General features: G+C 46.6%; 8 protein-coding genes and 1 pseudogene across 8 annotated transcripts; 2 read left to right on the top strand and 7 right to left on the bottom strand.

The window, feature by feature from the left end:
- Positions 1-16,561: 16,561 nt before the first annotated feature.
- Positions 16,562-18,923, top strand: LOC128841456 (myb/SANT-like DNA-binding domain-containing protein 2). The gene is made up of 2 exons (XM_054036477.1): positions 16,562-17,221; positions 18,380-18,923. Exons 1-2 carry the CDS (start codon positions 16,696-16,698, stop codon positions 18,871-18,873), a joined length of 1,020 nt encoding a protein of 339 aa, XP_053892452.1. The 5' UTR covers positions 16,562-16,695; the 3' UTR covers positions 18,874-18,923.
- A 38,894-nt stretch (positions 18,924-57,817) lies between these two features.
- Positions 57,818-284,139, bottom strand: LOC128841919 (protocadherin gamma-B5-like). The gene is made up of 5 exons (XM_054037440.1): positions 281,615-284,139; positions 277,803-280,240; positions 97,658-97,716; positions 73,747-73,835; positions 57,818-60,707 (listed from the first exon to the last, which is right to left on the bottom strand). The coding sequence occupies exons 1-5, from the start codon at positions 284,037-284,039 to the stop codon at positions 60,481-60,483; spliced, it is 5,238 nt and encodes a 1,745-aa protein (XP_053893415.1). The 5' UTR covers positions 284,040-284,139; the 3' UTR covers positions 57,818-60,480.
- On the top strand, positions 77,454-80,150 carry LOC128841814 (SRRM2 protein homolog rsr-2-like). Its single transcript, XM_054037250.1, has 2 exons — positions 77,454-78,132; positions 79,319-80,150. The coding sequence occupies exons 1-2, from the start codon at positions 77,733-77,735 to the stop codon at positions 79,840-79,842; spliced, it is 924 nt and encodes a 307-aa protein (XP_053893225.1). The 5' UTR covers positions 77,454-77,732; the 3' UTR covers positions 79,843-80,150.
- LOC128841802 (protocadherin gamma-B5-like) lies at positions 150,447-170,021 on the bottom strand. Its single transcript, XM_054037235.1, is given in 3 exon segments — positions 150,447-150,606; positions 167,350-169,895; positions 169,898-170,021. Coding segments are annotated over 3 exon segments (2,676 nt in total). The 3' UTR covers positions 150,447-150,600.
- LOC128841807 (protocadherin gamma-A4-like) lies at positions 162,594-165,288 on the bottom strand. The gene has a single exon (XM_054037245.1). The coding sequence runs from the start codon at positions 165,021-165,023 to the stop codon at positions 162,594-162,596; it is 2,430 nt and encodes an 809-aa protein (XP_053893220.1). The 5' UTR covers positions 165,024-165,288.
- On the bottom strand, positions 172,158-174,708 carry LOC128841806 (protocadherin gamma-A10-like). The gene has a single exon (XM_054037244.1). It carries the CDS (start codon positions 174,588-174,590, stop codon positions 172,158-172,160), a length of 2,433 nt encoding a protein of 810 aa, XP_053893219.1. The 5' UTR covers positions 174,591-174,708.
- Positions 206,276-213,228, bottom strand: LOC128841810 (protocadherin gamma-A12-like; annotated as a pseudogene).
- LOC128841808 (protocadherin gamma-A5-like) lies at positions 256,827-259,404 on the bottom strand. The gene has a single exon (XM_054037247.1). It carries the CDS (start codon positions 259,254-259,256, stop codon positions 256,827-256,829), a length of 2,430 nt encoding a protein of 809 aa, XP_053893222.1. The 5' UTR covers positions 259,257-259,404.
- LOC128841809 (protocadherin gamma-A12-like) lies at positions 272,842-275,750 on the bottom strand. The gene has a single exon (XM_054037248.1). The coding sequence runs from the start codon at positions 275,266-275,268 to the stop codon at positions 272,842-272,844; it is 2,427 nt and encodes an 808-aa protein (XP_053893223.1). The 5' UTR covers positions 275,269-275,750.
- Positions 284,140-288,358: the final 4,219 nt, after the last annotated feature.

Genomic DNA, 288,358 nt, shown 5'->3' with positions numbered 1-288,358 from the left:
AGGGCCCTGACCTCTGAACCGCCGTATACGGTCTTCCATAAGGACAAGGTTCAGCTCCGCCCTCACCCCGCCTTTTTGCCGAAGGTTGTCTCGGCTTTTCACATGGATCAGGATATTTTCCTCCTGATCCTCTGTCCTAAGCCCCATTCCTCCAATGAGGAACGCCGCCTGCACATGTTAGACGTGTGCAGAGCGCTGGCCTTTTATCTGGACAGAACCAGGCCATTTAGGAAGTCTCCACAGCTGTTCATTGCTTCGGCCGAGTGCATGAGGGGACGACCAGTGTCCACCCAGCGGATCTCCCGCTGGATCACCTCATGCATTTGCACCTGTTACGACCTGGCAGGGATTCCCCTGCCTCCTATTGTGAAGGCTCATTTGATGAGAGCCCAGGCCCCGTCTGCAGCCTATGTGGCTCATGTCCCTATTCAGGACATCCGTAGGGCTGCTACGTGGTCCTCTGTCCACACCTTCTCATCGCAGTATGCGATCATCTCCCAAGCAAGGGATGATGCCAGGTTTGGTAGGGCGGTGCTCCGCCCGGGTAACCCTTAAAACTTTAGTCTTAAACTCCTACCTGCCTCCATCAGGTATAGCTTGGAGTCACCTATAGTGGAATACACATGAGCAATCACTCGAAGAAGAAAGGACAGTTACCTGTTCCATAACTGGCATTCTTTGAGATGTGTTGCTCAGGTGTATTCCACGTCCCACCCTCCTTCCCCTCTGTCGGAGTTGTCTGGCAAGAAGGAACTGAGGGTGGGGAGAGCACGCAGCCCCCTTTATGGCGCGATATACTGGCGCCACTCCAGGGGTCGCAGCAGTGCTCCCCCACTACGGATACTGCTAAGGGAAAAACTTCCGGCACCGATGCACGTGGCGAGCACGCACACCTATAGTGGAATACACCTGAGCAACACATCTCTAAGAATGCTGGTTACGGAACAGGTAACTGTCCTTTCTCAAGGGCTTCTAGTTCTCTCTGTAGCAAGGAACTGTTTTTAAAAAGTGATTTTGCAAGTTACTTTTGCCCTTTATGCTCCAGTTTCACGTGTCTCTGCTCAATCCTAGAGCCTCCAAGTCTAAGGCTGTCCAGTTTTGTATTGACAATAGCACTGTGCTCAGCATTCTACAAACATAAGATAGTCTATGCCCCAGAGAGCTTTCAGTCTGAGTGAGACAGACAAAAGGATTCAGCACCCATGCAGAGGGCTAGTTGGTAACATTGTTAGTTCCATTATTTCTTTTTCACTCTGCAGGGAGAAGATGGGGTTTGAGGTGGGCTTTTTGTTTAATCCCTTTCCGTATGAGGGGCCAAAATAACAGAGCTTCTGGAATCCCTGTTCTCAGCCAGCATAGCAGATGGCTGCTGCCCACACTCCTCTGCCTGGAGGGATTTTGAGCTCTTCTGCTCACCCCCACAGACTGGAGCAGGCTGGGTCCTGTTTCTCCCCTTGGGGGAATAGGCAATTTGTGTATTAGATTAGATTTGGCACCACTAGAAATGAGCTAATATTTCTATCAAGCACTAGAAGACCCACAGGCCTCACGTTCCAAGCTTCTCTGGGCACCAGCACCATGTGAACTTTCTTCAATGTTTTCTTTCAAAAAAGAACTAGATAAGTCCATGGAGGATAGGTCCTTCAATGGCTATTAGCCAGGATGGGAAGGGATGGTGACCCTAGTCTCTGTTTGCCAGAAGCTGGGAATGGGTGACAGGGGATAGATTACTTGATGATTACCTGTTCTGTTCATTCTGTCTGGGGCACCTGGCATTGGCCACTGTCGGAAGACAGGATACTGGGCTAGATGGACCTTTGGTCTGACCTGGTATGGCTGTTCTTATGAACGGCAAATGATAATAGGCCTCATTGACACTCTTGTGCATGGGGAATGTAGGACTATTTATGCTAATATACAGGCTTCAGTGGGTGAGCACTTTGCCCTCTAGAGGTTGACACAGATAAAAGCCTTACTGCTAATGCTGCCTAGGGGTATGTCTCCACACCAATGCAAGGCAGGCTCAAGCCTAACCCCCCTTGTGTCCACACACCAATTGTGCTAATCTGTGGCTCAGGCCCAGGGTCCCAGGATCCTACAGGACTGGAGAGTCTGAGCCCATGTTAAGCTGGGACCTAAGATCTGAGCCCAATTGCTTTCCTGTGTGCACATGGCTCCAGTTTGACTTGGGTCATGGAAGTCCTCCAGATGTATCCCAGAATTCCTGGCAGCAGAGGAGCAGCACCGCAGGCAGCCAGTGAAGCATCTGGAAGCACAATTACTGCCAGGCCGAGCACGCTCCCTGTTCCTGTTCCTCTTGCCGCGGCAGCAGTTTCTGGTTCGGCTCCTTCCCACTGCTTCCCAGAGCAGGGAGCAAGGCTGACAGGTGGGAAGTGGGGGGGTCATCCCTCCCCCAGCTGTGCTGATCTGGGAGCTCTGCCACTCCCCTTCCTGCAGAGCAGCCGCTTGGTCTCTGCTCTGCTCTCTGGCCCTTGCTCCCAGTCCCCACCCCTGCCCTCCCTGGGGCTGCGTGTTCAGGGATTCCAAGGGGTCAGGGCGGCAAGTGGGAGCCAGCCCCAAAAACTTCTTTGCAGCCTCCTGCAGTGGTAGCTTCAACTCCTCCTCACTGCAGGGAAGATTTGGGCCTGTCTCCCACTCACCACCCTGACAGTGTACTCAGCCCAGGCGCCCCTCAACACACAGCCCTGGGGGAGGGAGGGGAGGTGGACAGTGGACCCACCAGCTTCCCTCCAGGGAGTGGGAGCACCAGGGCTCTTGGCTCAGTACAGCTGGAGGAAGGATGACCTCCAACATCCTGGCCGCTCCCCCTCCCTGCAGGGTAGCCCCTTGGTAGCCTGCTCTGCACTGTCAGGCCAGCAAGTGGGAGCCAGCCCCCAAAACTCCCTGCAACTCCCCTAGGATCCCTTATCTCTGCCTCCCAGGGTGAGGCTGGGGCAGGGATAAGGGATCCCTGGGGGGTTCGGAGTACCCTGCACCGCAAGCCCTCAGAATGCCCCTCATTGAAACCTGCATTTTGTGTCAAACTTCAAAACAGCCAAAAATAAACCAACCAGACAAAAACCCATTCCCTGAACATCTCATGTTACAAATTAAGATTTGCCAAGTTTCATTTGAATAGTTTGATGGCCCTGGAGCCCTAATTATCCTCAGAACAGGGGCACGTGGGTATTTTCGTGCCCGTGTGACTCAGCCTGGAGGTGGAGAGCCCAGTTCTCAGGTTAGCTGGTAATTCGGTATAAAGCCTTCTCACACCTCAGCCTCCAAGAGAGCTAATTATGCAGTTTGTACTCGTGTGCTCCTTATGGGCACCCGAATCCCACCATCACAGGTAGGAAACAAGGTGGGCAGTAATTTTCCCACAGTGCAAAACATGCATAGGGCAGGAGTGCTGAGGGGCAGTGCTAGGCACTTTGGGATGGGGATACTTTGATTCAAGTCTGTGCTCTGCAGTGTGGACACCAGAGCCCTAGGTTTGAGCACAGGCCAGAAAATCCTTAACTTAGGGTTAAAATGCAGTGTAGATACTCGAGCCCAGGGTTCCCTGATGGGTTAGCTGACTGGAGTCCCACGAACCTTGGGAATACAAAAAAAAGAACAGGAGTACTTGTGGCACCTTAGAGACTAACAAATTTATTAGAGCATAAGCTTTCGTGGACTACAGCCCACTTCTTCGGATGCATATAGAATGGAACATATATTGAGGAGATATATATACACACATACAGAGAGCATAAACAGGTGGGAGTTGTCTTACTAACTCTGAGAGGCCAATTAATTAAGAGAAAAAAAAAAAAAAAAAAAAAAAAAAAACTTTTGAAGTGATAATCAAGCTAGCCGAGTACAGACAGTGTGATAAGAAGTGTGAGAATACTTACAAGGGGAGATAGTCAACGTTTGTAATGGCTCAGCCATTCCCAGTCCTTATTCAAACCGGAGTTAATTGTGTCTAGTTTGCATATCAATTCTAGCTCTGCAGTCTCTCTTTGGAGTCTGTTTTTGAAGTTTTTCTGTTGTAATATAGCCACCCGCAGGTCTGTCACTGAATGACCAGACAGGTTAAAGTGTTCTCCCACTGGTTTTTGAGTATTTTGATTCCTGATGTCAGATTTGTGTCCATTAATTCTTTTGCGTAGAGACTGTCCGGTTTGGCCAATGTACATGGCAGAGGGGCATTGCTGGCACATGATGGCATAGATCACATTGGTAGATGTGCAGGTGAACGAGCCCCTGATGGTATGGCTGATGTGATTAGGTCCTATGATGATGTCACTTGAATAGATATGTGGACAGAGTTGGCATCGGGGTTTGTTACAAGGATAGGTTCCTGGGTTAGTGGTTTTGTTCAGTGATGTGTGGTTGCTGGTGAGTATTTGCTTTAGGTTGGGGGGTTGTCTGTAAGCGAGGACAGGTCTGTCTCCCAAGATCTGTGAGAGTAAAGGATCATCTTTCAGGATAGGTTGTAGATCTCTGATGATGCGCTGGAGAGGTTTTAGTTGGGGGCTGAAGGTGACAGCTAATGGTGTTCTGTTATTTTCTTTGTTGGGCCTGTCTTGTAGGAGGTGACTTCTGGGTACTCGTCTGGCTCTGTCAATCTGTTTTTTCACTTCAGCAGGTGGGTATTGTAGTTTTAAGAATGCTTGATAGAGATCTTGTAGGTGCTTGTCTCTATCCGAGGGATTGGAGCAAATGCGGTTATATCTTAGAGCTTGGCTGTAGACAATGGATCGTGTGGTGTGTCCTGGATGGAAGCTGGAGGCATGTAGGTAAGTGTAGCGGTCAGTAGGTTTCCGGTATAGGGTGGTATTGATGTGACCATCGCTTATTAGCACAGTAGTGTCCAGGAAATGGACCGCTTGTGTGGATTGATCTAGGCTGAGGTTGATGGTGGGATGGAAATTATTGAAATCATGGTGAAATTCCTCAAGGGTTTCTTTTCCATGGGTCCAGATGATGAAGATGTCATCAATGTAGCGCAAGTAGAGTAGGGGCGTTAGGGGACGAGAGCTAAGGAAGCGTTGTTCTAAGTCAGCCATAAAAATGTTGGCATATTGTGGGGCCATGCGGGTACCCATAGCAGTGCCGCTGACTTGAAGGTATATATTGTCCCCAAATGTGAAATAGTTGTGGGTGAGGACAAAATCACAAAGTTCAGCCACCAGGTTAGCTGTGACATTATCAGGGATACTGTTCCTGATAGCTTGTAGTCCATCTTTGTGTGGAATATTGGTGTAGAGGGCTTCTACGTCCTGGTAGGCATATGCTAAGAGAGGCTGTAAAGTCTTTCTGTAGCCAAACAGCTCCCACTCCACCCCTGATGCTATATGTGCAGTTTGGCTGCTGGCCACCATATTTCTGTTTAGATATATGCAAAGCACAGACCTGTTAAAACATGGGCACAGCCCATGCAGTTGGAGTCATATGTTCAAGGTTTCTAGCCTATCACAATTGATACAGGCACAAGGATGTGCTTCAAAGATGCCATCTATAGCTGGGCCTGCAATTTTGTATGGAGGGGTTGCAAAATTTCATGCCCAAATGCAGGGTTTGGGCCGAGGCATCTTTGAATAGGTGTCCCTGAGCGGAGTCCTGATCTCCACATTTGAATATCCAGCCTGCTGCCGACTCTGTGCTGCACAGAGGATTGAACTAAGGGGCCCAATTGCTTGTGCACAAGCTCTTTTCTATAGAAACTGAGTTGAGCTGTCAAAGGTGAAACCCAGGCAGCCATTCAACGTAGCTTAAGGGAAGTGGTGTAATGTCCAGTTTAAGTGCTCTAGAAATGTGAGCTCCTTTTATGCTGTTGGCTGAGAATTTCAAGACTTCCCCTGAACTGTGCAGCAGTAAAATGCTCCTTCTCCCTTCTCCATACATTTGCTATTTGCTTCTTACAGGCTGCTATGCCACAGCTGTGATCTGATGCCTGAAGGGTGTAGCCAAATGAGCCCTACATGGTGCTCAGAGAATTCAATCAGATATGATTACAACCTGACCTTACAGAGAATCAGTGAGCCCCAGAGTATGCAGCTCATAGTTACTAGGCTTGGAGACCCAAGCGTATGAGCTCCCAGATGCTCTCTGAGAACCCTCTTGCAGTCTCTGCAGCCCTGAAGATGGGGAAACCCCAGACAGCTCCCACAGAAGAAGAAGCCAGGGGGCTGACAGCACCTGCTGCTTGGATACAAAGATAAAGAATCCCTTTCCCGGAACACACCCCAGTGAGAGAGAACCTGGTGCAGCAGCTCCTGGCTCCTCTCCAGTTACAAGTGAACAATCTAAGCCATTAAAGCTGGAATCTGGGCCCCAATTTAGGGATGCACGGTGGGGCCCTTGCTGGGTTTAGCACCTCAGCAGCTGAGGAGGGTATTTTGAGGGTGGCTAATTATGGTGGAAGATTGTATGACAAAACTACTCAAATTACTGTTATGTAGAGTAAGTGGTCCAAAAGCACATGGTGCCAGACTGCCCAAATATAAGTGGGGCTGCAGCCTTTTCCTGATTAATCCTTTGCCTTATTGAGTGGGTAGCTGAGTATTTCAGTCACGTTTCAGGCTCCCCTTCAACCAGAGTCAAGTTCCTTTTAGGCAGGTGCCAGGTGGCTGAGAGCTCTCAAATGCAGGTGTTCTGTGGGGTCACCCGAGGCCCAAATATCGGAGAGTCTGGCAGGCCTGCTGGCCGATCCTGTGTGGTGGGCTTGATGCTTGGGCACGACTTTGGAGGGTTTTGTCATGGTTCAAGGCTGACTGCACCTTTGCCCCTCCTTAGGCTTGGAGTGCAACACCCTCTCTCCCGCCCAGGTATGAGGCCTCCTGCCTTCCCCTGTCCAGGTGATACTCACTCAAACCAGGTCCCAGAGTGCAGAGCCTTTTGTACCAACCAGGACTCCTCAGCAGGCCTGGCGGGGGGGATCATGCCCTCCTTATCTCCCCTTTGGGTTGACCCGTGTGCTTGTCCAGTGCCATAAAACAGCCTTTCCGAAGTATTGTTTGATCCTGACAGAAGGGTCACCGCTTACCAGGAGCAAAGGGTTTGTAACTGAACCCATGGTCTGCACTTCTAACTGCCTCACCAACACTTAGGTTGGCCTTACTTATGCAGCCACCCCTCCTTCTGGGGACCGCAGTTTAGACTGTTTCCTAGAACTCCCTGTAAGTCCGTCTCCCTGGCTTCAGAGGCCAACCTTTTATCAGTCCCAAAGTTCTTTGGCTGCACATATCTCTTCAGTCTGGAGGTGGAGGTGAAGGAGAGGTTTCCAAGCCGTTAGTTCTCTAATTGTCCTTTAATGAAGGGTGCATGGCTCTCAGAAGCATTGGGTCACCTTCTGGCTTGCACCCTAAACCCTGGTTGAATTAGCCCTAAGTCACACAGCAAACACTATCATCATCACACACACAGCTGTACACAACATGAACACAATGCTACAGGCATCTTCCACGTCCTTCACCAGCTTGTGTGGGACTGAGGTGCAGGGCCGACTCCAGCATTTCTGGCGCCCCAAGCAAAAAAAAAAAAAAAAAAAGCCGCGATCGGCGGCGGCAGTTCAGCGGCAGGTCCTTTGCTCCTAGAGGGAGTGAGGGACCTGCCGCCCCTGAATTGCCGCAGGTGCCGCCCCTCTCCCTTGGCCGCCCCAAGAACCTGCTTGTTAAGCTGGTGCCTGGAGCCGGCCCTGCTGAGGTGGTGTGTAGCCCTCTTTTGCCTGGGTACACTGCAGCCCCCTGGCGCAGGAGACGTGATAGGAGTGGGAAAACCTGGTCAGCCCATTCTGTCTGACCCAGCCCTCTGGGTCCCACTGGGAGCCAGCATGCTGCTGGTCCTCTTCATCCCCACTTCCTTCTGTTTCAGCACATCTTCTCCAACACCCCCTGCTGAGTGTTATTTTGGCACTCACTTCTTCTCCCTTTGATCTTCCCCCTGAGTGTTGCAGATGTCTTCCCTTTGCAGGAAACAAACAGCTCAGCTGGTGCGTCCTGTCCCCTCAGTGTTCCCTTGGTTTTAATTCCAACTTTTTTTTTTTACCTGAACATAAACAGGAGGTGTGGGCTGCACAGGTTAGCACCTTACCCAAGCCATGAGTGAGACGCTGTCAGATGAGATTACTCAGCAGCGCTGAGGCAAAATCTTGCTGCTGGGTTACAATGAATGAAGAAAGTTACAGCAGTAATGTCTAGAGCTGATCCCACGAGATGGCAATTACAAGATAATTTTAAAGTGAGGAAAGCAGAGACCTGCCCTACTTTGACTCCTCTCATTCAGGTAGAACAATCATACACAGCTATAGAATGTCACCTTCAAAGTACTTCCCAAAATTAGCTCACTAATAACCAGTTACTAATTGAACAGTGTAAATGTCTCTGTGTCAGCTGTCTCACCCTGGAGAGGGGGTGTGCGAAATGAGCTCTTCAGACCCTCAGTCTCCTGCCGCGAAGGCTGCTTACACCCGACGGGAGTGCGCAGGGCAATTGCCCCTCGAGTTTTGTCTCCAGTCTTGATCAAGGTTCTTTTTGTACTGGTGAAACAGGAGAAGCAGGGAAGAGCTAAGAAAACAATCCTCAACTTCCTGACTCCTAAAATAGATCCACTGACTTCCCTGTCAAAATGACTGAATCCAGCTACGGCCAGGTGGTTCCTCTGCCAAAAGAAACATCCCAGCTGCTGAGGGATGTTTTTGTGACCAGCGAGAGCCAAGTGACAGAATAGCTTTGTGTTTATTGTGTGTTGTGAATTCTTGGCTCCTTTGTGCCATGAGTCAAGGCCAGGCCTATGACATGGTTTATGTTGCAACTGACAGGATCAGGGGAAGGGAATAAATCTCACTGTGAAATGCAGCACAGAACTGCAGCAATTGTCCCAGGCTTAAGCAAGCTGCTCTGGGATATCAATATTTTATGGTCCAGCATGAAATCGCCTGTGAATAATAATCAGCTGCTGTGTACCTCTGCTCACTTGCTGCAAGGGGGCTGTTATTTCTGCAGGGATTATCAGAAGCATCAAATCTTTTGTCATGAGAAAAACAGGGGACTTTCGGGCCCCACGTCCCGTGAAAGATGCTAGGAGAGTCCCCAGTGCAACTCAAAAGAACTAAGGCTAAGATGGTTCACAGTGAGCTGAGGAAGGGAGACCCCATTGTGCCTTGTGGGAGGGACAGGGGGGCATCTACAAGAGGAACCTTGCTCCTGCAGGGACTTCTAGGTCACTACAAGGAGCCACCAGTGTGACCGGCACAGACGGGAGCCAGCCACGCACAGGGCACCCCCAGGTCTGCCCAGGAGCTGAGCTTGCTCCCTGAGAGAGAAGCCCTGACAACACCCCATTGAGCTGGGCTAGTGCCAGGTCGCTGTCCTCTTACTGCCTCACTCACTAACCTGATCACCTCCCCCTCCTGGACACTCACTTTCATCCCTCACTGGAGGGTCCAGGGCCTGTGGCCCTGAACCCCCCTTCGGCCCTAGGAGGAGATTGGATCTCTTTCCCAGCACTATACGGCTGGTGTGATGATGCTGGCAAGGCAATGTGGAAGCTTGTGCTGCTTTTGCTGCGTCTCTGCTGTTGGTTGTGGCCCTAAAAGAAGGTTTCTTGTAGCTGGGGGTGCACAGTGGGTAGCAGCGAGCTTCTTTGCTACTCCCTGCCCCCTTTGAATCTGCTACGAAAAGGGCCAGCCATCTGCCCCTGGAAGGCTTGGGAAGCGACAGTGAACAGTGGGGTCCCCCAAGACTGTCAGGTAAGACATGGGGAGTGTGGGCTGGGGAGGTGCAACCTCACTGAGATCTCTGGCTGGTAGAGGGGTTGTCTGGGCTAGTTGGGAGTGTCCAGGTGAGGGAAACAGAGGTCTGGGCCTGTTGGGGGGAAGCATGCTGTCTGCTGGAAAGTGAAGAGATCTGAGTCTGTTTGGGCAGGGGGATGAAATTCACTGGTTTTGTTATGAGAGCAGGTGAGTTTTGCCAGGTTCATTGATGTTTTTGGGTTCAAAGAAACTTGAAGTTCAAGGGCTGCAAAGCAGGCACTGGGGACCTGACACCAGGGGCTGTCTGAGTCAGGGCCAGCTCCAGGGTTTTTGCCGCCCCAAGCGGCGCAAAAAAAAAAAGCCGCGATCGCGATCTGCGGCGACAATTCGGCGGGAGGTCCTTCGCTCCGAGCGGGAGTGAGGGGCTGTCTGCCAAATTGCCGCTGAATAGCTGGATGTGCCGCCAGTCTCTGGAGTGGCCGCCCCAAGCACCTGCTTGGCAAGCTGGTCACTGGAGCCGGCCCTGGTCTGAGCCCAAGGTGTGCGTGTGCGTGTGTGTGCGCATGTGTACAAGAGAATGTGCTGCGGCAGAGGAGAGACCTCAGAGAGGACATCAAAGAAGGAGCAGGTGGGATCAGAGGCTAGTGGGAAGAGGAAATGAGAGAGAGAGAGAGAGAGAGGCCCAGAGGATGAAGAGACCGTGGAGGGTGGGGGGGAAAAGAAAGTTCCACAAGACAAGGGTGGGGGAACCAAGGGTTTTCAGCCAAGGAATTGGGCCTGGCCCATCCATCCCCAGAGATGATGGAGGGAAGATTGAGCCCATCATCTGCCACAAAAGACAATAGAGGTTGGAGTGGGCCCCAGTCCTCCACCCTCCTCAAGATGACACCATCAGATAGAAGGACAAAGGCTGTAGGGCTTGTTGGAGATGGGAGGAGCTAAAGAGACTGGAGGAGACCTTGGCAGGTTTGCAGCGATCAGATACCTATGCAAACCAGGGAACGCTGCTTTGTGCCAGACTGAACAGCTGGAGGTTCTCCATGATGTGTAGATCTTTGTACTGTTGGTTCTGGTCTGATGCTCCTCTGATCATGTGTCTCGGTACTACTAGCTGGGGACGGAGGTGTCACCTGCTCTTGTATGGATTTCTGTAATGTACCTGGACCCTGAATTCTGATTTCTGTCAGGCTGGTTAAATTTGTAGGTGGTCTTAGACAGGACAGTGAAGCTCATATAATGTATGGAGTGAGGAGTGAGCATTAGGGGCTCGAGGGGCCAGATTAGCAGTGACGTAAATTAAATTTATAATTTGGTTCACTGCACGCGCTGAATAACATGAGGAAAGCTAATGCTGTTTGCATGTCTTACTGTCACTCCCCTGGCAAGCTGAGAAGTAGAGTGTGACTTTATTTTAGAGTGAAAAAATGAATCTTTCCCCTTGAGTCACAGGGGAATTGGGGAAAAGTGTGAAACGTTTTGCATGACATTGGGCTGGACTGGGAACCCACAGAGACTCACTGGGTCTACTGGGGGAGGAAATGCCAGGACTGTTGGGGGGGTGGGGGGGTCACAAGCTAGCCTGTGGGCAGGGAATCCAGAACCAAATAACCGGGGCTTTGGATGCTGAGAAGCAAAAACATGCCCAGTGAAATTCATAAAAAGAAAGCCCAAGCCACCTTCTTGTTTTTCATCTGTGATAAATTGTCCCTCCAGGTAAATTCCTCCTCGCAACACACACACCCCTTCCCTCATCACACACACCCATCTACCCAACATACACACACACACATACACACACACACACACAGGACCAGATCCTCAGCTGGTGTAAATCCATGTAGCTCTGCTGAAATCAATAGCCCTACGCTGCTTTACATCACTGCTAATCTGGGCCCTCGAGCCCCTAATGCTCACTCCTCACTCCATACATTATATGAGCTTCACTGTCCTGTCTAAGACCACCTACAAAGATAGGGCTACATAAGCTGCCTTGCATCTACCTGGTTGTGCATGTGTCTGTGCTTAGATCTGTCCCACACTGATGGCAGTGCCTTGTTACAGTGATGCAGTAACACCCTCCCCAAGCAGCGTTGAGCTGTAGTCTTTGCACTGAGGTCAACGTAGCGCGAGTGCAGACACTGCGTTACTTATGTCAACCCTAACAAGCCTCCAGCATCTGTTCCACAATGCCTGACACTAACTGCTGTGGTCACAATTGTGAACTCTCCTGTCCAGGGGTCCCAGAGACTTTAATGTACTGGGAAGTTCAGAGAAGCCTTTTCCTGCGTGTCCAGCTTGGTGAGCTGCCCATGCTGGCTACACACTCCAGACACACTCTGGCCTGGCATAGATAGGAGACATTGGATCTCCTGGGCCTGTGGGGAGAAGGGGCTGTGCAAGCCCAGCTACAGACCAGCTGTAGAAACGTAGACACCTGCGAGCAGATAGCACGGGAGATGCAGCAGAAGGGGTACAACAGGGCCCAGAAGCAGGGCCACGTGAAAGTGAAGGAACTGCATCAGTTGGCCAGGGAGGCAAACAGTCAATCCAGGGCCAAGCCCCAGGCCTGCTGCTTTTACAAACAGCTGTATGCCATGCTTGGTGGAGACCCTGCTACCACCCCACAGACCAGAGGGGACACCTCTGAGGCGCCTGAGTCACAGGCCCTGTAGTGAACAACGAGGACAAGGAGGAGGTGGAGAAGGAAGAGGAGGCTGGGAGACATGCAACCATGGGGGTCCAGCTATGCCACAAGCCAGGACCTGTTTGTGACTCCACTGCAGTCCCAGCAGTCGAGCACTGGAGAGCCCGATGCAGGGGAAGGAATCTCGGGTAAGTGTGTAATTTGTTATTTCCCATGACAGTGATGACTGGTGGCACCCCCAACTACGCAGGACACAGATGCCAACTTTTCATTAATGTACTCGTACAGAAGAGGCACCATGCTGAATGGTAGCATTGCTTTTTGCTTTTCATTCCTCTGCGGAGTTAGGTCATGCGAAGCAGTTTGGTTTTGTATGCAGGGATGTCCCGTGAATCGTCCTGAGAGATCTCGATTAAATTTTCATGGAGGTGCCTTGCAGTCCTCTCCTGAAGGTTTCTAGGGATGGCAGCCTTATTGCTTGCCCATGCAAGTCAGCGATAACTTCGGCCAGCACCATTGCAGTACACAGGCCAGCAGCATACGGGCCGAGCCTGGCTATCCAGTTTGAATGAGGGGGTTTGGTTGCTCTAGAACTGTTTGGGGATGAATTAGTTTTGTTTTCTGTTTCCTTGTTTTAGCAAAAGTCTCAAGCAGCTCTCAATACACTTTGCACAGAGCGAGCCAGACTCCACCGTACACACAAAGGTATCAGCTAGCAAGATGCAGCCACTCAGCATGGCCAGCCAGCCAATCCAAACTACTCTTCCAAGCCCTTGTCCCATCCTCACTGTTCCTCCCAGCCTCTCCTCTCCTCCAAGCCCAACTATATCTCCTTCCCCCCGCCCACATGTCCAGTCTCCTATACCCTCCCCAGCCCCAAGTTCTCTCTAATCTCTAGAATATCCTGTGTTTATCCTTGCTGTCATTGATACTTCCTGCTACCAAACTTCTTTGTCTCATCCTTTCCCTCTCTTCCCCTCTGATTAGTCCTCCTTCTCCCTCTTAATGCTTTCAAATCCCATCTCTGGGCTTGCTCAGTCTCACTTTTATGTAGCAGGAGCCCCTCCTTCTGTATTAATATTAGGGCAGATTATAAAGTGTCTCACCCTAAAGAGTGCGTTTTGCTCTTTGAATTTCAAAATTTCACTGTGTATAGTTTTTCCTTTGTTCAGATGGCCCTGGCTTGTCTGCTCTGCTCTCCACCTAACACTCTCTCTCTCTTATCTTTAAAAAAAGAAGAACAGGAGTACTTGTGGCACCTTAGAGACTAACAAATTTATTAGAGCATAAGCTTTCGTGGACTACAGCCCACTTCTTCTTTTTGTGGATACAGACTAACACGGCTGTTACTCTGAAACTTCTCTTATCTTTGTTGTTGCTTGGCCAGTGAATCACTTTAGCCAAAAATATTTAGCAAGCCTTAACTGAGCAGTTATGACTATGATGCAACAGCTTTTGTATCTTTCTGCAGCCCTCGTTCCAGTTGGCCCCAGGGAGCGAGTTCATTGTTCTGGGACACTCTGCCATGCAGCTGTTCTAGCGGTGGAATGTATTTGTGTGTGTGTGTGTGATTGTCATTGTTGCATAAGGTAATTTCTGTTTTATGGGAGATGAAGTGGACGGGAGGATGGGCCGTCTCTCCCTGTTCTGTAGCTGGGACAATGCAAGAGGAAATGTTTACCTCATTTTGCCTGGAGTTACAGATTAGTGTCTCATGTTTTCTGTTTGTCTCTCCATTCCCAGGTTCTGATGAGTGACTCTGCATTTAGTCAGGATCTCGCTCTTTCTCTGTTGTGATTCACACAGATGAATCCCTCTTTCTAGCAACCAGTACCACACCTCTGCAATAGACTTTTATTACTGCATCACTTTCAGGCAGCACCCTGTACTGATTTGGGCAATTAATTGCTATCACCTTGAACAAGTGATGCCCTAGCTTTTTCCTGTAGCTTTAGTCTTTGTATCACAGGCAGCTGCAAAGTTTCCCATCAGCAGGATTTTCACTGGTTTCCTGTTAGGATCCTTAAACTGATCCAGTGTTTTTATTCCCTTAGCTAATTTAGTGACCAAAAGGCCCCAAAGTTCACAACTCATTTCTATGTCTTCACTAAAAATGAGAAGTGTTTGTTTACATCAATATAGCAAGCTATCAACATCTCAATATAATATCCTTGTGGAGACAAGACAAAGGTAGATTTTACACTGGTATGTAGCTACCTGAGGACAACCTTATTCCCCTCACCTGATGTTGACCTCGACTAGCTACTTCAAGGTAAAAACTGTCTGCGTCTTGTCTTCACTAGGATTCCACATTCAGATAGCGAACAGTGTAAAAACACACCTTTTTTGCAGTAAAGGTGTGTCAAAAAGTAACTTGGCCCTGCAGCTGATCCTCCTGTGACTCTATTTAAATTAGGATGAGTTGTGACAATGTACTCTGCCAGAGCCTCCCTTCTATACCTCCCCCAGAACAGGTTCCTCCCTCAGCACTATGCTGGGCTGTGGGGATGGGTTCCACCTCAAGGGAAGAGTGCTGCCTATTGGAGCACCAAGCCAATAAGTCCTGACCAGCTCACCGCCTATGTTGCTATAGCTGTAGCTTTGCCAAACAAGCTCTCCGAGCTGAGGTGTGCTGCTCCTCGCACATACAGCAACATCACCACCCAGAGCAGACTGTTCCCACCCCTTCTCTCTTCCCTGCCATTCCCTTCCATCACCTGCACCAGAATCGGGTATTGGCTATGTGTAAGCGGGGGAATGGTCCCGCTGTTGTGTGGAACTTTCCTGGCTTATACACTATCCCGGTGAAATGAGCTAGCGAAAGGATCTGAGTCCTCGCTCCCACTTCCTTTACCCAGAGACCTGCCTGACCTCAACACTCCCCTTCAACTCTCCTGTGTGGCAGAGTCCTCGTAACCCCAACAAGGCAGGGCCCAGGATTCCTGGGAGACTCGACCCCCAACCTTGTCGTGGTCACTTAGGGCAGGGGCTAGGATGTCCCCACTCTGGGGTGCTTTCTCTGCACTGGATACTTCCCTGACCCACTGATCATTACATACAGTTCAAAGCAAAAACAATTTATTAAGCAGCAACCGATTTAAAAGATAAGGAAAAAAAGGGGAACGGTTAAAGGAAAACACATCACCCCACTCTGTGGCACGGGGACACCACAACCAGCCGTGGCTGGAATGTCAGGGCAGTTCACAGTCTGCTCCTCACAAGTCCCAGGCCTCCTTCTCATGCCCTGGCTGTGCTGCAGGGATGCTGTGGGTCAGACACTTGCTCTGGCGGTGGCCACAAGCCCTCAGGCTCTAGGTGGCAGGACCCTTCTTCCCAGCATCAGCCCCCTTCCCCCACCCGTGGTGGTGATGACCCCCCCCCCCCCCAAGTCTGGCCTGCAAGACCTCTTGGCTGGGGGCGTCTCCCTGTGCTGGGCCCGCTGCCCAGGGTCCACCCTCGTTCTCCCCAGCTGCTCACCGCACCTGGCTCTGGACAGCTCCAGCTCCACTCTGCCTCCGCTCCCTGGGCTGCTTCTCTGGCCCCTCTGGCTCTGATTGCTGCAGTTCTCCTCCCAGCACAGGTCTGCTCTCTGGGCTGCTTCTGTGGCTCTGCTCCCAGCACTGACCTGCTCCCTGGGCTGCATCGCTGGTCATCACAGCTCTGCTCCCCAGCTCAGCTCAGGCCCCTTCTCTCTCCTTAGCTCAGCCCCACTCTGTCCCAGGCAATTGATTTCAGCTCACCCGGAAGACGTGGTGGGCTGGTCTCCTGACTCCCTGATTAGTCTGCCCATCCTGTCAATCAGGCTGACCTGGAACATTGGCCTCTCCCCATTGCCCCTGGGGACTGTCAGTCTCAGGGTCCTGATTGCCAATTGAACCTTCCCCTTTTAGTACTGGGAGCTAGCCAACCAAAAACCCCACCACTGAGTTTTAGGCCTGGTCTACACTACGACTTTAATTCGGATTTATCAGCTTTAATTCGAATTAACCCGTAACCGTCCACACAACGACGCCATTTAATTCGATGTAAAGGGCCCTTTAAATCGATTTCTGTACTCCACCCCAACGAGCGGAGTAGCGCCAAAATCGATTTTAGCAATTCGAATTAGGGTTAGTGTGGCCGCAATTCGATGGTATTGGCCTCCGGGAGCTATCCCACAGTGCATCATTGTGACCGCTCTGGACAGCAATCCGAACTCGGATGCACTGGCCAGGTAGACAGGAAAAGCCCCGCGAACATTTGAACTTCATTTCCTGTTTGCCCAGCGTGGAGAGCACAGGTGACCACAGATACCTCATCAGCACAGGTAACCATGCAGGCTGATAATCGAAAAAGAGCACCAGCATGGACCGTGAGGGAGGTACTGGATCTGATTGCTGTATGGGGAGAGGATTCAGTGCTTGCAGAACTTCGTTCTAAAAGACGAAATGCAAAAACTTTTGAAAAAATTTCCAAGGGCATGATGGAGAGAGGCCACAATAGGGACTCTGAGCAGTGCCGCGTGAAGGTCAAGGAGCTCAGACAAGCCTATCAAAAAACAAAGGAGGCAAACGGTCGCTCCGGGTCAGAGCCGCGGACATGCCGCTACTACGCCGAGCTGCATGCAATTCTAGGGGGGGCTGCCACCACTACCCCACCTTTGTTCGTGGATTCTGGGTCGGGGATAGTCTCGACGCCTGAGGATTCTGCCGATGGGGTAGAGGAGGAGGAGGAGGATGAGCTTGCAGAGAGCACACAGCACTCCATTCTCCCCAACAGCCAGGATCTTTTTATCACCCTGACTGAAGTACCCTCCCAAGCCAGTACCCAAGACTCTGACCCCATGGAAGGGACCTCAGGTGAGTTTACCTTTTAAAATATAAAACTTGTTTTAAAAGCAAACGGTTTTTAATGATTACTTTGCCTGACTTTGCATTCGCGGTCAGTTCAGCTACTGGAAAAGTCTGTAGCTACTGGAAAAGTCTGTTAACGTGTCTGGGGATGGAGCGGAAATCCTCCAGGGACATCTCCATGAAGCTCTCCTGGAGGTACTCCGAAAGCCTTGCCAGAAGGTTTCTGGGCAGTGCATCCTTATTCCCTCCTCCATGGTAGGACACTTGACCACGCCATGCTTGCAGCAAGTAATCTGGTATCATTGCCTGACAAAGCCTGGCAGCGTATGGTCCCGGTGTTTGCTGGCATTCAAGCAACATCCGTTCTTTATCTTGTTGTGTAATCCTCAGGAGAGTGATATCACTCCTGGTAACCTGGTTGAAATACGGGAACTTAATTAAGGGGACAGAGGTGGCCGTTCCTACTGGGCTGTTTGCCTGTGGCGGAAAATAAATCCTTCCCTGCAGTTAGCCAAGCGCAGATGGGAAATTGGCCCTGAAGTTTTCCGCGTTTGGCTAGCAGGGATCTTCCCTGTTACCAGCCACGCGGTGGGGGGAGGGTACCGTGATCATCCCAGAGAATTCATGGCGAGGGGGGGGGTCGGCGGCGGGGGGGGGGTAGTTTGGTGCCTGCAGGGATCTTCCCTGATACCAGCCATGCGGTGGGGGGAGGGGTACCGTGATCATCCCAGAGAATTCATGGCGGGGGGGGGGGGTTAGTTTGTTTTCTGGTGCTGCTGAATGTTAACAGAAAAACCGCAGCACTCTACTTGCCTGAAGGGGCCCAGACAAGCCCCCCCACACTGCCCCCCCCCCAACTGGCTGAGATTGGCCAGGCTTCTGCAGCACTCTACAGGCTATGCTTGGTATGTGGGAAAGGAGGGTGCAGAAGCTGTAAAACAATGGCTTACCATGGCCACATGCAAGCCGAATTCTGTTGCCCAGACCTGTGATCTCTAGCAGCAAAGCCACAAGCACTCAGCATTAAGAGGCAAAATGCGACCTTGCACAGAAATCACATGTGCTATGTAATGTGAACAGTGTTGGTCACCGTGAAAGAGTATAAGCATTGTTCTGCAAAATGTAGCTTTTAAAACAATTCTCTCTTTTTTCCCCTCCCTACAGCAGCTGCAAATTCCTCAAGCCTCCCTCCTCCATCCCGAAGGTTATCACAGATAAAGCGTCGTAAGAAGAAGACGCGGGAGGACATGTTTTCTGAAATTATGCAATCCAGCAGGAGTGACAGAGCTCATCTGAATGAGTGGAAGGAAACAGTTTCAAAGTATAGGAAAGAAGTCAGTGAACGTGAGGAGAGGAGGGACCAACGTGAGGAGAGGAGGGACCAACGTGAGGAGAGGAGAGATGATCGAGATGAGAGATGGCGGCAGGAAGACCAGAGGATGAAGGATGCAACGCTGGGGCTGCTCCGGCGTCTGGTGGAGGTTCAGGAACGGCTGCTGGAAAACAGACTGCCGCTTCAGCCCCTGTTCCACCCTCCCCCCTCCCCATGTTCCGTATCCTCCTCACCCAGACGTGTAAGAACGCGGGGGGGGAGGCTCCGTACACCTTCCCATTCCACCCCAGTAGACAGCCCAAGCAAAAGGCTGTCATTTTTTTAACCTTTTCTTTGTGGCTTTTTCCTTCCCAGCAATCCTCCTCCCAAATACCACCCGGGTTCCCTCCCTCTTTTTCTAATCTATTAATAAAGAATAAATGATTTTTAATGATAGTGACTTTATTTGGTTTGAAAGAAAGCTGGGGGAAGGGGCAGGGTGGGTTCCTTACAGAAAATCAGTCAGTAAAGGGGGAGGGTTTTCATGAAGGAGAAACAAACAGATATTTCACACGGTAGCCTGGCCAGCCATGAAACTGGTTTTCAAAGCTTCTCTGATGCACAGCGCTTCATGGTGTGATCTTCTAATCGCCCTGGTGTCTGGCTGCGCGTAATCAGCAGCCAGGCGATTTGCCTCAGCCTCCCACCCCGCCATAAAGGTCTCCCCCTTACTTTCACAGAGATTGTGGAGCACACAGCAAGCAGAAATAACAATGGGGAGATTTCTTTGGCTGAGGTCAGAGCGAGTCAATAATGAACGCCAGCGACCTTTTAAACGGCCAAATGCACATTCTACCACCATTCTGCACTTGCTTAGCCTGTAGTTAAACAGCTCCTGACTCCTGTCCAGGCTGCCTGTGTATGGCTTCATAAGCCATGGCATTAAGGGGTAGGCTGGGTCCCCAAGAATAACTATGGGCATTTCAACATCCCCAACGGTTATTTTCTGGTCCGGAAAGTAAGTCCCTTGCTGCAGCCCTTTAAACAGAGTAGTGTTCCTGAAGACGCGAGCGTCATGAACCCTTCCCGCCCAGCCCGCGTTGATGTTGGTGAAACGTCCCTTGTGATCCACAAGTGCTTGCAGCACCATTGAAAAGTACCCCTTGCGGTTTATGTACTCGGTGGCTTGGTGCTCCGGTGCCAAGATAGGGATATGGGTTCCGTCTATTGCCCCACCACAGTTAGGGAATCCCATTGCAGCAAAACCATCTACTATAGCCTGCACATTTCCCAGAGTCACTAACTTTCGTAGCAGCACCTGAGTGATTGCTTTGGCTACTTGCATCACAGCAGCCCCCACCGTAGATTTGCCCACTCCAAATTGATTCCCGACTGACCGGTAGCTGTCTGGCGTTGCAAGCTTCCACAGGGCTATCGCCACGCGCTTCTCAACTGTGAGGGCTGCTCTCATCTTGGTATTCTGGCGTTTCAGGGCAGGAGACAGCAAGTCACAAAGTTCCATGAAAGTGCCCTTACGCATGCGAAAGTTCCGCAGCCACTGGGAATCGTCCCAGACCTGCAACACTATGCGGTCCCACCAGTCTGTGCTTGTTTCCCTTGCCCAGAATCGGCGTTCCATGGATAGAATCTGCCCCATTAACAACATGATCTCCAAAGCACCGGGGCCTGTGGTTTCACTGAATTCTGTGTCCGTGTCCGTGTCCATGTCCTCATCATGCTTGTCGCTGCGCTGCCGCCGCCGCTGCCTCCTCGCCTCGTTTTTCTGGTCCTGGCTGAGCATAAACTCCACGAGAACGCGCGAGGTGTTTGCAATATTCATGAGTGCTGTCTTGACCTCAGCGGGCTCCATGCTTGCCGTGGTATGGAGTCTGCAGTGTTCACTCACCCAGGAAAAAAGGCGCGAAAATGGTTGTCTGCCGTCCGTTGCTTTCATGCAGGGAGGGAGGGAGGGAGGAAGTGAGGCTGTACCCAGAACCACCTGCGACGATGTTTTTTGTCCCATCAGGCACTGGGATCTTAACCCACAATCCCAATGGGCGCGGGAGACTGCGGGAACTATGGGATAGCTATGGAATTGCTACCCACAGTGCAACAGTGCAGAAATCGACGCTAGCCCCGGTACTTGGACGCACACCACCGAATTACTGTGCTAGTGTGGCCGCACTCATTTCGACTTTATACAACCTGTTTCTCAAATCCGAATTATCTAAATTCGGATTAATCCCGTAGTGTAGACATACCCTTAGTAAGGGGACAACAGTCCCCTTACATATGGCGGAGGCAAAGAGGACAGACTCTTAGCGCTGTCTGCAGAGAAGGCATGTCCTCAGCTCCCCCCCGTCCCTTAAATTCCCTGCATTAACTCTGCTCCTGCATCTTCCCCTGACCCTGCAGTCGACTCTTTCCAGAATCAACCTTTTGCCTCCCTCCCACCACAGCACCACCTAGTGGCCTCAACAAACCCCACAGGAGCTGCCTAATATGGAGAGATTCATAGCTTCTAAAACAAAAGGAACCATTGTGTTCATCTAGTCCGACCTCCTGCATCACACGGGACATATAACTGCCCCCAAATAATAACTGTTGGCACTAGAGCAGATCCTTTAAAGAACATCCAAGCTTGATTAAAACCTTTCAGAATTAGCCACTATCCTAGGGCTAGATCCACAAAGGGATTTAGTTCCCTAGTTGCCACTTTAGGCACCTAAAGCCAATATTTAGGCAATATTGACAACCTCAGAACTCCCACTCAGATGCACCTAATGCTGTAGGTGCCTAAATTGTCACCAGTGGCCATGTGCAAAACCACCTATAGCCTAGCAAAACCACCCTAGCTCACATCCATGCCCTGGTGGCTTTCTCAAATTAGGCATTTCCTCTGCCTAGCTTTCCTGTGGGCATCAATCCAGCAGATGTTCTCAGAGCATGCTTTGCACAAAAGACAGTCAGAGGCAACCAGACTGGGATGGTGTGTGTGACCCAGACTAGCCAACAGCCCAGTGATTAGCCTGAGTTAGAACAGGGATTTGAATCCATGTCTCTCACAACTAAGTATAGGGAAAAGCTCTTGAGCTTAGCCCACAATCACCCTAATGGCCATGCTGGGATGAACAGGACCAAAGACCATTTGGGGAAGTCATTTCACTGGGAGGGAATGGACAAAGACGTTTCTACCTTCTACGATCTTGTGAAATGTGCCAGAGGGTGGGATCAAGCCCAAGTCCACAACACCACGAGGAACTAGTGTCTCCAGCATCAAGGGAGTAGTTCCAGGCAGAGCAAGAAGTGGATGAAAGCCTCAAGGGAGCTTGGACGGTAGCACGGAGTGACCCACTGCCTCTCAGCTCTTCTAATAGGTCCAGGTTTGTTGTAGAAGGAGAACTCTTATACAAGGAAACCCTTTCTGGTGGGCACAAGGAGGACTGGCATCCTGAGAGACAGTTGGTACAGGACCAAGGACCATTTGGGGGAAGTCATTCCACTGGGAGCGGATGAGGAAGGACGTTTCTACCTATGTCCGATCTTGTGAGGTGTGCCAGAGGGTGGGAAAGCCCCAAGACCAGGTCAAGGCCCCTCTCCATAGTTGAGGTTCCATTTCAGCATGTAGCTGTGGATATTCTGGGTCCTTTCCCCTAGAAGACACTCAGAGAGAAGCTGTACATACTGACTTTCATAGCTTTTGCCACCCGATGGCTAGAAGTAGTAGCTCTAAGCAATACCAGGGCTAAAAGCGTAAGCCAGGCATTAACAGACATTTTTGCCAGGGTAGGTTGGCCCTCCGACATCCTTACGGATTCGGGAACTAACTTCCTGGCAGGGACCATGAAACGTCTTTGGGAAGCTCATGGGGTGAACCATTTGGTTGCTACCCTTTACCACCATCAAACGAATAGCCTAGTGGAGAAGTTTAATGGGACTTTGGGGGCCATAATACGTAAATTTGTGAATGAGCACTCCAATGATTGGGACCTAGTGTTGCAGCAGTTTGCTCTTTGTCTACAGGGCTGTACCACATCCCAGTCTGGGATTTTCACCCTTAACTTCGTGGCCATAAACGAATTCAAAGAGGCCATTACAATTGGTGAAGCAGCAATGGGAGGGGGTTACATCTCCTCCAGGAACTAACATTTTGGACTTTGTAACCAACCTGCAAAGCACCCTCAAAAACTCTCTAGCCCTTGCTCGAGAAAACTTACAGGATGCTCAACAAAAGCAAAAGACCTGGTATGATAAACATGCCAGAAAGCATTCCTTCTGAGTAGGTGACCAAGTCATGGTCCTGAAAGTGATCCAGGCCAATAAGATGGAAGTGTCATGGGAGGGGCCATTTATGTTCCAAGAGCGCTTGGGAGCCATTAATTACCTCATAGCATTCCCAGATCCTACCCTAAAACCTAAAGTATACCATGTTAATTCTCTAAAGCCCTTTTTATTCCTGAGAAATCAAAGTTCTCCAGTTTACAGCTCAGGAAAGAGATGACCCTGAGTGGCCTGAAGGAGTCTACTATGAAGAAAAAAGCAATGATGGTGTAGAAGAGGTGAGCCTTTCCATAACCTTTGGGCGTAAGCAGTGATAGCAAATCCAGGAGCTGTACATCAGCTTTGTGCCAATGTTTTCTGCAACCCCAGGATGGACAGAACGGGCATACCACTCCATTAACACAGGTGATGCTCGCCCAATTAGAGCCCAACCCTACCGGATGGCTCCTCAAGCCAAAACCACAATAGAAAAGGAGATCTAGGACCTGCTACAGATGGGTGTAATCTGAGAGTGCATGGGCCTCTCCATTGGTTCTGGTTCCCAAACCAGATGGGGAAATCCGATTTTTGCGTGGACTACTGTAAGCTAAATGCTGTAGCTTGTCCAGAAAACTGTGTCCTTTTAAAATCCTGAGGTGTGTGCTTCTGGTTCAAAATGATCTCACCGCTCTGCCACCATGTCAAGGCTGATTCCACACTCTAGCACTTCGAGTGCAGAGGGTGGGGGCCTGCAAGGATTTTAAAAATTAATACTGGCCACTACAGGCTGGTATTAAACTCCCAAGGTCACAGCTTCTCTCTGACCTTGGATGGGTAGATGCTGCCATCACCCAAGTGCAATCCCCCTCCCCCTTTTTAGAACCCAGGAAGGAACACAGGAATTCCTTCCTGTGGGGTACCCTCAAGCCCTTTCATCCGCTTCCCGGGAACAGCTGAGAAAAAAAAAAACAAAGGAAATCAGCTGTTGCCACCAGCTAATTAAACAACCTATGCACAAACCTCCTGTTTTTGTAACTGTGAAGCTGAGTCCAGAGGGGAGTCCTCTGTGTTTTAAATCTTTGTATTACCCTGTAAAGTTACCTTCCATCCTGATTTTGCAGGTGTGATTCTTTTACTTTTTTTTTTTAATAATAAAGTTCTTCTTTTAAGAACCTGATTGATTTTAGTGTCCTAAAGATAAAGGGTCTGGTCTGTACTCCCATTTATAAGGCAATTATTTGGTATATTATTCTCAAGCCTCCCCAGAAAAGGGGCTGAAGGGGCTTGGGGGATATTTTGGGGGGATAGGAACCCCAAGTGACCCTCCCCTGAATTTTTGTGTAAATCACTTGGTGGTGGCAGCAATACCGTCCAAGAACAAGGAAAGGAATTTGTGTCTTGGGGAAGTTTTTAACCTAAGCTGGTGGAATATAAACTTAGGAGGTCTTTCATGCGGTTCCCCACATCTGTACCCCAGAGTTCAGAGTGGGGGAGGAACCCTGACAAGAGCTCTGAATAGGCAGGCAGAGGGACTCTGGACTTCTGTTCAGGGTTAAGTCTGGTCACAGTGGCAGTGAGTTTGGTACATTTTTCACTGGAATAGGAGGCACGTGATCCATAATTTATGCACAGTCTGCAGGAAGCTCTTTCAGTAACATTATGGGTATGTGCCAGCTGCTGAGTAATAACTGTCATGGCCCACAAGGAAAAGGCTATAGAGAGAAGCTGACACAGGAGTCTCTTTTACTTGCAACGGGGACACCAGACTCCCAGAATAATGGAGACACCATCTCGTTCCCAAGAGAAGAAATCAGTATCACTGAAAAGGGTAATGTCAATAGGCAACATTGCTCTCGTAACAACATGCATTCTGTTGTGAGCAGACTGAGGAAGGGATGGCCAAGTCGCCCTCTACCCTTTAAGGCCTCATTTCTTAGGATGGGACATAACACTCTGCAAGACATTTGACAAAGCACTGGGCAATGCTGGTTCCCCAAGTGTCTGAAACACACCCTGGGCATGGATTGCAGGTGACACTAAGAGTCTGGTTTCCTGACTTCCCTAGTTTTCCTTTGTAGCACAAGTGTTTTAAAAGTCCCACTGTGGCATACCCATTTACTTGCATGAGCATTTAGGGCTGTTGAAAACCAATATCTCTTTGCATGTCTGTAGAGCCTTTCGTTCAGCGATCTGAAGTGCTTTACTAATACAAATTTAGTATCCCTCACAACCACTCTGGATGGACAGTTAGCAGTGAGAAAGCAAGGCATGGAGGAGTACAAGACTAGAGTCACAAAGGGATGTTGGCACCTGCCTCTTTCAGCACCCAAGTCCAACATTTAGATGCCACTGTCATTCTCAAAACCTCTGCTCAGCTGCTGCCAAGTTTCTGCGGGTGGGCATGTGCAAAGCAAGTTCGGATGCTGCCCCACAGCTAATGAGCTGCTCTGAGCCCTTGCTCACACTAGGTGAGATTTCCAAACCAGGTGTTCCCTTGCCTAGCTTACCTGCAGGGCTTGACTCAATAGGAGTGCTCAGGTCACAACTAAACCAGCACAAAAGACAGTTGGGGTGAGCAGGTTGGGAATTTTTCTGGCTGGAAGGCCTGTGTGTCAGAATACCCAGCGTGTGGGAGATCCAGATCTGAATCACCATAAATCACCCAGGTTTGAATCACCATGCTGCCTGATTTGGAGCAAGGGCTTCAAATGAGGTTTCCCGTATGTGAGGTGAGTGCCTTGGCCACCAGGCTATTGGCTATTCTGGTGTGGGGACTTTCTCAATCTCCCCTGCTGGAGCTATTCCGCTTTGTATGAATAACCAGATAGCTACTGGAACAGGGTTTAGTTTCCCACATCCCAGGGGAGTGCCCTTGCCACTGGGCTAGAGAGGGACTCACCCACTGAGTATTTAAGTATTTATACAAAATGGAACAGCTCCACACTTCAGGAGAGGCTGAGAATCCTGAGCAGAGATCCATTCCGCTCTCTGGTCTGTCAGGCAGGTGCCTAGGGCCTAGATCAGATGAATTAGGAGCCAAAGTACCTTTGTGGATCTATGCCTTTAAGCTCCACCCTCTTCCTCTCTATTTCACTTCTGGCTAGTTTAGATGTTTCCTGACCCAGCTGGCTGGCTCTGAGAATCCCTTTGAATGAATTTGCATAAAACCAAGGATATGAACCCAGGTCTCCCATATCCCAGGTGGGCACCCCAGCCACCGGGATGGACAGACACATGCATGCACACGTGCACACACACAATTTGTCAAAAGGTACAGGTGCTGTTCTGCTCTTCCACCTCTGTGTCCTACAGCCAGCGTTCCTGCTGTGGGGGTCTATCAGGTCGTAGGCACGCTTACCAGCATGGCCCAATCCTGAAGGCATGCCCTGAGCACACCTACAGGATCAGGTCCCATTGCCGAGATAGGCAGAGGAATGCCTGCTTTGAGAATCCTGCTTCAGGACAGGTAAGTGGGGAACATGGAGACCTGGGAGATAGGTCGGAAACGAGAGGGAGTGTGGGCTATATTGGCAGAGAGAAAGGAGGGTCAGGACAAAACTGGGAGGAAAGATCAAACCAGTATCTTAGATGCCTATATACAAATGCGAGAAGTATGGGGAATAAGCAGGAAGAACTGGAAGTGCTAATAAATAAATACAACTATGACATTGTTGGCATCACTGAAACTTGGTGGGATAATACACATGATTGGAATGTTGGTGTGGATGGGTACAGCTTGCTCAGGAAGAATAGACAGGGGAAAAAGGGAGGAGGTGTTGCCTTATATATTAAAAATGTACACACTTGGACTGAGGTAGAGATGGACATAGGAGACGGAAGTGTTGAGAGTCTCTGGGTTAGGCTAAAAGGGGTAAAAAACAAGGGAGATGTCATGCTAGGAGTCTACTACAGGCCACCTAACCAGGTGGAAGAGGTGGATGAGGCTTTTTTTAAGCAACTAACAAAATCATCCAAAGCCCAAGATTTGGTGGTGATGGGGGACTTCAACTATCCGGATATATGTTGGGAAAATAACACAGCGGGGCACAGACTATCCAACAAATTCTTGGACTGCATTGCAGACAACTTTTTATTTCAGAAGGTTGAAAAATCTACTAGGGGGAAAGCTGTTCTAGACTTGATTTTAACAAATAGGGAGGAACTCGTTGAGAATTTGAAAGTAGAAGGCAGCCTGGGTGAAAGTGATCATGAAATCATAGAGTTTGCAATTCTAAGGAAGGGTAGAAGGGAGAACAGCAAAATCGAGACAATGGATTTCAGGAAGGCAGATTTTGGTAAGCTCAGAGAGCTGATAGGTAAGGTCCCATGGGAATCAAGACTGAGGGGAAAAACAACTGAAGAGAGTTGGCAGTTTTTCAAAGGGACACTATTAAGGGCCCAAAAGCAAGCTATTCCACTGGTTAGGAAAGATAGAAAATGTGGCAAAAGACCACCTTGGCTTAACCACGAGATCTTGCATGATCTAAAAAATAAAAAGGAGTCATATAAAAAATGGAAACTAGGACAGATTACAAAGGATGAATATAGGCAAACAACACAGGAATGCAGGGGCAAGATTAGAAAGGCAAAGGCACAAAATGAGCTCAAACTAACTACAGGAATAAAGGGAAACAAGAAGACTTTTTATCAATACATTAGAAGCAAGAGGAAGACCAAAGACAGGGTAGGCCCACTGCTTAGTGAAGAGGGAGAAACAGTATCAGGAAACTTGGAAATGGCAGAGATGCTTAATGACTTCTTTGTTTCGGTCTTCACCGAGAAGTCTGAAGAAATGCCTAACATAGTGAATGCTAATGGGAAGGGGGTAGGTTTAGCAGATAAAATAAAAAAAAGAACAAGTTAAAAATCACTTAGAAAAGTTAGCTGCCTGCAAGTCACCAGGGCCTGATGAAATGCATCCTAGAATACTCAAGGAGCTAATAGAGGAGATATCTGAGCCTCTAGCTATTATCTTTGGAAAATCATGGGAGACGGGAGAGATTCCAGAAGACTGGAAGAGGGCAAATATAGTGCCCATCTATAAAAAGGGAAATAAAAACAACCCAGGAAACTACAGACCAGTTAGTTTAACTTCTGTGCCAGGGAAAATAATGGAGCAAGTAATTAAGGAAATCATCTGCAAACACTTGGAAGGTGGTAAGGTGATAGGGAACAGCCAGCATGGATTTGTGAAGAACAAATCATGTCAAACCAATCTGATAGCTTTCTTTGATAGGATAACGAGCCTTGTGGATAAGGGTGAAGCTGTGGATGTGGTATACCTAGACTTTAGTAAGGCATTTGATACGGTCTCGCATGATATTCTTATCGATAAACTAGGCAAATACAATTTAGATGGGGCTACTATAAGGTGGGTGCATAACTGGCTCGATAACCGTACTCAGAGAGTTGTTATTAATGGTTCCCAATCCTGCTGGAAAGGTATAACGAGTGGGGTACCGCAGGGGTCTGTTTTGGGACCGGCTCTGTTCAATATCTTCATCAACGACTTAGATATTGGCATAGAAAGTACGCTTATTAAGTTTGCGGATGATACCAAACTGGGAGGGATTGCAACTGCTTTGGAGGACAGGGTCATAATTCAAAATGATCTGGACAAATTGGAGAAATGGTCTGAGTTAAACAGGATGAAGTTTAACAAAGACAAATGCAAAGTGCCCCACTTAGGAAGAAAAAATCAGTTTCACACATACAGAATGGGAAGAGACTGTCTAGGAAGGAGTACGGCAGAAAGGGATCTAGGGGTTATAGTGGACCACAAGCTAAATATGAGTCAACAGTGTGATGCTGTTGCAAAAAAAGCAAACATGATTCTGGAATGTATGAACAGGTGTGTTGTGAGCAAGACATGAGAAGTCATTCTTCCGCTCTGCTCTGCTCGGATTAGGCCTCAGCTGGAGTATTGTGTCCAGTTCTGGGCACCGCATTTTAAAAAAGATGTGGAGAAATTGGAAAGGGTCCAGAGAAGAGCAACAAGAATGATTAAAGGTCTTGAGAACATGACCTATGAAGGAAGGCTGAAAGAATTGGGTTTGTTTAGTTTGGAAAAGAGAAGACTGAGAGGGGACATGATAGCAGTTTTCAGGTATTTAAAAGGGTGTCATAAGGAGGAGGGAGAAAACTTGTTCACCTTAGCCTCTAAGGATAGAACAAGAAGCAATGGGTTTAAACTGCAGCAAGGAAGGTGTAGGTTGGACATTAGGAAAAAGTTCCTAACTGTCAGGGTGGTTAAACACTGGAATAAATTGCCTAGGGAGGTTGTGGAATCTCCATCTCTGGAGATATTTAAGAATAGGTTAGATAAATGTCTACCAGGGATGGTCTAGACAGTATTTGGTCCTGCCATGTGGGCAGGGGACTGGACTCGATGACCTCTCGAAGTCCCTTCCAGTCCTAGAATCTATGAATCTAGGACCACTGGGGCTTCAGCTTGTCCTTGGGCTCTGAGCAGCTTGTTGGCTGTATAGTGGCATCAAGACTCAGGTGGCTTTGCAAATGCCGACCGGAGGAAACGGAGGTGCCTACGGGATCAGGGAGATGCTGAAGAGTTGTTTGAGAAAGTTAGTGGTGCCTAAATGCTGACCTTTGGCACCTAAAGGGGCAGTTAGGTGCCTAAATACCTTTGTGAATCTATGCCACTGTGAGTCAATGCTCGGTGCAGGAGTCCAGGTCTCAGGTTGTAACCATTAGATCACCTCTTCTCTCTAATATATCACTGATGTGCAATAACATCACACATCGCCCCTCTCCTACCCATGCTCCCTCTCCCATAGCAGAGGATATGCTTTGAACCTGGGCGGTGGATACAGTGACTATTGAAAATAACACTGGGGGACACTTATTTTGTACCCTTCTATAGAGTTAAAAATTTAGCTAGTAACTAGGAGGATAGTTCTGAGTTCACTACCTGAAAGTTTAGGAGAGGCCTAGTCATGCTGAGCTAAGAAATGGAGCCTTCTGGACCAGTACACTTTGGAAGGAATGCCCACAGAAATCACCACTCTTCAACTCAAGTGCCTTTCTGGCATGATATCTGACAATGATATTGTGTATCCAGATGTGAAACCAGGCTGGTGTCTCCTGTAGTCAGCTGGGTCCTATACCAGGGTGGAGCCCAGCTACTCACTGGGGATCAGGGAAGTCACAGGAGGAATTAGTTTTATTGCTGCAGATTTAGGGCACAGCTTGGAAGCTGTACTTAATGGAGATGCTGTCCGATATTCACTCTTATTGCTGTCTTTGGGTGCAGGGACTGGACCCAGAGGGTACAGCTCTAGGAAGGTGTCTTGTCTGGTATTACAATCATAGTTTGAAGCTGGGCCCCTCAGACTTCACTGTCAGAGAGAAACATTGGCTGGGTAACAACCTGGGACCAAAATTGGGCCGGTTCTGTTCCTGAGACAAAGCAGGAGGCAGCTGAGGGTCCCACACCACTCCCACCATGGCTGCCTCCTCCGCTCTGGTAGTGGGACCAGAAAGAGAGGAAACAAATCTCTGCCAGACTCAGACCCAGACCCCCTCTATTCTTACAATGCTCTTCCAGCAGCAGAGCCTCCGCTTGGCGCCCTCTCCTGCCTGGAGCCCTGCAAACAATAAGACTGGCCCTGGGTTAAAAGCTCCTCTCCTTATGGTATAACATGGTCTGGTTGGAAGGGTTTTATTGCAATTCTCTAACCATAAGATCCAAACATTTTCCTCTCCCCTCTTTTTCTGTCTCTGTCTCTGTCTCTCTCTCTCTCTCTCTCCTCCATGCCTGGTCTGCCTCTCTCTCTTCTCCTCTTTCCTGTTCACTCTCCATTATGTGTTCTCTCTTTGCAGCTATAATTTCATGGATTTGGCTGCAGCTGTTACATTGAGGCTGAGCGGATACAGATCTTCTCTAATTGAATCCGGGAGGCTCCACCAGTTTTCATGAGCAGCTCCAAAGCTGCCTGCAGAACACAGCCTTTGCTGTTGTGCTGAAATGCATGTGCAGATGGGAGGGGGATTTATTGGGACAATGCTGGATTTCTTTGGGAAATATTCAGGCGGGATATGGAGGTACAGTAGGGGCTCTTAGAAAAACAAGAAAAGCTTTGGCTGAGTCAGAGACACATCATCCCTGGCTTTGCATAATGTTAAGTAAATGCTTTCTGCCAGAGCTGGCACCAGGCATAAGCAGACTAAACAAATACTTAGGGCCAGGTCTGGCTCTACTGTTTTTGCCGCCCCAAGCAGCGCCGGGGCAGTCACTGTGCAGTTAGGGCAGCAGGCGTTTTTCCCCGGCGGTAGCAATTCGGCGGCAGCTTCTGTCTTCAGCCGGAAGACAGAAGCCGCCGAATTGCTGCTGCGAGCAGCTGAACATAGAAACTGCTGCAGAAACTTGCGTGAAGCCCTAACGGCACATGGACTGCCCCGGCGCTGCTTGGGGCAGCAAAAACACACGGACTGCTGCCCCTTGCAGATTGCCGCCCCAAGCACCTGCTTGGAATGCTGGTGCCTGGAGCCGGCCCTGCTTAGGGCCCCAAGCAACTCAAGGGGATCCCTATTTGCTTTTTATTATGTGTTGGGAGGGGAAACATATTCCTCCTTAGGGCCCCCAGTGGGCTAGCATTGCCTCTGCTAGCTGCTGCAGACTCTCAAACTGACCATAAAGGAACTGATAGTTAAATCAAGGGGGAAATCAAGCAGAAGGATTCCACCACTCACCCCTGTATTGGCCACACGTCACTTTGGAGATATAAACAGCACACGGGCGGGGGGGGGGGAGGGGGGGGCGAGAATTTCACTGGCAAAGGCACTGCATTGAGCCACTAACTGTTGCCCTGCTCTGCTCCACCCCCAAAGCCCCAGTCTAGGGGGTGTGCCAGGTTGATAGTGCATCTGCTTTGGCTATTAGTACTGCCAGCCATAGGCAGTACTAGGGAGGCTGCTATAACTTAGAGCAGCCATCATCACTGCCTAAATGACACTGGGTTTTTTTGGCCCCTGCAGCAGCCCAGAATCTGGATGGCCATGCCTGTGACGCTGCCCGGCTCTCCAGCCCCGCTAACGTGCTCAGCACTAAGGTGTCTCCAGGGGTGGTGAGTTTTATGGGCTCATAGTGCCCGGGCTCCAGCAAATTCAGGGCCTGGGGGGCCCAGCTCCACCAATATTCGGGGCTCTGGTCTCTCTCTCCCGACCCTGCCTGCTGCCCCCGTGTGCCTCCCCAGGAACGTCCCTGCCTGTGCTCTGGGCAGCAGGCGGCTGCCCTGCCACTCCATGCTGCGCTCCCTCACCAGCCGCTGCCACTGCTGGCTACAAGGGAGCAGTGCTAGGGGCAGGCTGAGGTGGCTGCTGTGCCTGTGGAGGGAGGAGGCATATGGCGTCTCCCCTTCCCCCAGCAGGTGACTCCGAGGTGACTCCGGAGGGGTAGGGGGGGACTTATCCTGGCTGGACCTCCAGAGCAGCAGCTTGGGGGGGCTTGGGTAAGTGTCGTGCTGGGGGGAGCTTGCTGCTGGCAGGGAGAGGGCTGGGGGGAGTCCTCCGCTCTGGCCCCCTGCCCCAGTCCCAGGGCAGCCTGCCTGCTGCGCCCCAAACTCCTCATCCCTGTCCCAGCCCCATGCCCTGCACCCCCTCCCGCACCCCAAAGCCCTGTCCCAGCCCAGAGCCCTCACCCAGCACCCAAACTTCCTCCCAGAGTCCACACCCCTCCTGCACCCAAACTCCCTTCTGCACCCCCTTCTGCACCCCAACTCTCTGTCCCAGCCCAGAGCCTGCACCCAGCACCCAAACCTCCTCCCACACCCAGCACCCCAAACCCCCTCCCACACCCCCTCCTGCACCCCAATCCCCTGTCCCAGCCCAGAGCCTGCACCCCTCCTGCACCCAAACTCTCTCCCAGACCCTGCACCCCAACCCCCCTCCTGCACCCAAACTCTCTCCCAGAGCCTGCACCCCACACCCCCTGCTGTACCCCAACCCCATGCCCCAGCCCAGAGCCTGCACCCAGCAACCAAACTCCATCCCAGAGCTCACACCCCAAACCACCTCCCACACCCAAACTCCCTCCCCCAGCCTTAGGCAGGTGTGTGTGTGTGTGTGTGTGTGTGTGCAGGGGGCAGGATTTGGACCTGTTCTGGGCACCACCCAAAATTATACAAACCTGGCATCCCTGGGTGTCTCCCTAGTTCTTGCATATAGGACTAGCTCTGAGAAGCAGTCACACACATACTTAACATTATGCATGTGAGTAGTCCCATTGAATGCACATGTTTGTTTGCAGGCTTAGGGCCATCCATTTAACCACAGCATGTTGTCCAAGGACACTCACATTAGCTGCCTTCCCTCTCCAATGTACTGTTCTTCGTAACTATAATCATCAGTTACAAGACTTAAGAAATTAAAGAGCAAATTTATTCTGATTTCTAACACTTCGTAACCATGGGCTAGAAATAATAATAAAGGCCTAGTAGGGGTGGCTAATACAGCAGAAATGGAACACGATGAACATTCTTCAGGAGGATAAATGTGTGCTCAGAGAAAGCAGGTCAAACTAACTCTCGGCATTCCCACGCAAAGAGTTCAGATAATGAGCAGCAACTTACGGGGGGAGGGGGAGGAATCTTACAACTCTGTAGTTATTAAATGAAACCACATGTTTGGAAGCCAAAACACTCAGTTAATGGGAAAGTTTTCCAAACACAAATATATCTGAGCGTTTTTCTTAAAGCTTCTTAGATCCTCAAGCTGCGGCCACCTTAAACGCCAGCGAGGAGACACATGGCCTTAGTTTGCATCAGGCCACATGGAGATTACTTGGGTCTGACTTGGCACCGTGCAGTCCAGCCTGCCTAAGGGGCAGTGCATAGCTGAGCTGCCCCGAGAGCCGGCGCAGTAACTGAATTGTGACTCTCTGTCTCTACTTCCCTCTTACCCCATGGGGAAGGGAAGCTGCTCCAGACATTTCCATGGTGCAATTTGTGATGTTGCATTCTATATGATTTTATGAAAATATGCTAATGAGTGTGACTATAATGTATCTGGAATTTGCTTCATGCAAAAGGTTTCTTGTAAGGTATCATTACAAAGATTATAATCTACTGAGTGTGGTCATCCTATTTGTATGTATGTATCACTCTTGTATCTGAAACTAGAAATATGAAACATAACTCTGAGGGCCTATTGTAATTATGCACAGTGTTGGCCATTAATGGTGGTTTGGAATCTTGATGGCTCCCATCAACCAGGACAATTGACTGTAGATGGCTCTGTTTGCTTGCAGGCCTTCCTGTGAGTCAGGCTGGGAGGAATGAAGGCTTGGAGTCTTACAGTGACATGTGATCATGTCACTTGAACTGGAATCCATCTTTAACCTGGTGCTTTTCCATTTAGAAGGAGAGGTGGGAACGCAGAGAGGGACAAAGGATTCCTGCCTTGTGCAAAGCTATATAAGGGCATGGAACAGAACAAAGGGGGCTGCAATCATGAAAAATCCCCTAGCTACCACCTGAGCTGGAACAAGGGCTGTACCGGGGAAAGGATTGTGCCCAGACTAGGAAGGCGTCCAGTCTGTGATAGAAGCTTATTGAGACATCTGAGGGTGAGATTTTATCTGTATTCAGTTTTCTTACTGTACTAGGCTTAGACTTGCGTGTTTTATTTTATTTTGCTTGGTAATTCATTTTGTTCTGTCTGTTATTACTTGGAAGCACTTAAATCCTACTTTTTGTATTTAATAAAATCACTTTTTACTTATTAATTAACCCAGAGTATGTATTAATACTTGCTGGGGGGGGGGGGGGGAAACAGCTGTGCATATCTCTCTATCAGTGTTATAGAGGGAGAACAATTTATGAGTTTATCCTGTATAAGCTTTATACAGGGTAAAACAGATTTATTTGGGGTTTGGACCCCATTGGGAACTGGGCATCTGGGTGTTGGAGACAGGAACACTTCTTAAGCTGTTTTCAGTTAAGCCTGCAGCTTTTGAGAGACGTAGTTCAGACCTGGGTCTGTGTTTGTAGCAGGCTAGCATGTCTGGCTCAACCAAGGCAAGGTTCTGAAATCCCAAGCTGCCAGGGAAAACGGGCTCAGGGGTAGTCTCAGCACATCAGTTGGCAGTCCCAAGGGGGTTTCTGTGATCCAGCTCGTCACAGTTTACTTCTGGTTCTGCCCCAGCACAGATATGTTTGAGCAGCTGGGGTGGGGGAGGGAGAAGAGATATGTGCACACAAGTGGTTTGAGCATGCAACTGTGTAAATGTGTTGTGACATTATATGATTTAAAATGACCAGGTAGAGCATTGTTGCTATATTTTTGTTATATAATTGCAACAAATCTTATACAAAGTGTGTCAAGTAAGCTGTCAATAGAAAAGTTATGATTTGTTAAATATGATTATGCTATTTGTATGTATGTATCATTTTTGTATCTGAAGTTATGAATATAAGTATGTACCTGTATTGCAAATGTTTACTCCTGTCGTAATACCAACAAGGTATTTAGACAGCACATTGTGAAGGAACTATTCAAGTTGAATGGTCCATCAAAGACGCCTATCTACACTTAATAGACTTTCCTATGAACCTTCTAATTAGAGTATGGGTAATGGCCTCTGCTATGACTAAGCAAAGCATGCATGGACATGACACTTGCCCATGTGGCTCCAAACCCCATCTTGTTACCTGCAATTTTCCACAAACTAGAACAAAGGGTTTCCCTTCACTTGGCAGAAGCTATAAAAGGCCCTGGAAACATCTCCATTTTGCCTCTTTCCTGCTCAAATCTCTGGACTATGGACCTATACTAATGGGAGCATTCTAACCAATGGACTGAAGTCATTCCAATGATTTGGAAGCAACCAGAGACTTAACAAGCCAGCAGTTTATTCTATCCCTTCTACAAGCCTGATTCAAGAACTTTGCAATTGTTGTATGTACTTGAGTCCTTTAACCAATTTTAACTTTCTTTCTTTCTTTCTTTAAATAAATCTTTAGATATTAGATACTAAAGGATTGGCAACAGCATGATTATTGGGTAAAATCTGAGTTATATACTGACCTGGGTGTGTGGCTGGTATCAGTAGAACCCTTTTGCTTGACGAAATTGGTTTTAAATAACCACTCATCATTAAGTCTAGTGTCTGGGTGTTGAATCCAGGACTGGAATGCCTAAGTAGGCTGCATTTCTGACTTCTTGTTAGCCAGTGTGGTGAGACAGAAGTTTACTTTTGTTGCTGGATTGGTATATCTCATGGAAGAATAACCACCAGTTTTGGGGTGTGTCTGCCCTTTTTTCCAGCAGCTTGTCCTGAATTTTGTCTTCTTAATTGTGACCCATGAAGGCACGGTAACATGTGTATGTACACATGATTTATTATAGGCATATGTGGTCACAGTATGTGTATACATATGGATGCAATGCTATGTGTGATGTGTGCACACAGGTAGTGTGTGTGTCTATGTATGTATCACAGCGTGTGTATGTGCATGCACAGCCACACTGAGGCTATGGAGGCTGAACTCCTTCCTCTGACATACTGAACAGAGCTGGGTCACGTTGGTAAGACAATGGGGAGGTCTGACTGCTGCACTTCCACACCAATGGTAAATCTTGCAGTATAATTTTCCTATGGATGTAAATGGAGGATTCCAGTTTCCAGGAATGTCAATGATATTGGTCCATTGCTAGGTGGGAATGGTAGAATTATCAATAATAATGCAGAAAAGGCAGAAGTGTTCTATTAATATTTCTGTTCTGTATTTGGGGGGAAAACAGATGTTATAGTCATAGCATATGATGATGATAACACCGTTCCCATTTCACTAATATCTCAGAAGGATGTTAAACAGCAGCTATTAAAGTTAGACATTTTTAAATCAGCAGGTCCAGATAACTTGCATCCAAGAGTTTTAAAAGAGCTGGCTGAGGAGCTTGCTGGACCAGTAATGTTGATTTTCAATAAGTCTTGGAACACTGAGGAAGTCCAGAAGACTGAAAGAAATCGAATGTTGTGCCAATATTTAAAAAGGGTAAACGGGATGACCCACTATCTGACATCAATCCTGGGCAAGATAATGGAGTGGCTGATACTATATTAATAAAGAATTAATGGAAAGCAATATTGTGATGCTGGCAGACCAGGTGTCAGCTCATGCCAAGATCCCCAGTCTCAACTGAACACTGATGAATAAACAGATGGTATCTGTCTGCCTCACCTGTGTGTTAGTATTGTTAAAATAGGTATTAGAATTATAAGAATGTGTTTAGTTTTCATTGAAGGGTGTGAGTTGCTGCATACATTAATCTCATTTTAGCATCTGTATCCTATACTATAAGGTAATATTTGAGCAGTTGTATCATGAACCTGTGTGACTGTGTAAATCACCACACAGGAGAGAGACATTAATAAGTGTGAAGGACTGATCTTCAACAGAGTGTTATGCCCATCCCAAAAGAAAAGGTCCATCTATACCAGATGAAATATTGTGGGACATTGCAACCGGAATTTTCCTGCATACCATCAACAAGAAGACAAAACAACTTTTGCTGTTCTGCTCTTCTCCCCACGAAGATGAGTCAGGCAAGTGGACTCCTCCTGTCAGCTGAGTTTGCAGCTTAGAGCAGCGGTTCTCAACTGGGGATCTGTGGCCACCTGGGTGTCCAGGAGCAGGTTTCAGAGGCTCCACCAAGTAGGGACGGCATTAGACTCGCTGGGTCTCAGGGCAGAAAGCTGAAGCACGGGTCCCACCATGCAGGGCTGAATCCTGAGCCCAAGCAACTTAGTTTTGCAGGGCTCCCTGTGGTGTGGGGCCACATGCAATTGCCCTCTTGCTACCCCCTAATGCCAGTCCTGGCTTTTATATGCAGAAAAACAATTGGTGTGTCACAGGTGGGCCGTGAAGTTTTTATAGCATGTTGGGGGGACTGGGACGCAGAAAGAAATAGGTTGAGAACCCCTGGCTTAGAGCACCCAGCAGGAGTGGGATAAAAACCCCAAACAAAATGAACTAGGGATCTCTCTGCTGGTTGGACTCTGGGTGCAAAGTGTTTCTAGGCATAAGTGAAAGATTCCCAGCTGCTTAGCCTGGGTTAGCGCTAAAGGACATAGAGAGCTTGTTGATAAGAGAAGCTTTTATTACCTTCTGAAACCTAAGATTGTAACTCATTTGTGTATATTTGTTTACCTGCTTTAACCATATAAATAACTCTCTGGTTTCTTTTTCCTATTTAATAAATCTTTATATAGTTTTTTACAGGAATGGCAACAAGTGCTGTCTTTGGTGTGAGATCTAAGGTGCAAGTAACCTGGGGATAAGTGACTGTTCCTTTGGGACTGGGAGTAACCTGAATATTGTTGTGATACTTGATGTAAGGGACCCGCTATCATAAAGGTAAGCTCACTTTGTACAGGGAGACTTTGGCAAACCAGTAAAGTGCCTAAAACCACTATGGCTTATTGTTAAAAAGCAACCTAGTCAGCAAGCTGTAAATTGGCCATTCAGCAAACTCAGCTTGACCAAGACAGGAGGGGAGGGGGTTTTGGGGTGCCACGAAGGGGCAGCTTGACCCCACATCCTTCCTGATAAGAATTGTGTTGAAGTTGCTGATACATGCATTTTAAAAGAGCAGGAATGTCTATTGGGGGTCTCAGATCTGCAGACTCTGGAAAAACCCACACCTGGTTAATCAATAATCAGAAGGAACCCCTTGCTTGAAAATGCATACTTAACAAGGTTTCTTTAAGGGACATGTCATTCTATTACTAGTTTATAAATAAGGGGAAAAAGCTTGAAATAGTTGGACTCTTTTGGGGACTCTTTTGGACTCTCCCTCTGGATGCCTCTTGCGGTCCCCACCGGCAGATGGAAGATTTGGCCACCAGAAGCCTGCCGCTGTGTCACTCAAAAGCCAAGCCACACTCAACTTTGGTAATTATCAAGGGTTAGGGGTGTTTTACTAATCTTATTGCGGACGTGTGTAAGTGCTTGAGACTAGTAAAATTTAGCTTTAAGTGATAGCACTCTTGTGTTGTCCTGTTTGTGCCAGCCATCTACCGGTTGGACGGCCGTATCTCCCCTGATTTATTTCCTGACACCTCCTTGCACAGAATAAAGTTACCAAGAGCTTTGGGTTGAAAGAACCCTGGGTAACAACTTGGGTGGCAAGATAGATCAGGGTACCCAAGGGGACTGTCTGTGATTCCATGGTAAGTCTGTTACAGTGCCTGAGGAGTTTACACTTGACAGTTCGTTGGTGAAATCTAAGTATAGAATTCACAACCAATTTGGGGTTTGTGCCCTGCTTCCTAACAGTCTGCCCTGAGGTTGGCACTCACACTCTTGAGTCACTGCAGGCAGCACTCCAAATATAGTGAATGCCAATCAACATGGTATTATGGAACACAGATACTGTCCAAATAATTTGATATTTTTATGAGATTACAAATTTGGTTGATAAAGATAATAGTGTTGATATAAGATACTTAGACTTCTGTAAGGGGTTTGACTTTGAATGGCATGACATTTTGATTTAAAAACTAGTATGATATAAAAGTAACATGGCACATATTGAATGGATTAAATGATATCTAACTGATAGGTCACAAAATTTAACTGTAAATAGGAAATCATCATCAAACTGGTGTGTTTCTAGTGGGGTGCTGCAGGAATTGGTTCTTGCCCCTATTCTATTTAACGTTTTTATCAATGACCTGGAAGAAAACATCAAATTTTCACTGATAAAGTTACAGATTACACAAAAATTGGGGAGGAGTGGGTAAATAATGAAGAAAGCAGGTCACTGATACAGAGCAATCTGGATTGCTTAGTAAAATGGGTGCAGGCAAACACTATGCATTTTAACATGGCTAAATGTATACATCTAGGAACAAAGAATGTAAGCCAAACTTACAGGATGGGGACTCTATTCTGGGAAGCAGTGACTCTGAAAAAGGGCTTGGGGTTCCTGGTGGATAATCAGCTAAACATGAGCTCCTAGTGTGATGCTGTGGCCAAAAGGGCTAATGTGATCCTTGGATGCATAAACAAGGGAATCTCGGGTAGGAGTAAAGAAGTTATTTTGCCTCTGTATTTGGCACTGTTGCAAACACTGCTGGAATACTGTGTCCAGTTTTAGTGTCTACAATTCAAGAAGGATGCTGATAAATTGGAGATGGTTCAGAGAAGAGCCATGAGAATGAGTAAAAGATTATAGTGATAGACTCAAAAAGCTCAGTCTATTTAGTTAAACAGACAGAAGGTAAAGGGATGACTTGATTTCAGTCCATAGGTACCTACATGGAACATACAAATATTTGATAATGTGCTCTTCAGTCTAGCTGAGAAAGATCTAACATGATCCAATGGCTGGAAGTTGAAGCTAGACAACTTCAGACTGGAAATAAGGAGTAAATTTTTAACTGTGAGAGTAATTAACCACTGGAACAATTTATCAAGGGTGGGGGAGGATTGTCCATCACTGACAATTTTAAAATCAAGATTGGGTGTTTTTCTAAAAGATCTGCTCTAGGGATTATTTTGAGGAAGTTCCTGGCCAGGAGGTCAGACTAGATGATCACAATGGGCCCTTCTGGCCGTGGACTCTATGAAGCTAACCCCTTTTACCAGCACTAAATTCATTTAAAATATGGGCTGGACAAGCTGAATTAATTATTACAGGGAGAAATGTGCTGCATTTTAGATACCTTCTCGTGACAGTGTTGTAGTCAGGGCACTGCTGTGAAGAAGCTCACGCTGCAGGATCTGACTTTGCTGAAATAAAAATTTATAGAGGTTAAAGCCAGAAGGGATAATTACTATGATAATTTAATCTGACCTCCTGCATAACACAGGCCATTGATTTCACCCTGTGATTCGTGCATCTTCCAAATATTTTAAGCCTTGTGAATCCAGTAACACTGTTTCAACTGAATCCTGTGGCAGTGAGTTCCACGGGATAATTCACTGCGGCTTTTTAAAGTCTTATATTTTAAACTTGTTGCCTCTTTAATGTAATTGGACATCTCCTTGTTCCTCGAATTATGAGATGGGTGAATAGGAGCACTCGTGACTGCTGGAACTTTCTTCTGCACAGAGGCAGCCTTTTGGAGCTGAGGCAGCTCCTGCAGTGATGGGTTCTGCTTATTTACAGGCTTTTGGTGCTGGCCTAGAGACAGATGGGCACAGAGCAGCAAAGCTAGAGGATCACCCCTAGGGCAGAGGTTCTCAACCAGGGAGTGCATCAAAGTTTCTAGGGGTCATGGGGAGTCTTCTAATAAATCAGTAATTAATGCCCCTCACTCAAATTTGGCTCAGGCACCCCATGATGGAGGAGCAACCAGAGCAAATCTGAGTGAATGGCATTGTGACACAGTGCTCGGTGTTGCAACACCACTCAGTCATGGCTCAGTGGGGGCAGTGTTGGAGGAGGATGGGGATCCATTTGGGTTGGGAATGGTCTCCCTGCTGCACTAGACCCACTTGCTGCCCTTGCTCTGTGCCAAGTGCCATTGCCTGCACTCAGCTCTGCTTGCACTGGCCTTGCGCTTTGTCCAGGTGCAGTTCCACCTCCAGTCACATGGGCCAGCCTGCTGAGCAGCAGCGGCTCCTGCACAACCTGAAGGACTGCAGGTGCCCAGCTACACCAGGGGATGGGCTTGGGTAGTGGGGCCAGGCGGGGGCTGGGGCTTATACCTGAGGTAGGGTTTGAGGCTGGGCAAGGAGAGCCTCAGAGGTGCCAGCCCCCCCCCCAGGGCCTCCAGGGGTGTCTGAGCTGGGGCTGGCTCTAGGGCTCAGGGGTTTGGGACCCCCCACCAGCACCCCATATTAGGGATTTAAGGAGGGGGGGGAATCCAGACCCTGCTGCCAACTCAACATCTACTCGGTTACAAAACAAGAGTTTGTCCTGCACCCCCACAAGCTGCCCACATGCACCTGCACCCCCACTTCTGTCTTGAGGGGCCCCCTAATCTGCATCTCTACCTTGAAGGTACCTCTATACACACCTGCCCCTCATGGGTGGGGGTATTTCAGCCTTGATGCCATCCCATGTGCCAGGCAATGTGCTTCTGGCTATTGTAAGGGGGTGGTGGTGGATCCAAGTTAAAAAAAAGTAAGAAGATGGGGCCTGATTCAGAAAAGGTTGAGAACCCCCGGCCTAGGGGCACCGCTTCCCCAGCCGCCCCCACCCCCATCAGGGACCTCTGGACACCAGGGCTGGCTCCAGGCACCAGCCTACCAAGCATGTGCTTGGGGCGGCACCTGGAGGGGGGCGGCGCTCAGGGTTGGGTTTTTTTGTTTTTGTTTTTAAACATACTGGGGCTGTTGGGGCGCCGGTGGCACTCCGGCCCGAGAGCGGGATCGCGACTGGGCTCGCCGCCCTCCCTGCGGCGCTCTGGCCGCCGGGGAGAGTGGAGCTGCAGCGGGGTCGCCGCCCTCCCCCGGCGCTCCAGCCAGCCAAGGAGAGCGGGCCCACCCTCCCCCTGGTGCTCCGGCCCCCGGAGAGCGGGCCCGCGGCCGGGCTCGCTGCCCTCCTGCCGGCGCTCTGGCTGGCCGGGGAGAGCGGGGCCGCGGCCGGGCTCGGCGTCATCCCCTGCCTCGCTCCCCACCGGGGGCGGGGGGGTGGTGGGAGGCTTTTTTGCCTGGGGCGGCAAAAAAGCCAGAGCCGGCCCTGCTGGACACCCCCCCCTCCATTGCCCCCAAGCTCTGGGGCTGCCAATTGCTTGGCCAGGAGAGAGAGCTGCCTGCACTACCCCTGCTGGGCTTGGAACTCTGCGGGGTTGCCCTTCTGGCGGCAGCAGCTGAGCGAAGTGGGAGAAGCATGGCGCTCTTAAATTGAGACACACCCCTGCTTGCTGTGCTCCCCTCCCACTTCGGATGGAAGCAGCAGGGGGAGGGAGCACCCCGAGGAGGAGAAAGGGCAGGGGAGTGCAGAGGAGCTAGGCTCAGGATTAGGGTGACCAGACAGCAAATGTGAAAAATTGGGACAGGGGATGGGGGGTAATGTAGGGTTACCATATTTTGTGCCTCCAAAAGGAGGACACTCCACGGGGCTCTGGCCCCGCCCCCTCCCCCGCCCTAACTCCGCCCCCTCCCCAAAGTCTCCGCCCCCTCCCCTGCTTCCCGCGAACATTTAATTCGCGGGAAGCCTGAGCAGGTAAGGGGGGGTGGGGGGGGAGGAGGTGTGGCCCAGGCTGGCCCCCCCGGCGGCTCCAGCCTGGGTCGGCTCGGGCCCTGGGGTGCCGGCCCCGGCCGACCACCCCCGGCCCACCCAGCACTGCCGGCCGGCCCCCGGCGGCCCAGCACACCCCCCCGGCTCCCGGCCCCGGCGGCCCAGCGCACCCCCCGGCTCCCGGCCCCGGCGGCCCAGCGCACCCCCCGGCTCCCGGCCCCGGCGGCCCAGCGCACCCCCCGGCTCCCGACCCCGCGGCCCAGCGCACCCCCCCGGCTCCCGGCCGCCCCGCGCACCCCCCCGGCTCCCGGCCCCGGCGGCCCCGCGCACCCCCCGGCTCCCGACCCCGCGGCCCCGCGCACCCCCCCAGCTCCCGGCCGCCCCGCGCACCCCCCCGGCTCCCGGCCCCGGCGGCCCCGCGCACCCCCCCCGGCTCCCGGCGGCCCCGCGCACCCCCCCGGCTCCCGACCCCGGCGGCCCCGCGCACCCCCCCGGCTCCTGACCCCGCGCACCCCCCCGGCGGCCCGGCCCCCCGCACCCCCCTGGCCCCGCGCACCCCCCCGGCGGCCCGGCCCCCCGGCCCAGCGCACCCCCCCGGCCCCGCGCACCCCCCCCCCGGCGGCCCAGCTCCCGGCCCGACCCCCCGGCTCCCGGCCCCGCGTCCCAGCGCACCCCCCCGGCGGCCCGACCCCGCGGCCCAGCTCACCCCCCCGGCGGCCCGACCCCGCGGCCCCGGCCCGGCACTGCGCCCCTGGATCCCGGCCCGGCCCCGCGACCCCGGCCCAGCCCTCCCTCCCGATTTTCCCGGACATGCCCGGCTTTTGGGGATTTCCCCCCGGACGGGGATTTGAGCCCCCAAAAGCCGGACATGTCCGGGAAAATCCGGACGTATGGTAACCCTAGGGTAATGGGAGCCTATATAAGAAAAAGACCCCAAAATTGGGACTGTCCCTATAAAATCGGGACATCTGGTCACCCTACTGGGGATGCAAAGGTCCCCCCACTTTAGGGCCAGCTCTCACATCGTACCCGCAGGTCTCTTAAATGACTGATAGGCGTTTGGGTGCCTGGTGAGCCAAGGAGAGCTCTCCTCCCTGGAGGCCCCCATCCCACTTCCCCTCTGCCCGCCATGAAGCCGTAACGCAGAGCTCAGGCTGAGAGCAGAGGGAGATTTCATGGTTTCCTGAAACCTGACCCACATCCACACACTGGCCAGCTACTGGCCTTGCCGCCAGAGACAGCCTCTTTGTTCCTACTCCCCATGGTTGGGGAGGGAGACATAGAATCATAGAAGATTAGGGTTGGAAGAGACCTCAGGAGGTCATCTAGTCTGCCCCCCTGCTCAAAGCAGGACCAACACCAACTAAATCATCCCAGCCAGGGTTTTGTCAAGCCGGGTCTTAAAAACCTCTAAGGATGGAGATTCCACCACTTTCCTAAGTAATCCATTCCAGTGCTTCACCACCCTCCTAGCGAAATAGTGTTTCCTAATATCCAACCTAGGCCTTCCCCAATGCAACTTGAGACCATTGCTCCTTGTTTTGTCATCTGCCACTACTGAGAACAGCCTAGCTCCATCCTCTTTGGAACCCCCCTTCAGGTAGTTGAAGGCTGCTATCAAATCCCCCCTCATTCTTCTCTTCTGCAGACTAAACAATCCCAGTTCCCTCAGCCTCTCCTCATAAGTCATGTGCCCCAGCCCCCTGATCATTTTCGTTGCCCTCCGCTAGACTCTCTCCAGTTTGTCCACATCCTTTCTGTAGTAGGGGGCCCAAAACTGGATGCAATACTCCAGATATGGCCTCACCAGTGCTGAATAGAGGGGAATAATCACTTCCCTCGATCTGCTGGCAATGCTCCAACTTATACAGCCCAAAATGCCATTAGCCTTCTTGGCAACAAGGGCATACTGCTGACTCATATCCAGCTTCCACTGTAACCCCTAGGTCCTTTTCTGCAGAACTGCTGCATAGCCACTCGGTCCCTAGTCTGTAGCAGTGAATGGGATTCTTACGTCCTAAGTGCAGGACTCTAGACTTGTCCTTGTTGAACCTCATCAGATTTCTTTTGGCCCAATCCTCTAACTTGTCTAGGTCCCTCTGTATCCTATCCCTACCTTCCAACGTATCTACCACTCCTCCCAGTTTAGTGTTATCTGCAAACTTGCTGAGGCTGCAATCCACGCCACCCTCCAGATCATTAATGAAGTTATTGAACAAAACCGGCCCCAGGACCAACCTTTGGGGCACTCCGCTTGATACTGGCTGCCAACTAGACATGCAGCCATTGATCACTATCCATTGAGCCCGATGATCTAGCCAGCTTTCTATCCACCTTATAGTCCATTCATCCAGCTCATACTTCTTTAACTTGCTGGCAAGAATACTGTGGGAGACCATATCAAAAGCTTTGCTAAAGTCTAGATATATCACATCCACTGCTTTCCCCATATCCACAGAGCCAGTTATCTCATCATAGAAAGCAATCATGTTGGTCAGGCATGACTTGCCCTTGATGAATCCATGTTGACTGTTCCTGATCACCTTCCTCTCCTCCAAGTGCTTCAAAATGGTTTCCTTGAGGACCTGCTCCATGATTTTTCCAGGGACTGAGGTGAGGCCTATAGTTCCCCAGGTTCTCCGTCTTCCCTTTTTTAAAGATGGGCACTATATTTGCCATATTTCGGGACAGACACGTGCGCGCACACACACTCCCCTTCTCCCATTTACTCCCCAACCAACACAGCACCATGATACAGAAAACCTCTACCCAACACACTCCAGGTTCACATTTCCCATTCCCCTGTGCACACTGCATGTCCTACGCACCTTTCCTATACCCACAACCCTGCCCAGTGCAGACCATTCACCCCTCTAAGCACATGTCTGCCATTCACTAGGACATGCACTCAGCTCTCCAAAACACCCTGCACACACCTCACTGCCCAGAATCCCCCCCCCCCAAGAAACATCAGATATAGGCACACCCCACATCACCCCAGCATGTGAAACCTGGGCCCTGGAGTGCTCAGAGTGGAAATGGAAATCCTTAAATATTACTCCTGGAGGAATTCTGCACCCACTTTGCATGCACAGAATTTATTTCTCCCACAGATTTCTTTGCTTCCCTGCAGAAAAATGACTTTCTGACAGGGAAGCAAAGGGAAGCCACAAGAGCGATTATATGACCCTCCCCAGTAGTATGTTTCAGGTGCTCAAGGCAACCTGCAGAGAGGTAAATCACTGTGGGGTAGGGGGCAGGACTGGAGAAGACCCAGCTGGTGGCTCCTACCCTGTGCCGGGCTCAGATGCTAGTCCCGGCTGGGCTGGAGAGGACTTCTTCCCCTACACAGCATCCAGGGCCATGTCAGACCCACCCCCAGATGTTTCCCCTGGCTGTAGGAAGCTCTGCAAACTCTCTTCACTTGCTGCGCTTCCTGCACCCATTGCTCCTCAGCTGTACAGGGAGTTGCTCCCCTATCTGCCCAACCCCCGTGCATCCAGACCCCCTCAGGCCCAGACCCTCCCACCAAGCCTCAGCCCCCCACCCAGAACTCCCCCCCCCCGACAAGCCCTACTCCCCCTGCCTCTGGACCACCCTGACAAGCCACCCGCACCCGGACCCCTATCCTACCAAGCCCCAATCAGCGCTGCACATGGATCCCCACCCCACTGAGCCCCACTCCTCCAGCATCTGGAACCACCCACTGAATCCCCCACACCCAGACCCCGCTGCCAAGTTCTATCCCACAGCCAGACACCCTCCCCTGTGCTGAGCCCCAACCACATTCACCTGGACCCCCCTGCACAGTCCCATTACTATTGCACCCAGAACCCCCTGTGCATCCAGATCCCCCACACACCTGGATCCCCCCACATTAAGCCCCTCCACACTTGCTGAGCCTGCCTGCCCACACCTGGTGCACCTGGCACAGAGGGGCAGGGCCCTGGTGTGTTTCTGGGGCAGGGCCTGTCCTTGCGATTTGTTAGGGTTGGGTGCAGCCTTGACCAAATAACATGTGCAGAATTTTAAAATATTGTGTACAGCATTTTTAAATTTTTGGTGCAGAATTTTTATTTTTTTGGCACAGAATGCCCTCAGGAGTAAAATATCACCCAGAGGTTACTTTAACACCTGAAGCTACCAGGGCAAAATCCATCCCGATCCAGGCCAGTACCTGCTTCTGGCTCCTTTCCAATCAAACAACTGGACCCAAATGCACATTCCAGTGGGAGCCCCAGACACTCCAGCCAGCAGGTTTATTTAGGGAGTGAATTCTCTACAGGCACTTGACTTTTGCTGTATGGAGTCAGGCTCATCAGATTTGCTGACTCTCAGAGCCACAGGAGAAGGCCTAGGGCCCAACCCGATTTCGGGGGAAGCTGAGATTAGTTTTACCTCACTAAATAGGAAAATAGGAGGAGGAGGGAGGGAGATACTGCTGACTCGTGGGCAATGAAGGGCACCAGTGAGGGCCAGTACCTTGGGCCAGGGGAATGCTGGAGGTCCCTAGGAGAGGAGGGGACATGGGAGAAACAGGGCCCGATGCTCATGGTCACACGCACATAAGCTACAATTCTGGGATCTCCAGCTCCCTAGGATCCGCCTTCATGTTCCTGGCCCCCGAGAGCCCAGCCCCATTGGAAGGAGGGTGCCAAGCCTTACAGGAGCAGGCGACCTTGTTGCATCTCCCTGCATCGTTTGCACCGGCTCCAACTCCCCACCCCGGGTCAGTCAGAGACAGGGGGGGTGCTGAAGATGGAAACCATCTATGTGGTGGTTGTTATTACTACTTTGCTCAGAGAGCGCAAGAGGCGGGAAGGGAAAGGGTTTGTAAGCCATGAAACCTGGAGCCCCTGGCTCTGGCCGCTCTGCTGCAGATCCCAGCAGGCAGACTGGCCAGTGTGGGAGGGAACTGCCTCCTCCTCCCCCAGCCACGGAGCTGATCGCTTCGCTTTTCATCGCCTCTCGGCAGAGCGCTGAGCTGGGAACCTGAAAAGCTTGAGTCACTGCCTCAGCCCGGCTGAACTGAAGCTGCGTGCGCGGGCGGGCACAGCTGCCCTTGGGCAGACCGGCTCCCTGCAGCCTCGCCAAGGTGCCCCCCCCTTGGAGCCTGGGAAACATGAGTCCGGCGGGTCCAGCCCCTTTGATTCCCCACACCACTGTTTCTCATTAGCAGCGGAAACGTTTAATCACCCCCCCCATGTGCGCAGCAGCGATCGTTTTGAACCTGCCCTCCTAATTCACTCCAGCTGGTTCCGTCCCGCCAAGCCAGGGTCCCCGGGAGGGGGCGGGGCAGCACAGAGCCGGGACAGGAGCACAGCAAAAATTTTCCAGAGTTTGTCTCCAGTGTCCCCGCCGCCCCCAGTCTGACCCGCCGCAGCCCCAGGGACTTTCCACGGTTCCCCGGGCAGTCTGGAGCCGATTAACCTGGTAGCCCCGCAGAACAAATCACCCGGCTCTGATCCCCCTGCCCGCCTCTGACCCTACTGTGCGGTTAAGAAAACAGGCCGGGCTTTGTGCCTGGCAGCGATGCCCGTAACCCAGCACCGGGGCAGCCCGACACCCCCCTCCCAGCAGCGAGTATCGCCCTCCGGCCCCGGGCCGAGATTTGCATCGGTGATTGTGTATACACAATTCAGCGCAGGTGCGTGCGGGGGGAGGGGCAGTGGGAGAAGTGCCCTGATGTCAGTGCAGAGCGTCTACGTGGAGGGAGGAGCACGTGTGTTCCTGCGAGGGTGGGGATGAAACTGTCTCAGTGTGTATATGGGGAGGGGGCGTGCCTGAGCCTGCTAGATGGGCTGGATGTGTGTGGCCGTGTGGACAGATAACAGCGTACATCTCTGGGGGCGATGTCTGGGGGGGAGGAGTATGAGCTGGGGTGCAGCCGTGCAGTGTCGGGGTGTGGTGTGCGCACCTGTGTGCTGGGGGGGGGGGGGGGGGGGGAGAGTGGAGAATTGGCCCATCTCCATGACTTCGAAAGTAGCAAGCCTGATCGCTGGCTCGCTGGAGGGCGGGGTGGTGTCTCGGCTGCTCCTGGAGTCTCTTCCCCGCTTTCCCTTTCAGCTAGCACACAAATACTGCAGACCCGCGCGGACTCCCGGTGTGACCCCCTTGCTCCCCAGGTCACAGTCTCTGGGCTTCCCTTCTACCCGCTCTCATTGCAGCGGTGCTCACAGAAGCTTTAAGAGCTAAACCAACCCTTGCACCAGCGGCGAAGGGGGCTGGGCGGGAGGAGCGGAGCCGAGCCGAGCCCCAGTTGGAGCATGCGAGGTGGAGGGCGGCTCTACCCGCATCCTCCCGCAGCGCCCCGCTCAGCAGGCCTGGGCTCCGGCACAGGGCGCTGTAGGGCGTAGCAGGCGGTGGGTCGGTCGCTCTGTTCCTGCCATTCACACCCCTCGTGCGCCTGAGTCACGCTGCTTCCAGGCACAGAGCGAGTCTGTGGGCGGCTTCCGAGCAGCCACTCGGCGCCGGCCGGCTGGCATGGCCCGGCCTCGCCCAGAGGGACCTAGGCTGTGCTGCGGTGGCTTCACTCTGCCCCGCGGAGTGCTTTGGCTTGTGCCTCTCACGTGCCCCAGGAGGCGCTGTATAGCCCCCGCCCCACAGCCCCATAACTGTCCAGCTGCCAACCCCTTCCAGCGGGGCGGGCAGGGGAGGGGGCGATTTACAGACACTCCTGCCGCAGTGATTCGTCCAAGCCCCTGGGAGTCGGTGGAGGAGTCGGGATTTCCTGACGTCGGACACACACAGAACGGGGACTCCTGGCGAGCACCCCTGGTAGAGGGCCAGGCCTCTCTCCTGGCGCCATCCTCCCTTCCCGGTCCGCCAGCAGCGCCAGGATTGGGATTGTGCCAGCTGTTGTCACAGTTTCCGGGCTTTAACCGTTCTCCCCGTCTGCAGCTCCTTTAGGCAGAGATGAGGGCTATACTTGCAAGGGGATTTACAGGTCTAATTGCCACTTTAGGTGCCTGAATCCAATGTTTAGATCATCAGCCCCCTGCTCAGGTGCTGCCTAACCTTGCGGAGCAGGATAGCACAGTGGTTTGAGCATTGGCCTGCTAAACCCTGGGTTGTGAGTTCAATCTTTGAGGGGGCCACTTAGGGATCTGGGGCAAAATCAGTACTTGGTCCTGCTAGTGAAGGCAGGGGGCTGGACTCAATGATCTTTCAAGGTCCTTGCCAATTCTAGGAGATAGGATATTTCCATTAATTTATTTTTTATTTAGGTGCCTAAATCCTCTAGGTGCCTTGGTTTGCACTTGTAAACTCCCCATGGTGCCTAAATTACTCTTGGTGGGTATGCCCAGAGCCACCTCCCTCCTGACAGCCGGTGCCTAGCTCATACCTAGGTCCTGGTGGGTTCCTCAAACAATTCCGCTGCCTGCCTCCCCTGCGAGGCCCAATCCACTCGGGTTCTCAGGGCACCTACCAGATGAGGCGCACAAAAGTGGCAGAGACCCTACCCCCCATTGTACCCAATAATCCAGTAGTTGGAGCTCTCACCCAGATTCCAATGCCCTGGGTCTAACGTAGAGTAGGGACTTAACCCCCGGCCTCCCACAAGAATTCACTAACCACCTACCTAAGGGGTATGCTGGGGCAGAGCTTTCTCTATCTCTCAGAGGAGTAGCCTGTTAGTCTGTATTCACAAAAACAAGAGTCCGGTGGCACCTTAAAGACCAAGATTTATTTGGGCATAACCTTTCGTGGGTAAAAAACCCACTTCTTCTCTATCTCTGTTGTTGAAGGTACTTGATAAAAATACTTAAATACTCCTTGGCAGGGACTTGGGTCCCAGAGGAGTGTCCTGGCCACTAGGTTATGCCCTGGATTCCGTTTGTGCGCTCTCTCCGACCCAATGAACACTTAAGTATTCTATACAAAGTTGAACAGCTTCCTCAGGAGAGCTTGGGAGAACACCGATTCCTAGATACGCCTTGGCCTGCTGGTTAGCGCGCTAGCCACTGAGCTATTGGGTATAAGAGGTGACACCATCTGTTTTTCCCGAGAATGGACAGAACCCTTCTCCTCATCTGGGCTCAAGGGCCCCCGCGCTGCCTGGCTGATAGATCTTAAGGGAATTCCCCTTTCATTCAGCAGCTCCGGGTGGGTAGGGACTGGGAGTGCTCGGGTCCTGGCAGACAAAAGCATCTTTGATCTAAATTGCACTGACCCGCCGTGGAAATGGCCCGTTTTTCAGCAGCTGGTGGGTGAGTTTAGCCGCGGGCTGTCACGAGTTTGCTGGCTCCCATGGTAGAGGCTGCGGGATGATCCCATCAGGAAAGTATGGACGCGCGCCGCGTTTTTCTTTTCAAGGAGAAATGTAACAGCATCCTCTCTGCGCTCCCCTCCCCCGTTGCCACTGGCACCCCCCGTCTCTCTCGTTCTGTGCATGGGCCCCCGCCTCCTGCAGGCAGAGAGAGCCATTCAGACTGGATGTGCTCCGCCCATCCCCCCTTTTCTGCATGGAGACAGAGGCCGTTGCTGCCTTCAGGGATTGCGGCATCTCCGTGGTTAATTCATGGCAGCTGCCCTCGCAGCTCCCCACGTGAGATGCAGGGAAGGCCCTGATCCGGAGCCTCATGTCTCAAACCCAAGTGCCGAGCGCGAATGGAACCTTGATATTTCCCTCCCCCGTTTGCTTTTCCTGTCACAGCCGAAGCGTTTTTATCAGAATCTCCCTTTTCTGCAGCGCCTCCACAGAGCCTCGCCCGCGCCTTAGGTTTGCAGCCAGCTGCTGAAATGTTCTCTCCGCAGGAATCCCAGGAACAAGCGTCGCCCTATGGACCTAGTGCTCGCATGTCCCCAAGGCTCCAGCTCGGTTCTGCTCTCCTGCGATCCCTGCCCTGCACGCGCACACTGACACAAAAACATAAGGTCCAACCAACAGAGACAGCCCCATTCTAGCGTTCGCTCTGCTTAGGGGGAGGGGAGGCGATAGCTCTGTCTCAGAGATGCCCAGTTTTTCTAAGCAGTCATTGGCACTGGAGAATGGAAGATTTTGTTGCTATGACAACGATGGTTTAAAAGCGAGAAGTGAAGAGAAATCTTTTCGCCACAAACAGCCCCTCTCACGGAGACAGTCTGGGCTCGGAACAAAGGTTCCAGAAATACTCGCTGGAGGGCTTCCAGCTCCGCTCCCAGTCACACATAGCTCGGCCTGGCAGCCACAGCCCATCGCACACGAAATATGTATTACTCGGAGTTCTCTGGGGTGCACACAATTTATGCTTCTCCCGGCCTCATGCCAGCAGCCTTTTAATGGGGCCGAAATAACTCTTTGAGCTGTAGAACCGCCTCCCACGCACAGTCCGGTTGCCCTCTGGCAAAGGAGAGGCGCCAGGGTACTGAGCTGAGCTGTCACCCACGGGCCCAGCTGTGATCGCAGGGAGCAATCAGGCATGTGCCCCCGTTGCTGAGGCCTGGGTTTTCTCACTCGGAATGTGCGGAAATCTGAAGGTGTGTATCCATGAGACACCTCGGAATAGCAACGCCGGCAAACCGCAGCTTCCCGATTGAGGTCACCTCGCCCCTGCAAGCTCCAAGGCAGGGTGATATTTCTGACTGTTTTTCTAACACTTCCCGTCTCCGCTTCCGCACTACCTGATTAAACCATGAGCTCAGCCTCTCTGCAGCACCTTCTCCTCTGCCTGGAGACACGGGATGCAGCAGCCTGCGCTCACTCGTCCTCATGTTTTTCCTGTTAACCAGTTACTGAGAATCCCTCTGTCCTGCTTCCTCTTCCAACCCCGCCACATCTGCTTAGTGTCCTACATTCCCTCCCGGCTTGTCTCAGCCGCAGCCAAAGAGGGGTGATGTGTTTTCCTTTTGCTGCCTTTGTGGTCATGGCCATTATCCGGCAATAACCTTCTCTGAGTCACACGATGTTTTTCTTTCCCTGGCCCTTAGGCAGAAGGCGCAGAGCCCTGTTTTACTTGGGCTGCTAAAGGCACTAGACCAAGAGGAGCGGAGTGTGAGGGGTCAGACAACAATAGCGGGGAAGGCAAAAGCGGTGGCCCTAAAATATAGTTTGAAGGGTTGCATGATCCTAGCGGCAGTTGCCAGACGAGATGGCTTACAGCTCTCAGCAGCAGGTGTGTGTAGCGCCTCAACCCTCCACCCCAGAGATCAGACATCTACCCGATATGTGCCATCGGTCCAGGCAGGTTACTGGATGGCTCGTTGACGATGTTCTACACCCATAAAGTCTGGCTGCTGTTCCTGGGTATCACAGACCCCCAGAGCCCCGATCCTAAAATAGCAGGCCTGTCTGCTTGTCCTGGGCGGGCCAACAATCCCGTGCCTGCCAAGCCAGACCCGGCTGCAGTTCAGGGGTCTCTACAGTGTGCCAAGATTTGGAGAGCGACAGGGGTTGTGCAAGTGTAAGATGTGATGATGTCTGTGTAGCATAATGTGTCTTGTTCCTGACGCGCGGCTGACTCCGGCTGCGGGAAGGCTGAGATCCTGCACAATTAAATAAGATGTCATTAGACAGCGCAGCACTGCCGGGATCGATAGGAAATTATGCAGATTAAACGGCAGGAGATTTTTAAACGGCACTTAAAGGGAGTAGAGCCGAGCTAGGCATTCAAGGCCGGTTAATGGAGCGAACACGTATCGACGTTCCATTTACTGCCCAGCCCCTGGGGAGCCGCACAAGGGGCAGGCTGCCTCAGCGAGCCCAGTGCGAGCCTGAAAGGGGAAGGGGCTGCGGGGCCAGTATCACAGCACCGGGGAGACCAGATGGCGGCAAAAGGCCTTGCCCAGCCCCGGACGGAATTCAGCGGGGAGAAAAGTCCCCAGCTCCAGACACCAGCCTGTTGAGTCCCCACGCCAGACTGCCCGCTGCCCCACAGACACGTGACAGGCCAGTAGATCCTCGCTGGACTCTGTTGAAGTGTGTGTCAGGGGGGGGGGGGAGGGGGGGTAATGCGGTGAGCTCTGACAATAAAATTGCAGCGTGCGTGAGATGGTTCTCTGGCTGTCCACAATCAGCTCCCTTGACCTTTAGCTGGGAGAAGCCAATGTCCCTGAGTCAGTGCAATTTAGAGCTCGTTATGAAGCAATCGCAAATCTGAGGCCAAAGCAGAGCGAGAGGGCAGGGCCCTAGAGCAGAGAAGCTATACAGGCGCAGCCGAGGAGAGAAGTGGGGATGGGCGACCCGTATAAACAGCTAAGGAAAGAAATCAGCGTGATCAAACCGAGCCTCTCCTTCCTGTCTAGTTGTAGCATTATCTGCATTTCGCAACAGCTTACACCATTCCTGCTGTGGCTGGGCAGAGCCAGGGCAGCCACGACACGATACCTGCAATGACCGTCACTATCGGCCACCTCCACCAGCCCAGTGCCCAAGGAGCCCAGCGCGCTGAGTACAAACCAGAATTCCTGAGAGCAGAAGGGCAGTCACCCTCAGGCACAGGAAAGGTGCTGCCAGCCGGGGCAAGACGGTGTACTTGAGATGGCAGAAGAGAAAGAGCCTGACATTCCTCGGGGGCTTCCTTTCTCCCCACAGCTAGTCAGTCAGAGATTCGCCCCCGTGGCCAGACCAGGCCCTAATTCTGGGAGCCCCCCCTCCGGCTAGGGGATAGGCTGTGAAAGGTGTCAGCCACCCAGGGGTGCTAACAGCCCATCCCACCCAGACGTTCTCAGAGGGCTTATGAGCTGGGGGGGGCAATTGGCCGGGGCCCCACGCCCCAGGGGCGCGACTGCGCTCGGAGCTTCAGAAATGTACAAGGCGGGGGAAGCGGGGGCACGTCTTAGTTTCCGCCGGGGAAAGGGGGGGGGTCTAATGCCGGCCCTGATCGCTTGTGAAATGTCCCTGGTGTGTTCTGAAGTTAGACACTATTACAGTCAGTGCCTTGGGGGCACAGGTGTGGGAGCGGGGGCCTGTGTCCCTCGTGTTACCTTTATTTCACCTACGGTGCCTTTGAGGGTAGATCCAGGCACCTGGGGGGCTTTGGTCCACAGCCTCTCAAGTACTTAGGCTCTTACAGGACAATGAAATAAATGGGAATTAGGTGCCCACATACTTTTGAGGATCTGGGTCTTTCAGCTTGAATCCAGCCCCCCCTCCCCCCCGTTTAACTGTGGCAGGGAGGGGTCTTCTGGGGACGAGCGCCCTTTTTAATGGTTACTGCCCCCGTTAGACTGGCACCAGCTCATTGCCACGGCTCAGACTCCGCAGACTCGCCTCTCACATTAATTCTGCTCTAGCTCAGCCATGAGTTATCGACCGAGTCCACCCGTCCCTGCAGCCCAGACACACTCACTCGCCTCTTTGCTTCAGGCTGGCGCCAGTGAGCAGCCGGAGCTTTGAGGCTCAGGTTCCCCTCCCCAGCCTCGGCTTCGCAGCTCACATCTGCAGCAAGCCACTCCGCTCTCCTCGTTGGCTGCCTCTGAGCGCTGCTGCCTAACCCGGGCCCTGGGTACCCCCTCCCCACACAAGCAGCCCCGGCAGGCAGCAGGAAACCGCTCCAATGTACGTGCTCCCGGGCGTTCAGCCTGCCCGAGCACAGCGGAGGCACAAGGGCAGGGCGTGGGACTCTTTCCTTGCACCCAAATGACCGGTTCACTCCGCGAGGGTTCCTGATGCACGGGTCGTTTCCCCCCACCCCACCCCACCCCCGCCTGATGTATAGGCCCCTGCGCCTTAGGGACAGAGGCGGGGAAGAGGTGAACCTGGGCACGCAGAAATCTACACCTCCGAAGGGCGCGTTCCAGGCTGAGTCCCCCAGCTAAAGGAAGGGGGGGGGAGGGGGAGTGCTGGCTCTGCAACTGATGGGGGGGAAGAGAATAGCACTGTCAGTGACTGGGAGGGGGGATCAGTGGGGCCTGTGATTGATGGGGGATGGGGAGTGCTGGGCCCCGCTGTGATTGGAGGGGGGAGAAGAGACCCCTGTTAGTGATGGAGGAAGGGGAGAGGCAAGCACCCTGCCAGTGACAGGGGAGGGAGAGCACTGGGACCTGTCAGAGATGGGGAAAGGCGAGCATGGGCCTTTCATTAACAGGGGACTGGGAGGGCTGGGTCCTGTCAGTGATGGGGGTGGGGGAGAGAAAATCACTCTGTGACTGAGAGGAAATGGAGGGGAGGGCTGGGTCCTTTCGGTGATGTGCGGGGGGAGAGAAAAGTACCCCATGACAGATGAGGAAGGGGATTAGGCTGGGCCCTGTCATGTCACTGTTGAGGGACGGAGGAGAAAAGGCCCCTGACAGTGATGGGGGTGGTGGGGAGAGGATGCTTTCAAGGATGGGTATAGGGAGGAGGGAGTACAGCTCCCTGCTAGTGATAGGGGATGGGGAGCGCTGATCCCTGTCAGAGATGGAGGAAAGTGAATACTGGGTCTTTCATTAACAGAGTAGGGGAGTGTTGAGCCCTCTCCAAGTTGGGGGAGCAGGAGTGTAGGGCTTTGTCAGTGATGAGGGGAGAACAGCACCCCATCAGTGATGGAGGAGGGGGAGGGCTGGGCTTTGCCACTGATGGGGGAGAGGGAGAGGAAACCACCCTGTGACTGATGAGGATGGGGAAGCCTGGGCCCTGTGACTAATGGGGGAGGGGGAGTGCTGACCCCTGTCAGAGATGGAGGAAGGTAAGTGCTGGCTGCTGGGTCTTTCATTACCTGGGGAGGGGAGCGCTGAGCCCTCTCAGTGTTGCGGGAGGGGAAGAGTTGGGTTTTGTCAGTGATGGGAGAGGGGGAGAACAACACCCTGTCAGTGATGGGGAGCGCTAGGCCCAGTCACTGATGGGGTTGTTGTGGTGGGAGAACATTGGGGCCTGTCAGTGATGATTGAGGGGGGTGCTGGAGCCTTGTCACTGACAGGTTGAGGTGGTGATGGAGGGCTGGTCCCTGTAACTGTTGGGGATTGGAGTGTTGGGGTGCTGTGCCCTGTCAGTAATGGGGGAGGGGAGTGGGGGATGTTGGTTCCTGTCAGTGATGTGGATAGGGGTGGTGGAGGAATCCTGGGCCATATCACTGACTGGGGAGGGGACTGGGGGAATGCTGAGCCCTGTCAGTGACGGGGGAGGGGGCTTAAGGAATGCTGTGCCCTGTCAGTGTGGGAGAGGGTTGGTGGAATAGCACTGGGCCTTTTCACTGCTGGTGGTAGAGGTGGTGGGGTAGCAATGGAAGCTGTCACGGATGACTGTGGGGTTGGTGGGGGAGCACTGGGCCCTGTTGAGAGGTGAAAGTAAGCCGATATGCCCCAGTACAGCATACCAGCAAGAGCCGGTGCGCCCTACCAGGGCGGCCTGATTTCCCCAGACGGCAATTAAAGGGCCTGGGGCTCCCAGCAGCGGCTGGAGCCCCAGGCACTTTAAATTGCCGCCAGAGCCTCGCTGCTGGAGCCCTGGGGTAGTGGCAGTGGGGCTCCGGGGGGTTATTTAAAGGGCCGGGGCTCTCGCTGCCTCTACTGCCCTGGGCCCTTTAAATAGCCGCCGGAGCCCTGCTGCCGCTACCCCAGGGTTCCCAGCTCTCTCCCAGCGCTCTGCCACGATTACACAGCCATGTTAAAACGGCAGCACTTTAATGTTGCCAGTGTAGACTAGCCCTAAGTTTGCAGTACTTAGAATGCTGTTACTCCCTTCACTCCATGGATTCCCCTCAGGGAGCTGTCTGCATCCCTCGTAGTCATGTTTTTCCAGGGGCCACAGAGGCCAGGAGACCAAGCACCAGTGCTCAAGGGATAATTCACAGTTTTCACTACATTACACGGGAATAAACCCTGCAGCATGAGCCTCTGTATCACTTTCTGAAGGTTGAATGATAATTTACTATACCCATTCTAGTCACCTAAGTCTGCTGCCTAGATACAGCAGTCACATAGAAAGTCATGCAGACAGGCAGGCAGGCAGGCAGATAGACTCTCTCAGGAACAACTTTACAATCAATTCAGAAGAAACCATTTTATTATTTTTTCCCAAAGAAAAAAAGCAATATAAATATTAGAGTATAAAACTTGCGTGTAGCACATTGAACATTGGTCTATATGGATATAAGAAGGATATAAGCATTTATATAATATATAAGTATAAGTCAATATTAGACACATTGAAAGGACAAGTGTGTTTCAGTTCACATACACTTAGAGCACAGATCACACAGAAAGAAGATAAAGAGAAATTGAAAATACTGATGTCCACAAGTTATTTACTGAGATAAAAATAACACACCACTAGTACAAAACACTCTCTACACTACCTCAGATTGCTGATTAAAAGGAAATATAAACACTACAATTCATCTACAGTACTTCTAGAAGGGTCACATAATAACTACATTAGTTTGTATAAGCCTTACTAACTGTGTAAACTGTTTCTAGTGCAGCCACCGCAGAGGGTGACTGGGATCAGTACAAAAATCATACACAGACAAGTTCTTCGCATAGACAAGTTCTGTTTCTCTAGACACAAGGAGATAGCAATTGGCTAACGAGGCATCAGTTAGTGCACAATGCTCTGGTGAATACTGCCGGAGGCTGGGCTGCGTCAGGCCAGGCAAGCACACTGGCTGCTTGGAGAAAGTTTAACCTGAGTGATCATAGAAGGCTGGATCTTCTCAGGTGAGTTATTCATTAGAAGTTAAAACAATCCTGGCATCGCTATCCCTGTATCTTTGTCCTTGCCTTCCCAGGTCCGTCCCACTTACTTTGATATGGGAAGCCAGCCCAGTGTAAAGGGCACCCCCCTTCTCTAGCTGAAGAGGGGCTTAAGGGTACAATACAGCCTTCCTCACTGACTAGGTGCTTGTGGGGACTCAATGCCAAGCTGACTTGATGCTAAGGGCACATTGCACACTCTCTCTTTGCTGTGTCTGGACCAACAGTGAGCAGAGTACATAGCTACAAAGGGTACATAGTGGAGAGACCCTACTTCCTGACAATCCTATTCTATCAATGTGGTAAAAATCCCAATACCAGTGGTACGAACAACAAGGCAAAGTCTTGTCCACATTTCTGACTAAACCCAGTGGATTTTGAGTCACATCTAATTGCTTGTGTACAGTTAGAGTCTGGGCTGGAATGAGTGTGTGGTCCGGCAGTATCCTTCACGGTATCAGAATCCTACCTCTTAGTCACCTGACTGACCTGGGCCTTCCTGTGAGCATTTCCAGAGAAGCTCTCAGGCTCACTGGCTTTGCAGTGAGTGGCATGTGCTCAGCTCCAGTTCTTGGTTCCCTTATCTGTGAGTATGGTCCCTTGGTCTCATCAAATCAACTGTCAGTTACTGAGTATCCAGTTCTGAAGGCCAATGAACAAAGGCTGTTCCTTGGCTGCTCTGCATAGACATGGAATGTGCAAATCTTATCACTGCTCTAGGCCAGAGCAATGACTCTTTATAACACATTGTGCCACTTATTACTGAACCCCACTCCCAGATAGACACTGCTTGGCCTGCACTGAGACTCACTTATCTGACAGTGTATTTACACCATGCTGTACATGCATGCAATGATGACTTCCCTAGATCTGGTGGAGTTAGCTGTCCTACTGTAGATGTGAGGTGAGTATTTTGCATGCAGTTCAATGTGCAGAAATGTGAAGCATTCAGTCTCTATTCCATACAAATAGATCAGAGTTTATTCTCTGATAATATCATTCCTTGGTATGGACTTAGTTATTTCATTGCTTTAAGGAGCTGCAGCTCCTTGTTCTCACAACAGGGGACTTAGACTTTCTTAACTTTAGTTCCAGGAAAACATTAACTGTACATATAAATATTTACTGCAAAGAATTGAGGAGATGAATTTGCTCTTTAGTGGCCTCTAAATCAATATGGGACAGGTTTTGTATAGCTCAATAATGCTAGTGGCATGCTCTGCACTTAGATCTTTTCCACTGCAGTTTGAATGCATTCCCTGTCTCTCAGACATCATGATTTTTGTTTCATATTTCAGGCCATCACTGGTCACACTTAAAAAAAAATGTTTAAAATGCATCTTAGCCTTATTCCCATAGGCTCATGCAGTGTAAACACTTATTTCATTTAGGATAATAGGTAAACAGGAACTGAAGCACTCCCTACCAACTTCGTAACTAGGAATCCATTTCAAGGTTACTCAGGGTCAGATTCACTAATGGAAAATTAAATATCAAAATCTGGAACATGGGTTCTAATCTGGGGAACTTTTTTTTTTAAATGATCTAAGGTATATAAATAAAAAAAAAATCCATGTTACAATTATTTACACTGGGCAAAGCCAAGTACAAGCCTCATGGCTTTCTTGGACCATTCTGGAGCAAACCAAATCCAAAGACATGTTTAAAAGGTTTTACATCCTTGCACATTAAATTACCCAAGTGATAGTATAAAATATTAGTTAGTATTAACAGGGCACTTGGTTTTTGTTTTGTTTTGTTTCCAATTATTTTTCATCATGAGGACTAATAGTAGGAGCCCCTACTCCTAGCTCTGATGATGACATACATTCGTTGTATTTCCTGCTTTTTCATCACAAAATTCACATTCATCCTCTATCCTAAGCTGTGATTTGGGGGAGTGCTGGAGGGGTCTGCCCTGTTGGTCTAAGCTGTTGATGGTCTGTCAATTCTACTTCTTCTCCTTCTTCCCAGACTTCTTCTTGTTTCCACCTGAAGAGCCTGAGCTCTTCCCATCTCGTTTACCTGAGGAGTTGGAGAGGGTTGCAGTGCTGCCGGGGATGTACACATTCTGCCTGTAGTCAGGGACGTGCTGCAGTGTGAACTGGGGGCCATACCTGGTACTGAGGCCCATAGTGCCGGCTCCTCCTCCCAATGTAGAGTTCCCATCAGCTGCTTCTGCACAGGGAACAGGAGGGAAGACCATTAATATCTACAAGGGTGAAATCTCAACTTATTATTAATTATTCCTATTACAGTAGAGGTTTCAGACATCAACCAAGATCTCGGGGCCTTTTGTGCCAGGCACTTCACAGATATATAGTGAGAGAAAGTCCCTGTCCCAAAGAGCTTGCAATATACATAGACAAGAAAGACAATGTCACATGGGGGTCAGTGGGAGAGTCAGGCAGTGAAGCCAGATCTCCTGAGTGCTAGTCCAGAGCTTCAATCACAAGATCATCCTTAGATTGTGCAAAACTGTAATGTTTCATAAGAGGATGAAGGGCAGATTAATATACCAAGAGGAGCAGATCTGTTCAAAGGCTCTTGGCAGAAAGGGGGCGATTACAACATGGGAACAGAATGGGAACACAAATGAATTACTACTGATGAGCCAATACACTGACAGTAAAATGAGTTTCTTTGGATAAACAGAGGTAACTTTCTAAACCAAAATATCAGAGCCTTCTATTACAGAAGGATAACTATTTATCAGAGCAGCACAAGACCTGCTGTCGCATGGGTGTCAGGAATAGAGCACAGAAGGCATACGGGGCAGCAGCAGCAGCTCCAGTAGTGCATATCTAAGAATGGGGAGCAGGGCACAGGGCCAGGGAGGTGGGAAAGCAGGAGAACTCCTATCAACAGTTAAAATCCTTACTTCCACCTCTCCAAAAAATCACTCTCAAAAGAGAGGGGGCAGAGGCAGGTCAGTTCCTGGAGTTGGAACAGTTATTTGGTGCTCCCTGATTAAATGAGGAGTGCAGCATCTGATCATCCCATCCCTATTTCTGTTCAGGACACGTTGCTGCTAGTAATGGTGCTGTCATTTACATGTTCAGGACAGTGCACTAGGAAGGTGATGGAAAGAAATCCTATGGGCTAATCTGATCTTATTGCTGAACTCTTAGGTTTGGAACACCTACCATTTGCCAGTCTGGTATTGGCACATCAGTCATTGTTGCATGGCTGCTCTAGACCCATCACTAGCTAGCCTCAAGGGGCTAGCATAGTCACATTTTGCTCCTTGCCTGACAAATTCAATACCTTTCACCTTGGTATACATCTGCCACCTAATATTCAAAATACTTTCCTTTCCCATCCAGAGAAACCAGAGCATTATAAAGGTATTTAAACCAACTACTCAAGCCATAACTATTATGCACTATGAAAATTCCATCACTGGGTAATGTCATATGTAGCAGTTCTTTCTAACCACTTTAACCCTGGCCCCAGAATTGCTGTAGCCTGGGTCTAATTTGGAGAGTAAAATATGTGGGGTAATAGGAAATTCCTATAATGCAGCAGCACTGACTGGTCTGGGGAAGTTGAGCATAATGTGATAAATACAGCTGCAATAGCTTCTGTCATGGTTCTGTGCTGCAATTCTAAGCTGGGGAGCAGAGCATAGGAGGGAGGTAGATAAGTAGAAGGATTCCTGTAGTGCTGATATTACAGGAGCAAAGCAGGGACTCCTCTCATGCTGTAATGCTGACTTGAGTAGAATGCAGGAGAGAGAGATGGAAGTAGGAAAAGGGGGAAGAACTTCTGTAATGCAGGCTGTGAATCACAGAGCACAGAGAGGACTTGGGGAAGCTGGGAATTCCTGTAATAGTTCAAGGAGTGGCTAACTCACAGGAGTCACCATGCGCATGGACACCGAAGTTACCTACCAGAAGTGATCTAGATCAGAGGTTCTCAAAGCGTGGCCCATGGACCATCATTTGTTTGTGGAATTTTTCCTGATTAGCCATGGAACATTCTGAGATCCATGTACTGGGGGACTGGGTATTTAGGAGGAAAGTTTTTTCTAACAAAATAGTCTGCAGAATGAAAAAAACTGGATAATCACTGATGCTGGTGACTCAAATGCCCCGCTGGAGAAGAACTCTGTTAGCTCAAGAACACCTTGGAGCAGTAAGGCAATCTGTACCCTTGCACTAGCTCCATCTTCCCCCTAGCTCAGGAATCACATGCAAGATGGACATATTTTATCAGTTTTTGGGGGAGAAACCAGCTAGGGATAGAATCAGCACAGGCACACCACTTCCCTGACTCTCTCCTGATTACTGCTGAAGTCACTGGGTTAATAATGGGTCTACAGCATCATCCAACCCAGTAGTATTAGGTGCTTATCCTTAAATAAATCATGCATGGGAGCTACCTGAATAGCTACTGACCTTGCATTCAATAGCACAGATCTGAGCTGGAGACTAGAGATCAGTGGGGGTGATAGAGCAAGACTGAGCACTATACGATTGTCCTGCCCAGAATTTTACCCTAATTGTTCTCCTTTCTTCTTTAATCTTTCTTTCAAATTGTATTTTTAACCTTCTTTTACTTTAAAATATTTGCCTTGCTTTTAAAAAAAATTGCACAAATGATCTGTGTTCTGCTACTGAAGATGATCAGCTGGTGATGGAGACCTTAATGCTGGCACCCAGCCAGCTCCCTCTTGGGGATCCCCTGCTCCCCTGTAACATGGTATCATAATAATGGGACATATTTGCACTGAACCAAATAGGGTCTTGTTTGTAGTATTCTAAACAACGGGTTTTCTTGTTGATTTTTAGCAGTAAAAGGAGAAGAGGCCTGAAGTGTCAGAGGAAAGCAGTGTAAGAGCCCAGGGGACAGTGCACAAGAACTGCTAGTGGAAGCTCACAAGGACTTTGTAAAATACAAAACCATACTGCAGGGAAATGTCATTTTGGACTCTGGTGTGAAATTGGTCAGGCTCTCTAGTGGTTTATGATTTCCCAGCTGGATTATATAGTCTCGGGATACTTGGCTACGTTTCTCTTTAGAACTGATTCCTGAAATCGGGTAGCATTGCTTTTAAGAGGCTGTATGGGGGCAGAAGGCATATACATGTTAATTACATTTATTGCTAATCCACAAAGATAACTATTTATTCCTTGGTTTTATAGTTCACTCCATGGAGAGTGTTTAAACATCTTCTACCTTCTCATTGTTTTAAAACATACTCAGAGACCTGTAATTGTTAATCTCAACAACAATTAATACACTAGTTTATTAACACATCCTTCAGGTGCTTCAAAGTGTTCATGGGTGAACTAAACACTTTAGACACAATCTCGGATTTGACTGCAGATGAGATAACTGCTTGCAGTTTGATTCTTATTTCATTCCACGCTGAGGGGGTGGGGAATTTTCTCTGTGCTGATTCACTTCATTTCAGCTGGAGACAGACTGGCTGGGGGAGGGGACTTTGCAGTTTTAAGTATGTGTTTTCTGTATCACTTTAAATAGAGCATTCACTGAGGACACAGCAATCTGTCTCCTCAGTCATCATATCATTGCTAGTGACCTACCAACCCACTTCTGTGTCATAATGTTACTAAGAGAAATCATCCCAGCTGCCTGTTGAAAATGTACAGTATTGCAGGCCTTGTGTACTCAGGGGCGGGGGAGGGGCTGCAATCAGGATGCAGAACAGGTTTCCTAGATGAAATAAACATCAGGAGTCAGCATGGTTTCCAGTGAGGAAAGTGTCTGTGAAGTTCACAGGCTGCCGGAGGAGCCAGTTTGCCCAGTTTAAGGCCTTGTCTACACTGTCACTTTACAACGCTGCAACTTTCTCACTAAGGGATGTGAAAAAACACCCCCTGAGCACTGCAAGTTTCAGCGCTGTAAAGTGGCAGTGTAGACAGTGCACCAGTGCTGGGACTCCCCTCGTGGGCAGGGCCGGCTTTAGGAAGTGCGGGGCCCAATTTGAACATTTTCTGCATCCCCGGCAGGGATGACTAAAAAAGAAAAACCATGTAAAAAAAAGCCTTTCATTTTTTAGCAACCGGTTCTCTATAAAAAGTTCTGATTTAAGGGATGTACCACAGTATGTATTTTTTGTACCAATTGGGTTACCATACATCCGTATTTTCCCGGATGACGATTTAAGAACCAAAAAGCCTGACATGTCTGGGAAAATACTGATGTATGTTAACCCTACCTAAAGTTCTTTTTTAAAAAGATGGGCCTGAACTAGAAATGAGTTCCATTTCACATGTGTGGGTCCCCGCCACGCCCTGGGGGTGTGGCGTGCACATGTGTGGGTCCCAGCTGCTCCCTGCCCCCCTCATTGAAGCAAAGGGGAACTGCAGGGCACCAGTGGACATGGGGCTGGCTAGCGGCAGGACATGGGGCTGGCTGGAGGCAGAACATGGGGCTGGCTGGAGGTAGGGTCTGGCTGCAGGCAGGGCAAGGGGTGCGGGTCTGGCTGGAGACAGGGATGTGTGGGGTGGGCTGGCTGGCTTCAGGCAGGGCCGCAGGGGGGGTACGGCATGGGTTGGCAGGGCTGGAGACAGAGGAGTGTGGGACTGGCTGGCTTCAGGCAGGGGGGTGCGGCAGGAGTTGGCTGGAGACAGGGCAGAGGGTGTGGGGCTGGCTACAGGCAGGGCAGGGGGTGCAGGGCTGGTGTGGGCAGGGGTGTGTGTGGGACTGGCTGGCTTCGGGCAGGGCCGCAGGGGTGTGTGGCAGGGGTTGTCTGGACACAGGGCAGGGGGTGCGGCAGGGGCTGGCTGTGGGCAGGGGGTGCGGGGCTGGCTGGAGACAGGGCAGGGGGTGCGGGTACAGCCCACCCTGTGCAGTAAGTGTCCCCTCCTCCTCCCTCCCCCACCGGGGTAGCAGTAGCAGCAACAGCAGCCCGGGGTTCGGGGGCTATTTAAAGGGCCTGGGGCTCCCCTGCTTCTACCGCCCCAGCCCTGTAAATAGCTGAGGGACCCCTGGGGAAGCGGCAGGGCTCCAGCGGTTATTTAAAGGACCGGGGAGGCAGCTGGAGCCCTGGCCCTTTAAATAGCCCCCAGAGCCCCCTGTTACCCCAGGGCTCTGGGGCTATTTAAAGGGCCCGGGGCGCCCCCGCTTCTACTGCCCCGGCCCTTTAAATAGCCGCGGGAGCCCTGGGGAAGCGGTGGGGCTCCAGTGGCTATTTAAAGGCCCGGGGCGGTAGAAGCAACGGGAGCCCCGGACTTTTTAAATAGCCCCCAGAGCCCTGCAGCCCTACCCCAGGGCTCCAGAAGTGGGGCTTTGGTGGCAATTTAAAGGGCCTGGGGCTCCATCCCCTGCTGGGAGCCCCAGGCCCTTTAAAGTGCCCCCTGGGGAAGCTGGGCCACCCCGGTACCGGGGCTTGGGCGCGGGGCCCTCTTAGGGGCGTGGCCCGATTCAGGGGAATTGGTTGAATTGGCCTAAAGCCGGCCCTGCTCGTGGGGGTAGTTTTTAGCTCTCCCAACGCTGGTGCCGCAACTACAAAGCCACGTTAAAGCGCAGCCGGGGCAGTGCTTTAACATTGCTAGTGAAGACATACCCTAAGAATCACCAGTGAGCTCAATGTGCTGTTTTTAGTTAACACAAAATTACAGGTGAACAGCAAGACAACAGATATGTTTAATTCAGCACTAAGCTGCTTTTCTGCAAGCAGAGTGTTTCAACTCCTATTGGCTGGTAACAAGTCTTAGAGTTTGTATTCAGTCATTTATCAATACAAATTCAAGTTTGTTGCAGGTCTGAATAACTTTGTACAGAGACATACATAATAGGCTGTCTATATAGCTTCAATGAGGAGTCCTTGTGGCACCTCAGAGACTAACAAATTTGGGCATAAGCCCAAATAAATTTGTTAGTCTCTGAGGTGCCACAGAGACTCCTTGTTATTTTTACTGATACAGACTAACACGGCAACCACTCTGAAACCTATATAGCTTCAGATTCCCTGACACTCCTGTAAGGTAACCTCCCTTTATACTGCCACTTACGGTAAATTGTCTGGAGGCTCTTATGGTCAAAGTAAGATGAGGAAAATAAATTAAATTATCCAGGATCTTAGTTTAGACAAAAATAACCAACTCATGTCTCTGTTTCTTTTACAAACTGAGCTCATCTCTGGCTAAGACAACAAGCTTTAGGGGGCTTATCACTTGAGCACTTGACATTGCGGCTGCTGTTGTGGCTTTCAGTAAACCAAATATAGAGACCTTTATTTAACAATGTATAGTGCAGCACAGAAAGCCATGCCTCAGCTTGCAGACAGGTGGTGTCTGAAAATCCAGGCAGGACTATCCTGTGCTTTATTTCACTTATTTTTCTACCACCACAATCAAAGCAGATTTTTCTTCCTCTACAAATTGCATCATATCAATTTAGATTTTATCCAAAACATTTTAAAGGGAGAGTCCCTAGAATTAGATGCCATCATGTGTCTAGCATTTAGTCCCTGCTTTAAAAATTATCTTGGGTATTCCTCAGTCTGCAAAAGGGTAAATCACTTCAGACTCTCAGAAGCCCTGACTTTTCGAACTGCTGAAGAGCTTTAGGCACTTCAGAGTGGGTGTGTAAATGGAAGCATTTTAACTGGCTAGCAAAGCTCAGGTGTCACAGCCCCAGGGGTCAGGGACTGATGGTTGGATTAGTCTGCCCTCACCCCCACTTAAACCTCCATATGCTAGAGAGAGAAAATACAAAAAGAAGGGATGAAATCTCTGAGGTGCTGTTATCATAGGCACTGACTCTGTGGGTGCTCTGAGGCTGGAGGAAAAAAATAGTGGGCGCTCAGCACACACCGGCAGCCCCATGATCAGCTCCTCCCCCTCCCTCCCAGCCCTCCCACCCACCACGATCAGCTGTTTAGCACTGTGCAGGAGGCACTGGGGGGGGAAAGGAGGAGTGGGGGCAGGAAGTGGCAGAGGGTGGGGGTGGGCATGGGATCAGAAGGAGGTGGGGCAGGGGCGGAGCAGGGGCAGGAAGAGGTGGGGGAGGGACAGTGTGGGAAGAAGCAGGACAGGGGTTTCGGGAAAAGGGTGGAGTGGGGCGGGGTCTGGGGTGAGCGGGGGTTGAGCACCCCTCGGGAACTGTGGAAGTAGGCGCCTCTGGCTCTTATTGTTAGAAAAGAGACTCTATAAAAAAACACCTTCTTCCTCAACAATGAGTTAGATCTGCTGCCTTTACTGACGGAAGGTGCGTGTTTATACCCTGCCCTCAGGGTAGCCCTGCAAAACCCACACAGTTAGGGAGAGTGAGCTGGTGGCTAGTCTGCCTGTCATCAATAGAATTGGAGGCAAGACAAAAATCTTCACATGGTGCTCCTGTTACAAGTGAATGATTAACAGAACGAATGTGGTCAATAGGCTACTGGACATCGATTTGTCGATCTCCCAGTATGATTACTGGGAAAGGAGTCCAGGAGAGCTGGCTGTATTTTAAAGAATCCTTATTGAAGTTGCAGGAACAAACCATCCAGATGTGTAGAAAGAATAGTAAATATGGCAGGCAACCAACTTGGCTTAACAGTGAAATCCTTGCTGATCTTAAACACAAAAAAGAAACTTACAAGAAGTAGAAGATTGGACAAATGACCAAGGAGGAGTATAAAAATATTGCTCAGGTATGCAGGAGTGAAATCAGGAAGGCCAAATCACACTTGGAGTTGCAGCTAGCAAGGGATGTTAAGAGTAACAAGAAGGGTTTCTTCAGGTATGTTAGCAACAAGAAGAAGGTCAAGGAAAGTGTGGGCCCCTTACTGAATGGGGGAGGCAACCTAGTAACAGAGGATGTGGAAAAAGCTAATGTACTCAATGATTTTTTTGCCTCTGTCTTCACAAACAAGGTCAGTTCCCAGACTACTGCACTGAGCAGCACCGTATGGGGAGGAGGCGACCAGCCCTCTGTGGAGAAAGAAGTGGTTCAGGATTATTTAGAAAAGCTGGATGAGCACAAGTCCCTGGGGCCAGATGCACTGCATCCGAGGGTGCTAAAGGAGTTGGCGGATGTGATTGCAGAGCCATTGGCCATTATCTTTGAAAACTCATGGCGATCGGGGGAGGTCCTGGATGACTGAAAAAAGGCTAATGTAGTGCCCATCTTTAAAAAAGCCAAGAAGGAGGATCCGGGGAACTACAGGCCAGTCAGCCTCACCTCAGTCCCTGGAAATATCATGAAGCAGGTCCTCAAGGAATCAATTCTGAAGCACTTAGAGGAGAGGAAAGTGATCAGGAACAGTCAGCATGGATTCACCAAGGGCAAGTCATGCCTGACTAACCTAATTGCCTTCTATGATGAGATAACTGGCTCTGTGGATGAGGGAAAAGCAGTTGACATGTTATTCCTTGACTTTAGCAAAGCTTTTGATATGGTCTCCCACAGTATTCTTGCCAGCAAGTTAAAGAAGTATGAGCTGGATGAATGGACTATAAGGTGGATAGAAAGCTTGCTAGATCATCGGGCTCAATGGATAGTGATCAATGGCTGCATGTCTAGTTGGCAGCCAGTATCAAGCGGAGTGCCCCAAAGGTTGGTCCTGGGGCCGGTTTTGTTCAATAACTTCATTAATGATCTGGAGGGTGGCGTGGATTGCACCCTCAGCAAGTTTGCAGATGACACTAAACTGGGAGGAGTGGTAGATACGTTGGAAGGTAGGGATAGGATACAGAGGGACCTAGACAAATTAGAGGATTGGGCCAAAAGAAATCTGATAAGGTTCAACAAGGACAAGTCCAGAGTCCTGCACTTAGGACGTAAGAATCCCATTCACTGCTACAGACTAGGGACCGAGTGGCTATGCAGCAGTTCTGCAGAAAAGGACCTAGGAGTTACAGTGGAAGCTGGATATGAGTCAACAGTGTGCCCTTGTTGCCAAGAGGCTAACAGCATTTTGGGCTGTATAAGTAGGGGCATTGCCAGCAGATTGAGGGATGTGATCATTCCCATCTATTTGGCATTGGTGAGGCCTCAACTGGATGTGGAAAAATTGGAAAGAGTCCAGCGGAGGGCAACAAAAATGATTAGGGGGCTGGAGCACATGACTTAGTCTGCAGAAGAGAAGAATGAGGGGGGATTTGATAGCTGCTTTCAACTACCTGAAGGGGGGGTTCCATTTCCAAAGAGGATGGATCTAGACTGTTCTCAGTGGTAGCAGATGACAGAACAAGGAGGTCTCAAAGTTGCAGTGGGGGGAGGGGTTAGGTTGGATATTAGGAAAAACTTTTTCACTAGGAGGGTGGTGAAGCACTGGAATGGGTAACTAGGGAGGTGGTTAGGGTTACCATATTTTGTGCCTCCCAAAGGAGGACACTCCACGGGGGCCCGGCCCCGCCCCCAGCCCCGCCCCAACTTCGCCCCCTCCCCAAAGTCTCCGCCCCTTCCCCTGCTTCCCGCGAACATTTGAGTCGCGGGAAGCCTGAAGCAGGTAAGGGGGAGTGTGGGGGGAGGAGGCGCGGTCTAGGCTGTCCCCGGCCCTGGGGTGCCGGCCCCGGCCCACCACCCCCGGCCCGGCCCCCGAGTCCCCGGCCCGGCTGGCGCCCCCGATCCCCCCGCCGGAGCCCCCGGCCCTGCCGACCCGACCGGCCCCGGCCCCGCCGGAGGCCCCGGCCTGGCCGACCCGACCCGACCCGACCGGCCCCGCCGGAGGCCCCGGCCCGGCCGACCCGACCCAACCCGACCCGGCCCCGCCGGAGGCCCCGGCCCGGCCGACCCGACCTGGCCCCGCCGGAGGCCCCGGCCCGGCTGACCCGACCCAACCCGGCCCCGCCGGAGGCCCCGGCCCGGCCGACCCGACCCAGCCCCGCCGGAGCCCCCGAGCGCCCAGCCCCGGAGCCCCCGGCCAGGCACCGCACCGCGGGCCCGGCCCGAGCCCCCGGCCCGATCCCCGAGCACCCGCACCGCCGGCCGGCATGTCCCGATTTTCCCGGACATGTCCGGCTTTTTGGGCTTTCCCCCCGGACGGGGATTTGGAGCCCAAAAAGCCGGACATGTCCGGGAAAATCCGGACGTATGGTAACCCTAGAGGTGGTGGAATCTCCTTCCTTAGAGGTTTTTAAGGTCAGGCTTGACAAAGCCCTGTCTGGGATGATTTAGTGGGGGATTGATCCTGCTTTGAGCAGGGGGTTGGACTAGATGACCTCCTGAGGTCCCTTCCAACCCTGATATTCTTTGATTCTATGATTAACAAACTGGCAAAATGAAAGGAGAAGAAGCAATAGCCTTGGTTCTGAACATAACTGGTTGTTAACTGAGTTCCAGTTGATGAAACTTTGGACAGGATTGCTGCCTGTCCCAGGGAGAAACCCATGAAAAGGGAGCAGAGGGGAAAGAGAACTCCAGGAGGCTGACCTTGCAAGTTCCTGAGCAGCCTCCCTTCAAGAAAAGAGAGGAGTTTAGGAGCTGTAGAATTTGCAGAGTGTGGTCTCCCAACCTGAAGTCCTGAGGATTCAAGGGGAAGGGAACCCAGAGCCATAAAGACATGAGCCATGCTCCAGGGATAGCTTCACCTCTGCATGGCTGGGCTGCACTGGAATGACTTCACCCCTGGAAGAAACCCTACTGCTATTAGCTGGGTCTCCCTGCAGCTGCTCCCTGGCAGCCTTGAACAGGACCCAGAGAGTCAATGCCACTGTTAACTGTACTAACTCCCAAACAGATTGGATCTGCAGGGCATGGTGCTGGAGAGCATAGCCAGTCTCCTGTTCTGTCTCTTCACACTCAGTGGAGGGGCATCTGTGATATCCCAGGCTGAAACAGGGGAAATGGTGCAGCAGTGGTATCACTGTCCCCCTTCTGGCTTGAATTTAAGTGGCTCTTGCATGGGCATGTGACAAACGGGGAGTACTAGAAGTCTTTCCCCCATCCAGCCCAGCACCTAAGCATATGAAGAATGATGCTGAAGTCAATGACACTACTAATGTGTTTAAGGATCAGCACATGGTTGTGCACTGTGCCGAACTGGATCAATATGGTAGCTGTGCAAGAGCCTCTCACAAGAGCAGTCCTGGTCTCTCTACACTCTGGTGAGAACAGAGACTTCTGTTCCCCATCCTCCCACAGCAAGATACAGAAAACGTGGCAGGGAGGATTGGGGAGGAGACAGTCACGGCCCTCTGCCCATCTTCCATTCTGCAGAGTGGAGCTGACTCATCAGGGAGAGCAATTTGCTACAGTCTAATGGATGGAACAGATTTCACACATCCCCAGGAGCACAGAAAAAACCCTGCAGAGGGGCATCACATCAGGGCAGGGCATCACCAATCTGGGCAGTGGCAAACAATGCCATGAACTAGCTTATCATGTGGGATGGGGAAGTTTTGCCAGAGAAAGGGTCTCTTCCTCACAGGTAAGTGTAAACTGATGCACAATTTAGAAAGAACCCATTCAGCTTTTAGATCCCAGGGATTGCAGGGCAGGCAAGTAGAAAAATAATAATGTTATTTGTAAAGTGAGGACATGTTAGCTGGAGTCACGGAGAAATGACAAACATATGGCCTCCATGGCTATTTTTACAGAGTCCATTTACAGAGTAGAACCACAATTTCACATTGTTTCCATTTAAAAAATATATATATATATAGGAAAGAAAACACTCTAATGTCCAAGATCTTTATCTCCTTAACTGGCTGTGGCAGCTGTTTGCATGGGCTGCTCAGAGTCTGCAGAGAGGCTTTCAGGGTGACAAAGTTCAGGCTAAAGCAGCTCTCCAAAGAAGAAATAGCAATTTGAAATCCTCACCACAGACTTTTTTCTGCCAATAGCAGAGAGAAAACATCCTAAGCATTTTTGTCAGTGTTTTATGGCTATGCTGTTTTTTCTATCTTTAAAATTTAGAGGGAACAAACTTAAAGGTATTTATAAACAAAGGCTCTATGTAAAACAGCTAGCCTCTTTATCTTGAATTCTGTATTCTAATGACTTGTCTATTATGATTCATTAACAAAAGTGCACCAGGATCACAGAGCTACAAATACTCTTCTGTATTTCCTGTCACTCTCACATAACAATAGATGGTAAAAGTTAAACAAAAAAAACCCCACACACAAACCACAATAATAATAATTGCAAATAAAGTATTTTAAAGCTGGTGAGGCAGATATTCAGTTATGCCTCAGCGCTCTCTTTTGCTGTCAGCACTAAAAATGTGTCTGCATTTTGCTACCAAAAATGAGCTAGCAGCTAGAATAATTCTTGGATGTGTGGGTACAGCCAGGTCGTTAAACATCTACCAAGTAATATTTGTGATCACAGTTTTTCATGGGTGCAAAATTGCCCCTGTAAAACAGGAGTTCTCTTCTTTAAAAATCTGTCCCTTTGTTCCAAAACCAAAAAACATCTCTTTTCTGCTACTAACACATGTTATTCCTTCCCTCATATGTGAGAATGGGGAAGAGGGGGACAGATTATCCCACATCTGTCTACTGCACCTTTCTCTGAATCCTCTGGTGCTGGTCACTGGTGGAGACAGGATACTGGAGTAGATGGGCCTTGGGATCCAGTACAGCAAATCCTATGTTTCCAGTACTGTTTCCATGTCCTATTCACAGCCAAGTCTCCCAACTTGCTCCTTTTCTCAAATTCACACCAAAATGGCATCCCCTCGCATGTACTGGTGTATCAAATCAGACATTGCATATTTGTTTCATTTTGGGATCAGACTTTCTATACAACTACACATATATATTTTTAAAAAGCGAGAGAGGCACTCCAAACACAGGCTCTTCTAGTCCATATCACCATATTATGAGCCAGATACCACTCTCTCAAGAAAGCAGGTACTGGAAAGTCTCAGCCTTTACCCTCCTGCCTTACTACACAACTGAATAACTATCTCACATCAACCGCAAGCCCTGCTCCATGTTAATAATTCCCCATTCATATCCTATTCATATCCTAACCTATTCATATAATGGGTGCTGAAACGAAGGGTGTGTGTGTGGTGCTGCTTGAAGTGGTTTCCATCGTATGCAGAGTTTACAGTTTGATTCAATGGCTCTCAGCACCCTCACTATACAGATTGTTCCGGCACCCCGGTTCATGTCTCTTTTGCATAGTAATACAAGTGCCAATGGTATTCTGATGGTATTTGCTTAAGAAGTACTTTAGGAAGCCACATCGTCCCGGCCAGTTGCTCTGAACCACTGATAATATTAAAATCCTATCTAATTACATGCACTTTAAATGTTACATCATTACAACTGATGCAATTATCTTGTACTTAAAGGAAACTGACCATTTGCTGATGCCAGAATCATGGCTTGAAGCATTTCTGTATCAAACTGGTTGTTTGGCCAAGCTCCACCTTCTTCTCCATTCTGGGAGCTAAGGAAAAGAAAATAAACAAAGAGTTACCAAAGGCTCAGCAGAGAGGGTGGGATTCTGTCAGATATTGCCTGTAGAAGTACCATGCTCTGTAGAGAAAGTTAATGCTATTGATTATTATAAGGTCACCCATTAAAGAAATATTCTAGAGATAAGACATTCCCCAAGGTCTCGATCTGTGTCTGGAGTTTTAAAGAACAATGATCATGAAGGGCCTGATTTTACAGGTATGTAGGTGCCTAACAATGTAGATAGCTGCTCAGTGAGGTTTTCACTAGGGCCCGGATCCACAGAGTAACTTAGGTGTTGCCATGCTCAGTTTCACAACACCTAACTTTGAGGTGCCAAGAGAATCACTAGAACAACCCTGTGAACCACAAAGTCTGATTTAGGCACCTAGGCTCCCTATACAACACATGGAGAGAGACAGGCAACTTAGAATGAGATCCACAAAAGCTAGAGCCCTGGCCTAACTTATAAATGTATGTCGGTATAACTATGTTGCTCAGGGTGTGGGAGTTCTCCTGTTGGTGAAGGTAGCATCTTCACTAAGCGCTACAGTGGTGCAGCTGCACTGGTGCAGCTGTGTTGCTGTAATGCTATAAACGTAGATAGGCTCTAAGTTGAGAGCTGCCTAAACTAGCCAATGGCAGATGCTGAAGAGAGGGATGTGTGCTAAGCCCCACCCCTCTAACAGAGATCGGTATCTAGATCCAGACTGCAGGGAGGCACCTAGCTATCCACAAATCCAGGGAAGACTCCTCCTAACTGTCATGTGGGGTCTGCTCAAAGGTCGCCTAACTCCACACACAAGAGCTGGGGAAGAAGAAGTGGCTACCTCATAACCTGTAGCTTGGTGGCTTGGGTATTCCCCCCAGAGATGGAAGACCACCAATTCAAGTCCCCCTCCGCGCCCCCCCCTGCCCTGTACCTGATAAGTAGGGCTGGTGGCAGGGGTGAAAGTAACTTAAAGGACTTACCAGTACTCCGGAGTCCTTAGAACGGGGCGGGGCCTCAACCGAAAGAGGCGGGGCCTTTAAATCCCCGGGCACTTTAAATCACCATCGGAGGGGGCTCCCGGCTGCTGCTACCACCCTGGGGCCCCAGCTTCTGGCGGAGCTTTAAAGGGCCCAGGGCTCCACTGCAGTAGTGGCAGCCGGGAGCCCCTGGCACTTTAAATCAACGCCAGAGCCCCGCCGCCACTACCCCAGGGCTCTAGCAGCAGGGCTCGAGTGGCGATTTAAAGGGCCACGGAAGGTAGTGGCAGTGGGAGCCCTGGGCCCTTTAAATTGCCACCCGAGGCCCTCTGCCAGAGCCCTGGGGTAGCAACAGCAGCCAGGGGCTAGAGCAGTGATTTAAAGAACCCGGGGTTCCGGCTGCCCCTACCGCCCCAGACCCTTTAAATCGTCCCCAGAGCCCTGCTGCTGGAGCCCTGGAAAGGCAGCAGCGGATCTCCAGCGCTATTTTAAGGGCCGGGGCGGTAGCGGCTACTGCAGCCCTGGACCCTTTAAATAGCCGCCGGAGCCCCACTGCCGCTACCCCAGGGCTCCGGGGATGATTTAAAGGGCCCAGGGCGGTAGCTGTGGCAGGAGCCCCAGGCCCTTTAAACCGGCGCTCGAGCCCCACTGCTGCTTCCCCAGGGCTCTGGCAGCAGGGCTCTGGCGGCAATTTAAAGGGCCCGGGGCTCCAGCCGCTGCTGAGAGCCCCAGGCCCTTTAAATTGCCGCCAGGGGAAGCCAATCCGCTCTGGTACTGTGCACCGGCTCTTGCTGGTACGCCGTACCGGGGCGTACTAGCTTACTTTCACCTCTGGCTGGTGGTTTCCAGAAAGTGCTGCTATTGCCACAGGTTTTTTCCAAAATTACTTTCATTTCTGGAATCCTTGATCAGAGGGTGAGCAAGGCACGCAGATCATGTGACTCTCCAGATTTCTGCCCAGAGACACCTAACTTACTCCCAGCGTGCAGGGCAGAGGCTGGGGCAAAGGTGATGTGTGGGCAAGGCATGTGTGGGGTCATGTGCCCCTCAGATTTCTACCCAGGAAGGTTGACAGGGCCAGGCCCCGGCTCCCCACCCTGGGGAGGGGGAAAGGCCTGCAGGGAGGCCCTGATTGATGGCCTGTGCCTGTGCCAGCTTCCCTGTCACCGTGACAGGGAGCAGGACACTGCCCCCCACCTGGAGGTCGCAGGTACCCCCTCCAGCAACCCCCGAAATACCTCCTCCCAGTATACACACACCCCTCCAGTACACCCATATAACTCTCCAGCACCCCTCAAATGCCCCCTCCCAGTACACATGCTCCTCCATCACTCCCCCAAATACCTCCTCCTAGTACACACACACACACAAATACCCCCTCCCAGTATACATCCCCCCTCCAGCATCCCCCAAATAACTCCTCCAGCACCCCCAAATATCCCCTCCCAGTACACACACACCCCTCCAGTACCCCACAAATAACTCCTCCAGCACCCTCAAATACCTCCTTCCAATACACACACCCCTCCAGTACCCCCCAATACCCTCTCCCAATACACACACACCCCTCCAGTATCTCCCAAATAACTCCTCCAGCACCCCCAATGCCCCTTCCCAGTACACACACACCCCTCCAACACCCCCCAAATAATTCCTCTAGAAACCCCCCTAATACTCCCTCCCAGTACACACACCTCTCCAGTACTCCCCCAAATAATTCCTCCAGCGCTCCCGCAAATACCCTCTCCCAGTATACGCACCCCCCTTCCAAAACTCCCTACTTTGTTTCTATAAATACATTGGACTATGTTTGGGTTAGTTTTTAACTGATGTTAGGCTATTAATGCAGTAGAAATCCGGCGTCCCTGGAGACACCTGACTCCTCCTCAGGATGTAGGGCAGAGGCTGGGGGCTGGCTCCTGTTGAGACTTGCTGCCAACTTCTCCCCTCCTCACACAGACTTGGGCTTGCCAAAACCACCATGGAGCTTCCCCTTGGTGGGCAGGGCACTTGGCAGCAGGATGCCAGGCTCCCTTGCCACGTTGCAGAGCGGACGACCCTCACACCTGCTCTCGGCAGTGTCCACAGTGCCTCTCCTCGCTCATCTCCCCAGCACACAGATGGCTCCTGTCCCCAGCACACAGCTGGCTTTAGCCCTCAGTGCCCAGTGTTTGTCCCCCACCCCACTGAACAGCTGGCTTTAGCCTTCAGTATTACAATGAAATACAATATTTTTATATTACTATAATGCATATCCAAAATTTCTGAAATATACAGCTTTGAAAATCTAAAATTACTGTGTTTTCATTGCTGAAAAACACTGGCTCTATTGATAAGGAGAAGGGATCTGACACCACTCAGGGGAGTGGTCTAATCTCTGGACTACAGAGGGAGGCCTGGTCTACACTACGACTTTAATTCGGATTTATCAGCTTTAATTCGAATTTACCCTGTAACCGTCCACACAACGACGCTATTTATTTCGATGTAAAGGGCCCTTTAAATCGATTTCTGTACTCCACCCCGACGAGTGGAGTAGCGCCAAAATCGATTTTAACATTTCGAATTAGGGATAGTGTGGCCGCAATTCGATGGTATTGGCCTCCGGGAGCTATCCCACAGTGCATCATTGTGACCGCTCTGGACAGCAATCTAAACTCGGATGCACTGGCCAGGTAGACAGGAAAAGCTCCGCGAACATTTGAATTTCATTTCCTGTTTGCCCAGCGTGGAGAGCACAGGTGACCACAGATAGCTCATCAGCACAGGTAACCATGCAGGCTGATAATCGAAAAAGAGCACCAGCATGGACCGTCAGGGAGGTACTGGATCTGATCGCTGTATGGGGAGAGGATTCAGTGCTTGCAGAACTTCGTTCTAAAAGACGAAATGCAAAAACTTTTGAAAAATCTCCAAGGGCATGATGGAGAGAGGCCACAATAGGGACTCTGAGCAGTGCCACGTGAAAGTCAAGGAGCTCAGACAAGCGTATCAAAAAACAAAGGAGGCAAACGGTCGCTCCGGGTCAGAGCCGCGGACATGCCGCTTCTACGCCGAGCTGCATGCAATTCTAGGGGGGGCTGCCACCACTACCCCACCTGTGATCGTGGATTCTGGGTCGGGGATAGTCTCATCAGCGACGCCTGAGGATTCTGCCGATGGGGGAGAGGAGGAGGATGAGGATGAGGATGAGCTTGCAGAGAGCACACAGCACTCCGTTCTCCCCAACAGCCAGGATCTTTTTCTCACCCTGACTGAAGTACCCTCCCAAGCCTCCCAAGCCAGTACCCAAGACTCTGACCCCATGGAAGGGACCTCAGGTGAGTTTACCTTTTAAAATATAAAACTTGTTGTAAAAGCAAACGGTTTTTAATGATTACTTTGCCCTGAGGACTTGGGATGCATTCGCGGTCAGTTCAGCTACTGGAAAAGTCTGTTAACGTGTCTGGGGATGGAGCGGAAATCCTCCAGGGACATCTCCATGAAGCTCTCCTGGAGGTACTCCGAAAGCCTTGCCAGAAGGTTTCTGGGCAGTGCATCCTTATTCCCTCCTCCATGGTAGGACACTTGACCACGCCATGCTTGCAGCAAGTAATCTGGTATCATTGCCTGACAAAGCCTGGCAGCGTATGGTCCCGGTGTTTGCTGGCGTTCAAGCAACATCCGTTCTTTATCTTGTTGTGTAATCCTCAGGAGAGTGATATCACTCCTGGTAACCTGGTTGAAATACGGGAACTTAATTAAGGGGACAGAGGTGGCCGTTCCTACTGGGCTGTTTGCCTGTGGCGGAAAATAAATCCTTCCCTGCAGTTAGCCAAGCGCAGATGGGAAATTGGCCCTGAGTTTTTCGCGTTTGGCTAGCAGGGATCTTCCCTGTTACCAACCACGCGGTGGGGGGGGTACCGTGATCATCCCAGAGAATTCATGGCGGGAGGGGGGCGGCGGCGGAGGGTGGTGGTGGTTAGTTTGGTGCCTGCAGGGATCTTCCCTGATACCAGCCATGCGGTGGGGGGGAGGGGTACAGCGATCATCCCAGAGAATTCATGGCGGGAGGGGGGCGGCGGCGGGGGGGGGGTGGTTAGTTTGGTGCCTGCAGGGATCTTCCCTGATACCAGCCACGCGGTGGGGGGGAGGGGTACAGCGATCATCCCAGAGAATTCATGGTGAGAGGGGGGGTGGTAGTTTGTTTTCTGCTGCTGCTGCTGAATGTTAACAGAAAAACCGCAGCACTCTACAGGCTATGCTTGGTATGTGGGAAAGGAGGGCGCAGAAGCTGTAAGACAATGGCTTACCATGGCCGCATGCAAGCCGAATTCTGTTGCCCAGACCTGTGATCTCTAGCAGCAAAGCCACAGGCACTCAGCATTAAGAGGCAAAATGCGACCTTGCACAGAAATCACATGTGCTATGTAATGTGAATAGTGTTGGTCACCGTGAAAGAGTATAAGCATTGTTCTGCAAAATGTAGCTTTTTAAACAATTCTCTCTTTTTTCCCCTCCCTACAGCAGCTGCAAATTCCTCAAGCCTCCCTCCTCCATCCCGAAGGTTATCACAGATAAGGCGTCGTAAGAAGAGAACGCGAGACGAGATGTTTTCTGAAATTATGGAATCCAGCCACAGTGACAGAGCTCATCTGAATGAGTGGAAGGAAACAGTTTCAAAGTATAGGAAAGAAGCCAGTGAACGTGAGGACAGGAGGGACCAATGTGAGGACATGAGGGACCAACGTGAGGACAGGAGGGACCAACGTGAGGAGAGGAGGGACCAACGTGAGGAGAGGAGAGACGCTCGAGATGAGAGGTGGCGGCAGGAAGACCAGAGGAGGCAGGATGCAACGCTGGGGCTGCTGCGTGAGCAAACAGACATGCTCCGGCATCTGGTGGAGCTTCAGGAACGGCTGCTGGAAAACAGACTGCCGCTTCAGCCCCTGTTCCACCCTCCCCCCTCCCCATGTTCCGTATCCTCCTCACCCAGACGTGTAAGAACACGGGGGGGAGGCTCCGTACACCTTCCCATTCCACCCCAGTAGACAGCCCAAGCAAAAGGCTGTCATTTTTTTAACCTTTTCTTTGTGGCTTTTTCCTTCCCAGCAATCCTCCTCCCAAATACCACCCGGGTTCCCTCCCTCTTTTTCTAATCTATTAATAAAGAATAAATGATTTTTAAATGATAGTGACTTTATTTGGTTTGAAAGAAAGCTGGGGGAAGGGGGAGGGTGGGTTCCTTACAGAAAATGAGTCAATAAAGGGGGCGGGTTTTCATGAAGGAGAAACAAACAGATATTTCACACTGTAGCCTGGCCAGTCATGAAACTGGTTTTTAAAGCTTCTCTGATGCACAGCGCTTCCTGGTGTGCTCTTCTAATCGCCCTGGTGTCTGGCTGCGCGTAATCAGCAGCCAGGCGATTTGCCTCAGCCTCCCACCCCGCCATAAAGGTCTCCCCCTTACTTTCACAGAGATTGTGGAGCACACAGCAAGCAGAAATAACAATGGGGAGATTTCTTTGGCTGAGGTCAGAGCAAGTCAATAGTGATCGCCAGCGACCTTTTAAACGGCCAAATGCACATTCTACCACCATTCTGCACTTGCTTAGCCTGTAGTTAAACAGCTCCTGACTCCTGTCCAGGCTGCCTGTGTACGGCTTCATGAGCCATGGCATTAAGGGGTAGGCGGGGTCCCCAAGAATAACTATTGGCATTTCAACATCCCCAACGGTTATTTTCTGGTCCGGAAAGTAAGTCCCTTGCTGCAGCCCTTTAAACAGAGTAGTGTTCCTGAAAACGCGAGCGTCATGAACCCTTCCCGCCCAGCCCGCGTTGATGTTAGTGAAACGTCCCTTGTGATCCACAAGTGCTTGCAGCACCATTGAAAAGTACCCCTTGCGGTTTATGTACTCGGTGGCTTGGTGCTCCGGTGCCAAGATAGGGATATGGGTTCCGTCTATCGCCCCACCACAGTTAGGGAATCCCATTGCAGCAAAACCATCCACTATAGCCTGCACATTTCCCAGAGTCACTAACTTTCGTAGCAGCACCTGAGTGATTGCTTTGGCTACTTGCATCACAGCAGCCCCCACCGTAGATTTGCCCACTCCAAATTGATTCCCAGGGTAGCTGTCTGGCGTTGCAAGCTTCCACAGGGCTATCGCCACGCGCTTCTCAACTGTGAGGGCTGCTCTCATCTTGGTATTCTGGCGTTTCAGGGCAGGGGACAGCAAGTCACAAAGTTCCATGAAAGTGCCCTTACGCATGCGAAAGTTCCGCAGCCACTGGGAATCGTCCCAGACCTGCAACACTATGCGGTCCCACCAGTCTGTGCTTGTTTCCCTTGCCCAGAATCGGCGTTCCATGGATAGAATCTGCCCCATTAACAACATGATCTCCAAAGCACCGGGGCCCGTGGTTTCACAGAATTCTGTATCCGTGTCCATGTCCATGTCCATGTCAATGTCCTCATCATGCTTGTCGCTGCGTTGCCACCGCCGCTGCCTCCTCGCCTCGTTTTTCTGGTCCTGGCTGAGCATAAACTCCACGAGAACGCGCGAGGTGTTTACAATGTTCATGACTGCTGTCTTGAGCTCAGCGGGCTCCATGCTTGCCGTGGTATGGAGTCTGCAGTGTTCACTCACCCAGGAAAAAAGGCGCGAAAATGGTTGTCTGCTGTCCGTTGCTTTCATGCAGGGAGGGAGGGAGGAGGTGAGGCTGTACCCAGAACCACCTGCGACAATGTTTTTTGTCCCATCAGGCACTGGGATCTTAACCCACAATCCCAATGGGCGCGGGAGACTGCGGGAACTATGGGATAGCTATGGGATAGCTACCCACAGTGCAACAGTGCAGAAATCGACGCTAGCCCCGGTACTTGGACGCACACCACCGAATTAATGTGCTTAGTGTGGCCGCATACATTTCGACTTTATACAACCTGTTTTTCAAATCCGAATTATATAAATTCGGATTAATCCCGTAGTGTAGACATACCCGGAGTCTCATTCTTTCTCTGGCCCAATTAACATTTAATTATACTGGAGCAACTTCAGCAGGAGAAACTGAGGAGACCCAAACCAGAATATCGCCATATTTGGGGTCGGGAAGGAATTTTCCTCCAGGGTAGATTGGCTGAGCCTCTGGAGGTTTTTCGCCTTCCTCCGCAGCATGGGGCAGGGATCACTAGCAGGAGGGTCTCAGCCGATTGAAGTCACTAAAACATAGGATTGGGGACTTCAACGGTAGAGTCCAGGGAAGGGTCTTGCGGCCTGCAGCATGCAGGGGGTCAGACCAGATGATCATAATGGTCCCTTCTGACCTTAATGTCTATGAGTCTATGAGTCTATAGTTCTTACTACAAACAAGCTCTGAACAAAGGACTGAATGACCCATCCAAGCTGTGGATGTACTCCAGAGACTTGACTTAAGCCAGCAGTTCATTCCATCACTGCTACAAGCCTGAACCAAGAACTTTGCCATTACTGTATGTAATTGATTCCTTTAACCAATTTTAATGCTCACCTTCTTTCTTTCTTTCTTTCTTTCTTTCTTTCTTTCTTTCTTTCAATAAACCTTTAGATTTTAGATACTAAAGGATTGGCACCGGCGTGATTTTTGGGTAAGATCTAAGTTATATATTGAACTGGGTGTGTGGCTGGTCCTTTGGGATCAGAAGAACCTATTATTTGATGAGACTGGTTGTAAAGAACCATTCATCTCTGAATCCAGTGTTTTTGGTGGTGATATAAGAACTGGAATGCCTGAGGAAACTGCCTTTATGTTTTCTTGTTAGCCTGTGTGGTGTACAGGAGTTTACTTTTGTGGCTGGTCTGGTATATCTTATAAAAGAATAACCACCAGTTTTGGGTTGTGTTTGCCCTATTTCTCAGCAGTTCATCCTGAATTTGGCATCCTCAGTTGTGACCCACTAAGGCACAGTTACAGGGCCTACCCTCAGATTTATGGATTGCACTGGGGTTTAGTTGGGAAATAGGCACCTGGATGTCCAGAGTGAGGAAGCACTGTGCATGCGCTGAGGCAGAAATATAGGTGCATAGGTACCACAACAACTTAGGCACCAAATGAGTTTGGTCGCTTACAGGTTAGATGACAGCCACATGGGTGCTTTGTGGCACCTAAAAATGGGATTTAGGTGTCTAAGAGTTAGATGCCTAAGCACCTTTGTGAATCTGGGCCTAGGTGCCTATGTCACATGGCACCCCCAGGCACCTATCTGCATCTTTAAGTGCCTAAATGCCTTTAAAAAAATTGGCATTATGGGCCCAATCCTGCAAACATATGTGCATGTAATTGAGGAAAATCACTTATATGCATCAATGTTTGCAAGACTGGGCCCTGCCTTCCCATCTGAAGGCTATGTAAGGTGAAGGTCTTTAGGTTGTTTCAGATAAGCTACACTATGTAACCCTATTCATGAGAAGGTTTCAGAGGACACCCAAAGCCTATGGTGGTGTTTCCCAAATGGCAGGTCCTTATCCACCAGTGGGTCGCGGGAAGGTTGTAGATGCGTTGCCATGTCCCGGGTTTGGCCCTGACCTAGTCATACATATACTTCTCCTGACCTGGTGGGGAGAGGAGGCCTAGGGATTGAGGGAGGGGCTGCTGGGCAAAACCTGAGTGGTGTTGAGACCACTGTGCCTGGTTGCAATGCCCAGAATGGGAAGCCAGGCCCAGCCCCATGGAACAGGCTACTGTGGGGTGAGTGCAGATCCAGCTCACTCTCCCTCTGCCCCCTGCTGCCCTGGGCTCTCCCCTCCACACCAGACCAGGTTTCGGATTGCAGTGTCGGGGCAGAGGGTGCATACATGTAAAGGTGAGTCACACACACACACACACACATACACACACAAAAGACAAAATGAGACAAAAATGCAGTTGGGGGGGGGTCACCTTAATAAAAAGTTTGGGAACCACTTGCCTATGGATTAACAGGGTTTTGGATTAAGTGGGGGTGGGAGGGGGAAGCCATCTGACCACTGCTGAAAAAGCACAGACCCGGAGCAGAGGGGAGATATACCACTCACTAGCTCTGCAGAACCTGAGAGGCAGGGAAGAAAATAAGATGCTACCACTATCTTCTTGTAGCAATAGGGTGAGAAAGTGAGAGGGGGCTAAAGGAGGATAGCCAGCATTTAAAATCTGGCTCCCCAACCCCAGGGATCAATGAAAACTGATGGATGGCTGTTAGCACTACAGACTGGTCAGTCAGCTTTGCAAATTTCAGGGGATACAACTGAATTTCAATTAACCAGGAGTTTTGTTTAAATGAAGCTGCAATCTATATTCTTAGATACAGTACAGCATGCTTCTCAGTGTTTGCCAGATGGCCAGCAGCTGTGTTTAACACTGTTTGCTCACTGACTTGCAATCATATTTCCCCCAAAGGGGTCCAATGAAATAATCCTAGAGCCCAAAAGATCTTCCTCATATTAAATTATTAGTTATTATTATTTATTTATGGTAGCAACTGGAGGCCCCAACCAACATCAAGGTCTCCTTATGTAGCCTGTGTACAGACACATAGCAACAAACAGCCCTTGCCTCAGAGACATCAGAGTCTGAATAAACAGCACAGACAAAGGAAGGATTATTATTCCCATTTTACAGATGGGATACTGAGGTACTGAGAGACTACAGGCCTGTGGGATTTAGGTGCCCAGGTACTTATCTGTATCTTTAGACACCTAAATTCCTTTGAAAATCTGGCCCTGAGTGACTTACCCAAGGTCACACACAAAGCCTGTGACACGGCCAGGAGTTGGACCATAATCTGCTGAGTTCAAGTCCAATGCCTTAACCATGACACCATCTTCCCCTTCCACACGGGCGGCGGATATAATAGGAGCCGCCACGGACCCGCCACAGAATGCCTGGGCCGTGGTGGCCCCACCTGTGCACCACCTCTTCCCCGAGGCCTCTACTGCCTGCCACTGCCTGGTGAGTCCCTCCTCTCCTCCATTTCACCCCCCTCTCTGGAGGTTCCCGCCACACTCTGCATCCATCCTCTCATCCACCCCACTCCCCCATGAGGTCCCCACCACCTGCCACTCCCTGCGTCTCTCCTCTCCTGCACACACCCACTCCCCCGAGGCCTCCCATCCCTCTCCCCGCCCACTGCATCCCTTCTCACCCCCCTCTCCCCAGAAGCTATCAGGGGCTCAGCTCTGGCCAGCAGCCTGGAGCTCGTGGCTCAGGCTGGCCGGCGGCCTAGAGTGGCTTGGGCCAGCAGCTTTGGGCAGCTTGGGCCAGTGCTCGGGCTGGCCGGTGGCCTGGGGTGGTTTGGGCTGGTGGTAGGGCAGGCCGGCAGCTCGGGCTGGCTAGCAGCCAAGGGCAGTTCTCAGGCTGGCTGGTAGCCCAGGGGTCAGGGCTGTTTGGCCAGGGCTCCTCCAGCCACGGGGGGGAAGGACTCGGGGCTCCAGCAGGTGGGGGAGGTGGAAGGGGTGGGATATGGGTGGAGCTTCTGGTGGAAGGGGCGGGGTAGGGGTAGCCTCCCTGAATGGGGGTTTCACCCACCATCCATGCCCTTCCATTTTCGATATTACTCCACTAATATCCCAGGCGGGATTGGCCATTGCAAACTATCTTCTGAGCAGTATGCAAACTATTGTGTAATTTGCAGAGGAAGCCCTAGTAGGAGGTATCCAGGGATATTGCTTTTGCAATATTTGCTGTCTAGTGAAATCTGGGGTATCCCAAAAGCTCATTATCCACATCAACCTATTGACTACAAGATGATGTGGTCTGTGTAAAGCAAGCCACAAGTGAGTTATGAGGGCCACCCTGAATTGTTACTAATATTTAGCTGTATTACAGTAGCATAGAGAGGCCCCAGACAGCATTAGGGCCCCATTGTGCTGGATACTGTACAGATACTTGGCAGGAGGCAATCCGTGCCTCAGAGATTTTACAATCTATGTAAAGACTGCACACCCCAGTTGTCACCTACCACCCCACATTGGAACCCATGCGGGTCATCATCAAACAACTACAACCCATAGTCAGTCCATCCCGAAAGAAATCTATCCTGAGTGATCCACCACTTCTGGCCTTCAAACAACTCCCCGACCTCTCCGAGATCATCATCACAAGAAAGCTTCCCACAGACCAGGGAACACCAATTCAAAGTAGCACCAGACTCTGACAGAACAAGAGAGGCAAACATATCTTCACTGCTACAATGATCAACACCCCCGCCCCAACACCCTAAAACACCTTTCAAGTTCCATGGGTCCTACACATGCCTATCACAACATGTGGTGTACCTTGTCCAGTGCAGTAACTCATAGACAACTCGTGCCTCCCCATACTGGGGGGGCACAATCTAAAGGGGAGGATACATGGCCACCCCATGTGTTTCCTCTGCCCAGTGACTCCCCCCTCCCCACCCCACCAAAGTTACCAGTGTGGGGGAATGGGATTTGTCCTTCTCTCCCTGTAACTTTCCCCCGGGACGAAGCCACTTCTGCCTGAGAGAGCCTGGCTGGGAGGGAGCAGTGGCCAGCTCCTTGCCTGGGCTCGGCTGCTGGGGGCAAGGACTGAGTGAGCTGGAGCCCCCCTCTCCCCCGCCCAGCATGCTCAGCCCTTGTCCCTGGGGGGAGGCACAGGGAGAGAAGGACAGAGCCCCTTTCCCTCCCCACCCCCAGCAGGCCAATCTGACCCCACATGCCCCCCATGTGTCACCTCTGCACTAAATACCCCAATAGCCACTATACGGGTGAAAGCAAACCATCACTACATTCTTGAATTAACTTGGACAGGAAAATTATAAAAGACAAAAACCCCACATCACCTGCGGGTGAACACTTTTCATAAAGCGATAACTCCATATCTGAGCTGTCAGTCCTCATTCTGAAAGGGCACCTGCACAACACTTTCAACAGATGAGCCTGGGAGCTTAAACTCATAAATTTGCTAGATGCTAAAAATCGTGGACAGAGTAGAGACCCTGGATTTCTGGCTTATTACAACAATCTGCAACCCACTAACAACCCCCTTCCCAAGCTGCTTTCCCTCCCCCTCCCCTTCCTTTCCTCCCTATGACTGGAGAGGTGTTAATGGGCCTCTTCACCTTGAATGGTCCCTTAAAATATGTATTAACTACTTATGCTAAACAATCTGTTTTACTTTGGATAGTTTCCCACAGCTGAAGAAGAGCTCTGTGTAAGCTTGAAAGCTTGTCTCTCTCACCAACAGAAGTTGGTCCAATAAAAGATATTACCTCCCCCAGCTTGTCTCTCTAAAATCACATAGGAACTCTATGGAAGAGGCAGGGATAGATTTCAATAATCCATGCTTCATTCAATTGCCTTACACATCCTTTCTCTTCCTGCAGTCTCTTAAACAGCTGCTGACTTCTGCAACAAATGAGGCAGGATCCTACAGACAACTGTCTCCTTCTCTATACAATCCTGAGTAATTCCCAGAGCACTCAATTCCAGGTTCTGGAGAGGGAGATCTCCAGTGGTCACAGGCCCTTCTGCCCCTTCCCCCCTGTCCAACATCTGACTCTTTCTGCGATGTCTCTTCAGTTTGTTCTTGTATTTGTCCTGTTGCTTCCCCACCATCAACTCCTTGGCTCAGTCCTCCTCCCTTTTCACTGACTTCTCATCCTTTTTCTTGTTTCCTTGCCCAACCAGTCCAACTCTCTGCCTTGGGGCTACCTCCAGTCCCAGTGCCCCCTTGGGCTCCTCATCCTAGTCTTTGCTCCAGGGTTCTTGTCCAGCTAGTCTGAGCTCCACCCAACCTAGCTCCTCATCTGATCTGTCTCACCCACCGCTTGCTCTGAGTTGCCCCACTCAACTGGTTCCTCAGATCCCAGTCTCCCTCCTCCCAGCTCCTTGGCAAGCTCAGTCTCCCCCTTTCCCCACTGGTTCTTCAGTCCCCCATCTCTCCTTCCTAGGTCCCAGTTTCTCTATCTTCCCCCACCTGACAGCTCTAAGTTCCAGTTCTCCTCTACGCACTCTCCTAGGCACTTTTGTCCCATCCTACTCCCAATCCCACCTCAGGACCAGCTCTTGTCCCTCTGCATTTGAGTCAGGTGGTTTCCTCCTCCATACTGCTTGGGCACAGCGGGAGGGGCTTTTAACGCTCACAGAAAACAGTCTCGTTGTTCTCTGTTCTTGTGCCTGGCCCCATAATGGCCCCTGGAATCTGGGAAGAACAATTGTAGGATTTGATAGCTGCTTTCAACTACCTGAAAGGGGGTTCCAAAGAGGATGGATCTAGACTGTTCTCAGTGGTACCAGATGACAGAACAAGGAGTAATGGTCTCAACTTGCAGTGTGGGAGGTTTAGGTTGGATATTAGGAAAAACTTTTTCACTAGGAGGGTGGTGAAGCACTGGAATGGGTTACCTAGGGAAGTGGTGGAATCTCCTTCCTTAGAGGTTTTTAAGGTCAGGCTTGACAAATCCCTGGCTGGGATGATTTAGTTGGGGATTGGTCCTGTTTTGAGCAGGGGGTTGGACTAGATGACCTCCTGAGGTCCCTTCCAATCCTGATATTCTATGATTCTATGATTCTAAGTCCTGCTCAGCCCGTATCCCCGAGCTGGAACATGCTCAGTGCAGATGGAATCTCCAGAGAATGTAACTGCCAAACTCTAACAAGTCTCTATTGAACTATGTGAACTGCCATTTTCAGGTGTTTAGAACTTCGCAGCTAAATTCGACCTAACCCTATAGTGTAGACCAGGGCTCAGCAATCTCCAGGAAACTCTCATGGAGATTCTGGACAATCTGCTGCTGCAGGTTCCACTACCATGATTCTGCACTTGCTCAGCCTATAGTTGTACTGCTCCTTACTACTGTCCAGGCTACCTGTGTATGGATTCATGAGCCATGGAAGCAAGGGGTGGCTGGTTCTCCAAGCATAACTATAGGCATTTCAATCCAGCAGTAATTTTCTGGTCTGGGGAGTAAGACCCTTCTTGCAGCTGCTCAAACAGCCTGGAGTTCCTAAAGATGCGAGCGTCATGCACCTTTCCTGGCCATCCCACGTTGATGTCGGTGAAACGTGCCTTGTGATCCACCAGTGCTTGCAGCACCATTGAGAAGTACCCCTTGTGGTTTATGTACTGGTTGGAAAGGTGGTCCGGTGCCAAGATAGGGATATGCGTTCCGTCTATCGCCCCACCACAGTTAGGGAACCCCATTGCAGCAAAGCAATCCACTGTGACCTGCACATTTCCCAAAGTCACTACCCTTGATAGCAGAACGTCAGAAATTGCACTGGCTACTTGAATTACAACAGTCCCCACAGTAGATTTGCCCACTCCAAATTGATTCCCGACTGACCAGTAGCAGTCAGGCATTGCAAGTTTCCACAGGGCTATCGCCACTTGCTTCTCAACTGTCAGGGCAGCTCTCATTTTGGCATTCCTGTGCTTCAGGGCGGGGGAAAGCAACTCACAGAGTTCCAGGAAAGTGGCCTTACGCATGCGAAACTTTCACAGCCACTGGGAATCATCTCATACCTGCAACACTATGCAGTCCCACCTGTCTGTGCTTGTTTGCTGGGCCCAAAATCGGCGTTCCACTGTATCAACCAGCCCCACTGCCACATCCCATGCTTTCAGGAAAGTCTGTGTCTATGTCCCCCTCACAATCATCCTCGTGCTGCCGTCTCTTAGCCCGGTTCTGCACATACTGCAGTATAATGCGTGCAACGGTAGTGGTGAGCTGAGCGGGCTCCATGCTTGCAGTGCTATGCGTCCCAGGAAAAAAGGAGTGAAATGATTGTCTGCAGTTGTTTTCATGGAGGGAGGGAGGGGAGACTGACAACATGTACCCAAAATTACCCGTGACAATGTTTTTGCCCCATCAGGCATTGGGAGCTTAACCCAGAATTCCAATGGGCAGCGGAGACTGTGGGAACTGTGGGATAGCTTCCCACAGTGCACTGCTCCATGAGTCGATGCTAGCCACGCTAGTGAGGATGCACTCTGCCGACTTAATGCGCTTAGGGGGGACATACACAATCAACTGTATAAAATCGATTTCTAAAAATCGACTTCCATAAAATTGACCTAAATTTCGTAGCCTAGACATACCCTGAGACATGAGGGAGTCAATCAACACCCTGTTCCACCGCTCAGACTAGGCATGTGGTGGTACGTGCATCATGCAGAGACAAGCCTGCTTTCTGCAACCCTCCTGCCCACAACAACTCACCTCAGCAAGTCCCAAAATCAAACCCACTTACCAGGGACCTCCTTTCATGTTTGCACTTCGCCAACATTCAACAGCTATGACTGGCTAGCCTCCTCCAGGGTAGAAAAGAGCTCCTGGCTGCATGCATCTCTGGCCTCAAAGTCATCTTCTGCCTCTGGGTCCCCCTCCACATCCTCATCCAAGATTTTCTCCTCCTGGCTTAGTCCACTCTCAACTGGCATGGGAGACACCAAAGTATCCACAGTGGTCTTCGCAGTGGAGGTGGGGTCGCCACTGAGTATCGCGTCCAGCTCTTTGTAGAACTGGCAGCTCTTGGATGCAGCACCAGAGCAGCGGTTTGCCTCCCGTGCCTTGTGGTAGGCATTCCGCAGCTCCTTTACTTTGAACCTGCACTGCAGTGTGTCTAGGTCATGGTCCCTTTCTGTCATGCATTGTGAAATCTGTCCGTAGGTGTCATAATTCCTATGGCTGGAATGCAGCTGGTACTGGACAGCCTCCTCTCCCCAAATGCTGATGAGGTCCAACAGCTCGGCATTGCTCCAAGCGGGGGATCGTCTGATGCGTGGAGCAGGCATGGTTACCTGGAAAGATGTGCTGAGACCACTGCACACATCACCGAGCAAACAGGAAGGGGACTTTCAAAATTCCAAAGGAATTTACGGGGTGGGGATGATGGTTGGTCACCTGAGGGCAGGGCAGTAGTGTTCAAACCGATGCCCAGAGAGGCAAGAATAGGCATTGTGGGACACCTCCAGGAGGCCAGTCGGAGCTCTGTAATACACTGGCCCTGCAGTGCTGTACCCCAGGCGCAGAAAGCTGTACGCCTCTCGGGGTGGTTTTTTTACAGCGCTGCAACTGCGCAGTTTCTGTGCACTAAGTGGCTTGGCAGTGTGTACACTTCAGGAGTTACAATGCAGAAAGCTGTTTTACTGTGCAAAAACTTGACAGAGTAGACAGGACCTAAACTGAAGCCAGAGATCCCCAGGGGCTGCCTCCTGGGTCTGCCCTGAAAGACATTTTGAATAGACAGCTCACTAAAACTCTGTCACTCTTAGGATTTAAATGGTAAATCATTTGTGTGTCTATGTTTGCTTGCTTTAACCTGTAAATAACTCTTATTTCTTTTTCCTAGTTAATAAACATTTAGATCATTTATTACAGGATTGGCTCCAGGCATTGTCTTTGGTCTAAAATCTATGGTACCAGTTGATCTGGAGGTAAGTGATGGTCTCTTGGGACTGGAAGCAACCTGAATGTGTTGTGATTTTTTGATGTAAGTGACTATTTATCCCTAAGTCCAGTTTGTCTGAGCAGCAAGATAGACTGGAGAGTCCAAGGGGACTGTCTGTGACTCCATGGTGAGACTGTTATAGTGATCCAGGAGTTCACAGTTGTTACTGGCTTGGTGAAGTATAATAATAGAACACACCATCGGTTTGGGGTGTCTGTTTTTGACAGTCTGCCCTGAAGTAGGCACTCATGGTTGTGAACCACTCCAGACAGTGTGACACGTCATGGGGCTTTAATTTTATTTAACAGAAAAAAAAAGAAAAAAGCCCTCTCTGTTGAGCATGTTGTCCAGTCTGCCAGTGCTGATCTGCTTAAGGTGGCAGTGTGCAAAGACTGTGCCCTCCTCCAACATCCGCTTTCCTGCTCCCAGCATAAGAACTGCTTCAATGGCAGCACTGTGCGCGCACAGCCCTGATCTCATCACAAAGGCTTTATGCATTGAATAACATGTGCAATATACAGTACGGGGCCTGCTTCCATTATAACACAAGCGCAGAGCACTCCAGTGCTCCTCGCACTGGGGGTAATGCCATGGTAGCGTTCTGTACATGCAGTACTGTGGAAGCAGTTCCTACACTAGTATAGTGTTAGGAATTAGGTACTATCTCTTCAAAGAGTTTGTGAGCCTTCTAGTATCCCTAACTATATTCTGTGTGTTTCAGAAGCCACCAGAACCCTGCCAGAGCACCAGTGTCTGTAACTAGGCCTTGAATGTTATCTGTAGTCAATAAACACAGTTATCTGGACCCACTGTGCCCATGTTATTCCTTCATAACATCTTTGTTGTGTAATGAGCAAATGACACAATGGCTGGGATGAGGGTAGAAGACAATGGAGGGGTGGGCATTGTCCAGAAAATGGCCACATGGACACTTTGCTAGGCAATGGGGAAGACAATATTAAAAAACAAACAAACACATTATGTCCCTGTCTCAGTCTCTCAGACAAATGATAAAGCTGTAACATTCGCCCTAAGCTAAGCAGCCCCTTTAGGTTTAATGGGGTCCAAAACCTCTTTGTGACTGTCCTAGGAAAAGTCAAGTACATTTATTATTAGTTATTATTATTACTGTGCCCACGAGCATCATTACACTAGATACTAATGCCATAATCTGCATTATGCAGCACTAGATTGTAATCATAGTGGGAGAGCACAGGCATGTAACTTCACTCTGATTACAGTTGCTTCCAAACATTAAACAACATTTAATAGGTTTTCAGATATTCAATTACATGTGCAAAGGATGTGTGTATTTGTGTGTCTAATGTGTCTAGTAGCAGAAATGGCCAAAGGACAAAAGAGACTGTAAGTCACTTTTACATTCTCCTGTTCTTTGGGCTGGCCTGATTCCTGACAGGAATAAGAGCAATCTTAAAGCTGCTTTATGTTATGAGTAGTGTAAGAGCCATCTTGGATCAGTTAGGTTAGCTACTTGGGTGTTTTGTATAACTAGAGTGGTGCAAAGCAGACAGCATCAGTGAATTGGGCCCAAAGATTATGAAAGCCCTATAATTGATAATTCACTTAAAAAAGCCAAGATGTGTGAAAATTCACATTAGACATTCTGCTAAGAACCTTAATTCTGAGTCAGACGATATCACTGTATGTGATCATAGCATGTCTCATATAAGTTTACAATGACTGTTTTAAAAGACTTAAAATAGTTTCACTTCAAATGAACAGTTGGGGTCCAGATCTGGATCTAAATCTTCCCCAGTTTTCAAGGGTTACAATCAGGTGTGATGGTTCAGCTCTAACTATAAGAGAAGGGCTGAAGGTGAGAAGTCTGTATCTTAGAACATAGCATAAGAGTGGCCATACTGGGTCAGACAAAAGGTCCATCTAGCCCAATATCCTGTCATCTGACAGTGGCCAATGCTAGGTGCCCCAGAGGGAATGGACGGAACAGGTAATCATCAGGTGTTCCATCCTCTGTCCACAGGCGCCAACTTCTACAGGCGCCGGTGGGTGCTCAACCCCCACTCTGCCCCCGGCCCCGCTCCAACTCCACCCCTGCCCTGCCCCCTCCTGCCCCCATTCTAACCCCTTCCCCAAAGTCCCCGCTCCAACTCCGCCCCCTCCCTGCCCCTATTCCGACTCCTTCCCCAAATCTCTGCCCCGGCCCTGCCTCTTCCCCTGAGCGTGCCACATTCCCGCTCCTCCCCCTCCCTCCTGGAGCTTGCTACAGCTGTTTGGCGGCGGGAAGCGCTGGGAGGTAGGCGGAGGAGTGGGGACGTGGAGCGCTCAGGGGAGGAGGTGGAGGAGTAGGTGAGGTGAAACACCCCGCTCCTCCGCTCCCCTCTAGTTTAGAGACACTGGGAGTTGGATGTAGAGCTCCAGGTCCTCTGTACTTTCACCAGAAACTATCACCAATAAATGTAACATATTTTAATGATCAAATTATTTACACATTACCCAAACTTTGTTGTTTTGTTTCTGATATTGCTGCACGGTTAAGATATATCTTTAAAGCACATCTTCTGCAATGTAATGGCCAAAATTCTGTCCTCTGTATACTTTAACTGACATATGCCACATGTGGTTTATTCATTATTTTTATTACATTGATAACCTACACTTCACTGTAACAGGCCAGCAGGGGTAGGGCAATCTCAGGGTGCAGGGACTCCTGAACAGTTGTCACTGACTATGAAGCTCAGTCTGGAACTCTGTCCTCTCTGTCCCAGAAGTACAACCACCTACTCGTCCTCAGAAAGACTCCCCTTGGTGTGCAGTTGACCACAGTGGAACAGGGGTGAATGTAGCCTGAAGCTGTTATTGGTGTGTGTAATGTGAATTTTCACACATTTTGATTTTTGCAAAGAGAATGGATGAAAGGCAAAGCTGTTGGTATCTATAGCTACATCACCTTAAAGGAATATTGGCAGACTTTTTAACCCTTATGATTTAATTAGTTGCAGTGTTCTTGATATAGAGTTTTATTCTGGTTACATTAGCCAGCAATCAACAAACTTTGTTTCTGTTTTGGAATATATATGTGTGTGTGTGTGTGTGTGTGTGTGTGTGTGAGAGAGAGAGAGAGACAGAGACAGAGACAGAGACAGAGACAGAGACAGAATGAGTGAGAGTGAGAGAATGCACGTGCATGGTTTTGCAAATCCCACCCACATACATATCATATTCACATAGCTGATGGTGTGGAGTGGTTGTCCTTTTTACTGAGGAGTGATGAATTCACAAGTGAGTTATGCAGGCCACATAAGTGCCAGGAACACTCTTGTGCCATACCACACTTTCATGTACTTTGTAAATGCCACATATTTTACAGAAAATGGTACAGCTAATAATGTTTCTGAGAGTATTAAAAAGTTTTATTGGGACTTTAAAAAAAAAAAAATTCTTCCACCTGCAAAGCCAGGCTCCGTTAGTACCAGGAATCCAATTATACAGAGTTCAGAGGGAGAGAATAAAACATAACTAATACCAGAAAACACCTCTAAAATAACCCCAATAGCTTTTCTATAGACTCAGTCAATCTCAGTCAATTCCAGGGCTAAAAGCAAGAGTTGTCCCATTGTGAAGTTCTGTTTCTCTCTCCTCACCATGTGGCATGGGGTTGACAGCCCAGGGTGCGAGGAGGCAATTGTAACATTGCTAGATCAATGACAGACTGAACAGGAGCAGTAATCTGTACGACACTCATTTGGCTTACTCCTAGTCTGTGGGTGAGGGCCCAATTTGGCAAACACTTAAACATGTGCTTAAACCCTAATGCTTTGCTGAACTCAGGCCCAGAAGAACAAGCAGAAGCAAATCAAAGCTCCCTCTAAAGAATAGTTCCTGCAGGCCATGCCAGGAGCTGATCCATTAGGCAAGTGGGTGAATGTGCAGGGGATAATCTTGGTATCTCTACACCTTGGTGACTTTTGCAGAATCAGCAAGTAGGGTCACTAGTACAGGGTGACTGGAGTCTCTTCTCTTTTCCAAGGGCAGAGTACTGCTTCCACTGTGTCATTGGCTCTACTGGCCCAGAAGCAAAGCAACCACCTGAAATCTCATTGTCACTTTCCCACTTAGCATCTTGTGTTACTCCTAGATTGTTGGTCTCATCATAAATTTTATTTTGAATATTTAAACATTGTAATCTCCAATCCAAGTTATTTGGGATGGGGAAGTGGGAGCTTGATTTGATTTTTTTTTAAATATAAATTGTGTTTGCAGTTAGTTGGTGTTTTATATTAAATTACATGTGCCTAGAGATTATGATGGATGCATTTTTAATAAATCCAAAAATAAATCATATTAAATTAACCAAGCTAGTCTCCTGATTAATTCTGAGTAACCAGATTCATCTCATAAATTCCAAGCCACATTACTTAGTGACAGGGCTGACTCTATAGCATGATTTCATGAATGATCCCACCTGGCTCTGTTCCCAGAAAGCAGCCCTCACTGCACACTCCTATTCACCCATGACTTGTCTCTCTCATATTTCAAATGGCCACATGGACACTTTGCTAGGCATATTTCAGGAGCCCATTGTGTACAAGTACTGTACAAACACAGAAAGCTGGTCCCCACCTCAAAGAGCCTACATTTTAAATGTAAGATGGCTACAGCTGCTTAGCCTATAATGTGTGTGTTCCTGTGTATGAAATCCACAGGCATATGTGAGGAGGGCTGGAGGTAGCTCAGAGAGCACTCCATTGGGAGGTGGGAGGGAGCAATCAGGTGTTGGATGTGTGCTGAGAGTGGAGGACCAAAAGGACCATATGTTCCATGTGTCTTTGATAGGCTCTCTCCTCAGCCTCAGTTTCCCTGATCAACAGGGAATCCACAAAAGTCCCTCAGTTTCCCTGATCCTACCTAGTACCTGTCCAATTTGCTAGCACCTGGGGAGACTCATATGCAGGAGTGAAAGCAGAAATAGGGACTTACCGGTATGGGGCTGGGTTGGGGCCGGCTCTGGCCCCCAGAAGGGGCAGGGCCTCGGGCAGAAGGGGTGGGGATGGGGGGTCAGAGCCAGCCCCAGCCTGCCCTGTACCGGTAACTGCCCTCCCCCTCCCCCGCCGGGGTAGCAGTGGTACTGGGGGCTCCGGCAGCAGTTTAAAGGGCCCAGGGCTTGGCCGCTGCTACGGCCCTGGGCTCTTTAAACCACTGCCGGAGCCCCCAGCTGCCACTGCTACCCCAGGGCTCCGGCAGCAGGGCTCCAGGGGCTATTTAAAGGGCCCGGGGCTCCCCTGCTTCTACCACCCCGACCCTTTAAATAACCCCTGGAGCACTGGGGTAGCAGTGGCAGGGCTCCGGCGGCTATTTAAAGGGCCCAGGGCAGTAGAGTCAGCGGGAGCCCCCGCCCTTTAAATAACCCCCAGAGTCTCGCTGCCGCTACCCCAGGGCTCCAGCAGCGGGGCTCTGGCGACAATTTAAATGGCCCAGGGCTCCAGCCGCTGCTGGGAGCCCCAGGCCCTTTAAATTGCTGCCTGGGGAAGCCGGGCCGCCCCGGTACGGCGCACTGACTCTTGCCGGTATGCCGTACCAGGGCGTACCAGCTTACTTTCACCTCTGCTCATATGCCAAATTTTGAAAATAATACTTTTACCTACTACTACTACTACTAACAACAAATAGCATGCTAGGGAGAGTTGAAAACTCAGGGGATTGCTACCATGATATGGAGACTTTTACCTATAAATCAGCAGTTTAATTCCAGCCCAGATTGACAGTAATCAAAATTTGACACCAATGTAAAATGTGTTGGAGGTTTCAGTGATTCCAAACTTGCACTGAAATAATTAAACCACCAAGTGAAAGTCTCTGTGTAAACACTTTTATTTTAGAATAAATGTGTCTGATTTTGATTTAACTTGAGCCATTTTTTACTGATTTAAGCAAAAGCAAACTACGGTACTCTAATTCCAAAATAGGAGTGTCCACATGTGCAGGCTTGCACTGAGAAACAAACGGTATGAATTCAAACCCATTGAGTTAGTTCAATGCAAGTTTGTGTGCAGACAAGGCCTCATTCCAGTTCCCAGTAGCCAAGTATAGGGAGTTAGACAGACGATGCTGCAAAGAACACCAGAAGAATTGGTACTAATATGACCTCTTTTTGGGTGTTTCAGCAGAGAAGCCAAGGACTAAATTGCCCACAAGATTAAACTCCCCTCTCTGGCCAGGAGTGTTCCCCTCCAGGTCAAGCCTGAGCTGCAGAGGCAGGGTTGGGGTGCGGGTGAGTCTGGGGGTGGAGGAATCTTGCCCTGCTTCCTAGGCTATATCTATTCTGTATATAAGCAGAGAAGCTCCATCTCCAGAGCCACCAATCTGGCACCTTCCGCCAGCACTGAAATCATGAAATCAACAAGAAAAATAAAAAAAGCCAGCATGTGTGCAGAGGAACAGAAAGTGACTCACTCACCCACTGGTTCCAGGTCTCTGGGCCTGAGAGAAACGCCAGTCCGGGTTAGGCTGTGCTTGCTACAAGGGAAACAGAAAAGTAATTTAATGCCTCTATTCTAGCCTTTGGAAATCAAAGCAAACTGATCCAGGATTATTGCAGCCTGGAAATCCATCCATGCTTAGGAGAAGCTAAAAATGTAGATGAAAGAGAATAATTTTAAAATTCAGTGGAGTAACCAGAAATATACCTCTCCATCCAGGTAAAACAAACAAACAAAGACACAAAACCACCAGATCCCCCTCCCTCTTGAATATTCCTGAATCAAGACAATTGCTAAAAAGCATGACAAAACAATTCAGTGAATAATCTTCCAGAATAAGCTAGGAAACCAAGCTGTGAAAGAAATGAAGCATGCTATGGACTGATAAGCGCATCAATTTAATCTAAAGAACTCTATAGTACCAGAAATAATTAGCTGAGGGAGAAGCAGAGTTAATTGATACTGAGAAAGATGTGTTTTAACGCCAGAAGCTGAAATGATATCAGAACTTCCTAATTTGTCCTTTCTCCCTTTCTAAAAATGCTTGCACAGTGTCTTGATTTCACATTCTATATTTTAATTAATCTTTTCCTGGATACTGTGTCCTTGGTGCATTACAGTATTTTTCTGTCTATGTAGAAAATAATTCACTTCCCACAACAAAATATATTATTTGTTTAGGAGACACAACAGACTATAGACATAACAGACCACTACTATGGAACTTGATTAGTGGGCCCTGTATCACTTTCCACCCACAGTTTTATTATCAGACAAGGGGCAGTTTGTAAATAAAGAAATATATGAAACAGCTCTATGTATTAAGTCTTTGTAAGGAGAGTTAAAAGGGAGAACTGTTTTCTGACTGAAATACAAGTACTTCCCAAAATCATAGACTTCTAGCTATCTTCTTAATTAACTCTGCAGTAATATCGTGCTGTCTTTAGCTCTGTAAAGATGTCTCCTGGGTTATCTTGGGAATGAGCAGTTTAGGCTTTATAAAGCAGAACAGGAGTATTCTGCTTGTATATACAATTACTAAGGAAAATGGAAGATAGATACAGCTGACCTAGTTTTTATTTATCAGAAGTTGTGATATTACTAATTTACCTATAGCTTTAATGATTATGGTAAAGAAAAGCCTCAGAATAACTACTGACTTCCCCACAAAGGAGTCCCATTGTCATCCAAGCTGTATCTATGCAAATTAAAAAGTATCTATCTTTGACTTCTTTTAAAAAATATTTACACACACACAACAATACATATATAGACACACATTTTGTAAATGAGGCCTTCTCTATTTATTTTCTGAAATGTTACTGTAATTGTCACTTTCAATTTTAGGACATACAGTTATTGACAAAAATAATTTTAGAGCTGGATCCCAAAATGATCAAACCTGGATGCCTAAATTTAGGCATTTATAGCCATGTATAGGCATCTAAATAAAAATAGCCTTATTTTCAACTGTCCTGAGTGCCCTCCGATCTCACTGAGTTCAGTGGGAGCTGCAGGTGCCAAGCACCTCTAAAACTGGGGCTACGTATTTATGCTTCCAAGTTTGAAAATTTTGGCTGGAGTTGTCATCGTGACGTGATCAGCATGTAGTACAATACATCACCAAGTGAAAAGTTTCTGCCACACACCTGCAAAATACTCAAAACAGATAAACTTTGTTTAGCAAAGTACTCAGTTCCAAGTCCAGCTTCAGAATAAAGTAGTAAGAGGTAAATTAAAAAAACTTCATATTTAACCTGAAAAAAAGCTGGAAAGCTTGCCTCTTTAGTTGGGCCAATAAAAGATATAACCTCACCCATTTTGTCTCTCTAATATCCTGGGACCAACACAGCTACAGTAACACTGCATATAACAACGCAATGTGTCACTTACAAAACTTAGAGTATGTAATCAAGGAATGGTCTAAGGAGAAGCTGCAGCTACCTGGGCCAGTCACTCTCAATTTAGGGCTCTGGTCCTGAAGTGTTAGATGCTATTCCCACCCAGGCATCCCACCTCCATTATGCAGAGCCCCGACTTTTCCCCCTCTTTCTTGCTGGACAGGTGAAGGTAATGAACTTTCCCCAGGAGGCCAAAGTGGATTGAAAGGCCTGAAGGAGAAGAGTGGATATTTATGAACAGCAGTGACTCTGAACAGAAAGGACAGCAGGACACACACACAGCTTACCCCATCGCAGGGACTCACTAAAGCACTGGCCACCTGATCAAAGGCAGCCATGCTCTCCCCGGTAGTGGAATGGCTGAAAGGTTTTATGAAGAGGAAATCCCCCTGATCAGACATTGGAGAGAAACAAGACTTGTAGTGTTGTGCCTGGGACACCAGCCCAGCTCCACCCACATCCAGATACTTGATGAAACCATCCGGATTCAACTGCCCAGCGAAGTTCGATGCAGACTTGCAGCCTGTCCTCCTACAACAGTGTGAGAGGGGCCAGCCTGCAGCTGTGGAGCCCGATTTGAGGCACCTGGTGCCTAGGACAGCCAGCATCACGCATGACACCAGGGAAATGGCTACCAGGGAGATGATGAGGTAGAGAGTGACGCTGGATGCTCTGGAAGGCAATTTGGGAAGGTCCAAGGCCTTGGCAAAGTCTTGTACAGCGTTCTCCTCGGGGGAGATGACTAGAGTCACTGAGGTGGACAGGGAGGGGGTCCCATTGTCCCTCACCTGGACCACCAGCCTGTAGGGCGCTCCTGACTCCCTAAGTGCCTCAGTTATTCGGATCTCTCCGGAGCGGAGCTCTACCCGGAAGGGACATGGCTCACTGGTCTCCTGGAGCTGGTAAGAGAGCCAGGCATTGTGGCCGCTGTCAGCATCCACCGCCACAATCTTGGTGACCAAGTAGCCGGGTTCTGCTGAGGAGGGTACTGTCTGTTGGAAGACGGAGCCCCTGGGGACGGGTGGGTACACAATGGTAGGCGCGTTATCGTTCTGATCCAGGACGAACAGGTGGAGCATGGCGGTGCTGCTCAGGGCAGGGGACCCAGCGTCCTGCACCTCCACGGGCACCTGGAACACTTTGTCCTGCTCATAGTCAAAAGCCCGTAAGGCGTAGATGGTGCCGTTCTCTGGGTTGATGTGGAGGTAGGCTGAGAGGGGCACATCCTGCATGCCAGTGTCCAGAATGGAGTAGGATAGCTTGGAGTTGGCGCCCACATCAGGGTCAGAGGCGGATACAGAGAACACGGAGGCCCCAGGAAGGGTGTTCTCCTGAATGTGGGACGTGTAGGAGGGGCTGGAGAACCTGGGCATGTTATCATTCACATCGGAGATCTGCAGGAAGATGGTTTGCTCGGTGGACCTTCGAGGGGACCCGGCGTCTGTAGCCATAACAGTGATGTTGTATCCAGCAGCCTTCTCTCGATCCAGTGGCCCAGTGGTGACCAGTGAGTAATGCCCTTTGAAGGAGCTCACCAGTTTAAAAGGAAGATCATTGCTTATCTGCAGATGGACGTGTCCATTTTCCCCAGAGTCACTGTCCTTGGCACCAAATAGCGCTATCACAGTCCCCAGGGGCGCATCTTCCTGCACCGGGCTGGACAGGGAGGTCAGCACAATGTCTGGGCTGTTATCGTTCACGTCCACCAGTTCCACCCGGAGGCTGCAGTGCCCCTCCATTGCGGGGGAGCCCTTGTCTCTGGCTCGAACAGTGATCTCGTAAGCACTGGAGTCCTCGTAATCCAGCGGGGCTTTGGTTGTGATCTGCCCTGTCTGGGGGTCCAGGCTGAACAGCCTGAGGAATGTATCGGGGGCATTATTGCTGGTTTTGAACGAATATTCAACCTCCCCATTCAGGCCTTCGTCCAAGTCAGTGACGTTCAGCTGTGTAACCAGCGTCCCTGACGGGACGTTTTCTTCCAGAAACACTTTGGAAATCGGCGGATCACACACAGGGGGGTTGTCGTTGGCATCCAGGACATGAACTGTGATCCTGGCAGTGCCTGATCTCACCGGGTCCCCACCATCAAGAGCTGTTAGGGTTAAGTGATGGGCCGCCACTTTCTCTCTATCCAGGGCTTTCTCCAGCACGATTTCAGGCATTTTCACACCATCTCCCCTTACATTTATGCTCAGGGCAAAATGGTCACTGGCGCTGAGTTCATAGGTGGAGATGGAGTTGGAGCCTATATCTGGGTCTTCTGCTACCTCCAGGGGTAAGCGAGTCCCTGGGTTCGCTACCTCGGTGATCTCTAAAGAAACTTCCTTCTTCAGGAACTGCGGCGCGTTGTCGTTGACATCCAAGATCTCCACCTCCACCCGGTGCAGCTGCAGCGGGCTCTCCAGCACCAGCTGGAGCTGCAGGAAGCACGTGGAGCTCAGACCGCACAGCGCTTCCCGGTCTAGTTTCTCATTCACAAGCAGGACTCCATCGGCTAGGTTCACCTGGAAGTGCTGGCGGCCGCCCTCGCTGACCAGCCACAGGCTGCGGGCCGACAGGTTCCGCACGTCCACAGCTAGATCCTTGGCAATGTTCCCCACAAAGGAGCCCGGCTCGAGGTCTTCGGGCACTGAGTAGCGAGTCTGTGCGCCAGCCGGGTCCGGCAGAGAGAGGAAAGCACCAAGCAGCAGGAGCTGCCAGCTCAAACTCGGTCTCCCGGCCATGCCGCGCTCCGTTGTATGTGTCTGAAACCACTCGGCGCCGCCTCCCCGGCTCCCGCCCCGCTCGCTGCCTCCCGGGAACTCGCGCCGCCGGTTCCAGTGTCCCCAAAGTCCGCTCCTCGGGCGCTCCCGGCTGCCCTGCAGGGCGTAGCGGGGGGAGGGGAGCTGCAGCCGGAGGGGCGGGAGGGGAGCTGATCTCAAACGCTCAGTTCCCCGGCAAAGAGCGTCGCAGAAAGTCGGCGGGCGATGGGTGCTGACAAGTGACAATCCCTCCTCCCGACAGCAGTGCCCCTTCCCCAAAACTCACCCACCCTGCGCTTCACGCACGCAGCCCCGCCACACACCCCGCTCTGCACCGCCGGGACGCTGGCAGTGAGTCACCGGCAAAGGACACCCTAAGCCCCGGGGGTGCGTTCAGCTCCGGCGGGGTGGCCAATGGAAAGGGCAGGTGCTGAGCAGAGCGCTCAGGGAGAGCTGTGACTTGACACAGATCCGGGGGGGGGGGGGGGGGGCGGCAGACGCGGTACAGAGAGCGGCCGTGTCCTCTCCCCTTGCCCGGCACGAGAGGAGCTGGCTGCAGTTTAGCGTTGTCCTATAGCACGTCTCGTGCCTTTGGAACACACCGACCCAGCCAGACACACTGCAGGTCACACGGCGGGGTCAGCTGGGGACACTGCCATGGCACGTTCAGGGAGCTCACCTCAGTGGAGAAGCTGCGATCAGGCGGGCTGTTGCCCGAGCTGTTTCTGAGGCTCACAGAGGGTTTCATGAACATGAACTCGCTGATGTCCGAGACGGGAGAGAAGCAGGATCTACACCCCCGGGCAGGGGGGGCCGTGGAGGTCACCTGCACGTCGATCGTGGCGTCCCCCAGGGTGGGCTGGTACTGTACGTGTCCGAGCAAGGGGTTTGGGGGCACCCGGAGCGTGTCCGCTTTCACACAGCAGCTAACCGCAGCACGTGCATCTCCCCTGACACACCGGACACCCAGCCCCACCAAAGCAGCCAATGACAACGCTGAGATTGTTGCTGATGAAATGATTAAATACAGTGTTAACCTGGGGACGCTCTCACTTTCCGCCGCCTGAGCCTTTAACCCCAGGAAGGCTTCGGGGGCATTTTCCTCCAGCAACACCAACACGGTGACGGAGGTGGACATGGGCGGCTCGCCTGAGTCTTCGACTACCAAGAAGAGTTCCTGCGTGGCAGCATCCTGCTCCTGGAGGGCTCGAGTAGTCCGGATTTCTCCGGAGCGCAGGGCCACCACGAAGAGACTGGGATCGGTTGCCTGCATTAAATGGTAGGCGAGCCATGCATTTCGTCCAGAGTCTAGGTCCACTGCTATGATCTTCGTTATTAAGGCCTGGGGGCTGGTAGATCGGGGAATCCTGAACAGGACTACTGAGTCCTTCCCGGTCAAAGGGAACTGGATCCCTGGGGCGTTGTCATTTTGGTCTGTGACGAAGACGTGGACCACTGTCCTGCTGCTGAGAGCTGGAGAGCCGCCATCTGAGACTTCCACCTGGAACTGGAAATACGTGGTTTGCTCGTAATCAAAAGGCAGCTTCGCGGAAACCTGCCCACTTGTTGGGTTTATGGAGATGTATGCGGAGGGATCCGCAGCGGGACCTTTCCCCGGGCTGCTCAGAACAGAATAGGAAAGGCGCGAATTCTGGTCCAAATCAGGATCGGTTGCGGATACCGTGACCAGTATTTCCCCCACCTGGTTGTTCTCTTTAACGACGACTTCATAGGAAGTTCTCTCAAACTGTGGCGTGTTGTCATTGATGTCTGCAAGCGTGATGGAGAGAATTGTGTGTCGTGAGAGAGGGGGGCTTCCCAGGTCAGAGGCGGAGATAGTGACATTGTACTGGGAAACGCTCTCGCGGTCCAGCCCTTGGCTGGTGAGCAGGGAATACTGGTGCTCAAAATCTTTCCGAAGTTTGAAGGGAAGGCTTCTGGGTAGATGGCACTGGACTTTCCCATGCTCCCCGGAGTCTCTGTCTTTCACGTGTATCACAGCGACCACAGTCCCAGGAGGGGCATCTTCACTCAAGGAGCTGGAGAAGGAGGTGAGGACCACCTCTGGAGGATTGTCATTCACATCCGTGACCTCTACAGTGACGCTGCAATGCTCCTCCATCGTGGGAGAGCCCATATCCTTGGCCTCAACTTCAATCTCGTAGACAGACGCTACTTCAAAATCTAGGTTCCCCTGAACTCGGATTTCTCCCGTTTGATCGTCTATTGCAAATATCCTGCGCAAGGCTTCCGAGTTGTGGCTGCCCAGGGAATAGCGTACGTCTCCGTTAGGCCCTGCGTCTACGTCTGTGGCATTCAGTTTAATGACTAGCGTGCCCGAGGGAGAGTTTTCCACCAAACGAGCTTGGTAGGAAGGTTTATCGAACACTGGATGGTTATCATTGGCATCTAGAACCTGGACAGCAATTCGTGTTTTGCTGGACCTGGGGGGAGAGCCGCCATCCTCAGCTGTCAGGACCAAATGGTGGGCAGCTCTGTGCTCCCTGTCCAGCGCTCTTTCCAGCACCAGCTCCGGGAATTTGCTGCCATCTGTACGTGCCTTCACGTTGAGATTGAAATTCTCATTGGCGCTGAGGTGGTAGGTCTGCAAAGCGTTAGAGCCCACGTCCGGGTCCTGCGCCTGATGGATAGGAAAGCGGGCTCCCAGAGAGGCCAGTTCATAGATCTGTAAAGCGATCTCGCTGCTCGGGAATTCAGGAGGATTATCATTTATATCCAATATTTCCACTTCAATGCGGTAGAACTCCACTGGATTTTCGATAGCGAGTTTGAGATGCAAGAAGCACCGCGAGTTCTGCCCGCAGAGCCACTCTCTGTCGATTCTGTCATTGACCACTATAATCCCAGTGTTCACATTCACAGAGAAATATTGGGAATCAGAATCGGAAAGAACCTGCAGATTAGCAGCCGCGAGTTTTGCCACATTTGTCCCTAGATCCTTAGCAATATTTCCCACAAAGGCACCTCGAGTCAGTTCCTCTGGGATAGAGTAACGGATCTGGGCGGAAGAGCTATGCAAAAACAAACAGAGAGAAAAGAAAGGCAGGAGTACCAGGGACCAGGCAGACTTTTCCGCTCTTAGCATCTTTCTAAATCCACAGCGAGAAGCTATGCACAGCAAAGAAAGCGTGTCTGCTTAAACTGCTGGGCGATGAACTGTGGATCTGTAGTAAAGTATCAGAGAGAAAGGGGTCTGCGCTCACTGTTTACCTCTCTTATTCATTGTTTTGGGCACCTATTGAATGATACAGCTCCGGCGGGAAAGGGGAGGGGTACACGCTGATCTCCAGTATTAGCCTCTTATTCATTGGCTAAGAGTGTCTTCCAGTTTATCCAATCACCAGCCTCCTTCCCGGGACAGCAACACAAGCACCAATCCATGGGCGGAAGTTGCTGCTGTGTAACAAAGGACCGTGGAACCTGCAGTTTTTAACCTAGAGACACCAGGCAAACAGCAGACAATGACGAACAAAGCGAACTCTTTGTGATTTAAGCATGAGTGTCAGCAACAAGGCTTGCAGAAGTGTGATCCGAATTACCTGTTTGCAAAACAGAAGCATTTTCTTGAAAACACACACTGATATTTTGCATGAACTGAAACTCTTTAAATTAGGTTCAGAGATAGGTTCAGCCGGTCTCATTTGGAATTGAAAGTTAGTTAACTGAGAACAAATAATCAATGTCCATCCCTCTCTTTTCCCTTCCCTTCCCTTCCCTCATTAGAGTTTCCTGATTAATCTCACGTAATTAATTGCTTGCACACTTCCTGTCATAACCATGTTATAAATTTGTCATTGTTTAAGGCACAGTCCAGTGAACTAAATCCCTGATTTTCTGACTCACAAACTACTGAACAGCTCATTGTGTGAGCACGAGTGTATCTGGAATACCTGCCTTACACACAACATCTGGAGCGTTATTGTACATAAACCAAACAAAAGAAACCCTTGGTGCCTGAGCGCACTTCATGATGGTGACACATTTTCACAATTCATCCCTAGACACAAATCCCATGTGCTGCTCTGTCCTTGGTCACATAGGAAACACGCTTCAAGACACCCGTGTCATTTGTGAGAAATTAAGGGCAAAAGTGCCATCTCACCTGACCGGATTCATTCGATGTATTCGTACCAGATAAGAAAGTGTCAGTTTCCATCGCTAGGGCACTAGGCGGGGGACAACTCATAGGTCTCATAAAGGTGAAGTCACTTCTGTCTGAGCCTGGAGAAAAGCAGGTCCTATAGCACTGGCTCTGAGAGTCTGTGGGCCTCAGTGTCACCTCCATGTATTTCAACGTGCCGTCCGTGTTCAGCTGAAGCTTTGGGCTGGAGTGTTTGAAAATGTCCCTAGAGGGTGAGTTGCTCAGGCAGCAACAGGAGTATCTGTCTCTTTTCCTGATGCACTTTGCAGAGAATACGATGAAAGTAACAAGACACACCATGCTAACTGCCACCAGCGCAATAATTAAATAGAGAGTCAGGTCGGGCTTATCTTTGGGGTTTCTAAGGAAATCGCGAGATTTGAAGTTTTCCTCCGACGCTTTGTCTTCTAAGGAAACCATAATGGTGACTGTGCAGGACAAAGCTGGGTCCCCGTTGTCCTTGACTAGCACGACGATTTTCTGCGAGGCCAGGTCTGTGTCTTGGAAGCCCCGGGTGGTCCGGATTTCTCCTGTGTAAGGAGCCACTCGGAACAAGGAGGGGTCTGTAGACTGTGGCAGCAGCGAATAGGAGAGCCAGGCGTTATGGCCAGAATCTGCATCCACTGCTGTGACTTTGGTGACCATGTAGCCAGCGGGAACAGACTGGGGTATCCTTTGGGGCGCTGCGACCTGGCTGCCAGTCACCGGGTGCAAAATGACCGGGACGTTATCGTTCTGATCCAGAATAAAGACGTAGACGGTAACATTGGAGCCCTGAGGAGGAGACCCCGAGTCCTGCACAGTCACGGGGATTTGCAGCACCTGAAGCAACTCGAAGTCAAAAGTGCGCTGCGCGTAAACATTGCCATTGTCCGGGTTAATGTGAACGAAGGAAGAGGCAGGCGCATCCTGGATCTGACTTCCCGCTATAGAGTAAGTGAGGCGGGAATTTTCTCCCTCGTCGGGATCGGAAGCCGACAAGGTGCAGAGCAAGGAGCCCGGGGGGTTGTTCTCTCTCACGAACGCGTTGTAGGAAGTCTGAGAAAAGCGAGGGGGGTTGTCATTGACGTCCGAAATATTCAGAAGTATTGTGGTCTCGGTGGTCAGAGAGGGGGATCCTGCGTCTCTGGCAGTCAGCTCAATGGTGTATTGAGAGACGGATTCTCTGTCCAGCTTCTCGCGGGTGATCAGCGCATAGTGGTTTTCGAAGGATTTAATTTTGAATGGCAGGTTTGGTGCTATTCCTAAACTCACTTCCCCATTGGCACCTGAGTCTCGGTCTCGCACATTGAAAAGCCCCACCACGGTCTCCAAGGGGGTGTTTTCTGACACTGGGTTCACCAAGGAGGTCAACAGGACCTCTGGGGAATTATCATTGACGTCTTCTATTTCAACCTGGAGAACGCAGTGGCCTTCCATTTCCGGCACGCCCCTGTCTCGGGCTCTTACGTGGATTTCATAGAAACCCGCTTCTTCGAAATCCACAACTCCCTGAACGCGGATGGCGCCAGTGGGGGGATCCAAATCAAACAACTTCCGGACGGAGTCGGAAGTGTGAACGGCAAAGGAGTACTGTACTTCTCCGCTGGGGCCCTCGTCAGGGTCAGTAGCATTGAGTTGAATAAGCAGAGTGCCCACAGGGGTGTTTTCCGGCACGCTGACCTTGTAGACAGACTGGTCGAACACAGGTGCATTGTCATTGATATCCACAACAACCACGGTTATCTGCGCAGTGCCTGACCTGGCCGGATTTCCCCCGTCAATGGCAGTCAGTACCAGCTGGTGTTCTCGCTGCTCCTCTCGGTCCAGGGCTTGCTCTAGCACCAGCTCCGGGAAGAGTTTGCCGTCCTTAAGCTTCTTCACATTCAGTGAGAAGTGCGGGCTGGGGCTGAGCCGGTAGGCGCTGACAGTGTTGGTCCCCACATCCGGATCCTGGGCACTCTCCAGAGGGAAGCGCGCAGCCACGGTGGCGGACTCCGCTATCCTCACCGTGCGCTGGGCAATGGGAAAGCTGGGCGAATTGTCGTTCAGGTCCAGAATCTCAACCTCCAGGCGGAAAAGCTCCAGGGGCGTTTCTATAACGACCTGCACCGGCAGCACACACCCCGCGCTGGCTCCGCAGAGGCTCTCTCTGTCTATCTTTTCATTCACCAGCAGAGCGCCGCTGGCCAGGCTCATCGCAAAGTACAGTCTGCTCTCCTCCGAACCCAAGCGCAGCCTGCGACCCGAAAGATCCGCCACCTTTAAGCCTAGATCTTGAGCCATATTCCCCACCACTGTTCCCAGCTCCGACTCCTCCACCACTGAATAGCGAATCTGCCCAGAGACCCAGCCCCAGCCGCACAGGGAAAGCAAAATCAGTACTTGCCATTTCCAAGCGGGTTGCCCGGGGCTTCTGGGCTCCATTTCTGAGCTATCCTCTCCTAGAAAGAGTTTTTGTCCTGTCCCGGCACACAGGAGGCACCGGGGTCTGGATACGAGCTTCTAAAATCCCCGGTATTCCCCTCCACAGCTGATAGAACGGCGTCCGGGTTTGCCTAGCTGCAGCAGCGATTGTTAGTCACTGAGTGGAGGGCGTGGGATGGGGGAGGGGAGCTGAATCATAGCCGCAGCGCTGGAGGAAAAGGGGTGGGGGTACAGAGAGGAAGAGCAGATCCCTGCAGCCTAGATCAGCACCTCATTGGATGACAGCTCTATCCGCTCTCGGCCAATGACAACGCCTCTTAAACACTTAAAGCTACAGAGACAAGAGCCGCAAGCCAGCGTCAGGAGGACTAACTCCCCCAGAATTACATTTCACAAGCGTTAGTCAGTGGTTTTGGCAGCTAAATTTAGCAGCTCAGATTTTTGTTCTCAAGGAAACAGCACGTCGTGGAAGCATACAAGGTACAAATCCTCATTATTTTGCTTTGGCAACCATGATCGTGATTTCAGATGTCACCCATCTCATCGCAACAAAGGACAAATCCTCAGCTGTGATGAATGCAGAACCCTGGTCTCTGTATACAGTGTTTTCATACGCTATGAAAAGGCATTTGTTAAAGCCTGATGAACTCTCCATAGCAAACATTTCACTGGTTTGGCGAAATATCCCCAATATAATTTTGAAACCTCAGGGTAACCAGATAGACCAGAGCACTTTCTAAACACCTCACAACTGCCACCTTTCAACACAAGACTGAGAAATCTGTCAGGGTCTCCCAACACTATTGCGATAATTTACCCCCCAAAAGAGTAGAATGTTCACATTTACCACACTATTTTGAGGCCTTGCCATGTATTTTAAAGACACCAGGAGGATTTCCAGAAACACAATCCATTGTGCACTTTTTAAAAGCTGCTGTACAAGGACAACAGTACAGTACAACTTCTATGCAGGCTAAGAGAAATACCTCGCCTTCTTCACCAGGAACTCCAATATTAATCCCTCACTCAAAACCAAGAGTAAATAGATGTTTTCCAAATCACAAGTCATCTGAAATAAAAGCAATTAACCAACATGCTAAGGACATCACAAGAAGACATTAACTGAAACACCAAATATGTAATTGTCTCTCACTTCTCGCCTCACTGGGATCGCTGAGGTTATTGCTGGCCAGAAGAGTGTCTGCGCTGTTGATGTCCGGTTGACTAACGGGTTTTGCAAACAGGTGATTGCTCCCCTCTGGTAATGGAGTCTGATCAGGCCTTTGGAGAGGACATAGAGAAAGAAAATCTCCCCCAGAGGCAGTGGGGAACTCCAGTTTCTCCTCCACGCTCTGAAGACCTCTATCAAAGTGTCTCCACGCCTGTAGGGTATTTCCTCCCTTTAGATAAGTAGTCCAAGCTACATCCGAGTTTCTGGCTCTTGCATTTCTAAGGCACTTCACGGCTAAAAATACGCAAGTCATAGCAGAGAGGGCTGAGATTGCTACCAGAGCAATGATGAGGTACACTGTCAGGTGGGGAAGGCCATCCTGTTCCAGGTTAGACCTCTTGAAGTCTGCTGAGCTCCGATCAGGGTCCTGCTCTATGTTCATGATCACAGTGGTTGTGGTAGAGATAGGCAGCTCCCCACAGTCTTCGACAACAAGGACAATCTTCTGCGTGGGGGAGTCTTGTTCAAGGAGAGCTCGGGTAGTTCTAATCTCCCCGGTGTATGGGGAGACTTTGAAGAGGCTTGGGTCTGTGGCTTGCTGCAGTTTGTAGGAGAGCCATGCGTCCACAGCTGTCACTTTGGTCACGAAGTGTCCCGCCTGCGAAGAGAAAGGGACGGACTGCAGGGCCAGGAACCCCTTCCGAGCCACAGGATAGATAATCAGAGGAGCATTATCGTTCCGGTCTAGGATGAAGATGGAGACAGTCACGTTGGTGCTGAGAGGCGATGACCCGCCATCCCTGGCTTGTATCTGCACAACTAGCTGTTTGATTTATTCATGATCGAACGAGGAGCTGCTGTAGATGGTCCCGTTCTTGGCGCTGACATAGACATAGGAGGAAACGGGCAGCCCCTGCACGGTACTATCCACGATGGAGTAAGACAGCTGGGAGTTCTGGCCCATATCGGGATCAAAGGCGGACACGGAGCAGATGGGAACGCCCAAAGTATTATTCTCTGGCACCTCCGCTTGGTAGGCAGGCTGGGAAAAGCGGGGTGGGTTATCGTTCAGGTCCGATATGTTTATCAGGAGGTTGCTCTGGTTGGAAAGTGGCGGTGATCCAGAATCTGTAGCTGTGATCACAACCTTATACTCCGAGACCTCCTCCCGATCCAGCGGGCCGCTGGTGACCAAGGAGTAGTGGTTCCTGAAGGACTGTACGATCTGGAAGGGGATGTCTGCCGGGAGCTGCAGCTGAACCTCTCCGTTTTCCCTGGAGTCTCCATCACTTACACTGAGAAGAGTCACTGCCGTCCCCACTGGCGCGTCCTCTCGAACCGTGGCTGAGAGCGATGTGAACCTAACGCTAGGGGCGTTGTGGTTGACATCCTTTATCTCCACCAAGACACTGCAATGGACGTCCATAGAGGGAGAGCCCTCGTCTTTGGCCCTCACATCGATCTCGTACACTGTGCCCTCTTCATAGTCGACATTTCCCAGGACTCTCACCTCTCCGGTCCTTTCCTGAATGCTAAACAACCGCCGGATTTTCTGGCGAGTGTGGCTGCTGAAGGAATAGGCGATCTCTCCATGTGTCCCCTCGTCCTGGTCGGTGGCATTTAATTTAATCACCATAGTCCCCTCCGGCGCATTTTCCAGCAGGGTTACTTTGTACACGGGCTGACCAAAGACGGGCGGGTTGTAGGTGGCGTCAATAACTGAGACGACAATCTCAGCAGTTCCGGATTTAGCAGGAAGCCCACCATCCCGTGTTGTGAGCACCAGCCGATGCTGCTCCTGCTGCTCCCTGTCTAGCGCCTTCTCCAGAACCAGCTCGGGGTGTTTGCTGCCGTCTTTACGATTCTTCACACTCAAGATGAAACATCCAGGAGGGCTCAGCCGGTAGGTGCTGATGGAGTTGGCTTCAAAGTCTAAATCTTCTGCAGGCTCCAGAGGGAACCGCGCGCCTGGTGCTGCGGACTCGGCAATCTCCAAGCGGGTGAGGCTAGTAAGGAACGCCGGAGCATTGTCGTTCACATCCAGAACCTCCACTTCCACGCGGTGCGAGGCCAGCGGGTTGGCCAGCAAGATCTCCAGGTACAGCAGACAGCGCGGGCTAGAGCCGCAGAGCCGCTCTCGGTCTATCCGCTCCTCCACCACCAAGACACCACTCTGCGCCTCTGCTCTGAAGTGCTTCTGAGCCGAGCCGGGCAGGATCTGCAGCTGTCGGGAGGCCACCCGGGCAGCATCCAGACCCAGGTCCCTAGCCACATCCCCAACAAAGGATCCCGGGGCCAACTCCTCCGGGATGGAGTAACGGATCTGTGCCGCCTTCCCCCCACCCCGCAGCGGGAAGAAAACCAGAAGCAAAGCGCCTACTTGCCATTGCAGGAACCCCCTGCTCTCCACCGCTGAGCCCATGGCGCAGCCCAAACCGGGAGAACCCGCCCTGCCTTTCCCGGAGCTCTCCCCGCTCCGGCACGGCCGAGGCCACTGGGTGAGAGCGGCGCGGCGGGTTTCAGACCCTCCAGGCGAGCAGAGCGGCGCATTGCCAGCGTCCCTGCCTTGTTTCCCGGCAGAGCAGCAACAAGCAGCGCTTCGTCTGGTCCGGAGGAAGGAGGTGGGACAGTCCCACTGTCAGTCAGAGGAGACTCGATCACCACAGCAACTGCAACATCTGATTCGTTCAAGAGAATCACCCACGCTCCGCTTATAGGCAGTGAGGGGAACGCTTAAAGGGCCAGCACGGCTAAGAGCAATAGGAGGCAATTTACCAACAGCCAACAATTGCACTCGGCAGCGGATGAACTGAACTGTAAGTAATCACTCACCGAAAGCTTTTAAAGCGTTTTACCTTAGTCACGGGTATCCGTTTGTTCCAAAGGCCAGATTTACCATTCACAATCTGGGAAATTGCACATTTCCTGCAGACCGGTAAATAAACAAGCGAACACTAACATTAGTGATATAAATCATTACCAAATTAAACGTCATTCCTCTCACTTGCGATCATTCTTAGTTCGTTTAAACCCTATGTGAAGATCGCGCACAGAGTATTCTGCTAAACCCTTGTAAAGGATGCAGCTGGAAAGAATGCGAAGAGGTTATAATCATCTTTTACTGTTCTCCTTTAATCCCCGGTTGGGAGCTAAGCTCATCCACACGCTCTGATCCATATGCCCCAGGAGTTCTATCATCTCTCCCTGCAGCTGAGGGGTTGGGCCACCCTCACCTCGATCAAAAGTGCTTCTCACCTCTTTGGTCAGGCTCATGTCTGTTGAATGGCAGGTTGGGTTGGAAACGTCCCCCGCTGGAGATATATTGAAAGGTTTCAACAACCTGAAGCTGTTGCTCCTGGAGGCTGAAGAAACAAAGGATCCGTAGTAATGAGTCTGGGGCATGTGGGCATTTCCCCCTATGTCAATTAATTTAATAGGCTCTTCAGCGCCAAGTTGTGTGCGGAGAATTCCATTGGAGTGTCTGACTTCCTCCCGCCTCCTACTGGACTGTCTAATACAGGAGCAGCTCCCTCCCCAATAGCTATAATCACAAGCACTGTCTCTGCAGCACCTGGAGAGCAGGGCAAGGAAGGAGGCAAAGGCGATGACTGAGATCGCTGCCAAGGATAGAATCAGGCACAGGGTCGAGTGTGACTCGTTCTCTTTGGCTGTGGAAAATTCTTTAAATTCAGGGAAGGCGTCAATAGAATTGTCTTCTATGGAGACCATAAGGGTCAGGGAGGCTGACAGAGGAGGGTCAAGGATTATAAGATTTGGGGGCAAAATATCTCCGTGAACTGCGTGGGCGGTTCTAATCTCCCCGGTGTAAGGTGATACCACAAACAGGCTAGGGTTTGGGGCGCTGATCAGTTGACAAGAAAGCCAGGCGTTTGGGCCCGAATCTGAGCCCACAGCCGTCACCTTGATCACCAGTTAAGCGGCGTCGGCAAAAGGAGGAAGGGTTTGCGGAGACACAGAGCTGGCTTGACCCGCGGGTATCAAATGGCAGGGGTTATCAGTGAAGTCCAGAAGGGAGAGGCGAACAGAGGCGCTGCCACAGAGACGGGTCTCCCAGGTCTCTGGCCTACACCTGGAGTTGGAGAGTTTGCGTTTGCTGGCGGTCAAAGGAGCGGAGGGGGTGGACGCTGCCGGTCTGGGAGTTGATGGAAACGTTCGAGCAGATGGGCGCTTCCTGTGGCTGGGTGTACACCAGGGAGTAGGAACTGAGCGAGTTCTGGCCTGAGTCTGGGTTCGACGCGGACGCAGGGAACCCCAGGGCGCCGGGGGCGGCGTTCTCCTTCACAAGCACCTCCGAGGCAGATTCCAGGAACGCGGGCAGATTGTGGTTCACAGAGGAAAGGTTTCTCGCCAAAGCTGTTTCGGTGGAAAGAGGCGGCGATCTGGAAGCGGCGGCAATGACTGTGATTGAGTAGCCGGAACACGCCTCACTAGCCAGGGGAGCTGCAGTGACCAAGGAGAACTGTAAAAAGCAACAGAGGGTCCTGTGGCACCTTTAAGACTAACAGACGTATTGGGAGCATAAGCTTTCGTGGGTTAGAACCTCACTTCTTCAGATGCAAGGAGAACTGGTTTCTCAAGAAGGAGCTCAGTCTGAAGGGCAGGTGCTCAGCGATGCGGAGAGTCACTTCTCCATAATCCAGATCTTTGGCGTTATTGAGCGCTGCCACAGCCTCCAGCTCGGCGCTGTCGGGGATGGGGCCCAGCACCAGGGTCAGTCTGACATCCTGCATGTGTACATTACCGCTGCAGCGCCCCTCCGTGGGAGGCGATCCCCATCCTTCGCTTTGATGTCAAATTCCTAATGTCTACCGGTTTCCAAATCCAGCCTGCCCAGCAGTGTGACCTCCCTGCTTTGGGGTGCACGGTGAACGTGGCCACTGAGTGAATCATAGAATATCAGGGTTGGAAGGGACCTCAGGAGGTCATCTAGTCCAACCCCCTGCTCAAAGCAGGACCAATCCCCAGACAGATTTTTGCCCCAGATCCCTAAATGGCCTCCTCAAGGATTGGACTCACAATCCTGGGTTTAGCAGGCCAATGCTCAAACCACTGAGCTATCCCTCCCCCCTAAATGAGATACAAAGAGCTGAACTAACTTGTCCAGGATCACTCAATACCCAAGCAGGAAACAGAACCCAGCTCCTTTAAATCCTAGGCTGCAGGATTATCAATTAGGCTACACTACCACCCCAGGTGATATAAACAGGTAATGTGACCCTGTCTGGGTCAGTGGCGTTGAGTTGGACCACAAGGGCTCAGGTGGCGTTCTCTCCAGTAGGCTGACCCTTTAGGCAGACTGATCAAAGAGCGGCGCATGGTCACTGGCGTCCAGAGCAGAGATCCTGAGTTTTGCTAACCCGGATCGTGGCGGGCGGCCCCGTCCAGAGCTGTTAATACCAACTGGTATCAACTTGTTTCTCTCTGTCTAAAGCCCCACCCAGCAGCAGCTCTGGCACGAGACTCCAATCGCTGCGCATCTTCACTTCCAGAGCAGTGATCCTTGGGGCTTTGCAGCCCATGACGGAATTACCGCCGAGATCAGGATCCCGTGCTTTCTCCTGCGGGATCCATTGTCCAGGGGACACTGGCTCCCTATTCCTAAATCCAGTTCTCTTTTCAGAAAGCTGGGAGGATTGTCCTTAACTCTGCGATCTCCACCTCTGCTCGGTACATTTCAAAGGGAACTTCAATCACGAACTCTTAACTGCATAACGCAGCTAGAACTCAGCCCACAAAGCGCCTCTCGGTCGATTGGATCCTTTATAAGCAGAGGCCCGCTTTCCAGATCCACTCGAAAATGCTGCCTGTTCGCCTCATCAGAGACCTGCAGCATGCGAGCCGCCAAGGAATCAATATCCAGCATCAAATCTGCTGCTATATTCCCCACAAAGGCGCCCTGCTGGGATCCCTCTGGGACAGAATATCGAATCCGCCCAGAGATTAAATCCAAATGGCAAGAGAGGAACAAAGAGAGAAACGACTTGGTCTTTTCCATTTATTGCCCTGGCTTCCGTCGCCCATTTCCACCGTTGGCTGCTGGATGCACAAGCTGATCTGGCTGAGGGTGCAGATCCTTAATAATGATTACGGAAAAATCTAACATGCAGCAGCCAGAGCGAGGTTTCCCTTCCTGTTCCTGCTTTCTCTGCCTTTGCTTGGCGAGCGCTGGAAGGGTTACGTTGTACTTTCTGGGGTAGCAGAGTTGATTCAGTCTCATTTCAGCACCTCATTGGCAGACAGCGCCACAGGCACTCAGCCAATAATGACAGCAGAAACGCTATTAAAGCTACAAGGTTAATTTTTCATTGCTTTTACATATGTCATATTTCCTGCTCCCTGCCTCCAAGACTACCAGATAATGTATTTCCCACCCTATCATTTTCAACACTCTTGTGTTCTTGTGTAGAAAACATATGTGCATTAATGTATATGTCTCACAAATTATATATAACTCCTGTCCCAGAAACGGTAGGCTCTTATCAGTTCAGGGATTTACCACGTTGTCTTATTCCTCATGATCAAACAATTCTATGGAACTGAAAGCTCCTATATTATTCTGACTGCACAAGGGTTAATTAGTAAGCACAACGGAAATAACCTACAACACTCAAACTTCTGCCAATTTGTTGCTTATTGAGGTGCAAAATGAATACCATTTCAAGTATTTAAAAAACCCAAAGCAGGTGGATTTAATTCTTGACTTCTCATTCAAACCGGAGTCTACAGCAAAAACCTATCCAACTCATTCAAATGCTGAAAATAACTGAAATATGTAATCACGGCCTATTATATACCCAGAGGACAAACAAAGGCAAATGTTATACCCCCGATCTATGTACGGGGAAAATAAAATTGCATGAAAAATGAGAAAGACAGTGAAATATTATACCACAATCATATAGTCACTGCATTTGTTATTACATGTTAAAATACAACCACAGATTGTGTTAGTATGAAACGGTTGGTATGTAGTGTTCTTGAAAGTCCATTCTCTAAACATTATAATAGCTTAAAAATAACAACAACAAAACAAACAAACAAACAAACAGTAAGAACACATGATATGGCACTAATTTCTTACATAACCAGTAACTGCACCAAGAGCAAGTTCCTAGGGAATGCTACTTTTTTTCAGTCATATTTTTCAGATGAAACCACATACAAAATTATAATAGCCTAATCAATACAATATCAGGTACTATTAATTCAGAAATAATGAAGATGTAATACTACACCATGGCAATGAGATGTTGTTCTAAAGTGTAGGATCCAAGAGCTTCTTTTCTCTGACTCTGAGGCACCTCAGTTCTCACTTACCCACCCACCATATTGATACAAAACCACACTGGGGAGATTCTAAGACTATTTGCAAATCTGCAGAGTGAGGACTGCCCTTATTTCCCACTGACCACAGTGAAAGCTGCGGGAGTTCAGAACGTTGCACAATTATGAGCCCTAAGCACTTGGATAGTGATTGGGAAAAACATTCGCTTCCAATACAAGATATTTGATTCCCTTTCAAAGGTGCAGAGTAAACCTCTCGCCCACATTCTTACTATAAAGTAAAATAAAAACAGCTAAACTAGATTAGCCGAGGAAAAGTTACAGTGGGCCTTATATTAACTTTAGTAGCCTCTGGAGGTTACACATGCGTCTCACAAACCAAGACTTCAACCACTAATGTGTATAAAGTCCTAATACCCGCCCCCTCCACAGTGGAGCGATTCCACGGTCTCTTGAGGCAGAACACTGAATTAAATATACACTTGTTCAACGTGATTACTTTAATGAGAGGTATACCCGGGATTCCTTTATGCCAACCAAAAGCTAAAGAGCATTTACATCTTGGACATCTACTTCCGGGAGGACACTGGACAAACTATGACACTTTTCAAAGTCACTTAATTTAGGGAATAAAACATGGCGGAACGGCGAGGATTCGTTATTCCTGTCGTTCAGGAACAGCTCACTAAATGCCGACACAACACAGAGGGACATAAAGTCGCGTTGACCTCCACAGCTGCAGCAGCCAGGTAAAACCAGTGGTTTGTACCTATCTCGAGCTGAGAGCTGACCACACATTACCGAATACATGTGAGAGGGCTACATTACCTCGCCGGGAGCGGGACACCTGCTAGCTGTGTCTATTCTCTGATTATATAATCCGGGCTCCCAGTTTTTCACAATGTTCTGCCGGCTCCCAGTGGGACTGGGGGCGAAGGGCTTTGTGCACAGAAGATCACTCTGGCGGGAGTCCGTGGTAAGATACACCTGCTGGTAGAAGTTCGGAGGCACATATCCACCCCGGACAGCGTCTATGCGGGTGAAAGGCCCCGGCGTTCCGTAAAGGGAGCTCCTGGAGGAGCTGAAAATCTCCTTCGATTGCCTCCATTTGTAAACTTGAACAATGCTCACCCCTATCACCGTGACAAAGAAGGCCACGGAGACCAAGATCACAGCCAGGATTAAATAGAAAGTCAACTGCTTCTTTTTGTCTTGTGTGGGGGACACATCAGTGAGGTCCGTCATGGCCTCCTTATCAATCTCCGCTATGGCTATGGTGATGGTCGCGCTAGAGGACCGGGCTGGCTCCCCATGGTCTTTGACCAAGATGACCAAAGTATGCTTAGGAGCATCGCCCTCCAGCAGCTGGCGAGCGGTGCTTATCTCCCCGCTGTGCAGTCCCACCGAGAAGAGGCTGGTGTCGGTGGCCTGAAGAAGGGTGTAGGAGAGCCAAGCGTTGTACCCCGAGTCCGCATCCCAGGCCACAAGCTTGGTGACCACGTGCCCGGCGCTGACTGTCGGCGAGATCATCTCGAGGTGTAAGGAACTGGCATTTGGAGGCGGATATAACACGCTGGGCGCGTTGTCATTCAGGTCCGTAACAAACACAGTGACAGTGAGCTTGGTGGCGAGCGCCGGGAGGCCGCCATCGCGGACATGCACTGTTATTCTGAACTCCATGATGTCTTCGTGGTCCAGGGAGAGCAGGGCACAAATGGTGCCGTTCTCCGGACTGATAGAGAAATACCTGCCAACGACATTGCCCGAGGAGCTGTTTTCCAGGATGGAGAAGGAGAGGCGAGAGTTGTGGTTCAGGTCTGGATCCCAGGCACTTACGTTAAATATTGGCGCGCCAGGGAGGTTGTTTTCCGCCACGTACACCTGGTAGGAGAGCTGGGGAGATTTTGGGGGGTTGTCGTTGATATCTGACACTTGCACTAGTATCTGGCTTTCCGCCCATAGTGAGGGCGATCCCGAGTCCCTGGCTGTGACGGTGATGTTATACTCGGACACAAGTTCCCGATCCAAAGCTGCTTTGGTTTTCAATGTGTAGTAATTCTTCAGGGAGGAACTGAGTGTGAAAGGGATGCCAATGGGCATCAAGCAGTTTACCAGACCGTTATCTCCAGAATCCAGGTCAGTGACGCTTAGCAAAGCTATCACTGTCCCTGGGGCGGCGTCTTCAGGAACCGGGCTGTATACTGACGTCACTGTGATCTCAGGGGCGTTGTCATTTATATCAATGATTTCCACCAGTACTTTGCAATGAGCCACTCCCGGATTAGAGCCCTTGTCTTTAGCTTGTATATAAATCTCATAAAAAAATGTTTCTTCGTAATCCAGAAGCCCTTTGACCCTCAGTTCTCCAGTAGCGGAGTCCAGGGCAAAGAGCTCTCTCACTTTGGCAGCGGTGTGACTACTGAAGGAGTAAACTATATCTCCATTGGGCCCCGCATCCAAATCAAAGGCGCTGGTTTTGACCACCAGAGTGTTTGTCCCGGTGTTCTCCCTTACGCTCGCCCGGTAGGTTGTCTGGTTAAAGACCGGGGCATTATCATTAGCGTCCAAAACATCAATGTGGATGTGCACACTGGCAGATCTCGGAGGGTTTCCCCCATCCAGTGCTGTGAGGACCAGCTGCAGTTCTGCTTGCTCCTCCCTGTCTAGCTCCTTTTCCAGCACCAGTTCCGCATATTTGCTGCCATCCCCTCGCGTCTTCACATTTAATACAAAATGCTGGTTGGCGCTGAGCTGGTAGGTCTGCAAAGAGTTACTCCCCACATCCGGGTCTTGCGCGCTCTCTAGTGGGAAGCGCGCTCCAGGCGCCACTGACTCACTGACTTCCAGCCTGATTCGGCTGGACGGGAAAGCTGGGTCGTTGTCATTGATGTCCTGGATTTCCACGGCAGCGCTGTATAGCTCCAGCGGGTTCTCTAGCACAATCTCAAAGCCCAAGGTGCACGGAGACAGCGTCCCGCAGAGTTCCTCCCGGTCTATCCGCTCCTTCACAAACACCACCCCGCTCTTCAGATCTGCCTCAAAGTACCTCTTGCTGCCTCCAGACACCACCCGGAGCCTGCGATCCGGCAGCCGCTTGAGCTCCAAGCCCAGATCAGCTACCACATTCCCCACCGAGGAGCCTTTTTGCGTTTCCTCGGGTATGGCATAGCGAATTGCTGCGGAAGCCCACTCCGAAACGCCAGACAAAAACAACAAACTAAGTACTTGCCATTCAGTTACCCAGCGGCTCCTTCCAGCAGCGCGTTTCATGTCACTGTCGGGCAACTCCTTAGCCAGGCGTTTGCACGGTCTATTTCCTTTAAAAATCCTCAGCTCGTCCCTTCATACTGAGACTCGGTAAGTCCCTGGACTGGGCTGTGTGGCTGAGACTCGGGCATTGGTTTCCGGCACAGCTCCCGCTCGGCTCTCACTGCCTCTGCCTCATCCCGGTTCACAGCAGGAAGGGCCGCCAGATCCCCAGCTCCTTCATTGGCCAACAGCGGCACACAGAGTCCCAGCCAATAACTGCACGGAGAACTGCTCCAGCAGGCTCCCAACTACTGCGCGTGCGCAGTCCAAGGAGCTTTGTCTAACTTGTCACATCGCTACCCAGTGGTCATGGGAACGCGGTGTCACAGTTGGGGTTTAATACAAAACTAAACACGTCAGAAGAAAACGCATTTACCCAGGCACATGGGAATTTGGGATTTAAGTGGTTTCGCACTTCTGTGTATGTCCTAGGAAGGCACATTTCTTAGAGCCATAACACATCGTATCACAGCTCTAAAAGCCAAGGAAATATTCTCTTCCTACTCCTACATGCTGATCTCCCACTGACATCGTTTGGATCAAAACAAATCATTTACTTAAACTAGATATCTCTTCAGAGAAACCAACGAAAATATCATGTCAGCCTAACCTCACAGAGCTATTTTTCCAGGTGGGACAGAAAACCACACGCAGGCAGCAGCAAAGGGTAAAAATAAGCAGAGGCGATGAAGTGAACCATTTGTAGTGCGCAGAAGACAGGTCCGCTTATAATAAGGAATGAGAGACGCCAGTGGTAACGGAGCGTGTGGGAACAGGAGGCGAGAGGTACAGCACAGGGTTGAGGGGTCACTAACAGGTGTGTGTGTGCAGGGCAGGGGAAGGCGAGGAGCAAGTGGCTTACGGGGTGGAAAGGACAGTGGGAGGCCACAGAGGAGTGGGGTCGGGAGGGAAGAGAGGCAGCAGAAGTCCCGTTACAGTCACAGTAGCGGGGACATGGAGAACCAGTGAGAGCAACTGCTATAGCGAGGAAGGTGCTCCATTGCGGGCACATTCCTCGACTTTGCCTGTCTGAACTGGAAGTGGAGATGGATCAATATTATCGTACATGCTATTTCAGCATCTTTTCGAAGCGGTTTCAAAGGGGCACATCTTAACCGAGCTCCTGCCCCTCCCCTTTCTCGGATGACTTCGCTCCATTGAGTCTTCCGGAGGACTCTGCAGATTTTAGTTAGAATGACGCGCTTGCTTCGAACGCCACATGATTTGACTGTCAACAAAGCAGCAACTACCACGTGCGTAGGAGGATAATAACGATAATGATGGGCCAAATTCTGCAAAGGGACTCGCACTGGACGCTCCCTTTGACTTTAGGAAGCCAGTCATTGTTCATAGCCAGGGGGAATCAACCGGTCCAATAGTCTCTATGATTCTCATCTCCTCCCGCAAATGACCATTTCCGAGCTACACAAGACGCCAGAATATAGGCGTCTAGGAGACGTTACTAGCACCATCACACGACAAACAATATAGCAAACCGAGGTGAAGACTATGAGGCAAACTCACAAAAACACAGGGATTCCTATTTAACTATCCCGATATGAATTAGGAAGAAAGGTTAAAGGAATTAACTGACTTAGCCTGAATAAGGGCAGGAGGGGTGATCACTCCAGCAGAAAAGAAAGCTAGCTTAAAACTGCAAGGAGAAATGCCCATAAAAGGGGGGCATATCTTGCAGTTGATATCTGTCCTCTCTCTTGCTCTCGGTCTATCTATAAACCTTAGGTTTTCCATTAGTTTCCGTCATCCTACCACCCAAGAGGTAAAGTCATCCGCCAAGGGTGAAGAGAGGCAGAAGCACAATCACTGAATATCGGATTTGTGTTCCCAGCACTGTGCTCCGGTAAGGTGTTGGATAAGGGACTGTAAATAGCCTAAAAGCACCTCCACACGTGGAGGCGGGAAGCAGCTGGTCCCGTACAAATCAAGGCTATCCTCCTTTGGCGGATAAGGTATATTACCTTTTCTTTTTTCTTGTCTATTTGCCATTAAACTGAGGGGATGATTGGACCAAAGACCTCTGAGATGAGGATCATCCCATTAATATTCAAAGGCGATTGTATCCGAAGGGAAAGGTCTGCATAAACTGGCCATTAGGAGTAAATAATACATTTTAAAAAAAGGTGTGTGTGTGGGGGGGGGGGGGGGGGGCGCGGAGGATGAATTCAACTGGGAAAACGAAGAGTAAATCCCTGCCGGAAAAGGAGAATTTAAAGTGGAATCCTTTGCTTATTGAGGTAATCATGGCAAATTATTTGGAAGCCATTCAGGTTGAGCTTAAGGACTACATATAAGGAGTAAGATGCAAAAAATATACCTCACAACATTTTCAACTGCAGAGACCTTAATGGAACCCCAAACTTCCAATCCCCCACTCACACCCACCGATTTCCATCTCAACTCTAACTGCCAGTTCTCTATTTACCTTTGTCAGCCAGAGCGTCTGGTTCCTCACTTAAATCTTGACCAACATAACATAGTTTGAAATCTACTGGTGTAGAGTGAGTGTCGGATATTTGGGCTAGATAATCTATTTCAGCTGTTCTCAAACTGTGAGCTGGGACCCCAAAGTGGGTCCCGACCATCAGGTCCAGCTCTACTGTTTTTGCCACCCCAAGCATTGCAGGGGCAGTCAGTGTGCCGTTAGGGCGCCAGGTGCGTTTCTGCGGCGGCAGCAATTCGGCAGCAGTTTCTGTCTTCAGCCGAAAGACAGAAGCCGACGAATTGCTGCGGCGAGCAGCTGAACCTAGAAATTGCTGCGGAATTGCCGCCGCGGAAATGTGCGTGCCGCCCTAATGGCACACGGACTGCCCCCGTCGTCGGCGGCGGCAATTCGGCGCACTGCTTGGAGCAGCAAAAACACAGGGACTGCCGCCCCTTGCAGATTGCTGCCCCCAAGCACCTGCTTGGAATGCAACCATGTTTTAATGGGGTCACCAGGGCTGGCTTTAGACTTGCTGGGGCCTGGGGCTGAAGTCAAAAGTCCAAGTCCCACCATCCAGGGCTGAGGCCAAAGTCTGAGGGCTTCAGCCTTGGGCAGCAGGGCTCAGGTTACAGCCCCCCACCTACTTAGGGCTGAAGCTCTCAAGCTTTGGCTTCACCCCCGTCACAGGGATCAAGGCTCCGGCTTCAGCTTTGGCACCCCTGCCCAGGACGGAGGGGCTTGGGCTTCAGTCCCCCTTCCCGGGATCTTGTAGTAATTTTTGTTGTCAAAAGGGGGTCGCGGTGCAATGAAGTTTGAGAAACATGGATCTAATTCAACAGGCCATTTGCAAACTGATTAACCCCATCATGACACAAAAGGTGCACCAGGATCATCTTACTGTGCTACCACATTTTGGACCAAATTAATCTCTGGCTGCCTTTTTGTTTATTTTGATATGGTATTTTTTGTTAACAATAATTTGTGATTTTATTGTCTCATGATTAGAGAGTTAGTTTAATTATGTGTCAGAACAGAATTACTATAAGTAAAGATATCAATACAATTAGTACCTAAAACTGCAACATGTAATTATGTAATCACGATACTGCAAAAAAATAAAATGAAATCAAATAAACTTGAGCAGAAAATGCAGTACAAAAGGCATGATACAAAAACATTAAAATTTTGGCAATTTCCAATGTATTTTTCACAAATTACTTTGCATCACAGAACTAATCAATAATGAGCAGCCCTCAGCAGACCCAGGATGAATGCAATTCTAGATGTTCATTAGCTTACCTGAAACCTTATCTAAACTATTTGGAGCTCTTTAGGCTGCAAAATTTGGCTGAAAATTTACACCGGGGTAAAGTGGGTATGAAATACTACCAATGCTGTCACCAGTGCAAATGACTACACAACAGAGGATCAGACCCCTTGTACTCATAGGCTTTCACATGTGCTTTCAATTCCAGGCCTGAACAGAAAGCAGAAGTGAAAAAAAACACTATCTACATATTTCAAAATCTTTAAAAAGCTTTAGCATTAATTTTGTTTTAAACATGGGTGATGGATGAGGATGTTAGTTTGCCCACACTTGTTCAGCTGTTTTCTTTAATACCTACAAATCTGTTCTGAACACTAAACTCTGTCAAAAGTGCATGAAGCCACTTGAGAAATTTTGATCACAAATACATTTGTTCGGTTCTCACTATAAAGTGAATGAACAGATATTTAAAAAAAAAAATCCCCGACCACACACACAAACACACAAATTAGTTATCCATTTACACTTTATGTGAAGTTTATGTTGGGAATGAATTTTTACTACTGACACGCAAACCCCTGGAAACAAGTTGTCTAATGGAAATGATGCACCTTTAACTCTGGAAGGATTACCTGCCACAGGTATTTTATGGTCCTATGTACAAATCTTTACAATAGTCTGTCCACTGTCATTCTTCCCTGAAACAGATAGTCAACTACTGTATTGAAATTTTAATTTCTCTTACTGTAATCTACCTCTGTCTCGTCTAGTTATACTCACATCCTTTCTTATAGGCCTCTCTGCAGACAACTTGCTGTTATTCCCCCCCGCACTCCGAAAGATGACTTAAGAGAGAGAGAACCAAAGTTCATCACAGTCACCCCTTTCAAAGTAGACTTGAACGTTCTCACCATTTTTCTGCTCTGGTACAAAAGATTTAGATGGTACCTCAAGTAAAATTGATGTTGGAAACAATAAAATATCCTGACTTTATAGAAACACCTTTAACTATTTTTCAAACATATTTATGGTGATTTCTTGACTTTTGTTTACTGAATAACAATTTCCATTTCCAAAGTATATACTGCAATTATGAAAAGCACCTTTAATCTTAATATATATACACAAAAAGAACAATTATTCAGTAGCTTTTCTTCATAATATCTATAGAACAGTGGAAGTATTTCATACAATTATGGTTTATACCCATTTATTAAATGCACAATCACAATATTTCAAAAGTCTGTATTTCGATTGAATGAGGGAGGTGAGCTCTTATTCTTTCCAGTAGAAAACCCCATACTCAATGTTCTTTATCTCTATTTCTCATTTAAGTTTCTAAGCTCCTGAAAGTCTACCACTTGAGCTAGCAAGAGGAAGAGGAGTCTAATTGTACAAATTACCTATAGATGAGAAAACATGCCATCCCAGACCTCAGTACAAGCTCACATACTGGAATACCAGCAGAACATATCTTTCCTGCTCACTGTGTCATTGTGGAGGTATTTTGATAGGTGGATATCTGTAATACAGAAGCTTAGTGGGGACACAGCAGTATGTTTATATCAATCTGCCACATAAAATGACTTCATAGGTTTTTGCTATCATCTAGGGCACATACTGTATTTTCATAAATACCAGCTTTCTTTTCATAGAATCATAGAACCATGGGGTTAGAAGGGGCCGCAAGGATCATCTAGTCTAACCCCCTGCCAAGATGCAGGATTTGTTGCGTCTAAACCATCCAAAACAGGTGGCTATCTAGCCTTGTTTTAAAAACCTCCAGTGAAGGAGCTTCCACAACCTCTCTAGGCAGTGTGTTCCATTATCCTACTGTTCTTATAATTAGGACATTTTTCCTGAGATTTAATCTAAATCGGCTATGATGGAGTTTGAACCCATTACCTCTTGTCTTACCCTTTGTGGCAAAAGAGGACAATTTTTCTCCATCTTTTTATGGCAGCCTTTCATATTTGAAGACCGCTATCATGTCCCCCCTTAATCTCCTCCTATCCAAGCTAACCATACTCAGTTCCACCAGCCTTTGCTCAGATGGCTTGCATTCCATTCCTTTGATCATATTTGTCCCTTGCCTCTGGATCCTTTCCAGTTTCTCTACATCCTTTCTATACATTGGTGACCAAAACTGGACACAGTACTCCAGCTAATGCTAACCAGCACCGAATAGAGTGGTACTATCACCTCCCATGACTTGCATGTATGCCTCTTTTAATGCAACCCAAAATTGCATTTGCTTTTTTTGCAACAGCATCACATTGTTGACTCACGTTGAGGCTGTGATCCACCACAACTCCCAGATCCTTTTCAGTTGTACTGCTGCCAAGCCAGTTATCCCATATTCTGTGTTGGTGCATTTGTTTTTTCTTCCCTGAGTATAGCACCTTATATGTGTCTTTGTTGAATTTCCTTTTCTTGTTTATAGCCCAGTTCTCCAGTTTGTCAAGATCCTGTTGAATTTTAGCTCTAATCATCTAAAGTGTTTACAACCCCCTAGCTTGGTGTCATCTGCAAATTTGATCAGTATGCTTTCTATTCCTACACCCAGATCATTAATAAAGATGTTCAATAACACAGGACCCAGAACAGAGCCCAGCAGAACCACACTTGAGACCCCCTTCCAATCTGACATCATTCCATTAATAGTTACTCTTTGATTGCCGTTGCTTAACCAATTATGTATCCACTTAATGATAGTTCAGCCACCCCCACATTTCTCCTGCTTTCTTATCAGAATGTCATGTGGCACTGTGTCAAAAGCCTTGCAAAAGTCCAGGTATATTATGTCCACTGCATTCCCTTTTAACATTTTCATCAAAGCCATCATCACAATTGACTCTAACTGACAAACTTGGCAGAATCAGCAAGCAAGACAAGTCCAGACAGAGCCATGGAGACAAAATTACCCTTTCATCCCCAGATGTGCTCCTCCAGTTCGCAGCTGGAGCACATTGATGGGTATGGCATGGGGGGAAATGTCCACTTCTGCTGCCCTGGGTATGAGGATGAAAAGAGGATTTGAGTCTCCAAGACTGTTAAGCACCTTTCACAAGCACTACAATCTGTTCAAAATTGTAAAAGGTAAATACATTCAAAACCACAGAAACTAAAATTCTAGCTGAAACAGCACCTTGTTTTGCAATACTCAGTGAAGTCAGGAATACATAATATAACACAATATATACAGTATCACAAAGAGGAGAGGGTCAAGAGTCTTAATTTAAGGACACCTGAAGTAAAGGGAATAAATTTAGAAAGTTAATCTCAGGTTGAATATTATGAAAATGCTAATGAGTGTAAGAGAGACAAGGTGGGTGAGGTAATAACTTTTAGTGGATCAACTTCTGTTGGTGTCAGAAATAAACTTTCCAGTTTATGTAAGATCCAAAGATCATCTCTCTCACCAACAGAAACTGGTCCAATAAAAGATATTGGGGAGGAGGGATAGCTCAGTGGTTTGAGCATTGGCCTGCTAAAGCCAGGGTTGTGAATTCAATCTTTGAGAGGGCCATTTAGGGACCTGGGGCAAAAATCTGTCTGGGGACTGGTCCTGCTTTGAGCAGGGGGGTGGACTAGATGACCTTCTGAGGTCCCTTCTAATCCTGATATTCTATGATATTACCCTACTCATCTATCTCTATAATATCCTGGGTACAACATCACTGCATTACAACAATATAGGTATAAGGACATTTGAAATAATCTGCTAAAGTAGATTGTGGAATTACGTCATCTGGAGATGTTCAAGGCTGTCATATGACACATGTAAAATAGGGATGCTTTAGAGAAAATATTGGCACAATACGGGGGAATGGTCTAACCTACTATAGTTCCCTTTGGACTCGAATAATTCCCTGACCGCAGACTTTCCACCACTAGAGACTGAAAGTGTCTGAAGTAGTAGTTGGTCCCATACAACAAATAAACTCGGACATATTCTTTATCGAAAATACTCAAAATAGTAAAATAATCTATGAAAATGTTTTACATAAAGGACACTGAGAACCTTCCATTTATTCTGAGAAGGGAAACATTCATTTATCCTATATCATAATGCAGATGATGCTGATCGGAATGAAACTGAAAAGTTTAACAGGATTTCCACTTAACTCTTATAACACGTGTTCATGCGGTAAAACTTAGATCTATTTGCAGTCTACATACTTGCTGCAGAATTACAGGGAAGCACTACCCAGGAAACCTTAGATTACTGGTAGAAATATTCTCTACGTTAGCAAGACTTGCATTTCATGACGGTGTCTCACCTGTGTCTGGCTGTCAGAGCTCAGGTTTCCCCTGCCAGACTCATTCCCCACGCCAGAATCCTCATCAGAAAGGAGAACGTCGGTCAAGGCCTTTTCGCCCGGTTTGAGAAAGGTGAACTCGTTCTGCCCGGAATCGGCAGCTAAGCACACCTCGTAGGAATAGGGCAACTGCAAGGTCCCATTGCTGTAGTTGCAGGAGAATTTGGGGCCGAGACTAGAATACAGATCCGGATAGTAAGATCCAAAAACGGGGGGAGTTCTAGGTCTCCGACATTTAAAAATTAAAACCGATATCGCTGTAAAAAAGAATAAAAACGAAATCAAAGCTAGAGCTACCACCAAAATAATAGTAAAGCCAGACTGAGATTCCGAGTCACTCGATTGGTCGCTCATTTCCGGAAGAGCCTCTTGGAAATTCTCAGCAAACACGAGGTTGAGAGTCACTGTGGCTGACAAAGGCGGCTGACCGTTATCCTTCACCAGGGTGACCAGCCTGTGCTTCACAGCATCTCTCTCCGCAAAGGCGCGGGCTGTCCGGATCTCCCCGCTGTGCAGCCCCATGCTGAAGAGCGTCGGTTCCGTGGCTTGGAGCAGATGATAGGAGAGCCAGGCATTGTGTCCTGAGTCAGCATCCACCGCCACCACCTTAGTCACCAGAAAACCTGCCTCGGCCGAGCGAGGGACCATCTCGAACAAGGCGGAGTCATCGGCTCCCAGGGAAGGGTACAGGATGCGAGGGGCGTTATCATTCTGATCCAGAATAAACACCCTGACGGTGACATTGCTGCTAAGAGGCGGGGATCCGCCGTCTTGGGCCTTCACTTGCACTTCAAACTCTCGAAATTGCTCGTAGTCGAAGGAGCGCTGCGCATAGATAGCTCCGGTCTGGGAGTTAATGGAGATGTAGGAGGAGAGAGGCAGCTCCTGGAGGTTGCTGCTCAGGATGGAGTAAGTGATTCGGGCGTTCCGGTCCAGATCCCGGTCTGAGGCTTTTACACTGAAAATAGAGGCCCCCGAGGGATTGTTTTCTGGCACATAGGCGATGTAGGAAGGTTTCTCAAAGACAGGGGCGTTGTCATTGATATCCGAGATCTGCAACAGGATGGTTTTCTGGGTGGAGAGGGGGGGAGTGCCTTTGTCTGTGGCGGTGATTGTGATATTGTACTTCGGGGTCCTTTCCCTGTCCAAGGTGTTGTCTGTAAGGAGCTTGTAGTAGTTATTAGAGGAGGATATTATTTTAAACGGCAACTCGTCTTGGAAATGACAAAACACGATCCCGTTGTCTCCAGAATCTTGATCGATTACATTGAGCAGAGCTATCACTGTCCCGGGAACTGAGTCTTCGGGAATGGGGCTGGCCAGGGATGCGAGTGTCACCTCCGGGGCATTGTCATTCTCATCAAGAGCCTCGATCTCCACTTTGCAGTGTGTCACTAGTCCGCCTCCATCCTTTGCTTCTACTACCAGGGTGTAGTCACGTGTCTCCTCAAAGTCCAAGGGCTCCTTTACAGTAATTTTCCCGGTTTCTAGGTCCAGGCTGAATTTCTGACGGGCCTTTTCTGGAATGTTGCTGAAGACGTAGCTGATCCGAGCATTTGAACCTTCATCCTTGTCGGTGGCTTTAACCTGAAGCACTAAGGAGCCCGTCGGTGTATTTTCCCTCAGGCTGACTTTGTAGAGCTCCTGTGTGAAGATGGGGGGGTTGTCATTGGCGTCGGTGACATTAATCCATATCTGGGCGGTCCCAGTTCTCTGCGGCTCTCCCCCATCCACAGCCTTGAGGATCAAGTGAAGGCTGCGCTGGCTTTCCCGATCCAGGGGTTTCTGCAGCACTAAATCTGCATATTTATTGCCATCCCGGCTCTCTTTGATTTCCAGGATGAAATCCTGATTGGGGCTGAGCTGATAACTCTGCAGAGAATTAATGCCAACGTCAGGATCTTCAGCATTTCCAAGAGCAAATCGAGCCCCTGGCAAACTGGATTCACTGATTTGTAGATCGATGCTGTCTTTTAAGAAAAGCGGGGCATTATCGTTAATGTCCTGGATCGCGACATTTATGTGGAAAACATTCAAGGGATTTTCCAGTACAGTTTCGAAATTTATGAGGCAGAGTTGAGATGTCCCGCATATCTCTTCCCGGTCTATCCTGTCATTCACATAGACGTTGCCACTTTCCCCATTCATGCTGAAGTATTGCTTTTTAGCTGCAGAGACAACGCGGAGCTTCCGGTCGGGCAGTTCTCTCACACTCAGCCCCAAATCCTTGGCGAGATTCCCCACAAGGGAACCTTTGGCCATTTCCTCAGGAATCGAATAACGAATCTGCTCCGAGACCACCCGGCAGAACAAAGCGAATAGGAAAAGAAACAGCAGCACCTGCCGTGTGACTGCCTGGCCCGGCTCTCTGATTTCCATCCCAGTCTCTGTCAGCTTTACTCTCTCCTCTCTTGCTTTATTTTGATTACGTTAGTTGTTTGGAAATCCCATCAGGCTGAAGTAATCCGCGGTAAGGGAGAGTAAATTGAGCTCCGATTGTCTGCTTAACGGTACGTTGTGCTCTGAGGAGATTCCTTTTCATAGAGAGACGGTGACTGTCTCCCTGCAGTTTCCTCTGCGATCTGCGCTGTATGATGGAGCAATCGCAGCGCAGGAGGCTCCGATGGATCTCCGGCTTCAGCCCTGGCTCCGCATTGGCCAACAGCGGCACTCCGAGTCTCAACGGGAGAACTGCAATAGCAGCGATCTTATCAAGGCGCCGACACAGCTCTAGCGACTATAATGAAAGAATTCCCCCTTGCCAAACACTATTTTCTAAGTCTATAGCATTATAACTGTCAAATGTGAACAATTGCATCTCCAGTTAACTATGGACTTCATAGTTCTTTTTGGTATGAGTTTATATATACTCAAGTTAAAGTATACTAAACCGCTATTTTATGGGGAATGGAATAATGGAACAGTGGGAAGGGTAACTGTGCACATCTTTATCTACAAAGGACTATTATTGAGAAGAGGAAAGAACGTTCTAACAGTTACAATTGTTTCCACATATGGAATCACAATTCCCACACACCCACATTTCTGTGAGCTCCAACAAATAATAGTTCTGAAAAATTTGTCAGAAATGTTTTAATATTGTAAAAAGAGAAGAGTACCTCGGTCTAAACTTGTGAGCAAAACAAATGTTGAGTGGTTTACTTTAAGGTCCTTTTTGTCCGCTTAAAAAATTCTGGTTTTCCTGTACAACAAACAAACAAAGAAAGGAGAAAAAAGAGAAAACCTTTCCCATTAAACGAACACTGCATATACTTCTAAAAGGTAAGAAAAAGGCCTGTTGCGGTAAATTACAATATATTTCAAAAGTAGGCTCAGTTCTGTCATAGAACCAACCCCAGGAACACAAATGTTACCAGAAGAACGCTTATATGTTCCAAACATGAAACGTTCTGAAACCATGACCATGTTCCTGTAAAATCCCTGTATTCAAAGGCCTTCCCGTGATGCAAAAAATAAATTAAATAATCAAAGATGGCAACATAAAAAAGAACAAAATTATCTATAACTATATAACCACAACCCCAAAGATATTTCAGTCATTCACTTATCTCTGTATTAATGCAAATGGTTTACAAACACATAATGCTTATTTAATAAAAGATCTTAAGAAATTTTAGAATCTATTTTTCCTATGTTAATTAATAAAACTGTAAACGCGTCAGTACAGTATGTCACTATACATCGTAATTTGTTAAGGCTCAAAATTAGGACACAATAACATTATTATTGAGGAAAATGTTAAAAATCTTGATTTAATCTATTCCTCTTTAAAAGCTATGTTGTCCTAGATTAACAGTAATATACTTTCTTGAAAGCTAAATTTCTAACAAAATAATCAGCAATGCAGGCACATGTAATCTTTCCGGTAAAGAACACTATTCCACACAACTGAATAAAGATTGTGTCCTGACAGCTCCGGCTCTACTGTTTTTGCCTCCCCAAACAGCGCGGGGGCAGTCAGTGTGCAGTTAGGGCGACAGCCGCGTTTCTCCGGAGGGGGCAATTCGACCGCAGCTTCTGTCTTCAGCCGAAAAACAGAAGCCGCGGAATTGCTGCTGCAGGCAGCTGAATACAGAAACTGCCGCGGAAACTTGCGTGCCGCCCTAACTGCACATGGACTGCCCCGGCGCTGCTTGGGGCGGCAAAAACACACGGACTGCCGCCCCTTGCAGATTGCCGCCCCAAGCACCTGCTTGGAATGCTGGTGCCTGGAGCCGGCCCTGGTGTAAGGGTGAAAACAAACCTCTATTTCTTAAGAATAGGGGAAGGCTATTAAGATACTTGTTTGTAACACAAATTCCAGAAAATCATTCATTTGACAAACCTAAAAATAGCACGACATTGGTTTACTAGACAATCGCAAAGAAAATGCCAGGGCCTTCCGGTGACACTCAAAGCACTCAATGGAAATCACTCAGTTTATTCCAGAGAAATACACACACTCTCCCTACTCCCTCTCTCCAACATACGGACAAATACATTAGTATCTTTACTGATTAGCCGTCTAGAAATAAAAAGATACCAACAATTTCAGATAAAAATGATAAAGCTCCAGAGTTATAGGCTCACCTGAAACGAGGTCTGATCTCCGTTATAAGTGTTTAATTCATCAGTAACTACAGTAGGATTCTTTATCTCACAAGTCTGCTGATTGGTAACAGTATTTGAATGGTTTGATTTGGGAAAGTTCAACTGCCTCTTTCTGGAGTCCGTGGTTAGCGAAACCTCATGTGAGTAGGAGTGAAGAAAAGCTCTGACTCCATCGAGCCCCACAAACTGCGAGTCCGGAACTCCACTGAAAGTCACACTCGAGGAGTCAAACAGCTGCGAGTTTCTCCACCGGCGGAGCCTCAGGGCCAGTAACACTATGATAAAGGTAAAGAACAAGCAGGAAACGGAAGCCACAGCGATCACCAAATATAAGGTGAGGCTGGACTGGGGATCTACAGGAGCTGAGAGGCTGCTTAAATCGGAGAGGATTTCGGGGATGCTGTCAGCAACCACCACCGTGACAGTGGCCGTGGCAGAGAGAGGGGGCTGCCCGTTGTCCTTCACTAAAACCACCAGACTTTGCTTGAGCGTATCTTTGTCGAGAAAGTAGCGCGCTGTCCTGATCTCGCCGCTGTGGAGTCCCACAGAGAACAGCCCCGGCTCTGTAGCCTTCAGCAGCTGGTAGGAGAGCCAGGCGTTCTGCCCGGAGTCTGCATCCACCGCCACCACCTTAGTGACCAGGTAACCCGGCTCGGAGGAGCGAGGGGCCAACTCTACTCCCGTGGAGCCATCGGTGGGAAAGGAGGGGTGTAAGATGTGCGGGGTATTGTCATTCTGATCCAGTATAAAGAGAGTGACGGAGACATTACTGCTGAGAGGTGGGGAACCCCCATCCTGAGCCTGCACTTGGAACCGAATCTCCCGGAACTGTTCGTAATCGAAGGAGCGCAGAGCGTAGAGAGCCCCAGTCTCGGAGTTAATTGAGATGGAGGAGGACAAAGGCACTCCGCTTCTGTCTCCTTCAATAATGTAGTAAGTGACTCTGGCATTTTCCCCCCAGTCGGGGTCATTCGCCTTCAGGGAGAAAACGGATGCTCCTCTCGGGTTATTCTCCGTGACGTAGGCGGTGTAGGATGTTTTATCGAAGAAGGGGGCGTTGTCGTTCGTGTCTAAAATCCGAAGTGGGATCGTGGTGGCTGTAGAAAGAGGAGGAGTCCCATTGTCCGTGGCGGTCACTGTGATGTTGTATGCTGCCACCTGCTCCCTGTCCAGGGCTCGGTCTGTCACCAGACTGTAATAATTATCGAAGGGTTTCTTCAGCTCGAAGGGGAGGTCGCTGGGTATGGAACACGTGACCTCCCCGTTCTCTCCGGAATCTAGATCTTGTACATCTAAAAGAGCGATCACAGTCCCGATGGGAGAGTCCTCGGGGATCGAGCTGATGAGAGACCTGAGAGCGATTTCGGGAGCATTGTCATTCACATCGCTAACAACTATTACAAATTTGGACCTGCCAAAAAGGCCTCCCCCGTCATGCGCTTGTACCTCAATTTCATATAAGGATGCTTCCTCAAAATCCAAGTTTCCCACGACTGTTAGTTCTCCCGTGTTCGAATCGAAGCGAAATATTTTGGAAGCTTTGTCTGTGATTTTTTTGAATGAGTATATCACCTGTTTGTTTATTCCTTCGTCCAGATCAGTGGCTTTTACTGTAAGAATTGTGGAACCATCCGGGACATTTTCCAAAACGTTCACTTTATAGACAGACTCACTAAAAACTGGCGCGTTGTCATTTGCGTCAAGAGCAACGACGCGGATTTGCGCAGTGCCGGATCTGACTGGATCTCCCCCGTCAGTGGCTGTGAGGATTAGATCGTGAACAGCTTGTTCTTCCCGGTCTAGAGACTTTTCCAGCACCAGTTCGGCATATTTAACTCCATCGGTTCCCGTTTGCACATCAAGAGAGAAATGTCTGTTACTGCTGAGTTGATAGCTCTGGAGAGAATTAATGCCCAAATCTGAGTCATAGGCATCACTCAAAGGAAACCGGGATCCCGGTGTTGTTGTCTCGCTGACTTTTAACTCAATTTCTTCTCTCTGGAAGCTGGGAGCATTGTCATTAATATCTGTGATTTCAATTTCAACCCTATAAAGCTTCATTTTATCCTCCATTATAACCTCACAGTTTAACAAACACTCCTTCAGCCCGCCACAGATCTGCTCTCTGTCTATCTTCTCCGTGGTTATTAAATGGCCGCTCTTAAAATTCAAAGCAAAATACTGGGTCCTACCTCTGGAAGCAATGCGGACTGCGCGGTCTGAGAGCTGCTTTACATCCAGCCCCAGATCCTTTGCGACATTCCCCACGAAAGATCCTATCTCCATTTCTTCCGGAATCGAATAGCGAATCTGCCCAGAAGCTGACTCCCAAACGGTAGCCAACATAAAGCAGAACAGGGCTCGCCCTTTGCAGTGCCGCAGAGTTTGAGTTTCTGGCATTCCCATGCTGATACGGAGACGCCGCGTTTGGATTTTATCTTTGGCGGAATGTTTCCGAAAATATGTGTAGTTAAAACCAAAGCCACTTGCAGCGAATATCACCGTTTAATGTTCATACCCGGTGAGTTGAATCTGATCTCTGTGGTTTGTGCTCTGTGTAACAGCGGGGCTGGGCTGGCTGGATCTCTCAGCGCATTTCTCTTCCTGATTGGTGAACAGCGGCGCTCAGAGTCCCAACCAATAACTGCACGCGCTTCCTGCTGGAGCTTTTAGACTGATAGTTTATTGGAATTTTAATTTGATATTCAACATTCTACCCTAAGTGGTTTCTCCTAGTTAGGGATATATGAGAGCTTGAAATGCTCCCACGTAATGAAGGTGGTCAGGAATCTGGGTTGTTATGCACAAATATGTAGAGATAATGATTTACGTGTTTTTAATATGTTTATGCGTGAATTACATGTAAACTGATTTGCCTAGGATTATTATGTCTATATCTATGTTTTTCCATCTGACTGTCCTTGGTGGTGTACTTATGCTCGTTTAGTAAAGTTCTTACTGAGTTGTACATTAGCAACATTAAATATTATATTTTTATATTCAGTTATATTTGGCTGTTCATGTTTGTTACTTTATTCACGTTATTCATTTCTGTCGCAATGGATATAATATGAATGGAAAACTCAGGGTGTACCATGTATGGGTGAGCTCTATCTAACAGAGGATATAAAATTATTTGTATTCCATAAAAAGAACAGGAGTACTTGTGGCACCTTACAGACTAACAAATTTATTAGCGCATAAGCTTTCATGGACTACAGCCCACTTCTTCGGATGCATATAGAATGCATATAGAATGCATCCGAAGAAGTGGGCTGTAGTCCACGAAAGCTTATGCGCTAATAAATTTGTTAGTCTCTAAGGTGCCACAAGTACTCCTGTTCTTTTTGCGGATACAGACTAACACGGCTGCTACTCTGAAACCTTTGTATTCCATATATTTTCCAGTTTTCACTCTTAGTTATTTAATACCTAGTAAATAGGGAGGCTATTGGCTTCCCAGAAAACTCTAACACAAGAAGAAGATATGTAACTACAATTCACTAACTGAAAATACAAAAGTACATTTATTTGTGTATGTATATACACACCACACATACATACACACACACACATACATACATACATACATACACACACAGACTTATATATATATATATATATATATATATACACACACCACATGTGCTGTAGAAATGTCAATGTGATAAACTAAAAAGCCACGTGAAAAATAAAATCACAGGATCCTTCATCCTTCGTTTATCAGCACGGTTGAGCACTTCAACTGCATTTTGCCCACAAAGTCCCCTCTTCCTGGACAACATTCCAGACCTCTGAGCAGCTTCCAATATCCCCATCACTAAAACATCAACCAGCCGAGGGAAATTCCCCTCCCCGCAAATGAGGAATATGCCACTCCTCGCTACTCCTAAAAACAATCGTTCTGGGCCCAGGCCCTTGACAGTCAATATTTACCACACCCCCGTGACAATTCTCATTGTCGAAATCTCGCCATGGGAGATGTAGACTCAGGGTCTCTGGGCAGAATACATACATCTTTCCAGTGTAACCCAGCACTTGCTTCTAGTTCTGGAAAATGCGTCTGGAAAGTTTTAAAATATTATGTATTTCTGTATATCAAGACTTATAAAGCACATTTTAAGAAACTCGATGGCTCCCTATTATCCCAGAGCATTTGGAATCATGGGAATTAAAGCAACCTGGCCTGATAGGTGTAGGTATAGGGGGGAAAGGCCCAATGACCATTTTTAGACTTTCCAAAACATTTGAAAAACAGTCTTGCTTTGCGGGATGTATGGCCATGTACAGAATATAGGATAGTAGGGCAAAAAAGATTTATCATTACTCGTCTGGGAGGAGCAGAAAAATTCACTCATGACTTTGCCACAGGTGAGTAATGAAGCCATCACAAATCCGTATAACTGAAAGCGTTTATATCAAACCCGAAAACCAGGCTATATAAGCGACATAAAGCAGAGTCCTCCAGGGGTACTGGAGGAGTAAAAAGGGTATCTTTATATATTTGTGACTATATCATCTGTCCAAGATATTGTAGAACATTAATCAAAGAAGACTTCAGCAAAATAAGTTGTATGTAGAGGAGTTATTTAAAAAAATGTATGCATTAAAATGGATTGAAACATTTGCTCTGTAAAGATATATCTTTTACCTGAGGTATCTACATATTTATTGAGAATGAAGTTATTATAAGGAAATGTTTTGAATGAGAGGAAGGATGCTCACTCTTAAAAGAAAAAATATAGGTTGTAGTTAAAACAGCGGATTGGGATTTAGGAGTCTTGAGTTTGATTCCGAATTCTGTTACGGACTTCTTTTGTGATCAACAGGAGGTCTACTTTTACTTAAACTCATCTGTAAAATGGGGGTAACCTTACTCTAGGTTCCAAGAATGTCATGAGAACAAATTCATACATGTTTGTGATACGCCTAGATGCCACATGAGGAACTATAGGTAGAAGCCTTAAAAACAAACAAACATACCCAAAACAAAACAACTGCCCCCCCCAAACACCTATTTCACAATGTGTTCCTATACTAGAAGACGCCTGGTTTTAATTTACAATTATTCATTCAAAGATGGATAGGAAAATATATAATGCATGAAAACGGAAGCTCACCTCCACAACAGTCTCTGTCTCAGCTTTTAAGTTGCTAGATCCATCGCACATAAATACCGTCCCTGAGCTGTCACTGCACAGAATATTCTCGTTCGTCTGCACAATAGGCTGCGCGAAAGTGAATTCATTTTTTCGGGCGTCCGAGGACAAACACAGCTGGTAGGAATAAGGCAAAGTCCCATCTTCATAGTTTGGTGGGAACATAGAGCCGGTCTTGGAATAAGGGTCAGGGCCAAAACACTGAAGTAATTTGGGTTTCCTCGACTTTCTCAATTTCATCACAATGGCCAGTGTCACTGTCAGGAGAAACAAAAATGAGATCAAAGCTAGAGCTACCACCAATATAATAGTAAAGCCAGACTGAGATTCCGAGTCACCCGATTGGTCGCTCATTTCCGGAAGAGCCTCTTGGAAGTTCTCAGCAAACACCAGGTTGAGAGTCACTGTGGCTGACAAAGGCGGCTGCCCGTTATCCTTCACCAGGGTGACCAGCCTGTGCTTCACAGCATCTCTCTCCGCAAAGGCGCGGGCTGTCCGGATCTCCCCGCTGTGCAGCCCCATGCTGAAGAGCGTCGGTTCCGTGGCCCGGAGCAGATGGTAGGAGAGCCAGGCATTGTGTCCTGAGTCAGCATCCACCGCCACCAGCTTAGTCACCAGATAACCTGCCTCGGCCGAGCGAGGGACCATCTCGAACAAGGCGGAGCCATCGGCTCCCAGGGAAGGGTACAGGATGCGAGGGGCGTTATCATTCTGATCCAGAATAAACACCCTGACGGTGACATTGCTGCTAAGAGGCGGGGATCCGCCGTCTTGGGCCTTCACTTGCACTTCAAACTCCCGGAATTGCTCGTAGTCGAAGGAGCGCTGCGCATAGATAGCTCCGGTCTGGGAGTTAATGGAGATGTAGGAGGAGAGAGGCAGCTCCTCGAGGTTGCTGCTGAGGATGGAGTAAGTGATTCGGGCGTTCCGGTCCAGATCCCGGTCTGAGGCTTTTACACTGAAAATAGAGGCCCCCGAGGGATTGTTCTCTGGCACATAGGCGATGTAGGAAGGTTTCTCAAAGACAGGGGCGTTGTCATTGATATCCGAGATCTGCAACAGGATGGTTTTCTGGGTGGAGAGGGGGGGAGTGCCTTTGTCTGTGGCTGTGATTGTGATATTGTATTCCGGAGTCCTTTCTCTGTCCAGGGTGCTGTCTGTGAGGAGCTTGTAGTAATTATTGGAAGACGATATAATTTTAAACGGTAAATCTTCTTGTAAACGACAGGAGACCTTCCCGTTTTCTCCGTCATCTCGGTCTCGAACTTTGATCAGAGCTATCACTGTCCCGGGAACTGAGTCTTCGGGAATGGGGCTGGCCAGGGATGCGAGTGTCACCTCCGGGGCATTGTCATTCTCATCAAGAGCCTCGATCTCCACTTTGCAGTGTGTCACTAGTCCGCCGCCATCCTTTGCTTCTACTACCAGGGTGTAGTCACGTGTCTCCTCAAAGTCCAAGGGCTCCTTTACCGTAATTTCCCCGGTTTCTGGGTCCAGACTGAATTTCTGACGGGCTTTTTCTGGAATGTTGCTGAAGACGTAGCTGATCTGAGCATACGAACCTTCATCGCTGTCGTTGGCTTTAACCTGAAGCACTAAAGAGCCCGTCGGTGCATTTTCCCTCAGGCTGACTTTGTAGAGCTCCTGAGTGAAGACCGGGGGGTTGTCATTGGCGTCTGTGACATTAATCCATATCTGGGCGGTCCCAGTTCTCCGCGGCTCTCCCCCATCCACAGCCTTGAGGATCAAGGGAAGGCTACGCTGGTTCTCCCGATCCAGGGGTTTCTGCAGCACTAAATCTGCATATTTATTGCCATCCCGGCTCTCTTTGACTTCCAGGGTGAAATACTGATTGGGGCTCAACTGATAACTCTGCAGAGCATTCTTCCCAACGTCAGGATCTTCAGCATTTCCCAGGAGAAAACGGGCACCTGGTAAAGTAGATTCACTCATCTCTAGTTTGATATTATCTTTTAAAAATCGCGGGGCATTATCGTTAATGTCCTGGATCGCGATATTTATGTGGAAAACATTCAAGGGATTTTCCAGCACAGTTTCGAAATTTATGAGGCAGAGTTGAGATGTCCCGCATATCTCTTCTCGGTCTATCCTGCCATTCACATACAGGTTGCCATTTTCTTCATTCACACTGAAGTATTGCTTTTCCGAACTGACACGGAGCTTCCTATTCGGCAGTTCTCTCACACTCAGTCCTAAATCCTTGGCGAGATTCCCCACAAGGGAACCTTTGGCCATTTCCTCAGGAATCGAATAACGAATCTGCTCCGAGACTGCCCGGCAGAACAAAGACAATAAGAAGGGAAACAACAGTACCTGCCGTGTGACTGCCCGGCCCGGCTCTTTGTGCCTGGTATCCATCCTCATCCCTGTCAATATTACCCTCTTCTTGCTGTCTCTCCCCTTCTTTTTTTAATCAGATCAGGTAATGAAAAACCTCAGCAGGCTGATATAATCCGCGGTAAGAAACAGTAATTGGAGTCCAGATTGTTTAACTGTTCAGAGCGCTGTGAGGGGGTGTTTATTTTTTTCAGCAAAGCATGCGTGGAGTCTCTTTGCTCTGCTTTCTCTCCCATCTGCGCTGTGTGACGGAGCAATCGCACTGCAGGAGGCTCGGATGGATCTCCGACTCCAGCCCTGGCTCCGCATTGGCCAACAGCGGCACTCCGAGTCTCAACGGGAGAACTGCAATAGCAGCGATCTTATCAAGGCGCCGGTGCAGCTGTAGTGATTATTGTGGATTATTCTGTATAGCTAAAAGTCATATTGTAATTGTATAGAAGAGAATGAAACCATTATCAAGTACAAAAATATGAATCTCTGTATAGAAACGTAGATGTCAACTCGACATGCTTTTTGTGTATGTATGTGTGCACCTATCGGTCTGTGAATATTGTAAGCCTAATCCTTCTTTAACTTTTCTTTCACGTTGTTAGTATGTATATATGCGTGCGCGCGTGCGCGCACACATATGTCATAAATAGGTAAAAGAGCTTTTCAGCATTTACAATGACTTCGTTTAAATAATCATATCCCCTGCGAACACACACATGGGTGAGATCCAGATTAGGATAGTTCTATCGAGTTTGACAAAAAGCAATAGAAACCTAGAATGACAAGAGCCGTTGTGGGTTCTAAACCACTGCCTAAACTTTTAAATAGAACCATTTTTAGAGTTTAGAGCCTCTAGTTTGTCTTTTTCTTTCAAAGTAATCTGCCTCCTCAGAAGAGAGTGTTTCTAAAATAACTAAGAAAAGTTTCTATTCTCCTACACTTTACTCTAATTATACAGTAGGCTATATTCTCCGATAGAACCTCACTAAAGAACGTAGTAAAAAGTTCCCAGAAGCTCTCTCGGGTTTACAAAATATAGGGCATCTCAGAAAAGGCAAAAATGTTTCCCTTAAACCTCTGTATTCAAAAGTTTTCTCAGGATGTAAAGCTAAAGTAAGTCTGTCAAATATTCCTACACCAATGAGACGTAAATCTAGCTACAATTACATGCCTACTAGACTGAAGAAATTTAAATAGCCATTTGATCATTATTAATACATTTACTATGGAAACATATAATTTGTCTTAGCTAAACGTTACTAAGATGTTTTAGAATCTAATTTCTAATGTTAACAATGCCACGAAAAACACATTAGTATAATCTGTCACACATATTTATCAATCTGTCAAGGCTCAAATTTAGGACAAAAGAAAATTACTATTGTAGGAAACTTAAAATGGTGTCAAAACGGTCTCTTCATCATAAATATATATTTACATAATCTAATGTAATTTTTATGAATTTTCAACGTCTATGTCTTTCAGTCATGAAAGTTTGCAAAAACCCTGTTTGGACTGAAATAAACTGGGTTGCAGAATAACATTGTACAGACCTCCTCTGTTATAAAATATTGATTTTACTTTGCACTAAAAATGTATAGTCGCTAGAAATCAATGTTTCCAAAAATATACACGAATTTCCACTTGTTTGTAATATTTCAGGCAATTAAAACTCTCCAGTCTCTCTGATTAAATAAACTACCAGATTTGCAACAAACGTATATTTCATAGGAATTGGTAAAAGGGAATTAGGAGATCTCCTTTCTATGGAACAATAATGGACTTAGATGTATCTATCGACCAAATGTTCAGTTGACTAGTGTGACGTTGGCAGACCAGGTGTCAGCTAATGCCAGAGCCCCAGGCCAATTCACTGGTGTATTAGTATAGAACAATGTAATTGTTAAATGTATAAGGGTGTATTTGGAATTTAAACTTCTTGAAAACTAGTGGGATGTTATTTGCATTGTTTTCTTTTATATGTATCCCACTGTAGTAGCAAACATTACATTGTGGATACCCCTGTAACTAAATAACCCATCAAATGAGCCATCAAACAAGCAAGAATCCTTGTGAAATGCAAATGAAGAACTGTAACAAAAAAACTGCTAATATCAAAGCAAGTGGTCATTGTGTGTGAGGATCAGAGGTCAAAGACTCAAAATGGATTTCTCACTCTCCCTCATCAAAGGAAAAGCCCACATGTGTAGTGACACTGTCAACTTGTTTTCTGTGAGAAGAAGCTCTAAGTATGGATTCAAGGAAAGAGCTTTCATGTCTGGACTGTTTGGACTCTTAGAGGGAAGTGTACTAGATGCAAAGCAGAGATCCCCAGAGACAATCTAGGAACCCTGAAAAGACTTTGGGAAAACTGGCAGTTTAGTACATCACTGCCACCTAGGGTGACCAGATGTCCCGATAAAATCGGGACTGTCCCAATATCGAGCAGTTTGTCCTGCGTCCCGACCGAAGTACAGTCGGAACGCCATTTGTCCCAATATTTTGTTTTGGGTGGTTTGTTTGTTTTTCTTGTTGGTTAGGCAGCGGTGACAGGCAGGGGGGAGCGCCTTTTCAATTTCTACACTCACCCAGGTCTCGGCGGCACTTTGGCGGCGGGTCTTTCAGTCGCCAACGGTCTTCAGCGGCATTTCGGCGGTGGGCACTTCCTTCTTTGGTGGCAAGCTTTATTACCCACAGCCGAAATGCCGCCGAAGACCGTCAGTGACTGAAGGACCCTCCGCCTAAGTGCCGTCGAAGACTTGGACGGGTGAGTGTAACAATTGAAAAGGCGCTTCCCCTGCGGCGGTCCTGATATTTTTTAATTCTCATCTGGTCACCCTACTGCCACCATTTGGAGTTCCAAACAGTGACTCACTTGTAGGTATATTTTACCTGCTTTAACTGCTCAATAACTCTTATTTCCTTTTCTTAGGCCTGGTCTACACTAGGCGTTTATGTCGAAGTTAGCGCCGTTACATCGAATTAACCCTGCACCCGTCCACACCGTGAAGCTATTTAGTTCGACATAGAGGTCTCTTAAATTCGACTTCTGTACTCCTCCCTGACGAGGGGAGTAGCGCTAAATTCGACATGGCCATGTTGAATTAGGCTAGGTGTGGATGGAAATCGACGCTAATAGCTCCGGGAGCTATCCCACAGTGCACCACTGTGTTGATGCTCTGGACAGCAGTCCGAGCTCAGATGTTCTGACCAGCCACACAGGAAAAGCCCCGGGAAAATTTGAATTCCTTTTCCTGTCTAGCCAGTTTGAATCTCATTTCCTGTTTGGACATCGTGGCGAGCTCAGCAGCACTGGCAACGATGCAGAGCTCTCCAGCTGTGATGGCCGTGCAATCTCAGAATAGAAAGAGGGCCCCAGCATGGACTGATCGGGAAGTCTTGGATCTGATCGCTGTGTGGGGCGATGAGTCCGTGCTTTCCGAGCTGCGATCCAAAAGACGGAATGCAAAGATCTACGAGAAGATCTCTAAAGACATGTCAGAGAGAGGATACAGCCGGGATGCAACGCAGTGCCGCGTGAAAATCAAGGAGCTGAGACAAGGCTACTAGAAGACCAAAGAGGCAAACGGACGCTCCGGATCCCATCCCCAGACATCCCGTTTCTACGAGGCACTGCATTCCATCCTAGGTGCGGCCGCCACCACTACCCCACCACTGACCGTGGACTCCGAGGATGGGATATTGTCCACGGCCGGTTCCTCGGACATGTTAGCGGACGGGGAAGATGAGGAAGGAGATGAGGATGACGAGGCAGTCGACAGCACTTACAACGCTTTCCCCGACAGCCAGGATCTCTTCATCACCCTTACAGAGATCCCCTACCAACCGTCCCCAGCCGTTAACCCGGACACAGAATCTGGGGAAGGATCAGCCAGTAAGTGTTTTAAACATCTAAACATTTATTTTTAACAGAACAGGAATATTAAGAATAACAAAAATGGGTTTCTCATGATTAGTTTGCCCTAGGCGCTTAACGTTTCAATCCTGGGCAGTGCAACTATTGAAAAAAAATCTAACAATGTCCGGTTTAGCATGATTGTTCTGCCCAAGCCGCTCTACTGTTTAGTCCCTGCCAGTGCAGCTACAGTAAAATGCGGTCTATATGTCCGGGGATAGAGCAGAAATCCTCCTGGGACATCTCGAGGACGCTCTCCTGGAGGTAATTGGAAAGCCTTTGCATCAGGTTCCTGGGGAGAGCAGCCTTATTGGGTCCTCCGTAGTATGAAACGTTTCCGCGCCACGAGACAATCAAGTACTCAGGGATCATTGCCCTGCAGAGCAGGGCGGCATACGGCCCTGGTCTTTGGAGGCTTTCCCGAAGCATTCTTTCTTTCTCACTGTCTGAGATCCTCATCAGGCTGATGTCGCTCATGGTGACCTGCTTTGAATTAGGTAGGGGAATGTTAGTGTTGGGACTGCTTGCCCGTTCCTTTACAGAACTGTAACCGCTGGTTTGCAGCCACGCGGTGGAGGCGGGAGAGGGGCAGCATAAAGGGATCTTTCCCGGGGACAGCCGCGAGGGGGTGGGACAGGGGCAGAGTTCCTGCTTGCCGGATTGCTGGCAGCAGGGACTGGCATTGCTTTCAATGTGAAAGGAGGCCAGTGCTACTATTAAAGTTTTAAGCTGCCACAAGTCTACGGCTTACCATGTCTGCCTGCTACACAAATTCCGGTGTCCTGCCCCGCTTCTCAGATCTGCAGTGCAAGACCCCAGGCACTGAATGCGAAGGCCGAGAATTCGACCTTGTCCTGAGTGCGCATGTGATAGGTGCTGTGCATGGTCTTGTTCACAGAGAAAGACTATGTTCTTTGTTCACAACTACATTTATCTTTCTGAGGAATTAACTCCCTTTTTCCCATTCCCACAGCCACATCTGCGACTGTCCCACAACCTAGCCTGGCATCACACTCCCAGAGGCTAGCGCAGATTAAGCGTAGGAAGAAGAGGACACGGGAGGACATGTTCTCGGAACTTATGGGCTGCTCCCAAGCCCAGGCAGCACAGCAGACCCAGTGGCGGGAGAACTTGTCCCAAATGCACCAAGCACACATGGAACGGGAGGAGAGGTGGTGGCAGGAAGACCAGCAGGCGACTCAAACACTGCTTGGACTAATGAGGGAGCAAATGGACACGCTCCGGCGCCTTGTGGATGTTCTGCAGGAACGGAGGCAGGAGGACAGAGCCCCGCTGCAGTCTATCTGTAACCGCCCTCCCTCGCCACCAAGTCCCATACCCCCCTCACCCAAAGTGCAAAGAAGAGGGGTGGCAGAGTCCGTGCAAACTCTCACTCCACCCCTGCAGACAGCTCTAGTAGTAGAAGGCTCTCATTCCCCAAAATTTGACAAGTTCTTTCCTTCCCGCCTCACACAAGCCCCTGTCCAAGTTTCACCTCCCAGTTTCATGTGTAGTTGCTAATAAAAAATACGTTTCTGTTAATTACTGTTTCCATCATGTTCTTTTGGAGGAGGGGGGGAAGGAGGTTGGTAATTGGACAGGACAGTCACCTTTAGCAGGGTACATAGGCAGGGGCAGGTCCAGCAGCAGGGCACATACACAGTGCAGTCACTAGTTACCCTGGTCAGTCTGGGAGGTGGTTTTCATGTTCTGTGGTGGGGGGTGGGTTGCTCTGTGACTTTGTGGCGGGGGAGGGCAGTTACAGATCTTATGCGGCGGTCCTTATCCTGGATCACAGAGCCACGCAGCAGGGGATCTGTAACCGTCCTCCCCCTGCCACAAAGTCACATAGCCCCCCCATACACACAGTCCCGATCAGGAGGGGTGACAGGCTCCGTTGAAACAACCAGTCCACCACTGCGGAGCCTGTCAATCCTGGAGTTTAGAAGCGTCATTTGCGTCACTACACTACACCCACTCCCCACCACAGTCTGCGTTCCAGGTTTAAAACATTCCCGCGAAAACAGTAATAAAGAAAACGGTGTTCATTAACAAAGTAGAAGTGATTTTATTTCTAAACGTGTGTTGGAAGGGGGTGAAGGGGGTATGTAACTGGAGAGGATAGTCAACATTAACTGGATAAAGAAACGGGGGCAGGTTCAGCTTCTCTGTACACAAACTTAAAAGTCACAGGTTACCCTGCTCACTCAGGAACCTAGCTTTCAAAGCCTCCTGGATGCACAGCGCGTCCCGCTGGGCTCTTCTAATCACCTGACTGGGCGTAATCAGAAGCCAGGCTATTTGCCTCAACCTCCCACCCCGCCATAAAGGTCTCCCCCTTGCTCTCACAGAGATTGTGGAGCACACAGCAAGCTGCTATAACAATGGGGATATTGGTTCCGCTGAGATCACAGTGAGTCAGTAAGCTTCTCCATCTCCCCTTGAGACGGCCAAAAGCACACTCCACCACCATTCTGCACTTGCTCAGACGGTAGTTGAAGAGTTCTTTTTCACAGTCCAGGGCACCAGTATAGGGCTTCATAAGCCAGGGCATTAGCGGGTAGGCTGGGTCCCCGAGGATGACTATAGGCATCTCCACATCCCCAAGAGTTATTTTGTGGTCCGGGAAGTAAGTACCTTCCTGCAGCCATCTAAACAGACCAGAGTTCCTGAAAACACGAGCGTCATGAACCTTGCCCGGCCATCCGACGTAGAGGTTCGTAAAACGTCCCCTGTGGTCCACCAGTGCTTGCAGCACCATGGAAAAGTAGCCCTTTCGGTTAATGTACTGGCTGGCCTGGTGGTCCGGTGCCAGGATAGGGATGTGAGTTCCATCTATGGCCCCACCGCAGTTTGGGAATCCCATTGCTGTGAAGCCATCTATGATCACCTCCACGTTTCCCAGGGTCACTACCTTTGACAGCAGTACATCAACGATTGCCTTGGCTACTTGCATCACAACAACCCCCACGGTAGATTTGCCCACCCCAAACTGGTTCGCGACTGACCGGTAGCTGTCTGGCGTTGCAAGCTTCCAGAGGGCTATGGCCACTCGCTTCTGGACAGTCAGGGCTGCTCGCATCCGGGCAGGGCCGGCTTTAGGAAGTGCGGGGCCCAATTCGAACAGTTTCGACGGGGCCCCTGCAGGGATGACTTAAAAAAAAAAACACTTAAAAAAAACCCTCTCGTTTCTTCCATGTATTATTTACTTTCCATGACTATATAAATAATAACAAAATTATATATTACATACATTGCATCATATATTATAAATATCAAGTTCATTAAGAGGAACTTTATTGTACATCTCACCTATATGTTTTTAAAACTTTATCTTCCTTGCTTTTTGTTTGACAAAATCTTTCAGTATATTGCCTAACTCTAAGCTCTTCATTACTTCGCATTCAATTGACATGATTGCCAAATTGTTTAATCGGTCTTCCTGCATTGTTGATCGCAGATATGTTTTAATTAGATTTAGCTTCGAGAAGCTCCTCTCTCCTGAGGCTACAGTTACCGGAATAGTCAGGAAGATTCGAATTGCTATAAATAAATTTGGGAATGCTGTTGATCGGTTATTATATGCAAGAAATTGAAGCATTTTTAGGGGGTTTCTACAATCAGATGGAAGAATTGGCTTTAACGCTTCCAGTTCTTCAGAAAGCATGTAGCCATTTATGTCAACTGATTTTACAGTTGAAACTTCTTCATTTTCCCGCACTAGTTTCACATCTGTCAATGCAAGTTCCAGATCTGCAGCAGATTTTTGTATGGTGTCCTTGGGAAGATTTTTAAATTTGCATAAAAATCCAAATAAACTCACATGCTTTTGTAAGTGTTCAAACCTTGGTTCAAGTGACTGTAAAGCTTTGTCTAATACTTGATTGAAGCATTGCACTCTGTAAGCTTCTTTTGGATCAGAAAAAGGCTCGTCTGCAGACTCGTACTCAAATTGTTTTTTTTGTTTGCGCAAGCGTTTAGTCTGGAATACTGGAATACTGGAGTCACATCTAGATCTTTGGCAAGTTCATTGGCACCAGTTAACACTTCTTGAAAACCCTTCTCTCTGTACGTTTTTAACCAGTTACAAAGCTTTTCGAATGAAGAAATTCCTACAGAAATATCCATTGTATCACTCTGTAGCTCTTTGCTCACAAAATTCACTTGAAAAAGTAAATCATGCCAGAAAACTAGTGAAACCAAAAACTTATAATCCTTTATTTGAATAGCCAGCCATTCAGCTTCATTTTTTGCTTGAGCATCATCGGTTGTTTCTGCTACCTCTACAAGTGCATCATAAAACTCCCCTGCTTGGTACCGCAGAGCTTTGACACTTTGCATTCTACATTCCCATCGTGTTTCGCAAAGTGGCTTTACAGAAAGGCCAGTAACATGTTTTCTAAAAATAGTCCATCTTTTAGTAGATGCAGAAAAAAGGACGTAAATATGCTGCAAGGCCCCAAAGAAACTCATCGCATCTGGACATGTTTTGGCCATGTCTCCCAAAATGAGATTATAGTTGTGACATGCACATGGTGTAAAAAAAGCTCTTGGGTTTGTTTTCAAAAGTCGTGCTTGTACACCTGATATGTTTCCCTTCATATTTGCACCGTTGTCATAGCCCTGCCCACGGATATTTGCAACGTCCAATCCCAGGTCTTTGAGTTCTCTTAAAAGGGTATTGTACAAATATTCACCTGTGCTGCTTTCTACTACTATGAACTTAATGAAATGTTCATATACTCCTGCCGGAATATTTGGTGATACACCATCAGCCACATACCTAATTGTCAATGACATTTGTTCTTGGTGACTAATGTCAGAAGTGCAGTCGAGTATAATAGTAAAATACTTAGCAGCCTTAATTCGAGCTATTATTTCATGTTTAACAGCATTCCCTATAATACTAATAACTTTTGAATGTTTTTTCCTAAATAATGGTCATGTATTTCTTTGTTCTTGATTCTTCGTAAATGTTCCTGCATCACTGGGTCAAACTTTCCCAGTAATTCAATAACTCCAAGAAAATTTCCATTGTATGATGTTCCCAGCCGTTCATCCGACCCACGAAATGATAAGTTTCGTTCTGCTAGCAACTGAACAACAGCGACTAGTCTCTCAAAAACTTGATACCAGCGTTTTGCTTCTTGGTCAATACATTTTTGTTGTATTGAGTCAATGTTTTTTTCAGTAGATAACCTTTGCTGAAGGTCGCAGCAACTAAGCATAGCTTGTAAATGTCCTTTTGAGTTTTCGTGCTCGGCCAATCTTGTATGAATATTAGACCAGTCATTAAAACCATTAGATGCTAATGAACTTGTCACATTATTGCAAAAAATCTTACAGTAATAACAAAAGATCTTGTCGGCTGACACTGAGTATATCACCCATGGACGAGGTACAATTTCACCATTTGAAAGTTTCCTTTTGCAGTGAAACTTTGAAAAGTGTTTCCCAATCTTATTTTTAGGGAAATCTTCTACAGTAATTTTAGGCGGCCCTTGTTCTACTAAATACTCCCTGATATGCTGGCTAATGTATTCTGGCCAAGTTGCAGGATCATCAGATATTTCTATCTGGTCAGCAGAGTTGAAGTTGCCTTTCTGCTCTGGATCTAAATCACTCACATCTTTATTATCAGAAAAGCATTCTTGACCCTCAGTACCTTCAGCATCAGTTATAATCCTTTTCGTAGTCTTCTCTTCACCGTGATTGTCTTGAGTGTCTTCTTCAGACTGATTTGGCTCTTCAAATTCTTTGTCATTGCTGTCGTTCTCGGTCTGTGTCATATGTTCTACTGGAGAATTTTCAACCATATCTGCATCTTCACGGAGCTCTTCTGGCTCAACAGTAGAATCAGGTCTGCTAAAATACTTGTTTAAAGCACCCTTTTGCTTCTGTCTTTCAACTGCCTTTGCCTTGTATGTGGCTCTTTTCTTACTCCCACTTGGGTACTTTCTACCAATGTCTCTTGATCTCTTACCCATATTGATAGACGTCACCACATTCTAAAAGAATAATTATAGATTTTCACTTTCATATTAGGAAAATAATTTGTTTGGATATTTGTACAACTGATTTTCTTCAATAATGTTTAATTTATAAAATATTTCCTTATTAATATAAAATTGCCCCCTCATCCCCCCAGCGCCGCCTGGCTCCGTCAGAGATGCTTCAGTAAGTTTTTTCTCAGGCTGGACACCTTCCAGGCCTGGGCACAATTCTTTCCCCTGGTACAGCTCTTGTTCCAGCTCAGGTGATAGCTAGGGGATTCTTCATGATGGCTCCTCTCCCCCCTTTGTTCTGTTCCACCCCTTTATATATCTTTTGCATAAGGCGGGAACCCTTTGTCCCTCTGGGTTTCCAACCCCCCTCACTGGAAAAGCACCAGGTTAAAGATGGATTCCAGTTCAGGTGACATGATTACATGTCACTGCAAGACTTCATTACCCACTTGCCAGCACACACATATACAGGAAGACTAACAGGTAAACACAGCCATCTGCAGACAATGGTCCTGGTCAATGGGAGTCATCAAGATTCCAAGCCACCATTAATGGCCCACACTTTGCATAATTACAATAGGCCCACAGAGTTATATTTCATATTTCTAGTTTTAGATACAAGAGTGATACATTTATACAAATAGGATGATCACACTCAGTAGATTATAAGCTTTGTAATGATAGCTTACAAGAGACCTTTTGCATGAAGCATATCCCAGTTACATTATATTCATTTATTATATTTTTATAAACTATCCCAGTTACATTATATTCACTTATTATCATGTTTTTATAAAACCATATAGACTGCACAACGTCACACCCTCCTCCTGAACTTACTGCCAGAGACTTGGACACTGACCATGGCGGAGGCAGTATACCTAAAATTCATTTTTGGGCTCCCCTACGGGGCAGACACTCCTGTGTCCCCCCAAAAGGGAAAGAGACCCCGATCCAGCTGTAGGCTCACAGCTACCAGCTATGAGAGACCTTTCGCTGGCCAGCAAAATCCCCCCCTTTCACTCAGGTTGGGTTTGCTTCCAGCTAGAGTCCTTGGGGCCTGTTCTCATCGCAGCGGTCCCCAGATCCCCAACTTCCACCTTTGGGACACAAGCCTCTGTGCACCCCAGGGCAGGCCCTGCCCCCTGCTGACCTGCAACTTCCTGGCAATCAGCAGCTGTGGTGGCCTCCTTGCTACAAGGTGGTACATCCCCCTCCCCCAGGGAGATGATTAAGGGACATGAGCTGGCTTCGTCCAGCCACTCCTTCTGGAACTTCCCTTGAGCCCTGGGGCTACAGGAACTGGCTACAACCAGCCCTGCCCCCGCAGCTGCATACTTTACTGCTGCAGAGGAATCTAAGAGACACTTTTGGTGGAGCTAGATGAAAACCACAAACCCCAGAGCAACAGGCTGGAAGACTAGACTGAACCCACCACCCACCCAGTCTAGTCCATCCCAGAGCCCAGGACTGAGGGCAAATGTCCTTCCACCCCCGGGTCACCTGCTTCCACTCCTGGCCTCTCCCAGCGCTGCCAGCGATTCTGTGTGGCTGCATTGGGTGGGATTTCAACCAGACCCCCCCTCCCCCCGCTAAATTCACCCCTGTTTTGCGACCACTCTGCACCTTCCTTCCTTGCCCTAGAGCTGCTGGATGGCTAGAAGGCTGATCTGGGCGTTTGATTGATCTGGAATATTATCGTGCCCCCCCCTCAAAAAAAACTTAATGTCCACACAGCTTTGGGGGGGGGCTATTCCTCCCCCCCCAAAGCCGGTCTATTTTATTGTTGCAGGGCAAAGGAAGGAGCCAGAGTTTAATGGAAATATTCAGCCCCTACAGCGGTCTTGCAGCAGGGGAAGCAGAGTTGATGGGAAGGGAACTGGTTTGGATAGGAGCCCCCATCCCCCTCCTTTGCAAAATAATTTGGGGAAGGAAATCAGATCACTCTGTGCCTCGGTTTCCCCTCTCTCGGGGGGGGGGGGGTAAAAGTCTCAGCCTGACGTGTTGAAGACCTTTCGCATTCTCCCCTTTTGATGTATTTGATTTCCTCATCCAAACCCCCCTCTCTCTCTCACCTGGAATTCACAGCACTAAGTACTGGCTCGGGGCTTTCTTCCTGGGTTTATTGGGTTTGATCCCGAGTTTAGTTTTGAAACTGACACAGGCACAAACTCACCCTCAAACAGCAACACCACCAAAAACCACAAAACCAACCCAATATTACACACCTAGGGGGAATCACAGGGTCAAACACTCACCGACTGAAGCCCCAGCAGCTGCTCAGGTGAGTGAGGTCCACACTGCAGAGATTCCCGTCTCCCAGTGGACAGGAAGCCCCCTCAGCATCTCCTCCAGGTGAGTGCTGGGGGGAGGGGAGGGGAAGGCTGCAAAGCACATGTGCCTTCTCCCCCCTCCCCCCCACCCCCCCTGCAACAGCCGCGGCTGCCACTGCCTCAGCTCTAGCCCTCTGCCGGCCAGCGCAGCGTCTCTCGTTGTCTAGCAGCAAGAGCTGCTGCTTCCCAGAGAGCCACAGAGATTTGCTTCAGGCAGGGACACACTGCTGCCCAATTGCGTGGGGCCGAGGTGAGTGAGGTGGGTCCACTGCAGGAAACCCCCTCGGCGTCTCCTCCAGGTGAGTGCTGGGGGGAGGGGAGGGGAAGGCTGCAAAGCACATGTGCCTTCTCCCCCCTCCCGACCTGCAACAGCCGCTGCCTCAGCTCTAGCCCTCTGCCGGCCAGCACAGCGTCTCTGGTTTCCTAGCAGCAAGAGCTGCTACTTCCGGGAGAGCTTTGTTTCAGGCAGAGACGCTGCCGATCTGCGCGGGGCCCTCTCAGGCGCGGGGCCCAATTCGGGGAAATCGGCCAAATCGGCATAAAGCCGGCCCTGCATCCGGGTGTCACTGCGCTTCAGGGCAGGGGACAGCAACTCACAAAGTTCAAGGAAAGTTCCCTTACGCATGCGAAAGTTTCGCAGCCACTGGGATTCATCCCAGACCTGCAGCACTATGCGGTCCCACCAGTCCGTGCTTGTTTCCCGGGCCCAGAATCGCCGTTCCACAACATCCACATGACCCATTGCCACCGTGATGTCCTCGGCGCTGGGTCCCGTGCTTTCTGACAGGTCTGTGCTACTCTCAGACTTCAGGCCCTCACCGCGGTGCCGTAGCCTCCTCGCCTGACTTATCTGCATCTGCCTCTGGGAAAGGTGGATGATAAGCTGTGAGGCGTTGAGAACGGCCACAACTGCAGCGATGGTCGCAGCGGGCTCCATGCTCGCAGTGCTGTGGCGTCCGCACTGTCACTGACTAGAAAAGTGCGCGAACTGATTTCCCGCTGGCGCTTTCAGGGAGGGAGGGCGGGAGTGATGGACGGATGACGACAGTTACCCAAAAGCACCCTCGACACATTTTTTTACCCAGAAGGCATTGGCGGCTCCACCCAGAATTCCAATGGGCAGCGGGGACTGCGGGAACTGTGGGATAGCTGCCCACAGTGCACCGCTTCCAATGTCGACGCTTTCCCCGTTAGTGTGGACTCACAAAGTCGAATTACTGTCCTTAGTGTGGACACACACGTTCGAATTTGCAATATCGATTCCAGAAATTCGATTTAAGTAAAATCGAACTACTCTCGTAGTGTAGACATACCCTTAGCTAATAAACCTTTAGCTCGTTTACTACAGAATTGGCTGCTAGCACTATCTTTGGTGTAAAATCTAGAGTACCAATTGATGTGAAGTAAGTAACTTGTCTCCTGGGACTGGGAGCAACCTGATGTAGTGTGATTTTTGGTTTCATTTGATTTGTGATTTTATCACAAAGTCCAGTTTGTCAGGATGACAAGATAGACTGGAGAGTCTGAGAGGACTTTCTGTGACTCTATGATAAGACTGGTCTTGTGATCCAGGAGTTCACATTTGTTACTGGCTTGGTGAAATCTAATTATAGAACACATCACCAGTTTGGGGTGTCTGCCCTGCTTTTCACAGTCTGCCCTGACATAGGAGCTCACAGTTCCTGTGCCAGTGTGGATGTGGTGCTCCTGATTCTCCTTCACTGAATATCTGTGTTTTAATTCTGTCTTTGGCTGAATGTTACCGGTAATGTTGATAGTTAAACCAAAGCTAAATTCATTCCTAGAATACAGTTCTTTACTGTTCAGTCCAGATCCCTTGAGTGCAATGCTTAATTTGTAATAAAAGAGGTGCTGGGGCTCAAGCAATCTTTTTACTTTCATAACTGTCCTAGCAATCCCAAAGGTGCCAGGACTCAGTCCTGGCAAGCCCTGGCACAAATTAAACACTGGGTGAGTGTGAATCTGATGTCTGTGTTCTGTGCTGCGTAACAGCCAGGCTGGGCTGGTTGTATCTCTGATCACGTTTCTCTCCCTGATTGGTGAACAGTGGTGCTCAGAGTCTCAATCAATAGCTGCCGAACCTCCATGCTGGAGTTTTTGACAAGTACTTTCATTTGAGAGTTAACATTATAAATATGCTATTTTCTAATTATTATGTATATAAGTCTGAAGTATTCCAAAGGAATAAAATATGTGTTTGTAGAACTGATTATTACTTATAAAGTTTTAGTGGTTTAATTTTGTTTATTTTGTTTGCTTGACTATGAATTACAAATACATAACATGGTCCAGAATTATCAAATATACAGTTGAATTTGAGAAACATATATATTTATGTTTCAACTGTCCTCTGTGCATTTCACTCTTATGATGCATTGTGCAATTGCTAAATACTTATATCTTTGTAGTAAACTTATACCTGACTTGTACATCAGTAGATGTACTATTTCACATTTTTGTATTATTTGATTTGTTCATTTTTGTCATTTAAGTCTGTTCTTGCACTGTGGATTAAATATGAATAAAGGACTCAGGAGTGCTATCTATACATTGGCTTTATCTATTCAGTGATAAAATAATTTTTAACTCTAATATTTATCGGTCTGGTAGTCGTCATACAAAGTTTTATAGTATCTAGAACAATGGAGAGCTATTGGCAATGCTACTGAAGAATGCTACTTCAAGGGGAATATATATTCCAATAATGCAAACATTTAAAATATAAAATCACACATATAGGACACACGCATACTAGTAACGTCAATGTGATCAATTGCTGAGACATATGGTGAGTAAAATCATATGATACTACAGCTTGTCGTATACTTTTGAACACTCTGACCACTAATACACCTATTCCATGGCAAAAACATCTATTATTATAAACATTTGAGAAGCTAACACAAAATCGCTATTTTAAAAGTACCAACCAGACAAGTACATGTTTTCCTTTTCCCCTCCAAAGTGGTATATGACCTTTCTCACATAAAAAAATTAAAGAAATAAAATACAATAAAAACACTGGCCCCTGGGCCCATAGTAGTCAATAGCCAGTGAGACTATGAAGAGTCTACTTCTTGCAGGCTAGAAATAGAAGCACTGTCTGTTGCTGTTGAAAAGGAGTTATAGCATTCCAGTGGTACCCAGTACTTGCTTCTATCTTGGGAAAGTGTAGAAAAACTGGTTCTTAAAAACATTACTCATGCCACGGCCAGTAGGCCTCAACTGAACACTGATAAATGCTTAGCTGGAAACCAGTCTGGCTCACCTTTGTATTAGTATTGTTAAAACAGGTATTAGATTTATAAAAATGTGTTTACTGTTTAGACTTTATTAAATGCTTGTAAATTGCTGCATGCATTAATCTCACTTATAATCTCTGTACCCCATGTTATAAAGTAATATTAAAGTGTTTGCCCTGTAACTGTATAAGTGCTTGCTCTGAAACTGTAAACCCACACAGTCAGGAGAGAAGCAAGTGTGAAATACTAGTTTACCAGAGGAGATGTTAGCGCCTTCCCAACAAAAGAAGGCCTATAAACACCAGACAAACCACTGTGGAACATCAGAGGACAAAAGACTTTGTTGATTTGTTGCTCCTCCCTCACAATCACTAAGAGCAGACATGCATGTGGACTCCTCCAATCAGTTTGAACTCTGGGGGAAGGGCATAAAGACCTCTGACAAGAAGAAACTGAATCTCTTTGCAGCTTGGACTTTGGGAGGGCAAGGTTTCTAAGAATAAGCAAGGGATCCACAGCTGCTTAACCAAGGTTAGCCCTAAAGGACATATAGAGCTTCCATATTAGAGCAGCTTCTATCACCTTATGAAACCTAAGACTGTAACTCATTTGTCAGTGCATGTTTATTTGCTTTAATCTTGTAAATAACTCTCTAATTTCTTTTTCTTAATAAAATTTAATAAATCTGTTTAATAAATCTTTAGTTAATTTATTGTAGGCCTGACTACAAGTGCTGTCTGCAGTGTAAGGATCCAAGGTGCCATTGACCTGGGGTAAGTGATTGGTCCTTTGGGACTGGGAGTAACTGAATATTGTTATGATTTTTGGGATAAGGGACTATCTATCAGAGAGGTAAGCTTACCTAGGTAGCAAGACAGACTAGAGTACCCCTGGGGACTGTCTGTGACTCCATGTTCAGACTGTAATAATGCTTGAGGAGCTTACACTTCTTATTTGGTTGGTGAAATCTAATATAGAACTCACAACCAGTTAGGAGTTTTTGCCCTGCATCTTAACAGCCTGTCCTGTGGTTGGTACTCAGGCCTTTGAGCCACTCCAGACTGCTTAAAAATTATACATTCACTTTTATATACAAAGACTTTTTAAATGCATCATTTAAAGGTTAAACGGGTCTGGCTTCACACCCTTACTGAACAGTTGGACTCAACGTAACTAAGGAAACCTAACTTGAACGGGCAGTTACAAAGAAAAAAAGTCCCGTTAATTTTTTTTAAACTCTGTACATTACTTGTAAAACAAATGTCCCCCTTGTAAGATATAGACATAGACAGATTACAGGAAGAAATGTAACGGTTTTATCATAACTTCATTTGAATGACCCGCATAATGCTCTAATAGCTTTGCTACTGTTGAGTAATTCAGCCACCACAAACTTATGCCAATAAAACTTTTATATCACACCACAAAATCATGTTACATAAGGAACACCTAAGGGGTGGGTCATCAGTGGAACAATAGAATCTTTATATGTTTGTGTCTATATTAACTAATCAGGTTCCTATCACACTCTTAGCAAAAATTGCTGCAAGAGAAGCAGTTTAATCGTTTTTTTTTACATCTTTATCTTACAGTCATTCCCATTGTGCGTCAGCTCCTCCCCAGTAAAATGGGTAAAATAAAGCTACTCTAAAATGCAGGACTATTGTGGAAACAACTAATTAGTGTTTCAGAGACGCCAATTGTGTGCACCACATAACAGTCTAAAAACCAGTACGGTTCAATTTCACAATGACCTCCTACACTTCTTAAAGATGAAAAGAGTTACTTTAAAATCTTCAAACAAAGATGAATATGAAATTATAAGTTCACCAGCTCAGCTCCGCAGCTGGCTGCGTCTCTCAGCATGTAAACTACTAGATCCATTGCCCATAGATACCATTCCAGAACTTTCACAGCACAAAATATTATCTGCTACCTGGACATTTGGTTTCAGGAAAGTGAGATCATTCTTCCTGGCATCTGAGGATAAACAGCTGGTAGGAATAAGCTATCCGCTCAGAGGGAAGGGTACAGGATACAAGGAGTGTTATCACTCTAATTCAGAATAAACACCCTGACGGTGACCCTGCTGAGAGGCGGGGACCCGCCATCTTGGGCCTTCAGTTGCATTTCAAGCTACCAGAATTACTCATAGTCGAAGCAACGCTCCACATAGGATTTGAGTTTTATCTTGTGCTCAATCGCAGAATTCCTCTCTGATATGAACAGGTCATTTATCCCCATTGTGGTGAGCCTTATCCTTAAAATGGGGATAACTTTCACTGTCATACACCTGAGAACAAATTCTGAGACCGCAAATACTATGGCAATGGCGCAAAAGAAAAGCCTAAATACATTAAGGCAGTATTTCACAATGACTGCGTACTCTCTATAAAGATAGCACATGAGGCATCAAAACAGAAACTTACCTCCCCAGCAGTCTCTGTCCTACGATGTAAGCTGCTAGCTCCATTGCCCATAAACACCGTCCCTGAGCTGTCACTGCACAGAATATTCCCGTCCATCTGCACATTCGCTTTCAGGAAAGTGAAATCATTCTTCCTGGCGTCTGAGGACAAACACAGCTGGTAGGAATAAGGCAAAGTCCCATCTTCATAGTTGGGTGGAAACACCGTTCCAGTCTTGGAATAAGGCTCAGGACCAAAACACTGAAGTAATTTGGGTTTGCTTGACGTTCTCAGTTTCATAACAATGGCCAGTATCACTGTCAAGAGGAACAAAAATGAGATCAACGCTAAAGCCAGCACCAAATACAACTGTAAATCAGACTGAGGTGCCGAGTCACCCGATTGGTCGCTCATTTCCGGAAGAGCCTCTTGGAAATTCTCAGCAAACACTAGGTTGACAGTCACTGTGGCGGAGAGAGGCGGCTGCCCGTTATCCTTCACCAGGGTGACCAGCCTGTGCTTCACAGCATCTCTGTCCGCAAAGGCGCGGGCTGTCCGGATCTCCCCGCTGTGCAACCCCATGCTGAAGAGCGTCGTTTCCGTGACCTGGAGCAGATGGTAGGAGAGCCAGGCATTGTGTCCTGAGTCAGCATCCACCGCCACCACCTTAGTCACCAGATAACCTGCCTCGGCCGAGCGAGGGACCATCTCGAACAAGGCAGAGCCATCGGCTCCCAGGGAAGGGTACAGGATGCGAGGGGCGTTATCATTCTGATCCAGAATAAACACCCTGACTGTGACATTGCTGCTAAGAGGCGGGGATCCGCCGTCTTGGGCCTTAACTTGCACTTCAAACTCCCGGAATTGCTCGTAGTCGAAGGAGCGCTGGGCATAGATAGCTCCGGTCTGGGAGTTAATGGAGATGTAGGAGGAAAGAGGCAGCTCCTGGAGGTTGCTGCTCAGGATGGAGTAAGTGAGTCGGGAGTTCCGGTCCAGATCCCGGTCTGAGGCTGCTACACTGAAAATAGAGGCCCCCGAGGGATTGTTCTCTGGCACATAGGCGCTGTAGGAAGGTTTCTCAAAGACAGGGGCATTGTCATTGATATCCGAGATCTGCAACAGGATGGTTTTCTGGGTGGAGAGCGGGGGAGAGCCGTTGTCTGTGGCGGTGATTGTGATATTGTACTCCGGGGTCCTTTCCCTGTCCAGGGTGCTGTCTGTGAGGAGCTTGTAGTAATTATTAGAAGACAACATTGTAGTAAACGGAAAATCGTCCAGTAAATGGCATGAGATCTCTCCATTATCTCCAAAATCTAGATCATTAACACTGATCAGAGCTATCACTGTCCCAGGTACTGAATCTTCTGGGACAGGACTGGACACGGATGTGAATGTCACTTCGGGGGCATTGTCGTTCTCATCAATAACTTCTATTTCCACTTTGCAGTGTGTCACTAGTCCGCCTCCATCCTTTGCTTCTACTGCCATGGTATAGTCATGTGTCTCTTCAAAGTCCAAGGGCTCCTTTACTGTGATTTTTCCATTTTCTGAGTCCAGGCTGAATTTTTGAAGGGTCTTTTCTGATACCTTGTTAATAATGTAGCTGATCTGAGCATTTGAACCTTCATCGTTGTCAGTGGCTTTAACCTGAAGCACTAAGGAGCCCGTCGGTGCATTTTCCCTCAGGCTGACTTTGTAGAGCTCCTGTGTGAAGATGGGAGGATTGTCATTGGCGTCGGTGACATTAATCCATATCTGGGCGGTCCCAGTTCTCTGCGGCTCTCCCCCATCCACAGCCGTGAGGATCAAGTGAAGGCTGCTCTGGCTTTCCCGGTCCAGTGATTTTTGCAGCACTAAATCTGCATATTTATTTCCATCCTGGCTCTCTTTGACTTCCAGGATGAAATACTGATTGGGGCCCAGCTGATAACTCTGTAGAGAGTTCATCCCAACGTCAGGATCTTCAGCATATTCAAGGAGAAATCGAGCCCCTGGCAAACTGGATTCACTGATTTGTAGATCGATGCTGTCTTTTAAGAAAAGCGGGGCATTATCGTTAATGTCCTGGATCGCGACATTTATGTGGAAAACATTCAAGGGATTTTCCAGCACAGTTTCGAAATTTATGACGCAGAGTTGAGATGTCCCGCATATCTCTTCCCGGTCTATCCTGTCATTCACATAGACGTTGCCACTTTCCCTATTCACGCTGAAGTATTGTTTTTTAGCTCCAGAGACAACACGGAGTTTCCGGTTGGGCAGTTCTCTCACACTCAGCCCCAAATCCATGGCGAGATTCCCCACAATGGAACCTTGGGCCATTTCCTCCGGAATCGAATAACGAATCTGCTCCGAGACCGCCCGGCAGAACAAAGACAAGAAAAAGGGAAACAGCAGTACTTGCCGTGTCACTGCGCAGCCCGGCTCTCTATGCCTGATTTCCATCCCAGTGCCCGTCAGAATTCCTCTCTTCTTCCTGGTTCTTTTTCTTTGTTTTCATTACATTAGAAAGGATGGAATCAGCGGTAACGTATCGCAGCCAGAGCCCAGATTGCCTGTTGATTATGTGTACAGAGAGCTCTGAGGATGTTCCCCTTTCTCAGGCAGAGTGTGAAGGTTTCTTTGCTATGCTCTATCCGATCTGCACTGTGTGACGGAGCAATCGCACTGCAGGAGGCTCGGATGGATCTCCGGCTCCAGCCCTGGCTCCGCATTGGCCAACAGCGGCACTCCGAGTCTCAACGGGAGAACTGCAATAGCAGCGATCTTATTCAGGTGCTGGTACAGGTCAAGTGACTATCATGGGAGGTTTTCTTTTCTGCTTACTATGTATTCTATATGTACAGCATTTAAAATGATTGTCCCTAATTGTAAACAAGTGAATCACAGAATAGATGTAAACAATAAATAAATAAATAATAAATAAAAATAGCCGTAAATGCTATTTGCATATGCACACGCATATCTATCCATCTGTGGATAGTGCCAGGCCTTAGTTTTCTGTGCCATATGTATGCAGGTGATGGGTCTGATTCTTTAATTATATATTTGTATGTATGTGTGTATGTATATATGAATATGAATAATGACAAGAACTTTCCAACATTTATAACAATTTCTATTTAAAGAATCACATCTACCACATACCTGAAATACACCCAAAGATACTTACCTATTGTTGGACACAAGACAATATTTGTAATACGAGAATGACATGAGCGGCCGCAGGCTCTAAACCTCAAAGAAAACTTCGGAGCGAAACAATGCTCTTACACTTGGAGCCTTATTGTCCTTTTTAGATTCATTTTTTCTTCAAAAAAATCTGCCCACTCACAGAAAGTATTTCTAAATCAATTAAGGAAAGGTTCCAGTCTCATAAACTGAACTGTAAGTACCCACTAGACAAAGTTCTCCTATAGAACTGCCCTAAGGAAACACAGTAAAAGGTTGCCAGTCATACCCTCACGTGTCTCAATTTTCAAGCATCTCTCGAAGCCGTGTGCTCAAAATCTATCCTATGATGCAATGAAAAAAACAATCTTGAAATATCCCTACACCAATAACAGATAAATTTAATTATAATTATAGGTACAGTTCACCAAAAATAGACAAAGATAGTGCCAGGTTTTATATCAATCGCTATTTCATCGGAACTGATTTAGAATCTCTGTTCTTTATAGCTCGGTACAAACATTAGTGTACACACACACACATTTTATTTATATGTACTGACCAAATACTCCGCTGGTTCCAATACCACCTAATCTAATTCCAAATGAATTACAAGTGCCTTTATTGGTTCCACACATGTATTTAGACCATAAAACAGCGCCAAAAATATTAGCTCACCTGAACCGAGGTCTGATCCCCATTACTAATGTTTAATTCTTCAGTAACTAGAATAGGATCCTTTATCTCACAAGTCTGATCACTGGTCACTGCATTTGCATAGTTTGATTTGGGAAAGTTGAACTGCCTCTTTCTGGAGTCCGTGGTTAGCGAAACCTCATGTGAGTAGGAGTGAAGAAAAGCTCTGACTCCATCGAGCCCCACAAACTGTGAGACGGGAACTCCACTGAAAGTCACACTCGAGGAGTCAAACAGCTGCGAGTTTCTCCACCGGCGGAGCCTCAGGGCCAGTAACACTATGATAAAGATAAAGAACAAGCAGGAAACGGAAGCCACAGCGATCACCAAATGCAAGGTGAGGCTGGACTGGGGGTCTGCAGGAGCTGAGAGGCTGCTTAAATCGGAGAGGATTTCGGGGATGCTGTCAGCCATCACCACCGTGACAGTGGCCGTGGCAGAGAGAGGGGGCTGCCCGTTGTCCTTCACTAAAACCACCAGACTTTGCTTGAGGGCATCTTTGTCTACAAAGTAGCGCGCCGTCCTGATCTCGCCGCTGTGGAGTCCCACAGAGAACAGCCCCGGCTCTGTGGCCTTCAGCAGCTGGTAGGAGAGCCAGGCGTTCTGCCCCGTGTCTGCATCCACCGCCACCACCTTAGTGACCAGGTAACCCGGCTCGGAGGAGCGAGGGGCCAACTCCACTCCCGTGGAGCCATCGGTGGGAAAGGAGGGATGTAAGATGTGCGGAGTGTTGTCATTCTGATCCAGTATAAAGAGAGTGACGGAGACATTACTGCTGAGAGGTGGGGAACCCCCATCCTGAGCCTGCACTTGGAACCGAATCTCCCGGAACTGTTCGTAATCGAAGGAACTCAGAGCGTAGAGAGCCCCAGTCTCGGAGTTAATTGAGATGGAGGAGGACAAAGGCACTTCGCTTCTGTCTCCTTCAATAATGTAGTAAGTGACTCTGGCATTTTCCCCCCAGTCGGGGTCATTCGCCTTCAGGGAGAAAACGGAGGCTCCTCTCGGGTTATTCTCCGTGACGTAGGCGGTGTAGGATGTTTTATCGAAGAAGGGGGCGTTGTCGTTCGTGTCTAAAATCCGAAGTGGGATCGTGGTGGCTGTAGAAAGAGGAGGAGTCCCATTGTCCGTGGCGGTCACTGTGATGTTGTATGCTGCCACCTGCTCCCTGTCCAGAGCTCGGTCTGTCACCAGACTGTAATAATTATCGAAGGGTTTCTTCAGCTCGAAGGGGAGGTTGCTGGTTATGGAGCATGTGACTTCCCCGTTCCCTGCGGAGTCTAGATCTTGCACGTTTAAAAGGGCGATCACAGTCCCGGGGGGAGAGTCCTCGGGGATCGAGCTGATGAGAGACCTGAGAGCGATTTCGGGAGCATTGTCATTCACATCGCTAAGAACGATTACAATTTTCGATTTGTCGAAAAGACCTCCCCCGTCATGCGCTTGTACCTCAATTTCATATAATGCAGCTTCCTCAAAGTCCAGATTTCCCACAATAGTTACAACTCCTGTGTTCGAATCCAGTTGAAGTTTTTTGGAAGCTTTGTCTGTGATTTTTTGGAAAGAGTATTTCACCTCTTTGTTGACTCCTTCATCCAGGTCAGTGGCTTTTACTGTAACAACTGTGGAACCTTTAGGCACATTTTCCCAAACGCTCACTTTGTAGACAGGCTGGCTAAAAACCGGGGCATTGTCATTAGAATCGAGAACAATAACGCGGATTTGCGCAGTGCCGGATCTGACTGGATCTCCCCCGTCTGTGGCTGTGAGGATTAGATTGTGAACGGCTTGTTCTTCCCGGTCTAGAGACTTTTCCAGCACCAGTTCAGCGTATTTTATTCCATCAGATCGCGTTTCTACATCCAGTAAGAAATGCCTGTTACTGCTGAGTTGGTAGCTCTGGATTGAATTTAGTCCCATATCCGGGTCCTCTGCCTGACGCACAGAAAACCGTGATCCTGGCGCTGTTGTTTCACTGATTTTTAAATCTAATTCTTCTGACTGGAAGCTGGGAGCATTATCATTAATATCTGTGATTTCAATTTCGACCGGAAAAAGATTCATTTTATCCTCCACTATAACCTCACAATTTAACAGACACAATTCCATCCCACCACAGATTTCTTCTCTGTCTATCCTTTCCGTGACGTATAAATGGCCGCTCTTAAAATTCAAAGCAAAATACTGTGTCCTACCTCTGGAAACAATGCGAAGGGCGCGGTCTGAGAGCTGCTCTACATTCAGCCCCAGATCCTTTGCGATGTTCCCCACGGAAGAGCCTTTCTGCATTTCCTCAGGAATCGAATAGCGAATCTGCCCAGAAACTGCTTCCGAAACGGCAATCAATATAACGCAGAATAGGACGGGAGCTGTACAGTGCCGGAGCTTCTGTGCATGAGCCATTTCCTTGCTGATGTAGCGCCGCCGATTCTCTGTCAGGGAATGTCTCTGTTTGGATTTTATCTTTGGTCAAATATTCCCGAAGATATTGGGTACCAAATCAGGAGCCAATTTCAGCCAGTATCGTCCATTAATGCTTAGCCCAGAGTCTGATCTGTGTGTTCTGTGCTGTGTAACAGCGGGGCTGGGCTGGCTGGATCTCTCTTCGCGTTTCTCTCCCTGATTGGTGAACAGCGGCGCTCTGAGTCACAACCAATTACTGCAGTAGCTCTGCGCTGGAATTTGTAGAGTTGTATTTATATTTGACATTTAATCTTTTAAAATATGCTACGTTCTGTTTTGTAGGTAAATAGGGGAGTCCAATATATCCCCAGAAAACAAATAAATTGTTGTCGGAGGCGAATCTGACTTTATTCCTTATACAGAGTTACTGATATATATTTGTAATTTTAATATGTTTTCTATGAATTACACATACATCGATTTTGCCAGAGTTATTACTCTCTCTTTATATGTGGCACTTCAATCTAACTGTGAATTTTATGAGAATTTCTCTCACTAACTGTATAGTTGTAATATACTGATATCCTCGTGTCGTAACCTTGTACCTGACTTGTTCATCTGTCTCATTAAATAATATTTTGTTCACATTTCAGATATTTTGACTCAATCAAATTTGTCATTAATTCACTATATTCATTATCAGCTCATTTGATTACATAGAAATATAGGAGCCATACGAGCGCTATCATTGGGTAGGCTCGTCAAAAGGGTGATACAAAAATGTACTATAAAGTTTCACATTCCGTTTTATAATAGCTATTACAATAAGAGGCTATTAGCTTCCTGGAAAAACTGCCACAAGAGGAATATATATAAAGTCAAAATACGAAAGGATACACGAGTGCATGTATGTACACAGCCAAAACACATACACAGACACGTATATATGTGATGTTAATATCAATTTGATAAATTGCAGAGCAATATGATTAATAAAATCACATGCTTCTTCAATTTCTCATGCATATTTGACCACTTCAGCTGCACCCTGGCCACTGTTGCACCCCCTCAAGGAAATTCTCTAACATTCCAAACCGGTAAGATGCTTCAAGAATCTGAAAATTTGAACTATCCACTTTCCAGGGAAATTATGGACTATGCGCCTTCCCCTACCTTGAAATATTTAAACTGTTCCGAGACTTATGGTAGCTAATATTCAGTTCAGTCATAACTCAGGGACAGTTGGGTCCATATCTCTAGCTCCTGGAGGGCTACAAGTAGATCTACGCTATTGCAAAGGAGTTTAACATTCCCAGTGGACTCAGCACTTGCTTAGGAGGGCTCTGGGCTCTGGAAAGTACAGAGAGCCGTCCTCCCAAAAATGCCAGTTAAATGTATAAAAAGGCTTTAAAATATCATTTTACGAATATTTATGGCTCCCTATGATCCCCTGAATATTTGGATTCACGGTAGCTAAGAGAACTTGGTGTGACAAGTGCAGATAAAGACAGAAAAATAGCCCTATAATAGTTTTTAATCGCTCAGATATTTGTAAAACACTTTCCTCCATGTAAATGATGTGCCATATCCAGAACACATTATGGTTATATCATCACTTATTTAAGCTGACCTGCAAAATTTCCTCATCGCTCTCCCACTGGTGAATAACAAAGTCATAATAAAAAAACGTAGCTTTATATGATACCATATCCAAATATCATGCTATACAATTCACAAGAAAGAGGCAAGACATTGGCCAAACCACAAGCGCACTTTCTATAATTGCGATTATAACAACTTCAAAACTTTTGGCACTTTAAACTTACGACACTTTTACAAAGAACAGTTCAAAAGAAGCATATTGAAGAGTATTAATTAAAATTTACATATTAAAATTAAAAGGCTGTCCTATTTTTCTCTGGCGTTAGCAGAAGCACATCATACTGGCGAGCAGGTATATAATCTCGCTGAATAATGCACTTATTTAATTTAAATATTTTCAAATGAGACAAAATATGCTCGTTGGAAAGAGCGAATGGATTTGCAGTTAAGCAAGTGTATAGGGCCTTAGAACATTTGAGTTTTATCTTGTGCTCAATTGCAGATGTCCTCTCTGACATGCCTACGTCACTTATCTCCATTGTGGTGACCCTTATCCTTAAAATGGGGATAACTTTCACTGTCATACACCTGAGAACGAATTCTGAGACCGCAAATACTATGGCAATGGCGCAAAAGAAAAGCCTAAATACATTAAGGCAGTATTTCACAATGACTGCGTACTCTCTATAAAGATAGCACATGAGGCATCAAAACAGAAACTTACCTCCCCAGCAGTCTCTGTCCCACGATGTAAGCTGCTAGCTCCATTGCCCATAAACACCGTCCCTGAGCTGTCACTGCACAGAATATTCCCGTCCATCTGCACATTCGATTTCAGGAAAGTGAAATCATTCTTCCTGGCGCCTGAGGACAAACACAGCTGGTAGGAATAAGGCAAAGTCCCATTTTCATAGTTGGGTGGAAACACCGTTCCAGTCTTGGAATAAGGCTCAGGACCAAAACACTGAAGTAATTTGGGTTTCCTTGACGTTCTCAGTTTCATAACAATGGCCAGTATCACTGTCAAGAGGAACAAAAATGAGATCAAGACTAAAGCCAGCACCAAATAGAACTGTAAATCAGACTGAGGTGCCGAGTCACCCGATTGGTCGCTCATTTCCGGAAGAGCCTCTTGGAAGTTCTCAGCAAACACCAGGTTGAGAGTCACTGTGGCGGAGAGAGGGGGCTGCCCGTTATCCTTCACCAGGGTGACCAGCCTGTGCTTCACAGTATCTCTCTCCGCAAAGACGCGGGCTGTCCGGATCTCCCCGCTGTGCAGCCCCATGCTGAAGAGCGTCGGTTCCGTGGCCTGGAGCGGGTGGTAGGAGAGCCAGGCATTGTGTCCTGAGTCAGCATCCACCGCCACTACCTTAGTCACCAGATAACCTGCCTCGGCCGAGCGAGGGACCATCTCGAACAAGGCGGAGTCATCGGCTCCCAGGGAAGGGTACAGGATGCGAGGGGCGTTATCATTCTGATCCAGAATAAACACCCTGACGGTGACATTGCTGCTAAGAGGCGGGGATCCGCCGTCTTGGGCCTTCACTTGCACTTCAAACTCCCGGAATTGCTCGTAGTCGAAGGAGCGCTGGGCATAGATAGCTCCGGTCTGGGAGTTAATGGAGATGTAGGAGGAGAGAACCTCCTGGAGGTTGCTGCTCAGGATGGAGTAAGTGAGTCGGGCGTTTCGGTCCAGATCCCGGTCTGAGCCTTTTACACTGAAAATAGAGGCCCCCGAGGGATTGTTCTCTGGCACATAGGCGGTGTAGGAAGGTTTCTCAAAGACAGGGGCGTTGTCATTGATATCCGAGATCTGCAACAGGATGGTTTTCTGGGTGGAGAGCGGGGGAGAGCCGTTGTCTGTGGCGGTGATTGTGATATTGTACTCCGGCGTCTTTTCCCTGTCCAGAGAAGATTCCGAGACGATTTTATAATAATTGCGAGAAGAGGACACTATTGTAAATGGCAGACTCTTTAGAATGTAACAGGTGACGTGTCCGTTTTCTCCGGTATCTCGGTCATGGGTTTTGATCAGAGCTATCACTGTCCCGCGCACTGAGTCTTCCGGTATTTGGCTGGACACAGATGTGAATGTCACTTCCGGGGCGTTGTCGTTTTCGTCAAATATTTCTATTTGAATTTTGCAGTGAGCAGTTTGGCCACCCCCATCCCTGGCTTCTACTTCCAGCATGTATGTGTTTGTTTCTTCAAAATCCAAATACTGTCTATTTGTAATTATTCCGTTCTCAGGATCTAAATGAAATACTGTACGAGCATTTTCCTTCGCGTTGCTGAATGAGTATGTGATTTGGGCATGTACCCCTTCATCCTTATCCGTGGCTTTCACCTGAAGCACTAAGGACCCCCGAGGTAGGTTTTCCCTCAGACTGACTTTGTAGATCTCCTCAGTAAATTCGGGAGGATTGTCATTGGCATCAGTGACATTAACCCTAATTTGAGCCGTCCCTGATTTGACTGGATCTCCGCCATCCACGGCCGTCAGGATCAAGTGATGGGAACTTTGTTTTTCCCGATCCAAAGATTTTTCCAGCACTAATTCTGGGTATTTATTTCCATCCGGGCTCTCCTTCACAACCAGGGTAAAATGCGGGCTCTTGCTGAGCTGGTAACTCTGTACTGAGTTGATCCCCGTATCTGGATCTTGCGCTTGTCGTAGGGGAAATCGCGTACCCGGTAGTGCTAACTCATTGATTTCTAATGCGATGTTACTCTTGATGAACCGCGGGGCGTTATCATTAATGTCCTGGATTGCTACATTCACATGGAAAGCATTTAATGGATTTTCCACCACCGTTTCGAGTGTCAGGACACAAAGGGGTGTCTCCCCGCATATCGCCTCCCGGTCTATCCTGCCATTCACATACAGGTTGCCATTTTCCCCATTCACACTGAAGTATTGCTTTTCCGAACTAACACGGAGCTTCCGCTGCTGCAGTTCTCTGGTATTTAATCCCAAATCCTTGGCGAGATTCCCCACAAGGGAACCTTTGGCCATTTCTTCAGGTATGGAATAAGGAATCTGCTCCGAGACCGCCCGGCAGAACAAAGACAGTAAGAAGGGAAACAACAGTACCTGCCGTGTGACTGCCCGGCTGGGCTCTCGGCGCCTGATTTCCATCCCGGTCTCTGTCAGATTTGCTCTCTCCTTTCCTTGTTTGTTTTGTTTACATCTGTTGTTTACTATCCCATCTGGGCAAAGGAATCCGCGGCAGAGGGGGAAAAGTTCCCGTATTGTGTGTTCTAACGTCCGTTCCCTTTTCTCAGCCGGACTGTGAAGGTCTCTCTGCTGTTTCCTCTGCGATCCGCGCTGTGTGACGGAGCAATCACACTGCAGGAGGCTCGGATGGATCTCCGGCTCCAGCCCTGGCTCCGCATTGGCCAACAGCGGCACTCCGAGTCTCAGCCCGAGAACTTCAATAGCAGCGATCTTATCAAGGCAGCTCTACTCACAATCATTCATGGCGGTTTTCTTGTTTTGTTTTGTGTTTTTTCTTCTAATTTGCGTGTAAATGCAAAACATGTAGTATAGTAAAAACATTGCCGTGAAGTATAAACATCTGTGTTTCCTAATATAAGTATAAATGTAAAGTCTAAATGCTTTTTGAATACAGATAGAAACAAAGATAGATATAGATATGTGTGTGTGTCTATTTATTGATAGTGTAAAACTTAAAAATCTTGAGATTTCTTTGCCTTTGTTTCCATATATGTTTGCGTGTATGTGTGGGTGTACGTCTTGGTCTGTGTCAGTGTAATGAATATGTACAAGAACAACAATTTCCATGTAATAACCACATCCTCCGCAAACACTCCTCTGGGTGAGATTCTGCTAAACACAGTTCCAAAGCGTTTGACAGAAAACAATAGTTTTTAAACCCAATAGCACGAGTGATTGCGGGTTCAGAATATAAATCTAAACTCCCGAGCAAATCTATTTTCGTGGTTAGCCCTTATTGTCACTTTTAGGTTATCTTTCCTTCGAAAGTAATCTGCCCACTCACAATACAATGGTTGTTTCTAAAAAGTACTAAGAAAATTTCTCTTGAGTTGAACTATAATGAAAAAACAGGTGCTTTTCACTCGTAGAACCGCTCTAAAGAACAGTTTAATAGTTTTCCAGACATTCCAAAAACTAAACATGAATGGAAAACTTAAATGAGTCCTAGAGAGCCAATGTATTCAAAGTCTTCCCAGGGATACAAAGACAAAGGAGACCGTCAAATAATGTAATTATAATCACGTGCCCACTATTCAAACATATTTGAGTTAGCCCTTCTCTGATTGCTTTAGACAATGTGCTATGGAAACATATATTACTATTTTAATAAAAAATTACAATAAATGTTAGAATCTTTTCTTTTATTGGACTAACTTCTGTTGGTGAAAGACACAAGCTTTGGAGTTTACCAAAAAGAGTTCGCTGTAATCTCGAATGCTTCTCTTTCTCACCAACGGAAGTTGGTCCAATAAAAGACAATACTTAACCCATCTTGTCTATCTAATATACTGGAGCTAACTCGGCTACAACACCACATAGAGAATCTTTTCTGTGCCAACTACATGCTATAAAAACATATTACTGTAATGTGTCATCAATTTCTCTCAAATTCTCAAGGCTCAAATATAAGACAAAAGAACATTATTGTTGCAGGAAATTTAAAATAATGTTTAAATAGTCCAGGGATCGGCAACCTTTGGCACGCGGCCCGCCAGCACATCCCTTAGCCCGCTCAGCTTCCCGCAGCCCCCTTTGGCCCGGAGCAGCGAACCGCGGAAAGTGGGAGCGGCGATTTGCCGAAACTGCCCGGCCTGCCAGGGTGCTTACCCTGGCGGGCCGCAAAGGTTGCAGATCCCTGAAATAGTCTCTTCTTCTTAATCAAACATTTACATAACTTTAGCTTCATGATTATGCATTTCTACCCTGCATTATTTGCAATACGGAAAGTCAGATGAAATCATATTTGGAGTTAAATACACTGGTTTATAAAAATAAGTTAATATTGAGAACTGTGTGGTCACTGAAATATTTTGCCTTTCAGTAACATTCTTATTCTCTCTGAAAATCTATGTTTCTTCTGACAATATAGGAAAATTCCCTTACTTTGTAATATCTCACGTAAGGTAACGTATATAGTATCACAGATTAAAGGCAGATTCAAGTTTTGAACAAATCACCGTTTCATGAGAACTTCAAAAGGGAACTAGGAAATCTGTTTTCTAAATGGGTTCACAATGTAAATATTATTACACAAAATATATTTATATATACAAAGCCGTCCAATACTCTGAGGACAACATTGACTCCAAACTCAATCCCGAATAGCATGCCAGAGTATGGTTCGGATGATCAAAGCTTTACAAGAAAAACATATAGTATAACCGAGACTCTCTCTCCGCCTCCCGCCAGATTCTCTCTAATACAGGCCCCCAAATACTTGATGCACTCAGTAATTCTCTAGCGATTAACAGCTACCTATATTTACAAATATAAATCACAAGATTAAGCAGATATTAGCTGACCTGAATGGACGTCCGATCCATGTTATTGTCTAACTCTTCAGTAATTAGAATAGGATCCTTTATCTCACAAGAGTGCTGACTAGTCAGAGTATTTGAATAGTTTGATTTGGGAAAGTTGAATTGGCTCTTTCTGGAGTCCGTGGTGAGAGAATCCTCATGTGAGTAGGAGTGAAGAAAAGCTCTGACTCCATCGATCCCCATAAACTGCGAGACGGGAACTCCACTGAAAGTCACACTCGAGGAGTCAAACAGCTGCGAGTTTCTCCACCGGCGGAGCCTCAGGGCCAGTAACACTATGATAAAGATAAAGAACAAGCAGGAAACGGAAGCCACAGCGATCACCAAATACAAGGTGAGGCTGGACTGGGGGTCTGCAGGAGCTGAGAGGCTGCTTAAATCGGAGAGGATTTCGGGGATGCTGTCAGCCACCACCACCGTGACAGTGGTCGTGGCAGAGAGGGGGGGCTGCCCGTTGTCCTTCACTAAAACCACCAGACTTTGCTTGAGGGCATCTCTGTCTACAAAGTAGCGCGCTGTCCTGATCTCTCCGCTGTGGAGTTCTACAGAGAACAGCCCCGGCTCGGTAGCCTTCAGCAGCTGGTAGGAGAGCCAGGCGTTCTGCCCAGAGTCTGCATCCACTGCCACCACCTTACTGACTAGGTAACCCGGCTCGGAGGAGCGAGGGGCCAACTCCACTCCCGTGGAGCCATCGGTGGGAAAGGAGGGGTGTAAGATTTGCGGGCTGTTGTCATTCTGATCCAGTATAAAGAGAGTGACGGAGACATTACTGCTGAGAGGTGGGGAACCCCCATCCTGAGCCTGCACTTGGAACCGAATCTCCCGGAACTGTTCGTAATCGAAGGAGCGCAGAGCGTAAAGAGCCCCAGTCTCGGAGTTAATGGAGATGGAGGAGGAGAGCGGAGCTTCCTGGATCTGACCCTCGGTAACAGAGTAGGTGACTCTGGCGTTCTCTCCTTCGTCGGGGTCATTGGCCTTCAGGGAGAAAACGGAGGCTCCTCTCGGGTTATTCTCCGTGACGTAGGCCGTGTAGGACGTTTTATCGAAGAAAGGGGCGTTGTCGTTCGTGTCTAAAATCCGGAGTGGGATCATGGTGGTTGTAGAAAGAGGAGGAGTCCCATTGTCCGTGGCGGTCACTGTGATGTTGTATGCTGCCACCTGCTCCCGGTCCAGGGCTCGGTCAGTCACCAGACTGTAATAATTATCCAACGATTTCCTCAGCTGGAAGGGGAGGTTGCTGAGTACGGAGCACGTGACCTTTCCGTTCTCTCCAGAATCTAGATCTTGCACATTTAAAAGGGCGATCACAGTCCCGCGGGGAGAGTCCTCAGGGATCGAGTTGACGAGAGATGTGATTGTTAATTCTGGAGAGTTGTCATTCACATCGCTAACAACGATCACAATTCTGGATCTGTCGAAAAGGCCTCCCCCGTCATGGGCTTGCACCTCGATTTCATATAACGCAGCTTCTTCAAAGTCCAAGTTCCCCACGACTATTAATTCTCCCGTCCTTGAATCCAAGTGGAATATCTCTGAAGCTTCATTAGTTATCTTTCTGATTGAGTATTTTACCTCTTGGTGTATTCCTTCATCGGGATCAGTCGCTTTCACTGTCACCATCGTGGACCCCGCAGGCATATTTTCTAAAACATTAACTTTATAGACCGTCTGAGTGAAAACTGGTGCATTGTCATTCGCATCGAGAACAATAACGCGGATTTGCGCAGTGCCGGACCTGACTGGATCTCCCCCGTCAGTAGCTGTGAGGATTAGATCATAAACAGCTTGTTCTTCGCGGTCCAGAGACTTTTCCAGCACCAGTTCTGCATATTTAACTCCATCTGATCCGGTTTGCACGTCCAGGGAGAAATGCCTATTACTGCTGAGGTGGTAGCTCTGGAGAGAATTTATCCCTAAATCTGGGTCTTGCGCCTCCTGCAGGGGATACCGCGATCCCGGTGCCGTTATCTCGCTGATTTTTACTTCCGATTCTCCCGCCTGGAAGTTGGGAGCATTGTCATTAATATCTGTGATTTCAACTTCAACTCTATAAAGCTTCATTTTTTCTTCAACAATAATCTCAAAAGTTAACAGACACTTCTCGATCCGGCCACAGATTTGCTCTCTGTCTATCCTTTCCGTTGTGATTAAATGGCCGCTCTTAACATTTAAAGCAAAATATTGCGTCCTACCTTTTGATACAACGCGGACTCCGCGGTCTGAGAGCTCCTTTATATCCAGCCCCAGATCCTTTGCGATATTCCCCACAATGGAACCTTTCTGCATTTCCTCGGGAATGGAGTAGCGAGTCTGCCCAGAAACTGCCTTCCAAACGGTAACCAACATAAAGCAGAACAGGGCTCCCCTTTTGCAGTGCTGGCGCCTTTGAGTTTCTGCCAATCCCATGCTGATGTGGACACGCCACTGATTCTATGTCAAGAAACGTGTCTTGATTCTGTATTTGACCCCCTGATTCCGGTAACGTTGATAGTTAAACCAGAGTCAGTTTTAGCGAATATCTGCCTTTGCAATGTTCAGTCCAGACCTATTGAATGTGCTTCTGATCTGTCAGCGTTCAGTGCTCTGTAACTGCAGTGCTGAACTGGCTGGATCTGTCGTCGCGTTTCTCTCCCTTACTGGTGAACAGCGGCGCTCAGAGTCTCAACCAATAACTGCAGAATCTCCTTGGAATTTTTGACGGTATTTGCACTGGATGGTTAACGCTATAAATATGCTGTTTTCTCATTATTATGTACGTTTTCGTCGGAGGTACACACAAGGAATAAGAATTTTTGTTGTACTGAATCTGACTTTATTAGTTATAAGGGTTTAGTGATTGAATTTTGTTTAAATTTACTATGCTTGATTATGAACTACAGATACATAGCTTTGTCCAGAGTTATGCATATTGTAAGTGTATATGGATATGTTTCTCCAATCTGATTCGCCTCTCTGCATTCGACCCTGGTGGTGCGTTGTGCAATTGCTGAATGCTAACATCTTTGTAGTAATCTTATATCTGATTTTTACATCGCTAGATGTATTTCAATTTTTTTCTACATCTGACTTGTTCATTTGTCGCTCAAGCCAATATATTCATATTACTGCACTATGGATCAAATATTAATAAACGATTCAGGAGCGCTGTCAATGAGTTGGCTATATCTATTCTGTGATATACAATAATTTGTACTCCATATATTTACCAGTCTGGCAATTTTCATATTGAGTTTTATAATATTTAAGACAATGGGAGGTTATTGCAAATGGTGCTAAAAGAATGCTACTTTAAGAAGCATATATATTCCAATGCACACATTTCGAATATCAAATCACATAAACACAACACACAGGTAGTAGTCATACAATGTGATCAATTGCAGAGACAGATGGTGAGGAAAATCACGTGATTTTATCGTTGGTTATACACCTTTGATCGCTCTGCCCACTAATGCACCTCTTCCAGGATAGCGGTTAATATTACCAACCTATGAGCAGTTTAAAAACAGTATTTTAAAACTATCAAAGAGGCAAAGAAATATTTCCTTTCCCCCTCTACAGTGGTATATGTCCTTATCGTCCACAAAAATAAAATAAAAACACGTGACCTAGACCCAGGGTAGTCAATAGTCAGTCATACACCGATACTACTTTGAAGAACCCATATCGTGAATTGCAAAAAATAGGAGCACTGTCTGTGCTGCAGAAAAGGAGTCATAACATTCTAGTGGTACTCAGTCCTTGCTTCTAGTTTTGGAAAGAGTAGAGAAACTAGCCCTTAAATATTACATATTCACATTTATATACAAAGACTTTTAAAAATATATTATCTAAATGTTTAAGGCATCACATGACCACTGAACATTTGGACTCATAGTAACTAAGGGAGCCTGGCTTGACAGAGGCAGGTAATGAGAAAAAAATAGGCCCAACAAAATTTTTAACAAATTTTCCCCTTATAAGACATGTGGCATGGACAGTTACAGGAAGAGGTGTTTTAATGGTTTTATCATCACTTCTTTGGAATGACACATGTAACTCTCTAATGGCCTTGCCACTGTTGCGTAAAGTGGCCATCACAAACATATGCAGATAAAACCTTCATATCACACCATAACTTCATGTTATATAGGTGATATGTAATAGGTGAGAAACTGGTGGAATAATAATAATCTCTTTATATATTTGTAACTAACCTGGTTCCTTTTGAACTTTAAAAAAATTGGTTAAAACTATAGTAGAGAATAGAATTATCAGACACATAGATGAACATGATACATCTGGGAACAGTGAAAAGGGCTTTTGTAAGGGGAAATTATTCCTCACCAATCTATTCGAATTATTTAAGATGTCAACAAACATGTGGACCAGCATGATTCAGCTAATACAGTCTACTTGGACTTTTAGAAAGCCTTTGACAAAGTCCCACACCAAAGACTCTTAAGCAAAGTAAGCAGTCTTGGGGTAAAAGGAAAGGCCCTCTCTTGGCTCAGCAACTGTTTAAAAGATAGGAAACAAAGGGTAGAAATAAAGGTCAGTTTTCAGAATGTAGAAAAGTAAATAGTGGGGTTTCCCAAGAATCTGTACAGGGATCAGTGCTGTTCATAGGGTGACCAGATGTCCCGATTTTATAGGGACAGTCCTGATATTTAGGACTTTTTCTTATATAAGCACCTATTACCCCCCCCCCCCACACACACGTCCTGATTTTTCACATTTGCTATCTGGTCACCCTAGCTGTTCAACATATTCATAAATTATTTGGAAAAGGGGGTAAACCATTTGCAGAGGCTATAAAATTCCTAAAGGCAGTTAAATCCAAAGCTAACTATGAAGAGCTACCAATGGATCTCATAAAACTGGGTGATGGGGCAACAAAATGGCAGATGAAATTCAATGTTGATAAATGCAAAGTAATGCACATTGGAAAAAATAATCCCTACTATACATACAAAATGATGGGGCCTAAATTAGCTTTTACTATTCAAGAAAGAGATCTTGGCATCATCATGGACAGCTCTCTTAAAACTGCAGCCAATTAGTTCCTTTTAGCATCCATTTATCATTGTGCTATTTGCCATTTCATACATAAACAATGTAGGCTAAATAGACTGAAATTGTAGGATTGCCGAAGTATAAGACTGCAAGTATTTAGGAATGATGACTGTGTATTAGGTAAAAACAGTGAGGAGTCCTTGTGGCACTTTAGAGACTAACAAGTTTATTTGGGTATAAGCTTTTGTGGGCTATAACCCAGTTCATCAGATGCATGGAGTGAAAAAAAGTAGGCAAGTATAAATATAAAGCAGATGAAAAGATGGGAGTTGCCTTACCAAGTGTGGGGGGGTCAGTGCTAATGAGGCCAATTTAATTAGGGTGGACGTGGCCTATTCCCAACAGTTGACAAGAAGGTGTGAATATCAACACAGGGGAAATTATTTTTTGTAGTGACCCAGCCACTCCCAGTCTTTATTCAGGCCTAATTTGATGGTGTCAAGTTTGCAAATTAATTCCAGTTCTGCAGTTTCTCCTTGAAGTCTGTTTTTGAAGGGGTTTTTTTGTTTTTTTTTTGTGTTTTTTTTTGAAGAATGGCCACTTTTAAGTCTGTTATTGAGTGTCCAGGGAGATTGAAGTGCTCTCCTACTGGTTTTTGACTTTTACAATTCTTGATGTCTGATTTGTGTCCATTTATTCTTTTGCATAGAGACTGTCCAGTTTGGCCAATGTACATGACAGAGGGGCATTGTTGGCACATGATGGCATATATCACATTGGTAGATATGCAGGTGAACAAGCCCCTGATGGTGTGGCTGATGTGGTTAGGTCTTATGATGATGTTCCTTGAATAGATATGCAGACAGAGTTGGCAACAGAGTTTGTTGCAGGGATTGGTTCCTGGGTTGGTGTTTTTGTTGTGTGGTGTGTAGTTGCTGGTGCATATTTGTTTCAGGTTGGGGGACTGTCTGTAAGCGAGGACTGGCCTTTCTTCCAAGGTCTGTGAGAGTGAGGGATTGTCCTTCAGGATAGGTTGTAGATCCTTGATGATGTGCTGGAGAGGTTTTAGCTGAGGGCTGTAGGTGATGGCTAGTGCATTCTGTTACTTTGTTTGTTTGGCCGGTCCTGTAGTAGGTGACTTCTGGGTACCCTTCTGGCTCTCAATCTGTTTCTTCACTTCCCCAGGTGGATATTGTAGTTTTAAGAACGCTTGATAGAGATCCTGTAGGTGTTTGTCTCTGTCTGAGGGATTGGCGCAAATGTGGTTGTATCTTAGGGCTTGGCTGTAGACACTGGATCGTATAATGTGGTCTGGATGAAAGCTGGAGGCATGTAGATAAGTATAGTGGTCAGTAGGTTTCTGGTATACGATGGTGTTTATGTGACCATCGCTTATTTGCACTGTAGTGTCCAGGAAGTGGATCTCTTGTGTGGACTGGTCCAGGCTGAGGTTGATGGTGGGGTGGAAATTGTTGAAATCCTGATGGAATTCCTCAAGGGCCTCCTTCCCATGGGTCCAGAAGATGAAGATGTCATCAATGTAGCGCAAGTAGAATAGGGGCACTACGGGAGGAGAGCTGAGGAAACGTTGTTCTAAGTCAGCCATAAAAATGTTGGCTAACGAAAGCTTATGCCCAACTTAATTTGTTAGTCTCTAAGGTGCCACAAGGACTCCACATTGTTTTTGCTGATACAGACTAACACGTCTACCCTTCTGAAACCTATGTATTAGGTATATAAGTAAAACATGGCTGGAATGCAAGGGTTACAGGCTGAGGCCTGTAAGATTTTAGTTTAGCCATACTAGGCCTTGATCTTAAGAATGCTTGACATGAGTGGGGGACATAGGAATAACCCTATGCCAGTCAGGTTAAGAGATTACTGTGAAAGATATGCTAATAGGTAATGTTACAGAAAACTAGATTGCAATAAACCGCAATGAACTGTGCAAGATCACGAAACACCTGATTGTAATATCATGGAATGTCCTATCCTGACCACAGGGTACATGTTGTGCATAGATACTAATGAGAATAAGAGGAACTAAGAAACAATCTATGAAAAACTTGACACCCCAACATTCATAAGCTGTGGAAGTACAGATAAGGAAAAGAAGTATATGTATATGCATAAGGTGTTATGCACGGTCAGAAAAACAATACAAAAGAGGTTCACTGGTTGAGAAAAAGTGGGATGACCCCAAGGGATGACCCCCACGGGACAGCCCAAGCAGGAACCATATGTCTGTCAATGATTGTCTGTTGAGAGATCAGTCAGACCCTAGAATATCTTTGAGGATGTGAGTATGACTACAGTCTTAGTCATTGCATGTTTTTTGTATGATTTATATATGCATACATCATTGTAACTTTACTTATTGCTTTAATAAAACTTGTAGTACAGATAAGACTTTTTACTTGTGGTCATGTCTGTGGTCACTATCCTTGAAGTTTGTGTGTTCCTAGAGTCTCTAAATTTGAGAGAAACAGAAGAGGAGATTTTCAGTCTTCTGAACTTGAAAATGTAGCAACAGGAGCTGAACTCATGGTAGTTTAATACAAATTATTATATTTAATTTAAAGAAATAAAAAGTCTACAAAACATCTGCTCAATGTGCAATGTGCAAAAAGGCTAACACAATGTTAGGAACCATTAGAAATGGGATAGATAATGAGGCAGAAAATATCATAATGCCACAATATAAATCCATGGTACACCCAAGCCTGAAATACTGCATGCAGTTCTGGTTGCCCAATCTCAAAAAAGATATATTAGAATTAGAAAAAGTACAGAGTAGGGTAACAAAAATTATTAGGGGTATGAAATAGCTTCTGTACCAGGAGATATAAAGGAGTTTGAAAAGAGATAACTGGGGTGAGGGAGGATAGAGGTATGATAGAGGTCTATAAAATCATGAATGGTATGGAGAAAGCGAATAAAGAAGTGTTATTTACCCCTTCACATAACACAGCAACCAGGGGTCACCCAATGAAATTAATAGGCAGCAGCTTTAAAACAAACTTAAGGAAGTACTTCTTCACAAAATGCAGTCAATCTGTAAAACTCACTGTCAGGGGGTGCTGTATAAAGCCAAAAGTATAACTGGGTTCAAAAGAGAATTAGATACAGTCAAGGAGGAAAAGTCCATCAGCCACGATTAGCCAAAATGATCAAGGATGCAACTCATGGTTTGGGTGTCCCTGAACCTCTGCATGCCAGAAGCTGGGACTGGATGACAGGGGATGGATAACTTGATAATTTCCCTGTTCTGTTCATTCCCTCTGAAGCATCTGGCATCAGCCACTGTCAGAAGAAAGGATATTGGGCTACATGGACTATTGGTCTGATCCAGTATGGCCATTCTTCTTATTATTATAAGCTAGGAAGATTTCTGCTAAAGAAGCAATTCAATCATCTTGCTTTTTAATCTTTATCTTCAATAAATTTGCATTAAGACTTTTCTCTATCATTACAAAAAGTATATCTTATTGGAGGAAAATAAATACTTCTGGATAATACAGTTATTCCAAGCAACTTCTTTGAAATGAAAGATAGGATGTTCTTCCATTACAAGAGGAGTTGATTTGTAGACAAAGCACTGGACTCAGACTTGGGAGGTTCGAGTTCTATTTCTTCTCTGTCAGAGATTTCCACTCTGATTTGTGACAAGTCATTCCCCTTGTATTCAACTCCTCCCAGTAAAATGGGTAATAACGCTACTCTAAATTGCAGGGGTGTATTGTGGACAACATCACTAGAAGAAAAGACATTTTAGACTTGATTCTGACCAACAGAGAGGAATTGGTAACAAATTTGAAGGTGGAAAACAATGTGGGTCAGAGTTACTAGGGAAAGGAAGGAGCAAGAGCAGGAGAATAAGGACTTCAAGAAAGCAAACTTTAACAAACTCAGAGAACTCATAGGTAAGGAGAAGAAAATCTAAGGGAGAAAGGAGTTCAGGAGAGCTGGCAGTTTCTCAAGGAGACAATATTAAAAGCACAACTGCAAACTATCTTGATGCAAAGGAAATATAAGAATAAGGCACAAAATAAGTTACTCCAAGAAAGAGACTTCAAAGTCAATAAAAAGTGGGTCTTTTAATACATTAGGAGCAAGAGAAATACAAAGGAAAGTGAAGATCTTCTACTTAATAAGGAAGGAGGCCTAAAAACTGTTGACATCAAGATGGCTTAGGTATTTAATACCTATTTTGCTTCAGTCTTCACTAAAAAGATTAATGGTAATAGTGATGTTGCACTCCATATGATTTTATGAAAACATGCTAATTAGTGTGAATATAATGTAACTGGAATATGCTTCATGCAAAAGGTCTCTTGTAAGGTATCATTACAACATACTGAGTATGGTCATTCTATTTGTATAAATGTATCATTCTTGTATCTGAACCTATAAATCTGAAATATAACTCTGAGGTCTATTGTAATTATGCAAAGTGTGGGCCATTAATGGTGGTTTGGAATCTTAATGGCTCCCATCAACTAGGACAACTGATTGTTGTCATAACTATAAAGGGAAGGGTAACAGCTGTCCTGTGTACAGTACTATAAAATCCCTCCCTGGCCAGAGACTCCAAAATCCTTTTCCCTGTAAAGGGTTAAGAAGCTCAGGTAACTTGGCTGGCATCTGACCCAAATGACCAAAAAGGGGACAAGATACTTTGTTTTCTCAACTTGTAAATGTACCTTTTACTAGAGTGTTTATCTTTGTTTGCTGTACTTTGAACCCAAGACTAGAGGGGAGTCCTCTGAGCTCTTTAAGTTTGATTACCCTGTAAGGTTAATTTCCATACTGATTTTACAGAGATGATTTTTACCTTTTTCTTTAATTAAAAACCTTCTTTTTAAGAACCTGATTGATTTTTCCTTGTTTTAGATCCAAGGGGGTTGGATCTGTATTCACCCGGAGTTGGTGGGAGGAAGGAGGGGGAATGGTTAATTTCTCCTTGTTTTAAGATCCAAGGGGTTTGGATCTGTATTCACCAGGGAATTGGTGAAAGGTTTCTCAAGGCTTCCCAGGGAGGGAATCCAATTGGGAAATGGTGGCAGCGGACCAGAGCTAAGCTGGTAGTTAAGCTTAGAAGTTTTCATGCAGGCCCCTACATTTGTACCCTAAAGTTCAAAGTGGGGATACAGCCTTGACAATTGTAAATGGCTCTGTTTACTTGCAAGGCTTCCTGTGAGTCAGGCCAGGAAGAATGAAGGCTTGGGGTCTCACAGGACGTGTGACCATGTCACCTGGTACTGGAATCCATCTTAAACCTGGTGTTTTTCCATTTAGAAGGAGGGAGGGGGGGCCCAGAGAGACAAAAGATTCCCACCTTGTGCCAAAGCTATTTAAGGGGGTGGAACAGAACAAAGGGGGTTCCAGTCATGAGAAATCCCCTAGTTACTACCTGAGCTGGAGCTAACAAGAACTGTACTAGGGAAAGGATTGGGCCCAGACTAGGAAGGAGTCCAGTCTGTGAAAGAAGCTTATTGGAACATCTCTGGGGGTGAGATTTCATCTGTAATCAGTTTCTTAATGTATTAGGCTTAGACTTGCATGTTTTGCTTTATTTTGCTTGGTAACTTACTTTGTTCTGTATGTTATTATTTGGAACCACCTAAATGCTACTTTTTATACTTAATAAAATCACTTTTGCTAATTATTTAACCCAGAGTAAGTAATTAATACCTGGGGGAGCAAACAGCTGTGCATATCTTTCTATCAGTTTTATAGAAGGTGGACAATTTATGAATTTACCCTGTATAAGCTTTATACAGAGTAAAACGGATTTATTTGGGATTTGGATCCCATTGGGAGCTGGATGTCTGGGTGCTAGAGACAGAAACACTTCTTAAGCTGTTTTCAGTTAAGTCTGCAGCTTTGGGGTGAGTGGTTCAGACCCTGGGTCTGTGTTGGAGCAGACTGGTGTGTCTGGCTTGACAAGACAGGGTTCTGGAGTCCCAAGCTGGCAGGGAAAATGGGCTCAGGGGTAGTCTCATCACACCAGGTGACAGTCCCAAGGGGGTCTCTGTGATCGAATCCGTTACAGTGACCAGATAATTAATACAATGAATATTAACGAGAGAGAAGATATGATGCTGATAGACCAGGTGCCAGCTCATGCTAAGGTCCCCAGGTCTCAATTAAACACTGAACAATACATACCTAAAATCAATCTGGGTCACCTATGTGTTAGTATTGTTAAAACAGATATTAGAATTACAAGAACATCTTTAGACTTTATTGAATGCTTTTGAGTTACTGCATGCATTAATCTAATTTATAACATCTGTAACACATATTGTAAGGTAATCTTTGAGCAGCTGTAGTGTGAGTCTCTGTGACTGTGTAAATCACCACACAGGAGAGAGACATCATCTAGTTTGAAGGGCTGATATTCAAAAGAAGGTGTTATGCCCTTCCCAGAAGGAAAGATCCATCAGTACCAGATAGACTACTGTGGATCCTTGCAGCTGGAATTTCCCTATATTTCATCAACAAGAGGACAAAAGACTTTTGTTGTTCTGTCCTTCTTCCTATGAAGATGAGTCATGTAAGCAGACCCCTCTGTCACATATTGGCAGTGGTGGCTCCAGGCACCAGTGCTCCAAGCGCGTGCCTGGGGCGGCAAGCCGCGGGGGGCGCCCTGCCGGTCCCTGCGAGGGCGGCAGTCAGGCAGCCTTCAGCGGCATGCCTGAGGGAGATCCACCGGTCCCGCGGATTCGGCGGCAATTCAGCGGCGGGTATGCCAAAGCCGCGGGACCGGCAGACCTCCCACAGGCATGCCGCCGAATCCGCGGGACCGGGGATCTCCCGCAGGCAGGCCGCCAAAGGCAGCCTGCCTGCCGTGCTTGGGGCAGCAAAAAAGCTAGAGCCGCCCCTGCATACTGGGGCACAATTCAGACTGGTGGGGGGCTGTGTAACCCCTTCCCTGCAACTGTAGGTGCCTTACAGTGCCTTGCCATAGTAGCTCCCACCTGGGCCACTCACAAACAGCTTTCAAGCCACACCCTGATGGTCTCTGTGTAACTGCACCCTGCCAAGTACACCCTGGCTCTTACCAGCCTTGGCTATACTGTCCCAGATCTTCATGTCTTATGCTGCCTAGCCCTTTCATAGAAACATAGAATCACAGAATATCAGGGATGGAAGGGACCTCAGGAGGTCATCTATTCCAACCCCCTGCTCAAAGCAGGACCAATCCCCAACTAAATCATCCCAGCCAGGGTTTTGTCAAGCCTGACCTTAAAAACCTCTAAGGAAGGACATTCCACCACCTCCCTAGGTAACGCATTCCAGTGCTTCACCACCCTCCTAGTGAAAAAGTTTTTCCTAATATGCAACCTAACTCCCCCCCGCGCGCACACACACACACACACACACACACACACTGCAACTTGAGACCATTACTCCTTGTTCTGTCATCTGGTACCAGTGAGAACAGTCTAGATCAGTGGTCCCCAACCTTTTTGTGGCCAGCAGCACATTCATGTTTTCAGAAGAGTGTGGCGGGCACCAACAATTTTTCAAGGCTTATTTTGTATTTGTACATTAAATAATACGAAAAACATCATATTTAATATTACATAATATATGAATCCATAAGATAAAAAAGGCAATTTTTCATGTAAAAGGTATTAATTAAATTATTCGGCAATTACTCTTTCACCTTACCATGTGAATTTCCTCTTTTTTATCTACCTGTAAGAAAAATTAAGGAGTTTTTACAAAATAAATATCATAAACATTCAGTCCATTCTGCAGAGGCGGAGCGGTGTTTGTTTGTTTGTTTGTTTGTTTGTTTGGCAGCAGTTCTGGGCAGTGTAGAGAGAAGCCTGAGAGAAGCCGCGAGGACAGAGAACACCGGCGCCCGCAGTCTGCAGCCCCGGAGTACTCTGTCCCCAGCAGGTGCGGGGCCCTTGCTTCTCTCCCCTGCTGGGCACTAGGCAGACCCCGCGCCTGCCAGGGACAGAGAACACCGGCGCCCGCAGCCTGCAGCCCCAGAGTTCTCTGTCCCCAGCAGGCATGGGGCCGTGGCTGCCGGGGACAGAGAGCACCAACGCCCGCAGCCTGCAGCCCCGGAGAAGCTGGAGAGAAGCCGCAGCCCCGTGCCTGCCAGGGACAGAGAACACTGGCGCCCGCAGCCTGCAGCCCCAGAGTTCTCTGTCCCTGGCCGGCGCGGGGCCATGGTTTCTCTCTCCTGCTGGGCACTAAGTGGGTGCACATAAATGCCCTGGCAGCCGCTATGGCACCTGCGGGCACCGTGTTGGCGACCACTGGTCTAGATCCATCCTCTTTGGAACCCCCTTTCAGGTAGTTGAAAGCAGCTATCAAATCCCGCCTCATTCTTCTCTTCTGCAGACTAAGCAATCCCAGTTCCCTCAGCCTCTCCTCATAAGTCATGTGCTACAACCCCCTAATAATTTTTGTTGCCCTCCGCTGGACTCTTTCCAATTTTTCCACATCCTTCTTGTAGTGTGGGGCCCAAAACTGGGCATGGTACTCCAGATGAGGCGTCACCAATGTCGAATAGAGGGGAATGATCATGTCCCTCGATCTGCTGGCAATGCTCCTACTTATAAAGCCCCAAAAGCAGTTAGCCTTCTTGGCAACAAGGGCACACTGTTGACTCATATCCAACTACTCGTCCACTGTAATCCCTAGGTCCTTTTCTGCAGAACTGCTGCCTAGCCACTCGGTCCCTAGTCTGTAGCAGTGCATGGGATTCTTCCATCCTAAGTGCAGGACTCTGCATTGTCCTTGTTGAACCTCATCAGATTTCTTTTGGCTCAATCCTCCAATTTGTCTAGGTCACTCTGGATTCTATCCCTACCCTCCAGCATATCTACCTCTCCCCCCAGATAAGTGTCATCTGCGAACTTGCTGAGAGTACAATCCATCCCATCATCCAGATCATTAATAAAGATGTTGATCAAAACTGGCCCCAGGACCGACACCTGGGGCACTCCGCTTGATACCAGCTGCCAACTAGACATAGAGCCATTGATCACTACCCATTGAGCCTGACAATCTAGCTAGCTTTCTATCCACCTTACAGTCCATTCATCCAGCCCATACTTCTTTAACTTGTCGGCAAGGATACTGTGGGAGACAGTATCAAAAGCTGTGCTAAAGTCAAGAAATAACATGTCCACTGCTTTCCCCTCATCCACAGAGCCAGTTATGGCTCATCATAGAAGGCAATTAGGTTAGTCAGGCATGACTTGCCCTTGGTATATCCATGCTGACTGTTCCTGATCACCTTCCTCTTCTCTAAGTGCTTCAGAATGGATTCCTTGAGGACCTGCTCCATGATTTTTCCAGGGACAGGTGAGGTTGACTGACCTGTAGTTTCCCGGATCCTCCTTCTTCCCTTTTTAAAAGATGGGCACTACATTAGCATTTTCCCAGTCATCCGGGACCTTCCTCGATTGCCACGAGTTTTCAAAGAGTTTTCAGAGCCAATGGCTCTGCAATCACATCTGCAAACTCCTTTAGCACCCTTGGATGCAGCGCATCCAGCCCCATGGACTTGTGCTCATCCAGCTTTTCTAAATAGTCCTGAACCACTTCTTTCTCCACAGAGGACTAGTCACCTGCTCCCCGTACTGTGCTGCCCAGGTCAGCAGTTTGGGTGCTGACCTTGTTCATGAAGACAGAGGCAAAAAAAGCATTGAGTACACTAGCTTTTTCCACATCCTCTGTCACTAGGTTGTCACCCCCATTCAATAAGGGGCCCACACTTTCCCTGACCTTCTTCTTGTTGCTAACATACCTGAAGAAACCCTTCTTGTTACTCTTAACATCTCTTGCTAGCTGCAACTCCAAATGTGATTTCCCCTTCCTGATTTCACTCCTGCATGCCTGAACAATATTTTTATACTCTTCCCTGGTCATTTGTCCAATCTTCCACTTCTTGTAAGCTTCTTTTTTGTGTTTAAGATCAGCAAGGATTTCACTGTTAAGCCAAGCTGGTCACCTGCCATATTTACTATTCTTTCTACACATTGGAATGATTTGTTCCTGCAACCTCAATAAGGATTCTTTAAAATACAGCCAGCTCTCCTGGACTCCTTTCCCCCTCATGTTATTCTCCCAGGGGATCCTGCCCATCAGTTCCTTGAGGGAGACAAAGTCTGCTTTTCTGAAGTGCAGGGTCCGTATTCTGCTGCTCTCCTTTCTTCCTTATGTCAGGATCCTGAACTTGACCATCTCATGGTCACTGCCTCCCAGGTTCCCGTCCACTTTTGCTTCCCCTACTAATTCTTCCCTGTTTGTGAGCAGCAGGTCAAGAAGAGCTCTGCCCCTAGTTGGTTCCTTCAGCACTTGCACCAGGAAATTGTCCCCTACACTTTCCAAAAACTTCCTGGATTGTCTGTGCACTGCTATATTGCTTTCCCAGAAGATATCGGCGTGATTGAAGTCCCCCATGAGAACCAGGGCATGTAATCTAGTAACTTCTGTTAGTTGCTTGAAGAAAACCTCATCCACCTCATCCCCCTGGTCTGGTGGTCTATAGCAGACTCCCACCAGTACGAACATATTAAGTCCATAATTCCTTTAAGGAAATAGTATGCAATCTTATTATCTTAAAGGGAGTTACCCAGAGACTTCTATTTCAACACATTAGATTAGATAAAACAGTAAAACAAATATATTAACTACAAAAAGATAGATTTTAAGTGAGAACAAGTATTGCAGCATAAAAGTCAGAAATGGTTACAAGAAAAACAGAGATAACATGCTTACTAGTATCTATTTAAGAAACTATCTTAGTTGCAAAGCACACTTTTTCACCACATGCTCCAGCAGATTATTGACCAAGGTCAGGACCCCTCCCCCAGAGTCCAATGGCTGTTTCCTTGTCTTCTCAGGTGCTGAAAATGATGTGGGCAGGGAGAGAAAGAGGGATCCCTTGGGATGTCTGTCCCTTCTTTTTATAGTTTCAGTCCCCCCCTTGAAAAATATTTCCAGCTGAGACCCAGGAGACAAAGAGTTGATATGGAAGGATATTCCATGGTGGTTTTTTTTTACCTGTTTGAACTTCCTTTGTTTTCCCTCACTGCTCGGTGACTCTGTTTACTGCTTAAATGCAAATTAAGGCAAGCACACATTCCTTCTTTTGTTTAGGACAGACCTGATTTCTGCTTGGGCAGGGCTGTAGAACATGTGTTCATAACATCATACAGGGGAATTTTATAACGTCACATACAATGTTGCCACACATATTTTACCAGTATATTACTGACCAGCAAATTTTGAGTTTTCATATGAAACCTTACAAGGCTTCCATTGTACAGAGATTATTAGAATAATGTGTAGAGTGTGAATATAGCAGTGTATTCCATCTCACCCAACCACCAGCAGTGCTTGCAGCTGAGAGTACATGCCAGGAGGGGGATAAAAGGAACTTTATCTCTATGCTGCTTGAACTCTGGGTGCAAAATGTTTCTAGGCATAAGCAAGAGATCCCCAGCTGCTATGCTTGGGTTACCCTCAAGAACATATACTGCTTGCTTATTATGGAAGCTTCCATTAGTTTTTAAAAATAAAGATTGTATCTCATTTGTGTTTCTATGATTACCTGCTTTAACCTTTTAAATAAATCTTGGATTTTCTTTTCTTATTTAATAAATCTTTATATAGTTTATTATAGAATTGAATAGAAGCCAATTGTCTTTGGTGTGATATCTACAGTGCAATTGACCTGGGGTAAACGACTGGTCCTTTGGGACAGGGAGTAACCTGAATATTGCTGTAATTCTTGATGTCAGGGACTAGCTATCAAAAAGGTAAGCTCATGTTGGTGGTGAGACAGACTAGTACATAAGGGGACTATCTGTGACTCCATGTTAAAGCTGTCATAGTGCCTGAGGTATTTACACTTGATATTTGTTTAGTGAAATCTAAGTATAGAACTCACAGCCAATTTGGGGTTTGTGCTTTGGTTCCTAATAGTCTGTCCTGAGTTTGGTACTTACTCTCTTGAGTCACTGCAGGCACACAAGCCAAAATAGGGAAAGAACAGGTGAAAGAATGTTTAAATAAGTTGGTAGGGCCTGACAAAATTCATCTTACAGTACTTAAGAAACTAGGTGACGCAATCTCAGAACTGTTAGCAATTTGCGAACTCCTAGGGGATAGATGAGGTCCCAGAGGACTAAAAAAGGGCAAACATAATACCTGTTTTTTAAAAGAGGAACAAGAATAACCTGCAGAATTATAAACCTGTCAGCCTAATTTCAATACCAGGATAGATACTGAAACTAATTATTAAACAATCAGTTTGTAAGGTTCTAGAGGACAACAGGATTATAAAGAATAGCCAGCATGGATTTGTCAAGAACAAAATATGCTAACCAACCTATTTGCCTTCTTTGACAGGGTTACTGGCCTTGGGGAATGGGCGGAAGTGATAGATGTGATATATATTGATTTTAGTAAGGTTTTTGACACAGTCCCACATTACATTCTCATAAGCACAATAGGGAAATGCCATCTAGATGAAATTTGTATAAAATGGATTCACAACTGGTTGAAAGACCTTACTCAAAGAGTAGTTATTAATGGTTCATTCACAAACTGGGAGGATGTATTTATTGGGGTCCTGCAGTGGTCAGTCCTGGGTTCAATATTATTCAATATTTTCATTAATGACTTTGATAATGGAGTGGAGAGTACACTTATAAAATTTGCAGATGACACCAAGATGGGAGGGCTTGCAAGCTCTTTGGAATAAAGGATTATAATTCAAAATGACCTCTACAAACTGGAGAATTGGTCTGAATTCAACAAGATGAAATTCAGTAAAGACAAGTGTAAAGTACCTAGGAAGGAAAACATCAAACACACAGCTACAAAATGGGGAATAATAACTGGCTAGATGGTAGTACTGCTGAAAAGGATCATGGGGTTATAGCAGATCACAAACTGAATATGAGTCAACAATGTGATGCAGTTATGAAAAAGGCTAATAACATTCTGGTGTGTATTAACAGGACTGTAATATGTAAGACATGGGAGACAATTGTCCCCCTGTATTCAGCACTGTTGAGGTTTCAGCCGCAGTACTGTGTCCAATTCTGGACACCACATTTTAGGAAAAATGTGGACAAACTGGAGAGAGTCCAGAGGAGAGCAACAAAAATGATCAAATGTTCAGAAAACCTGACCTATGCAGAAAGGTTAAACAAACTGGGCATATTTAGTCTTGTGAAAAGAAGACTGAAAGGGGACCTGATAACAGTCTTCAAATATGTTAAGGGCTGTTATAAAGACAATGGTGTTTAGTTGTTCTCCGTATCCACTGAAGGCAGGACAAGAAGTACAGTAATTGGCTTAATCTGCAGCAAGGAAGATTTAGGTTAGACTAGGAGAACTTTCTAACTATAAGGGCAGCAAAACACTTGACTAGGCTTCCAAGGAAGGTTGTGGAATCCCCATCATTGGAGGTTTTTAAGAACAGGTTGGACAAACACCTGTTGTGATGCTGGCAAACTAGGTGCCAACTTATGCCAAGATCCCCATATCTCATTTGAATATTGACAAACAGGTAGCTGGAATCAGTATAGCTCACCTGAGTGTTAGTATTATTAAAACAGGAATCAGAATGATAAAAATGTGATTAGTGTTTAGAATTTATCGAATGCTTGTAAGTTTCTGCATGCATTAATCTCACTTACAAAATCTGTATCCCACATTGCAAGGTAATATTTAAGCATTTATATTATAAGTCTCTGTAAGTCACCAGACAGGAGAGAAACATTAACTCCTGTTAAATACTAGCCTCCAACAAAAGATGTTATGTCCTGCCTGGCAAAGAAGCCCCATCAACACCAGAACAACTATTGTGGAACATCAGAGGACAAAAGATTCTGTTTATTACTCTTCCCCCATCCCCCATGAATAGGAAACCTTCAAATGAATTCCTTCCAACAGCTGAGTTTGCAACTTAAAGCAGAAGGGAGGAAGGAATCAGAAGCCCTAACAAGGAGGGACTGTACATTTATGCTACTTAAACTCTAAGGGGCAAGGATTACTAAACATAAGCAAAAGTTCCCAAGTGCTTAGCCAGTGTTAGCCCCAAGGAACACATAGAACTTGCTTATTAGAGAAGCTTCTACTACCTTTTGAAACTTAAGACTGTAACTCATTTGAGAGTGTATATTTAGCTGTTTTCATCTTTTCGTAGTTAATAAATGCTTAGATACTTTAGTATAGATTTGGCTACTAGCCTCTTTGATGTGAGACCTAAAGTGCAATGGACCTAGGGTAAGTGACTGATCCTTTGGGACCGAGAGTAACCTGAATATTGCTGTGATCATTGGTGGAAGGGACCATCTATCACAATGGCAAGCTTACCTTGGTGGTGAGACAGATTGGAGTATCCAAGGGGACTGCTTGTGACGCCATGTTAATGCTGTTAACGTGTTCAAACTTGATAACTGGTTGGTGAAAACTATATATAGAATTCACAGCCAAAAGGGGGGGGGGAATGAGAGGGGATTGTGCCCTGTTTCCTAACAGTCTGTCCAGGCTCTTGATTCATTGCAGAACAGCTTGACACCTGTCACAGATGGTATAGGTTTCCTTGGTCCTGACACGGTAGAGAGGGCTGGGAGGTCCTTGCCATTTTTATATTTTCATTATTCTATGATTAATTCATGTTTCAGAGATTCCAGTGATGTGTACCACATAATAGCCAAAAAAATTACTCACGTTCAGTTTCACAATGACCTCCTACACTCCTTGAAGAGGTAAACATATAATTTAAAAATCTGCAAACAAAGATGAATATGAAATTGGAAGCTTACCTCCCCAGCAGTCTCCTTCTCAGCATGTAAGATGCTACTTCCATTGGCCAGAAATAGCATCCCAGAGCTGTCACTGCACAGAATATTCTCTGCTATCTGGACATTAGGATTCTTCTTGCAATCCGAGGATAAACACAGCTGATATGAATAAGGTAAAGTTCCATCATCATAGTTCAGTGCGAACCTATGGCTAGCCTCTGAATAAGAGTCAGGACCAAAACACTGAAGTAATTTAGGTTTCCTTGAACTTCGCAATTTCACCACAATGACGAGTGTAACGGTCAGGAGGAATAAAAATGAGATCAAGGCTAAAGCCAGCACCAAGTAAAACTGTAAATCAGACTGCGATGCCGAGTCACCCGATTGGTCGCTCATTTCCGGAAGAGCCTCTTGGAAATTCTCAGCAAACACCAGGTTGAGAGTCACTGTGGCGGAGAGAGGCGGCTGCCCGTTATCCTTCACCAGGGTGACCAGCCTGTGCTTCACAGCATCTCTCTCCGCAAAGGCGCGGGTTGTCCGGATCTCCCCGCTGTGCAGCCCCATGCTGAAGAGCGTCGGTTCCGTGGCCTGGAGCAGATGGTAGGAGAGCCAGGCATTGTGTCCTGAGTCACCATCCACCGCCACCACCTTAGTCACCAGATAACCTGCCTCGGCCGAGTGAGGGACCATCTCGAACAAGGCGGAGCCATCGGCTCCCAGGGAAGGGTACAGGATGCGAGGGGCGTTATCATTCTGATCCAGAATAAACACCCTGACGGTGACATTGCTGCTGAGAGGCGGGGACCCGCCGTCTTGGGCCTTCACTTGCACTTCAAACTCCCGGAATTGCTCGTAGTCGAAGGAGCGCTGGGCATAGATAGCTCCGTTCTGGGAGTTAATGGAGATGTAGGAGGAGAGAGGCAGCTCCTGGAGGTTGCTGCTCAGGATGGAGTAAGTGACTCGGGCGTTCCGGTCCAGATCCCGGTCTGAGGCTTCTACACTAAAAATAGAGGCCCCCGAGGGATTGTTCTCTGGCACATAGGCGCTGTAGGAAGGTTTCTCAAAGACAGGGGCGTTGTCATTGATATCCGAGATCTGCAACAGGATGGCTTTCTGGGTGGAGAGCGGGGGAGAGCCTTTGTCTATGGCTGTGATTGTGATATTGTACACCGGGGTCCTTTCCCTGTCCAGGGTGCTGTCTGTGACAATTTTGTAATAATTATTGGAGGACGATATTATCTTAAACGGCAAATCATCCTGCAAATGGCAGGAGATCTTTCCATTATCTTCAGAATCTTGATCGTTAACATTGATCAGAGCTATCACTGTCCCGGGCAGTGAGTCTTCTGGGACTGGATTGGACATGGATGTTAGTGTCATTTCGGGTGCATTGTCGTTCTCGTCAAGAACCTCGATTTCCACTTTGCAGTGTGTCACTAGTCCGCCTCCATCCTTTGCTTCTACTGCCATGCGATAATCACGTGACTCTTCCAAGTCCAAAGGGTCCTTCACTGTAATTTTCCCGGTTTCTGGGTCCAGACTGAATTTCTGACGGGCTTTTTCTGGAATATTGCTGAAGACGTAGCTGATCTGAGCATTTGAACCTTCATCGTTGTCGGTGGCTTTAACCTGAAGCACTAAGGAGCCCGTCGGTGCATTTTCCCTCAGGCTGACTTTGTAGAGCTCCTGTGTGAAGATGGGGGGGTTGTCATTGGCGTCGGTGACATTAATCCATATCTGGGCGGTCCCAGTTCTCTGCGGCTCTCCCCCATCCACAGCCGTGAGGATCAAGTGAAGGCTGCGCTGGCTCTCCCGATCCAGGGGTTTCTGCAGCACTAAATCTGTATACTTATTTCCATCCTGGCTCTCTTTGACTTCCAGGATGAAATCCTGATTGGGGCTCAACTGATAACTCTGCAGAGAGTTCATCCCAACGTCAGTATCTTCAGCATTTCCCAGGAGAAAACGGGCACCTGGTAAAGTAGATTCAATAATCTCTAGTTCGATATTATCTTTCAGGAAAAGCGGGGCATTATCGTTAATGTCCTGGATCGCGACATTTATATGGAAAACATTCAAGGGATTTTCCAGCACAGTTTCGAAATTTATGAGGCAGAGTTGAGATGTCCCGCATATCTCTTCCCGGTCTATCCTGTCATTCACATAGACGTTGCCATTTTCTCCATTCACGCTGAAGTATTGCTTTTTAGCTGCAGAGACAACACGGAGCTTCCGGTTGGGCAGTTCTCTCACACTCAGTCCCAAATCCTTGGCGAGATTCCCCACAAGGGAACCTTTGGCCATTTCCTCAGGAATCGAATAACGAATCTGCTCCGAGACCGCCCGGCAGAACAAAGACAATAAGAAAGGAAATAACAGTACCTGCAGTGTGACTGCCCGGCCCGGCTCTCGGCGTCTGATTTCCATCCCGGTCCCTGTCAGATCTGCACTATTCTTGCTGTCTTCTTTGTTTTCATTAATCCCTTCGGGTTGAAGAAATGTACGATCAAGTAGTGCAAATAGAGTCCTGATTGTCTTCTTAGCTGTACAGAGCGCTCTGTGGCGGTTCCTTTTTCTCAGCCGGACTGTGAAGGTCTCTCTGTTGTTTCCTCTGCGATCTGCGCTGTGTGACGGAGCAATCACACTGCAGGAGGCTCGGATGGATCTCTGGCTCCAGCCCTGGCTCCGCATTGGCCAACAGCGGCACTCCGAGTCTCAGCCCGAGAACTGCAATAGCAGTGATTTTATTATGGGCGACGAAGCAGCACTAGGACTCTCGTGGGAGATTTTTTTTTTCTGTTCAAAATGTATTCTAAGTGTACAGTTTTGTAAAACGATTTCTCTTAATTGTAAACAAATGAATCACAGATGAGATGTAAAAGTCTCGACTATAAATACTGTGTACGTATGTTTGTGTGTAACCATTCAAGGATAGTGCAAACCTCGGACATTATTGAGTTTTCTGTATCGTTTGTGTGTATGTGGTGACAGTGATTCTTTCAGTATATTTATATTTGTATATCTGAATATGAAGAGGTAGGAGAACTTTCCAACATTCACAACAAGTTCTATTTAAAGAATCACATCTACCACAATCACTAATACCCGTGAGTGAGACACAGCCAATACTGTTTGACAGAGTCAGCATTTTTAATACGTGAATGACATGAGCGCACATGAGTAGCAGCGGGCTCTAACCCTCAAAGTAAACTTCTGAACTAAGCCATTTTCTGAGTTAGCTTTAGAGTCTTATTGCCCGTTTTAGCTTCTCTTTTTCCTTCAAACTATTTGGTCCACTCACAATACACAGAAAGAAGAACAGGAGTACTTGTGGCACCTTAGAGACTAACAAATTTATTAGAGCGGTGCCACAAGTACTCCTGTTCTTCTTTTTGCGGATACAGACTAACACGGCTGTTACTCTGAAACCTGTCACAATACACAGAGTGTTTCTAAAGCAACAAAGGAAAGTTTCCATTCTCAAATTGTACTATAAATACACACTAGGCAGAATTCTCCTACAGAAACAGACTGCACTAAAAAGCACAGTAAAAGGTTTCCAAACATACCCTGAAGTGTTCCAGATTTGAAGCATCTCTGGAAAGGTAAAATCAGTCCTAGTAAATCCGTATATTAAAAATTGCCCTACGATGCAAAGATAAAATAATACTGTCAAATATCCGTACACCACTGACTGATAAGTTATCTATAATCGGTCCACTCACCGTGGAAATTTCAGTTAGACATTTTAAAATTATTCTTAATCCATGTGGTGTTGAAAAACATATCTCTTCCTAGATAAACGTGACTAAGAAATGTTAGAATATTTCTTCTAATACTAGCTATGTTTAAAAGCATTAGTATAATCTGCCACACATATATGGCAACTTCTCAGGGCCCCAAACTAGGACACAAGAATATTATTATTACAAGACATGGAAAAATGTTCAAATAGTATCTTCATCCTAAATAACTATTTATAACTGTTGCTCCCTTTTCACTCCAGCTGCTCGTCAAATTTCTGGGCCCTGGGGAGGTTTCAGCTGGAAGCAGAAGTTGATGGAGTCTGGTATTTTCTTTGATGCAGACTTATTTATTTACAGTGAATGTACAAAGACCTTCTTCTCCAAAGACAGGAGGACCGAAGAAAAAAAGGATCAGTTTCTAAGTTTATAGACCCAAGACTCTTTAGCCAACACCAGACTCAAAAGTTCTCTCAGTTTAGTGTCTGTGCGTTATGCCTCTCCTCCACCCCACCACACAAACATTACTCAGCAACAGCCCTCCTCCCACTCACTCCAAACTTCCGGGTGGGTTCACAACCCCTTTTTGTTTTAGGTGAGGGGCTTCCCATTAACTTATACTGACAGCTACGTTACTTTAAAAGTGTATTCACACCCAGTCTCAAAGAGGTTTATGATGGCTGCAGTCACCAATACCTCTCAGAATAACATAACCTTAATTTCCTCATGGATTTTGAGGGCATATAGTTTGCAATAACATCGAATTGGAATTCAAGTAAGCTGATTTGTAAATTAAAATAACATTGACAGCCAAGCAGATACCTATTCACTCTGCTTTAAAACACCGTTCATATTCTCTGCCAATCTTTTTTTTTTTTAATTATGCCTGAATACCTTTATATTATTTCAGGCAATGAAAAGTATCCGTTATAATAGATAAAGATAGTGCCAGGTTTTAAATGAATTATTATTTCATCAGTAAAGTGAATTAAGATATGTCTTTTCTGTGACACAAAACAAAATTTATAAGGTCTGACCAAATGCTCCGGGAGTTACAATGGTTTCCAAAACACTTCCAAATGAATTACATGTGCATTATGCTGAATATAACACCCCTCCTGTACATTTAGAATATTGCTATATATTCAAAAGTCCTTATATCTAAACACAAATAAGAAAGCGCCAAAATATCTGCTCACCTGAACAGAGGTCTCTTCCCCGTTATTAATGTATAACTCTTCAGTCATTAGAATAGGATTCTTTATCTCGGAAGTCTGCTGACTAGTCAGAGTATTTGAATAGTTTGATTTGGGAAAGTTGAATTGGCTCTTTCTGGAGTCCGTGGTTAGAGTAACCTCATGTGAGTAGGAGTGAAGAAAAGCTCTGACTCCATCGAGCCCCACAAACTGCGAGACCGGAACTCCACTGAAAGTCACACTCGAGGAGTCAAACAGCTGCGAGTTTCTCCACCGGCGGAGCCTCAGGGCCAGTAACACTATGATAAAGATAAAGAACAAGCAGGAAACGGAAGCCACAGCGATCACCAAATACCAGGTGAGGCTGGACTGGGGATCTGCAGGCGCTGAGAGGCTGCTTAAATCGGAGAGGATTTCGGGGACGCTGTCAGCCACCAGCACTGTGACAATGACCGTGGCAGAGAGAGGGGGCTGCCCGTTGTCCTTCACTAAAACCACCAGACTTTGCTTGAGCGCATCTTTGTCTACAAAGTAGCGCGCTGTCCTGATCTCGCCGCTGTGGAGTTCTACAGAGAACAGCCCCGGCTCTGTAGCCTTCAGCAGCTGGTAGGAGAGCCAGGCGTTCTGCCCGGAGTCTGCATCCACCGCCACCACCTTAGTGACAAGGTAACCCGGCTCGGAGGAGCGAGGGGCCAACTCCACTCCCGTGGAGCCATCGGTGGGAAAGGAGGGGTGTAAGATGTGCGGGCTGTTGTCATTCTGATCCAGGATAAAGAGAGTGACGGAGACATTACTGCTGAGAGGTGAGGAACCCCCATCCTGAGCCTGCACTTGGAACCGAATCTCCCGGAACTGTTCGTAATCGAAGGAGCGCAGAGCGTAGAGAGCTCCAGTCTCGGAGTTAATGGAGATGTAGGAGGACAGCGGAGCTTCCTGTATCTGACCCTCGGTAACAGAGTAAGTGACTCTAGCGTTCTCCCCTTCGTCGGGGTCATTGGCCTTCAGGGAGAAAACGGAGGCTCCTCTCGGGTTATTCTCCGTGACGTAGGCGGTGTAGAATATTTTATCGAAGAAGGGGGCATTGTCGTTCGTGTCTAAAATCCGGAGTGGGATCGTGGTGGTTGTAGAAAGAGGAGGAGTCCCATTGTCCGTGGCGGTCACTGTGATGTTGTATGCTGCCACCTGTTCCCTGTCCAGGGCTCGGTCAGTCACCAGACTGTAATAATTATCGAAGGGTTTCTTCAGCTGGAAGGAGAGGTTGCCGGGTACGGAGCACGTGACCTCCCCGTTCTCTCCTGAGTCTGCATCTTGCACATTTAAAAGGGCGATCACAGTCCCGGGGGGAGAGTCCTCGGGGATCGAGCTGATGAAAGACCTGAGAGAGATTTCCGGAGCGTTGTCATTCACATCGCTAACAACGATTATAATTTTCGATTTGTCGAAAAGACCTCCCACGTCATGCGCTTGCACCTCAGTTTCATACAATGCAGCTTCCTCAAAGTCCAGTTTCCCCACGACTGTTATTTCACCCGTTTTCGGGTCCAAGTGGAACATTTGGGGAGCTTTGTCTGTGATTTTTTGGAAAGAGTATTTCACCTCTTTGTTGACTCCTTCATCCAGGTCAGTGGCTTTTACGGTAACAACTGTGGAACCTTTAGGCACATTTTCCCAAACGCTCACTTTGTAGACAGGCTGGCTAAAAACCGGGGCATTGTCATTAGAATCGAGAACAATAACGCGGATTTGCGCAGTGCCGGATCTGACTGGATCTCCCCCGTCTGTGGCTGTGAGGATTAGATTGTGAATGGCTTGTTCTTCCCGGTCTAGAGACTTTTCCAGCACCAGTTCAGCGTATTTTATTCCATCAGATCGCGTTTCTACATCCAGTAAGAAATGCCTGTTACTGCTGAGTTGGTAGCTCTGGATGGAATTTAGTCCCATATCTGGATCCTCTGCCTGACGCACAGAAAACCGTGATCCTGGCGCTGTTGTTTCACTGATTTTTAACTGAAATTCTTCTGACTGGAAGCTGGGAGCATTATCATTAATATCTGTGATTTCAACTTCGACCGGAAAAAGTTTCATTTTATCCTCCACTATAACTTCACAGTTTAACAAACACTTCTGCACTCGACCACATATCTGCTCTCTGTCTATTCTCTCCGTGATGTATAAATGGCCGCTCTTGAAATCTAAAGCAAAGTACTGAGTCTTACCTCCGGAAACAATACGGACTCCGCGGTCTGAGAGTTGCTGTACATCCAGCGCCAGATCCTTTGCGATATTTCCCACAAAAGACCCTCTCTCCATTACCTCCGGAATAAAATAGCGAATCTGCCCAGAAACTGCCTCCCAAACGGTAACCAGTATCATGCAGAACAGGGCTCGTCCTTTGCAGTCCCGGAGCCTTTGTGCATCTGCAGTTCCCATGTTAATGTGGAAATGCCGCCGATTCGTCAGGGAATGTCTGCCAAATGTTTCCGAAAATATCGGGTGTTAAACAATAAGCCTATTTCAGCCGGTATCGTCCATTAATGCTTAGTCCAGAGAAACCCGGTGAGCGAGAGTCTGATCTCTGTGCTCTGTGCTGTCTAACAGCGGTGCTGGGCTGACTGGATCTCTCTTCGCGTCTCTCTCCCTGATTGGTAAACAGCGGCGCTCAGAGTCTCAACCAATTACTGCAGAAGCTCTGCGCTGGAATTTGTAGATTTGTATTTATATTTGACACTTATTTTTTAAAATATGCTGCGTTCTTTTTATTAGGCAAATATGAGTCTGATATATGCACAGGAAATCCACAAAACTGTTGTCAGTGACGAATCTTTTATTCCTTAAAAGACTTACTGATAATATTTTTGTAATTTTAATCTGACTCCATATGAATTAGACATATCTCCATTTTCCCCTTGAGTTATTATGTATATATGTAGCTTTTAAATATAAGTGATTTTTTTAGACTTTCACTCACATACTGTGCAATTGTTATATATCAATATCTTCGTTTAATAACCTTAGATTTTATATATATCTCTGCAGCATTAAGTCAAATTTTGTTCACATTTCAGATATTTTGACTTGGTCAGATTCGTCATTTAATTCATAACATGAATTACCAAATCAATGGGTGAAATGAAATTTTAAGTGTTATCTATGGGTGGGCTTTGTCAAATGGGTACTATAAAACAATTCGTACTCTGTGTATTTCCCAGCCTGGTAGTTTTCAAGTTCAGTTTCCTAATATCTAGTCTAATTTTCCTTGATAATGCTACCACAAGAAGAACATATATGCCAATAATGCATGAAGTCAAAATATGAAACGAACACGTGTGTATATATATACACAGAGCAACATAGACATATACACAGATACATATCACATATGTGGTAGTAATATCCATTTGATAAATTACGGAGCCAAGAGATGAATAAGATCACGTTTCTTCAATTTGGCATGCATCTTTGACCACTTCAGCTGCACTTTGAGCACTACTGCGTGCCTTTGAGGACAACCTATGTTCTTATGTTCTAACTTCTAGGATTTCCAAACCGCGGAGTCCTTCAAAAATGCGACATTCTGAAATATAAGCATTCCAGGGAAATGTTTCCTTCTTCCCCTCAGTTGTGGAGTATGCTCCTCCCCAGCTGAAATATTTAAACTAACCCCAGAGCCATGATAGTCAATATTTAATCATGCTTCAGTGACAATTCTAAGGATCGATATATCGAGATTCTGGAGGGCTATTAGTATATCTACGCTATTGAAAAATCAGTGTTTAACATGTCCATTGGATTCAGTATTTGCTCCTAGCTCTGGAAAGTGCAAAGAGGGCCAACTCCAGAACATATCATGTGTATGCATTTTAAGGATTGTTGTGGCTCCTATGATCTGTGAATATTTGGATTCTCGGTAGCCAAGAAAACTTGGCTTGACAAGAGCAGATAAAAACAGAAAAATACTCTACAACATTTTAAAATCTGTGAACTATTTGTAAAATATTTCCACTATACAAATTGTGTGGCATATACAGAATACATTATGACATTTTGTGAGTTTTTTTTATCATCACGTTTCAGGTGCCCTGCATAATTACGGCATTGCTCTACCACTGATAGGAAATAAAATCACAAACAATTATGCCAATAACACCCTTATATGACACCATATCCCAATATCATGCTATAAAAGTCTCAAGAAAAATATGAAAAGTCGGTCAAAATATTTAAATATTTGTGATTATAACAGCCACCTAAGATCGTAAAGAAGAGGTGCTCAAAAAGCATATAGAAGAGCATTAAAGAAAATTTACATATTAAAATTAGATTACTTTAATATTTTTGTCTTCTTTGGAAGAAATACATCATATCTGAGATGCATAAATATTTCTACATAATGTACTTATTTCAGTTAGACCTTTTGTAATGAGAGAAACGAGGCTCTGATTTCGAAAGTAAGAATGGACGTGCAATTAAGGAAGTGGATAGGGAATTGGGAAGATAGAGTTTTATCTTAGATTCAAATGCAGAATTCCTCTGTTACATACAATCCTCTGTCCAAATGTTACATACCCTTGTGTCTCATTTCGTCATCTATAAACGGAGATAATATTTCTCTGCCATGCAGGAATTTTTGTTCTGAAAACAAATTCACTTATATATGTGATACCTCATCCACTATCGAGATAAAAGCGAGATACACCTAAGAACATTAAGGCAGTATTTCACAATGATTGCCTACGATGTAAAAATATCAGATTACGCATGAAGAAAGAAGCTCACCTCCCCAGTAGTCTCCGTCTCAGCCTGTAAACTGCTACATCCATTGCCAATAAATGGCATCCCAGAGCTGTCACTGCACAGAATATTCTCTGCCATTTGGGCATTGGGTTTCAGGAAGGTACATTTATTCCTCGTTAAATCTGAGGACAAACACAGCTGGTAGGTGTAAGGCAAAGTCCCATCTTCATAGCTTGGTGGGAACCTGCGGCCGGTATTTGAATAAGGGTCAGGACCAAAACACTGAAGTAATTTGGGATTTCCTGACCTTCGCAATTTCATCACAATGACGAGTGTAACCGTCAGGAGGAACAAAAATGAGATCAAAGCTAAAGCCAACACCAAGTAGAACTGTAAATCAGACTGAGGTGCCGAGTCACCCGATTGGTCGCTCATTTCCGGAAGAGCCTCTTGGAGGTTCTCAGCAAACACCAGGTTGAGAGTCACTGTGGCGGAGAGAGGCGGCTGCCCGTTATCCTTCACCAGGGTGACCAGCCTGTGCTTCACAGCATCTCTCTCCGCAAAGGCGTGGGTTGTCCGGATCTCCCCGCTGTGCAGCCCCATGCTGAAGAGCGTCGGTTCCGTGGCCTGGAGCAGATGGTAGGAGAGCCAGGCATTGTGTCCTGAGTCAGCATCCACCGCCACCACCTTAGTCACCAGATAACCTGCCTCGGCCGAGCGAGGGACCATCTCGAACAAGGCGGAGCCATCGGCTCCCAGGGAAGGGTACAGGATGCGAGGGGCGTTATCATTCCGATCCAGAATAAACACCCTGACGGTGACATTGCTGCTGAGAGGCCGGGACCCGCCGTCTTGGGCCTTCACTTGCACTTCAAACTCCCGGAATTGCTCATAGTCGAAGGAGCGCTGCGCATAGATAGCTCCGGTCTGGGAGTTAATGGAGATGTAGGAGGAGAGAGGCAGCTCCTGGAGATTGCTGCTCAGGATGGAGTAAGTGATTCGGGCGTTCCGGTCCAGATCCCGGTCTGAGGCTTTTACACTGAAAATAGAGCCCCCCGAGGGATTGTTCTCTGGCACATAGGCGGTGTAGGAAGGTTTCTCAAAGACAGGGGCGTTGTCATTGATATCCGAAATCTGCAACAGGATGGTTTTCTGGGTGGAGAGAGGGGGAGAGCCTTTATCTGTGGCTGTGATTGTGATATTGTACTCCGGGGTACTCTCCCTGTCCAGGGTGCTGTATGTGAGGAGCTTGTAGTAACTGTTTGACGAAACCGCTAGTTTAAAAGGCAATTTGTGTTGAATGTGACACGTGACTTCTCCGTTTTCTCCCGTATCTTGGTCACGAACTTTGATCAAAGCTATCACTGTGCCGGATACTGAGTCTTCAGCTACCGGGCTGGACACAGATGTAAACGTCACTTCCGGGGTATTGTCGTTTTCGTCAAGTATTGTTATTTGAACTTTTGAGTGAGCGGACTGGCCACCCCCGTCCCTGGCTTCTACGCCCAACGTGTATTTATGTGTGTCTTCAAAATCTAGAATCCGTGTATTTGTAATTCTTCCTTTCTCAGGATCTAAATAAAATAATGAACGCGCATTATCTGGTATGTTGCTGAATGAGTATGTGATTTGGGCATGTACCCCTTCATCCTGATCCGTGGCTTTCACCTGAAGCACCAAGGAGCCCCGTGGTAGGTTTTCCCTCAGGCTGACTCTGTAGATCTCCTCGGTAAATACGGGGGGATTGTCATTGGCGTCAGTGACATTAACCCTAATCTGAGCAGTCCCGGATCTGACTGGATCTCCCCCATCCACGGCCGACAGGATCAAGTGATGAGAGTTTTGCTTTTCGCGATCCAGAGATTTTTCCAGCACTAATTCTGGGTACTTATTTCCATCCGGGCTCTCCTTCACAACCAGGGTAAAATGCGGGTTCTTGCTGAGTTGGTAATTCTGCACTGAGTTGACCCCAAAGTCTGGATCTTGCGCAGATTCTAGTGGAAACCGCGCACCAGGCAATGCTGATTCAATAACGTCTAAGTCAATGGTGTTTGTCTTGAACCGCGGGGCGTTATCATTAATGTCCTGGATTGCTACATTCACATGGAAAACATTCAAAGGATTTTCCACCACCGTTTCGAGTGTCAGGACACAAAGGGGTGTCTCCCCGCATATCGCCTCCCGGTCTATCCTGCCATTCACATACAGGTTGCCATTTTCCCCATTCACACTGAAGTATTGCTTTTCCGAACTGACACTGAGCTTCCGCTGCTGCAGTTCTCTGGTATTTAATCCCAAATCCTTGGCGAGATTCCCCACAAGGGAACCTTTGGCCATTTCCTCAGTTAGGGAATAACGAAAGTGCTCCGAGACCGCTCGGCAGAACAAAGACAGTAAGAAGGGAAACAACAGTACCTGCCGTGTGACTGCCCGGCTCGGCTCTCGGCGCCTGATTTCCATCCCGGTCTGTGCCAGATTTACTCTCTCCTTTCCTTGTTTGTTTTGGTTACATCAGATGTTTACAAATCCCATCAGGGCAAAGGAATCCGCGGCAGAGGGATAAACGTTCCCGTATTGTGTGTTCTAACGTCCGTTCCCTTTTCTCAGCCGGCCTGCGAAGGTCTCTCTGCTGTTTCCTCTGCGATCCGCGCTGTGTGACGGAGCAATCACACTGCAGGAGGCTCGGATGGATCTCCGGCTCCAGCCCTGGCTCCGCATTGGCCAACAGCGGCACTCCGAGTCTCAACGGGAGAACTGCAATAGCAGCGATCTTATTAAGGCGCCGGTGCAGCTCTACTCACACAATCATGCCTGTTTTGTGTTTTTTTCTTCTAATTTGCATGGAAATGCAAAACATGTAGTAAAGTAAAAGCATTGCCGTGAAATATAAACAATAGTGTTTCTTAACATAAGTATAAATGTAAAATCTAAATGCTTTTTGAATATATGTGTGTATGTGTGTTTGTGTCTATTCACTGATAGTGTAAAACTTAAAATTCTTGAAATTTTTAGCCTTTGTTTACATATATATATGCGTGTATGTGTGGGTGTACGTCTTGGTGTCTGTGTGTGTAATGAATATGTACAAGAACAACAATTTCCATGTAATAACCACATCCTCTGCAAACACTACTATGGGTAAGATTCAGCTAAGCACAGTTCTAAAGTGTTTGACAGAAAGCAATGGTTTTTAAACCGAATGATTGCGGGATCAAAATATAAATCTAAACTCCCGAGCGAAACTATTTTCGTGGTTAGCTCTTATTGTCACTTTTAGGTTATCTTTCCTTCGAAAGTAATCTGCCCACTCAGAGTACACAGGTTGTTTCTAAAAAGTACTAAGAACATTTCTCTTGAGTTGAGCTATAGTGAAAAATCAGGCGCTTTTCTCTCGTAGAACCGCGTTAAAGAACACTTTAATAGTTTTCCAAACATTCCAAAAACTAAACATGAATGGAAAAGTGAACTGAGTCCTAGTGAGCCAATGTATTCAAAAAGTGATGCAAAGACAAAGGAGACCGTCAAATAATGTAAGTATAATCACGTGCCCACTATACAAACATATTTGAGTTAGCCTTTCTTTGATTGCTTTAAACAATGTGTTATGGAAACATATATTACTATTTTAATAAAAAATGCAATAAATGTTAGAATCTTCTCTTTTATTGGACCAACTTCTGTTGGCGAGAGAGACAAGCTTTCGAGCTTACATGGAGCTTTTCTTCTTACCTGAATGCTTGTCTTTCTCACCAACCGAAGGTGGTCCAATAAAAGACAATACCTAACCCATCTTGTCTATCTAATATCCAGGAACCAACTCGGCTACAACACCGCATACAGAATATTTTTGGTAATACTAACTACATGCTATAAAAACATATTATTGTAATGTGTCATCAATTTCTCTCAAATTCTCAAGGCTCAATATAAGAACATTATTATTGCAGGAAATTTAAAAGACTGTCGAAATAGTCTCTTCTTAATCAAATATTTACATAACTTTAGCTTCATGATTATGCATTTCTACCCTGCATTATTTGCAATTCGGAAAGTCAGATGAAATCATATTTGGAGTTAAATACACTGGTTTATAAAAATAAGTTAATATTGAGAACTGTGCTGTCACTGGAACATTTTGCCCTTCAGTAACATTCTTATTCTCTCCGATCTATGTTTCTATGTTTTTAAAAACATAGGAAAATGTCCTTACTTTGTAATATCTGAAGTAAGGTAACTTATATAGTATCACAGATTAAAAGCAGATTCAAGTTTTGAAAAAAACACCGTTTCATGAGAACTGCAAAAGGGAAGTAGGAAATTTGTTTTCCTAAATGGGTTCACAATGTAAATATTATTACATAAAATATATTTATATGTACGTATCCGTCCAATACTCTGAGGACAACATTGACTCCAAACTCAATTCCGAATAGCATGCCAGAGTCTGGTTCAGGTGATCAAAGCTTTAAAAGAAAAACATCTAGTATAACCGAGAATCGATCTCTCTCCCCGACCCACAACATTCTCTCTAATACAGGCCCCCAAACGCTTGATGCACTCAGTAATTCTCTAACGATTAACAGCTACCTATATTTACAAATATAAATCACAAGATTAAGCAGATATTAGTTGACCTGAATGGACGTCTAATCCATGTTATTGTCTAACTTCTCAGTAATTAGAATATGATTCTTTATCTCACAAGAGTGCTGACTAGTCAGAGTATTTGCATAGTTTGGGGAAAGTTGAACTGGCTCTTTCTGGAGTCCGTGGTTAGAGAAACCTCATGTGAGTAGGAGTGAAGAAAAGCTCTGACTCCATCGATCCCCACAAACTGCGAGACGGGAACGCCACTGAAAGTCACACTCGAGGAGTCAAACAGCTGCGAGTTTCTCCACCGGCGGAGCCTCAAGGCCAGTAACACTATGATAAAGATAAAGAACAAGCAGGAAACGGAAGCCACAGCGATCACCAAATACAAGGTGAGGCTGGACTGGGGGTCTGCAGGAGCTGAGAGGCTGCTTAAATCGGAGAGGATTTCGGGGATGCTGTCAGCCACCACCACCGTGACAGTGGTCGTGGCAGAGAGGGGGGGCTGCCCGTTGTCCTTCACTAAAACCACCAGACTTTGCTTGAGGGCATCTCTGTCTACAAAGTAGCGCGCCGTCCTGATCTCTCCGCTGTGGAGTCCCACAGAGAAGAGCCCCGGCTCTGTAGCCTTCAGCAGCAGTAGGAGAGCCAGGCGTTCTGCCTGGAGTCTGCATCCACCGCCACCACCTTAGTGACCAGGTAACCCGGCTCGGAGGAGCGAGGGGCCAGCTCCACTCCCGTGGAGCCATCGGTGGGAAAGGAGGGGTGTAAGATGTGCGGAGTGTTGTCATTCTGATCCAGTATAAAGAGAGTGACGGAGACATTACTGCTGAGAGGTGGGGAACCCCCATCCTGAGCCTGCACTTGGAACCGAATCTCCCGGAACTGTTCGTAATCGAAGGAGCGCAGAGCGTAGAGAGCCCCAGTCTCGGAGTTAATGGAGATGGAGGAGGAGAGCGGAGCTCCCTGGATCTGAGTTCCAGTAATGGAGTTAAAAGCCAGAGAGTCCTGTGGCACCTTTAAGACTAACAGATGTATTGGAGCATAAGCTTTCGTGGGTGAATGCCCACTTCGTCAGATGCATGTAATGGAAATTTCCAGGGGCAGGTATAAATATGCTGGCAAGAATCAGTCTGGAGATAACGAGGTTAGTTCAATCAGGGAGGTTGAGGTCCTCTGCTAGCAGTTGAAGTGTGAACATCAAGGGAGGAGAAATTGCTTCTGTAGTTGCTAGCCATTCACAGTCTTTGTTTAATCCTGATCTAATGGTGTCAAATTTGCAAATGAACTGAAGCTCAGCAGTTTCTCTTTGGAGTCTGGTCCTGAAGTTTTTTTGCTGTAAGATGGCTACCTTTACATCTGCTATTGTGTGGCCAGGGAGGTTGAAGTGTTCTCCTACAGATTTTTGTATATTGCCATTCCTGATATCTGACTTGTGTCCATTTATCCTTTTATGTGGTGACTTTCCAGTTCGGCCAATGTACATAGCAGAGGGGCATTCCTGGCACATGATGGCATATATAACACTGGTGGACGTGCAGGTGAATGAACCAGAGATGTTGTAGCTGATCTGGTTAGGTCCTGTGATGGTGTTGTTGGTGTAGATATGTGGGCAGAGTTGGCATTGAGGTTTGTTGCATGGATTGGTTCCTGAGTTAGAGTTGTTATGGTGTGGTGTGTGGTTGCTGGTGAGAATATGCTTAAGGTTGGCAGGTTGTCTGTGGGTGAGGACTGGCCTGCCTCCCAAGGTCTGTGAAAGAGAGGGATCATTGTCCAGGATGGGTTGTAGATCACTGATGGTGCGTTGGAGAGGTTTAAGCTGAGGACTGTAGGTCCTCAGTGGAGTTCTGTTGGTTTCATCATAAAGGTTGGGGTGCGGGAGGGAGTGCAGGGTGTGGGAGGGGTGTGAGAGGGGGTGCGGTGTGCAGGAAGGGGCTCAGGGCAAGGGATTGGGGCAGAGGAGGGGGGAGGGGTGTATGAGGGGGCTCAGGGAAGGGGGTTGGGGTGCAGGAGGGGTGCAGAGTGCAGGAGGGGGCTCAGGGCAGGGGTTGAGGTGTAGGAGGGATGTTGAGTGCAGGAAGGGGCTCAAGGCAGGGGGTTGGGATGCAGGAGGTGTGCGGGGTATGACAGGGGGCTCAGGGCTGAGAGTTGGAGTGCATGGGGGTGCAGGGTGCCGCAGGGGGCTCAGGGCAGGGAGTTGAGATGCATGGGGGTGCAGGGTGCAGCAGGGGGCTCAGGGCAGGGGGTTGGGGTGCGAGGTGCAGGCAGGGGGCTTAGGGCAGGGAGTTGGGGTGCAGGAGGGGTGCAGGGTGCAGGCAGGGGGCTCAGGGCAGGGGAGTGGAGTGCAGGAGGGGTGCAGGGTGTGGCAGAGCCAGATCTGGCCCGCAGGCATTAGGCTGTCTCTCGGCACACCCGGCACACCCCATGCGCTCTCAGGGAGAAAACAGAGGCTCCTCTCGGGTTATTCTCCATGATGTAGGCAGTGTAGGAAGTTTTATCAAAGAAAGGGGTGTTGTCGCGCGTGTCTAAAATCCGGAGTGGGATCGTGGTGGCTGTAGAAAGAGGAGGAGTCCCATTGTCCGTGGCGGTCACTGTGATGTTGTATGCTGCCACCTGCTCTCTGTCACCAGACTGTAATAATTATCCAACGAATTCCTCAGCTGGAAGGGGAGGTTGCTGGGTGTGGAGCATGTGACAACCCCGTTCTCTCCGGAATCTAGATCTTGCACAGTCAGGGGGGAGAGTCCTCAGGGATCGAGTCGACAAGAGATGAGAGGATTGGTAATCCTGGTCACAATTTTGGATCTGTCGAAAAGGACTCCCCCATCATGGGCTTGCACCTCGATTTCATATAATGCAGCTTCTTCAACATCCATGTTCCCCACGACTGTTAATTCTCCCGTCCTTGAATCCAAGTGGAATGTCCATGCAGCTTTATTAGTTATCTTTCTGATTTGAGTATTAGAACATAAGAACATAAGAATGTCCTTACTGGATCAGACTAAGGGCCAGGTACCCAGAGGGAATGAACAGAACAGGTAATCATCAAGTGATCTACCCTCTGTCGCTCATTCCCAGCTTCTGGCAAACAGAGGCTAGGGACACCATTCCTGACCATCCTGGCTAATAGCCATTGATGGACCTATCCTCCATGAACTTATCTAGTTCTTTTTTAAACCCTATTATGGTCTTGGCCTTCACATCATCTGGCAAGGAGTTCCACAGGTTGACTGTCTTTTGTGTGAAGAAATACTTCCTTTTATTTGTTTTAAACCTGCTGCCTATTAATTTCATTTGGTGACCGCCTAGTTCTTGTGTTATGAGAAGCAGTAAACAACACTTCCTTATCTACTTTCTCTACACCAGACATGATTTTATAGACCTCAATTATATCTCCCCTTAACCATCTCTTTTCCAAGCTGAAAAGTCCCAGTTTTATTAATCTCTCCGCATACAGAAGCTGTTCCATACCCCAAATCATTTTAGTTGCCCTTTTCTGAACCTTTTCCAATTCCAATATATCTTTTTTGAGATGGGGTGACCACATCTGCACATAGTATTCATGATATCGGCGTACCATGGATGTATATAGAGTCAGCATGATATTTTCTGTCCTATAATCTATCCATTTCTTAATTATTCCCAGCATTCTGTTCACTTTTTTAATTGTCGCTGCACATTGAGTGGATGTTTTCAGAGGACTATCCACAATGACTCCAAGATCTCTTTCTTGAGTGGTAACAGCTAATTTATACCCCATCATTTTATATGTATAGTTGGGATTATGCTTTCCAATGTGCATTACTTTGCATTTATCAACATTAAACTTCATCTGCCATTTTGTTGCCCACTCACCCAGTTTTGAGAGATCCTTTCATAGCTCTTCACAGTCTGCTTTGGACTTAACTATCTTGAGTAGTTTTGTATCATCTGCAAATGTTGCCACCTCACTGTTTACTCCTTTTTCCAGATCATTTATGAACATGTTGAATAGGACTGGTCCTAGAACAGACCCCTGGGGGAACACTACTATTTACCTCTCTCCATTCTGAAAACTGACCATTTATACCTACCCTTTGTTTCCTATCTTTCAACCAGTTACCAATCCATGAGAGCACCTTCCCTCTTATCCCGTGGCAGCTTACTTTGCATAAGAAGCTTTGGTGAGGGACCTTGTCAAAGGCTTTCTGAAAATCTAAGTACACTATATCCACTGGATCCCCTTGGTCCACATGCTTGTTGACCCCACTCAAAGAATTCCAGTAGATTGGTGAGGCATGATTTCCCTTTAATAAAACGGTGTTGACTCTTCCTCAACAAATTATGTTCATCTATATGTCTCACAATATTGTTCTTTATTATAGTTTCAACCAGTTTGTCCGGTACTGAAGTCAGACTTACAGGCCTGTAATTGCCAGGATCACCTCTGGAGCTCTTGTTAGAAATTGGCTCACATTAGCTATCCTCCAGTCATCTGGTAAAGAAGCTGATTTAAATTATAGGTTACAGACTACAATTAGTAGTTCTGCAATTTCACATTTGAGTTCCTTCAGAATTCTTGGGTGATTACCACCTGGTCCTGGTGACTTATTGCTGTTTAATTTACCAATTTGTTCCAAAACCTCCTCTAATGATACCTCAATCTGGGACAGTTCCTCAGATCTAAAAAGAATGGCTCAGGTTTGGGAATCTCCCTCATATCCTCAGCTGTGAAGACCAATGCAAAGAATTCATTTAGTTTCTCCGCAATGGCCTTATGGTCCTTGAGTGCTCCTTTAGCACCTTGATCGTCCAGTGGCCCCATTGGTTGTTTAGCAGCCTTCCTGCTTCTAATGTACTTAAAAAAAAATTGCTATTACTTTTTGAGTCTTTGGCTAACTGTTCCTCAAATTCTTTTTTGGCCTTCCTAATTGTATTTTTACGCTTCATTTGCCAGTGTTTATGCTCCTTTCTATTTTCCTCACTAGGATTTAACTTCCACTTTTTAATGGATGCCTTTTTGCCTCTCACTGCTTCTTTTACTTTGTTGTTTAAGCAACATGGTGGCTCTTTTTTGGTTCTCTTACTATGCTTTTTAATTTGGGGTATACATTTAAGTTGAACCTCTATTATGGTGTCTTTAAAAAGTTTCCACACAGCTTGCAGAGATTTCTCTTTTGGCACTGTACTCTTTAATTTCTGTTTAACTAACCTCCTCATTTTTGTGTAGCTCCCCTTTCTGAAATTAAATGCCACAGTGTTGGGTCACTGTGGTGTTTTTCCTACCACACAGATATTAAATTTAATTATATTATGGTCACTATTACGAAACGATCCAGCTATATTCACCTCTTGGACCAGATCCTGTGCTCAACTTAGGACTAAATCAAGAATTGCCTCTCCTCTGGTGAGTTCCAGGACCAGCTGCTCCAAGAAGCAATCATTTAAGGTGACAAGAAACTTTATCTCTGCATCCCAACCGGAGGTGACATGACATTTTACCTCTTGGGGTATTCCTTCACCCGGATCAGTCGCTTTCACTGTCACCATCCTGGACCCCATAGGCATATTTTCTAAAACATTAACTTTGTAGACAGGCTGACTAAAAACTGGTGCATTGTCATTAGCATCGTTAACAATAACACGGATTTGCGCAGTGCCGGACCTGACTGGATCTCCCCCGTCAGTGGCTGTGAGGATTAGATCATGGATCTAGCTTGTTCTTTGCGGTCCAGAGACTTTTCCAGCATCAGTTCTGGAATATTTAATTTCATCTGATCCAGTTTGCACATCCAGAGAGAAATGCCTATTACTGCTGAGGTGGTAGCTCTGGAGAGAATTTATCCCTAAATCTGGGTCTTGCGCCTCCTGAAGGGGAAACCACGATCCCGGTGCTGTTGTCTCACTGATTTTTACTTCCAATTCTTCTGTCTGGAAGAATTGTCTTTAATCTCTGTGATTTCCACTTCAACTCTATAAAGCTTCATTTTTTCTTCAACAATAATCTCAGAATCTTGTACATCTAATAGGGCAATCACAGTCCCAGGTGGACAGTCCTCAGGGACTGAATTGAAGAGAGACCTGATAATAATTTCAAGAGCGTTGTCATTCACATAATTGACCACAATGACAACTTTTGATCTGTCAAAATGGCCTCCCTTGTCATACGCTTGCACCTCAATTTCATATAACGCAGATTCCTCAAAGTTCAGGTTCCCCACAAATGTTATTCTACCCTTTTTTGAGTCCAAGTGGAATATTTTGGAAGCTTTCTCTGTTATTTTACTGAATTAGTATTTTATCTGTTGACTCCTTCATCCAGATTGGTGACTTTTACTGTAACCACCCTGGAACCTTTCTGCAAATTTTCCAAAATGTTCACTTTCTAGACAGGCTCATTAAAAACCGGCACATTGTCATTTGCATCAAGAACTATAATTCTAATTTGCGCAGTGCCAGACCTGATTGGATCCCCCCATGTCTAGCTGTGAGGACTAGATCATGAACAGCTTTTTCTTCTCTGTCCAAAGATTTTTCCAGCACCAATTCAGCATATTTTACTCCATTTGATCCATTTTCCACACCGAGAGAAAAGTGCCTATTACTGCTGAGCTGGTAGCTCTGGAGAGTATTAGTTCCAAAATCTGTGTCCTGTGCTTCTGGAAAAAGAAATTGCGACCCTGGAGCTGTTGTTTCACTATTTTTTATCTCAATTTCTTCTGCTTGGAAGCTGGGAGCATTGTCATTTATATCTGTGATTTCAATTTCAACTCTATAAAGCTTCATTTTATCCTCCACTATAACCTCACTGTTTAATAGACACTCCCTCCAGCCCGTCACAGATCTGCTCTCTGTCTATCCTTTCCGTGGTGAGTAAACGGCCTCTCAAAATTCAAAGCAAAATACCGAGTCCTACCTTTGGAAACAAAGCGGATGCCGGGTCTGAGAGCTGCTTTACATCCAGTCCCAGATCCTTTGCCACATTCCCCATGAAAGATCTTTTCTCCATTTACACCAGAATCAAATAGCAAATCTGCCCAGACACTGCCTTCAAAATGGTAACCAATATAAAGCAGAACAGAGCTCGCCCTTTGCAGTGCCAGAGCCTTGTGTATCTGCCATTCCTGTGGAGATGTGGAGAAGCATCTGATTCTCTGTCAGGGAAAAGGTCTCCATTTAGGTTTTATCTTTGGGTAAATGTTTCCAAAACTGTCAATAATTAAACCAAATCCAATTTCAGCTAATGTTGTTCTTTGCTGTTGTCCAGACCCGCTGTGTGTGTGAATCTGTTCACTCTGTGTTCTGTGCTAAGTATCTGCGGGCTGGGCTGGCTCGATCTCTCATTGCATTTCTCCCCTTGTACGTGAACAGTGCCCCTCAGAGCCTCAACCAATAAATGCAGTATCTCCATGCTGGAAATTTTAAAGCGGTATTTATATTTGAGATTTAATATTGTAAATAAGCCACCTGCTGTTTCTTTGGTAAATATACCTGATGCCGAGGGAAGGAACAAAATGTTGGATGCTGGGGGATCTCACTTTATTCCTTTGAAAGAGTTACTGATAATGGTTGGTGTAGTTTAAATATGGTTGTGTATGAATTAAACATACTCAGATTTTTCTAGACATATCAGATATATGTCTTTTAATCTAACAGTCCATCTGTTTGAATGTCATTCGTGTGGTCACTTGTCATATTCTAATATCCTCTTTTAGTGACTTTATTCCTAACATATACATATATCACATGGAGTAATATTTTGTTCACATCTGAGATATTTTGACTTGGTCAAATCTGCCATTTAAGTTACAGTATTCATTACCAGCTCAGTGGATGAAATAGGAATACAGAAAACATGAGTGCTCACAATGGATGAGCTCTGTAAAATGGGTGACATAAAATAATCTGTACTCCATACATTTTCAATTCTTGTAATTTTAACATTCAGTTAACAATTGAGAATAGAATGAGAGGCTTCATTGAAAATTATACCAGAAAAGGGCAATAATGCATAAATGCAAAATATGAACAGACAAACATGTGTATTTATATACAGATGCCCAACACACACATCTACAGATATATACCACATATCTGGTAGTAATACCAGTTTGACAAACTGCCTACCCATATAATGAATAAAATCACATGATTATTTGGTTTATTCTGCACCTTTGGTCACTGAGACTCACAGACTTCAAGACCAGAAGGCAACAATTGTGATCATCCAGTCTGACCGCCTGCACATTGCAGGCCACAGAACCTCACCCACCCACGGCCTGTGATAGACCCATAATTTCTCACTGAGTTACTGAAGTCCTTAAATTCCTCATGATTTAAAGATTTCAAATAGCAAAGAATCTACCATTTACTCTAGTTTAAACCAGTAAGTGACCCGTGCCCTATGATGCAGAAGTAGGCAACCTTCCCCCCCCCCCATCTCTGCCAATTTGACCCCTGGAAAAATTCCTTCCCAACCTCAAATACGGTGAACAGTAGGATCCTGAGCATGTTGGCAAAACCCACCAGCCATACACCTGAGAAAATATTGTCTGTAGTAACTCAGAGCCCTCCCAATCTAGTGTCCCATCTCCAGCCATTGGGGATATTTGCTACTAGCAGTTGCAGATAGGCCACTTCCCATTGTAGGCTATCTCATCATACCTTCCTTTCCCTAAAATTATCAAGCTCAGTCTTGAAGCCAGTTAGGGTGTTTGCTCCCATTATTCCCCTTGGAAGGCTATTTTAGAACCTCACGCCTCTGATGGTTAGAAATCTTTATCTAATTTCAAGACTAAACGTGTTGAGGGCCAGTTCATATCCATCTGTTCTTGTGTCAATATTGGTGCTTAACTTAAATAACTCCTTTCCCTCCCTGGTATTGATCCTTCTGATGCATTTATAGAGAGCAATCATATCTCCCATCAGTCTTCTTTTGGTTAGGCTAAACAAGCTAAACTCCCAGAATCTCCTGTCAGTATAGATTTCCACTCCTCTAATAATCCTAGTGGCCCTTTTCTGCACCTGTTCCTGTTTGAATTAATCTTTCTTAAACATGGGAGACGAGAACTGCATACAGTATTCCAGATGAGGTCTCACCAGCGCCTTGTATAATGGTAATAACACTTCTCTATGTCTACTGAAAATACCTTGCCTGATGAATCATAGGATTGCATTAGCTTTTTCATGGCTGCATCACTTTGGAGGCTCATAGTCATTCTGTGATTGACCACTAATAACCTCCCTCCAGCCTGACAGTTCTCCTTTCAGTATGGCCTGTTGTCGTCTCCCTTTTAACCAGTTCCTTATCCACCTTTCAATTCTCATATTAATCTCCTTCTTCTCCAATGTAACTAATAATTTCCCATGTGGAACTGTATCAAATGCCTTACTGAAATCCAGGTAGATCTACTGTATTTCCTTTGTCTAAAAAATCAGTTATCTTCTCCAAGAAGGAGATCAGGTTGGTCCGACATGGTTTACCTTTTTCAGAAAACTATGTTGTATTTCATCCGCGTTACCGTTTACCTCTTTGTCATTACCTACTTTCTCTTTCAAAATTTGTGCCAAGACCTTGAATATAATTTAGGTCAAACTCAAAGGCCTGTAGTTTCCTGGATCACTTTCTCGCCTTTCTTATAAATAGGTATATATTAGCAATTTTCTAATCATAGGTCATGACCCCCAAGTTTACAGATTCATTCAGTTGCACTCTGTCCATCAGCTTGCAGACAGAAGGCAAGAGTCAATGCTCCGGCTGTTGGAGCATCAAACTGATATGCTCCAGCATATGGTTGATCTGCAGGAAAGGGCAGCAGGAGCAGAGACTGCCACTACAGCCCCTGTGTAACCAACAGCCCTCCTCCCCAAGTTCCATAGCCTCCTCACCAAGACGCCCAAGAACACAGTGTGGGGACCTCCGGCCACCCAGTCACTCCACCCCAGATGATTGCCCGAGCATCAGAAGGCTGGCCTTCAATAAGAGTTAAAGTTTTAAAATGCAGTGTGTCCTTTTCCTTCCCTCCTCCCCCACCCATCCCGGGCTACCTTGGCAATTATCCCCCTAGTTGTGTGATGACTTAATAAAGAATGCATGAATGTGAAGTAACAATGACTTTATTGCCTCTGCAAGCGGTGCTCGAAGGGGGAGTGGTTTTTGGTTTCCAGGGAAGTAGAGTGAACCGGGTGAGGGGGTGGGGCAGAGGGTTCATCAAGGAGAAACAAACAGAAGTTTCATACCATAGCCTGGCCAGTCACAAAACTCATTTTCAAAGCTTTCCTGATGCGCACCGCGCCCTGCTGTGCTCTTCTAACCGCCCTGGTGTCTGGCCGTGTGTAATCAGCGGCCAGGCGATTTGCCTCAACCTCCCACCCCGCCATAAATGTCTCCCCCTTACTCTCACAGATATTGTGGAGCGCACAGCAAGCAGCAATAACAATGGGGATATTCTTTTTGCTGAGGTCTGAGCGAGTCAGTAAGCTGCACCAGCGCACTTTTAAACGTCCAAATGCACATTCCACCACCATTCGGCACTTGCTCAGCCTGTAGTTGAACAGGTCCTGACTATTGTCCAGGCTGCCTGTGTACGGCTTCATGAGCCATGGCATTAAGGGGTAGGCTGGATCCCTAAGGATAACTATAGGCATTTCAACATCCCCAACGGTTATTTTCTGGTCCGGGAAGAAAGTCTCTTCCTCCAGCTTTCGAAACAGACCAGAGTACCTGAAGACGCGAGCATCATGTACCTTTCCTGGCCATCCCATGTTGATATTGGTGAAACGTCCCTTGTGATCCACCAGGGCTTGCAGCAGCATTGAAAAGTACCCCTTGCGGTTTATGTACTCGGTGGCTTGGTGCTCCGATGCCAAAATAGGGATATGGGTTCCGTCTATCGCCCCACCACAGTTTGGGAATCCCATTGCAGCAAAGCCATCCACTATGGCCTGCACGTTTCCCAGAGTCACTACCCTTGATATCACCAGGTCTTTGATTGCCCTGGCAACTTGGATCACAGCAGCCCCCACAGTAGATTTGCCCACTCCAAATTGATTCCCGACTGACCAGTAGCTGTCTGGCGTTGCAAGCTTCCACAGGGCTATCGCCACTCGCTTCTCAACTGTGAGGGCTGCTCTCATCCTGGTATTCTGGCACTTCAGGGCAGGGGAAAGCAAGTCACAAAGTTCCATGAACGTGCCCTTACGCATGCGAAAGTTTCGCAGCCACTGGGAATCGTCCCACACCTGCAGCACGATGTGGTCCCACCAGTCTGTGCTTCTTTCCCTGGCCCAGAATCGGCGTTCCACGGCATGAACCTTCCCCAGTAACACCATGATTTGCACATTGCTGGGGCCTGTACTTTGTGAGAGGTCTATGTCCATATCAATTTCCTCATCACTCTTGTCGCCGCGCTGCAATCGCTTCCTCGGCTGGTCCTGGTTTTGCTTTGGCATGTCCTGGCTCTGCATATACTCCAGGACAATACGCGTGGTGTTCATAGTGCTCATAATTGCCGCGGTGATCTGAGCGGGCTCCATGATCCCAGTGCTATGGCGTCTGGTCTGAAAAAAGGCGCGAAACTAGTATCTGATGGATGGAGGGAGGGAGAGGCGAGTGACGACATGGCGTATAGGTACAGGGAATTAAAATCAACAAAGGTGGCTGTGCATCAGGGAGAAACACAAACAACTGTCACACAGAATGGCCCCCCCAAAGATTGAACTCAAAACCCTGGGTTTAGCAGGCCGTTGATTTCACGGAGGGAGGGGGAAGCAAATGAATACAGAACAAATCTATTTTTTACATCTTAAGCTGGCAGACGACGGTGCAGCATGACTGATAGCCCTCGGCATCTTCTGGGTGCTTGGCATAAAATAGCATACTATGACTGATAGTCATCATCGTTGAGACTGCCCAGGTGCCCATGACTGACAGCCACTGCAGTACAATGACGACGGATACCAGTCATAATATACCATCTTCTACCAAAAGGCAAGGGGCTGCTTTTGTGTGCAATGCAGCCCCACGTCTGCCAGCACCCAGATCACCGATGAAGGCTACCAGTCATACTGCACCATCTACTGCCAAAAGGCAATTAGCTGCTGCTGTGTAGCAATGCAGTACCACGTCTGCCGGCACCCAGAGGACATATGGTGACAGTGAGCTGAGCTGAGCGGGCTTCATGCTTGGCGTGGTATGTTGTCTGCACAGGTAACCCAGGTAAAAAGGCGCGAATCGATTGTCTGCCGTTGCTCTGACGGAGGGGGAGGTGACTGACGACATGTACCCAGAACCCCCTGCAACACTGTTTTGCATCATTCAGGCATGGGGATCTCAACCCAGAATTCCAATGGGCGGCGGAGACTGCGGGAACTGTGGGATAGCTACCCATAGTGCAACGCTCCGGAAGTCGACGCTAGCCTCGGTATTGTGGACGCGGTCCGCCGACTTCATGCACTTAGAGCATTTTATGTGGGGACACACACAATCGGCTGTATACAACTGATTTCTATAAAACCGGCTTCTATAAATTCGACCTAATTTCGTAGTGTAGACATACCCTAAGGCTCGCCACCTGGGGATCCTGAAGGGCTGTAAGTAGATACATGTTACGGAAAAGGAGAGACTTTCACATTCCCATTGGGAATCAAAGCTTGCTCTTAACTCTGAAAGTGGCACAAAGAAATTTCCCCAAAATATGACATTTGTATGTATATGAAGGCGTTTGGAGGATATTTCTAAATATTTGTATAACTCCTTGTGAACACTGAATATTGGCTCAGGGTAGCTAAGAGAAATCTGGTGTTACAACTGCAAATAAAGAAAAATTGCCCTATAATATTTTTATAATCTCACCAATATTTGGAAAAGTGTTTTTCCCCTTTAAATAGTATGGCATATCCAAAATAACTAATAGTGTTATGTAAAGATTTTATCATCACTTACTTAGCATGATACATCAAGGCTCTGCCACTGTTGAGTAATAAAATCCTAAAAACATATGCCATTAAAACATCTATATCACACCACTACCCAACACAATGCTATAATAGAAAGACATTACCCAAAGAACAAGAGTATCTTTCTATACTTGCAGCTATAGCAACTACCCAAGATCTTACAGAATCATAGAATTGTAGGACTTGAAGGGACTTCTAGAGGTCATCTAGTGCAATCCCTTGCACTCATGGCTGGACTAAGTATTATCTAGACCATCCCTGGCAGCTGTTTGTGTAACCTGGTCTTAAAAATCTCCAACGGTGGAGATTCCATAACCCCGCTAGGCAATTTTTTAACCACACTGACAATTAGGAAGTTTTTCCTAATGTCCAATGTAACCTGCCTTTGCTGCAATTTAAGACCATTGCTTCTTGTCCTAGCCTCAGAAGTTAAGGAGAACAATTTTTCTCCCTACTCTTTGTAACAAACTTTTATGTACTTGAAAACTTTTATGTCCCCTTTCAGTCTTCTCTTCTCCAGACTAAACAAACCCACTTTTTTCAATCTTCCCTCATAGATCATGTTTTCTAGACCCAGGGGTTGGCAACGTTTGGCACACGGCTCACCAGGGTAAGCACCTTGGCGGGCCGGACCAGTTTTATTTACCTGCTGACGTGGCAGGTTTGGCCGATCGCGGCCCCCACTGGCCGCGGTTCGCTGTCCCGGGCCAATGGGGGTGGTGAGGAGCGGCGGCCAGCACATCGCTCGCCCGCGCTGCTTCTCGCCGCCCCCATTGGCCCGGGACGGCGAACCGTGGCCAGTGGGGGCCGCGATCGGCCGAACCTGCCACGTCAGCAGGTAAATAAAACTGGCCCGGCCCGCCAGGGTGCTTACCCTGGCGAGCCACGTGCCAAACGTTGCCAACCCCTGTCTAGACCTTTAATAACTTTTGTTGCTCTTCTCTGGACTTTCTCCATTTGTTCACATCTTTCCTGAAATATGGCACCCAGAAATATACCAGTTGAAGCTAATCCATGCCGAGTAGAGTGGAAGGATTACTTCTCATGTCTTGCTTACAACACTCCTGCTAATACATCTGTGATGCATGGCGAGAAAGGGTTAAACATCCTGCAAAATAAATAACTGTCAAAAGACATGTGGGGAGATAATGTTTGTGTTTTTGTGTATTTTGTGTATGAATCGGGTTGACTATGTAATCAACCGTCCCTATCCATTCTGTATTCTGATAATTCAGAGGTCAAAAGAACATCCTATCATTTAAATGAATTGTAAACATGGGATATCTCGGTATTCATCTCTCTTTGAAATGTACTGTGAATGGTGGAGAAACAAGCAAATGGCCTTATGTTAATTCATATAGCTACGTACTGGTGATGGACCTCCTTCAAAGTCATTCTAATTACCTTTTGTTCCCTGAGGAACTCCAATTTGTCAAAAGACATAAACTTGTATAAAATATCCTTGGGTCCTGATTCTGTCATCTCAGGGCTTGGCTACACTGGCAATTCACAGCGCTGCACTTGCTGCACTCAGGGGTGTGAAAAAACACACCCCCTGAGCGCAGCGAGTGCAGTGCTGTAAAGCGCCAGTGTAATCAGCGCCTGCAGCGCTGCACGCTTGCTCGCAGCGCTGCAAGCTATTCCCCTCGGAGAGGTGGAGTACTTGCAGCTACACTCATGCTTCACACTCATGCTTCACAGCGCTGCCGCGGTAGCGCTGCCACAGCAGCGCTGTGAATCCGCGAGTGTAGCCAAGGCCTCAGATCTGCTTAGGCTTCATCAGGGGAAGTTTGAATCGCAAGACTGAGGTCCCAGTTATTCTGGTGTACCCTGAATATGAGATTTTGACATTGGACTATAACCTATGAACTATTTCTGAAAGAACTCTTTGCAACTACAAAGCTCACCATCTCTGCTATGAATATGAACCTCAATTAATTGAACTCATGTCTGTATGTATATTGATCTTTTAACCATAATCTCTCTCTCTCTTTTTTTTAATACATTTTAATTTAGTTAATAAGAATTGGCTGCAGTGTGTATTTGGGTAAGATTTGAAACAGTCATTAACCTGGGAGATAATGTGTCCGATTCTTTGGGATTGGAAGAACCTTTTCTTTTATATGATAAAATAAGATTTACAGAAATTTTCATCATATTTGACGTGAGTACCTGGATGGAGGCCTGAGGCTGAATCACTTTAAGGGAACTGTGTTGTTTGGACTTCTGAGTAACAGTAAGGTAATAAAGAAGCTGTTTTATATTGGTTTGGTGAATCTAAGTATTGGAATATCCACCAGCTTTATGGGGATTGTCTGCCCCATTCTTTACAGTTCACCCTAATTGAATGACCATAGTTGGCTCCCCACTAGGACCCTGGTCACAACATCCCAGAATGATGTTCACTTTTTTTTGCCACAGCGTTACACTTTTGACTCATATTTAGCTTAAGATCCACTATGACCCCTAGATCCCTTTCTGCAGTCCCCTTTCTAGACAGTCATTTCCCATTTTGTATGTGTGCAACTGATTGTTCCTTCCTAAGTGGAGTACTTTGCATTTGTCCTTATTAAATGTCATCCTATTTACTTCAGATTATTTCTCCGGTTTGTCCAGATCATTTTGAATTTTAATCCTATCCTCCAAAGCACTTGCAACCCCTCCCAGCTTGGTAGCATCCACAAACTTTATAAGTATACTCTCTATGCCATTATCTAAATAATTGATGAAGATATTGAACAGAACCAGATCCAGAACTGATCCTTGTGGGAACCCATTTGATACGCCCTTCCAGGTTGACTGTGAATGACTGATAACTTCTCTCTAGGAATGGTTTTCCAACCAGTTATGCATCTACATTATAGTAGCTCCATCTAGGTTGTATTTACCTGGTTTGTTTATGAGAAGGTTATGCGACACAGTATCAAAAGCCTTACTAAAGTTAAGATATACCACATGTACCACTTCCCCACTACTCACAAGGCTTGTTACACTGTCAAAGAAAGATATTAGATTGGTTTGACACAGTTTGTTCTTGACAAATCCATCCTGACTGTTACTTAGCACCTTATTATCTTCTAAATGTTTGCAAATTGATCGCTTAATTATTTGCTCCATTATCTTTCCAGGTACTGAAGTTAAGCTGACTGGTCTGTAATTCCCCAGAATGTCCTTATTTCTCTTTTTTAGATTGGCACTATATTTGCCCTTTTCCAGTCCTCTGGAATCTCTCCCATCTTCCATGACTTTTCAAAGATAATTGCTAATGGATCAGATATCTCTTCAGTCATCTCCTTGAGTATTCTAGGACAGTGTCTCTCAACCTTTCCAGACTACTGTACCTCTTTCAGGAGTCTGATTTGTCTTGCGTCACACCCCAGACACACCCCAAGTTTCATCTCACTTAAAAACTTACAAAATCAGACATAAAAATACAAGTATCACAGCACACTATCACTGAAAAAATGCTTACTTTCTATTTTTACCATATAATTATAAAATAAATAAATTGGAATATAAATATTGTACTTACATTTCAGTGTATAGTATACAGAGCAGAATAAACAAATAATTGTCTATGAAATTTTAGTTTGTACTGACTTTACTAGTGCTTTTTATGTAGCCTGTTGTAAAACTAGGCAAATGTTGATGTACCCCCGGAAGACCTCTGAGTACCCCTCATTGAGGACCACTGTTCTCAGGCCCTGGTGATTTGAAAACATCTAACTTGTCTAAATAATTTTTAATTTGTTCTTTTCCTATTTTAGCCTCTGATTCTTCCTCATTTTTACTGGCATTCACTATATTAAATGTCCAGTCACTACTAACCTTTTTGGAGAAAACTGAAACAAAAATGTAATTTAGCACTTCTGCCATTTCCACATGTTCTGTTATTGTCCTCCCCCCATTGAGTAATGGGCTTATCTTGTCCTTGGTCTTCCTCTTGCTTCTAATGTATTTGTAGAATGTTCTCTTGTTATTCTTTATGTCTTTGGCTAATTTAATCTTATTTTGTGCCTTGGCCTTTCTAATTTTATCCCTACATACTTGTGTTATTTGTTTATATTCACCCTTTATAATTTGACCCAGTTTCCACTTTTTGTAGGACTCTTTTTTTTTTTTTTTTTTTTTTTTTTGAGTTTCAGACTTTTGAAGATCTCCTGCTTAAGCTAGGGTGATCTCTTGCCATACTTCCTATTTTTCCTACACAGTGGGATAGTTTGCTCTTGTGCCCTTAATAATAATGTCTCTTTGAAAAACTGCCAACTCTCTTGAACTCTCTTCCCCCTTAGACTTGCTTCCCAAGGGATCTTACCTACCAACTCCCTAATTTTGCTACAATGTGCTTTCTTGAAATCCATTATCTTTTTTTTGCTGTTTTTCCTCCTACCATTCCTTAGAATCATGAACACTACCATTTCATGATCACTTTCACCTAAGCTGCCTTCCACTTTCAAATTCTCAACCAGTTCCTCCCTATTTGTCAAAATCAAATCTAGAATACCTTCTCTCCTAGAAGCTTTGTACACCCTCTGGAATAAAAAAAAGTTTCCAATAGGTTCCGAACATGTAGGACAATCTGTGCCCTGGAACGTTAAACGAGGCTCAGTTATTCAAAAGAAGCATTTTGAAAAGTATTTCAAAAATACATGTTTCAGTTAGACAGCTTTCATATTTTTCTCTACTATCAGAAAAAAAGCAGATCTTAAAGAAGATACTTAATGTTTCTGGAAAATGCATTTATTCCAAGGAAAGCTTTTGAAATTGGAGGAAAGACGCTATTCCCTTGAAAGTAAGAACTGTCTTTCAGTTAAAGCAATGGAAAGGGATTTAGGAGGTATGACTTTTATCCTCGGCTTACTTAATACTTCATTCCTGACTTGCCACCGCTCAGTTACTCCCATTATACCTCACATACTCGTGTAAAATGGAAATAACTTTCTCTGCCTTGCAGGGATGTTGTGACAATAAATTCATTCATACTTTGAGACCACGGATAATATGAGGATGACGGAAAGACACCTACTCTTTCACAATAAAAACCTGTTCTGCAAAGATATCATGTAAACAATGAAAACAGAAGCTCACCTCCCCAGTAATCTCCGTCTCAGCCTGTAAACTGCTACATCCATTGCCAATAAATGGCATCCCAGAGCTGTCACTGCACAGAATATTCTCTGCCATTTGGGCATTGGGTTTCAGGAAGGTACATTTATTCCTCGTTAAATCTGAGGACAAACACAGCTGGTAGGTGTAAGGCAAAGTCCCATCTTCATAACTTGGTGGGAACCTGCGGCCGGTATTTGAATAAGGGTCAGGACCAAAACACTGAAGTAATTTGGGATTTCCTGACCTTCGCAATTTCATCACAATGACCAGTGTAACTGTCAGGAGGAACAAAAATGAGATCAAGGCTAAAGCCAACACCAAGTAAAACTGTAAATCAGACTGAGGTGCCGAGTCACCCGATTGGTCGCTCATTTCCGGAAGAGCCTCTTGGAAGTTCTCAGCAAACACCAGGTTGAGAGTCACTGTGGCGGAGAGAGGCGGCTGCCCGTTATCCTTCACCAGGGTGACCAGCCTGTGCTTCACAGCATCTTTGTCCGCAAAGGCGCGGGCTGTCCGGATCTCCCCGGTATGCAGCACCATGCTGAAGAGCGCCGGTTCCGTGGCCTGGAGCAGATGGTAGGAGAGCCAGGCATTGTGTCCTGAGTCAGCATCCACCGCCACCACCTTAGTCACCAGATAACCTGCCTCGGCCGAGCGAGGGACCATCTCGAACAAGGCGGAGCCATCGGCTCCCAGGGAAGGGTACAGGATGCGAGGGGCGTTATCATTCTGATCCAGAATAAACACCCTCACGGTGACATTGCTGCTGAGTGGCGGGGACCCGCCGTCTTGGGCCTTCACTTGCACTACAAACTCCCGGAATTGCTCGTAGTCGAAGGAGCGCTGCGCATAGATAGCTCCGGTCTGGGAGTTAATGGAGATGTAGGAGGAGAGAGGCAGCTCCTGGAGGTTGCTGCTCAGGATGGAGTAAGTGATTCGGGCGTTCCGGTCCAGATCCCGGTCTGAGCCTTTTACACTGAATATAGAGGCCCCCGAGGGATTGTTCTCTGGCACATAGGCGGTGTAGGAAGGTTTCTCAAAGACAGGGGCGTTGTCATTGATATCCGAGATCTGCAACAGGATGGTTTTCTGGGTGGAGAGAGGGGGAGAGCCTTTATCTGTGGCTGTGATTGTGATATTGTACTCCGGTGTCCTTTCCCTGTCCAGGGTGTTGTCTGTGAGGAGCTTGTAGTAACTGTTTGACGAAACCGCTAGTTTAAAAGGCAATTTGTGTTGAATGCGACACGTGACTTCTCCGTTTTCTCCCGCATCTTGGTCACGAACTTTGATCAAAGCTATCACTGTGCCGGGTACTGAATCTTCAGCTACCGGGCTGGACACGGATGTAAACGTCACTTCCGGAGCATTGTCGTTTTCGTCAAGTATTGTTATTTGAACTTTACATTGAGCTGTTTGCCCACCCCCATCCCTGGCTTCTACCCCCAACATGTATTTATGTATGTCTTCAAAATCCAAATTCCCTATATTTGTAATTCTGCCGTTCTCAGGATCTAAATGATATACTTTACGAGCATTTTCCGGAGTGTTGCTGAATGAGTATGTGATTTGGGCATGTACCCCTTCATCCTTATCCGTGGCTTTCACCTGAAGCACCAAGGAGCCCCGTGGTAGGTTTTCCCTCAGGCTGACTCTGTAGATCTCCTCGGTAAATACGGGGGGATTGTCATTGGCGTCAGTGACATTAACCCTAATCTGAGCAGTCCCGGATCTGACTGGATCTCCCCCATCCACGGCCGACAGGATCAAGTGATGAGAGTTTTGCTTTTCGCGATCCAGAGATTTTTCCAGCACTAATTCTGGGTATTTATTTCCCTCCGGGCTCTCCTTCACAGCCAGGGCAAAATGCGGGTTCTTGCTGAGTTGGTAATTCTGCACTGAGTTGATCCCCGTATCTGGATCTTGAGCAGATTCCAGTTGAAATCGCGTACCCGGTAGTGCTAACTCATTGATTTCTAAACCAATGTTACTCTTCATGAACCGCGGGGCATTATCATTAATGTCCTGGATTGCTACATTCACATGGAAAACATTCAAAGGATTTTCCACCACCGTTTCGACTGTCAGGACACAAAGGGGTGTCTCCCCGCATATCGCCTCCCGGTCTATCCTGCCATTCACACACAAGTTGCCATTTTCCCCATTCACACTGAAGTATTGCTTTTCCGAACTAACACGGAGCTTCCGCTGCTGCAGTTCTCTGGTATTTAATCCCAAATCCTTGGCGAGATTCCCCACAAGGGAACCTTTGGCCATTTCCTCAGGTAGGGAATAACGAAAGTGCTCCGAGACCGCCCGGCAGAACAAAGACAATAAGAAGGGAAACAACAGTACCTGCCGTGTGACTGCCCGGCTCGGCTCTCGGCGCCTGATGTCCATCCCGGTCTCTGTCAGATTTACTCTCTCCCTTCCTTGTTTTGGTTACATCAGATGTTTACAAATCCCATCAGGGCAAAGGAATCCGCGGCAGAGGGGTAAACGTTCCCGTATTGTGTGTTCTAACGGCCGTTCCCTTTTCTCCGCCGGACTGCGAAGGTCTCTCTGCTGTTTCTTCTGCGATCCGCGCTGTGTGACGGAGCAATCACACTGCAGGAGGCTCGGATGGATCTCCGGCTCCAGCCCTGGCTCCGCATTGGCCAACAGCGGCACTCCGAGTCTCAACGGGAGAACTGCAATAGCAGCGATCTTATCAAGGCGCCGGTGCAGCTTAGTCGTTTTATTTATTAATTATTAATATTATTATCATCTAAAGAATATACTCAAATTGTAAAGCACTGTACATTTCTTGTTAAATGTAAACATCTGCATCCCAGAGCAAAACTATACATATATTCTCCAAATTTTTTTGTAGATATATCTCTATATATGTGGAAGCTATAATATGAAATCTTGTCCTTTTCTACAAACTAATCCTTTTGATTTAGTATAGAAAAAATAGCTGTCTGGTGAATCTAAAAAATGAATACGGATAATTTATAGTTCTAATTATTTTTAAACTATATCAAACGAGTAGATAGAAGAACTTTCCAACACTTGCAAAAAGTTCTCGTTTATAAACCACAATCCTCAAATATCCACGTTCACACATATGCGTGGAATCCAGCAAGTGATAATTGTGAAATATTTGACAGAAAGAATTATTTTCTTAATTGAGAAGAGCGGGAACGATTGCAGGTTTATATATCCGATTTAGCATCATAAGTAAAATCCATTTCACACTCACATATATGTCCATTTTAAGCTTCTCTTTTTTTCCCGAAAGAAATCTGCCCATTAAAAATGTACAACTACAAAAAGAAGATGAAGAAGGCGGCTCCGCTCTCCTAAGTGATACTGTACTTAAAAGCTAGGTTCTCTCATAAATCCTAATAAACAAAATAAAAGGAGTCCGGAAGAACCCTTAAGCGTTCCATATATAATGCATACCTAAAATCGTGGGAATGTTCTCTTGAAAACCCTGTATACAAAAGCTTTTCCGTGATGCAAATCTAAACTAGGAGAATCAATCATGTCAGCACAAATCAGACGTAAAATTAGTACTATACACCCATTATACCAACATATTTCAAGTCAGTTAAGAATTTATCTGTATTAATATACAGTGCTATAGAAGCACGTAGTTTTTTAAAAGCATAACAAAGAAGAAGTAAAATATTCTGTCTGAAATGTTGAAGTAATTAGTCATAAATAAAGGATTCTATAACGTTAGTTTCTGGATTATGTATTTCTAGTCTCTCTCTGTATATAAAGAAAAATAGTAAAACCTAAAACTTCAAAACCAAAACCCTCCCTAAAGAACAGTATTTACTCCGAAAAGGGAGGGAAGCCAGACAACAGGAAGTCCAGTTGGGACTTCGCTATTAATTTTATGTGGAAGATATTCAGATAATACGATGCTATGTGGCAGCAGAACAGCGATAGATAGATAGATAGATAGATAGATAGATAGATAGATAGATATTGCAATAAAGAAAGTGATCTAACTGCAGGCTTCCAGATTTTGATGCACATTTCAATGTAAACCATATTATTATTCAGAGTTATGATAACTTTCCCACAAATTGGGAGACGGGAACTCTCGAGGAGTCAAACAGCTGCGAGTTTCTCCACCCGCGGAGCCTCAGGGCCAGAAACACTATGATAAAGGTAAAGAACAAGCAGGAAACGGAAGCCACAGCGATCACCAAATACAAGGCGAGGTTGGACTGGGGGTCTGCAGGAGCTGAGAGGCTGCTTAAATCGGAGAGGATGTCGGGGATGCTGTCAGCCACCACCACCGTGACAGTGGCCGTGGCAGAGAGAGGGGGCTGCCTGTTGTCCTTCACTAAAACCACCAGACTTTGCTTGAGCGCATCTTTGTCGAGAAAATAGCGCGCTGTCCTGATCTCTCCGCTGTGGAGTCCTACAGAGAAGAGCCCCGGCTCTGTGGCCTTCAGCAGCTGGTAGGAGAGCCAGGCGTTCTGCCCGGAGTCTGCATCCACCGCCACCACCTTAGTGACCAGGTAACCCGGCTCGGAGGAGCGAGGGGCCAACTCCACTCCCGTGGAGCCATCGGTGGGAAAGGAGGGGTGTAGGATTTGCGGGGTATTGTCATTCTGATCCAGTATAAAGAGAGTGACGGAGACATTACTGCTGGGAGGTGCGGAAACCCCCATCCTGCACTTGGAACCGAATCTCCCCGAACTGTTCGTAATCGAAGGAGCGCAGAGCTTAGAGAGCCACATCCGAAGAAGTGGGCAGTAGCCCACGAAAGCTTATGCTCTAATAAATTTGTTAGTCTCTAAGGTGCCACAAGTACTCCTGTTCTTTTTGCGGATACAGACTAACACTGGCTGCTACTCTGAAACCAGTCTCGGAGTTAATGGAGATGGAAGAGCCCAGAGGAGCTTCCGGGATCTGACCCAGGGTAACCCAGTAAGTGACTGGCGTTTTCTCTCTTCCCCCATGTGATGTTGTATTTTGCCATCTGCTTCCTGTCCAGGGCTCGGTCTGTCACCAGACTGTAATAATTATCGAAGGGTTTCTTCAGCTGGAAGGGGAGGTTGCTGGATATGGAGCACCTGACCTCCCCGGTCTCTCCTGAATTTGGATCTTGCACAGTTAAAAGGGTGATCATAGTCCCGTGGGGAGAGTTCTCGAGGATCGAGCTGGTAAGAGACCTGAGAGCGATTTCCGGAGCGTTGTCATTCACATTACGGACCGCAACGACAACTTTTGATCTTTCAAAAAGAACTTCCCGTCATGAGCTTCCACTTCAATTTCATATCACGCAGATTCCTCAAAGTCCAGGTTCCCCACAAGTGTTAGATCTGCCGTCTTCGAGTCCAAGTGGAAGCTTTATCAGTTATCTTTCTAACTGAATATTGCATTTCTTTATTGATTCCTTCATCAGGATCAGGCGCTTTCACTGTCACCGCCCTGAACCCTATAAGACACATTTTCCAGAACACTCAGGTTGTAGACCGACTGCCTAATACTGGCGTATTGTCATTTGCAGCCTCAACAATAACTCTGATAATGCGAAATGCCAGACCTAACGGGATCTCCTCCGTCAGTGGTTGTAAAGGTTAGATTGTAAACCTAACCTCTATATATTGTAAAGTTCGTTCTTCTCTGTCCAGCCACTTTCCCAGCACCAATTCGGCATATTTAACTCCATCGGATCCACTTTGCACAACCAGAGAGAAACGCCTATTCGTGCTCAGTTGATAGCCCTGGAGAGACATAATGCCCATATGTGGGTCCTGCGCCTCCTGAATTGGGAATCGGGTCCTCGCCACTGTTAACTCTCTGACTTTTAACTCCAGTTCCTTCGTTTGGAAGCTGGGAGAATTATCGTTAATACATTTTATTTCAATGTCAGTTTCATAAAGTTTCATTTTATCCTCCACTTTAGCCTCAAATTTAACAAACAGTTCTCCATCCGGTGAGCAGACCTGCTCTCTGAGTATCCTTTCCGTGCAGATTAAACGGCCACTCTTAAAATTCAAAACAAATACTGAGTCCTACTTCTTCGCACAATGCGTACTCTGCGGTCTGAGAGCTCTTTTATATCCATGCCCCGCAGATCATTTGTGATGTTCCTCACGAAAGAGCCTTTCTCCATTTCCTCCGGAATCGAATAACGAATCTCCCCAGAAATTGATTCCCAAACAGTAACCAATATAATGCAAAACAGGGCTCACCCTTCGCAGTGTCGTTGCTTATATGTTTCTATTCTGTCACTCTCATGTTGATGTGGCAATGCCGCCCATTCTCCTCTGGGAATGTCTCTGTCTGATTTTATATTTGGCCGACTGTTTCCGACAGTATCACTTGTTAAATCATAAACTGTTTCCATCGAATATCGCCCTTTACGATTCCACCCAGACCCGCTGAGTGACAGGACCGGCTCCAGGGTTTTTGCCACCCCAAGAGCGCAAGCAAAAAAAAAAGCTGCGATCGCGATCTGCGGCGGCAATTAGACCAGAGGTCATTCGCTCCCAGCGGGACCCTCCGCCGAATTGCCCCCAAATAGTTGGACGTGCCACCCTTCTCCGGAGAGGCCGCCCCAAGCACCTGCTTGGCAAGCTGGTGCCTGGAGCCTGCTCTGCTGAGTGAGAGAGTCTGACCTGTGTTCTGGGCTGCGACACATGGGGTGGAGATGGCCGGATCTCTCCTGGCGTTAGTCTGCCTGATTGGTGAACAGCAGAGTTCAGAGTCTCAACCAGTAACTGCAGAAGTTCTGTGCTGGAGTTTTTCGATTGGTATTTATATCAAACAATAACGACATACGCTCCCTGCAAGTTTTTAATTTGATATTTTAAAATGTGAATAAGCTACTTTTCACTTTTATATAAATAGGAGAGTCTACTGGCACATAAAGAATGAACAAAGGTATTGCTGGTGCAGAATCTCTTATTTTACATACAAATATTGTAATAATATGTTGCGTAATTTTAATATGGTTGTGCATGAATTTTACACACACACATTTGTTTATAATGATCATGTGTATGTCACCTTGACAGATTGGTCCTTCAGTCCTCATATAGATTACACCGATCACAACACATCTTCCAGTCTTCTCTTATCCTGGCCTTGCTGCTCCATGTTCAGCAATACCTTTTCACCATAAAATCTTCCCATCCCTTTGGAGATTGGCCTAGTGGTCATTTCAGTTCCCAGGGGTACCATTTGGCAACAGCTGCAGTCCACTGATTGTCACTGAGCCCAGTTACATGCCGGACCTATCACATTTTATTGTACCTGCTTTCAACAACGACTTCCTGAACTCCGCTCTGCTGTCTGATCACTTCATTGGGGAGTTGGTCATGGATTGAAATCCCCCAAATTCCATGTATATGCAAATATCTTTTACCTGGATATGATATTCTTCCACCTTACTGTCATCTGTGCCTTTCATTTGGGCACTGTGCAATTGTTAAACAGTGCTGCCCAATTTTAGCAACCTTCTTTCTGGTTTGTACAGCTGCAGCTGTAAATACTATTTATTTTAAGATAGTATTTATTTGTTCAAATGTTATTCATAAAATTAATTAGCAGTTCAATTGATGATAATGATAGGAGCTCAGCAACAAACAAGAGGCAGGGATGTTGGAACAATTTGTATAGTGGGGGTGCTGAGAGCCATTGAACCAAACTGTAAACCCTGTATATGATGGAAACCACTTCAAGCCAGGGAAGACACCCATCTACACTGAATGGATTGTCCTGTAAATATTCTGTCTGGGTATAGGTAATGGCTTCCTGCTATGACTAAGTGAAGTCATGCATGGACATGTGACTTGCCCATGTGACTCCAAACAATATCTTGTCACCTGTGATTTTCCACTAGCTGTGCTGAAGGCTTTGTTTGAAACAATGAGTTTCCCTCCACATGGCAAAAGCTATGAAAGGCCCTGGAAACATCTCCATTTTGCCTCTAGCCTGCTCCAGCCCCTTTCCTGCTCAAGCCTCTGGACTATGAACTTATACTAATGGGAGTATTCTAACCAAGGGACTGAGGACCTTCGGATGATTTGAAAGCAAACAGAGACTTATGAAGCCAGCAGTTTATTCCATCAATGCTACAAGCCTGAACCAAGAACTTTGCAATTACTGTATGTATTTGATTCCTTTAACCAATTTTAACTCTCACCTTTCTTTCTTTTTTATAAATAAACCTTTAGATTTTAGATACTAAAGGATTGGCAACAGTGTGATTTTTGAGTAAGATCTGAGTTGTATATTGACCTGGATGTGTGGCTGGTCCTTTGGGATCAGAAGAACCTTTTATTTGAGGAGATTGGTTTTAAAGAACCACTCATCTTTAAATCCAGTGGTTTTGGTGGTGATATAAACACTGGAATGCCTAAGGAAACTGCTTTTATGACTTCTTCCTAGCCAGTGTGATGAAACAGAAGTTTACTTTTGTTGCTGGTTTGGTCTATCTCATGGCAGAATAACCTCCAGTTTTGGGGTGTGTCTGCCCTATTTCTCAGCAGTTTGTCCTGAATTTGGTATTCTCAGTTGTGACCCACAAAGACACAGTTACAGTGGTAAAACTGGCAGACCCAGAGAAGGAAGGGAGAGCCAAAAGAGTAGAAAAGGGCTCAGGGAAATGCAGCAAGGTATGGGGTGAAACAGATCTTGACTGTTGACTAGAGGGTTCCTGAGCTGGAACCTGGGGTAGGGGGCAGGCCTGGGTTCCCCAGTTAGCCTCTGGAACAGTGGCACTGGAGGGGCAGTGCATAGGAAGACTGCCTGAGTCTGTTTGGGGGAATAGACTCCCCCCGACTGTGACCTAGCCAGAGGGCTGAGTCATGAAGAGACTGCAGCAGCTCCTAGAGGGAGAGAGGGGCTGCAGACAAAGAGCTAGAAGTGGAGGGATGGCTTGCAATCATAGGGAGAGGTTGAGAGCTCAACCTGGTGAGCTATTCCCCAGAATGGCCAGGAAGAGGCACCATACCTGTGGTGTGTAGACTACCCATCATACTTCCCTTGTTGCAATTTAAGATCATTGCTTCTTGTCCTGTTCTTGGAGGTTAAGGAGAACAATTTTTCACCCTCCTCTTTATAACAACCTTTTGTGTAGTTGAAAACTGTTATCATGTCCCACCTCAGTCTCCTCTTCTCCAGACTAAACAAACCCAGTTTTTTCAATCTTTCCTCCTAGGCCATGTTTTCTAGACCTTGAACCATTTTCGTTGCTCTCCTCTGGATTTTCTCCAATTTGTCCACATTTTTCCTGAAATGGGGCACCAAGAACTGGACACAATACTCCAGTTGAGGCATTATCAGCATGGAGTAGAGTGGCAGAATTACTCCTTGTGTCTAGCATACAATACTTCTGCTAATACATCCCATATTAAAGGACATACAGAACTTGCACATTATAGCAGCTTATATTACTTTTTGAAAACTCAGACTGTAATTCATTTGTGTGTGTATGTTTACCTGCTTTAACCTTGTAAATAACTCTTATTTCTTTTGCCTAGTTAATAAATATTTATTTAGTATTATAGAATTGGCTACAAGCATTTTCTTTGGTGAGAGATCTAAGGTACAATTGACCTGGGGTAAGTGACTGGTCCTTTGGGACTGGGAGTAACCTGAATATTATTGTCATTTTTGGTGAAAGGGACTATCTATCATGAAGGAAGGCTTGCCTGGGTGGCATGATAGACAGGAGTGCCCAAGGGACTGTCTGTGACTCCATGTTAAGACTGCTATAGTGCTTGAGGAGTTCACACTTAGTATTTGGTTGGTGAAAATTATTATCAAACACACAACCAGTTTGGGGTTTGTGCCCTGGTTTGTAACAGTCTGCCCTGAGTTTGGCACCCATGTTCATCAGTCACTCCAGACAAAATGACTATATGGTAATATTGAGGGGTTGTATTGTACTGTCCTCTGGTGTCTGTGCTGGGACAACTTGTGTGCTCTAATGATCCCCAGAGTCTGTGTCAGCAGGGGCTTTTTGCTCCTGGTAGGTTCAACCATGCTGTATTGGTCTGTGAGGGAGGGGCCAGACAAAACAGAAACCCTGGTCCTCCAGGTTAGGGGGTAGGCACACAGCTAACAACCCTGTCTCATAAAAGACAAAATATGTTATGGAAACAGCGATGGAGAAATCGAATATTACTGTGTGTGATAGCCTTCAGGAGTCAATGACCTATATGACTGCCAGTGGTGAAAGCCAAAAGAAAGCCACTGGCATGAAGACTGAAGTGCTCAACACCAAGACAAAACCCAAACTTGTTTTTTGGAATGTACGGATAACACTGGTCTACAATTTTTTAGAGAAGTCGTCTGCTTCAGAGATAAAATGTGCTATTTACTATGTATTTTGATGTGCTGAATTCAAATATGACAATTAAAACAACTGATTGGCTACTGTTTCTAAGATATTTAAGTTTTTACATTTTATGTCTATGTATATTGTGTAGATAGTAGAGTTTTAATCATAAATTGTAAACATAGGTCTTTTCATGTGTTTATTGTTGCTTTACATGATAATATTTCACCTGCCTTTTAAAAATCAGCAAAAGGGTTATATAAATAAAATTTATTATGAAACAAAAGGCAAAAAACTATTATGTACATAGTTTAGTCCTATTCAGTGTCTACTCGGCGCTTCTTGGCTTGTCTCTTGTATTCATTAAATGGAGCATCTCTTGTCACTGTCCAGCAATAGTCTGCAAGCATTGATGGGCTCCATTTGCCCTGATAGCGTTTCTCCATTGTTGCAATGTCCTGGTGAAATCGCTCGCCGTGCTCGTCGCTCACTGCTCCGCAGTTTAGTGGAAAAAAATCTAGATGAGAGTGCAAAAAATGTATCTTTAGTGACATGTTGCAACCAAGGTTTTTGTATGCCTTGAGGAGGTTTTCCACCAACAACTTGTAGTTGTCTGCTTTGTTGTTTCCGAGAAAATTTATTACCACTAACTGGAAGGCTTTCCATGCCGTCTTTTCCTTGCCACGCAGTGCATGGTCAAATGCATCATCTCAAAGAAGTTCATGAATCTGAGGACCAACAAAGACACCTTCCTTTATCTTAGCTTCACTTAACCTTGGAAATTTTCCACGGAGGTACTTGAAAGCTGCTTGTGTTTTGTCAATGGCCTTGACAAAGTTCTTCATCGGACCCAGCTTGATGTGTAAGGGTGGTAACAAAATCTTCCTTGATTCAACAAGTGGTGGATGCTGAACACTTTTCCTCCCAGGTTCCAATGACTGTCGGAGTGGCCAATCTTTCTTGATGTAGTGGGAATCTCTTGCACGACTATCCCATTCGCAGAGAAAACAGCAGTACTTTGTGTATCCAGTCTGCAGACCAAGCAAGAGAGCAACAACCTTCAAATCGCCACAAAGCTGCCACTGATGTTGGTCATAGTTTATGCACCTCAAAAGTTGTTTCACGTTGTCATAGGTTTCCTTCATATGGACTGCATGACCAACTGGAATTGATGGCAAAACATTGCCATTATGCAGTAAAACAGCTTTAAGACTCGTCTTCGATGAATCAATGAACAGTCTCCACTCATCTGGATCGTGAACGATGTTGAAGGCTGCCATCACACCATCGATGTTGTTGCAGGCTACAAGATCACCTTCCATGAAGAAGAATGGGACAAGATCCTTTTGACGGTCACGGAACATGGAAACCCTAACATCACCTGCCAGGAGATTCCACTGCTGTAGTCTGGAGCCCAACAGCTCTGCCTTACTCTTAGGTAGTTCCAAATCCCTGACAAGGTCATTCAGTTCACCTTGTGTTATGAAGTGTGGTTCAGAGGAGGAGGATGGGAGAAAATATGGGTCCTGTGACATTGATGGTTCAGGACCAGAAGTTTCATCCTCTTCCTCTTCCTCGTCTGACTCAAGTGAGAATGATTCTGGTGCATCAGGAACCGGCAGTCCTTCTCCGTGGGGTACTGGGCGTATAGCTGATGGAATCTTTGGATAATGCACAGTCCACTTTTTCTTCTTTGACACACCTTTCCCAACTGGAGGCACCATGCAGAAGTAACAATTGCTGGAATGATCTGTTGGCTCTCTCCAAATCATTGGCACTGCAAAAGGCATAGATTTCCTTTTCCTGTTCAACCACTGGCAAAGATTTGTTGCACAAGTGTTGCAGCATATGTGTGGGGCCCACCTCTTGTCCTGATCTCCAATTTTGCAGCCAAAATAAATGCGATACACTTTCTTAACCATAGTGGTTATACTGCCCTTTTGTGATGCAAAAGTCATTTCACCACAAACATAGCAGAAGTTATCTGCACTGTTCACACAAGTATGAGGCATCTCTGCTCACTTTGGCTAAACAGAAATGTGTCCCTTTGCAAAATCAAACACTGACAAATAAGAGAGCATGACACTGTATGATTTCTAGAGCTGATATAGGACAATTTGTTCAGTAGAGTGATGTAAGCTTCGTTATGATTGCATCATCCATGACTTCTAGGAATAACATGATGCAATTCCTATCATGTATGATGCAATACTAGCTTCAGATTGCATCATTCATTGTTTTGCCTAAAAAGCAAGTACTGTCCAAACCCAGTCATAGATTTATTCATAGATCCAGTCAAAGATGTATTTTAGTCATTTCTGGTTTAAATTTAGATCCCTTCCCTTTATAACTCACTTATCCTCCGCCATTCCCAAGTCAAGGGTCATATATATAGACCCAATAGCATATCTTGAAAACTAGAGCCAATCAACAATTTTAAGCATCATTTTCGTTCTCAGTGACCCAGAATTAGTAAAGTTTGACTACATTTATTTCAGAAGCATTTTGGCTGTAGAGCAGTGTAATGTATGAAACAGGGACGCTAGCTCAGGTCACAGCAGAGATGAGATGCTACAGCTTACACATCCTGGGTGTTAGGAAGAGCAGATGGATGGGATCAGGAAGATTAACAACAGCCTCAGGAAAAAGTTTGCTGTTTTCTGGACAGGATGATGGATAACACCATGAGGGTGTGTCATAACTATAAAGGGAAGGGTAACAGCTCTCCTGTGTACAGTACTATAAAATCCCTCCTGGCCAGAGACTCCAAAATCCTTTTCCCTGTAAAGGGTTAAGAAGCTCAGGTAACCTGGCTGACACTTGACCCAAAGGACCAATAAGGGGACAAGATACTTTCAAATCTTGCGGGGGGGGGGGGGGAAGGCTTTTGTTTGTGCTCTTTGTTTGGGAAGTTGTTCGCTCTTGGGACTGAGAAGGACCAGACATCAATCCAGGTTCTCCAAATCTTTCTGAACAAGTCTCTCATATTTCAAACTTGTAAGTAAACAGCCAGGCAAGGCGTGTTAGTTTATCTTTGTTTTCTCAACTTGTAAATGTACCTTCTGCTAGAGTGTTTATCTCTGTTTGCTGTACTTTGAACCTAAGGCTAGAGGGGGGTCCTCTGAGCTCTTTAAGTTTGATTACCCTGTAAAGTTATTTTTCCATCCTGATTTTACAGAGAGGATTTTTACCTTTTTCTTTAATTAAAAGCCTTCTTTTTAAGAACCTGATTGATTTTTCCTTGTTTTTTAGATCCAAGGGGGTTGGATCTTGATCCACCAGGAGTTGGTGGGAGGAAGGAGGGGAGATGGTTAATTTCTCCTTGTTTTAAGATCCAAGGGGTTTGGATCTGTATTCACCAGGGAATTGGTGAAGGTCTCTCAAGGCTACCCAGGGAAGGGAATTAGCTTTGGGATGGTGGCAGCGGACCAGATCTAAGCTGGTAGTTAAGCTTAGAAGTTTTCATGCAGGCCCCCACATTTGTACCCTAAAGTTCAAAGTGGGGAAGCAGCCTTGACATGGTGGCAGAGTGGTGGGATCATTTTAAACCAAAAGCCAGTAAGATTTTTTTTTCTCCTTTCTAGCTGCTTGGAAAGCAGAGCTGAAGGTAGATGCATATCTTATCTCTCCTTGCCTGAAGGCAGAGGTGTTAAGTTTTTTTTAACAAGGGTCTTTGTTAAGAGAAGGGTTCAATCAGTGAGCAAACAACTGGTAAAAGTAATTTACAAGCTGAACTGTTTTTTTTTTCTTTCTACTCAGGGATAGCCAGTTAGAAAGTCTCTGTTACCTCAGCAGCAGCCTGAGCTGAGTGCCTCCCAGTTTCAGTCAACTGCAGAGGGGTGTGGCCCAGCACAAGAAAACAGGAAAATGACTACCAAAGAAGTAGCTAACAAAATAGAACTGGCCAGACTAGAAGCAGAAGAAAATGAAAAAAAACATCAGAGACTGCTTCAATTAAAATAACTTGAGAAAGAGCAGAGAGAAAGAGAAGAGAAAGCCAAAGAGGAGGCCCTCAAGAGAGCTATGGAGCTGAGAGAAAAAGAGATGAAGCATGAACTGGAATTAGCACAGGCTAGGCCGGATATACCAGCCAATCCTAACAACCCCTCTCCAGGTACCACTTCCCATCCCAGAAAATTCCCCACCTACAAGACAGGCGATGATACTGAGGCCTTCTTAGAAAATTTTGAAAGGGCCTGCCTTGGATACATCATCACTACAGACCAGTACATGGTAGAGCTGAGGCCGCAGCTCAGTGGACCCTTAGCAGAGGTGGCAGCTGAAATGCCTAAGGAACACATGAACAGTTATGAACTTTTTAAAAACAAGGCCAGAATCAGAATGGGGCTAACACCTGAGCATGCCCTTCGGCGGTTCAGAGCCCTAAGGTGGAAACACGATGTGTCATTTACCCGACATGCCTACCACATTGGGAAAAATTGGGATGCCTGGATATCAGGAGCAAATGTTAAATCTACGGAAGAGTTGCCCTTCCTAATGCAAATGGAGCAGTTTTTAGAGGGTGTTCCTGAGGAAATAGAAAGGTACATCCTAGATGGGAAGCCCAAAACTGTAACCGAGGCGGGGGAGATTGGAGCCAAATGGGTGGAGGTGGCAGAAAAGAAAAAAACTAGTAGCAGTTGGAGCGAATATCAGAAGGGGCAACCTGAAACCAAACCTTACCACCGGGGACAACCCAAGGCCCCACCCACATCCCAAGGGAAACCCCAGATGCCTTCTCACCCCACCACACCAGTCTCCACCAGCCAACATCGCCCCGGTGATACCTTAGCAGGGCGATGTTTTAAATGTAATGAACTGGGACATATAAAGGCTCACTGCCCCAAGAACCCCAACCGATTACAGTTCATTACACCACAATCACACCAAAGATCCCCAGACCCAGATGCCTCTTTCATACCCTCAGAGCGAAGGGAAACCTTGAGAGTGGGCGAAAAGAAGATTATCGCTTGGAGGGACACTGGGGCACAAGTGTCAACTATCCACCAATCCCTAGTGGACCCCAAACTCATCAACCCGGAGGCTCCAGTGACAATTCAGCCCTTCGTGTCACAGTCTGTAACCTTGCCTACAGCCAAGTTGCATGTCCAGTACAAGGGCTGGTCAGGAATTAAGACTTTTGCAGTCTATGACAATTATCCCATCCCCATGCTGCTGGGGGAAGACTTGGCCAACCATGTGAAGCTAGCCAAGAGGGTGGGAATAGTCACCCGCAGCCAGGCTAAGCAAGCTTTCACATCCATCCCTGTTCCTGAGCTGTCCCCCAGGGCCCCGTCTGTGTTACCAGAGACCCAAACAAAGGTGGTGGAACTGGATCCCCTGCCAATGACTGCAACAGCCGTAGTGGATCCAATCCCAGAGACCCAGACAAAGCCAGTCCTAGAACCAGAACTGGCAACGCGACCAGCAACAGACCCATTGCCAGCACTGAGTCCAGCGCTTGCAAACCCGTCTACCACTCCAACGCCAGAGGGCACCAGCGAGCCTGAACCGGCAGAAGCAGCAGATAACCCTACCCAAGAGGCTCAGCCAGAGCCTGAAATACCACATAGTGCACCAGCAGACAGCGGTTCACAGTCAATGGAAACAGCCCCAGAACCTGCATTGCTTCCAGAGGGACCAAGCCCCAGTCCACAGTCCAAGGAGGAACTGATGTCTCCAGCATCAAGGGAACAGTTCGAGGCCGAGCAGGAAGCAGATGACAGCCTTCAGAAAGCTTGGGCGGCGGCACGGGGCACCCCACCGCCTCTCAGCTCTTCTAATCGATCCCGGTTTGTTGTAGAACAAGGACTTTTATACAAGGAGACTCTTTCTGGTGGGCACCAGGAAGACTGGCATCCTCAAAGACAGTTGGTAGTTCCCACTAAGTATCAGGTAAAGCTCTTGAGCTTAGCCCATGATCATCCCAGTGGCCATTCTGGGGTGAACAGAACCAAAAACCAGATGGGGAAATACGCTTTTGCATGGACTACCGTAAGCTAAATGCTGTAACTCGTCCTGACAACTATCCAATGCTACGAACAGATGAGCGATTGGAGAAATTGGGACATGCCCAATTCATCTCTACTTTAGACTTAACCAAAGGGTACTGGCAAGTACCACTAGATGAACCCGCTAAGGAAAGGTCAGCCTTCGTCACCCAGGCAGGGGTGTATGAATTCAATGTACTCCCTTTCAGGTTGCGAAATGCACCCGCCACCTTCCAAAGACTTGTAGATGGTCTCCTAGCAGGATTGGGAGAATCTGCAGTTGCCTACCTCAATGATGTGGCCATTTTTTCTGATTCATGGACAGAACACCTGGAGCACCTGGAAAAAGTCTTCGAGCGCATCCGGCAGGCAGGACTAACTGTTAAGGCTAAAAAGTGTCAAATAGGCCAAAACAGAGTGACTTACCTGGGGCACCAGGTGGGTCAAGGAACTATAAATCCCCTACAGGCCAAAGTGGATGCTATCCAAAAGTGGCCAGTTCCAAAGTCAAAGAAAAATGTCCAATCCTTCTTAGGCTTGGCCGGATATTATAGGCGATTTGTACCACACTACAGCCAAATCGCCGCCCCGCTGACAGACCTAACCAGAAAGAAACAGCCAAATGCAGTTCAGTGGACTGATGAGTGTCAAAAGGCCTTTCACCAGCTTAAGGCGACACTCATGTCTGACCCTGTGCTAAGGGCCACAGACTTTGACAAACCGTTCCTAGTAACCACAGATGCGTCCGAGCGGGGCGTGGGAGCAGTTTTAATGCAGGAAGGACCAGATCAAGAATTCCATCCTGTCGTGTTTCTCAGCAAGAAACTGTCTGAGAGGGAAAGCCACTGGTCAATCAGCGAAAAGGAATGCTACGCCATTGTGTACGTGCTGGAAAAGCTACGCCCATATGTTTGGGGACAGCGTTTCCAACTACAAACAGACCATGCTGCGCTACAGTGGCTTCATACCACCAAGGGGAATAACAAAAAACTTCTTCGGTGGAGTTTAGCTCTCCAAGATTTTGATTTTGAAATACAACACATTTCAGGGGCTTCTAACAAAGTGGCTGATGCACTCTCCCGGGAAAGTTTCCCAGAATCAACTGGTTAAAAATTGTTCTTGGAATGTGGAACATATTGTTAGTTTTTATATAATCAGTAGTATGTCTAAAGGTGCATGTGTCTTATTAACTCTGTTTTCTCCTAGAGCTCCAGGAAGAAATCACAGCCAGTGTGGAACCAGCTGTCCAACACTATCTGTGATTTGGGGGGCGTGTCATAACTATAAACGGAAGGTTAACAGCTCTCCTGTGTACAGTACTATAAAATCCCTCCTGGCCAGAGACTCCAAAATCCTTTTCCCTGTAAAGGGTTAAGAAGCTCAGGTAACCTGGCTGACACTTGACCCAAAGGACCATAAGGGGACAAGATACTTTCAAATCTGGGGTGGGGGAAGGCTTTTGTTTGTGCTCTTTGTTGAGAAGTTGTTCGCTCTTGGGACTGAGAGGGACCAGACATCAATCCAGGTTCTCCAAATCTTTCTGAACAAGTCTCTCATATTTCAAACTTGTAAGTAAACAGCCAGGCAAGGCGTGTTAGTTTATCTTTGTTTTCTCAACTTGTAAATGTACCTTTTGCTAGAGTGTTTATCTCTGTTTGCTGTACTTTGAACCTAAGGCTAGAGGGGGGTCCTCTGAGCTCTTTAAGTTTGATTACCCTGTAAAGTTATTTTTCCATCCTGATTTTACAGAGAGGATTTTTACCTTTTTCTTTAATTAAAAGCCTTCTTTTTAAGAACCTGATTGATTTTCCTTGTTTTTAGATCCAAGGGGGTTGGATCTTGATCCACCAGGAGTTGGTGGGAGGAAGGAGGGGGGATGGTTAATTTCTCCTTGTTTTAAGATCTAAGGGGTTTGGATCTGTATTCACCAGGGAATTGGTGAAGGTCTCTCAAGGCTACCCAGGGAAGGGAATTAGCTTTGGGATGGTGGCAGCGGACCAGATCTAAGCTGGTAGTTAAGCTTAGAAGTTTTCATGCAGGCCCCCACATTTGTACCCTAAAGTTCAAAGTGAGGAAGCAGCCTTGACAGGGTGTAATAATATCACCCTGATTCAGTGCTATGCTCTGACAAATAACAGTGATGATGAAGTAAAGGATAAATTCTACCTTACACTACAGGTGGAGTTAGAGAGAGTATCATGCCTCAACCTAATTATCGTCATGGGAGACCTGAATGCCAAGGTCCGAAAGGACAGCACAAACAATGACAGAGCAATGGGAAGACATGGGTGTGGCACCATGAATGAAAATTAAGAAAGGCTTGTTGATTTCTGTAATATGAATGGCCTAGTCATCGGTGGAATCCTATCTGAACATTGTGAAATTCACAAGCTGACATGGTGTTCTCCAAATGACAGAGATAAGAACCAGATTGACCATATCATGATCAATGGCAAATGGCGATGCTCATTGACAGATGTGAAAGTGAGAAGGGGTGCAGATGTTGGCAGCAACCCTCACCTCATGATAGCCTCTATCAAGCTAAAACTGAGAAGTGAGAGTCCACCAATCAAGGGACCTAAGTGTTATGATATTGACAAGCTAAAGTCCCTTGAAATACAGAAAGCCTTCGTTCTGCAGTTAAAGAACAGGTTTCAAGCACTTGCAGACCTTGATGAAGAGGAGGGGAATGCAGATGAGGAGATCAACAAGAAGTGGGACAAAGAACCAGTAATTTATAAATAGAGCCATGAAGCCTGTCTAGGCTACAGGTAGAAGAGAAGGAAGGAGTGAATTACACCCAGCACATGGAATGCCATAGAAACCAGATGAGCCCTGAAGAAAAAAGTTTTAGACACAAAATCCCAGAAGCTAAAGGACAAATACCACGAGCAGTATAGCAAGGCACACTGGGAGGTCAAACACCTTATGAGAGTGGACAAACAGCATAATATTGATAATCTGGCAACACAAGCAGAGGATGCAGCTGCTCGTGATGAACAAGGAATCGTCTACAAAATGACGCAGCTTATCAGTGGTAAATGGCAGACACCAACAAATACTCTCATCAGGAGCAAACAAGAACACCTACTAACAACTGAAAAAGAACAAGAAATGTGCTGGACAGAGCATTTTAGAGAATTGCTGAACAGGGAGCCACCTAAAGAGGAAGCAAACATCCAGGAGGCAGAAGAAGATCTTGATATCAACATAGACACCTCAACTAAGGAAGAGATCAAGTGCCAGATGAGTGGACCAATGGGGTTATAGTGAAGATACTAAAGAAAGGAATCCTCAGTGATTGTAATAACTGGCGTGGTATCACACTTTTATCTGTGCCAAGCAAAGTATTGTGTAAGATCATAGTCCAGCATCTATCAAAGGCGGTCTATAGTGTTCTCAGAAAAGAGCAAGCTGGTTTTTGGAAAGGGCGTGGATGCACAGACCAGATCTTCACTCTACGAAACATAATAGAATTGTGCTTAGAATGGCAACAGCAACTCTACATACATTTCATAGACTATGAGAAGGCTTTTGATAGCATTCACAGGACCAGTGTATGGAGCATTCTGTGGGCGTATGGAATTCCTTTCCGTATAATCAACATAATCAAAAGCTTCTATTTCAACTTTACATGCAGTGTTGATCAGAGTGAGCTCAGTTTTGAAGTCAAAACAGGAGTATGCCAGGGGTATGTCATGTCTGCAATCCTCTTCAACATTGCCATTGACTGGGTAATCCGGCTGTCACAGAGTTTGGGGGAGGCAAAGCCCTGCACCCCCAGCTTCCTGCGATTCACCATGACTTTTAGCCAGGCAGTAAAACAGAAGGTTTATTAGATGACAGGAACATAGTCCACACCAGAGCTTGTAGGCATAAACGGGACCCCCTTAGTCAGGTCCTTCTGGGTAGTAGCGAACTTAGCCCCCAACCGCAAAGTTCTCTACGGTTCCCCTGCCAGCTCAAGACTGAACCTCTCCCACCCCTCCTTTCTTGCCTTTTCCTCTTTTCCAGGCCAGGAGGTCACCTGATCTCTTTATTCTCCAACACCTTTAGCTATCCCCTGGCAGGGGGAAAGGGCCCCAGCCATTAGTTGCCAGAAGACAAAGTGCCAGCCATTTATGCACACTGGCCCTTTGCTCTGCAACAATCTCACCCCCTAAAAACTTAAAAAATGCATAGGGGAAACTAAGGTACCCACACACTATTAAATAAAACATTAAAAACAGTCCCACTTCATCACATCGGCATACAAAAGAAGACATGCCAAGAAGCATTAAATGGACACTCTTCTCATCCCTTGAAGACCTGGACTTCCCGGATAATGTCGGTCTCCTATCACACCATATACAAGAAAAAACAACTCAACTCAATGCATTCAGCCAGCAAATTGGACTGAAAACCAACTGCAATAAGACAGATATCATAGAATATCAGGGTTGGAAGGCACCTCAGGAGGTCATCTAGTCCAACGCCCTGCTCAAAGCAGGACCAATCGCCAGACAGGTTTTTGCCCCAGATCCCTAAATGGCCCTCTCAAGGATTGAATTTACAATCCTGGGTTTAGCAGGCCAATGCTCAAACCACTGAGCTATTCCTCCCCTCCTTTAATATTGCATCACCAGTACGGATAGAGGATTATGTTCCCACCAGTGTAGAAGCATTCACATACTTGGGCAGGACGGTGGAACAAGCCAGGACATCCAGAACAAAATCAATAAAGTCAGGAACACCTTCAGGAGCTTAAATACAGTCTGGAAATCATCAAAATACAACACCCAAACTCAAGATTTATAAGAACTGCATACTTTCAATACTACTTTATAGTGCATAATGCTGGGGAATGAGAAAGTATGGCATGTCCAAACTGTCTTCATTCCATACAACCTGCCTCAGAAAAATCCTCCATATCTTTTGGCATAAGATATCTCAAACCAAGATCTATTGACACAATGCAGCCAAGAGGATCTGAGCACCATCATTGCCAGCAGGTGTTGGAGATGGATCGGTCATGTGCTTCGGATGGAAACTGATTTCATCAGTAGAGTGGCAATAAGATGGACACCTGAAGGCAAGCGAAAATGAGGCCGCCCAAAAACAACATGGCAAAGAGCTGTGGAAGCTGATCTGAAAAACCTGGGGCACAGCTAGGGAACCATTGAAAGACTTGCCAGAAACAGACAGGATTGGAGGAGCTTCATCACTGCCCTAAACGCCAGAGGCGTAATAAGAACATGATGATGATGATGATGTATTGTGAGCTTCTGTGACTGTGTAAATCACCAGACAGAACAGAGACATGAATTAGTGTGAGGGGGTGATCTTCAACAAAAAGTGTTATGCCCTTCCCAAAAGGAAAGACTATCAATATCAGATGGACTACTGTGGATGTTGCAACTGAAAGTTATCGATGTACTGTCAACAAGAAGACCAAAGACTGTTGTTGTTCTGCCTCCTCAGTGAAGATGAGTCATTCAAGGAACTCCTCATATCAGCTGACCTTTGCAGCTGAAAGCATGTGAGAAGGAGAGAATATAATCCCTAACAAGAAGGCATTGATCATCTCTATGCTGCTTGGGCTCTGGGGAGCGAAGTGTGTTTCCAGGCATACACACAAGATCCCCAGCTGTTTAGCCTGGGTTAGTCCTAAAGGACATATACAGCTTTCTTATTATAGAAGTTTCTATTACCTTTTGAAACTTAAGATTGTAACCCATTTGTGTATCTGTTTAGCCATTTCAACCTTGTAAATAACTCTCCTGTTTCCTTTTCCTATTTAATAAATATTTATATAGTTCATTATAGGATTGACTACAAGTGTCTCTTGTAGTGTCTCTGGAGGATCTTAACAGAAGCTACAAAGTTAGACATCTTAAATCAGCAGGTCCAGATAACTTGCATCCAGGAGTTTGAAAAGACATGCCTGAGGAATGCATTGAACCATTAATATTGATTTTCAATAAGTCTTGGAGCTCTTGGAAAGTTCCAGAAGACTGGAAGAAAGCTACTGTTGTGACATTTTTTCAAAAGAGCTAACAGAATGACCTGGGTAATTATAGGCCTGTTAGCCTGACATTGATCCCAGGCAAGATTATGGATCAGCTGATATGGGACTCCATTAATAAACAACTAAAGGAGGGTAACATAATTAATGCCAATCAGGATGGATTTATGGAAAATAGATCCTGTCAAACTAACTTATCTTTTTTGACGAGATTACAACTTTGGTTCATAAAGGTAATAGATATAATGTAATATATTTAGACTACTGTAAGGTGTTTGATTAGTTACAACACAACATTTTCATTAAAAAACTAGAATGATATAAAATTAACATGGCAAACATTAAATGGATAAAAACTGGATAACTCATAGGTCTCAAAATGTAACTGTAAATGGGGAATTGTCATCAAATGGGTCTGTTTCCAATGGAGTCCTTCAGAGGATCAGTTCTTTGCCCTATGCTTTTTAACATCTTTATCAATGACCTGGAAGAAAACATAAGATCATAAATGATAAGGTTTACAGATGACACAAAAATTGGGAAAGTGATAAACAATGAAGTGGGGCAGGTCACTGATTCAGAGTGATCTAGATTGTTTGGTAAACTGGGCCCAAGCAAACAATATCCATTTTAATATTGCTAAATTTAAATGTATATGTCTGTAAATAAAAAATGGAGACCATAAATACAGGATGGGAGATGCTATCCTGGGAAGTCGTGACTTTGAAAAGATTTGGGGGTGGGGATGGATAATCAGCGGAACATGAGGTCCTGATGTGATGCTATGGCCAAAAGAACTAATGTGATCCTGGGACACATAAATAGGGGAATCTCAAGTAAGAGTGGAGAGGTTATTTTACCTCTGTGTTTGGTACTGGTGTGACCATTGCTGGAACTCTATGTCCAGTTCTGGTGCCCACAATTCAAAAAGGATGTTGATAAATTAGAGATGGTTCACAGAAGAGCCATGAGAATGTTTAAAATATCAGAAAACATGCCTTATAGTGCTAGATAGACTCAAGGAGCTCACTCTAATTTAACAAAAAGAAAGTTAAGGTAATAGACTTGATTACAGTACCTAGATGGGGAACAAATATTTAATATTGGGCTTCAATCTAGCAGAAAGGTATAATACAAGCCAACGGCTGGAAGTTGAAGCTAGACAACTTGAGACCAGAAATAAGGTGTAAATTTTTAATGGAACAATTTACCAAGAGTCTTGGTAGATGCTCCATCATTGACAATTTTAAAATCGAGATTGAATGTTTTTTCTAGATGATATGCTTTAGTAATTATTTTGGAGAAGTTCCACGGCCTGTGTTATAGTGGAGGTCAGACCATATGATCACAATGATCCATTCTGGCCTCAGAATCTATTAATGGATGAAATATGAGTGTTAAAGAGATGCTGGGAAATCTGTCTGTTTGTATGTACTGTGCCTAATGGGTAATAGTAAATATTGTATTCGGCATTTTTATCTGGTAATATCCATATTCAATTTTAGAAGTTCTAGTATTATGAGAAGCTATGGGCTCCTTTGTACTGCAAGAGCATTATATATGCCCAAATCAGGCAGAGACATTTTGAACCACAAACAATCGACTACAAACCATCACCATCACTTGGCCCACTAACTGATCTCCTTCAGGTCAATAATCAGCATTCCAATCCATAGATCAGGTTCAAAGAACTGACATAACAGCAACTCACAAAAGAATACACCTCCCATTCCCTAAATATGGAATGTCCACTTCTAATTACAGGGGCCCAAGGCCCAGGTCAGGCATTATTTAATCATACAACACTGACCCTGCAGAAATAGAATCCCTACATTATTAAGAAAAAGTTTATAGCTTTGCCGTGGGACCCAAACTGACTTTAGGCACTGAAAAATTACAAGCTATCGAATCTTAAATACTTTCAATTTTTATTCAAAGACTTCAAAAAGTAGTTCTATAATATATATGATACACAGAGATTATAGGAAGGTTTGGCATAAAGGTTTTATTATCACCTGGTTAGGAGGACCTGAATAATTGACTGAAGATTTTGCCACAGATGAATAATGCAGCCTCTACAAAGCCATGTCAATGAAATCTTTACACTATATTAGTGTATTTTACAGATATGTAATTGTGTATCTGTAAAATGAAAGAGATGTGACACTTAAAATGAATAACAATCTTCTTCTAGCTGAGAATAATTATTCAATTTCCCATGGAATAGCAAAAAAGGAATATTTCCAAAGAAGCAATTAAAAAGTTTTTTTTTAAAAGAACATTGTTAATATATAGGAATAATTATTTTTTCCTACTCACAAGAAGCAGTACAACCCACTTAAATTATAAAAAGGCTCCTAGAAATGTAGTTATTGTAAAGAAATCCACTGAAATGAGAGGAAGGATATTCTTCCTTGGAGATGCAGGAGGGAGTGGTTGTTAAGGCAATGGTGGGGACTTAAGAAATCTGAGTTTATTCTATTATACTTCTTTCTGACCTTACAAAAGTTATTTTTCTTCTTAATGCCCTGTAAAATGGGAATAACAAAAATGGGAATAACCCCCGAATGGGGTACAGTGAAAACAAATTCATGCAATTTTGAGTGCCAGTAAATCCTATAAAAATAACAACAGTTTAACAAAAGTCTCCTATACCATTTAAGGAAGAGTAGTCTTGTACAATTATGAAAACAAGTAATACATCTAAAAATCATATAAACCACGGAACTAGAAACTTACCACTTCAGCAGTTTCAGTTGTTAAGACGCTACATCCGTTGTTCATAAGTAAGGTCCCAGAGTTCTCACTGCACAGAACATTCTCTGATATCTGGGCATTAGATTTCAGGAAAGAAAATTCATTTTTCTTAGATTCTGAGGATAAACATAGCTGATAAGAATAAGGCAAAGTACCCTCATCAAAATTTGATGGGAATGTAGGGACAGTCTTGGAAAAAGGATCAGGACCAAAACACTGAAGTAATTTAGGTTTCCTTGAACTTCGCAATTTCATCACAATGGCCAGTGCCATTGTCAGGAGGAACAAAAATGAGATCAAGGCTAAAGCCAGCACCAAGTAAAACTGTAAATCAGACTGAGGTGCCGAGTCACCGGGTTGGTCACTCATTTCCGGAAGAGCCTCTTGGAAGTTCTCAGCAAACACCAGGTTGAGAGTCACTGTGGCGGAGAGAGGCGGCTGCCCGTTATCCTTTACCAGGGTGACCAGCCTGTGCTTCACAGCATCTCTGTCCGCAAAGGCGCGGGCTGTCCGGATCTCCCCGCTGTGCAGCCCCATGCTGAAAAGCGACGGTTCCGTGGCCTGGAGGAGATGGTAGGAGAGCCAGGCATTGTGTCCTGAGTCAGCATCTACCGCCACCACCTTAGTCACCAGATAACCTGCCTCGGCCGAGCGAGGGACCATCTCGAACAAGGCGGAGCCATCGGCTCCCAGGGAAGGGTACAGGATGCGAGGGGCGTTATCATTCTGATCCAGAATAAACACCCTGACGGTGACATTGCTGCTGAGAGGCGGGGACCCGCCATCTCGGGCCTTCACTTGCACTTCAAACTCCCGGAATTGCTCATAGTCGAAGGAGCGCTGCGCATAGATAGCTCCGGTCTGGGAGTTAATGGAGATGTAGGAGGAGAGAGGCACCTCCTGGAGGTTGCTGCTCAGGATGGAGTAAGTGAGTCGGGCGTTCCGGTCCAGATCCCGGTCTGAGGCTTTTACACTGAAAATAGAGCCCCTCGAGGGATTGTTCTCTGGCACATAGGCGGTGTAGGAAGGTTTTTGAAAGACAGGGGCGTTGTCATTGATATCTGAGATCTGCAACAGGATGGTTTTCTGGGTGGAGAGGGGGGGAGAGCCGTTGTCTGTGGCTGTGATCGTGATATTGTACACCGGGGTCCTTTCCCTGTCCAGGGTGCTGTCTGTGAGGAGCTTGTAGTAATTATTAGTAGATGAAATTATTTTAAATGGCAAATTATCTTGAATGCGACAGGTGACGTCTCCATTTCCTCCATCATCGCGGTCTCGGGCTTTGATGAGAGCTATCACTGTTCCGGGAAGTGAGTCTTCGGGAATGGGACTGGATACGGATGTCAATGTCACTTCGGGGGCGTTGTCGTTCTCATCGAGAATTTCTATTTGAACTTTAGAGTGGGCAGTCAGACTTCCCTCATCCCTGGCTTCCACGTCAATCGTGTAGCTATTTTTTTCTTCAAAGTCCAAAATACCTTTTGCTGTAATCTTTCCATTACTAGCATCCAAACCGAACAGTTGCTGCGCGCTCTGCGGTATGTTGCTGAAAGAATATGTTATTTTGGCATTTGTACCTTCATCCGCATCAGTTGCTTTCACCTGAAGCACTAAGGTTCCCTTCGGTAGGTTTTCTCTCATGCTGACTTTGTAGATTTTTTCAGTGAATATAGGGGGGTTGTCATTGGCATCAATAATGTTAATCTTAATCGGAACTGTCCCCGTTTTGACTGGCTCTCCCCCATCCACAGAGGACAAGATTAAATGAAGAGACCTTTCTTTTTCTCGATCCAAAGGTTTCTCTAACACTAATTCTGCATATTTGTTGCCGTCCGGATTTTCCTTCCGTTCCAAAACAAAATATGGATTTGGACTTAGATGGTAACTCTGCAGTGAGTTGATTCCAACATCGGGATCTTGCGCAGGTTCTAGCGGAAATCGCGCACCAGGTTGTGCTAATTCATTAATTTCTAAATCGATATTATTTTTAAGGAATCGCGGTGTATTGTCATTAATGTCCTGGATTGCCACGTTCACATGGAAAACATTTAAAGGGTTTTCAACCACAACTTCTAAATTTAAGACACAAAGGGGTTTCTCGCCGCATAGTTTCTCCCGGTCTAACCTGTAATTTACATACAGCTTGCCCTGTTCCTCATTTAAAGTGAAATATTTATTTTCCGAATTCACACGGATCTTTCGCAGAGGCAGTTCTCTCACATTCAGCCCCAAATCCTTGGCGAGGTTCCCCACAAGGGACCCTTTGGCCATTTCCTCAGGAATCGAATAACGAATCTGCTCCGAGACCGCCCGGCAGAACAAAGAGAATAAGAAGGGAAACAACAGTATTTGTAGTCTCACTGCTCCGGCTGTCTGTCTGTGTCTGTTTTCCATCTCAGTCACTCTCAGCGCCTTTGTTTCCTTTCCCGGTGTATTTTGAATAGATATTCCGGACCAAATTCTCCTCAGATTGTAAGATTCCTCCGTAATAAAACATAAATAAAATCCATTCCCGTTAATTTTACCTCGGAAATCCGATACAGCGGAAGGACTTCTTTTGGCAGAAACACTGTCCCTCTGCTCTCCTTCATCCGAGATCGGCACTGCGTAACACTATAATGGCTTTCCAGTGGGCTCCGGTGGATCTCCGGCCGGCTGCAGCCCTCGCTCCGCATTGGCCAACAGCGGCACTCTGAGTCTTAGTGAGGGAATTGCAACGCTAAATGAATTGCATCGTGAGAGGGGAAATCACAGGAGCCCAAAATAGGAGGAAGTGTAAGTTCTTGCTTCCACATGACTAATTTTGGAGGGTAAAAGATTATAAAGCGGCAGACAAGAAGGCAGTCCTCAAGACAGGTGTTTTGAGAAAGATGTAAAACTGAATGAGTTAGATTCACTCTGAAAAGGTGCAAAGTTACACTTTGATTTTGGATTACAATATATCTGCCTCAAGAGAAATCAACGAGTTGATTCAATATAATAGAAGTAATTGACTGGAGGATTAATATGACATTAAGTAGATTGTCAGTATTATAATTAATTTTATATAAGACATCACAGTTCCCTAACAACAAAGTTCGGAGTGATCTTGTGTGGAAATTCTCTTGTTTACAAAAGAGATAACATTATATTTAATCTATAAAGAACAAAGAAAGTCAACTATTTTCGATGCTGAAAATGTATAGCACGCTTCCCTGATAAGAATAAACACTTTTCAACTCCCTTTTCAGGATTAAAACATAGGTGCAAAACTCTTGCCCATTTTGGATTTGTGTTTAAAATAATCTATGAATGGTTTTATGATTTAAGCATTGGGCCTTGAGTCTGGAGATCTGGGTTCTCTTCTCAGCTCTGCCACAAATTTCCTGTGCATGACATTTGGAAAGTCACTTAGGCCAATTTTTTCAACGTTGTGTGCTTCAAGTAAGGTAATTAAATTCATAATTACAAATATACGTAAGTGACTTGATGTTCAGGTATGTGGAATATGTTTTCCAATTGATTTTACTGGGATTTTTATCTACCACCAAATCTTGAAACAGACCACTTATTTAAATGTTTAAAATGTAGGTGCCTAATTTTAAGCATGCAGATTTGAAAAAAGAAGTTGGCCTCTGTGCTTGACCTTCCCCATATTTAAAATTGTGATAATAAATTTTTATTAAATAGACAGGATTATTGGGAAACTAATATTCATTGTAATTTTAATGTCCTTGGGGGCTGATCTAAAGGGGCTGATGGCAGAGGAGAAACACTCCTGTTGATTTCTGTAAGCAAAGATCAAACCCTTGGTTGGACAGCATTATATAACTGTGAAGCATAACCATGATGTTCCAATGACAGCAATCCATCATAAAGAAAATAAAGCATTAGGGTCATTTAAGGTAAGGACTTTTTATTCTCAAGTAATTGAATAGTTATAATCCACGTCAGGTTCCCAAGATCTCATCTCCTGAGGAACAAATGGAATGATCCACAGGAGAATAATTCATAACCGCATCAGTGATGAAGCACCCAGTATATCCCACATCATTGAGACCTGGCTGGATGACACCTGTACTAGCCCACTTCATCCTCCTAGGATGGTCAGTGTATCACAGGCCTAGGCAAGACAAGACAGCAGGCAGCACTGCATTCATCTTCTCATCAAACATCAAATCCAAAAAAGTAAGACAACATTCAAATTAATTCATCTGACAATAGAAATCAGAGCCAAAGCTAACGTAGTTTTGATGCTTTTTAAACACATGACTGACTAAAGGATTCATAAAGGAGCTCACTGATACCTTTTCAGTTATGGTGGTGACATACCCCAGCTTGTCATCCTGGAAGATTTCAAAATACATATTTAAAAGGCTGCAAATGCAAAAGCCCCAAAATGCATCTCCTCTCTTGACTCTTCAGGACTTTCACTGGTAATCTCATGTCCAGCCTATGCAGCTGGTCATACCCTGGACCTGACCTTCAGCCTAGATATCAAGATCAAGGACATCAAAACGCAGCCACTGTCTTGGATAGACCATCACCTCATTACAGCAGTGATCAGAGATCTTCCAGTTCTGAAGTAACGAGACCAGTGATCCTGATTTGGCCATGAGGACACATGGACACCAAGAATTCCCAAAGGCTGCTAAAAGACAACAGCATTCCCCCCATAGAATGAGAAGAGGAGGACGTGGTGAATCATTATCACTGTACATGAGCCTTGATCATTAACTGAATGGTCCCCAAATGGCCACTTCCTCTCCATGGCCCACACAGAATTCCTGGGTTTTCTGACATTCTGCACTGAATAAAGAAAGAGGGATGGCAAATTAAGTGCTAATGGTGGAAAACAAAAGCTGATACACAGAGGATGAAATGTAATAAGTTCCTCAAACCCTGTACTGAGGCTTTATTACAGGCCAAAATAACCCTCCTATTAACCTCCACTGAGGATACCAAATCCTACCATAAGGAGCTACCCAGAGTGGAAAACCAGTTCCTTAATCCTTAATTACAACAACCTGCATCAGAACTGAGTACCAAGCCCTGCAAAGAGCTATCATCCTACTTCACTAAGAAGATCACGCACATTCAGAAAACCTTTTCAAGGAGCCTGGATCCACTCTACCTGTACTCACCAATCAACAGACTATATGCATTCCTGGAATTCAGTGCATTCACTCATCAAGAAGTTAAGGACACTCTTAAAAAGTCCCAACCCAAGACTTCTGAATCAGATACATGCCCTTCCTGACTTGTGAAAGAGTCATGAGCACCTGGTGCCACTCATGACAGAAATAGCCAATGTCACATTCAGAGAAGGAATCTACCCTTCTTCCTTCAAACATGCGGTCATCTAACCAACATCAAAGAAACCCACCCTGCATACATCAGTTCTAGCCATCTATCACCCAAAGTAAAAGCTCCCATTCCTGAATAAACTCACAGAATAGCTACACAAAGGCCAACTACAATCTTACCTAACTAACATTAATATTCTAGACCTGGCACAATCTGCATTCAGACCAGTAGATGGAACTGAAATGGATTGTGTGGCACTGATGGATAATTTCCTTCAGTCAATGGATAAAAGGCAGACATCCATTCTCATCCTCTTGGACAAGTAGCACTTTCTATCATCTCTGGTTAGCTAGGAGACTCCCCATCCTGGCAGAGGATGACCTGACCTCAATTATTCTCTTGACTGGTCTATAGCTATGTGATATGACTGGCATAAATCCTTCAGTGTTAAGGAAATTCCATATAGTATAGAGCACTGTAGTGCATCTTCTCAACAACACAGGATACCACTAGCACTTCAAACCTGTCCTCTACTCTCTACCTTGGCTTCCCATACAAGAATTGAATAAAGTTCAAGATATCAGTCATATTCAAAGCTCTGTATGGCCTCGGGTCTAGGATATCAAAAAGATTGCCTAAAGATGCAGGATGAACATCTTGGTGGACAATTTTGCTCCTCTGGCAAAAAGGAACTCTTTATCATAAGGGCAAAGCTTGTCTGTATGGGAGACAGAACTTTCTTGGGGCTAGTCCAAGACTTTAGGAGTAACTCCCCCCCCCCCTCCACTAAGGATAATAACAAACCGCACCACCTTCCACTCCAAGTGTAAGGCACATTTCTTTAACCTTGCCTTCTTTAACAGAGAACAAAGATAGATATAAGTCATGTCACTTAATATACTACTGGAAAGAACTCAGATACTATGGTGATGAGTGCAGTATAAGAGCCTATATAGAATAGAATAGAACTATTAAGTGTTCTAAATAGGAAACATCACAAGGAATTTTGAAAATTTCACTTATAAACCCAATCGTCAAAGGACGCCACCAGGATCCAACATAAGGCTCTGATAAATTGTTTTTGTATATGAGTCAGAGTTCATTGCATTACCAACGACCAAGGGATTTAATATAGTGACTAGTTAGCTCTCATTTCAAATATATAATTGTGACTATGTAGGAGAATGTTTTCTCTAATAATAAAATTATTACAAAGTCATGCTATAACCTCCTTTATAAACGTTGAATCAAACCATTAAATGTTTCAAGGCCCAATGGTAACACACAAACAACAAAAAATATAGAGATTATCACATATTATAATGATGCCATATATCCTAGTTTCATAATTCTGCATTTCTGACATTTACATAATAATAATAATAGATACGAGTGGAATTTAAATGAGTTTGGTTTAAAAATTGGATTAATCCTCTTAAAGCTGAGAGGTATATCTTCACCAGGCAAGTTAATAATCTACAAATAATTATAAAGTAATGATTATGACCCGACTCAGCAAAGTATCTGTATCAATAGGGTTATTGACTTGTTTACATGTATACAGGTGTCTTAAGGAGCGTGCTGAATGAGTGCTTATATAACGTGCTGTATAAAAAAATGTCCATAACTTTCAAACGTGAAAGGCCAGACTAGTGGGAACATGTATATCAACAGGGAAACAAAATTAAAAGAACATGAGATAAATTATAGGACAAAACTACGATTTTACACGTGATTAAATTATATTATAGAAAAAATAAGGTAGTTCTTTTACTACGTTAAATTTAAGAGGTTCACGGTCTTCAAATCAAACTGTCTTCCAATAAAATTGAAGTACTATATACACTGAAATTTCTGTACTATCCCAAGTAGGTAACAGATATATGAAGATACAGGAAGAGAATCTACTTTCAGACAAACATTAAAAGGGTGTAATTTCACTGAAAAAAGAGAAACATATATTGTGCCATTTAAAAAGAAAAGGTAGATGATTGAAAATATATCAAAAGTCACACATATCCTAATGCCCCGAGAGCCAACCCTTGCAACACAGAAGCCACAGTTCACTATTGACTTCAGTGGGGCCTGGAATTACCTCCTTTCCTTATCTCACAAACAAACATAAAGCATCATTTCCCTCTCATTAGACATTGCCCGATAAATTAACATTATATACTTTCGACCCACAGAACGAAGACACAATAACCTTAGCTCACCTGAACAGAAGTCCGATCCCCGTTACTAATGCTTACATCCTCAATAACTAGAATAGGATCCTTTTTCTCACAAGTTTGCTCACTACTCAGAGTATTTGAATAGTCTGACTTGGGAAAGTTGAACTGGCTCTTTCTGGAGTCCGTGGTTAGCGAAACCTCATGTGAGTAGGAATGAAGAAAAGCTCTGACTCCATCGAGCCCCACAAACTGCGAGACGGGAACTCCACTGAAAGTCACACTCGAGGAGTCAAACAGCTGCGAGTTTCTCCACCGGCGGAGCCTCAGGGCCAGTAACACTATGATAAAGGTAAAGAACAAGCAGGAAACGGAAGCCACGGCGATCACCAAATACAAAGTGAGGCTGGACTGGGGGTCTGTAGGAGCTGAGAGGCTGCTTAAATCGGAGAGGATTTCGGGGATGCTGTCAGCCACCACCACCGTGACAGTGGCCGTGGCAGAGAGAGGGGGTTGCCCGTTGTCCTTCACTAAAACCACCAGACTTTGCTTCAGCGCATCTTTGTCGAGAAAGTAGCGCGCTGTCCTGATCTCGCCGCTGTGGAGTCCCACAGAGAAGAGCCCCGGCTCTGTAGCCTTCAGCAGCTGGTAGGAGAGCCAGGCGTTCTGCCCGGAGTCTGCATCCACCGCCACCACCTTAGTGACCAGGTAACCCGGCTCGGAGGAGCGAGGGGCCAACTCCACTCCCGTGGAGCCATCGGTGGGAAAGGAGGGGTGTAAGATGTGCGGGCTGTTGTCATTCTGATCCAGGATAAAGAGAGTGATGGAGACATTACTGCTGAGAGTTGGGGAACCCCCATCCTGAGCCTGCACTTGGAACCGAATCTCCCGGAACTGTTCGTAATCGAAGGAACGCAGAGCGTAGAGAGCCCCAGTCTCGGAGTTAATGGAGATGGAGGAGGAGAGCGGAGCTTCCTGGATCTGAGTTCCAGTAATGGAGTAAGTGATTCGGGAGTTGTCCTCCAAGTCGTAGTCACGCGCCGTCAAGGAGAAAACGGAGGCTCCTCTCGGGTTATTCTCCGTGAGGTAGGCGGTGTAGGATGTTTTATCGAAGAAAGGTGCATTGTCGTTCGTGTCTAAAATCCGGAGTGGGATCATGGTGGCTGTAGAAAGAGGAGGAGTCCCATTATCCGTGGCGATCACTGTGATGTTGTATGCTGCCACCTGCTCCCTGTCCAGAGCTCGGTCTGTCACCAGACTGTAATAATTATCCAACGATTTCCTCAGCTGAAAGGGGAGGTTGCTGGGTGTGGAGCACGTGATTTCCCCGTTCTCTCCGGAATCTAGATCTTGCACATTTAAAAGGGCGATCACAATCCCAGGCGGAGAGTCCTCAGGGATCGAGTTGACCAGAGATGTGATTGTTAATTCTGGAGCGTTGTCATTCACATCACTAACAATGATCAGTATTTTCGATCTATCGAAAAGGCCTCCCCCGTCATGGGCTTGCACCTCGATTTCATATAATGCGGATTCCTCAAAGTCCAAGTTCCCCACGACTGTTACTTCTCCCGTCCTAGAATCCAAGTGGAATATTTGGGAAGCTTTCTCTGTGATTGTTCTGAATGAGTATTTTAATTCTTTGTTGACTCCTTCATCCGGATCAGTGGCTTTTACTGATACCACCGTGGAACCTTTCGGCACATTTTCCAAAACCCTCGCTGTATAGATAGCCTCAGTGAAAACTGGCGCGTTGTCATTTGCGTCAAGAACAATTATGCGGATTTGCGCAGTGCCGGACCTGACTGGATCTCCCCCGTCAGTAGCTGTGAGGATTAGATCGTGAACAGCTTGTTCTTCCCGGTCTAGAGACTTTTCCAGCACCAGTTCGGCATATTTCACAGCATCAGTTATAGTTTGCACATCCAGAGAGAAATGCCTATTATTGCTCAGTTGATATATCTGGATAGAATTAATTCCCACATCTGGATCCTGCGACTGCTGCAGGGAAATCCGGGTCCCCACAGCTGTTGTCTCGCTGATTTTTAACTCTAATTTCTCTGATTGGAAGCCTGGAGCATTGTCATTAATATCTGTGATTTCAACTTCAACTGGAAAAAGCTTCGCTTTATCCTCACGAAGAACCTCAAACTTTATCAAACATATCTCTATCCGGCCACAGATCTCCTCTCTGTCTATTCTGTCTGTGGTGTATAAATGGCCACTCTTAAAATTCAAAGCAAAATACTGACTCCTACCTCTGGCAACAATGCGGACACCGCGGTCTGAGAGCTCTTTTAGATCCAGTCCCAAATCCTTTGCTATATTCCCCACGAAAGAGCCTTTGTGCGTTTCCTCCGGGATCGAATAGTGAATCTGCCCAGAAACCGCCTCCCAAACGGTAACCAATAAAAAACAAAACAGGGCTCGCCGTTTGCGGTCCCGGAGACTTTGTATATCCTCCATTTTTCTCCGGATGTATATAGTGCTCTGATTCCCAGTCAGGTATGTATTTTCTTTTAGCCGCAGTCCTTTGTTTTCGCAATCACTGATGTTAAAATTAAGACTATTTCATAGATATTTCTCAGTAAAATCCCTCTGAGTAAGTGTGACTGATCTCTGTGTTCTGTGCTGTGTAACTGCGGGCGGGGCTGGCTGGATCTCTCTTTCCATTTCTCTGCCTGATTGGTGAACAGCGGCGCTCAGAGTCACAACCAATAACTGCATTAAAAAAAAATCCAACACCTTCCTATCTGTTTGTTAATTAATCTTTTCTCACGACTATTTATTTACAGTTACTTCCTCTATTTAAAATGTATACACTTACCAATACGCCTATTTGAGTTTCACATGGAATTACGTTAAGTAAATAGTCCTTGATAAGCAATTATTTAAGTAGAGTTCGTTGTGTTAAAGGAACACAGATGTACTATTTCCCAGACAAGAGGGTGATATCACAGTTGTATTTACCTGAATAAAATACAGCTCTGTATATAAATTTGTCAGGAGCTCACAAAGATATTCTAAAATTGGCTCCGCGTTCTGTTACACACTTTGCTTTGAAACTATATTGAAGTTCCCTGCCAACTATGGACTGTAGCATATTGGTAAATGGAATTTTTAAAATGTCAAATGTTATAATCCTTCGAATAGTCCATCACTGACTGACGCTTTTCCTTCAAAACTTCTAACGGGATGGTGAGAGTATAATTTTCACATTCCATAAATCTCAGGTAAGACAGTTACTGCTACAAAATTTATATCAGCAACGCGCAATAGTATCAGAACTTTGGACATAGTGCTGCACAATTCAATTGCCACTAATCACCGGTTGGTACCAAACATTTACAGTACTACACCGAAGAGAAATAACGCACACATATAAAAATAAAATTAATCTAAAAACCTTCTAGTTCACATGATTATACATATTCATGAATATCATTTTAAATCGTCTGAATAATTTAATTAAAAATCAGAGAAGAGACACCATAACTAACGCGATAATGCAAAAACTCACCTTGAGAAGAATTTCGGACGCGGATTTGGGTGCTTCAGAACCAGAATTATTCACAACTAAAATCCCAGAGTTGTCATTGCAAAAGATATTATCAGCTGTAACGTTCTGGTCACTACTTTTAAGCAAGTTAAATCCATTTTGCCCGCAGTCTGTAGCCAAACACAAGTTATAGGAATACGGCAAGGTCCCGTCTTTGTAATCTGGTAGGAATCTGGGATCAGCCTTGGAAGAAAGCGCAGGCCTGACATACTGAAGAATAGAGGAGCCTTTTGAACTTCTAACTTTCATGGCTATCACCACTATAATTGTAATTAGAAATAAAAATGAGATGAAGGCTAAAGCCAACACCAAGTAAAACTGTAAATCAGACTGAGGTGCCGAGTCATCCGATTGGTCGCTCATTTCCGGAAGAGCCTCTTGGAAGTTCTCAGCAAACACCAGGTTGAGAGTCACTGTGGCGGAGAGAGGCGGCTGCCCGTTATCCTTCACCAGGGTGACCAGCCTGTGCTTCACAGCATCTCTGTCCGCAAAGGCGCGGGCTGTCCGGATCTCGCCGGTGTGCAGCCCCATTCTGAAGAGCGTCGGTTCCGTGACCTGGAGCAGATGGTAAGAGAGCCAGGCATTGTGTCCTGAATCATAATCCACCGCCACCACCTTAGTCACCAGATAACCTGCCTCGGCCGAGCGAGGGACCATCTCGAACGAGGCGGAGCCATCGGCTCCGAGGGAAGGGTACAGGATGCGAGGGGCGTTATCATTCTGATCCAGAATAAACACCCTGACGGTGACATTGCTGCTGAGAGGCGGGGACCCGCCGTCTTGGGCCTTCACTTGTACTTCAAACTCCCGGAATTGCTCGTAGTCGAAGGAGCGCTGCGCATAGATAGCTCCGGTCTGGGAGTTAATGGAGATGTAGGAGGAGAGAGGCACCTCTTCGAGGTTGCTGCTCAAGATGGAGTAAGTGACTCGGGCGTTCCGGTCCAGATCCCGATCTGAGGCTTCTACACTGAAAATAGAGCCCCTCGAGGGATTGTTCTCTGGCACATAGGCGGTGTAGGAAGATTTCTCAAAGACAGGAGCGTTGTCATTGATATCCGAGATCTGCAACAGGATGGTTTTCTGAGTGGAGAGGGGGGGAGAGCCTTTGTCTGTGGCTGTGATTGTGATATTGTACTCCGGGGTTCTCTCCCTGTCTAGGGTGCTGTCTGTGAGGAGCTTGTAGTAATTATTAGAGGAAGATATTATTTTAAACGGCAAATTATCTTGAATGCGACAGGTGACTTCTCCATTTCCTCCATCGTCTCGGTCACGGGCTTTCATCAGAGCTATCACTGTCCCGGGCACTGAGTCTTCGGGAATTGGAGTGGACATGGATGTGAGTGTCATTTCGGGTGTATTGTCGTTCTCATCCAGAATTTCTATATGAACTTTGCAGTGATCAGTGAGACCTCCCCCATCCCTCGCTTCTACACCCATTATATAATTATTTCCTTCTTCAAAATCCAGAAATCCTTTTGTTGTGATTATTCCGTTACCAGAATCTAAACTAAACAGATGTCGTGAACTCTGCGGTATGTTGCTGAAATAATATGTTATTTTGGCATATGATCCTTCATCTGCATCAATGGCTTTAACCTGGAGCACTAAAGAGCCCTTTGGTAGATTTTCCTTCAGGTTGACTTTGTAGATCTCTTCGGTGAATACAGGGGGGTTGTCATTAGCGTCAGTAACAGTTATTTTAATCTGAGCTGTTCCAGTTCTCACTGGATCTCCCCCATCCACAGCCGTCAGGATCAAGTGATGGGAACTCTGCTTCTCTCGATCCAAAGGTTTCTCTAACACCAATTCTGACTCCTTTTTTCCATCTGGATTTTCCTTCAGTTTCAATATAAAATACCGATTTGGACTGAGCTGGTAACCCCGCAGTGAATTGGCTCCAACATCGGGATCTTGCGCAGGTTCTAGAGGAAATCGCGCACCAGGTTGTGCTAATTCATTAATTTCTAAATCTATATTATTTTTAGTAAACCGCGGTGCATTATCATTCATGTCCTGGATTGCGACATTCACGTGGAAAACATTCAAAGGGTTTTCAACCACAGCTTCTAAATTTAGGAAACAAATCAGTGATTTCCCACATATCTCCTCCCGGTCTATCCTGTTGTTCACATACAGGTTGCCATTTTCCCCATTCACACTGAAGTATGGCTTTTCCGAATTGACACGCAGCTTTCGCTGAGGCAGCTCTCTGCCATTTAACCCCAAATCCTTAGCGAGATTCCCCACAAGGGAACCTTTGGCCATTTCCTCGGGAATGGAGTAACGAATCTGCTCGGAGATCGCCCGGCAGCACAAAGAGAATAAAAAGGGAAACAACAGTACTTGCCCCGTGACTGCCCGGCCCGGCTCTCTGTGTCTGGTTTCCATATCAGCCACTCTCGGCTCTGTATTCCTTGCCTCTTTTATTCTGAATCGATTCTCCGTTCCAAATTTCCCTCGGCTCGTAAGAATCCTCGGGGTCGGTAATGAAATATAAATGAAATGTATTCCCCTGCTAGATTATAGCAATCCGGGAGGATTTGGTTTTTCCGCGACACTGTGTCTTTCTGCTGCGTTTCTTAAGAGATCTGCACAGTATAATAATGCAAATAGCTCTGCAAGAGGCTCAGTCCAATAGGTCCCCGGCTGCAGTCCTGACTCCGCATTGGCCAACAGCGGCGCTCTGAGTCTTAGTGAGGGAACTGCAGGCGAAATGCTCACATCGGAGACGGAAATACGCAAGACCCCGCAATATCACTAAGCATAAATTCTTTCATAAACTATTTTTTGAGAGTTAAAAAAATCATCAAGATCTGAGAAGTGGAAACTCCGCAGACCAGGTCAATTTATAATGAACCAACTCCGAAGGTAAGATTCTCATCGGAATGTTGCAAAATTAGTTTTCCTTTCAAGAGTACAACCGACTTCTTTACCCTCTTGATTTAAAATACAACATGTAAGTGTCTGTTGGTGTAAAAAAATGCCATTGCATGCATTTTCAGCGTTATAAGTAATTTCAGGTGAGGCAGTTTAGCTCCCTCATATCCTCATTCGGTTAGACTATTTGTAAATTTCTGTTGTTGCCATAGGCGATAACATGATTTTCGTCGCTAGAGAGCAGAGAACGTTAATTATGATGGAGGCTGAATATGGAATGTATTAAGTAAATTCAAAGTATGCTTCTCTGAAGATGGAACTATCTTACTTAAAACCCTTTGTTCACGGCTAGATGTACCCATTCTTATTTTATTTCTAAAATAATCTCCCGGTATGTGTATGAACGAGGCCTGGGACATAAGGTATAATCCTGTTCTCGCAGAGGTCAACAGCAAATATTTTATTGCTTCAGTGGTGTCAGGATTTCTCCCTTGAGAAACAGTTCCCTTCCCAGCTCCGACACAAAACTCCTAGGCAGTGGTTGAGTTTTCGTAAAGGCGGGGAGGGGGCACGAGGCCCCGCCCCCTTCTTTGCCCACGAGGCCCCGCCCCTGGCCAAACCGGATCACGGAGCCCTGGCCTCCTCACCTGCTGATGATGGAAAGGCCGAGAGCATCCCCCGGTGCCCTGTCTCCGTCTCGCGGGACCCCTGCCCACTGCAGTTGGAAGGTCCGCGCTGGGTCCCCACAGCTGCTCGCGCGGTTCTTATCCCTACCCGGCTCCGGCTTTCCGCCTGGCCTAGGGTGCCGAAGAGCCACCCGGGCAGCTGTGGGGAGCAGCCGCGGACCATCCATCTGTCCTGGGCGGGGACATGAGTCGGGGGCTGCTCTCGGCTTCCCCGGACAGGGCAGGTGGAGGATCTCCGGCTCCGGTTCCTCAGGCCGCTGTTGTCTGGGCCAGCTCCAGCGTCTGTTCCCGGCGGCATGACTGGGGGCGGGACCTCAGGGGGAAGAGGAGGGGCAGGGGGCCGGGCCCTGGGGAAAAAAGTGGACGGACCTGGAGGGCCATGGTCAATTGGTCCCTGCTGTTCCAGCACCCATGCTAAGTGCAACATTTGGAAAGTTAATTAGTCCAAATTTTTCAAATTTGGAGCCCTCAAGTTAGGTAACTAAAGCCATACTGAAGAGCCTAAATAAGTGTCTTGATTGTCAGTGACACTGAGCTAGGGTTACCATATTTCAACACTGAAAAAAGAGGACACTCCAAGGGGGCCCTGGCCTTGCCCCAACTCCGCCCCTTCCCCGCCCCCATTCCAACCCCTTCCCCAAACTCCTTGCCCCAACTCTGCCCCCTCCTCTGAGCACCCTGCATTCCCCCTCCTCCATCCCACTCTGATCTTGGTTGGGGGTTGCTAAGTGCTTCCCTGCTCCCCACTCGCCCTGCAGCCCCTGCACCCCCTGCCCCTGCAGCCTCTGTGACCCCTGCTCCCCACTTGTCCCCCCACCGCCCTTGCAGCCTCTGTGCCCCCTGCCTGCCCTGCCCCTGCGTCTCCTGCCCCTGCAGCCTCTATGCCCCTACCTGCCCTGCTCCTCCTTGCCCTGCAGCCTCTGCACCCCTCTGCCTGCCCTGCTCCCCCGCTCACCCAGCAGCCTCTGCCTGGTGGGGGCTTCGGAGGCTCAGCGGCGACCAGGGCGGCGCGGGTCCCTGCAGCCCCGGCACATGCCGCACTCCCCGCCGCCTCCTTCCTGCCGCCGCTGAGCACGTTCCCCGGCCTGTCCCCACTGGAACAGCTCCCACAGCACTGGGTTCCGAGCCACGTGGGGCAACGGGGCCGCAGGAAGGGTCCCCCAGTGGCTGGGGTCCCCTCCCGCGAGGGAAGCCCGAGCTGCTGGCTGGGCCCGGCCTCCCCGTGGTCCTGTGGGCTCAGCTGGAGCACGTGGTCTGCCTGGCCTGCAGGGCCAGCAGCGGCCCCTCTGCCGCTTTCTGCGGCTGCGCCCCCCCTGCCCGAGCTCACTACAATGTAGCCGGGGCGACTGGGCTGCACTGCGGACCCGACGCATCTTGCTGGGGCCGGTCGGACCCTGGCTTATGCTTCCCTATTTCCCCAGACATGTTCGGCTTTTTGAAAATTCCCCCTGGACGGGGATTTGAGCTCCAAAAAGACGGATATGTCTGGGGAAATCCGAACATATGGTAACCCTAACTGAGCAACTTCAGCTGCCACTCACTTAATTTGGGATCTGTGAGTCCCCGCCTACTAGAATATGAGACCTTTTATATAGCTGACTAAATATTGATTCACATGCCTAATAACAACATTTGAACACTTTGATTTAACCTATCTGTGCCTGAGCTTTCTCGTAGTTAATTTGGGAATAATATAATTTTCCTAATTCAAAGGATTGTTGTTAGACTAAATTAATCATTGTTTGTAGTTTACTGTGAGCCTGATCCAAGGCCCAGTGAAATCAATAAAAATCAATAAAAATAAGAATCCCACTGACTTCAATAGGTTTTTTGGATCAGGCCCCTTAAAATGCTTGCATGGAAGGGAGTATATAAGTGTGAAGTATCACAGAGATGTTCTGATGAGAACAGACCAATAGAGTACAAAAATTATGAGATAACTAAAAATAAGAGATTTTACTTTTTTTTTCTTATAGGCATTCCATATTATAATCCAAGTCAGATACCAAAGAGGACATTTCCTTATGAACAAAACAAACAGTTATCAATAGAAATATTAGGTACTCCACATATGAAACATTTTATGTAATAGTGAAAATATTGACATAAAATTATTCTTCAAAAAATATCAGTAGGTGAAGGGACACAATGCAGGTCTTCAATAAATGTCTTTAGTTAGTTGTCAGAATCCATTGCAATACCTCACACCAAAGCATTTCATCTAGTGACTAAACACATATGTGATGTCAGGGAATGACTGTCCCTAAAGAAACTACTAGAAAGATGTGTGAGAAACTTTTCTGTATTCTTATTAATAATTATTATAAAGTAATTATATACCCCACTGAAGAAACTTTTAATCAAACATTAAAATGTGTTTAGGCCCAACAGGAAGACACAAACAAAAACATACAGAAATTAATCTGACATGTTAAAATGATAGGATTTATTTATGCTAGCTCCATAATTCTGTATTTATTACATTTACAGTATATATATCAGTACCGGCAAGATAATGCCATGTATGTGTGGGATTGAATTAAATTTGTAGATTGAATATTAAAGTAGATTCTTTCTTTTAAAGTCGAGAGGTCCTCTAATCAGTGAGTCTTCTTTAAACATCCACATTTTATTTGAAAATGTAGAATTTTAAACATGGTAAAAGCATTGATGTGTGTTCAAAATTCAAATAAGCAGGGACAATTTCACAAGAGAGGAAAAAATATTCTCCTAATCCAAACAAATAACAAACATTATTCCATAAATCCACAAAATTGATAGATACTTGTGTAACTTCCAGACGAAGAATACATATTTTAAAATATATATAAACTGGAGGAGATGATAACCTTCACACAGTCTTCTCTATTATGTGTGAAAGCACAAAGAATGTTATCAAATCAATGACCAGAGGTCCTTAAATGACCTTCCAGTCAGAAACAGAATGGTAATAATGGCCCATGTCAGGGCCAAACCTTCAAATAGGTCCATTGCTTCAAATTGTGCAGCTCAACATTGAGGGCCTATCTAATGCAAAATGTGATTACCTCACAATGATCTTGCAGATTCAAAATATCTATGCCCTTGAGGTACATAAAACAGACCTGGAGAGTGAAGGCCAGTGATAGAAGATCAGTAGAGTCCACATGTCTGCAAGCCATCACCCTACATATGGACTTGTGATGTACATAAAATATGACCTTAAAGATTCCATCAAAGTCCTACCTATGATGAACCCCTACTCAATCACCATCAAGAATGGCTATCTAACAGTCATTAACTTATACAAGCCACTGTCAATGGAATGGTCAAGTCCAGTTTTACCAACACCAAGCCATCCTACCATCTATGTAGGAGCACATCCTGGGCTTTCACTGAAGACCAGCACCTCCTCTCCAATGCCAAATACTGTGGCATGTTCAGATTGGATGGAGGCAATGCTATACTCCTGACATTTGTTTTGTGTCACGTGACATCTGTGGTCACACAATACCATTGAAAAGGCCAATTCTCAATGACTTCGCCAAGAGCAAATACAGCCCAGTCATGGTTTGCATAGGCCTACAATTTTCACTCATTCAATCGTTCCTGCAACTGCCCTGGAAAATACAGTCTGCTGACTGGCCCAGCTATGTGGTGATTGTAGACGGCTCGATAAACCAGATTCCATTATATTCAGCTAATTACCACCACTTTGTAGGCCTACTAATATTGGCTGCCAAATGAGCATTGCATGGGGCTTCATAAAATCATTAACTCCTTGTTGGACAGAAGAGAACAAGGCACTCTTCCAGAAATATCAAGCTCACAAAAGCCCCAGGAGGCAGGTTACTAGTGGAGTTCTGCAGGGATTGGTTTTGGGACCAATCCTATTTAACATTTTTATTACTAACCTTGGTACAAAAAGTGGAAATGTGCTAATAAAATTTGTGGATGACACAAAGTTGGGAGGTATTGCCAACACAGAGAAGGACCGGAATATCATACAAGAAGATCTGGACAACCTTGAAAACTGGAGTAATAAAAAAATAGGATGAAATTTAATAGTGTGAAGTGCAAGATAGGGACTTAGGGACTAACATCAAGAATATTTGCTATAAGCTGGGGACTTATCAGTTAGAAGTAACAGACAAGGAGAAAGACCAGGATGTACTGGTTGATTACACGATGTGTATGAGCCAGCCACATGATGCAGCCATGAAAAAGGTTAATGCAGTCCTAGAATGCAACAGGCAAGATATTTTGAGTAGAGATAGGGAAGTGTTAGTATCATTATACAAGGCACTGGTGAGACCTCATCTGGAATACTGTGTGCAATTCTGATATTCCATGTTTAAGAACAGTTTGAATTCATCTGTCTCCCAAGTTTAAGAAAGATGAATTCAAACTGGAACAGGTGCAGAGAAGGGCTACTAGGATGATACAATAAATGGAAAACCTACCTTATGAAAGGAGATTGAAAGAGCTTGGCTTATTTAGGCTAACCAAAAGAAAGCTGAGGGGAGATATGATTGCTCTCTATAAATACATCAGGGAGTGAGAGGAGTTATTTAAGTTAAGCAGCAGTGTGAACACAAAATTCTTCTGTGTGTGTGACACTGGCAGACCAGGTACCATCTAATTCCAAGGCCCCTAGGTCTCAACTGAACACTGAGCAATACATAGTTGAAAACCAGACTGGCTCACCTGTGTGTTAGCATTGTTAAAATAGAAGTTAAATTTATAAGAATGTGTTTAGTGCTTAGACTTTATGAAATGCTTGTAGGATGCTGCACGTATTAATCTCACTTATAACATCTGTACCCCATGTTATAAGGTTATATCGAGTGTTTGCATTGTAATCCTCTGTAACTGTAACTCACCAAACAGGAAAGAAGCATTAACTAATGTGAAATGCTGACTTCCACAGAAGGTGTTAGGTCCTGCCCTCAAGAAGGCCCACTGAAACCAAATGAGGCATTGTAAAACATCAAATACTTCATTAATTGCACTCCTCTCCCCACTCCCCGATGAAGAGGAGACATGAGCATGAACTCATCCCATCAGCTTGAACTCTGAGGGGAAGAGAATAAAAATCCCAGACAAAAAGAAAATGGATCTCTATGCTGCTTGCACTTTGGAGAGGTCAGAATTTCTAAGCATAAGCAAGGGACCCCCAGTTGCTTAGCCTGAGTTAGCCCTAGAGAAAATATAGGGTTTGCATATTACAGCAGCTTGTACTACCTTTTGGAACCCAACTGTAATGCTCTTGATTCACTACAGACAGCTTGACAGTGTGACATTTGGAAAGCTGTTTAGGGCAAAATTTTCTAACTTAGATGTAAATCCATCATTATAAATATAAATAAGTGATGCTGGCAAACCATGTGCCAACTGATGTGAAGGTCCCCAAGTCTCACACTGACAAATATATAACTGGAATCAGTGTGACTCATGTGTGTGTCAGTATTGTTAAAAAAAAGTATTAGAATGATAAGAATGTGTTTAGTTTTTAGAATTTCTTCTTCTTCTTTCGTATGGCTGGTGTAGAGCAGCAACTACAATTTCACCTGAAGTTGATTGAGCCAAATGGCTACATTAGGAGTAGCAGAATTTATTGAATGCTTGTGAGTTGCTGCACATGTTAATCTCACTTATAACATCTGTATCCCATATTGCAAGGTAATATTTAAGTGGTTGTAGTGTAAGCCTCTGTGACTGTGTAAATCATCATTCAGGAAAGAGACATTAATTAATGTGAACGGCTGATCTTTCCAGAAGGTGTTATACCCTTCCTAAAAGAAAAGGTCTATCAATATCAAACAGACTATAGTGAGATATTGCAACTGGAATTTTCCTACCTACCATCAACAAGAGGACGCTGTTGTTGTTCTGCCTCCTTCCCCTGAAGATGTGCCATGAAGTGGCCTCCTCCCATCAGCTGAGTTTGCAGTTTAGAGCACATGGCAGGAAGTGGACAAAAACCCCAAACAAAAGGAACTAGCTTCTTGGAGTGTGGGGAGGAAGTATTTCTATGCATAAGCAAGAGATTCCAAAGCTGCTTAGCATGGATTAGCCCTAAAGGACATATAGAGGTTGCTTATTATATAAGATTCATTTACCTTTTGAAATTTAAGATTATAACTCATCTTGTATATATATTTACCTGCTTTAACTTTGTAAATAAACTAATTTCCTTTTCCAAACAGTCTACGCTGAGGTTGGTACTCACACTCTTGAATCACTGCAGGCAGCGTTACAGCTTAATTTTGAGCATCTGTAACTCCCATTGATGTCATTAGGATTTGTGGAGCTCAGAACCTACCAAACGCGGCCCCCCACTTAATGCCTAAATATAGGTTTATGTGTTTAGAAGTTTGAAAAGCTCAATCTCAGTCCATGTCTCAGCTTCCTCGTCTGTCAAATATGTAGAATATACATTTCCTACCTCACAGGATTGTTGGGAATCTTAATTAAATAATTATTATCTGTAATGCACAGTGAGATCCCTGGTTAGAAGGCACTATGTAAGCTGTAATGTGATGTATATGATGATGTTCTTATTCACATATTATGATGTTCTTAATGACAGCAGTTCAACATACAAAGAATCAAAAATGTTAAGGTAACTCAAGATTAAGATAACACATGTAATTCCATCATTGAAATGTAGGTCATGTCCCAAGAAGACACTGTCTTCGGGACAAAACTAAAATGTTCCAGAGGAATTCCAAATAGGAGACATGGAATGCTGAAATTATTCATTGTAAACACATTCATTAGAAGATATCACCAGATGCAAAGATACAACATATGCCTCTGATAAATTTCTTTTGTAATATCCCTCGGCCCACGCTGCTTCCTGCAGCCCCCATTGGCCTGGAGCGGCGAACCGCGGCTAGTGGGAGCCACAATTGGCCGAACCTGCGGATGTGGCAGGTAAACAAACCGGCCTGGCCCACCAGGGGCTTTCCCTGAGCAAGCGGCGGACCAGCTTTGAGAACCACTGCCTACAATATTGCATACATAAAGTTAAATTGTCATTTTCAAATGAAAGATACCTACATTGAAATATACATAAATATAACTACATCTATATAACTGTTTATAAACAGACAAACACAACTTTATTTCCTTTTACTTCCACATAAATCCTTCATTTTTCTTCTCATTTGATATGATTCTAGAGACAATCAGTATATCTTCATTCCACGTACAAAGAACTAAAGATGCTAGGTCAGCTGAATCAGTGCCTCTATACGGAAATTTAAAAAATTGTCTTTTCTAAACATTAAAAACAGGTGCCGGAACTTATCTCTAATTAAAATAAAAGCAACGACAATAAAACCCGATGAATAAATCTTCACCCACAACATTTAACTCGCAAAGGCCAGACTATTGGAAACAAGAAAATCAATGCTGCAGACAACTGCAAAGAACTTCAGATGAATTAATCAGCAGAATTCTGCACTAACATAATTCTAGATTACAACAATAAAAACAAATTGAAGTCATATGACAGTGGGATTAAATTAACTGTGTGAGAAAAAAAATGCAATCTAATGCAGTGGGGTAGATTTGAAGCTCATCAACATCACATCAATGTGCCTTCCACTAACCTTAGTATTTCACATACTCAGAAATATCTGTATATTTGTAACTTCCCAAACTGGGTCTCAAGAAATCTTAAAAAGATAATGTTGTTTAAAACAAATATTCAATAAAGATCAGGGGGTAGCCGTGTTAGTCTGTATCTACAAAAACAACAAGGAGTCTGGTGGCACCTTAAAGACTAACAGATTTATTTGGGCATAAGCTTTCGTGAGTAAAAACCTCACTTCTTCGGATGCATCCGAAGAAGTGAGGTTTTTACTCACGAAAGCTTATGCCCAAATAAATCTGTTAGTCTTTAAGGTGCCACCAGACTCCTTGTTGTTTTTATTCAATAAAGAGTAATTTCATTTAAAATAATAAAGGAAAAGGATGTTTGTGCCAAATTCATGGCTATGAAAAACACGTCATGGACCATGAAATCTGGTCTCCCCCTATGAAATCTGGTCTTTTGTGTGCTTTCACCCTATATACTGATTTCATGGGGGAGAAATTGGGGGTCCTGACCCAAAAGGGAGTTGTAGGGAGAGTTGCAGTATTGTCGTTCTTACTTCTGTGCTGCCCTCAGAGCTGGGCCACTGGAGAGTGGCGGCTGTTAGCCGGACACCCAGCTCTGAAGGCAATGCCCTGCCAGCAGCAGCACAGAAGTAAGGGTGGCAATAACATACCATGCCACCCTTATTTCTGCACTGCTGCCTTCAGAGCTGGGTGGCCAGAGAGTGACTGAGGGCCCAACTCTGCAGACAGCAGTGCAGAAGTAAGGGTGGCAATACCACACCATGACATCCTTACTTCTGTGCTGCTGCTGGTGGCTGCTCTGCCTTCAGAGCTGGGCTGCCAGCCAGCAGCCACCATTCACCAGCTGCGCAGCTCTGAAGGCAGCGCTGCCAGCAGCAGCACAGAAGTAAGGGTAGCAGTACCACAACCCCCCCCTACAATAATCTTGTGACCCCTCTGCCCCACAACTCCTTTTTTGGTCAGGACCCCTACTATTACAACACCATGAAATTTCAGATTTAAATAGCTGAAATCATGAAATTTACTATTTTAAAAATCCTATGACCCTGAGATTGACCAAAATGGACCCTGAATTTGGTACATTCATAAGTAATCAAGACACAATAATACCCTCCTCCCCTAGAGCAAGCCATATGTACACTGTATTTTCTCAGTCACAGAGGGCTTGATGCTACACTTATTGAAGTCAATGGCAGAACTCACACTAACCTCACTAATGCAAATTCAGTACTCTTTAATCCGTACTTTTCAACTAATTGCACAGTCCACGAGGAAGACTAAACTTATATACTATAAACTAATAGCAAAAAGACCGATTATGTTAGCTCACCTGAATGGAGGTCTGATCCCCGTTACTAATGTTTAAATCTTCAGTAACTAGAATAGGATCCTTTATCTCACAAGTTTGCTCGCTACTCAGAGTATTTGAATAGTTTGATTTGGGAAAGTTGGACTGGCTCTTTCTGGAGTCCGTGGTGAGAGAAACCTCATGTGAGTAGGAGTGAAGAAAAGCTCTGACTCCATCGAGCCCCACAAACTGCGAGACGGGAACTCCACTGAAAGTCACACTCGAGGAGTCAAACAGCTGCGAGTTTCTCCACCGGCGGAGCCTCAGGGCCAGTAACACTATGATAAAGGTAAAGAACAAGCAGGAAACGGAAGCCACAGCGATCACCAAATACAAGGTGAGGCTGGACTGGGGGTCTGCAGGAGCTGAGAGGCTGCTTAAATCGGAGAGGATTTCGGGGATGCTGTCAGCCACCACCACCGTGACAGTGACCGTGGCAGAGAGAGGGGGCTGCCCGTTGTCCTTCACTAAAACCACCAGACTTTGCTTGAGCGCATCTTTGTCTACAAAGTAGCGCGCTGTCCTGATCTCGCCGCTGTGGAGTCCCACAGAGAAGAGCCCCGGCTCTGTAGCCTTCAGCAGCTGGTAGGAGAGCCAGGCGTTCTGCCCGGAGTCTGCATCCACCGCCACCACCTTAGTGACCAGGTAACCCGGCTCGGAGGAGCGAGGGGCCAACTCCACTCCCGTGGAGCCATCGGTGGGAAAGGAGGGGTGTAAGATTTGCGGGGTGTTGTCATTCTGATCCAGTATAAAGAGAGTGACGGAGACATTACTGCTGAGAGGTGGGGAACCCCCATCCTGAGCCTGCACTTGGAACCGAATCTCCCGGAACTGTTCGTAATCGAAGGAGCGCAAAGCGTAGACAGCCCCAGTCTCGGAGTTGATGGAGATGGAGGATAGCCGAGCTTCATTTATATGTCCTTCATTAATAGAGTAGGTGACTCGGGCGTTCTCCTCCAAGTCGGAATCATTCGCTTTCAGGGAACAAACGGAAGCTCCTCTGGGATTGTTCTCTGTGATGTACAAAGTGTAGGATGGCTGGTTGAAGATAGGAGCGTTGTCGTTTATGTCTGAAAGCTGTAGTAAAATTGTTGCTGTTGATGATAAAGGAGGGATCCCTCGGTCTGTGGCTGTGATAGTTACACTGTAATTCGAGACCCGCTCCCTGTCCAGTGATGTGTCAGTCACCAAACTATAGTAATTGCCAAATGACTTCTGTAACCGGAATGGAAGGTTGGCTGGTATGGAGCACGTGACCTCACCATTCTGTCCGGAATCTCCGTCTTGCAAATTTAATATCGAGATTACTGTTCCGGGGGGAGAATCTTCAGAGACTGAGTTGAACAGGGAAGTGATTGCAATTTTCGGGGTATTATCATTGACATCAATAACCGTTATCAGAACTTTGCACCTGGCGGAGAGATCTCCAATATCCTTTGCCTCCACTTCCATTTCATATAATGCAGCTTCCTCGTAGTCCAGGTCACCTATCGTTGATATTTCTCCTGTCCTAGGGTGAAGCTGGAATATCTGAGACGCCTTTTCTGTAATTTTTCTAAATGAAAAGGTCACCTCAGAATTCTGTCCCTCATCCCAGTCAGTGGCGTGTATTGTAATTATCAAGGACCCTGGAGGCGCGTTTTCCAAAACAGCCACTTTATAGACCGGCTGAGTAAAAAGCGGTGCATTGTCATTGGCATCCACAACCACAACACGGATCTGAGCAATGGCAGATCTGACTGGATCTCCCCCGTCAGCTGCTGTGAGAGTTAATTTATGGACAGTCTGCGTTTCCCGGTCCAGAGACTTTTCCAGCACTAGTTCCGCATATGTAACACCATCAGATCCAGTTTGCACATCCAGAGAAAAGTGTTTGTTATTGCTCAGTTGATAGCTCTGGATGGAATTAATTCCCACATCTGGATCCTGCGCCTCCTGCAGGGAAACCCGGGTCCCCACAGCTGTAATCTCACTAATTTTTAACTCTAGCTCATTCGCTTGGAAGGTGGGAGCATTGTCATTAATATCTGTGATTTCAACTTCAACTGCGAAAAGCTTCACTTTATCCTCAATAAGAACCTCAAAAATTAAGAGACACTTCTCGATCCGGCCACATATCTGTTCTCTGTCTATCCTTTCTGTGGTGATTAAATGGCCGCTCTTAAGATTCAAAGCAAAATATTGAGTCCTACCTGTGGAAACAATGCGGACTCCGTGGTGTGTTAGCTCCTTTATATCCAGTCCCAGATCCTTTGCGATATTCCCCACAATGGAGCCTTTCTGCATTTCCTCGGGAATCGAATAGCGAATTTGCCCAGAAACCGCCTCCCAAACAGTAGCCAACATAAAATAGAACTGGACTCTCTTTTTGCAGACCCGGAACCTTTGTGTATCTGCCATTTCTCTTCTGATGGGTATGGAACTCCGATTCCCGGGTCACGGCTGAGAGTATTTTCGCTTATCTTTAATCCTTTGTTTCCGCAGCCACTGATGTTTTAACCAAGGCTGTTTTATATAAAATTCCTGCAGCCGTGTTCCCTTTACAATCTCTCTGAGTGAGTGTAATCTCTCAGTGTTTTGCACTGTGTAACTGCGGGGCTGGGCTGGCTGGATCTCTCATCTCGTTTCTCCACCTGATAGGTCAACAGCGGCGCTCAGAGTCTCAACCAATAACTGCAGACAATGATTTAAAATCCGCCTTTTAATCTGTTAATTTAAATCTCTAGCGCTATGTATACCGAGTGGTGTTTATATTAGAAATAAACTCATATGAGTTTTCGATTACGTTGTTTTAATGAGGACAGTTCCTTATCCATTTTACATAAAGATCACGGTGCTATTGAAATACTGATGTGCCATTTAGCTTTATACCTAGAGTGCGCAGTCACAGTTTTCTTTGTCAGAATGAAGCAAGTCTATTGGTGTCAGGGACTCACAAAGATATACAAATATGAAAACACCAAGTGTTGTACACATTTCCTGTGAATTATTCAGAGCCTCCTATAGTTTCCTTACTCCCCTTCAAATAGAGATTTGAAGAACCATGATATCACAGGCACGTTATTGTTGCACGTTAAGGGATATTTGTAATTGTAACATTGTATTTCCATCTTATTGTCAATAAAACCTGTTATTTTCAACCCGTGAGAACAGAATACCTGAGATATATAATTGTGTATAATGGGAATAGCTGACGGTCCCTTTCAAATTAAAAAGCAACAGAGGGTCCTGTGGCACCTTTAAGACTAACAGAAGTATTGGGAGCATAAGCTTTCCTGGGTAAGACCCTCCCTTCTTCAGATGCAAGTAATGGAAATTTCCATTACTTGCATCTGAAGAAGGGAGGTTCTTACCCAGGAAAGCTTATGCTCCCAATACTTCTGTTAGTCTTAAAGGTGCCACAGGACCCTCTGTTGCTTTTTACAGATTCAGACTAACACGGCTACCCCTCTGATACCTTTCAAATTAATATCTCTTACATGCTGTATTATACCACTAAGCAAAGATAAATGGTATTCCCAATGTTTGCTCCTTTTCGGTGACCTAACAGATATCCCGAGCGGTTTTGTTTTCTACATGTTAATGCAGAATTAGATGTTCATCTTCAGAGAGTGATACAGACAGGGAAGGATACTAAGAGGGCGTTAAATCCGAGAAATGAAAAACTATCTCAGTGTATGATGGACTATAGAATCCTCATGTAGAGGTGACCATATTCGGTCCTTTTCTCATCATTCCTCTTTAGCTACCATAACTTTTATGCTGGAGGAAATGCGGTTTTTTAATTGACTTAGATATGTCCTAATCAATTAGTTTAAAAAAACTTTGCAAATTAATAGATCACGATTCTTCAGAAGTCATAATAAATTAGTTGGTTGATCACAAATGATTAAATTTAACACCGCATTCTGTTACACGCTTTGATTTTAAATGGTATTGATGTTCCCTAATGATTAAGAACGTTAACTCATTGTGAAATTGAATGGAAAAATGACTCATTTAATAATTATTTGAATAAGTATCTCCTTAAATGTCCGAAAAGTCTCATTAGAAGACGATATTAGAAGAATTGGAATATATTTACAGCATGCCATAAATTCCAGGCAGGTAAATTATGGCTGGAAAATTTAACTCATTGATGCACAGTCACATCGCAGTCAAAATCAAAACCCTGCCAAAACACAAACACGCAATTCTCCCCATGGAAAGATGATAAGAAAGAGGTGACAGATACTTAATGCACTATTGGAAGTTGGTCTGATACTGCACAGATAAGGGAAAGATACGAATCTATATAGCATAGAATAGAACAAACAAGTTTTGCTTCTACAAATCTACCACTAAACAGCAGGTGCCGACAATCCTTTGGTACTAAAACTTGGAGCACCTGATAACAGCAATTGCACACAAGGGAAAAAAGAATTACTCTGAAAAGATCGCAATATAAACGACTCTATAAATTTCATAAATATCACACCACAATGTGCTCACTTAAAAATCAAAGTGTAGACTTCACCTCGAATATGTCAGTGAAAAAATTCACCGGTGGAAGCCTTCGGGTGTCAAATGTTGAGCCCTCTAAACCAAAATTACTGCTTAAAATTAAAATCGCAGCGTTGTCATTACAAAAGATATTCTCGGCTGTATTACTCTGCCCATTAGTTATCAGAAAGTTTAATTCATTCTTCCCAGCGTCCTTAGCACAACACAGTTTATAAGAATATGGCAAAATCCCATCATCGCAGTTTGGTAGAAATCGGGGATCTGCCATGATGGAATAAAGATTAGAACTGATTTATTGAATAACAGGGGAATTCTTTGATCTTCGGAATTTCATGATTAAAGCCACTGAAACTGTTACTAGGGGGTGAAAGCAGATTAGCGCTACAGCCAGGACCCAGTAAATTAAATAACGCATTAATGCAAAAACTCACCTTGAGAAGAGTTTCGGACGCGGATTTGGGTGCTTCAGAACCAGAATTATTCACAACTAAAATCCCAGAGTTGTCATTGCAAAGGATATTCTCAGCTGTAATGTTCTGGTCGCTACTTTTAAGCAAGTTAAATCCATTTTGCCCACAGTCTGTAGCCAAACACAAATTATAGGAATACGACAAAGTCCCGTTTTCGTAATCTGGTAGGAATCTGGGATCAGCCTTGGAATAAAGCGCAGGCCTGACATACTGAATAGAGGAGCTTTTTGAACTTCTAACTTTCATGGCTATCGCCACTATAATTGTAATTAGAAATAAAAATGAGATGAAGGCTAAAGCCAACACCAAGTAAAACTGTAAATCAGACTGAGGTGCCGAGTCACCCGATTGGTCACTCATTTCCGGAAGAGCCTCTTGGAAGTTCTCAGCAAACACCAGGTTGAGAGTCACTGTGGCAGAGAGAGGCGGCTGCCCGTTATCCTTCACCAGGGTGACCAGCCTGTGCTTCACAGCATCTCTCTCCGCAAAGGCGCGGGCTGTCCGGATCTCCCCGGTATGCAGCCCCATGCTGAAAAGCGTCGGTTCCGTGGCCTGGAGCAGATGGTAGGAGAGCCAGGCATTGTGTCCTGAGTCAGCATCCACCGCCACCACCTTAGTCACCAGATAACCTGCCTCGGCCGAGCGAGGGACCATCTCGAACAAGGCGGAGCCATCGGCTCCCAGGGAAGGGTACAAGATGCGAGGGGCGTTATCATTCTGATCCAGAATAAACACCCTGACGGTGACATTGCTGCTGAGAGGCGGGGACCCGCCATCTCGGGCCTTCACTTGCACTTCAAACTCCCGGAATTGCTCGTAGTCGAAGGAGCGCTGGGCATAGATAGCTCCGGTCTGGGAGTTAATGGAGATGTAGGAGGAGAGAGGCAGCTCCTCGAGGTTGCTGCTCAAGATGGAGTAAGTGAGTCGGGCGTTCCGGTCCAGATCCCGGTCTGAGGCTGCTACACTGAAAATAGAGGCCCCCGAGGGATTGTTCTCTGGCACATAGGCGCTGTAGAAAGGTTTTTGAAAGACAGGGGCGTTGTCATTGATATCCGAGATCTGCAACAGGATGGTTTTCTGGGTGGAGAGGGGGGGAGAGCCTTTGTCTGTGGCTGTGATTGTGATATTGTACTCCGAAGTTCTCTCCCTGTCCAGCGTGCTGTCTGTGAGGAGCTTGTAGTAATTAATAGAAGATGATATTATTTTAAAAGGCAAGTTGTGTTGAATACTACAACTAAGTTCTCCATTTTGTCCGGCATCTGGATCAAGAGCTTTGATCAGAACTATCACTGTTCCTGGCGGTGAGTCTTCGGAAAAAGGACTGGATACTGATAAAATCGTCACTTCCGGGGCGTTGTCGTTCTCATCCAGTACTTCTATATGAACTTTGCAGTGATCGGTCAGCCCACCTCCATCCCTGGCTTCCAATTCCATGATGTATTCATTTTTCTCTTCAAAATCCAGGATCGCTGTATTTGTAATTTCTCCATTCTCAGGGTCCAAATGGAATAATTTGCGGGTGTTTTCCGGTATGCTGTCGAAAAAGTATGATATATGGCCATTTAAACCTTCGTCTTTGTCACTGGCTTTCACTTGAAACACTAAGGAGCCCTTTGGTAGATTTTCCCTCAGGCTGACTTTGTAGATCTGTTCAGTGAATACAGGGGGGTTGTCATTGGCGTCAGTAATTTTAATCCTAACTTTAGCTGTCCCAGATCTGACTGGATCTCCCCCATCCAGAGCCGTCAGGATTAACTGGTGGGAACTTTCCTCCTCCCGATCCAAAGACTTTTCTAAGACTAATTCTGCTTGCTTTTTGCCATCTGGGCTCTCTTTCACTGCCAGTGTAAAGGAGGGGTTTTTATTGAGTTGGTAATTCTGCAGTGAGTTGATCCCAGAATCCGGATCTTGCGCAGATTCTAGTCGAAATCTCGCACCCGGCAGTGCTGATTCGCTGATTTCTAGATCAATGTCACTCTTTATGAACCACGGGGCATTATCATTAATGTCCTGGATTGCGACATTCACGAGGTAAATATTTAAAGGATTTTTAACCACCGTTTCGAATGCCAGGACACAAAGGGGTGTCTCCCCGCATATCTCCTCCCGGTCTATCCTGTCATTCACATACAGGTTGCCATTTTCCCCATTCACACTGAAGTATTGCTTTTCCGAACTGACACGGAGCTTCCGCTGCGGCAGTTCTCTGACATCCAACCCCAAATCCTTAGCGAGATTCCCCACAAGGGAACCTTTGGACATTTCCTCAGGAATCGAATAACGAATCTGCTCCGAGACGGCCCGGCAGAACAAAGAGAATAAGAAAGGAAACAACAGTACCTGCCGTGTGACTGCCCATTCGGTCTGTATGTGTCCGGTTTCCATCTCACTCGCTTGCACTTATGCTCTTTTCGTTTCTCTTTTATTCCGTTTAGATCCTGTAGTTAAAATCCAGCCTGTATTGTAAATATTCCCAGCGATGAAAATAAAATAAAATCCCTTTATTACTCCAGTTGTGCATCCGAGTCCCGATAGAAGGTTTCTCTGAGCATCGAGGCTGTGTGCGCTTTTGTCTCCGCTCTGCGCTATGTGATTGAGCAATCACACTGCAGCCGGCTCCAATGGATCTCCGGCTGCAGCTCCGCGCCTTATTGGCCAACAGCGGCACTCTGAGTCTCTGCCGGAGAACTGCAGCTCGAATGATATGATAAAAGCCAGGACGTAGGTACAGAGAGGGCAATGGAAATTCGTTTGGATCAATGCATTCCCTCGTCCATCCTTAGGTAGAAAAATATATAACGCACACACAAAAAGAATTTAGGAAAGCTGAATGGTATGGTTTCCATTTTGTCTGCTTTTTGTGTAGTTTGTATGTTCTGTCACCAAAGTGGCTTGATTTTAACAAAAAGCGCAATGAAATTGTTTCAGAGTAACAGCCGTGTTAGTCTGTATCCGCAAAAAGAAGAACAGGAGTACTTGTGGCACCTTAGAGACTAACAAATTTATTAGAGCATAAGCTTTCGTGGACTACAGCCCACTTCTTCGGATGAAATTGTTATTATTACAAAATTTCCCTATCCAGAATCAGGGCCCTGGCACAACACAATTATTTCTCTTCAGAACTTCCTTCAAAAATAAAATATCTTTTCAGTCATCTTTCCGTGTAAACGGCCTAATTCTGGTCTGGTGGATTTCGTGGGATTTATGGTACTTTGATGTAAAGAGAGCACAGGATTGTCAAGATCTAATAACACCTATCTGAAACTAAACAAGTAAACATAATATATACGTAACTGAGGAGATTGAAGCTTCATTCAAAAAGGTTTCTCGGAGTTGTTATAAGACCCTCTGTAAACTGATCCTTCCTTCCAACAAACAACTGTAGTTCCCTTTAAAAATACTGTATATGTTACGCTACACTGTTTGAATTGTAGTAACGTCGAAAAGCCCCAATGAAGATCGAGATCTAATTGTGTGTAAACAAAAAAGTACACATCACGCTTGCCTGGATGATTTGCTATGTTACTTGAACCTGAGTCATGAATTAAGGCTCAACAAACAAACAAACAAACAAACAACAACAAAAAACCTACCCTAATGAAGAGGGAAAGGAAGTAGAGGGTCATAAGGAAAGTGGAATCACTCTAATACAAGGTAATAATGCGTGATGGATCAAAAAAGACGATGGGTTTTACAATAAATAAATAAATAATATTTCCGGCTCCTAAAACACATCAACCTGGTTAAAAAGAAAAATAAGAAAAGAAGCAAACTCACTTGAACAAATTTCTTCTCACCATCGCCATTCTTTAAATCTCCCGATATTGACACAGAATCATTTATCTCACAGGTCTGCTGACTGGTCAGAGTATTTGAATAGTTTGATTTGGGAAAGTTGAATTGGCTCTTTCTGGAGTCCGTGGTTAGAGAAACCTCATGTGAGTAGGAGTGAAGAAAAGCTCTGACTCCATCGAGCCCCACAAACTGCGAGACGGGAACTCCACTGAAAGTCACACTCGAGGAGTCAAACAGCTGCGAGTTTCTCCACCTGCGGAGCCTCAGGGCCAGTAACACTATGATAAAGATAAAGAACAAGCAGGAAACGGAAGCCACAGCGATCACCAAATACAAGGTGAGGCTGGACTGGGGGTCTGTAGGAGCTGAGAGGCTGCTTAAATCGGAGAGGATGTCGGGGATGCTGTCAGCCATCACCACCGTGACAGTGGCCGTGGCAGAGAGAGGGGGCTGCCCGTTGTCCTTCACTAAAACCACCAGACTTTGCTTGAGCGCATCTTTGTCGAGAAAGTAGCGCGCTGTCCTGATCTCGCCGCTGTGGAGTCCCACAGAAAAGAGCCCCGGCTCTGTAGCCTTCAGCAGCTGGTAGGAGAGCCAGGCGTTCTGCCCGGAGTCTGCATCCACCGCCACCACCTTAGTGACCAGGTAACCCGGCTCGGAGGAGCGAGGGGCCAACTCCACTCCCGTGGAGCCATCGGTGGGAAAGGAGGGATGTAAGATGTGCGGGCTGTTGTCATTCTGATCCAGGATAAAGAGAGTGACGGAGACATTACTGCTGAGAGGTGGGGAACCCCCATCCTGAGCCTGCACTTGGAACCGAATCTCCCGGAACTGTTCGTAATCGAAGGAGCGCAGAGCGTAGAGAGCCCCAGTCTCGGAGTTAATGGAGATGTAGGAGGAGAGCGGAGATTCCTGGATCTGACCCTCGGTAACAGAGTAGGTGACTCGGGCGTTCTCCCCACAGTCAGGATCATTCGCTTTCGGGAAAGAAACGGAAGTTCCTCTGGGATTGTTCTCTGTGATGTACAAAGTGTAGGATGTCTGGTTGAAAATAGGAGCGTTGTCGTTTATGTCTGAAAGATGTACTAAAATAGTTGTTGTTGATGATAAAGGAGGAGTCCCTCGGTCTGTGGCTGTGGTACTTATATTGTAATCGGAGACCCGCTCCCTGTCCAATGCTCTGTCACTCACCAAACTGTAATAATTGTCAAATGATTTCTGTAACCTGAATGGCAGGTTGGGTGGTATAGAACATATGACAACACCATTCTCTCCAGAATCCAGATCATGTAAATTTATAAAGGCGATTACAGTTCCCGGTGGGCTGTCTTCGCTCACAGAGTTGGTGAGTGAGGTGACTGTAATTTGAGGCTCATTATCATTAACATCAATCACAGTAACCAGGACTTTAGATCTGGCCGAGAGGTCTCCAACGTCTTTGGCTTGAATCTCCATTTCATATAATGCAGCTTCCTCATAGTCCAGGTTTCCCACAGTTGATATTTCTCCCGTTTTAGAATCCACCTGGAATATCTGAGACGCTTTGTCTTTCATCTTCCGGAGTGAATATGTGACCTCCGAATTTATCGCTTCGTCGGGATCTGTGGCGTTTACTGTCAGCAGCAGAGACCCGACGGGTACATTTTCCAAAACACTCACTTTATAGACAGGCTGACTGAAAACTGGTGCATTGTCATTTGCGTCAAGGACGATAACACGGATCTGCGCAGTGCCGTGCCTGACTGGATCTCCCCCGTCAGTGGCTGTGAGGATTAGATCGTGAACAGCTTGTTCTTCCCGGTCTAGAGAATTTTCCAGCACCAGTTCGGCATATTTGTCCCCGTCAGCTCCCGTTTGCACATCCAGAGAGAAGTGTTTGTTACTGCTGAGATAATAGCCCTGCACAGAATTGGTTCCCACATCTGCATCCTGCGCCCCCTCAAGAGAATATCGGGTTCCCACAGCGGCTAACTCACTGATTCTAAATTCCAATTCATCTTCCTGGAAGCGGGGCGCATTGTCATTAATATCAGTGATTTCAACTTCAACTGGGAAAAGTTTAGCTTTATCCTTAACGAGAACCTCAAAATGTAACAGACATTTCTCCATTTGGCCACAGATCTGCTCTCTGTCAATCCTTTCTGTGGGGCATAAATAACCGCTTTTAACATTCAAAGCAAAATACTGAGTCCTACCTCTGGAAACAATGCGGACACCGCGGTCTGAAAACTCCTTTGTATCGAGCCCTAGATCCTGAACGATATTCCCCACGAAAGAGCCTTTCTGCATTTCCTCCGGAATGGAATAGCGAATGTGCCCAGAAACTGCCTCCCAAACGGTAAAAAATACAAAGCAGAACAGGACTCGCCAGTTGCAGTCCCGGAGCCTTTTTATATCCGTCATGTCTACCACTGGAAATAGATGCCTTAGAGTCCGAGTGTCAGAACAGTATATAAAAACTAGTAAACATAAAAATCCCGCTCTTCAATCAGTAGTTCGTGGATCAAGAGCTTTCCCAGGGGGGTTAGTGCAGCTATGCTGTACTGTGTATTCTGGCTTGAGTGCCTGGTCTGCCTGTTGTGCGATCTGTTACAGCGGGGCGGGGCTGGCTGGATCTCTCGCATTTGTCTCCCTGATTGGTGAACAGCGACGCTCAGAGTCTCAACCAATAACTGCAGCAGTTTAGATACATAATTTTAAACGCATTTCCCCCCAATATATGCGTTAGCTAATTTCTCCAGCATATTTAGTCTCCTAATGTATATTATATATTAATTAGGGCTGTCATTAATCACAATTAACTGAGGTGATTAACCGCCAAAATTAATCACGATTAATAACAATTTTAATTGCACTGTTAAACAATAGAATACAAATTGACATTTATTAAATATTTTGGATGTTTTTCTACATTTTCATATATATTCTGTGTTGTAATTGAAATCAAAGTGTATATTATTTTTATTACAAATATTTGGACTGTAAAATGATAAACAAAAATAGTATTTTTAAATTCACCTCATACAAGTAGTGTTGTGCAATCTCTGTTGTGGAAGTGCAATTTACAAATGTAGATTTTTTGTTACATATCTGCACTCAAAACCAAAACAATGTAAAACTTCAGAGCCTACAAGTTCACTCAGTCCTACTTCTTGTTCAGCCAATGCCTAAGAGAAACAAGTTTGTTTACATTTATGGGAGATAATGCTGCCCGCTTCTTATTTACAATGTCACCTGAAAGTGAGAACAGGCAATGTTATTTGTTTTCGTATGCCCCATCATGCTTAGGCCACCATTCCAGAGGACATGCTTCCATGCTGATGACACTTGTTACAAAATGCATTATTTAAATTTGTGACTGAACTCCTTGGGGGAGAATTGTATGTCCCCTGCTCTGTTTTACCGGCATTCTGCCATATATTTAATATTATAGCAGTTTCAAATGATGATCCAGCATATGTTATTCATTTTAAGAACACTTTCACTGCAGATTTCACAAAAGGCAAAGAAGATACCAATGTGAGATTTCTAAAGATAGCTATGGCACTGGACCCAAGGTTTAAGAATCTGAAGTGCCCTTCGAATTCTGAGAGGGGCGGGGTGTGGAGCATTCTTTCAGAAGTCTTAAAAGAGCAACACTCCAATGCAAAAAATACCCCAAAGCACCAAAAATGAAAATCAATCTTCTGCTGGTGGCATCTGACTCAGATAATGAAAATGAACATGCTTCAGTCTGTACTGCTTTGGATTCTAATGGAGCAGAACCCATCCTCAGCGTGGACGCATGTCCTGTGGAATGGTGGTTGAAGCATGAAGGGACATATGAATCTTTAGCACATCTGGGATGTAAATATCTACAAGAATGCCACGGGAATGCCTGTTCTCACTTTCAGGTGACATTGTAAACAAGAAGAGGGCAGCATTATCTCCTGCAAATGTAAACAAACTTCTTTGTCTGAGTGACTGGCTGAACAAGAAGTAGGACTGAATGGACTTGTAGGCTCTAAAGTTTTACATTATTTTATTTTTGAATGCAGAGTTTTTTACATAATTCTATGTTTGTAAATTCAACTTTCATGATAAAAAGTTGATTTGAAAAATACTATTTATTTTGTTTTTTACAGTGCAAATACTTGTATTCAAAAATAAATATAAAGCGAGCACTGTACACTTTGTATTCTGTTTTGTAATTGAAATCAATATATTTGAAAATGTAGAAAACATCCAAAAATATTTAAATAGTATTCTATTATTGTTTAACTGTTCAATTAATTACACAATTAATCACAATTAGTTTTTTATATCACATGATTAATCAGGATTATTTTTAATTGCGTGAGAGCCCTAATATTAATGAAACAAATCTAGATGCAAAATGCATATTATCTTATGCTAGATATATTGTAAAGCTTAACTCTTCCCTTTAATCCACTAGTCACATAATCTGTGGCAAATGGAACACAACCTCTGCTTAATTTCCTCATTTTAAAATGACGCACAGATTTATTTTTTGCATAATAAATTAAAGTAATCCTGTATTTATATCACATTGTAATAAACAAGAAGACTAATTTTAGTTTACACATTATTGTGTGAAGTCACACAGTCCCATGTACTTTCCCTTCCAATGAACAATTTGTTCACCTTTCTGTTTAGAATTTAGCATCTATTCATTTGTTTACTTATATATTAATTTAGGCATTCATTATAGGGCAAAAGTGCCTATCCAGTGCCTTAGAGACTTTTGCACAGCACAATAATATCCGTGAACTTTATCAAATCCAGTAGCCTACTCTAATTGCAAGGTTAAGACTCATACATCCATAAAACTAAAATATAAATTATCCTGCACACCAGCACAATTTACAGTTAGTCTCCCTTGGCTCCAAGAGCCCATGAAATCAGATTGGCTTTGCATCATGCTCTAAGGTCAACAGAATTTGGCTAATTTGGCCCAGGTGGACTAGCAATCATTTCCAAAGCAGAGGAAAGAGAAAGCCCTGTCAGCAGACGGAGCTTCAGTTCTGGTGCTGCAGTGTAATGCATTTACCGCAGTATGTGAGACAGGGAGAAACGATCTCTCAAATAGACGGGCCCCACCCATTCAGGAGTTTATAGTCCAAAACCAGAATACTGAACACCCCTTGGAAACAAACATGCAGCCATTGCTGATCATGGAGCACTGATTCTCACTTCAGAGGAGAAATCGAAAATACATTTAAGGAAATAATGCAAGAATATCTCATAGGTGTTGTGCACGTGTTTCACCAATATATAAAGTAGGATATTTAAAAATATTACTCCTTTTGGGTAACCCAGTATATGTTCTTTGTTGCTTTGTTTTCGATATGGCAACCCTGAACGGTGAGTTCATTCACATAGACTGATGAACAGAAAGGAGAAGGGAGATAGAAAGCTAGACTGGAAATCTGACTAGCAGATCAAATTTCGAACTGTGTATCTTTAGTTAACTGCTTCTATTTTGGCTTTAATTTTTATGTTTATTTTGGAGGCATTTCTGTTGATGTTAGGCGTTATTTACTTATCTGCTAATGTATTCCATTATTTTATAAAGTTAATATATTTTAATGGTTTTGTTATTCTTAAAATTGATGGAAAATCAAAAAGAAAAAGATCATGAATTTAAAAGGCAATGCGTTATCTACATAGCCATAAACGGAAAACTGCTGATATACAGTTTATTTTATCATTGCAATATATGTCGAAAACTTTCTGCCGTATCACCTTCATACCACTTAAATAACGTCAAGACCCCGAACAAATATAAACAAATACAAGCTGATATAAAAATTGGTTGTTCAGAGGATTACTATTTCTAATTCATCAAGTTTAACGTTAAGTGATATATAACCCCTTGATTTGCCACTACTAAAATATATAAAGATACAAGCACGTGCAAGCGCATGAGCACAGAAACTCACCTTCCCAACGCTGTCAGGTTCAGACTTTTGGTCTACAGAAGCGGAGGTGCTGTTGCTCATTATAAACATCCGAGAGCTGTCATTGGAAAGGATAATCTCTCCTACATCATTCTGGCCATTTGGTTTTAGAATATTAGAGTTATTCCTTCCGGAGTCTACTGCTAAACACAGATTATAGCTATAAGGTAAAGTCGCATCGCAGTAGCTGGGTGGGAATCTGGGACCCGCCTTGGAATAATCAGAACGGAAACATCTCAGAACTGGGGGATTCCTTGCTCTATAAAATTTCATCACAATGGCCAGTATCACTGTCAGGAGGAACAAAAATGAAATCAAGGCTAAAGCCAGCACCAAGTAAAACTGTAAATCAGACTGAGGTGCCGAGTCACCCGATTGGTCGCTCATTTCCGGAAGAGCCTCTTGGAAGTTCTCAGCAACCACCAGGTTGAGAGTCACTGTGGCGGAGAGAGGCGGCTGCCCGTTATCCTTCACCAGGGTGACCAGCCTGTGCTTCACAGCATCTCTCTCCGCAAGGGCGCGGGCTGTCCGGATCTCCCCGCTGTTCAGCCCCATGCTGAAGAGCGTCGGTTCCGTGGCTTGGAGCAGATGATAGGAGAGCCAGGCATTGTGTCCTGAGTCAGCATCCATCGCCACCACCTTAGTCACCAGATAACCTGCCTCGGCCGAGCGAGGGACCATCTCGAACAAGGCGGAGCCATCGGCTCCCAGGGAAGGGTACAGGATGCGAGGGGCGTTATCATTCTGATCCAGAATAAACAC

This window comes from Malaclemys terrapin, chromosome 8, assembly GCF_027887155.1.
Source record: "Malaclemys terrapin pileata isolate rMalTer1 chromosome 8, rMalTer1.hap1, whole genome shotgun sequence".
NCBI lineage: Eukaryota > Metazoa > Chordata > Testudines > Emydidae > Malaclemys > Malaclemys terrapin.
This window is presented reverse-complemented; position numbering and strand designations above follow the sequence as displayed.

Excerpts from the sequence above, each read along its gene's own strand:
- LOC128841456 (XM_054036477.1), top strand. The coding sequence starts at position 16,696 with ATGCAGGCTGATAATCGAAAAAGAGCACCAGCATGGACCGTGAGGGAG. Across the intron at positions 17,222-18,379 it reads CCCCATGGAAGGGACCTCAG|CAGCTGCAAATTCCTCAAGC; the intron begins GTGAGTTTACCT and ends CCCTCCCTACAG.
- LOC128841814 (XM_054037250.1), top strand. The coding sequence starts at position 77,733 with ATGATGGAGAGAGGCCACAATAGGGACTCTGAGCAGTGCCACGTGAAA. Across the intron at positions 78,133-79,318 it reads CCCCATGGAAGGGACCTCAG|CAGCTGCAAATTCCTCAAGC; the intron begins GTGAGTTTACCT and ends CCCTCCCTACAG.
- LOC128841807 (XM_054037245.1), bottom strand. The coding sequence starts at position 165,023 with ATGGCTCATGCACAGAAGCTCCGGCACTGTACAGCTCCCGTCCTATTC.
- LOC128841806 (XM_054037244.1), bottom strand. The coding sequence starts at position 174,590 with ATGGGATTGGCAGAAACTCAAAGGCGCCAGCACTGCAAAAGGGGAGCC.
- LOC128841808 (XM_054037247.1), bottom strand. The coding sequence starts at position 259,256 with ATGGAGGATATACAAAGTCTCCGGGACCGCAAACGGCGAGCCCTGTTT.
- LOC128841809 (XM_054037248.1), bottom strand. The coding sequence starts at position 275,268 with ATGGCAGATACACAAAGGTTCCGGGTCTGCAAAAAGAGAGTCCAGTTC.
- LOC128841919 (XM_054037440.1), bottom strand. The coding sequence starts at position 284,039 with ATGACGGATATAAAAAGGCTCCGGGACTGCAACTGGCGAGTCCTGTTC. Across the intron at positions 280,241-281,614 it reads GAAGAAATTTGTTCAAGTGA|TGCAAGCGAGTGAGATGGAA; the intron begins GTTTGCTTCTTT and ends AAAGAGCATAAG. Across the intron at positions 97,717-277,802 it reads CGTCCGAAACTCTTCTCAAG|CAAGCACAGCCTAACCCGGA; the intron begins GTGAGTTTTTGC and ends TTTCCCTTGTAG.